The sequence below is a fragment of the Tinamus guttatus genome, unplaced genomic scaffold (genome assembly GCF_059628265.1).
Source record: "Tinamus guttatus ecotype Peru unplaced genomic scaffold, ASM5962826v1 Tinamus_guttatus_pri_ptg000052l, whole genome shotgun sequence".
Lineage (NCBI taxonomy): Eukaryota > Metazoa > Chordata > Aves > Tinamiformes > Tinamidae > Tinamus > Tinamus guttatus.
The window spans coordinates 9090353-9378710 of NW_028288586.1; the positions used below are offsets into that span (position 1 = coordinate 9090353).

General features: G+C 39.5%; 3 protein-coding genes across 12 annotated transcripts; 1 reads left to right on the top strand and 2 right to left on the bottom strand.

The window, feature by feature from the left end:
* Window positions 1–1231: 1231 nt before the first annotated feature.
* On the bottom strand, window positions 1232–97750 carry AFAP1 (actin filament associated protein 1). 2 transcript variants are annotated; one of them, XM_088540002.1, is made up of 18 exons: window positions 97679–97750; window positions 54237–54365; window positions 49091–49188; window positions 38909–39017; window positions 34765–34976; window positions 31997–32176; window positions 23261–23353; window positions 21539–21623; window positions 19203–19352; window positions 16067–16278; window positions 14184–14329; window positions 10602–10719; window positions 8852–9109; window positions 7759–7873; window positions 6054–6218; window positions 5263–5453; window positions 4602–4763; window positions 1232–1675 (listed from the first exon to the last, which is right to left on the bottom strand). In XM_088540002.1, exons 2-18 carry the CDS (start codon window positions 54361–54363, stop codon window positions 1649–1651), a joined length of 2448 nt encoding a protein of 815 aa, XP_088396128.1. In that variant the 5' UTR covers window positions 54364–54365; window positions 97679–97750; the 3' UTR covers window positions 1232–1648. The 2 variants fall into 2 exon arrangements, with proteins under 2 accessions (XP_088396128.1, XP_088396129.1); XM_088540003.1 differs by lacking the exons at window positions 8852–9109; window positions 97679–97750 and having other exon boundaries at window positions 54237–54408.
* A 10278-nt stretch (window positions 97751–108028) lies between these two features.
* Window positions 108029–233164, bottom strand: ABLIM2 (actin binding LIM protein family member 2). 9 transcript variants are annotated; one of them, XM_088540007.1, is made up of 22 exons: window positions 233082–233164; window positions 198503–198646; window positions 185570–185753; window positions 178434–178549; window positions 172878–173004; window positions 171370–171463; window positions 159550–159637; window positions 156330–156388; window positions 153336–153413; window positions 148507–148653; window positions 146594–146626; window positions 143788–143908; window positions 141979–142077; window positions 136774–136875; window positions 135492–135545; window positions 130659–130711; window positions 129907–130060; window positions 124999–125057; window positions 123158–123212; window positions 121982–122046; window positions 121731–121811; window positions 108029–109752 (listed from the first exon to the last, which is right to left on the bottom strand). In XM_088540007.1, the coding sequence occupies exons 1-22, from the start codon at window positions 233095–233097 to the stop codon at window positions 109639–109641; spliced, it is 2043 nt and encodes a 680-aa protein (XP_088396133.1). In that variant the 5' UTR covers window positions 233098–233164; the 3' UTR covers window positions 108029–109638. The 9 variants fall into 9 exon arrangements, with proteins under 9 accessions (XP_088396133.1, XP_088396134.1, XP_088396135.1 ...); XM_088540008.1 differs by lacking the exon at window positions 233082–233164 and adding an exon at window positions 205547–205600; XM_088540009.1 differs by lacking the exon at window positions 146594–146626.
* Window positions 233165–247039: 13875 nt separating this feature from the next.
* SH3TC1 (SH3 domain and tetratricopeptide repeats 1) lies at window positions 247040–267884 on the top strand. Its single transcript, XM_088540025.1, has 17 exons — window positions 247040–247291; window positions 248600–248674; window positions 250285–250412; window positions 252111–252216; window positions 252582–252725; window positions 253393–253567; window positions 254179–254252; window positions 255089–255284; window positions 256114–256241; window positions 258128–258169; window positions 259379–261067; window positions 261391–261571; window positions 263652–263802; window positions 265801–265923; window positions 266209–266359; window positions 267186–267382; window positions 267614–267884. The coding sequence occupies exons 1-17, from the start codon at window positions 247066–247068 to the stop codon at window positions 267866–267868; spliced, it is 4041 nt and encodes a 1346-aa protein (XP_088396151.1). The 5' UTR covers window positions 247040–247065; the 3' UTR covers window positions 267869–267884.
* Window positions 267885–288358: the final 20474 nt, after the last annotated feature.

Here is a 288358-nt window from a genome sequence, read left to right on the forward strand (position 1 = left end):
TTAACTTTGTGCTGTGGTCCCAGGCCTGTTCACACTACCAGGTCCTGCAGGCTGTTCTGCAGCATCCGTCTGAGCTTGGAATACCAGGGAACACTTGAGCAGTTAGTTACATATGTTTTGTACTGGAGGTTACAGGAAAAAAATATAGGCCTGGGCAAGAACTAGATTTGATCCTCGGTTAAGTGCTCTGTTGCCAACTTCTGTGATTTTAAGTGTGAGTCTTGACTAATCATCAAGATTCTGGCCCTAATGTCTTGTGATAATCTCAAACTATAAGTAGTATTTCATGCTTTTTTAATTAAAGTCATTTTCGAGTCCTTATGATTGAGGAGAAAAATCTTAAGAATGTGATTGAAGACTCTCTGAAGGATTAAAAAACCCCACAGAGGACACATTAAACCAATCCAACTCATTATTTCTTCTCTCTCCTGATTTTTAAGTTAATCTTGAGATTTTTGAAGGACTTTGGCAATTTACTGCACGTAGCCTCAGGAATGACATGGATAGAGACAAACAGTTTTCTGTAATTTTGCAGGCTAAAAAGCAAGGCACAGTTTCCTAGTAAACAGAAATAGAGTCCTGTCTGAAAAAAATCCCCAATTGTTTGTAAAAGCATTTATAAAAAAGCCTGGAGAGTCTGACTTCCTCACAAAATAATAGCCGAGGTCAGAAAAGGCGAAGGAAACCAAGTACAGCAGTGTTCCGTAACTCAAGTTCAACAATACTGCATTATAAAAACTGAAATGACTGCATAAACTACTTTCAGTTGCCATTATCTGTTGAGGATTTTTTTTTTTTGAAAAGTACAGAAATGAAATAATATCTTGCTTTTAAAGAAACAGGAACAAATCCTTTTAAAACAACATGATCTTTGAAAATGGTGCTTCAAAATAGTATAGAAGAGGATGTATTACGATGCATTTTTAAAAGTATGGCAGCTTTTTATGTCACAATGACAAAAGCATCTGTCTAAAAAGTATCAAAAAAATGCTTCACCGCTGAGTTGTGTCACTCCATGGTCTCTAATCACCACAGAGGATGGTGGCACCAAAGAGTCGAGGCTCCTCAGCTCAAGCAGCTCATGCCATTTCTGTGAAGACATTTCCTCGCTTTACTTTTGCCCTGTGAACAGCTAACAGCAAAATGACTGCAAACGAGCAAATCTTCTCTCAGGCACTGCTCTGGCAGCATCCCGAAAGTTGGCATCACCTTAGGAGCACGTCAATTCTGAAGGATTTCACATTGGTCTTCAGTAACGCACCAGTCTGCAGGGCTGTTCAGGCCATCTGATGCAGCACCATTAACATTGTTGGTCTAAACTCTTTTCTGCAAAGTAAACTTTCAGTAGCAACTATATGCTCCTTTTTACTTACTATCACTGTTTTGGCTTTTGGTTTTCATTTTCTGTACAAATGAAGTTGGAAACAAGGAGTTACAGGTAATAAAAGGGGGCACACATAGTTACACAGCAATACAGTAGAGGGAATACAGACAAATGAGGGCCAAGCTACCATTAACTTAACAGAATTATAAAACCTCTTACGTCGTATCACTCGATACCACTTTGCAGCTGAGTCTTTTGCAGCCTGTGTCTTGGTCCATAACAGGTAAGGCCTTTATGGAAAGTGAGTGGTTTTGCTACATTTACTTATGTTCCATTTTTCATCTCCCATTCCTGAAAGTGGAGAAAAAAAAAATACGAAAAACGTTAAAGAAATCAGGGTATTTCACTGATGTCATCACCTCCGCGCAGCCAAAGGCAGCTGAGGTCAGGAACAGTTTTTCCATTGACTTTACTGGATCCAGCCCACAGATTAGTTGGGGAATGCTAACAAGTGGTCCTGGTGCCGTCCCTGCAGAGCCACAGCTTCCCGTCTCGGCTTCTTAACTATGCACTTTTTTCCCATACACATCACCAGAGCTGAGCTGGGTCGCTTGGAGATGTCACTTTTTACTTTTCCAGGCCTCAGTTTCCCCTCTTGGCAGAAGCAGCAGCTATAGAGCCTATCCACAGGCGCAGCCCCTGTAGGATGTCATAGGGAGCACCGAGCCCCCAGCCTGGGGCCATCCCTGCGGAGCAATCGCCGGCCGCTCCGTGGCGGCATCCGGGGCTCCGGACACCTTTCCCACTTCCTCAGCACGGAGGCTCTGCAGGCGGCCGGCTGCTTGGCTCCCAGTGCGGATTCCTGGCTTTAACACTGATCCCACAATGTGCCAGAGCTCTAGCTGAGAACTGCTGCGTAGCCAAGCGCGGGGCTGCTGCTGCTGCAGGCAGTAACGGCATCAGTTTGGCTAAGCAGCTGCATGACCGTGACTGCTTCTCCACCAGGGTAAAGCAACAGGGAAGGTCACAGCTGGGGGCTTTGGGGCTAGAAGGAAAAAAAAATCTGGCTTTCAAGCAGGTAAATACTCTTTTTATTATTAATTGTACTTTTAAATTTAAAAGTTTAATTAAAAATTAAAAGTAAAATATAATTCAGGCATAGTATTCAGTTTTACATCTCAAATTATGATAAACCTGATTTTGAAACACTTTACTGGTAATTATTTGGCTAGATAACTTTAAAAAGAATACATTAAATCTATACTCTCCATATATAAGCTGCCCAAGCTCTAAAAGGAGTCATTGGCTAAGCAGCTGGGAACACTGTTTCTTCAAGTGTTGTCAGCCTTGAAAGCAGTAGTTCCTTTGGCAGGTGTGGGAGGAAGGGATCCTTTGTTTTTATTTCTCCAGGTAGTTCAAGCCCATGAAGGGAATGTTTAAGTCAACATTGACTGGGAGTTGGAAAACTGGAAGAGCTTGTTTTCTTTTCCAGACCCTGGGCATAGGCATAAAGCAACATGGAAGCTGCTGACATTCAGTGCAGGAAATGGCACAGATTGCTCCAGAACAATTTGCGTTTAGGAACTGATTTTAAACACAAAGCATGCTTGAATAATTGTTTCTTAAAATATTTTTTTCTTAAATAGCAAGGGTACTGCCAGTATTTTACTTACTTAACTAGCAATGTCAATGCTAATTGTTATTTTGCATAGTTTAATACAGTTCCCATTTCCAGCCAACTAGAGATAGGAAAAAAAAAAAATCGCAATTAAAAATTATTTCTGGCTACTTAAAAATAAGCAATACTACTTTCAAAAAGTATTAAACAATATTTAAGTTAAAACCAGAAAAGTCAACAATCTGAATATGCGTGTGTGTACAGTGGTTGCCCTACATACTCACCATCCCAATGGCTAGCAATGAACACTGGAGAGAGCAAAAAAAAAAAAAAAAAAAAAAAAAAAAAAGAGAAAAAAGAAAAATCCAGTATTTTCAAGGGTTACACAACCCTTCTTAACATTGGGAGATTTGCCAGGCGCGGAGGACACGAGTGTTAGCACGGACATGGAAGGAGCCTCACTCCCATGTGCTGTGCTCGCACCCAGCCCGGTTCTGCTCCCTTTGCTCGCCGCATCCAGGAAGCCTGGGCTCGCTCCGAGCTGCAGGATGCCGAGGGCAGCAATCCTGCCGGATCCCCCCTCGCGGCCGCACACCGGCCCCGCGGGATGCAGCCGTGCTGCGGCACGGGCCTCGTGGCAGCCCCGGCGCGAGGCGAACGGCTGCTCGGGTGGCGCTAGCAAAACTTCACATTTAGTGCATGAGGTTTTAGGGAAAAGCAGTTAAGGATACATGGCCTTATTTTTTTTTCCTGGGATGAGGACTGTGCCTAGTAGCTCCATAGCCTTTCTCAATAGTGTCTTCTTATATCTGAGATTCTGCTGAGATTCTGCTGACCAACTTACTGTGCCCTCCAAAACATGACCTCCAAGTCAAGCAACGCAGCAGACCTTTCCTGTATGGCATATGCTGAGCATATGAACGACAACTCTAAGGCATTCTTTACACCAAAAACGCTCACGTTGTATCGCCGTTGCTTACATGCTGCCTACATGCTACTCAGGAACATTTTTTTTATGTTGCTAACCAATGTAGCTCTCAAGAATTGTCATGCAAATCTCATTTAATGGAAGGCACAAACATTAAAAAACTGTAACAGTGCTACAGGAACACAAATTCAGCTGGTACTTGTCAGGCTAAATTAAATTATTTCAATTTCTACTTTAAATGTAAATTAAGGGTAGATAACTGCACACTACATTTTCAGTTACTGTAGCTTACAGCTAATCTGTTTGTGCATCAGCTCATTAGACATAATTTTATTTTTTTTTTCAGAAAACTTACTATACCAAAGCTCTTAACCCGTTAGGGGGTTAAGCACACCTTTCTCAATTTTAAATGGACTGACTGCAGCACAGGCCACTTACTTACTTACCTTGCAAATGAAATTTTTAAAAACATAGAGAAAGAGTGAAAGGGGGAAATCCTTCTCCCAAAGTATTTTTCAGTTCCTCTGCAAATCATTCCCAAACCATTCCTGACTGGAGGATGAGGGTGCAGTATTTATCTAGTAATGTAAATAACCTAAACATGTCACCAGCTTTTCTCAAAGCTGAATTTCACCCACAGAATTTTAAGCAGGCGCAATCTCTCTCTCTCTCTCTCGCCACCATCAAGATGTTTTTTTTTTTAAAGTAAGACTATTGGCAAGGCTTCTCACCTTTGCTTTTCGGAGTACATGACCTCGACAAGGAGAATTATTTGAGGAAGGAGGTCGCTTCAGAGCTGCTGCACTGTTCACAGGTATCGAGCATTCAGTATCGCTAGTATCACAGCTGGAGATGGGGGAGTTTTCCAAAGTTCGGTGCTTGAAAATTGGGGACTAGTAAAGAGTAAAAATTCTACATTGAGTATCATCCAAATAGTCACATGGGCAATGTCATCTCTCCAGAATTAGAAACATAGATTAAAAAAAAAAAAAACATTAAAAAAGTAACAAATAGAAATGGGAAAAATAAAAAATAAGTTAAAAGAAGTAAACAAATTAAAGAACATGTTCTGGATGACAATATTCATTCTCTGTGATTAAGCAACAGTGGGGTCAAATGGAGGGATCAAAACATCACTCATTGACCCAACTATAATATCATAATACGAGGATTAAGTATGTACATGCTGCCTATGATTCCCCTGTCTACTCGAAACCTGTTGCTGCAGAAAGTACATAGGGTGCAGGTGAAGGATGCCAGTAAGGCAGAAATGAATTTAGCTCTGTTCTTACTTCCTGGCCTTAAGGAAGCTGCTGAAAACTCTCAGTTCCCACTGTTTCCATTGGCACAGCCCTAGGCGGTCGGATTCCAGTGTATAAAGGCTGTGCCTACCTGAGGGCTGGATGTTCCTGATTTGGGCTCGATGGCCAAGCCCAGGGTGATGCCGCCCGCCAAGGCTTTCTTCAGGCTCTCCTTCACCTCCGTCAGCTCCAGCTCCAGGTTTACACGCTCGGCCTCCTTCTGCTTACACTCCTCCTCCAGCTTCTTCAGCTTGTCTTCAAGAATCACTTGAGTCTTCCTGCCTGTCGCCAACAGCAATGTTGTTATTATTATTCCAACAAGAAGCTTAAATTAAAACTTACAACTCCTACTTTTTAATTTAAAAAAAAAGAAAACAAGGAATGTGGTCTCTAAAAAAAATAATCACTGACCACAAAAAATGCGTTCTTTGCAAAACCCTTTTTTATCAGGGAAAATGTTAGCAAGAAAAAAAAACCCAAACACTGTCTTTGAGGTGCCTTCTTTAGTTTTTAGCTGGTTTCAAACTGGTAGTTGTTTCATTGTTTGTCCATATCATAGAAGTATAATTAGCTGGTCATAACAACTGTTCCCACAGGCTGCTGGAGAACGAGTGGCTTCAGGCCCCACCACTGCCATTTCTAGCTGACACAAATGAATGTAGTTAACCTCTGTGTGTGTGTGTGTGTGTGTGTATGTATGAATAAATAAATATATGTACATACACACACAAACATAAAAATGTATATAAAAAACAAATACAGCCATTACAGACTACAGCTTTACTTCAAAATCAAACTCATGTAGTGCTACATCTTCAGCCCAGGACAGAAACCCATTTGGGCCAGTAACTTGACCAAGTCAGCCCCTAGAGCCACCCCTACCAGCATTGACTTCAATGGCAGCTCGGAGATCCTTCCTTTCCTTTCGGAGCTGGGCCAGCCGATTCCGGAGCGCTTCTTTCCTCTTGAGCAATTCTTCCTCTTTGCCCTGCAGCCGCTTTGCGTCGGCCTCCACGCGGTTCTTGCCGTACTTGTACTGCTCGGCATCTGCACGAATGACACTGCCGTCATGGACCTCATCCCGCGCGCTTCCCAAGGAAATTACCTCAGTTCTGGACAGGGGACCCTTTTACTCTCAGTGAAGCCTGAACCAATTCCCCGAAACTCAACATCACAGAGCCCATTTTGTGTTTTGAGAAACCAGCTTGGCCTTTCTGTTCCACTCACTTTTTCCTCACATTTTGTGATTCCTGCTGAGTTATGAAGTACAGTTACTAACGATTTTTTTTTCCCCTCTAGATTTATATGGGGGAAAAATGAGAAATAACAGCTACCTTTAGTGCATTGGTTTTTAAAATGGCCTTGCCTTTCTCTGTAATTCAGAGAATGGAAACCAGGGCCTTTATCTCTGAACCCTTGATTTTTAATTGGAAGGGGTTGGAGGAAAAACCATTTGCCCTTTTTACCTCGTTTCCATTCCTACTTCAAGAGAAGGCTTCAGTACCTAGCACAAATCTTTTCTCGCTTGATGTAAGAGAACATGATATGCCCACTGTTGTGGTACTTCAGCTTTTTTTTTTTCTTCATATCCCACAGAAATACTTTCATGGCTCACATTTCATATCTGCGTTCCAATTTATATCACAGTCACTTCAATATGTGTTCCAGTCACAGACTCAAAGAAAATAGGTCATCCAACAGATCGCTTTGGTCACATATCTGTCAAACCTGTTTTAGATGGTCTTTAGTAACACATGCCTTTACCTCCCACAACTATCTATGCCAGCGCCAATCCACCTGCACAATCAGAAAAATATATATAACCCAAATCTCTCTTGTTTCCATTAAGTGCAGGACTTCTTCAAAATATACCTTGGGCTCAAAAGAGCCACACTCATTCTTTCCCTAGTAGAAGCCTTTGTCTTGTTTTAAGAACACAATCATATTTCTTTTCCATCTTATCTTTTTAAACAAAACAAGCCTGTTGTTAGGCTTGTTTTTAATATTACCCAAAGTGATTTTTCTAAGACAATGAGACAAGTTTCTCCCCTAATCTTCCTTTCTTAGTATAAAGTTGCTTTAATGAGTCTTTATCTCAGAAAGGAAGTGCTCAAATTACCTACAGGCAATCCACCTGCCAAGGAGAATCCTCTTTCTCTATTTGCCCCAGCTGAAATCTCATCTCTTCCAGGAAGCTTTTGAGCAGTAGCAGTCTTCATTTTTTTGTTATACCTTTCTCATTAGGGATAAGAATAATTCCACTTATGAGCAACATAAAGGCCATCAAGTGTCTTTCCCAGCTTTTCACCCCTCTGTCCCAAGAGTAATATAGAGTTACTCTTTGTCCCAAAAGGAAGTTGTTACTGCATTCTTTCCCGCTTTGCTCATGAGTATTTTTTCAGCCATATTTCATATTTAATGACATCCTTTTACCCTCGGGAATGCCGGGAGTGATAAAGAGTTGCCAATTCGCACGGGCTCCCGCATCCCAAGTGCTAGTGATGCCTCCAGGCACAGAGGAGCCTTGGTGGCCTTTGCCTTGTTTGCTGGGGAGAGGCATTTCGGGCGCTGCAGGGGCTGCACTTACTGGATGCTGTGCGCTTCACGCACGACACGGACTCAGATTTCTTCGGCTGGCTATTTAAAGTTCTCCCTTTTCCTGTGATCCCATTAGCAGCTGCAGGAGGTTTCTTGCCTCTAACCTGTTGGAAAACAAAGTACAAATAGGATCCGGTTATTACTGTACCACTGGCATTACAGTCACCCTTTCATCAAGGGCAAAGCTTGACAGCAGGATGTAAAGCTGCCTGCTTACAGGAGCCTTTTAATAGACTTAATTGATTCAGCTGGAGACAGTGTTTCCTCCAGAGCCCCATCACTGAGCTCTGCCGCTGCTGTCCTGCGAGCTCCAGGAGCAGCAACCACCAGGACTGTTTCCTACCTGCTGTGAGACTTTTACATCACTGTGCTACAGGGATTTTTGCTCAAAATAATACAGTTAGCACATATTTTTTAAAAAAATATTAGGCTAATATGCCCATTTCCTTTTACGCAATCTTTAGTTAATGATAATTACTATTATATTTTACTTAAAAAGGGCATACACTCCCAAAGGCCAAAGAAGCTCCCAAGATTGCCAGAAACTGCTCATTTCATATGCCATTAGAGTGCACCCCTGCTACAAACTGAACCCAGCAGAGAAACAGTGTGCTTAAATTATTTGGGGGAAGAAAATAGCAAACAGTTATTTAAATACGGTATATATACAGTTATATATTATAGAATATACTTTACATGAATTCATACATTATATAGGTAACTACTGTAAATATAATGAGCAATTAGTCATTCTAGAGATGCTTTTTTTTTCTTCTGAAGTCATCCCCATGCCTAAGGAGAAAGCAGAACACTAGCCACATGTGTTCTTTTGCGTTCTTTTGCTATTTTCTACACTACGTAAATCACCATGAGTCCTTGGAAAAGGTCTTTACATACCCAGAGGAGACAGTGTTTTCACATCAGCAGCTACACTGAGCAAAACTGCTCCATTTGCAGTGGCTCATGACCAAATTCCTAACACGATAAGACTAACTGAAATAGTCCAAGGTCTTTAAAATAACAATGAATACACATAACAGCCAAAAATAAGCAGCTTTGTTAAGTATTAAACAGTACAATACCTGCGATACAGATCCCCTCCCCACAGCAGAGGTATTAGTGACAGACTGAGCAGAAGACAGATTGGAGGAGACAGGGTGTTTGTAATGGTTAGAGGAGAGTTTGTCAGCAGATAACCTAGCGGCTTTTCTCTCAGATGATGGATAGCGTGCAAAGATTTTTGGAGACGGCAAGTTATCGTACAGGCCTGCGTTATCATAAAGCATTTCTTCTCCAATATTCCTGCTACGGGAAGTAGGAAAGCCATCTTCTGGTTCCCACTGCAACACACACACTTTGGCAGTTAGTAAACAGGACACCATGCAGAACCCAAGTGACATTAAAACATTAGCAAAGCTTCTGTGACCAAAAAAGCCCTTTATGTTTATCAAGAATAGCATTATTGCTTACCCTTGAGTTAGGCTACCAAGAAAAAAAGTGCAGGGGGACACAGCATGGAAAGGCAGCCCAGTATAATGTGTCTCATAACCTCTGTCCTTTTCTCTTATATGAGCAAGCTGGTATTATCCTACCCCCTTAATACTTAATAGATTGTATTTTCAATTGGTAACTCCAATGCTGAAAGGGCACACAAAGAAATGTCACACCATTTCTCGAAGCTGGTAGTGGGATTCTCGTGGGCTATGCAGATGAACCTGCAGGATTACATCTGGTACACGGTTTGTTAAAAGTAATATAGCCTAACAGCAAAAGCCAAGGGTGTTTTTTCTTGTTTGGATTTTGTTTTCTTCAGGCTATATGTCTTTCTAGCTCCTGGTATGCTAGTATTACATTTTATTTGCTGGAAAATTATTATTCTGAGCTATCTATCTAAAATAGCTACAGGCCATTTCCTCTTTTTTTTTTTTTCTTCAGAAAAATGGAAAGCTCAACAACAATACCCCAGTGATTCATTCAATTAATCTTAAAAGAAACCATGAGTCTGGCTGCCAAATATCCTTCCTTAATCCATCCTGGCTGTGGCAGTATACTTCTCCTATGAAGGCTTATAAGCGCATCCAAGTACTGCAGACCCAGACTGCTCACCACACATGCTGTTGTGTGTTGTTCCCCAGAGAGGCTTTTCTACCATCTTTTTGACATTATTATGACATGGCTGAGGACTGTGCCTGAAGTGTGCTTAAGACTTCAAATTTCTGTGAATTTCCCCAAGAGTTCAGCCTTCGTGAGGGCCTTTAGGAAGCAGCCCAATTTGAGAGCTGACATGAGCCATAGCTCTCTTCCAAATCCTCTTAGGGACCACATACTACTATGGGTTAATATCAATTATGTGTTAAAGCTTATTATACATCTGTCTAAGATCAGCGCTACAAATTGTGAGGATGGAAATGACCTCTGCAATCCTCCTTTGGGAAAAGCGCTACGTGCTGTCAAAAGCCATACAGCCCTGGGACAGAAAGTCTTTCTTTCAATGGACAAGTGTCTCGGGTAACTGAGTCCTTAACTTTTCCAGGTCTGGTGTGATCTAAAAAAATACCCCTCAAGTCAGTATTATATTCAAGGACTTGGCAACAAATCAGCAGCAGGCAGCTGCTTTCTAAACACATGTTGGCTCTTGTGCAGGTTAATGTACACAACATGTCCCCCACCCCTAATACTCTGTAGGTGTGAGAGAAGTTTGCAGTTCCCAATCAAAAAAATAAAGAGTTCATTTGGAAACTGCTCAGTGGTGCTTTTTAGATAATATAATTTTCAGATGGCCATGCATTCAACACATGCAAACCATTTGTCCCGTGCAAATTAAATTCTTACCGATCCATTTATGCAGGGAACATCATCGTAATGAAGTGCCATTCCACTTGGACATGCGTAGCCGTTGGCAGTGCTTCCCCGATACGGATTTGTAGATATGACTCGCCTGTTCATAAAACTGAATAAAGCAAAATAAAAAATAATAAAAAACAGCTCTCGAACCTAAGTCCACACAATGATTCAGTGATTTGCTCCCTGTAACTGATTATGTAGCCTGGAAGCACAGATCTTCTCACTTTCTGCAGGAAAGCTCAGGATACTTTTCCCTCCCTCCTTTGCTACTCGCGCGCTGCTGCTAGCAGCACCACGTGCTATCACGACACATGTTTCTGCACTGTATTCCGACAGCGTGCGTAAGACTGCGAAAAAGCCTGGCTGGCAACATCTGTAACTACTCATCTGTAACTACTATTTACAGGGGAACCTGCTGATCTAAGTTACAAGCCAGCCTGGCAGTGTCCCATAAAAGCTTCCTTGTCTTCTGCACCAGGCAGGTGTCTTTCTTAGTGCATGCATGCCCGGGGGGGATGTGCGCTTGGGAAGCTGGAGATGCCGTAATCAAATCCCGCAAAGGCTGAAGGAAAGCAGGACTTAAACGAAATTAACAAGTCCATTAAAATCTGCTGCATATTTTATGCTCCAAATTCTGCTGATTTTTTCACTTTCATAACAGAACCTTTTGCTGGGTGGAGTATGAACAATGATGCAAACATTGTGTTCCTGCAATTACTTTATATGCACATTCTGGTTATGCAGAGTGCATCCAAGCCATCTGAAAACTTTGGCAGGGATATATATTGTTGTTTATTTATTTACCCAAGCCCTTTTATTGGAATTCTGCAGAATTCTGCAAAATGTCACCAACTACAAGAGGGTTTCTGTTGGGAGCAAAGTAGAAAGCAGCTGCAGAATCAGGCCAATAGCAATAATGACCCTAAGGGCAAGCTTTCATTTCAAGCAGCCTCTCAAACAGGGGGAGGTACACAGCAATATCCCTGTAATTCCTATAGATGCAGGTACACATGAAAGGAAAAACAAAGACTTCCACCCCAGACAATGGAACTATTCAGGCTCTGTGCTGACATTCATAAAATACGATAAAGCCCTCCTAGAGCAGAGCGGGCTGTCTGTAGCGCTGGCCAGAAGTCAAGAATTCTGTGGTTTCGACATGAGCTTTCTCTTGGCGTTGGGATAATATTGAGCCCATTGAATTTCTTGTGCAGAGGGAGCCAGGCCTCATCCATCTGCTGCTCACCTGAGCCGCGGGGGACATGGGCTCACAGGAGGGATGAGCCTGCCCAGGTCACTGTGAGCCCTTCTTGGCTGCCACATCCCAGGTGGATGCACTGGGATAGGGGTCTGGAATAAGCATTAGACTGAAGATTTTTTTACCATCTTAAAACAGACAAGGAAACAAACCACTAAAAGTCTAGGAGAGATAAAAATGTTTTTAACTTTACCATATCTCATACTTCATGATACATTACAAAAGGGCTGCTCCTCCTAGTGAAGAACACTAACAGGTTTCTGGCTAGTGTGAAGGACTATATTTGCAGATGTAATCATGTGTTTTTTTATTTAAATAGCTTTAGCAAGTGTGATGTGTGATAAATGTCTGAAAGAAGAGCTTCACTAATGACATGTGATGCACCTGCTGTAACTATTTCCACTGCCAAAAGAAGCAAACATTTAACCTGTATCTGCTAACACTGAACATTATTTCACTATGCCTCATAAGCCCTGTTTGCAGATACATCCATGTAAGTTAGCTAGCTATATTCTAAACCTGCAAAAACAGAGAGAAAAAATAAAGTTACAAAACATTTTCCTCCCATCTTCCTTAGATAGCTAGTGATTTGCATAAAGGAAACTAACAACAAGCTTATTAATGGAGAGCCAATCATTTGGTAAAGCATTAATCACAGTAAAAGAATTATCAATAAACCTGGTGTGATTTTATGATAATGAGACTTTAATGATAACTGCAGTCAATTTAAAATATGGCTACTCATTCTATAAAGGCCTGCCAATAATATTTATTAACACTTCAGTATCACTGTCATTTCTCCTAATTTTCTGAGTCACTGAAAATCACAAGGCAGCTACTTTAGTTGCTTATTGACAAGCTCTTACAGTCTTTTCAAAGACACCCAATGAATTTGAACAACCTCCTAATGGGGACTTTTGCTATTCTGCAAGTTAAGTTTGACATTCTTCCCTAATATGTGGTGTAGTTGCATATGTTTTTTCACTTGGCTCCAATTAGTATCACTTTTGTTCAGAAAAGGAAAGCCAAGCAATATTTGGGGGAAAAGGTTTCCATTCTATTTCTTTCTTAAATGTGGTTTGTATTAGATGCTGACTGAAGCAAAAATACATGTCAACCCAGGATGTACTTCTTGATTGCTGTTAACTTCAAAACAAATAGTAACAAGAGTCTATAAGTGAAATGCATTTTGATTCTCTCAGAATTATTTGGCTTTCACAAAATTGGGATAATGGCAACACTGATCCCTTTGATATCTATCATGAAACCCAGGTCCTGAATGAAGTGGCACACTCTCCCACACTAAAGCTCTCTGAATAGAGCGAAGGGAAGAGCATTTGGAAAACTCCGAAGCTTTTCTGCCTTCTCAAAGCTTTGAGTCTGTTTAAGTTTAGGCAGGTAGGGTGTGATTCACCATCGTGTTATTAAGGCAGATGAATTACTGAGTTGTGTGGAAAGCCTCATTGCCAGGCTCATTGCAGATGTCTCATCAAGCAACTGGCTTCTGACCCTCTGACACCACCTGGTGCCACAGGAGATCCCAGATGTCCTCAGTATTCACGGGTTAAATGATCTAATGCAGCCATGGAAGAATGAGGGTCCCTTCCCACCAAATGCTGATTTAATGCTTAAATTGATTTGAACACGAAAATCACTGTGTAGAAGCTAACTATGCTTTGCTTTTCTTGCCCCATGACATAGCATTTGAGATGAGGGATACACTGTTCAGATCTATATTTCAGACTGACTTTGCATGCTGTGCCTACATCTCCTCCCAGATTCCACCTCCTAAATTAAATTTCAAAAATAAATTGGATTTGTGTGAACTTGATGAATTTTTTTAATTAATCAAAAAAGGATTTTAAAATGGGAACCCTGAGAATGTGACTATCCAAGTCTTAAATTTGCATCACATTTTCAGGAGTTCTGTTCAGATATAAATATAAATACAGCCAGGAGGTAAATTAATGTAATCTAGGTAGCTAGAAATTTATTTAAATGTCAGCATATTTGTCTTTTCCAGGGACAGTGCTAAGGTTTCAGGCAAAATAGAGGAATAAAAATTATTGCACCGAATAAGTAGCCTTACTGAAAGGAGTAAAGACTGGAATAAAGTTGGCCATCATCTGCATTTTTACCACACTTCACAGGATGCCAAGAAGATAATCTTAAACACATCTGAGATGCTGAGACACTTCAAGTGTTGGCTATGTGGCAAAGGGGGGATTTTGTTAAGCTGTCTTGGCACGAGAGCTTGCATAAGGATGTGAATTCCCAGGGAGCTGAGACGGGCCCGGCTGGGTTAACGCGCCTACCAGAAGGTCTGCTTTGCAGCCTGGATGACGCTCGCCGTCATCTCCACGTCAATGTAGTCGTAGTGCAGGGCGCCGGGGTCTGTGGAAGACCCAGTTTCAGCCAGCAAAATCCCAATCCATCTGCCCATGTCTTCAGACGATGAAGCCTATAAGGAGAGGGGAAGAGCAGGGGTTAAGTCCTCAATCTGCCACTGAACGTCAACGTCATTTCAAAACTGCGCGCTCTACTTGGGAAAATGCTGCCATATTGTACAAGAAGCCCTGGCTTCCCTCTGCTGCGCTCCTGACTAAAAAACAGGCTTTTCATTAAACTTCCTTTGCTACAAGGAGAACGCTCTGAATAAGCTATGTGGAACTATGTGCAGTTACTAACTGGGCAGTCTTGAGAAAAAAAGAAAAAACAACTACACAGGCTAATTTAGAGTCATGTCACACTTAGAAAACGTTAATGCTGTGTTGAAATTAAAAAAAAGAAAATAATGAAATACTAGAAGAAATATTAGTTATTTTAAAAAAAAGTCTCAATATTTTTCTGTTTGATGGTATTTACTTTCCTAATGGAAATTCACAAGTGTGAACAGGATTCCTCTTACAAATGATTTTTGAACTTTCATATTCTACCTCAACTCACTAATTGCAAAGCTGAACAGTAACAAAATAATTAATGGAAAAAATGGGGAGAGCAAAGGAAAGCTTGCGGTTTCTATTCAAATTGATTCTAAATTTTAATTTTCTTTCTTTTTTAATTTTCACCACCCTTCACAGTGCTTTGGATTGCCAGCCAGTGTTTCAGATTCTCTGAAGGGCTCACATGTAACAGGCCCTGTTCTAAGAGACTGACGTGACCTGCGCTTGGAAACCCAGTGTGTTCAAAGTGTCCGTCCTGCCACTGAAAATGAAAGGCTGCCGCCTCCTGTAGCTTCATTATACTTGAATTTGAGTGTCTTCTCACTTTAGCTTACCAAATAAAGTGAACAAAGGGGGGAAAAAATGATATCCAAGTTTGACAAAGTCTGAAAACAAATATTATTTTTTTTCCCAGTATTTATTTTCACTTTGACTTTTCAGTTACATCTCACCCTTGAATTTCCTGCTCAGAAGTGCAATAATTACATATGGATAGAGCCACTAACTGCAGCCTTCCAGAGAAAGAAAGACTGTTTTCATATACCAGCTTGTCTATTGCCAGTAGCTGCCATCAGCACTTTGATCTTGGATCCCATCAAAGTTTTTGAGTATTTCCCCGGCTTAGGTTATTAGTTGCCTGGGCTGCATTGGACTGTAACTGTCCTCTGCTCCCCCTCCTCCAGCCGTGAGGTTACCGTGCAGGTATTGCAGATGATGTTATGACCTTAGCAGCAGTGAGAGTGTGTTTATGGACACCTCTTTACCCATGCAGTGTGTGAACAGCTTCAGCAGCTGGCTGGCACATTTTTTTTTACCTTAATACGGACACTGAATGGGAATCCTAGAAGAAAAGTGACTCATATAGATAGGAGACATAAATCAGAATTAAGAGCCCAAAGAGTTTTCATCAGCAACGATCCATTAATTAATTACTGTTAAGGTACTTAGCTAAAGTAGATATATTATCCTTGGTATGAGAGTGTGCCTACAGAAGGAGCCCAGATATTTTGGTAGCAGGTCAGGATAGAGAGGCACGGTGGAAACATCTCACGAAAGAAGCTTTCTGAGCTGTGGTGACTTGACCCTAAATCTCAGCTCTTTCTTTGCCTGCAAGTCTAAACTTCTCTCCCCTCTCCCTCTCCAAAAATGCAATAATGTAATCTGAAGCTTTTTTGAAAGGCCAAGATGTATGAAACTGCTCCTGTAGGTTAGCTAGCAGATGTCCAGAGGAGGCCTAGTGTTAACAGCCACTGCACCTCGAGCACGGCGACCTCCTGCCCGTTTCGAAGCAGTCGGAAGGTCATGGGATGCTTGGAGTCCAGCCCTGGAATGACCTCGCAGCCACGGAGAGGGATGGAAACTATGTGGGTCTTCAGATCTGTCCTGTCCTTGTGGAAAATGAGCTTATTGTCTTTCACTCTGCACCAGCGCTCACGCCAGCGGTTATTTGAGAGCACGTTGAGGTATCCTGCAATAAAGCGAAACAGGAGATATTTGGTTTTGAGTAACTGTGACTGACCAAAATTTTCTGGGGGAAATCGCAGCTGTTGGTATACAATTTGGTGATGAGCTAGTTTCTGTTAACATTCAAAACTGTCTTCTTAAAGACATAATAAATTTCACCCACGCAATGCCAATCCATCCTGCTTTGCTGGGACGAACAGAATAGCACTATCTGTTTCCCATGGTAATTATCCCATTCTAATTTCATTTAGAAAGAAGAATACATTTTGTACTTGCAACTTTCAAGAGCATTTTTAAAGCAGAAATTAAGTAAGTGATTGATGCCAGTGAAAATAAAACAAATACTGTTTTGTAGTACGCAGCATGTATGAACTTCAGCTAAGCTTTAGAACAAAAGCTTTGAATTTACTTTTCTCAGTAATTCAATACCCTAAAACAAATTAAAGTTTCATGAAGAGATTGTCCTTTAAAAAAAGCCTACTCTTCTTATGTTCACAAACACAGTATCTAAGCAAACAATGTCAGTAAATGGGCAGTATTTTTCTTCCTCTGTCCCACAGCAATTATCATCCTGGATTCTAACTTTAAAATCAAGACAATGCACAATTTTGCTGTCTCATTTAGTTTAGGGGAAAAAAGAAAAAGCTTAATTTTGGTTCCCTTTTGCAAGTGGTACATGTGTTCAGTATGTGGATATGACATAATATCTTGCACAGGCCAGAATTTATATAAAATATTAATCTTCATTCTCATGTCTGATTTTATTTAAGCACTTAATCATGTTGGACAGCTATCTCTTTGTTTTTCATTAAAACTATGACTTGTCACCTATTTTTTTCTGAGTTTCTCTTCCAACATTATGGTTCTAATATCAAAGCTTGATCCAACAGGATATGGCAGATCAGAATTGTGCACATCCTAGAAGGTGCCATAAAAAAAGAGAAGAGGATGTGCATAATCCTGTGATTTTGGCTCCTTGTGGCGATCAAATTCTCCAGCCTTCCTCCCTCCTCCTGTAACAAAAACTGCAGAGCTGTGCCATATAACATAACCCTGAGAAACGGAAAAGCTTCATGTGCAAGCCAGCTGGCTTGTTTTGGAGGGATAGTTCCGTTTTCTTTCAGATTATATTTTCTTTTCCTTCTTCTCCCACTGCACCTCTTACAGAGGAGCTCTTCCAGGCCCTCATACTTTATCCAAATTAAGCAAGATCCAATGCTTTCCCTTCTGAATATTCCCACTTAGACGTTCAGTAGCTGACATGCCAACATGTGTCGTGTGTCTTCCTACTTGGGGCCTTCATGGCTCACACTAGCTGGTCAAAGAGAAGTGCTGATGTTGTGAAGAGACCCAGCACACAGGTGGGTTTCCATTTCCATCCTTACTGTGTGTCCCCTGAAGGCCCTGCTGTGCTTTTCCATTTGTTCTTGGGAGGCAGAACATTCAATGAAAAAGCCCTAAACTATGCAGCAACCTCCAGGGCATTGCACCGAGCCAATTTTCTGATCCTGAGAAACTTATTCTGCAAAGGCTTCCTGCAATGACCAAAGCCTACACACTTATATATTTTTCTATAAAATCTGCAAGTAGTGTTGAGTAGAGCCAAGTGCAGACCACAGTAATGGCTATACTTATGCCCAGATCATAGATAATGACAGAAATACTACGAATATGGTTGTACAGCTGAGGTTAGTATCTCACATAATACAGAATAATCAACAGATCATGGGACCCAGGAAGTTTGAGCTTTTATGGAAGCCAGATGCTTCAGAAGATGTATCTGGCTGGAGACAGCTTTTCCCAGCTGTTCTTTTCGTTGATAAATCACATCTGTACTTAGCTGATGTACAGACATGTAAAGGCACACTTATTTAATCAAAGCTTGCCTATGAGAATGATTCCCTAACTGTGGCTTGAGAGCCACCTGTGATCTGTGAAATTCTCGTTGGTGTCCCACGGATCTGCTCTTCTCAAACGGGCATCTACTGTGCCTCAGGCAACCATGTACTGCCAGCTGCTGCCAAATCACAACTTTCTGGAATTCCCATCAATTAAAAGGGAAAAAATAATCCGTGACTTTATTCAGAATCCCGGACAATTGCTTCATAGCTTGATTTCTTTGCCATTTTTTGGATGGTGGATGGGTTAGCAGAAGGGTGGGTCAACCTTGTTCTTATAGAGAAGTGTTTGTTACTACCGGAGTATCATTTCAGGAACTATAAGTACACTGCTTTATTTGAAAACACCACAGCTGTGACCATACCTGCTACACAGGACACAAAGTCCCAAATAGTTAGCAAACATTAACAGCTAACATACAAAATGTGAGCAAGAAGGTTACCATATTTTCTTGGTAAATCTTGATGTTACCAAGCACTACAGCTGTCTTCTTAAGGAGTGTTTAACACTAGTAGTTGAAATAGCCTACAAGAATTTGGTTTTATGCAAGATATATCACTTCAGGAGTCCAGAACTAATGGGATCATTCTGGCTGAGACTGCTGCCCTGCTATCACGACTGCCATCACCATATATCCTCAGCAAGATTCATCATAAAAGCGTCTCTGTCAACAAGAATTCTTCCCTGTTTTCGGCCTAAGTTTATTCATTTTATATCCATTTATTTGAAAATTATCTTTATGCTTACGTAGCTCTGGTTTCTTTCTGTTGTTGATCCACATTTCTCCTCCCCTTCACCTTCTCTTCAGACAGAAATGACACTCTTTCTTAGCTTGTGCTATCATTTTAGAAAATAGTTTAAATTCTTTAAGTCCTTTCTCAAATTATAGGCTCTTAATTATTCTGCAAGTGCATCTTTCTGATATTGGAGTAAGGATCAAAGCAGTTAAAAATTAAAAATTTCTAGGCTACATTTTTATAAAGTTTTAGTTGCAAAGTGCATTTGAGACTCAAAGAGAAAATCTCTTACCGCATGTTGGAACATCTTCTTCAGCTGATGAGGTCTGTTCATCTGTTGATGGCTTTTTCTTTCCTAAACCGATGATCTTTGTTATTTTTTTCCCTGTTACTTTGGTCACTGTGCCCTTGGCTTCTGACTTTGAACTTTTTTTCCTTTTCACTATCAAGAAGCAAAAAGTGTGCATTTTAGTGGGTTTGAATAAAGTGATGAATAGGGAGAACCTGAATTAAAGTAAAAAATCAAACAATCTTCTGCAAATGCACAGTCAGACAAAAGTTGCAGTGTGCAATGAGATATACATTTATGTATCTCATTATTACTGATACCTATATATATATTTCATCCTACTAAAATTATGGCATATGAAAGGATGAGGAAAAAAAAAAAAAGACTTGTATTTTATCTAATCTATTCAATGTGAAAGTCTCTTTCCACAGCAGTCATCACTTAATTTATGAATATGACTAAGCTGCCAGCAGGTAGATTTACCTTGTATACATAAGGAGAAAAACCCAACTGGATGATCATTCACTGGTCCTAAACACTTATCCCAAATACTTCAACAATTAAGCATATAACAAGCAAAGAATATGCCTGCCTGGCACAAATGTCCCTGTGATTTACATTAGGTGAAGATATCTTATCACAACTAGCCTTTTAGAGAGACAAGTGGTATAAATTCAGTATTAGCAATTAAATCAGTGGGATCAGGACAATAATTAGAAGCAAGTACTTTTTATGATCACACAGACTAAAAGGGAAAAGAGCTGCAGAAAGAGATTTTGCTAACATCTACTCCAGATTTTCGTAAACTTGCTAAGTTACTTGCAATATTTTGGCTCTCTGCACTGAGGCATATTGAGCTACTGAAGGTACCAAGACTAGGGATCATTTTTTTTGCAGGTATCTACCTGAGTAAGTTCCTAAGTAACTCATTGAAAAATAAGAAAAAAAAATGCTAAGACTAAATAGAATCAGAAAGAAACTTATCTGCAAAACAGAATAAATGAAATGAACTTCATTTCAGAAATAAAATTTAGGTAACTGATTTGAATTTCATCAACAGAGCTAAAGTCAGTGTGTTAACTGACCGAACTGTGGATTTATCCATGATCTTGCCCTGATTTACGATTTTGATGAAAAATTCAATTAGACTAGTTACTATTAAAAAATAGCTGCCTTTGCTTTCTCCCCAAAATAGAATATTTAGTGGTTCTGGACTTGAGTAAAGTGAGGGGAAAAAAAGGACAAAATGTTTACATGAAAAATGATTATATGAATTGATGGACTAGGATGAAGAACGCTCTGAAAACAGAAACAGTCTGGAAGTCACCATGGCGTAATTTATCACATTGAGTTTAACTGTTAGCTAACTTGGAAAAATCATTGGAAATTTTGCCTGCAGCCAAGGCTGACAAATCAGCCACCTGCCACATGCAGTTTAGAAAAGAGAAAAGCTTTCACATGGGGCTTGCAGCTTATCTGCAAACACCCACACAGCGATTTGTGCATGTGAGCAAAGATCTCTTCATCTCCTTCCCAAAGGATGGTTGCTCACAGCCTCCACCGCACTCTCCAGATGTGCAAGGAGCAACCAGGCCGTAGGGAGGAAGGACAGCCCGGTGCTCCTCACCAATATGGAGAAATTGCAGTAATGGAGCAGGCTGCAGGTTCTGGGGTATGCCACAGAGATCCGCTTATTGAGGAAACTCTGGAAAAGGGCACACGGAGGAACTGAAGGAACTGGGTCACAGACACTGGCAACAAGGCTGATATGGACATGCTGCGCTCACTGTAGCTCACATTGTCCTTCCTCTTGGCCTCAGCAGAAAAACATCCACCTTGCTTTACTGAAAATCCCGCTGCTACAGGGCAAGCCAACTAACCGATTCACAGGATCGGGAGAGCACAAGGGTTGATCGTTACAGATCTAACTCACGCGCAAGTCCCACTGAGTTTAGGAAGGCCTTTGTTAGATTTATAAGGGTCAAAATAAAATTCACAGTTGCACAGTAAACATATGTAAAATCTTATACATATATACACACCTAAACACACTAATATTACATGATTATGCATGTTATACATGCGCGTATACATATATTTATATATATAACTATATAATATGCATGATTGATTCATTTCCTTTTAGCATTCAGTGACATTTGTTTGCTTAAAAACTACACACACACTATGTATGTTGAATTGAATTGAACACTAATATAAATATTTTGAGGTGTTATTGGTTATTTCTTTAAAATATAATCACCAAACCTATTTTACTTCCTATCTTTCTCTCTCTGCAAATATTATTCACACGAAGCATCTCTCCCTCTGAGATGTACCTTGTTCTTTGCCATTGCACACCATAGTGATGCCATTTTCCACAGCACCTTCCCCATCCGAGCTCGGCCTTTCAGATGACAACTTCTGCAAGGACAAAAAAGTGATATTTCATGTGGTAACCTGAGCCAAAAGCAGTGTCGTAGATGCATTTAAAATTACAATTACTATGAAATAAAACATATTCCGAACAGTCATCCGCTTGGAAGACAAACAGAAGACAGTCCTCAGTTCAGTTTAAAGGAGTTTTTTACGGTACCATGTAAGCTTTAGAAAAGCACAGTGAAAGCCTAACCACAAATTAGATCTATATTTGATAGTATAATGAAAATATTTTAAGCCAGATAATAGTAATTCAATATATGTTATTATACATTATGTATTTGTAATGCATTTCTAGACTCCACAATATTGCTGTTTCTTAATCTGTCAAGGAATGATAAACAATTACATGGATCAGATAAGCCAAACTTAAAAACTGTTTCTTTAAAAAATACTTCAGCTATGCATATACAATTACAACACATCAGAAAACAATGCATGCCTACATGGTGTTGGAATCACTAGCTGCAAAGAAGATATTTGTGCAAGAAATCTTTAGTATCAATTATTCTGTAATGGTTGGATAAGAAATATGGGATGATGCGGTATAAAGTTTATGCTGGCACGGTTGTGGTAACCACATTACTCATAAGTGGTGAAGCCATGAAGAAGATATGCAGATTATCCCCCCAAAACCAATGAGAAGTTTTGTTATACAACATCACTTTTTTATGGCATGCATTTCAGAAAGTAACTATTTTATGACATTTTTAGTTACTTGGCTAATAATGTGCAGATGTGCAGAAACACACAAACACAACAGCTTTTGGCTTGTGAAACCAGAATATCTGAGTTATCATGGAACATATTTGGCTCTTCGTTTCCCTGGATGTAATGTACTACTACTGACAGCGGTGTCCTTACATCAAAAGGGTAGAATTTGCCCACAGGAGTTTTGAGATAAAACCAATGGGCCTTTTAAACAAAGTCTTCAGTAAGGTCTACTCACACAGGAGCCTTTGCAGAGCAGGAGCTTAAATAGATGCCATAAAAGCACTGTTAATTCCCTGTCCTTTCTCATTCTTCCTGTGGTATCATGCTGAGTCAAGGGAGCTAAGACAACCATATCCAAATAGCCAAGTTCCTGCACGTTATGGCATGAACGCTTGGAAGGGTCTGCCAAAGCAGCGACCTCTGCTTGCCCAGGGAGCTCTTTAAGAAATTAATTCTCAAGAAAAAGGGGAAGACTTTTCCTTAAAACATCCTCAGAGTCTCCAGGTATTCTTGCGTGAGTGTCACATCCCTATCGCTTCTTCTGGTCATCTCCACACGACACCTCATGCACCATATGCACTTAGTGTGTATGAATTAAAAAAGAAGCTGTTAATGGGTGTAAGCCAGTCAGGTGTTTTTTCTTGACCAAAGCAATATGAGATGGCAGAAATTCCACATCTGTAGGATCTGTGCAAAAGCCATACAAATGAAAAGGTCAAAGAAGCTAAACAGTATCACAAGTCAGCAGATACTTGCTAAGAATAAGCCCCAGAAAATGGTGTAACAAGATGAAATCCACAAACTAAATTTAATTTCAGTTTTGTGATCTGAATAGTGATCTGTATTCAGTGGTGCCCAATAATAAACAATCATAAGGAATTTTGCAGTATCAGTCTTGGTAACTTCACCTTTTCCAGTTCTGTCTTGTGCACCGGAGAACTAGACAACGGCCCATCTGAGTCCACAGCTCCGGTACAGTTGCTGCACACATCTTTTATAACCTTAAAAGACAAGGCAAGATGTACTAATTAGTTGACAAATCCGAGAGATCACACAGGAATGTGAAGGAGAACCGGGAATCACACAAATATTTACTAGTCTGAAAGTTAAAAAACAAAAACAAAAACAAAAAACGGCAGTGTGAACATCTCTCCATCCACAGGCAACGTGCTGGGCAGGCTGCCACTACCAGAGTCTCTCCCCTGGCCTCCCGCAGGCCTTTCATGTACAACCTGGAGCAGACGGGATGTCAGAGGGGGGAGGTTTCAATTTCCAGGCAAGCCAAGGCTCCAGGCAGCTCCTGAGCAAAGCAACCAACAGAACTGCTAATTTCTAGGGGGCTTTGCAATATGAACTCAGCTCACACCACCAAATTGATTTCATTTTGATGACAAAAAAAAGTGGGATTGGATCCAAGGTCCCGCAAGTCAAAGGACAAGAGTTTTGCTTAATACATTACCCAGCTGCTCTAAGCAACTCACAGCTCATACTAAGCAGTATTTTTTGTGGTATTTCTTTCTCTACTTGCACACTGACATAAAGGTATAGGTCAAAGTAATCTTGGAAATGTCTGCTGTTAGAAAGAGTTCAAAAACTAAAACTACATGAAACAGAAGAAGCCATGACAGACAAGGACTTTCACTTTTGCTGATTCTCAAGGGACACCATTAAGTTGGTTTCTTTAATGAGGTTACCACCTTGCAATTATGAGCCCCAAATTGCCCAAGCTGAGGAGAATAGGGCTTGACCTCCCACTGCAGCCTCGTGCTGAGCAGCGTTCAGTTCTGTGCCGCCACCAAGGCCTCTTAGAGACGTCTGGATGGCAGAGCCAGGCTGTCTTTAGGCATCTTTTACCAGAAGCCTTGCAACATGTCTGTATGCTCATGTTAACATATGCAGATTTTCCCTTACACTGTTTATCTCAGCTCTGGTTGCCAGAAGAGGATCTGACCTGCAAAACTCTGAATTTCAGGGGAAATGGCAATCTTCCAGCTGACAAAATCCTACTTGTTTTAAACAGAAAGGCAAAGCAAAGCACCAAACAACATCATCATCTTCATTTTAAACTGGACCAACTTGACCACTACAGACCTAAAGATGACACCAAATGTGATTTTATAGCTCCTTTCACAGCACTGAAGTTCCCTTTAAGAATAAAACTAAACAAATCAAATGTTTATGAGCTTAGAAAGACCCTATCGCTGCAATTCAAGGGCACATCATAAATTCAGTGAAGTATATCCCGTATGGCAAGACAGAGCAGCAGCCCCATTTTACAGAAGAAGAACTCAGGAACAAAAGCAAGATTTAATCGTTCACCTCACATCCCATAAGGAATTGACATCACACACGGAAATGAACCCACATTTTTAGACAAGAGCTAATATCTTAAAACGCCTCAGTGTCATTTCTTTATTGCCTGAACTGCCCTGTATCTTGTCTCAGAAACATACACACATTATTATTGAATTCATGGCACTTGGCATGCTTTGTAAGAGAAAATTGAGATATATCTGCTGGAGCATTTTATTGCAGAGAAGCAGATATTTGCACCTCAGACTAAAACTTAGCCCTAAAATACAGGAGAAGTCGTTTCTGAGGATTGCTTTCCCTCTCATTGCTGTCCTCCAGCTTGGTGGAAGTCCACTGCTGATTTCCTGCTACAGAAATGTGACTGTACAGCTTCTGGGAACGTTCATTTCTGTCTCCTGCATGACCCTGATACAACGGCTCATGTTTTCTGCATCTGCTCACACCACACAGTTAGTTAATTTTGGCAGAGGCAGATAGTAATGGGAGTTACAGACAGAACAGAGGGAAATGATTTGGCAGCAATAACGGAGTAGTATGTGCAAAGTCATGCACTCAAGTAAATACGGATCTTATCATACCTCACATATTTAAGGAAAAGCTTTCCTGAAGAGTTTAATTGGGAGGTAATTAAATTTTGATTTGAAAAATGACAGAGTATCAAATGGAAGCTCATGGCCAGATCTCAAGTAAATGCATATTCAAGAGTTCAACACTTCATTTGGGTTCAAGGGATTCACTGGCACACTTGTGCATCACCTTCTATGTACACTATAATTGTGTTTGATACACAGCATAGAACTCAGATTTTCAGAGCTCTGCAGGATGAAATGGCTTTAATATATAATGGTTGCCTGGATGTACTCTCTGTAATTACGTTTGCAGACAGCTGCCATTATAAATGTGGTTTTCACATGCTTATAGCTTTAACTCAAAACTTTAAGGATAAAACATTCCACTGGTGCTGCCAACTTGCATAATTTTAATCACAAGACTCACAGCTCTTGTCATTTTTCCTATCTTCCATCTCCTGAAGAAATATGAATTTAAAAAAATACAGTATTTTCATAAAAAGAAAAGCTGTGAGTAAGAGTGGGGAAAGGAGATGACAACTTTTATCCATTAGAATGAAATGTATCAAAATATGAATAAAGACATCTCAACAGTTCTACGGATAGAAAGTAAATAGAAGTGTATTATATTTCAATGTGTTATAATTCAATAAGATGGCATAAGCAGGAAGGCTCTACTGAGTATATTAATATATTTGGAAATATTTTGGAAGTATATTTCCAAATCTCAAGAAGAACAACCAATTTCATTATTAGTTTATATTTTCACTAATGTAAGAAGGAAATCATTTTTTTTTCTCATGATAAATACTTTTATGCATAATACACACAGGGTGATCTGTGAGGAAAATCAACTGAGATTGCAGATAAAATACATATTTACCTACTTAAAATACATGGACAAACATAATGAGAAAAGTGAAGGTCTTTCATTTCTTTGTGCAAATTGAAAGCTATACACATTTAAAACAAAATCCCGTTATTCTATCAGAACAATTTTAAATAAAATCACCATTACGATACTATAGCTATTAGATTTCAGAACTGCCTCTTTTGAACACAAACTTGGAAAATGTTTGTGCAGCCTGAATTATACTATTTTTCCATATTTATATTATAGAAAGACCTTAAATCCCCAGATGGATGAGGATATACAAATGTGTATCGCATCGACTTCAGTGACATGAGGAATAGAAGGGAAATATTTGCAGTTATAAGTCTGGAAAGATTCTCTGCCCTAGGCAGTTGACAAGGATGGGTGAAGTCAGTGGAATTTTTGCCATGTGGTGTGTCTGGAATCTTTCTCTCTTTAAAAATATCCTGCTATGGAATCACCAACTTTTACTATAAAACCTTCATCCTTGCACTCATCTACAAATTTCTCTAGTTATTGCATTCTATTTTAAATGACACAGCATGACTGGAGGCAAAATATCTGCCCCACCTTTATTTCTTTTACATATGAAGTCTTAAGGATCAAATCATGAGAATTTTCTAGTTACCTTCAAAGGCTCCTGATGAAAGTACCAGCTCTGCAGTAAAATCTGAAAGTCAAGCTCCTTGCTATCCCCAACCCGTGACAAAGGAATCCAGCAAACCCCAAGCAGAAGCCCTCAACTACAGATGGTTCTTTGTGGCTGCACTCTCCGGTACCTGATGAAGAATGAGTGCCTGAAACTCTTCCTGCATTTGAGAAAGGTGTAGATCTCTCTCCTGCTGGATACCACGGGATGACTTCAGTTAGAGACTTGCACACTATAGGGACATGATTATAGTGTCCTCTCTTCTGCCCATGATTGATTTCACAAAACTCATAGGAATTTAATGCTTGTGAGATTGCCGCTGTCTTCCAAACCAAGCAAGGAAAGGATTAAGTTTAAAAAATATTGAGTTCAACAGTGGTTAGTGAGAACACTGATGGTGTGACTGCACAGTTGCTTCATTTCTCTAGGAATCTGGGCTAAAAATCTAACCAGCAAACCAATATGTCCCATCTACCAGTATGTTTCACATATTGGGAAGTGGGAAGAACTGAAGGCCTTGCCACTTGTCTTGAAAAAAGGGAATACAGTAAAGCTGAAATCTGCTTATACACAGTAAAACAGAAGGAAAAGGACTGGTTTCAAAGTTAACCCAGTATTTTTCTCTCCTGTAACACTCCTTGCCAAGTGCCTGAGAAGTAGTGACTTTCTTGGACTTTTCATCATTCCTGCATGATCACAGTCTTATCCTGTCTCTTTTCTGGGCTCCTTGCACGACATGTATTTAACTATGCCACTTGGAGCCTTCTCCTTAACAGAGCACCAAAGCTCACTAGCACTTTACAGAAAAGCAGAAGACATGTCCCAAGGAGCTCACAGTCAAGCAACCCACATTATTTAGAGGAAAAGCAGACTTTATTGACATAACCTATGCTGCGGGTCCTAAAAAGAAACTCCCTTCAGCTTGTGTACTGGAAAACATCATTCTCAAGAATTCTCTAGCCTGAAAAGTTTCATCTTCCTCCTTATTGCTGTTTATCTGAGCAAAGTGGGGTGAGCTTCTGGCAGCCAGCAGCCTACTGCTCAGATATCCCCTTAAAAGACCTATATTTAGTGCCTGTATATCTTCTTGAAAATTCTTCTCTGACATACTCAACCAATACAAGCCCTGCACCCTCTCTCCTGCATTATTTCCAAGAAGTGTTTTGCCTTATACGGCCACATCCAGCCCGAGGCAGCACCGACGGCAGCGCTTGAGGCTGCAAACCTCAACTGGGCACAAATTAAAGACCTTTTTACGCTGCATGTAGCAGGGAGAAAGCAGTCCAAGCCACGAGCTCAGAAAGAAGGGAACCTGCAGTAGGAATGCAAGAACTATTTAAGGGCTAAAGCAGGGGACTAAGTGTGAGCCCTCCTCGGTTCTGTGCTGAGATTTGAGTACTTGTGATTTTAGCCACAAACTTAAAGGAAAATTCATCCCTGAGAAATAGCTCCTGGGAGGGTCAATTTGCTTTGCAAAGGCCTTACTGCTCATGATGAAGTGCGGTACAGAAAGGACCCAGCCCATCTGTCCTGGGATAGAGTGTGTTACTGAAGTCACCTAAAAACCAACAAATGCTGCACGGAAATCAGTTATAGAGAGTACACATCCCCAAATGCATTTTTTTCCAGTAAGTTTTAAGGAATGATCATTCAGCACTCGACTTTATTCCACTACAAAATGGAGACAATAACCTCTTTGGGGAACATTATTTAATATTTTAAGTGTTTTAAGATCTTTAGCTGGAAATTCCCATAGGAAGTAAAACTAGCCACATAATGTTTATGATTACAAAGTCAGTTTTGTGCTAATTGAAACTGGTAAGCTAATACCAGTTTCTTCCTTGGTAAAACCTGGTCTACATGAAGAGTGAACCCCAGAATTTCCCCAGCTCCACTCACTAAGCTATGCGCAGGGAAAAAAATGAAATTTCAGAGGCTTTTACTAAAGGCAACAAGCGCTTATCAGACTGTGTAACCAGTCTTACGAGGAATATCACCATGGCTGCACAAGCAAAATAAAGAAAAGTTAATAAAGGGAGGACAGCGTTAAGGAAAAAAAAAAAGAAAGAAAGAAAATGAAGTATTTCAAAATAAGAGATGGCCTTATTGTAACATGGCAAAACATCAGAAATACCTGTATGCAGGAGGCAATGCTAGGAGGAGGGGGAGGCCTTGGGCATGGACACTATGACCATTTCATACATCTGCTGGCTTTCTACAAGCAGCTACTTTAAAACTTCATTTCCTTGACATCCATTGGCTTTCATTTTAAGTTTTTTGTGGTCTAGCTTGAAGGTGCTGCACACAGAACACATTCATCTGCACGAACGAAGCCAGTAAACAAGCATCTTCTTGTAATGTCATGTTCTTAGTAGGTCTTTAATTTTTAAGGCAGCTTTTCCCAAGGATGCTGATAAATAAGTAGCTGGTTTCAGTGCTGGATGTGCTGAGACAAACAGGCAGACTTTAAAACCTTACTTGACCGCAAAGGCACAAAAGTGCACACAGATACACATATACTCAAGCATGCATGGAAAGACCTCATGTTTGGGTCAGAGTGTTTAACTGCATGCATTTTTTTCATGTACATTTTTGTGGGTACATTTCAGGACTCAAGTCTGGAAATTTCCATCGCTTTATGTTGCACACTGTATTAATGCTATGATCTCAACTGCAGCCTGGAATTTGCACTGGTTATGCCTGATGCTCTGCAATCTTACAGAGTTTTGGTGACATCAGCTATCTTCTTTTTCATCAAGCATTTGTTAGCTGGTAAACCTGAAACTCCCCTTGTGGTTTGCAGTCTAGACTTCAATTTACACTAGGTTTATCAGCTGTTTTATGGTGTCATCTTTACCAAAAAAATGTCTAAAATACTCCGGATTTCTTTCAGCTCTTTTTAATATCTCTTGTGTTCCAACTGATATTTTAAAATTGTCTGCCAAAGTAAGTATCTGTTATATCGATTATATGTTACTGTTTTTCAAAAATTATTTAGCTCTCCTGGGAAAAATCTCCTGTCTCTTCCACAGGCATTTTGACATATTCAGACTTGAGCAGGAAGCCTTGACCTGACAATTACACACACGTCTCTTCAGGAGAACCTGTTGTGCCGGCCTGACAACCTGGCCCCACTTCCTACGCTATCTGTGATAGAAAAGGTGTGTTATGATTAAAAATAACAGCTGCAGCAACCTTCCTCAACTGCCAGAGACTCTAAAACTGCCCATTTTATTAACTATAGAAAGCACACGTTGCTGATGGAGAGCTTGGGTGGCAGGAAACCTCCAACTGACAGGCAGGAAAAGCTCCAACCACTACTCCCTAGATAACGCAGTGTGGTCACTTCCTACATAAATCCACACACGATTGCCAGAGCTTGGTCAAAGTGAGGGCTGAATGAGCAAAAAAATAATTATTTTTACAATAAAAATGCCTTGTCCATTTAAAGATGCAAAACCACTGCCTTTTGCTGAAAAGCTGCGCTATCTGAAAGCCTCGGAGCGTTTTGCAAGAACTGCATAAACCGTTTTAGGTTTGTTGGTAGGAAGGCAATTTGTACCGTACGGAATGGAAGTGCCCAGAGCACAGACGAGCTGGATGCTGGCTGTACGGTGGCATTGCCATCTACCTGAAAGCTGCACTGCTGGAGCTGCACTGTGGGATGGGATTTAGTGAAAGGCTGTTGGCCTGTGTCCAAAATTTTGGCAGACAGCTCACTGCCCAGCTGGTCATCCTCAGCACAAGGAGTTTTGCTAATGTGCAAGATAAAAAAAAATCAAAATTTTTGAAGTGGTAGCAGGAATGCATCTGTGATATGGAATACAAATCTAGCAGTGCTCTGTCTGTCTGTGTGGGGAATGCTTTATGTCTAAATAAGAAAAGAAAAATATCGTAATGAAAGAAAGTCTGGTCAGTGCCAATGTATTCAGCATTAGCAAATCCAAGTTTAGAACAAGGCAGGAAATAAAGGGGCAGTTACCATGATCTAACTGCAGTGGAATTCCCCTGGAAAGGAGTATGACCTGTGAATGTCATTTCATTCCAATCAGTATTTTTGAAACATTAGTAGAGTTAACAGAACACTGGGACGGTGTTAGATAAAACAAGGTAATGATGTTATAAAAAGCCTATAAAAGTCATGAATGTCTTCAGTTTCTCTTTAAAAGACAACACTGCGTTTTCTAAGATACAAACTACCAGTCAAAAACAGCCCACACACCCAGCAAAACTCCCAAAGATATATTCAAGTAGGACAAAACAGGAAATTTTCCTATTAATTACAGATTAATTTTCCATTTGCTGAACTAGCCTTCAGTAGATCTTGTACCTCTTAAACTGCATCTTACTTCTCTGCCTTCTACAGAAAAACTATCTGTCATCAGGAAATTCCTACATGTTTTAATTCGATTGTGTTTGGAAAAACACAATTTATTCTTAGCAAGATAAGCACCATATAAGGTTAGGTCAGAGCACAGCAAGGCGAATGCCTGATGAGTCTTACGCATTTGGGCTTTCATATGCATTTAAAGGGCTGGATTTAAAGATCTTAAAACAAGCCACTGAAACTGCAGTGGTAGTTTCCCACACTACTTCACTGACCTCCACATCTGAGACTGGCAAAGTCCAACATAAATACTAGTAATCTGGTTAGGAGCTAAAACTGTAGCACTTGTGCTGGGATTTTCCACATTTTTAGACACTGAACAGAAAGGAGTGGAAGATGACACAATCCTGTTTCTCAGAAGTCTACGTTCCCAAACAAACACTAACAGATGACATGCTGCTAAACTAGGATTAGCAGACTTTGTTTAGCAACCAGAAGCTGAAGGATTTTTCTCCATTCAGAGTCATTCAAGTATCTCCTCACGTTTTTAAAAAGATGACTGTGGTGGTGCTATGCCCAATTTCTTCATAGAAGCCTTGGTGGCTACTCGTACATCCCTATCCAACAGCAACCTCAGCCTGTAGCTCACTGAGCATGTGTCCTAACTAGCAAAGTCTTCTGCAAAATTAGATGGAGGTGTGCAGGGGGGGAAGTTATACCTCTCTATTTTTTTATTGTACAGCGGCATTTTTCTGCATTTCTGCAGAAATTTCTGCAGCCCCAGTTTAGATGGGATGTAAATGGTCTGGAACTGGCTAAAGATTCTATCTGAATCTCAATTTTCAATTTGACTTAATCTGACAAAAGGACTTTCAACAGTGCAAAAGCTTCAGGTCAGCAACCCTACCTTACCTTTAGCCACTGTTCCGCCTGCTCTTTGCTCTGTACTGCTAGAACCAGTGCATCCGCTCCTTGGTGAGTGATTTTCAGCTCATGCTTCTTCTTTTTGCTGTCTTTGGGAATGTATGTGATACTGCAGTCATTCAGCAGCAGCTCCATCTGAGGTTGCTGGTCCTTGGAACTTTTATAACACTAAATAAATATAAAGAATGCAAGTTAAATCTCACCTTTCTGAACCTTTTGGGAAAGCTGTTGTTATACAGAAATGATTTTTTTATACATATATATTTTTCATGCATCCCTTTATGACATACCACAAAGTTTAGCCAGCGCTAACTTCAATTTCTCCTCCTCATCCCCTTTGCAGGGCAAAATTACTTCCAGACTCATATTAATAGAGTTCTCTTATTGCAAGATGGGTACAACATATGGAGGATATTAACTTTCTCTATGTTATCCATATGACTCAACCTTGATATTGATCAAGTAGGCAGAGAACTGTTTAGGATACATGTTCACACGTGGCAGCAGAATATAATGACACAGTTAAAGACTAAAGCCCAGGAGCTCACATGTCCTCTTGACTGTGGACTTGGCATTTTGGGGATCATTTCCTGCAGTGACAGTTCCAGCTACTATTCCCAGCTACTATCTCAGTAGTGCTCAGCTCCTTAAAGATGTTATTTAGTGCCAGACTGCAGAATAATGTTTAATTGTGTACGTGAACATCCAGTTACTTTGTATACGTATACAACTGGGTTTTGCTCAGATAAATAAGCGTGAAGGCTAAGAAGGTATCTGATATTAAAGAAGACTGATTAGTTGATGCATACATAGATGGCTGAGCGTAAATGTGAGAAAAGCAGAGAAAAGCCCACACGCTCTTATGTGGCTGCTGGCAGTATTCGTTTCATGATGCAACATCCAGAAACACAGTAGCTGTGAAAAGTGTATCACAAACACACCAGCTTAGGCTGATCAAACAGAGCCCCTCTCAACCAGTCTTTGTAAATCATCCATCATCCTTCCTCCCTCTCCAAAGCCCATTGACTCAAATTTCCTCTAGCTTAGTTTGTAATAGTAAAAAAGTTGTTTTCAAGCCACGAAACCCTGTAAAAATATATCATTATCTACTTTAAGAACCTTACAGAGCATATGATTCCCTTTACATTATGTTAAAGATTTTACTTATAATTATACACTATTAAAACACGAATATTTAAACAACTTTATGTGGATAGTAATTCCCTATTAAGAGCTATTTTTAGTATCTAATTCTAATTAAAATATTTTGTTCTATGATCACAGCTGTATTTATAACATAGTGAATTACTAATCCCTAGGAACACATATTTACTTGAATATAATTTGCTTGCATAAGTTACATCTGTAAGTCCTCTTTAAAACCATAAACTAATCTTATGTAGGTTTGTGTTTAACTCCTATTGTGATAGGATTTCCTTAATCACCATTACAGAATTGCTGAAAAACAATCTCTACACAGGAAAAAAAAAAAAAAAAAAAAAAAAAAAAAAAAAAGCTCTTAAGACTACCCATGTGGTTAAAGGAAAATGGAAAAAAATAATATTTTTATATGGAATAACAAAGACAATTCTAGAAGAAATACTGTGTGACTTCTGAGAAAACCTATTACTTTCCTTCCTTCTTTCTTTACCTCAAACTGTTATCATAGGCTCCTGAAATCTGATATGGTTCTGATTTATGGTGAGATTGATGTGGACTTAGGGTAATGGCATCACAACAGTCTAATACAACCAAATCAGAATCAACATTATAAAAAACCTCAGAAATCACAGAAAACTAGCAAATGAATTCCAACTATATAAGAAACCTCTTATCTAGCTATCTCTACTTCATATGCTATTATTTCCTATAAGGCCATAGGCATATATGCACTTGGAAAGTGAACACAGACAAGTTATCTTGGATCAGTGTAATAACGATGTTCCGCAGAAAATGGTCTATCACATGTTAATCATCTTGTAACATCTGGGTTATGCACTAATTCTTAGTTACACAATCAGTTAATTGTAAGCATCAGCTTGGAAGACAGGGAGAGTCTAAGACCCCAACTGATCCATTACTTTAAGTCTTACAGTGATACAGAAACAAATGTTGCTGTCAATTAGACTCTCGTTTCAAAAAACAAAAGCGCATCTATGAGCCCATAATTTACCAACGTATGGAATCTTCTCCTGGCGTCTATGATCAGAAAAAAAAAGGCATTAACAGATTTACTAAAGGAACAAATACATCCACTTGTTTCTTTCCTTTCCATAATGCAGCTGTGCATCATGTGAATACTGCATCTGTAATTACTGCCGAGCAGATGGCGAAGGTTTAGTTTAAAGTGTATACATTACAGCAGCATATGCTGCCAAGTGAATTCTCAGGGTAACAAGGGACTTTTCTCTCTAACAGTCTGATCCAACAGTTCATACAAAAAGCTCCCTATGAGATTTTTGCCTCCATGGGGAATGAGAGATTGGATTTACAGTTTCAGCAATTTTTTTTCCTAAATGAAATATGTTAGAAGCTAGTAGGCCAGACTTTCTTTTGTGCATCAGGGAACTGCCTGAATTTAAGTGCAATAAAAATCAAAGTCCCAAATGGCTAAATGATACTGCTATCATTTCATTTCAGTGCTTGTCTGATTCTTGGATATTTGCAGAATATTACCAAAAGAAAGCTTCCTGTAGAAATAAATACATCATCTAAATGGTACAATGAAAATATGACTAGAGAAAAATAAAATTTACCAGTAGTTTGTTTTCTTTGATAACACACAGAAGTTTTGTCCATTGCCCAAATCGTTTCTTTCTAAGGAGGAAGGCACAGATTTTGGCATCCTTCACCAGATCCATAGAAGCCTCCTCAGAAGGCCACTGATGTCTCATTTTTTTCCCTTTTCCATCCTCCTCCTCTTCATCATAGGATTCATAAGAGCTGCTCATGGCATCCGAGTCATAATCTTTAAGGAAAGCATAGAAGTGACAAGTTAAAACATTCAGCCATGAAAAAAACACTGAAATAACTTAACAATCTCAGCAGGGTTCACTTTAAGTAAAGGCTTTCAAAGGTCAACTGCAAAAGACTCTTTTGGTCCTTAGCAATATCAAAATATTTTTGGTTGAATAAGAGATGCTATAAGACGAAGCTGCTCCATTATGAAATTTTATAAAAGACCCATACTGACACTTAGGAAATTTTAGTTAAACAAATGAATGAGAAAAAAATACACAGAATTTTACACAGTGCTTTAACATCTTCAAAGCATCATTTGGCTGGTCCCATCATCTTTTGTGATTCTTTTCCAGAAGAAATACTTTAATCCGGCCCTGTTGCTTAGCACAAAATACACGTATTTTGTACATGTATAAGTACAAAAATATAAGTATTAATACAATGTATTAAGAAACAAACACTGACTATGACAGAGGTCACAAGAGTAAAGCATAAGATTTTATAAAACCCTAAAATACAGCACATGCAGTGATTAATGCTGAATAGATGATGCTCTTCCTTAACCTACAGCCTGCTCGAGTTGAAAGCATTCGGCGTAAACCTCTCTTGTTATGTGCTCAACCTGAACAGTTAATCCTGCTCCGAGCTTGGGGACGTAATGGCGAAATTCCTTTCTAATTAAATGGTCTTTGGTCAGGCCTTTCATTTTCAATAAAGCAGTCACTTCTGTAGCAGTGACCTTGACTACAAAACTAATTTGTCATTGCCACAGAACCAGAAAATTTTTGATGGAAATATTTTCAAAAGTTGAAATTTTGTTCACCTACTTCAAGCAGACTTTCATATATTTTTAGGCCAGAAAAAAAAGAGGAAGTTCTCTTGCTTGCTTACCTTAGGCAGTTAGGACATTAATGTCTCTCAATATCCCTCCAACCAAGACTACAACTAGTTTGCATTTTTGCAAACATGTTTTACCCTTTTTTTTATCTTCATTACAAAGGGAAATTAAAACTAAATTTCAAGATTTTGATTTTTTTTTTTTTTGAGAAACTAAATTGCTGTCTTCTGATGTCTTCTAGCATGGAGTATTTGGCTCAGTAACATAAATGAAGAGCATCAAAAGTCACAAATGATTACCAATGGGAAAACAAAAGGGAAATGGGAGTATTTTTTGCATTCATTTTAGGAAAAAAAAAGAAGAAAAAGGCAGAGAAATTTAGGGTAGATAATTAACTTGACAATTTTGAAACAGCTATTCTATAGCTTTTTTTTTTCCTGACTCTCCTTCGGTTTCTCATTGTGCAGCGGGAAACAAACAAAGAAACAAACAACATCAAAAGCTGAATAAAAACATAACAATTTCCCCTTGCCCCCCGTTTTTGGAGAGGCTATCCAGGACCTTTCATACAGATTCATCTGGAAACACCTGGGGGTTCATTAAGCAACCAAATATACAGTAGAGCTCCAGGTTGTTTGAGTGGAGGTAGAACGACTAATATGTAGCCAAGTTACCAAATATGAAAATACAAGATCTAGTCATTAAATCAGCATCTTCAAGAAGGTCAGCTCTCAAAGGGAAAAGCTGCCATAACCTAAAGTTGCTGTTTCTTTGGTAACTAGTGGTCTTCGTGTAAAGGATTTCATCTTTACCCCTACCCTCTCCCCTTTCAAGAAAGCAATACTTTGCTTTCCATAAAATATCTTCCTCATCCTTTATTTGAATTTAATAGTACTCTTTGTTCTAGCTAAGCCATGTCACAAACATTCAGTCCTTTTGCACAATCCTTCACATCACTTGTGATTTTAGTCTCGGATTGGCAATATGGTTATTCTGAAACACAAAAATTCTGGAGAACTCCTAAGAAGCAGAAAGGAAGGTAAGAGATCTCTAATCAAGTAGTGACTTGACTACTACTATTCTGATAGCACTTTTCCATCTAATTACCTTTAAATTTTTCTCCAAAATTAAGAAATCACTTTTTCAGTGTCTTGGGGTTTTGTTTTCATTAGATCAACTTGAAAGAGGGGTGTACAGAAAGGCCATTTCTCATACAGTCTTCATTAAGATTGTTGAGAGTTGAATTTCTCTGTATCATGAGCATATATTGAAGAAAGGTTGTCTGCATATCGGAATCAAAGACTTTTTCTGCCTTAAGATAGCCTTCCAAATATGCCTTTTCCATCTGTTTTTTTTTTTTTTAATTGTGTCTGTCCAAAAGATGGAAAAAGCAGTACTGAATTTGTTTTCACTGTTTTAGCAGATCATTTTTCTTTGCTTTTTAGAATATGTTTTAACTTTCCCATATTGCAGGAAAAAAAAGTTTCACCTTGAATACAATTATCAGTCATCTCTACTATGCAACAGAGCTGCTTTCTACTTACCTCAAACTCCTTTTCAGCAAGGTTATTGGGTCAAACCATTGCTTTTTCTTCACAAAATTCAGTTTTACAATATTTTTTTACTTGCAGTTTTAGCACTCCCTCAAAAATTAGTGGTGGGAAGTGAACACTGAAACTTCAAGTAGAAAAAAAGAAAAAAAAAAGCTGCACCTTATCTACTTCTCTTGTCGCTCTCATTAATAGGTAGGACAGATGAGATGTGCACCTGATAGTGACATTAGAAAAATACTCTGAATATTTACTCAAGACTCATATCTATCTCAAATGTTATTTAACAATTTACTCTTTTGAGTCCTACACGTTAAGCACATCTATGTTATGACCTTCTCAGTCTCAACTGATCTGAAAAACTTGGTTCCATCTTTAATTTAGATGGTTTATTTTAATTGCCTATTAAAATATTTTTCACAATGAATAAATATTATTCACAGAACAATTCACTGGACAGTGAAAGCTGTGTTTGTGTAAAGATGTATTATGAACAGCATATTGAATTTTATAGTAATTATAATACAGATGAAGAGAGAATGAATTTTAATATGAAGTAAAAGAGCAGTAAAATAGAGCAAAATCATGGTAAAACAGATTATGAATTATACTAAAAAACTTTTACTTGTATGAGAATATATATTTAAATTATGGAATTATTAATGAACATTTAAGTCTGGTATTATAAATATTTTTGCTATTTTGGATGGCTAAGCAAATAAAAGATCAGTTTCATATTTTGTTATATATTTTTTCCCTAGGCAATCCGTTAGCAGTGCTATTAATATCTTCCTGCCTAAGCATGCCTCTTGTTTAATGACCAAACACAAATCAACAGTTCACCAGGTTACAGGGTGTAGCAGGACCACCCTGCAGCATTTCAAGGGAGGAAATGAAGACAGGAATGATTCTGCTGCTTTGCAAAAATACATGTTCCTTCATTTATTTTACATATATGAAACTCTTTCTTACCTTAAATTTGTTAGGTAAATTATGAGCTGACAGATACTCCAATTTGTTTTTTATGTTTAGAGCTAATGCACATGATAAACAATTATCCATGACACCCAAAGTACAGATTTAATATTTAATGTTCTAAAGTATCTCTTATGCATGTGCTTCAAGAACTGAGATTTTATTTTATTCTTTCAATCCCGTTCAAATAATAAAAGTATCTATAAAAAGTGGGCAGATATTGCTTTCATCTCTGGGTCTTGAGCTGTGCCCACCCTTCAAAGCTGCCCAAAGGCCGAGTCGCTGACTAGGGACAGAGCAACCCCAGCTGGGACTGCAGCAGGTTTCATGTGTACCCTAAAAGGGAGCTCCAGGTTGTTTCCTCAAAAAGTGAACTTAGTTTCTGCATGCTGAAACACCCTTACAGACTAAACCAATGTATGATCAGTGAAGACAACTGCAAATGGATAAAAACGGTCAGAATTTTTGGCAAATCACCAAAACACCAAGAGAGATGTGGCCTTCAAATGACAAGCATCCTGAAGGACACTGGAATTAGCAGCTGCTTAGAAATGGACCTGGACATATATTACTCACTGGAAGTGATATACTCAGGAGCCTTTCCAGGACTAAGTGGCACTGCCTCTTCATAATAGCCTTCTGGAAGGGATGATGTTGGTAATGGTGGAGGCCCATTATCTGGTGGCTAAATGAAGAAAGAAAAAGAAGACCAAAAAAAACCCACAAATAAACAAACAAACAAACAAAAAAAGGTGATTAAACAAGGTACTAAAGCAAGCAGTCTCACAATATCTGTCCATGATCAGTGCTGATATTACCATCCTTACAACCTTAATGGCTTCTCAATTTCTTACCTAACTACATCTAAAGGCAAGGCTCTTGAGGAGTGAACTGGTCCCTTAGGCAAGAAATATTCTGCAGGGCAACAGCTTTTAGAAGGGAGACAAGTCTAAGTCTCAAGCTCTTGATCTTCTGCTATAGTAAACAACACTGAGCAGTTGTTGAGATTTGCAAAGCAATGAAGTGATTTAATTATGCTTTACACCATAATGATACATCTTGAAATGCATCATTATCACCAAGTCTTCTAAGATGGCAAAATCAAGACAGTTATTACATTAATAAGTCCTTTCTACAATGGCATTAAGTGGTAAAAATATTGGAAAGATAAAATTCTCTATTTAAGAGCTAGAAACCTAAGAAATTTATGTAGGAAAGAGATTTTGACATACAGGCCATTTTACAGTATTGAGGAACATTTATTAGCATTTACGTATAAAATAATTTCTATCACAGTATTAAACAAATATGAACTCCCTTAACAAAAATCAAACGGCCTGAGTTGGCAGAGATTAAGGATACATAACATAGTCCATAGTTTTGTAATGCATTTTGTTTTTCAAGGGCAGATCAATCTTAATATCAACATATTAATTTTTATAAAGATAACTTTACATACTGAAATCTGAGCTATGACTAACAAATAATTCAGAACATCACGAAACTATTATATGATAAAATAAATATTTCAAATACCAGGTCAAACTTTAAAATGCTTCTTTTCTAAATATAAACCTGTTTTAAATTTAAAAATGACTGACTGCTGGTATGTTGATATAATAACAAAGCAAGTTTAGTACTGTATGACTTCCACCATATGACTTTACTGTTCTATTTCCTTAACAAGTACCAAAACAACTGTATTTTATAGAATCCATTCATATTTGCCACCAGGTTTTCATTCTGTATTTTCATACTGAAGGAAACACTTAAGCCTTTTTTCAGCATTAGTGGTTTATTGTATGATGACAAAAGTACAACTTGCAAGCAAGAGTCTCATATTTGCGGCAACAGTTTTCAACACATCTTTCTCTTTTACATAAAATGAGGTAAATGTAACTGAGTGTTTGTCTCTGTTGGACTCATTCAGTCTAAATTCAGGGAAGAGACAGAAGCACCTAAAGAAGAAATCAGTCTGGGTTACCTTTATATAAGGCAGGTTTTCCAGCCTTGAAAGTGTTTGCATGTTGGATATTATAGATACATGCAGAAAGGTAAGAGGCTAGTGAAAAAAATCAGCCCTCAAGCTCATCTGACCCCAAGAGATCTCCTAGTAAAATTAGCAACTTCCTCTCAAACAGTGAACCAATTTGGGACCAAACAAAAATAAATTGGTCAGTTTGAGACTTGCATCAACATTACTTCTACATCAAGTCATGTATCCAACTTATTATTAGTCACACTCAATTACAGATAAGAGCTGACAATTACTGTTATCTCTAATGCGCACTCCGTTGAATGAGTTTTCCTCACAGAGCAGCTTTGCTACAGAAATCATCTGCCGAAGAACTAAAACAATGAAAAAACAAAGCTTTTTAGCACAACTTCCCCATGATTTTGTTGAAAAAGGCAAATTGCAAACCTGCCTGTTGTCACAAAACATATGAATCTTCCCGTTTCACCTGCCGCTGCGCAACGCTGCACATGAGGGGTGCTAAAACACACAAGATGTTCCTTAATATTGGAGAGCTGTCAGCACGCCGCAACCCGGCGGCAGCGCGGCTTCCCTGCGCTCCTTCCATAAGGCAGATATATTAATGTTGTGGTCTAGCCTCCAACTGCTTTCCCTGTCAGGTGCACTAAGATATAGGAAATTCCTATCGTTATTAAACCTATTTCACCCAGGAAATATCTGTCCTGAGAGTCATTCCCATCTCGACTTGACACAGCAGAACAAGGTTTTGAAGGTATCTTTTATCCAGAACCAAATAAGAGGTGCCAATAAAGATTCAGGGGGAGGGGGGCAAATGCTTGTTTTTAGACAAAATGTTATTCCGAAGGAAAGAAAAAAGGAAATGAAACACAAATGGTGCTTGTCTGAATTCGACCCTGCCGGAGCAGCGGTTACCGCATGCAGCTGGGGCGGGCAAGGCTGCGCCGCCAACGTCAACACAGATGGAAACCATTGCTGCCTTCCTCGGCCCTCGCCTTCCAAAAGCAGCGCTTGCCATAACAGAGTGGAAAACAATTATAAAATCGCATTAAAAATAAAAAAAAAAAGATTATTAGTAGGAATAGAAACATCCAACTGATTAAATACAAAAGGAAAGTGCCTTGCTCAAATCTGCACCGTAAACAACTCCATCTTTTGCAAGTTATGGAATATGTAATCCTTCGACCATCAGTAAATCTAAAATGTACATGTGAGCATGCTGATATTGCTTATTAATATCTGCCATGTTTGGATTTCTTTACCATTGCTAGTGGCATAGTTTAATACTTTCAACTGAACTGCTTTCAATTTTGATGAAGTTGAACATGTGTGCTTTGAGTGGTACCACAGGGAAAGACATAGCAACCTGCAAAGAAAGCATTAACACCAACTTCTCCCTTCGTTTTTTCAGAATAGGCCACAAGGAAGAACACTAGGAAATACTGTCTTTCAAGACAAATAACCTTGCTCAAACACAGGAATAAGAACTGAGTTAAACAAAAAAAAAAAATCACAATTTTATCCCACTGGAGGCAAAAGGACAAAGATGAGTGACATGCTGCTGCCCAGAATAATATCAGTAATACTGAGAACAACTGATGAAGGTGTTTGACAGGTGCTGGGTCTAAGACAAAATGAGAGATCCTTTACTTGAACCAAAGCAGCTGTCAGGTGCTCATTGCCCTGCAGAACTGAGAACTCAGAGACATTAAAGACTGCGTTGTTCATGGGATGCCCAACTGAAAATACAGGAGGGACTACTGAGAGAAACAAATTTTAAGCAATATATAACTGGACATTAAAACTGTTTCACTGGAGCCTAAAACAGACCCCTTTCAGGGCTTCTTCTCCACTAGTCCATCTGTGTTTCAGAAAGCAGAAATAACCTCCTTCTCTCTTACCTCTTTACCTAAGAGGTAAAATACTTTATTTTACCCTTCCCTCAAAGGATACCTACCAAGTTAGGCAGCAACTGTCTTTCAGGGTTGGTCTCACTCATAGTTCCTGAGGATGTGAAAGTAATAGCGTAGAAAGCAATACGGAAAGCAGAGGAAAACAAAGGTCACCCTACAGGGACCTGAAGATATAAAATAGCTTTGTATCACTGCGAGGCGTTACGCCTTGCAGGAAACAAGAAGGAACCTCTCAGCCCTTGCGCTCGTTCAGGATGTGGAGCTTTCCAGTGAAAACGCCTGACCTTAGGAGAGGTCGAGGCTGCCAACACCCACGTGCCGCCGCCGAGGGCTGCCAGCAGCTCGAGTGCCGCTCTCACAAGGCTGTTATTAGATCGACCACGAACTCTGTCCCAGACGGACGCCGGGGCCAGCTGCCGTGCAACTCCACAACGCTCAAAAGCAGCAACGTGATACTGGAAAAGCAGTTGAATACTTGTGGTGTACAATAAAGCTACTTAGAGGCCAGCGGGCAAATGCGGCTTTCAAGACGCCTTGTCACCTACGGGTGCCATTTGCTTGGGAGCGGAGCTGACCTTAGGACAACCCTGCCATTCCCTGCCCTGTGGGCTCAGAGAGTGCTCTTGCATTTACAATCCCCCTCCCTACAGGCCAGAGAAAAATGGATGTTACTGACTGTACTATTCAACTCAGCTCTGTTGTGCCACTATAAAGGCTGAAAACTGGCCATGGGTACTCGCTGCACTCTTAAAGTTGACATGAAAGCTATCAGTAAACCATGTTGTCACCTGGTCCCTAGGAAACTGGGAACTAAATTATGTGAAAGAAGTCTAGCAAATTCTCTTAAAGAAGTGTCTGCATTCCCCAGTATACACAAATTCACCTTCCTATTCCAGGAGATCATGTATTCGTGTATGTGACATGATGGTGGGAACAGGGCACGGCAGCAGGGTGAGAACAGTGCAGACAACACTGTTTACACCTTAAGAATATTCCCTCGGGGCCTGAACTCAAAATAAAACAAGAGAAAACTTTGGTACTTAAAAATGTGGGAAGTACTTACTGCCCTAATTCCTCTCCTATGTGTTTGTAAATAGCATCTTAACATGCTTAAGAAAAACAAACAGGCTGGTTCCCAGTAGATGCTTAGGGATAGTGTTTTATGGACAGGTACAGCATGGAAAGAAGATAAAAAGAAAATGTGAGACAAATAGGAACATGGTAAGAATGATGGTATCAAATTTGTGGCATTAGTAACCTTATAACTTTCCACTGTGAATGTCAAAGATCATCAACGTGTAGTAAGGATAGGAAAGAGGGCAAACAGCTTCACAATAGTCACACAGGAAGATGACAAAGCAGTTCAATCCGCTGCAAGCCCGCACTGGAAATATTCCAGTTTAAGTGAGAATTGCAGTAAAATGCAGTTCAAGATAGTTCACTCCAGCAGCTTAGACATGAAAAAAGGCTGACATATGATGGTACATTGTTATAATGGTGTATGATAAATGAACTGACAAGAAAATTAATTTAAAATTTGCAAATATAGAAGAAGTAACAATAATGCATCTTCCTGAACCTCCCCCCCCCAAAAAAAAGGAAAGGAAAATGGGGACAACTATAGCATCCTGCAAGACATGATGAACATAAGAAGAAAATACGAACATATTTTACTGTCCTCAATTTTTATGCAATCGCATATGATGATGGGAACCACTCCACAACCAAACCATGTCCAGAAGGCTCTCTGCTGTTCTGGTCATCCGTGACCAATCTAGAACACGAAACTGGAGCAACTGCTTAGGAGAAACACTGTTATGAAGAGGGGACTAGCTCAATATTTTAAAAAAATACAGAGTTCAAGTAGAAATTGATGGAGTTTGTCTTAATAGAGTGAAATGAAGGCTGAGAGAAATATGATTTCAAATCAAACCAAATTTCAAAAGAAATCTGAGGCACGGACTCAGGTGAGGAAAATAACTACTTAAATATAAGAACAATGGCTAATATTGAACAGTGAGATGTAGGAACTGCTTTCCAAACTGAAACAGCAGGTTAAAGAAAACTATATGGTGGTAAAATAATTTTAACAAGCTTCAGAAAGGGTTAATGTTTTATAATTGCCAGTTGTAGTAGCATCTCAACTCGGTGATGAAAAGATTCTTTGATTCTATCCTCATTATAGAAGAACATGCTGAGATTCGTTCATACTGAAGCCATTGGCCAGCTCTGAATGAAACAAATGAATTTTTGTTGAATTTATTTTTGTTGTTTTTAAATGTTTTCGGCAAGGGAATCCCTCCAAGTCCAATATTACCTCAATTTTCAGTGTTAGCATAAAAATCTGGATAAAATAAAAACTCCTAAGTACCTACGTGGCACATAGCACCCTCGCTTTCGTCATAGCACAAGCCTAACTGCACAACTTAGGACCTTCGAGGCAGCTTTTTTTTTTTAATACCTTCGTATAATTATGTAATGTATGTGTTGGTATAATTAATGTAATTGGTAACATATCACTTAAAAATTCTTTTGATTGTAGAAATGATTTTTTTTTTCTTCTCCAAGGACACTGCCTCCTTTCAGCATTTCCTAATAAATATCTTAGAATATACCTGACAGACAGCCAGATAAAAGAAGGTTGTCAAATCACTTCTCCACAATAGAAAACCCATTTATATGAAACACTCTTATGGTGTGACTGTGTGTGTACAGGAAAGGGTTGGGGAAAGATGACCAATTCTTTTGATTTATATCTACAGGGGTTACAGCATATTGCTGGACACTTGTAGTGCTTAAATCATTATTAGATCATATTCCAGGAAAAACAAGACATATATCCAGGTTTATTGTGAAAATCATGCAAAACAGCCAAATGTGCTGTTTGCATCTCATTTTGTCAAACTGCACAGTACAATATTTCTGAAATCACTGACTGTCAGATGTAATATGACAACCGACTGCTCCAAGGTGGGAAGTGCTCTGTCACTGTCACACTGTGGATAATTTATGCTGGTATCCTCAGGCACATCTGAGCCACAGGAAGCACTGGATGTTATTCTGTTGTGTGTGTAATGTACTTTAAAGCAACTTGGTGATACTGCAGTGATGGTACCCCAGGTACTAAATGGCCAGCAGCTGAGGTATGTAGAGCACCGGCCCCTTTAATCTTTCAAATCCATCCTCTAGCAGAGCTTCTTGCCTGTCCTTTCAGCTCAGGGAAATATCATAAGAGTAGTTGCAGACTGTGAGATGCAACATACCCAAGGCCTCATAGAGAGTACATTCCAGAGGAGACAACCAATATGACTGTTTCCAACACAAATGCTAGACCACCACGACCTCCTCTGCTCCCGCCCCAGGCAAAGGTTCATTAGCTGCTTGCCTTGTAGTCACGATACCTTCCTGCAAATACCTTCCTTCCTGCGTTTCATACACCCTTCATTTGCTCTGATTTGGCTGGCCATCTGAAGGAGCTGTATGCACAGGGCTTAACACAAGAGAGGATTTGTGCTTCCTAAGGATGAGAGAAGTCCACTGGAGCAGACGAAGGCAAGGGAATGCACACAGACATGGAGAATGACATGGACGGAGATGGGGTGATCAGTCAATTGCTTCATTCAAAGATGCGCAAGGTCTGCCTTTGACTCTGGGTTTTAAAACCAGGTCCAAACCCCATCAAACCTAGGAAATCTCTCTGGACTTTTAAGAGGTTTAATATTTGAAGATTTAATTTAAAATAGGAACAATATGCCTATAAATAAAATATTTTTTATGATCTTTGCTCATTTGCTGAGGAACAGCAAAACTGATAGAAAATCTGGCAGGAGCAAATATGCAGGTCTGTTTACAGATTTGCAAAGGCAGCCTTGCACAGCACCTGCCTACACAGAATTCTGGCTCCTGGCACTACTTTAAGGAGTATTGAATTCCTTCCCACCCACACATCTTTACATAAGTAAAAGCTTAAACATCAGTTCAGACTAAACATTTTTGAATGCAGAATCCCTTGAGTGCCATAAAAAGAAACAGCAGTGTAAATGAAATTTTAATTTCCATCGTGCTCAATAACTAATGTGCTAAAAACACAGGTTTTAAAACCACGCATAGTTTATTTAAAGTCATTGATCCCTACTTCCAGGAGCACACTGTGACTCCACTGGAGGTTGAGACCACCAGTAGATGCTATTCAGCAAGTGGAAAAACTTGGTCTCTGTCCTGAACAGCTGACAAAAAGAGAGGTCATATATTATGGACTTTCGGCTTGTTATGTGACATCCTAGAGCAGTATTTCCTATTCTCTCATGTGTCCACAGAATTTCTTCCAGAAATTCTAAGAAAAGTGATTAAGAAAGGATATTTATGTTACTCAGTAATGTAATTACGTACACCTTCTAAAGAGCTTTGCACCATCATCTAAAAGTTTTAAGGAATCCACTGATTACATGTAGATCAAAAACCACTTGCTAGAGCATTAACAGAGGGAAAATTAATCTTAGCTCCTGTCACTCATACCCAGCTTTGGATAATAAGAGAGAAAATATTACAGTCTCTGATCATATTTAATGATAATGGGGGTCTGACCGAAAAGGTGTCTCTCCAGCAGGTAAAAGTTTCCGAAAAGCACCTAATGATAAACACCATTAGTTCAGAGTGGCTGCAGGAGAAATGTTTAAACCGCCAGACAGCACTTTGAGCTGGTGCCCGTATTTGAAGTTCAAAAAGCTGATGGTTTTGTCCTTCCTTTCTGACTCCACTGGGCTCTCGCAGGACAGCAGCAGTCTGTCATCTTTTTCAAAAAATATGATGTGCTAGCATCCTAAAATAACATCCCTGGTAACCCGCACTTGGATAATGCCCAACCACGACAGGCCTGGAGCGGCTCCTGGATAGTCTCCAAAGGGCACTGAAAGCACAAAGGAAGTGCAAACCACTGCTGTCCGGCAGCACCAACGGCAAGGAGGAAAAACTGGCAAAAATCAACTTCCATCCTGATGGAAAAAGCAGCTCAGCTTTGTGACTTGACTGAGAGTCAAGTGTCAGCAGTGTTGCTGTCAGCTCGAGGAGGAGGGCTACTTTGCCAGACTTGTCACAGCAAGAATAAGCTCTGAACTCACTGGTGCTGGCTACATCAGCATCCAAGGGACTTCTCACTCTATCTTAGGGAAATATTATTCTTACTCCTGAATCCAACCTGAATATAGCTACTGCAGAACAGCAGTGACCTGCTTGGTCTAATTCATACTTCCCACCATTTCACCCCATGCAGCTTCACCAGCAATAGGGGAATTTACACATTCATTCATAAAAAAAAGAAGAACAGGTCCATTTTTTTTAAAAAAAGTAAAATTAACTTGCATCTTCCAAACCAATTTATCAAACTGAGCCACATCCATAAATATGAAAGAATGACAAATGCAATTGGCTTGAGTTTATGATGCTGGCACCTGAAGCCTACATTTCAAAGGCCTGTGCGTTTTGTTTAATTTTCTCACCTCTCATCAACCATTTCCCTGTAATTCACACTATGTGCACCCTGAAATGCAGGAAAACATCTTTTTCAGACACTGTTAACTATGAGATGAATTCTCCACATTTCACTGCATATTAACATGATCTTTTTTTGTTCACTCAAATTTACTGCATAATTATTTTACAGCATGCATTTTAAATGAATTTTACTACTGTGTATATACTGACTCTGGATATGGATGTTTCTAGCATGCATATTTCATTTCTATAAGAATTTGAGAATAACTGATGACATTATATAGAATTAAAACAAAAAGAAATCCTGATCTGGGTCATAAACCAAAAACAGGCATGGTTAAAGGAGAAACTATGCTTAAGCTGTGCAATGTAATTTCCTTTTCCTTTTTTTTTTTACTTTGTTCTGTGACTTGTAGTACCATTCCCTGTTAAAAATAAAGGTTATTAGAAAAGACTGACCAAGTGTTTGACCTGGTAAACTAGTTTTCATGTTTGTAGAATGCTACTGTCTAGTAAAACAAGTATGTTTGCTTCTTGAAACAGAGCATAAATCAGATAATATGTAACATGTTAAAATGAAGCAGCATGTTGGTCATGCTGGTGTTCTCCCTCTACCATGAAAATACAGACTGTGAACTGTCCTTGTACCTCACACTTCAGGGCTCCTCTACAGACGTAGGATTATTTGTGTCATACAACATTTACCACAAATGAGCAAAAGGATGGATAATTTGTCAGTATTAGGGCTGAGACTGTGCTCACCTTCAAATCACCTAAACCATTACTTACTTATGTTCCTCTCAAAAAATGCCAAACTGTTTTTTTTTCTCTCGAATCTACTGTTATGTCAGTGAAAGGGAAGAATTATAACTTGTTTATAGCTTATTCTTTAACAAGACAGCTGTTTCCAACCAGAGGAATTGAACTGCAGATCTCAGTTAATATTTCTTCTATAAACATCTCTGAGAACTTACACATTGACTTGGTTCTGCAGGGAATTTCTTACCCAAGCAGTGAGCACAGAAAGGCACTGAAGTCTATTAAAAAAAAAAAAAAAAAGTGTACTTCCTTCATTCCACATCTCTAGGCCTTCATTTGGGGTGTTTGCTATCAAAATGCAGTCTTTTCATAAAATTTGGCTCTCCACCTTCACGGTCCATTGCTGGATGCCTTCCAGCTCATTGCTGCTTCTCTTGCTCCGGGCAGGGAGCGGGACAGAACTGGACTTGCATTGCAGATGTGGCCCCACCAGCTTGGAGCCATTCCCCTTCCCCTCAGCCTCCTGGCTCCTTCCTCTTAACTCCTGTTCTGTTTATGGTAATCACAAAAATATCATGTTCATATGTTTGAATTAGCACTCACCAGCCACTGCTGAGGTATCTCCGGTAGAGGCATTTGAGGTGGTGCAGGCAAACTGTTGGCAACTTCCTGCTTTTGGACATGTTCTTTAATTTCGAAACCTGTGGGAGAGGGACACACATCACTTAACACCTTATGGAGTCAACACACCATGGAGTCAAGACCTCATAGAGACCACACCTCATGGAAGCAAACATGGTGCTGTTCCCCACGGGCGCTCTTCGCTATGTTCAATGGCCGCAAACTGAGTTCTGGCACACGACCCTTCCCAGAGTCACTCCCAGGTCACCCCCTAGACCTGCTGCTTCAGAGAAACAGCAACCACTGGGAGGAATGTCAAGGATTGGGAATTTAATCATGCAGAACAAGCACATACTTATGATATAGGCTAAAAGCTGCTTAGATCAACAAATACCAGACAGAGAAAAAAAAAACAGAAAAGAAAAACAGGAAATCATTCCAAACTAGCTACTAATCTGAACCGAAAGATTTACTACAGAGCTGAGACTTTATCGTCCAGATAAAGGCGTTTACAAGATGAGGATCCGTCACTTGTGGCCACCTCAACGGCAGCGCGTGGCGGGTGAACCCTGTGGCCTGGGCCTGGTGCTGGAGCAGGGGCGGGATGGTCAAGGTGCTGCTCAGTGCCCCTTCATCCAGAACGAGCAGGCCCTGTGGCCAAAATTCCTTTCTTCCTCTCGTTTCTGAAACAAGCACCATGGTTTCCCAAGCAAACTGGGGAAAGGAGCAGAAGCTGGATGGAAAAAGTCACTTCCATATGGCTCCTGGGGAAAAAGAGTGGCCCTTCAGTGCTGAGTTTCTGGCAGGGCAATTTAAATCCCCATCACACTTCATGACAACACAATGCTGTTTGTTTTTCTAACTATCAAAAAGGAGATTGGGGTGCCTCTCCTCGACGCTTTGGCAAAAATTCAGTCAATGGGATGCACCCTGCTTACCCCTAGATGGTATTCAGCTCCTAGGGTTTAGTTTAGTTTTTTAAATATATATTTACATAGCAAAATGGGTGTCTTTTGGTCAAGATCATGTAATTCTCAAAAATGTAATCAATGATGAAAGGTTTCTTGTCATAATAACTCAGTCGCACTGGCTGCGAAGCCATGGACTGAAAAACAAGACTGATAAAATAAACAGTCTCTAAGGGCCACAGATACTTCTTTCTTCCTAAAAACTGAGAGTATGATTTTTCTTGGGAATCATTCCTTTTTTTTTTTAAGGTGTAACTTTCACTTGTGCCTTACATAGGACAATATCATATTATGACTGCTATCCATATGCCAGTCACCTATACTTTCTGTAACAACTAAAAGTTAAATTTGAGAGGTCCTTTTAATGGAAAAAAGAAAGTATTCAAAGTGAATTCTACTGACTCTCTAAAAGCAGGTTTTCCTCAAAGTTTGAAAAGATGTATATTTAAGCAAGAAACTGCTCTAATACTTATTTTCTTCTACCAAATTGCACAGCAAATTCAGCATTATAGGCTTATGACATTACAGTACCGTTAAAGAAAATGGGCAATGCTGACAGTCATGTTAAATGACTGAATTCACTAAAGGTTCTTACTCCAACATAAACTGGTGTTGCCTTTGTTTTTCAGAAGTCTGCGTTTCAGAAGGAAATGCCAAGTTCAGAACTAAAATCTAATGGGAATGCCATGATTCAAGAATTAAAATAAAGTTTACAGTTTTGCCAGCTAACCAGAATAACTACTGCTTTGGAGGTAAAGCAGGTGGAGATTAGATAGCTACAACCTGAAGAATACATCTGACTGGCCTCGTTCTCTCTGTTTGATGGGTATTAAATGAAGAAAACAGTGTGCAGTTAGTAGGCACAAGAAAACATGGCAATAGATTTTTAGAAAATTTCCCAACTCAGGACTTGCAGAGAAAAGAGTCATGGTTTAAATTTTACTAAAATCCAGCCAGACCCTTATAATAATTCCCACACCTTTAAAAAGCAAAACATAATTGTTCACTTCCAGATGTTATAAAGGATCCAGCCAGTTCCCATTTGCACAGATCCTTCATCACCTTTCCCCATTATTATTCCCTTATTAAATGGTTTGCCTCAGCAATAGAAATATGCTGGTGGATTCACACAGTTGATTTTTAAAAATGCATATAAAGAGCCTGAACTCAGCATAATCCTCAGGCCTATTAAACTATGCCAGCATTCCCAAGGCACATCTCATGGATGTTACGTGGGTGGAGTAAAATAACACTTTAAAAAACAGATTCAAAGTGACAGCTCAGCTTAGTTACAGCATATTGCAAGTTTATGCTTTATTTTATTGCTTTTAATTCTAATGAAGAGATGAATAGTTTCAAAGGGATGGGAGTACTGAATGTTATAACAGATCAAAAAAGCAGCAGGGTCATCTCTGAAGTACACGACTCCCTTCAGTTTCACATGCACTTGCAGCTGCCGTGAGATGGCACGGTTCCCACGCGAGCCGCTCCGCTCTCCCCTGCCCTGTTCCTGTCCCGGCACCAACCTCTCCTGCGGGCCAGAAAAGTACGTGTGTGGCCTCATGTTGAACCAGAGCAGGAAGCTGACACAGGTTAGGACTAACCCAGTAAAAAAGCAAATAACGCTCGTGCTAGCAGAAAGCAGGACACAGAACAGGAGCAGGAATAAGCAGCCCGGGGAGCGGGAGAGCAGCGCTTTCTGTAGAGGCTCTAAATGTTTAAGCTACAGTTCTGTGAACTGGAGTTTGTAGAGTGCAGTCCAAAAAGATGTCTGCTGCCATCTTTAATGACCTCTTGCTTAACTCAACTATAGGACTTCCTTGAACTAATTCATATGAACTAGAGCATATCTCTTAGGAAAATATTTCATCTTGATAATACGCCAGCAATGGCATGCAGACTTTAGAAAGCTCTTCCATTAGTTAATAGTTTCAATGCTCAAAACACATGCTTATTTCTACTTCTTTGAAACAAACATTCAGTCATTGGATACTGTTATATCTTGTTGTGTAAATTTAAGAGCTCATTCTCAGGGGTCCTTTTTCTATGCTGAGATTAACTATGATGTCTCTTTAGGGTTATTTAAAGGCATATTACTGGATCGTGGTTCTGACTTTTCTTTGAGATGCCCAAACCATGGGAAGGTTCCCATGTCTGGGACTCTGATACTGAGAAATTTTTATCAATTTTGTTAAAACCTCTTGCCTCTAATACACAGGGTGGAGTGGGAGGACTTCTAAAGTGTCTGTTGGGAACAGTTCTTTGCCCCTGCCAGCTCCCAAGTCATGCCTAAGAACTGTTGGGAAAGACAACTCAGTTCAGGACAAAATCATGCCAAGGACCACTCCAAAAATTTAGCAGTACAAATGGTTGAGTGCCAGGGCCCAGAAACAAACCCACTGCTGTTTGATTTACTAGTTCTGCTGTAGTTTTTGTGTCCTGAAACACCAACCACAATCCAGAGAAATGGATTTTGCAAACTGTTGCAAAGCTGGCACCAGAATACTGCCTGATTTCTTCAGGAAGTCAAATGTCTTTACAATAAATCTGGTCAGAAAGATCAAAAGAACAATACACAATTTTAAATCAGCATTGTATGAAGTTATTTCAATCTTTATAAAATGTAGCTGTTTCTAAACATACCACATTGCAAATACTTACTGAACTATAGGTTTTTGTTTTAGGGAGCTAAGTATATTTTGTTTGGCTTTTGGAGCATGAAGCCTCCTTCCACAACACATGAAACTGTCACCTGACTACTACTCTCACTAGTAAAGTGAAAATAGTGATGGATCTTCAAGAAAGTCAATAGTGAGAGCAGGATGATCGGGAATTTCAAGCTGAGCTCCCTGGACCCGAATCCTGTGCAAATGTGGTTTCTTTACTGGAGGCAGGGAACTGTATTATTTTTAGCACTGGAGAAGAAACAAGTCATGCAAAATGCAGCTGCTCACAATGTGACATTTTTCTATTATTTTCCAAAAGCTAACCGCGAGGGATTTATACTGACAGTACATCTGTCAAATAACAGAACTTACAGCTCAGATACTTCCTTATACAGTAAGGTGCTGTATGAAAACAGAGGGAGTACTATTAGGAAAAATAGTGGAGATGACAGTAGGGAAGATTCTTTGTAAAAGCTCTGGAGAAGATTGCTGTATATAGTCAATCAATTTATATTGTACTCAGTTACATAGTCTTGATGGATTGAAAAGTGATTGTGCAATTCAACCTCTGTGTGTTTAGCATGGAGAAGAGAAGACTGAGAGGGGGTCTGATCAATATGTATAAAAACTTAAGGAGAGAATGTAAAGAGGATGGGGCCAAACTCTTCTCGGTGGTGGCCAGTGACAGGACAAGGGGTAATGGGTGCAAGTTGAAACACAGGAAGTTCCACCTGCATATGAGGAAGAACTTCTTTACTGTGAGAGTGACAGAGCCCTGGCACAGGCTGCCCAGAGAGGCTGTGAAGTCTCCTTCTCTGGAGATCTTCCAAACCCGCCTGGATGCCGCCCTGTGCCACGTGCTCTAGGTGTCCCTGCTGGAGTAGGGGACTGCTGGCGGGACTAGATGTTCTCTAGAGGTCCCTTCCAACTTCTGTGTGATTCTGTAAATTAAAATAGTTTTAAATAGAAAGAAAAAGGGAAAGTATTACTTTAATTATGAAATCCAAACACTCTGACTGCTGTTTCCTGGCTGTTGGCTGGGCACTCCTGTGTCCACCATGTACAATGTCTGCATTTAAATCAAACCTTTTCATGAATTTTGGTCATATGATAAACATGCAGCATGCAACCTCCATGCTGGTAAAAATGGTGCAGTGGCCAATGCTCCCTGATGGCAGTATTGCTTTTCCATCAAAATTAATAAATAGAATTGCTTCCACAAATAAATGAAGTAACTACTATATCAACAAAGTGAAAACATTCTTATTTTGTGGCTAGGCTCACCCATGCACAATACATTAATTTTTCTATCAAGTCTTTTGCTATATTTTATTGCTGAGCGCTGTGGAAAGCATGCAGAGAAGTTACACTTAAGCTTCAAGCTGTCCTGCTGCATTGCTTCAGTTTAGGGTTTTACCCCCTTAAAACTATTTCATTAGGCATGAACTTATTCTGTGCATTCTGCAAGCAAGAAAACACAGCCCTGACATTGACCTTTTGATGCCTGTATCCTCAGGAGGATGTTAGTTATTACGGCCTTCTTCTCCCTGACAGTAGAAGTTAGATATTCATGGTCCAGAAGTTCAAGAAACAGACGCAGTTCAACTATTAACTCTTCCATGGCTGAAAAACAATCAGAAAAAAAAAGACATTTTATAAACATGCAAGTTCCCACTGAAACAAAGACAGAGTTAATTCTCACATTCCCATTCAAGTTATTTATCATTTCTCAAAAATGTATGTTCCTCCCTCCTGGAGACACACTGCATCTATTTATCAAACCAAGAAACTAGCACATTACTGAGCACTATTGGCATTTCCGCAATCACCGCAGTCACCACAAAAACGATGTGAAAAAGACCCAGTTCTTTCCATACAGCAAATCACCAAGTTGGTGCTGCATAAAAGTGTCAGTGCCATCTTTACTAGCAGTGCCACTCCTGCTCCTCTCCCTTTAACAAACAAATCTTACCTGCAAAAGAAAATTACAGTTTGACACAAAATTCTAAACAGACTGCTATTTTCAAAAATCCTTAGGGAATTGTTCCCCCTTAGTTTATTTCTTCTGTTTCCAGTAGGAAAAAAAGAGAACAAAATTTCTTATTACTCCCCATATTCCTGATCTTGCACTTTTTATTTCAGATTTCTTTTATTCCAGTTGTAAGGACTTCCCAGTTCTTTCTGTGAAAATCACATTCCTTCTCTGGATTTACAGTGCTTCACAATTTTATGTAATCAAACTTTTTTGTAAGCACATTTCCATTTCTTTTCTTCTCAAATTAGCTCTGAAAATTGACATTCTTGTGATAACTGCAATGGCTCAGCCCATACAGAGAAATGCATTTGTTCCAGGATAAACCACTCAGTAGATTTATGAGACACCCATAATACTGAACCTCATTTCTATGTTTCAGTTCACTCATGATTGTGAGATCCCCTTGTCCCTACACTCATGTGGGCTCTATTTTTAGTTTAGCCTTCATCTTGCATGGAACAGTTTACACCTTCCTACTTTCCTGTATCTGATGCCATTATCCTCATGAAATGCTGAGAAGAAACATTCATTTCATTTCATTTCATTTCAGGGCTACGCCCTGAAGACTGAGATGGAGATAAATCTCAATCCTCATTCCAAAAAGCCTCTATTTTTTTTCTGTTTATTTATACGTGTGTGTATATATATATAAAATCATATTTTCAAGGTCTAATAGGCCACTTCTGGTAAGTCCTAAAATCTCTTCTTTACTACTCACTCCATTATCAGCTCTTGGCTCCTCCCCATCCCTTCTTCATACGGTTGTTCATCAAGCTGAAAGTAGAATCCTTTTTTTTTTTTTTTTTTTTTTCTATTTGTGGGAAGGTGCCTGAATGTTTAAACAGTTTTTGGTCCAGATACGTTAGTTTTATCTGACCCTTGAAATCAGGATGGTGCTGGGCAACCTGCAGACGCCACCTACAATCCTGCAAGTGGCTGGTGGCCCCTTCTTGTCTCCAGGGACTGCAGCTTGTCCCATTTATTTGCAGATTCTATTGGGATGCTCAGGATGCTCTGGCAAAACTGACTTACTCCTAGGAGGCAATGGAAGACAGAGCTGGTTGCAATACTAAAGCACGATGAAGTCTTTGCGAAGAAGTCAGTCCTAAGAAGTGCATATGGGCAAATATTTTCTGAAAGACACTGTATATCCCTACAGTACAAGATTTCCTCTTGGTGAATATATTCTTCCATTTAACTGAGCATATAAACTCCTTATATAAACTACCCACATCTTCAGGAAATATGTTCCTCCAAGATTTTTACAAAGCCATTTATACCTAGGCAGATGGACGGGATGCAAGATGACAGGAAATCTGCCTACAGCGCCTCGCCACATAGTCCGCAAAAAACTACAAATAGCTACAGATCATTTGGTCTGCCAGAAATCTGAAAGTATTTCAGGACAACCATACTGCTTGCTTCCAGTGTGGTTCACATTCTGGAGGAATTTGCAAAGGGACAAGTGACTATAAAAAACAAGATTTAAGAAAGAAAACAGTATCTATAATCTGAAAACTAATAAAATAATCCCTAAATTATCAGCCATGGGTTATTTTTCAAATGACACATTTCAGAAGCAAGACTTAGATTCTATTAAGTGTGTATAACACACAAATTCTGATTACAAGCAGACTGATGCTTTTAGGTCTTCTTTAAATACATTTTTTAAACTATTGTAGTTCTGAGTTTTATATTAAGAAATTATGGAATATATGCATTTTAATACTAGTTTATTATATCACAAACATTTCAAAAGAAATCATTATTGTAGAATCTGAGCTGTCATAGTGGAATCTAATCAGTACACAGTGCTAGAAACATTTCTTTTGCAAGTACTTTCACAGCCATATCAATTATCGCCAGGGCTTATGAGCACATATGCACTTTAAAATGTCATCAACATATACAGTGTGCATAATTTCTATTTGCATATATTACCACACTAACATTTCTGTGAACTGTCATGTTTCCTGGATTCTCTGAAGAAAAAGACCACAAAAAAAAAAGGAGTCCTCACTTGTCCCCCCTCACCAATTAATGTTATGTGGGTTAATATTACCTTTTCCTTACCTAGAACCTGAATTTCTACAGCAGAAGAGAGAAAATAATGAAAGCAAAAGATACCACTAATAGCATTTTTCAGCTATTAAAAAGGATAAGATCCTTGCACTCAGGAGCTTATAATCTAATATGGATAGACATTAAAACGAGAAATGAAAGCCAGCCGGAGGGAGTTTGATGCTTAGATACCAGGGAAGCAACAGAAGATAAGAGGAAATGGGAAACCACTGCTGAGGAGACTACTGGGAGCTGGCGTTGGTCCAGTTCTCTCCTCCAATCCAGTAGAGGATCTAGCAAAAGCCTTTGGTCAGCACTGGTAAAGGAAGGCAACAGAAGAGGGTAACAGTGCTGTAATGCCTAAAAAATTCTAGAAACTCCTGCCTTAGACAACACATTCACCATAACTGCACTGCTGCTTGGCTTGGTGTCCAGCAATGTGGTTTAAATATATCAAATAATGTATCATAAAGGAATATAGAATGTGAGAAGACTTGTTCCTCCTGTCTTCATACACCTACATGTATACTACACTGAGCTTAATTACGCAATAGCAAAAGCTATTTTAAGATTATAATATGAAAAGAGAATAGAAATGTTACCAGCTGCTATAAATTGCTAAACGTAAGTGTTTTGACATTTCTTATTTTTCTAACAGCATTAAATTGTGGTTGTATTTTCTTTTGCAGGAAAAATTAATATCATATCAAACATCACAGTGTAAGAATAGAAGTTCTGAATTTCACACATGCACAAAAAAGAAACGCCGTTTGCACCTTGTAAGAAGCACTCTTTCCATGTCCCTCAAAGCGCATTTACTTCCTTTTTTAAAATTTTGCTGCTTAAATGCATAAGAGATAGATACTGTGAACTCTTTGAGAGAGCAACATGCAAACTTACATGTAATGAGAAAAAAAAACTCCATTTGCTCAGTTCTCAATCCTTGGCTTATTTTCTGGATTAAAGATTTTTTTTCTTGTCCTGCCTAGAAATGTAATGATGCGCTCACAGAAAGTAATGGGACAGAGTAACAGAAAATCCACAAAAGACATATTTTCAGTAAGCAGTCATTACTTCTGAAATGGAGACCAAAAATGAGAGGGTGACGCAAGTCCCAAAGAAAAACATACTCCTCTAGTGAGAGATGACCCCTGGAAATCTGACATCACCACAAAATAAGAAGAATAATCAGAAGGCTCTCAAAAAGGGGCCAATTTATTTGATAGTTTTGGCTGAATTCTTATTGCCAAAGAAATTTCTTGTAAGTGGCAGGTGGTGAAAGGCAGGGTGGAGCCCAGGGACCCCAATCACGACAGTAAGCAGATTTCAGCTGGACTGAGGCGCAAAATCACATTCCTTATTAAATGATGAGAAGTCCACTCTCTGCTCTGCAGGAGTTATGGGCCCCTCATGTGCTGCTGCGATTGCCATGCGCCAGTAAAAAAACGCTACATCCAGAAGGGTTTCCAGCTTCGGCTCTCGAGGGTTTTAAAGTTCTTCAAATGACAGCACATAAAAACTATCCACATGAGCCAGCAAAAGAATACACCAAGGTAAAATAATCAGAGAAAGACAATTACATCATGCTGTAGGGTTTGTTCCAAACCAAAACTAAAATCAACTGATCAGCATAAGGGTGAAGTTACTTCAAATTTACACTTATGCGTACTGGCCTATAACCATTTTTAAGAATATAAAGTGTGCATTTCAAATTGATTTTAAAATTCTTAGGAGTAGTGCCATATCACACACTGGGTTTCCAGTTTGTTTGAAAGAAAGAAGCAAAAATACAAGTATGAACTCAGGAAAAGCACGTTCAGGTTGTGTTTTGTTCACGCACAGGAATTACAGTAGACCCTAACCTGCTACGTCACTAGTATGCCCAGAAAGTGCTTCCTAATATCAAATAATCCTTTGAAGACTCTTTAAAAAAAACAAGAAGGCAAATCCAAAAAGGATGGCACAAAACATATTTTTATTTTTCTTTATTTTCATCTTACACTATACAGTGCAACCCCTCATAAGACACATGAACTTCCATGCTTCCCATCCTATTCTAAATGCATGTATACAAATCTACAAGTACACAAATCTACCACAGAAATATGAATTAAAACTGAATTAAAACTACGAAAGTATCTTTTGGTGAGTTGCCTGCACATTGCTGAATCAATTTTTTCTGGACTTAAATTTTCCATTCTCAGTTTTAGTTTGTGATTTATAGATGTTTGAAGGCCAGAACAAACCAACTCTAGATGGGATCATCTAACGACAACCCCAAACTGAGAGAACAGTTGCCAAGGTAAGGCTGCCATACCCAGGGATTTCAACAATTTGAAAAAAATATCAGAAATCTGTAATTTAATCCTGGGGATGGAATAACCCCAAGAAACAGTACTGGCTAGAGAGCAGCTCTGTACAAACTGATCTGGGGCTTCTGGTGGGCAAGCTGAGCACAGGTGAGAAGTTTTGCCAAGAAGCCCTGAGCCACACACTGGGCTGCATTAGCACAAATATAGCTGGCAGATCAAAGAAAGTGATTATATCCCTCTACACAGCACTGGTGAGGCCACATCTGGAGTAATGGGTCCATTTCTGGCCTCCCCAGTGCAAGAAAGACACTGACAAAGTTGGGCAAGTTGAGTAGATGGCCACTGAGAGAGCGCTGAGTTCAGGAGCACATAACAAAAATGACGGGAAACTGAAGGAGCTGAGTTTGTTCAGCTTGGAGAAAAGAAGTCTAAGAGTGAATCTAACTATGGTCTTTTCCCACCAAAAAAGGGATGGTAAACAAAGCAGAGCAATACTCCTCCCTGGGATGTCCAAAGAAAGCACAAAAGATGATAAAAACGAGCTGTTGTCCAGGATACTAATGCCCATCCTTTGAGAAATTCAAAATTCAGCTGGACAAAATCCTGAACAGCTTGAGCTGGCTTCAAAGTTAGTGCCTATTTGGACAAGGCATTGGACCAGATGACCTCCCTTATGTCCACTCCCACCTAAATTATTCTGCAATTTGCTAAATAATGTTAGGAAAGTAAGAATTATTCTCATTACTTTACAACTGAAGAACAGAGATTACATGATCATACGACATTAGCCAAGATCATAAAGAAGGTTGGATGACATAGAAAAGAGATCTTAATCCTTGAGACTCCCTTTTTTTTTTAATCCTAGCCACAAGACTGTTCTTCCTATAGAAGAAATGATAATCATAGAGAGAAAGTAGATTCACAGATTACACACAATGAATAAATATGTGAAGAGTGAAGTCGGCTTCTCTATGCTCTGTAGTCACTATAAAATTTGAGTGCCTGTGAAATCTGCAAAGAGTTGGTAAAAGAGAAAGTTTTGAAGGATGCAACCCTTTCTTTGCCTTACTATCAGAAAGAAAAAGTAACTAAATGCAGGTGGGGTGTTCTTAAACCTTAGGATAAACACCACGATGCTTGGTCTGCTTGGAGACTTCTCACTGGAAAAGGTCTCTTATGATTGCACTTTCCTTCTTTACTGCCCTACTGGTTGCAGTATATGAAATGTGATATATTCACACATTAAAGGAAAAGCCAATGACCACTTGGTTATCTATCTGTTAAGTATACAAAACCCGTTGGCTATCTATCAGTTAAGTATACAAAAAACCTGCTCTGTACAGTAGAGATGATCATCCCTGGGGATGTATGGTATTATCAGAAAGAATGGTAAAAGCACACAAAAAAGGGGGGAACCCTAAATAGCAGATGGAGCCCTAAGGATGAAGAATTAGCAAGAATGCTCTAAAATATAGAGAGAGTCTGTCATCAGAGTTCTTTAATATAAAAATAATTATATCTGAGTCTCTCAAAATATAAAACAACAATCTTCTGTCAAAAATCTAGAGCTCTGTCACTAACAGACAACTTGCAGCAACAGAGACAAAACACCACTACTAAAATCTCCTCCTGCCTCATACATACGTACCATCAACCTCAAACAGTATCAAGGGATCATTTCAGCCACAACCTACACATATTCCTCCTTTTTTCACTCCTTCTGCTCCGTTTCTCAAAGAATTGGCTTTACAAAACCAGCTTTCCAAAAAAGCTATCAGAGCTCCAAATGCTGCTATTGCAGTACTTGGTGATAGAGCAAGAGGAGGGAAGCGTTAGGCACTGTTTGGACAAGAAACGAGCTGCCAAAATCCTACTCAGTCAGCTACAGCCTTGCGATGAGTGACAGCAGTGCGGGAGTGCAATCCACTAGCATGAGGCAGATGGGTAAGAGTTTATTTTTTGAAGTGCAGATCAGTGTTTAAGCACTGCCACAGATTTAGGAAAGAAATGCCTGATTTTCAGCAAGCTCACTGAGTCATAAGAATAAAAAAAGAATTTAATATTATGCGCATTTATTTTTAATTTAGCACTAATTGTCTACATGGAGCTAATATAATTATAACAATATGTTTAGCCCGAAAAGAGAAAAATGTCAATAACCAGCTACAGAAACTTAAAGCAGACGCTATCAAGTTGCTGAAGATTTACTCTAAAGGTCTATTTCCCATATGAGCTTTTGTTTCCCAAATAAATCTTTTCATTCCACCTATAGGCTCTGCTGCCTGGAAGAAGTGGGTCTAAACCCCACCATCTGCATTCACTATGGGCATTCAGCTTTGGTTTGCCATTACCCTACTAAGCAGAAACAATTTTTTTATTATTATTATTTAACCATTACGAAAATGTATGATATCATCTGACATCATCTTGTTGGGACAAGACATTCCAGATCTTGCTTCCTGTCTCCTGTACTCGCTCAACTACTCCATTATACCAGTCCGCAAAAGACAAGCAGCCACTACAGTATTCATAAATAGGCTCAGTCCATAGAGAAAAAGAGAAGGAGAAGGAGAAGGAGAAAGGGAAAAACAGCTGCAGACAACCTGCAAGAGGAGGCCACATCTGCCCTAGGCTGAAGGTCCCAGGAGCTGGATGGGGCTCAGCCAGGACTGAAAGCACAGAATCAACCTGCATTAGTAAAAACGAAGCAAAGCTCTACAATCCACCTTGCAGTGAGCTTTCTCACAGGTCCTCAGCTGCACACGGATCTGCTCTTAGATTTCTTTCAAGGTTTTCTTTCCAGCAGAAATGTGAGATAGTAAATTAATTCACTCAGTGGAACTAAAAAACTAAATAGTAAAACAATGATGAAGAAATACAAATATGGCAATGGCGGGACCTGTACAGTAGTATTTGCTATTTTTGTATGCATCAATACAATTTTATTATACAAGAGTTAAAACATATACATTTTATTTGACCAGAGTTTAAAATTTCTCAGTTTTCACTTGTTCAGTGTATAGCTCTTTCAGCGATACCAGCTGAATGTTCCAGGAACATGGCATTATAAGCTTCTATTTATAGCTAATTTAAAGGCAGTATAAGATAACATTGCATTTTATTACAAGAGATCCAGAGCTCCTCACATTTCTTTGGGAAGATGGAAGAAAAAAAAAGTTTTTGTACTCTACAACACTTCCTTATTCCACATTACTCACTGCAGCATCTATAATGCATCAAGGAACTGCCATCATGTTTTGCTTATTGTCTTATCAAAAGGAACAATACCCTAGACACACTGACCTGGGTTATTTGCAGTTTTATGTAGAGAAGGAAAACCAACAGCTCAAAACTGGCTCATAAAGTAAGATAACAGCAAATGAACTACTCTCAAAGAAAACATAAAGTGTAATAAAATAAATAAAAAAATAAACTAAGTTCTGCACCTATTGAGGTTTTCAGATGGAATCAATATACAGACTTTGCATTAAAGTTATCTGAAAACCAGGGAGCACCTTTTTGATAACAAAATCAACGCTGGTCTGCAGTGGGAGGTGAAAAGCAGGACTGGAGGCACCAGGGAGACTGTGGAAGGGAAGACTCCCTGCTTGGTGATGCATAGGTGGGGCTGGTGGCAGACCTATCTGCTAAGGAAATCAACCCATCAACGAATCAGTCCCCCAAATCAACCCATGAACTGCTGCCAGGAGCCGCTCTCCTACCGTGTCACACCTTGCTGTTATTTTGTCCATCACTCACATTCACAACTTGCATCACGTTGCAGAACTTACTCGGTGTGCAGGAACAATCTTCACAAACGGATTTAGACTCAGCTGATGTAAGAAGCTGGTGCAACACTGACACCAACAGCCATCCAACAAACTATATGCAATAAATTAATTGTAAACCTACATGCTTTAAATAATCTGAGATCTGATGCACTGTGTTTGTCTCCAGTATTGATCAGACAGAAAACAATGCCCCACAGCATGAGTTTCAAATGACATTAGTGGTTTGTGGCATAAAATGCGAACCATGAATTCCTCCTGTAAAAATCTTAACTACCAACACACTGCAGCTCTTCGTAAGATGCACCGAGCCACTGAAATTAGTGAAGTTATTTCTTCATGGAAGACAGAGTCAAATACCTGCATGTCACATACCTAATTTTAATAGATATGTTTTGAATTTATTGTGAAAACAGAAATCATATGTTTAACGAATGCTAATAAACTAAGCCTTCTTTCCTGCTGATTTCTTTTCTTTTTGCCCAAAAATGCTTGCTGCACTCACATCTCTGCAACACACGGTTTGTCAGGCAGATGAACCCACAGCATCCTGGCTGGATTCACCTCCACGGCTTTCGCGCTCCTTGGTCCTTTCTGGTTTCTGCACATTATCCCTTTCCTCTGGATCTGGTTACGTTGCCCCGTATCTTTGCAGGGGGCTCCCTGGTCCCTGCCAGGCCGTGGCTCTCTCTTCCACAACAGCCCTCCCGCTTTCCCGGCCATCCTCGCGCGTGGCAGCGGGGCTGCCGCTGCTCCTGGAGCTGGTTTTATTATCTGGACCTTCAGGCCAGACCTTGCAAACATGTTTCCCATGAAAAAAATCCCCACTTCTTCCGATGGGCTTCGTTAACCGGAAGAACAGGATGGGTTCAGAGAAAAATCTGTGTTTTAGTTATTAGCATTTAAATCGCAGCAATTTCACTTATGTGCAACGGGAGCCAAATATACAAACAGTTGGACGTCTGGTCACCTTGCCAAGAGCAGGGGCCGCAGTAATGATCCTGACAGAGGAGGCTGGTGGTAGGGAGGCGGTGCAGTGAGCACCAGAGCTGCCCTGCCCCTTGTGCCAGCTCCTTCCCGTCGTAAAGCTGGCCCCTCCAGCCTACAGGTGACATTTAAAGGAATTATTCTCCTGTGGCAGCACAGTATTTCAAAGCTCTGAGGATCTATGTCGAACATGTCAACTTTCCCAGACCCATAGCACTGCACTTTCCATGGTATTTATGGCTGAGGAAATTGAGACAGCAAAATGCAGGGTGCCGTTCAGCCCCCCGGGGCTGTGACAGATGCTCTTGCTCCCTGGGATTCTCAATGCATTTTGTAAGACAAGCTTGCCCCGGTACCTTTAACATTTCTAAATTTAACACTTGTAAAATGTGCCGCCAAAGAACGAGGACAGTGTAAATTATTGTGAGTTCTCACCTTTACAGCACCTATCTTCCTAGCTGAGCATGGTTTTGAGAGAGAGAGCGCACTTTGCACACTGATCCTCAAAAGGTGCTTCCCAGCAATTCCTGTGTTCCTAAACAGCAAGGAAGACACACTGTCAAAGAGCCTTCCATTGAGATAAGCTAACAAAACAACAAAAAAAAACTTTTAAAAAAGAAAAAAATAAAGACTTCAGCTTATAGCAGGTTATCTTATTTTCTGGGGTTCCTAGGCTTTGTTTTGCACAGACCCATAACCTCACCAAGAAACCACTGCCTGCAGCAGTTGTCCATCCCGGTATTACCAACAAATGTGCTGGGCCCGTGTCCGAGCTGCCCCGGTGCCCGGAGGGCCGCAAGGAGCCCGGCGGCTGCACAAAGGCAGGAGCCCGCGGCGAGGCCGCCCTCATCTCGCCATCTGCTCCCGCTGCTGCTCACTTGGAAATTCACACGGCTGCTGCTTGAATCAGGAGCTCGTGCAACATCTGCCGTGCTCAAAATTGCAGATAATTAGGAGACTGCGCATACTAAGGCCTTTGCAGCGCACATGGAGCTGCCACAGGAACCTCCTTGACAAAGGGAGACTGAACCGCTCCGCTTGCAATTCTGACTCATTCTTCCTCCTCCTCTTTTCTTTGCCTCTTTCTTCTTCCCATGCAGCCTTTGAAGAGTTAAAAAATAAATTCCTAAAGTGAAACTCTCTTTCAAGGGACCTAAAAAGGTCTTTTGCAAGCAAGTATAAAGAAAACTTCAGACCTGATCTTGCTTGTATAAATAACATCTCTTCGCCTAATTTCTGGAGGCTGCCTGCCAATCTTGGACATTAAGGAAACACTTGAAATTGCATTTTATCCTCTGGAGTATTTATTCCTAATACTGTGCTATTTGCATCTGATTAATGCCGTGCTTAAAAGAAAGAGGGAAATATGAGAAGAACCAAGTGTATACTAAGTCGTAAGAGGCCTTGAGGTTAACGTTCTCATACAAAACCTAAATCTGTGGACTTTAATCCAGAGAAGGTCTCCAAGATGTATTCCCTACACAAAAATTGCAACTTAATGGTTTTATAGACAAACTAATTTCATAGGCTTCAGAGGAAAAACTCTTGAGATAGAAATCTATTTTCTTCTTTCCCATGTAAATCACATTTGAAACTTCTTTTGTGAGTTAGAAAGTATTTACAATAAAGAAGAAACCTGTAAAATGAACTTTTGGATGAATTCTAATTGCACACAAAACAAAAAGAATTTTCTGCTCAGTTGTTTGAAAACACAACGAAGAAAGGTCTTCTCAGAAAAAAAAAAGTTTGCTATTTTTCTCTTTGCACAAGCTATACTTCAAGCTTCGCAATTATAGCAAATAAGAGGCTAAAACTAACAACTGCTAAAGGATAAAATGCTGCACTGTGTCCTAGTTCTTCCGAGTTCTGACTCCCTGTTTGCACAGACTTGTAGGATACCTACCCATTAGCAAGAAAACAATGCAAGAGGATCTCTGTCACACCCTATCAGCAAAAAAATTACAGTCACCTGACAACAGTTGAAAGCCATTTAAATAAGCCTTTGTTTTGGAACACTTGACAATAGCAAAAAGGTGCTTTAAAAAGGCCAGGCTGCTGCATGAATGAAGACTTAAGGGAGAAAACTGAGGTGTCAGAGATGGGTCATTTGGAGCACATGAACCTTAACGGTATTCCTTGAAAAAAATAAGAATGTTTATCTCTTTAAGATGGTTTGTTTATAGGAAAGATGCAAGATGCACTTACAGTAAGATTTTTTTTTTTGCAGTTTTCTGCCCTCTGCACTGCTTTTATCCGTTTTCCCATGATCATGCTTTTTTGCCCCCTTTTCTAAAGAGAACTACAAAGAAAACACCCGCAAAACCAGCTTATACTTTCCTTTCACTCCAGATGCCAAAGTGGTGACAGTTGACTAACAGCCAAATCAAGAGATGAATTCTGATGAAGAGGCTAATTCTAAAAAAAGCCTTTGACACGTTTCAAGTGAGAAGGAGGACAACAAATGTTCACTAAGTATCTCAGAAAGTACTTAGATCCGTTAACTATTTTGCTCTCCTGGCACTGCTTTGGGGTTTCATCTGGGAAAGGTGAGCCAGTTTAACCAAATGTATCCATGCTGGATATGCAACACTGGGTGCTTGAGACAAAATCTCAATCATCTTTTGCCTAACAATTCCTATTAATGGTGAAATCTGCTCAATGTTGGCAGCTGTTGAGATAATTTGACCCTTGACACATCAGGTAATTCAAATCAGATAGTGGCCTTCTCAAGAAATCTGTCCAATTTAGCTATTTTTGACAGTTGTATCTATTTTTGCCTCCGGTTACTGTAATTAAAATGTTGCTCTGAGTCACCTGGGACTGTTACTCGGGAAAGTCCTTAAGGATTCTGTTGAAAAGCGCTAAGCTTTTCTCAAACCTTCAGAAGGTCTAACACACACCTCAGGGGGGTACATTAGAGAATTGCACAAAATTGTTTAATGCTCCAAGAAAACGATTTTGTTAATGACTGTAATAAAATGAGTATTTTAGCCATAACATTCTGCATCACCTTGCAGATATGGTGGATGTTGTGGGGTTTTTCCAGGGCCCCATATGGGACAGATATCAGCCCAGTTCCTGATTCTGTGACAAGAACAAGGAGCTGGAAAACAAGAGGGCAAATTTGTCATCATACGCACATGCAACACGCAAAACGCAGGCATGGCTCTGAAATGGTCATTCTAAATTTCCAAGCAGCATCCATGAATTAATTCTGAAATAGCAAAAGAACAAGGCTAGAAAGGGGCTTGGAATACAAGGTGGTAGGCTATTATTTGGAAAAGTCCCACACACTTATTTTTCAATGCACTGCATGGATATTCCTTAAGCCTCCCGGCTGAGGAGGTTTCAGATGGGAGTGTAGATATCTTCTCTATACAGAAGGAAAAACACTAAAGCCCAGCTCCAGGGAGCTAAGGGCAACCCGAGGACTCCCCCTTTCCCATGGCCCACCACAGCGCTCTTGCTAATTATCCTTCTTTAAGTCAAAAAGAGCAACAACCAAGTGACAGCAGAGAAAAGCCTAAGACCACAACAAAAATAAACAGCAAAATCAGAATGAATTGAGATCTCCTCAGGCTCAGCACGATACCCTGTTCCTTAGAGAGCCCTAGTCGCAAGGGGCAAGCCATGAGCTAATGTCACTCTTGAGCTCCGGTGGCCGTTTCCTAGAGCGCGCTGGGAGGCCCCATTCAATGACCCGTGCAGGCAACCAGTGGAGCAATGCAGTCAACAGAGCTTCAAGTTCAAAGGAAAAGGGTTTGCTGAGGCCTGCTAATAAATTCTAAGTCCAGCAACAGTGCCTTAAAAACCTTGCTCTTTCATAGCTAGGTGGCATTTTTCAGAACATGCCTCAAGTCTGAGAAACAGCATTTTGTCAGGGAGCACCTTCCAAGCCCCATATATCATGACTTGCCGTTGAGGACAACCAGACCCAGCACTTCCCTGAGCGTAACCGCTGCCCTTAACATTACACTGGAGAATCCACATTCTTGGAGAAACTGCCTTCCTCAGTCCAAAATTGGGGCAAAACTTCTGCTCCAGGATGCTTCAGTAACTCAAAAATTGTATTGAGACAGAAAAGGCGGAAGAGTAATCTTGGCATGAGCGCCCCAAACACCCTAATTCCCAAGAGCGAGAGGATGACAAGGCAGTGTGACCCATGAGGGGACTCCAGGCACCAGCCAGCAGGAACCAGGAGATGAACTGAAGTCAGTCGTATTTCCTTCAGTCCCTTTTGTTTTGTGCCTTACTCTACAATGTTCTTTGAACTACGCATATAAAAACACGCACAATTTCTCACATATGCCATCTAATAGCTTAATGACTTCCCAGCTGTACAAAGCTGAAATCATGACAGTCAGAAACTCAGTACTGCTAACATATTTAACCAGAGCAAGAGCCCAAAGGTCTGCCAGGGAGCAAACACATCTGCCATATTTGTTCAGTCGTTTCTCACTTTCCCGGCATTAGAAGAAAAGAAATTGCTATTTATCCCCATTTATAGTATATTTCTTTGCAGTAAGTGATACAGAAAAGGTCAAGAGTACTTGTGGTAGGGTTTAATCTTCTAAGCGATCTAAGAAATGCTTAAGTTTTCTCAAAGTAAATATGTATCTTCGAGCCTTTCCCACTTAAAACAAAATAGAGCTGCTGAGTCTAAGGACTTTAGGGAGAGTAAAAGCAAATCAAAGGAAAAAAAATAGAAAACCCTGTGAGGCAATACACATGGTAGGAATCCTAAAAATGTTCAGCCTGTGAAGGAAAAATGAAGTTTATTGAGGGAACAACTGGGAAAGAAGTATGGCAACGTAGGCATGGCAGCATAGGCTTCCCAGAGAACATCAGATCCCCACATACCACACACCAGGAACAAAAGAACAGGGAATGAAAATAATGGAACAGAAAAACCTCCAAGTCTCATAACACCACATGCTGATTAAAGAACCTGGATACAGGCAACTAAAATATCTAGAAGAACAGGTAGACTTGCTTCAGAAAAAAACCCAAGAAACATGGCCATTTGTTTTAGGAAAGATAAAAGTGTAATGAGAATGGTATAAAACAGGGCAGTGGGATACTCCTACAAACTCCTCTTCAAAGCACAAGTAGTCAGCAAAAGGGCAAGACCTTAAACAAATAAAAAGAATTCTTTTTTAAAACAAGACAAAATTTTTTGGTGGAATACATGCATATAAAATATCAGCAGAATGCAAAGACTATGTTTTTTGCTAATATTTCCAGGTCCTTGGACGAGCACCAAATAGGGTTATTGTTTTATCAGGGGATAAAAAGCAGCTTCCTGGAAGGGCAGGCTATGCCAAGGTCATCATGCAGATGGCCCGAGGCACCTTAATTCCAGGCACTTGTTGATCTAGGCAGCTCCCTGGCCATTTGCACTCACGACAAGTGCGGAGATGAGCAGAGCTTTGCATCTGCTCTGAGAGCATCTCAGCAATACCAGAAACATTTGCTTCCACGACTTTTAATCAGTTCTATTACTGCCTTAATCTCTGCGGGCCCCTACACGTAGGGCAAGACACGGTGCCACTAAATCAGCAGAGAAAACAAGCCCCACATCCCACTCTGACAGAAGTAGGTCCAGGAAGGTGCAGCATTTTATGGGATGGAAATGCGAAGGTCCCACCAACCTGAGCCCGGGTGACTGAGTACAGCTGGCTCCACTGTTATTTCTTCTGGCTCCCAAGGCACAAGAACAATTTATTTTACATCAGAACGATGCAATATTAAAGATTAGAAAAAGATCCTCTGGAAACTTCCCATGTACTTTACCAGCAACTATCTGCTTCTTGGCAGTCCCTTTTGTATTTGGAGAGGTCTGTTATTTTTTAAAAAAATCTTTTTTTTTTTTTTTTTTAGTAAATAAACATATGCACATTGTTACTCACATCCAGAAGGAAGTGTGAAAAGTGAACTTTCTGCTCAGGCAGCATCCAGTAAGATCCCAGAGATATCAGTATGCTAAAAGTCAGATTCATTAGACGCAAATTAAAAAGCATGTTACAAGATAAACTCCATTTTTTACCCCCAAAACTTTTTTTCTGAAGCAGAAATTGTACAATTTTTGAAGTACAATTATTTTCAATTGTACTTCAAAATAAAATAAATAAAACTTTTGTTTTTTAAACTTGCACTACCTCCCTGATTTTAGTGTTTATACTGAATAGAAGTTATTTATTTTTGGAGAGTGAGAGAACGAAAGTTCTGGTATTATTTTTGGCGGTTTTGTGCCTTTTCAACACCAATGCATTTTGTTCTTTTTAAAGACCTATTAGTTTTTGGCATCACAGTGTCATTATGAAGGAGATGATTTTGTGAACAGAAAGATGCTGAAGTCTGCGTCTTTATGTCATTTTATACATATATGTATATATACAATATAGATTTTTAAAGTGAATCTCATTGATTCATTCTGAGATTCCCAAACTGATCCAAGTTCTCAGCACGTCTAAGAACTAGCTCCTAATATCAGTTAATATATCATTATGTATTAACATGTTTGGAAACCTGAGCCTATCCACTTAATCATAAACACTATAGCTAAGTCTGATCCAAATTATCTGCCAAATGCTGTGCAGGAGCTGGTGCCAGTTAGGAGAATAATCTAATTCTCTCAGTTCCCAGAGCTGGGCTTTATCCAGGGAACAATCTTTTCTTCGGATTATATTTTTTATAAACTAATTTGGGGCATTTTGCCTTTGGCTTGGAACATTTTCTAAATAAAACAAAAACATTATTTTGAACATAGTATTAGCTCCAATACCATAAAGTACTATTTTTATATGGTTTTAAGAAGAAAAAAAGTCCTCACTAGATCACAGAGATAATTATAATAAAAGGCACAGTCTTAAGGAGCCTTCTCCTTCTTTCAGAAGTGGGAAACATTGCTCTGAGCAGAGGAAGGATGCAATTTCTACGCAAAGATGCCACTTCTTGCTGTGCCAGCTCCAGCCTAACTGGGGTCTGCCAGGAAAAGGGAGAGCTGCCCTGCCCCCAGATCTCTGTGCCAACATCCCTTCAGAAATTATCCAACCGCACAGCCCTGAATTTTACTAGATACTTTACAGCAGGGGCCAGACTAACCCTTTGCACCAGTAGTGGTAGAGCAGGTCACGGTTATTCTGAGAGAGCCATGTGACCACACTCAGGACAAGCCGGGTGATGAAGGGCCACAATCCTCAGCAACATGCACGAAACATGACCAATACTTGCAGGGTTGAACGCTTTCAGACACTCAAGTTGATTTCTCCGGGTACATTCTCATATACCTTTCATACTAACCTGCATGTTGTGAATTTTCTTATACCCTCTTCAGTTTGTATCAACATTACATGCATCTCAATATAGGGTTTTTTTAAGACTCATGCAAGCATGGATACAGTAATGAAAATGAGCATTAGTTTATGATTTCCCTAGCCTTGAAACCTGAAGTCTTCTCTTTGTAAGCCCAGCAAGTACAGTACGATAAAGTAATGGAAAGCTGCAGAGGATGCTCTACTTGATTTAGGGAAACCATTTTCCTAAGCAAAAAAAGTTTTCATGTTCTCAAAAATTGCATTATTTTAAAATGTATGTATTTAATCATACCCACCAAAACTACATTTTCTGCAACATTTTTAACAAAGGTATTTTATTCGAGGTATCTATCAGTGACTGGATGAGACTCAGTGAATTTCACACTAACTATAAGCAGCCCCAACCACATTAAGGGGTTTGATGGTGGCTGTGCTTCAACTAATAACCTAAAAGTGAATAATCCAAGTATCCAATACTAATTGAGTCTCTTCAGATGGGCATTAATTAGGTACAAATCTTTGTATTCAGAACAGAACAGAAAAAAAAAAAGGAAAACTCAGCCAAGCTGGCAGAAGCCATTTATTTGGTAACTGTCTGAACTAACCAGTAGATCTATTGGTTGAAAGAATACTCAGAGCAATTTCCAAGAAGTCAAACAAACATAAAAAATTAATCTTATTCCAAATTTTCTACTATAATCTTTCAAACGACATGCTTGACTCAATTTTCAAGTCTTAAAACTTCATGGAAGGGTTAGTGTCCAATCAATCCAAAAAATATTCAGCAAGAGCAAGTTATGATACATAATAATAATAATAGTTTTAAGTGGTGGTTGTGTGGTCCAACCTTCCTTTCTCTTTCTTGACTTCTATTGAAAAAGTATACAGACTATTTCACATGCTCTTTTGACACAAGTAAATCAATTTGTGAGTAAAACCAAAATTGTTTTTAACAGAAAAAACAGTAATGGGTAGATCTGAATTGTAAGAATGAAAAACCTGTGGGTTGTTTATGATGTGAGTGCTAGTTAAAATTACTTCAGATTATATGGCACAAAAAAAGAGTAATCAATCAAAGCTAAAAATACAACACAAAGAGAAAACTGCATGATGAGATGCTATTATATATTTTAAATGATAGGCTGTGAAGTAAATATAGCTTTCTCTAAACTCTAAAGGTTGGTCTAAGTCTGCTCTTTCTTTTATTTTCCCTAACTTCATTTTTTTTTCAAATTTATGAAAATATGCGATTGCTATTACTGGACCTATTCCTTTCTTAAAGCTCCAGTGATAAGCTGCATAGCATCCTGCAGACAAGCATGCTCACAGAAATGAGCAATTGATGAAGAAACAAAAAGTTTTCTTAAAAAAAAATCTAATTTATTAGATCATCTGGAGAAAAGATATAATAAAGCAATCACTTACAATCCTACCTGGAATAAAGGAGCTAGCAATTAATGGCAAGGTATAAAAAAGCTGGATACACTTTTTTTTTTCCCAACTAATTCTAGGAAACATGAAGAAGAAACCACACAGCCTTTCGACCAGCTGCAGTTTTGCACATTTGCTGCTTCTGAAATCCAGCTCTTTACGTGGTGGCTTCTCCAGGCCAGCTGGAAGTCTCTCCTATACACGGCATTGACACTGGGCTAGTTCAATTGTGGTAGCGAAGGTGTAGGAGATTCTGGAAGAACTCTGGGGCAGATCTGGCCCACGGCCTATGTCCTTGCTTAACAGAAAAAGCATGAAGTTTTATGCCAAAAACCACCAAGGCCACATTAAACATCTGGACATGGCCGTTCACATTCACATTTAAACATTTAGGGAAGAGTAGGGAGATTTCTTTGAAGTTGTTACCCTCCCGCAATTTCCAGGGAAGTCGGTAACAGCACTTTGTACCTTTCTGACCCTGATACTAACCACACAAACTCTACCCTCTCCCACCTCTCAGGCACTTCTCCCGAAAACTCAGTACAGACTTAGAAAAGCTGTATGCAGTTATCATTATTTATTCTCATTTTTACAAGCAAAGATACCACCAACTTTTGTATTTTCAAACAAACTTTTCTAAACAAAGATATGAAGAAACAGTTCAGCTAGTTTGTAATCAAATCACCCATCGCCACTTTAAATGCAACAAAAATGCTGGAAAAACTACATGAATCTCCTTGAGACTGAGAAGTCTCTAAATATTCGGACAAAATCAGAAAGATTCTCTTTTTGCAACGTGGTAAGATTTATTACCGTTACCTCATTATTACTGAGCTGTTAGTATAGATTTTGCGAAACATTCCCGTGGCCTTTCAAACTCTACAACATGCCAATTTCTTTAAGTCAGTTGCCATAAAACTCTTCTACATTGCTGGAATCAAACCCAAATTTTGTTTTATAAAAGTAAAGAAAGGATATGAGTAAAAATTGTGGGTTGATTTGTTGCACCTTGTGAAGAAACGGACTCAGTCTGGGGTGCAGAGTGAGACAACTTTATTTCCAAACCGACTTCTTTTTATACTTTCTTAACACAAGTGTTGCAAAGCGCACAACCAATCAGCATCTGGCCACCTGCGCGGTTGTCTGGCTTTGTTTCTTTTCTTCTGGCAAGACACGTCGCACACGAGGCAGGGGGAGGTGTTCCTCAGTCCTCGTCTTTCTCGGCTCTGTCCCCCATCTGCTGCAAAGACTGACACCCTTGTGGTTAACTATCTGCTAACAAGGTACTATTGTCTTTGAACAAGCCTCCACATCTCACCCTTCTTTATTTGTTTTTGTTTGAACAGCCATGACTTAATTAAATGATCTATCCTTAAACACATAACAAGAAACAAAGCAGGCACACTAACAATAAACGAAATATGCCAAACATCAACAGTCTGTCCTACTAGACAGGTTACGAACGGATTTACTGGACTAGATAATCTTCTGTGGAAATCCCTAAGGAGGGACGGAACCAATTAATAGTTCCCAAAAGTTTTTGAAGATCATTCAAAGTCCTTATGTCTGTCTTTAGGGTCAATGATTGTGGTCGAATTTGATGATCAGAAATTCTCCATCCTAAATATCGCCAAGGCGGACTTTCCTGTACTTTATCTTCCGCAATTCTTAATCCTGCAGCTGATGCTGCTCGCGTAATCTGTTGCAGAGCCTCTTCTGCTGTTTCCTTTTGCTCTGCAGCAATCAATATATCGTCCATATCTTCCCATCGGCACAGTACAGGGTGGTATCGGAGTCCATACCATTATCTTAATTTCTCCTTTGAAATCTGCATTGACAACTCCAGGTAACACACAAACAGCCCTTGTCTCGTTGTTGAAAATCGCCCAATCAATAGTGCTGCCATTCCTCGCCCCAGGGGGCCGTGGACACCAGTTGGAATTAGCACAACTGATGTATCAGTAATTAGCACTTCTATTGTGGTGGCCAGGTCCACCCCGGCGCTGCCCCCTGTGCGGGCGCACAGGCGGCGGCTGCTTCCCGGTGGGAGCCACTCCGAGGGGTGATTTGCCGTCATGGCGCGACCCCCCGCCGCGCTCCGCTTGAAGTTTCCCGAAGGGGCTAGCGGTCGACCTTCCTTATCAAATTTTGATCGACACTGATTAGCATAGTGTTGTCCTTTGTGGCAGCGCGGACATAGTCCAGGCGCTCCTTTGTTTGCTTGTGTTTTCGGACAGTATTTACGAATATGCCCAAATTGGCCACAAGCAAAACATGGCCTTTTCATAGACATTGTTGCAAATGTTTCGGCCATCAGTGAATATTCATACTGTTTGGTACCGACATTAATACATGCTTTTAGCATGTCATCAATAGTAGGGTTCTTTAGTGGCCGCAAAACTCTCTGGCAATCGGGGTTAGCATTCTCAACTGCTAGTTGCTTAAAAATGTAGCTTCGTGCTTGTTCATTATCAATTTGTTTCTCCAGAGCCTCATTAAGCCGATCCAAAAACTTCATATATGGCTCATTCGCATCTTGTCTTATGCTAACAAAAGGTTGTCTTTGTTTACCACTCTCCGGAACGGCCTCAAGGGCGCGGAGAGCAAGTGCCTTAACTTGTTGCAAGCCCTCAGGGGGGATTTCTGCTTGTGCTGTTGTAGCACTGTGATCGCCCTCCCCCATTAGCACGTCCACAGTAACATTATACGACAAACCTTCCCAACGCGGATTCTGGTCTGGTGCACAGATAACGGGAAAGGCTTTCAGCATGTCCACATCCCCTGCTTGTTTTGCTCCTCGTTTTACTGAGGCCCATTTATCGTGAGGATCCGGGGGGTATAGGTCTGGCTCCTTTCCAGGGTCAATAGGACCCGGACCAAAAGGATCATCGTCCTGGTCATCAGGTGGCAGTACCGCAAAGGCTTTTGCAGCACGTTTTCTTTTCTGATTCTCATCAGGACACGACTGAGGTAAAGGAGGCGCGGAGGGGATGGCAGGGGCCCCGATCCCGTCATTTATGTTCGACTGCAACCCACTATGAGATTTCAATATTTCGAGTACAACTCGCCATTGTGGCAACAGGTTAGCAGCAGCCTTATCACCGCGCGTGGCACTATCCCACAGTCGGACCCCAATTTGGTCCCATCTTTCCAGATTAAAAACATTCTTACTATTCACCGAAGGATCGTCTTTAGAAGCCCACGCAAGAACCTTTTGCAGCTCTTCTTCACCTAATTTTTTTCTTTGCGGTTTCAAGTTTTTAGGAGAAGCTTCTAAATCGTCCTTTTGTTCCTTCATTAGGTATGAACCCATAGTTCCCAGCCGCTTACCTCTTTCCTTTCAAGAGGCTTTTAGTGTGCACACAAAGTAAGCTTCCTTTCAGCTTGATCCTTACGCTTCCTTTCAGCGTGATTCCCGGGAGTTCAGCTGGGCGGTGCAACCGGAGAGACAGCTAGTCTTCGTGCCCCACGTTGGGCGCCATTTGTTGCACCTTGTGAAGAAACGGACTCAGTCTGGGGTGCAGAGTGAGACAACTTTATTTCCAAACCGACTTCTTTTTATACTTTCTTAACACAAGTGTTGCAAAGCGCACAACCAATCAGCATCTGGCCACCTGCGCGGTTGTCTGGCTTTGTTTCTTTTCTTCTGGCAAGACACGTCGCACACGAGGCAGGGGGAGGTGTTCCTCAGTCCTCGTCTTTCTCGGCTCTGTCCCCCATCTGCTGCAAAGACTGACACCCTTGTGGTTAACTATCTGCTAACAAGGTACTATTGTCTTTGAACAAGCCTCCACATTGATTCACTGAGGATGTAACATATGTTAAAGAGTTTCCTGGTCCTGTTACTCATTATAAGAGAATTGTGATCCAGATACGCAGATATTATGGTGGCTCCATAGATTTAGACTCATCCTATTGTTTTTGGTAGTCTTCCCTTTCATCTAATCATCTGCATCTGGATTTTGCCTAAGAAAATGCATCCCTTCCAAAACCAAGCAAGCTAAAGGCATGCCATCGATAGCAGTGTGCACCTTCTCTAGCCACACGTTTATACCTTAGTCAGGAGGGCAAATTAGATCACAGAGCAAAAAACCCTTTGAATTGCTCAACTGATCAACAATACTACTAAAAAATCTGCTGTACTTTTGTCCTTAAAGAAGATAAAAATGACATGTATATCTTATATCTGTAACTAGAAGAGATCCTGACTTTTTTTTTTTAATTCTTACTCAGAATGCTGCAGCAAAATACTCAGTCGGGTTTTGCAGTTCAAACAAATCTTTAAAGACTCTTCAGCTTTTAGTACTTTCCACATAATAAACTAAACAGGACATATACATCATGAAAACCACCCTTAAATATCTGCTAAAAATATTTTGCTGCAAAACTTTCTGATTTATCAGAAATTAGGCAGACTGAACAAGTGTACAGAGGGTGCTTATTTAGATGGGCTTCGCAAAGGTTTCTGGTGATACCTCCACAAGCTCAGCAGGCCCTTTTGGGCAAATATGGGAATACACAAGAAGAACTCCACGGCCTACCTTCCATCCTCACTGGGTAGTAAGATTAGCAGTTGGGATTAACGACTCATTTAACCGTTTGCTTATTCGTTAGCTCAAGTCAAGCAGCTTGCCTGCACTGAAAGCAGCACTGATACCAAATGGCAGAAGCTCTGTGGTTCAGAGGGTTTACAGGGAGTTAGACAAATTCGCAGCTGTGCAAACTGTAGGATTGAAGGCTATGGAGTAAGAAGCAGCTAATTCACATCTACCAGGGTTTCCTAGATTTGGAATAGGCCCAGAGATGCAACTCAGTGTGAGGTAACACTGCTTAATACTAGTTGGTCGCGATTTGGGTTTTTGTTTTTGGTCTAAGCTGAAGGCTGGAATTACAAAGACAGACACAGAACATGTGATATTCTTATTCCTGCTTGTGATGCTCATGCAATGTGCCACTGGGTTTTCTGAATTTCAGGAAGCTTCTTTTAGCAAGTCCAAGTTTGGGCAGTGCTAGGGGAGGGATAAGTCTGTTCTCAGCTCATTTGTAAGGAAAAAAATATTTCCTCCTTTTAGTGTCAGTTTTCAAAAAGCAGAGTTTGGGTATTTCTCTTTCTTTTTGAATTATTTAAACTGTCAAACAGAGTAAAATGATTCATTATTTGGGAAGACTGTGCGGAAGGCTGTTTTTAGCAAACATCCACAGATCTTTTTCAAACTAAAACTGTAACATCTTCTGTTCCCATCATTTTAGTTTCTTTGCCCGTGCACTGAATTTTTTTATTCTTTTTAGTTGCTGATTTTCTTACTTCACTCATATCATAAACCAAACATATACTGTCACATATCACTGTAAGGGACGTATATGTTTTGAAGGGTTTTGTTACTGCCTCACGTCCCTTCCACAACATTTTTTCCTTTTCCCTACTCACCATATCAAACTTACTCTAGACAGCAGCACAGGGCACTTCTAGATTCATTTTAATATTCAGCATACTTAAAGAATAAACGGTCCTAAAAAGTGATGGTGTCATATTTATTTTTGCTTCACATTTCCTCTTGGTATGTGTCTCTGTGTGTTTTTTAACACATGACTTAGGCAGAATCTGTCTCCGTGGGGTTTATGGTAGGAGAAATGCATATTTAAGCAAAGATAAATAGGAGGGGGATAATTGGGCTAGATGTGAAAGCTACAGAACAAAGAGGGGAAAATACTTGGGTGCATTGTTTGATTGCCACTCTAAATCATCATTTTCAGCCCAAAATGTTTATTAAAAAAAGAAATTTTGATCTTCGTTGTTATCTCTGTTTTTTATTTATGTAGCTAAGTGATTATATTTAACGCAGCTTGAAGGCAGTTGTGTTTATACAAGTGTGTGGGTCTGACTTGGAGAACTGAAGTCTGCCAAAAGCAATTGAACCGTAGAAGTCACTGAAAGTTTTCATGTCGCACCAGAGGGGGGAAAAACATAGATACTGCTGCATTTTAGCAAGACAGTCAGAAGAACAAAAGGTTTGTATTTTCTTAGAAATCACATTTCCACAATACTGCAAATAAAACCTTTTCTTGAACTGAAACCACTTTAAGTGATGCCTCTGTAGGGACACCAAAGGAAGCAGGATGAGGCAACAGAGCAAAAAGGGAAGAAGGAACCACCAAAAAAAAAAAAAAAACAGGAAGAGCTTCTTTCATGTCTGTTCCTTGAAAGAGCTGGTTTGCTATTTTTTTCCCAAGAGTCAGGCTTCAATAATCAAAGACTTCTAACCTAGAGGAGTTCACTGTCTTTTGAAGAGAGCCCTCAGCATCCCAACACGAGCAGCTACATTCCTCAGGAAGTGAGGATGACCATCCACAAAGAATTAAAAGAAGTTGACAGCAACCATGCCCCAGTAGATGACTGACTTTGCCTTTAGCCTGACAATCACTTTGCAATCAATGGTTTCGTTGAGTTTCCACCTTTCTCAGAGGCAACTGAGGGGGAGAGGAAAAAAATCTAATCCTGTGCCTTATGAAAGGCGAAAAATGTGTATCAGCTTTCAGCTTTACTAAATATGCAGAATTCTACTTCAATACAATAAAAAAGAAAGAAAGAAAAATTTGAAATATAAAGTTCTGTGGAAAAGCGTTGTGTGAATATGTTACTGTGATCTGAGAGGATAGAACTAAAGATAGGAAACAGCGGTGTTTAACACCTAAAGCTTCCTCTCAGATGTCAAATCCCTTTTTCATTAGTTATCATCACTCTCTTTTTCAGGCTGAGAAATGAGGCCAACTGTCTAACAACAGCACTTAGAGAGTCCTACCTACCCTCATGAAGAATGCTCTTTACTGTGTTTAACTTTACTTTTTAAACATATCTTTAAGTATTCGCCTGAGGAAAACTATTATTAAAACCACACAGCAGATTAACAAAAAATAACACACGCGCACACACACACGCTCACACACACACAAAAATCACTCTTTTGGCTGGAAGAGGGTTGGAAAAGTATGAGAACACAACACATAAATAATTTTTTGTTCAGTGAAAGAATAAAGCTGAACGAAAGATTGCAGATGAGAATATAGTTCATCACTCGCCTCCAAGGTGAGATCAGCTGCACTCACACCATTCCTGGTGGATGACTGTCCAACCTTTGACCTTCCCCAGCAGTCTGTTCCAACATTCAACCACTGTTAACATTAAAAAGAGTATTTCTAATGTGTAACATAAATCCCTTTTGCTGTGGCTTAAGTCTATTTTTTCTGGATTTATCCACAGAGGACATGCAGAATATATTATTCCCATCCTCTTTGTAGCAGCCTTGGCACATGTTGAAGCCTAGTATCATGTCCCTCAGTTTTCTCTTACCTTAACAATTGAAATACCTTGCACCAGACATATCCTCCAGCTCTCCTGCTGCTTTCTTCGGGAAGCTCTCCAGTGGTCCCTGCTATTCCTCAAATACAGAGCCCCTCATCACACGCTGCTGCATTGAGGTATTTGCAATTTCACATCTCCTCCCGTCAACACTCCCAGTAAAACATTTGCCTGTTTTTGTGGCAACAGCAAGACATCAGTCATTCAGACTTGACCAAGATACGGCTGTCGTGTACACATCCTAAAGAGGACAGCGCTGATGATTCGTGCTATAGGTAATGCAGCAAAATAGAGGATACTACTTATTTACTTATCTATTAACCTCAAGTTGTTTCTATTGCTTAAAAAGAGGAGGGAAGGGCAAGGAAGACTTTTTGCAATTATATTGGTCTTCAGTCTCTGTGGAAGCAACATTGTAAAAAAAAAAAAAAAGTCTTCAACGTTTCATCACCAACCTCATCACACTGAAGAAGAAACATGAGTGGGGGAAAAAATAAACACACACACACGTTGCCTGGGAGTATTACTTTGGAAGGACAAATCTCTGCCATCTACACAACAGACAAGATGGCAAAATGAAGCTTTCCAAATGGTAGATGTCTGAAGAAATTGCTTTGCTCCACATTAAGAGACCCCTTCCCGCATGCCCAGATTTTGGGGCAAGAGCTGCTTTTCTCCTTCTCTATGTCCTAAATGTCAGTTTTACAAAATGCAGAATGATGGAAAGAAACAGGGTTGAATGGTCAAATAGATGAAACGAATGGATGCCAAGGAGTGCAGGAACTGCCTTCAGCCTGCGCTTTTGTTGAAAATCCTTGCTATTTTTCTGCTTAAACAATGTGTCAAAAACAGTGTCAGCAATGAGAAAAAGAATATTACATAATCTAGCACCTCCTGACCTTGTTGCACATCATTTTAAATGGAAGAACAGTTTGCGTCTGCCCGAAGTATTAACGATGGCAATATATATGTAGCCAAGTTGACCTTATCCTTTCATGATGGAAGTGGTTTTTATGAGGAAGCATTGATCTCTTAAAACGACAAACTAAGTAGGTTGCAAAGAAGTAGACACGCAAGCCGACAGCTTAATTATGGAGTGGAGAAAATAGGTTACAGGCAGCTTTCAGTTTATGCTGAACTGTCACAAAAGGTCAGGCAGGAAGAGAGAGAGACAGAATATTTATGGGATGTGATGCCATCCAAAATCAACTCATCTCAATGAATGAGATGGGTCTCAGGGCTCTGACCTACCTTGGCACGCTCGCAGGAATACTGCAGCCTCCTCCCCATGCATGGGCATCTGTGCTGGCCTGAAATCAGCTGAGGGGGCACTGCAGCCGAAATGGTCATGCTAATGCAGAAGATCCCTGATTTTGGTTAGTATGTAAACACCATAGCTGTTCTGCAGCTGATCCACAATTCAGCTGTCCACACACACGGAGCGGTAGCTTTATCAGACCTTAACGGGTAGGTCAGAGCTCCTAATCCAGCAGGGCTTGAAAGGACTGCCAGTAACGAAGAAGGAGCAGAGCTTCAATAACATCTGCCTTTACAACCCTCCCTGTCTGAGTTTTGAGCTTTATAACATGATATCATTTTTAAAGGAAATAAGTGTTTCTCATTAACATTTTAGACCTGATTATGCAGAATGCTGTTTAAGTAGGCAGAAATCAAGCTCTTCAGGAATTTGATACTTATCAAAGAAGCAGAAGTTATTTAGGAGTTAGCTGTAACAAATCATCCAATTAATACACTCAGAAAAGTCTGCAAAGGACAATTCTGATACTGTGAAGAGTTTAAATTTAAAAGGATATGATAAACCAGCTTCTCATCAGCATTTCTGTGGCATTGGGTGACCCAGACAAGGCCACAGACCCAGGTTACCACATGCTTCCAGGAACCCTAGTTTCAAACATAGGTATCATAGAATGGTTAAGGTTGGAAGAGACCTCCAGGTTTCACATATACAGGAGTATATGTATGCGTACACATACATATAACTCGTGTTTATATACAGAAATACATTAACTTCCTTCTCTTCTATAGGTGGATGCACCACTTGGCTACTGGCAAGCAAGAGGACCAGCACCTCCTGGTTGCTGGTTGAGCATCCTGGAGTTTGGCAGAAAGGATGCAGCCTAACCCAAGATCACCCCTGGGCAGGCCAGGTCCACACTCCCACAGAGTCTCATTTATGTTTAGGACTCAGTAGCTACATGGAAAGAAGAATGAGGATGGCTTTATTATTTTTTTTGCTGTGAAACAAATCTACTCAGCTTCAGGGAGCTTGCATGGCTCAAACACAGAAATTTTATGCTGGATAGACCATTTTGTAACAAAACACCTGAAGAGAGAAAAAGTAATGGTATGTATTGAATACATATGTAAAATATTTGTGTGTATATTTTTACATATGAAACATATTCAGGCACTAAACCACTACAGTTACAGAAGGTAATGTCACCAATAGCCTAAATGTTATAATTATTTTCGAATGGAAGCGATAGCTGCAAGAAGGCTTACATTTAGTCTGCTTTTCCCTGGGGCAGCACATTCCAGCTACGTGTGTTATCCTGCATCTCTGTGGAATGCAGTAGCTGTCTGATAACAATGTACCTCTGTAGTTTTAAAAGACTACAAAGCAACCGTGCAAAGAGTAGTAAAGTTCATTCTGAGTATTTCTTAGAATAAAACATTCCAGTACTATTTCATGTTTTAATTATTTTCCTTTTGAAATTTGTTTTAATGTCAATAAATACAACATCAGTAGAGATTTTCTTAACTGAATTAATGAAGTACCAAGCTATCATACCTACCCTTTGCTTTGCAAGAGATTCTAGTTGACAACTAAGCAGAAGAGACTGAAAGCAGATAAGCAGGTATTATAATAGAATAATGCACAGCAATTTACATCCTTCATTTCAATTTAACTGTTCAATGTATTTTAACTCTCTAGACTATTCTCCAGAAGTAACTGAGTTACTTCTATGTGCTTTTTTGTTTCCAAATAAGTATGGCTTGACCACATTATTCAAGTCTCTCAGAAGCATGAATAATGTAAGTCGTAAATATATATTTTGCTGGCAAGCATTTTAATTTTTGCTGACATGCAGCAACAAAAGCAACTCCAAAATTTTCAAACTACTTCCTTGCAAGGTTTTGGAATCCATATTCACCATGGAAAGTACCTGCAGTAAATGACAAAAGAGCAAACACAAACTTCATACTTTTAAGGGCTAAGTATATATGATGGATAGCACTGGTACTTCCGGTACATGAGAAAATGGAACTACAAGTGAAAAGATAGAAAGAAATCTCTTCTGGAGGCAGTCAGAATTCTTGGTATATGATATTGTGTTTCTAGCAGCCAATCTGTTGAGGACTATTATGCAGGTTAAATGAATGCAGAAGGTAATGCAAGACACTACACACTCATGCATTTATGCATAAGACCATTTGTTCACAACAAAATTTAAATAAACCATGTCCTTCTTATCCCACGACTCACCGTACATCAGTGGGGAGCATTATCCAGCTCTGCTTAACGCCTCGTTCACCGAGTAAAACCCCACAACTCTACCTTCGGCTCATGAAAACTGGCAATTTACCTAAATTAACAGGGAATGAATCAGACCCCAAAGACCTGTGGAATATCCGCTACTTGGGAGTCTCACTGGCAGGGATATGGGAGTACAGCACAAGGGTAGACAAGGTTGTGAACATCATTTCACAGTATGGCTTCCCTCAGCCAACCTCAACAGTTAATGCAGTTGTTCAGTAAAGGCAAAGGATGAGAGTATGTACAAAAGGAAAACAGATAGACACTGGAGTGAATGAAATCATGTGGAAAGGGCTGGGTACACCTGAGCAAACCAACGGTGATATGCAAAGTAACAACCCATGATGATTCCCTCCAGTCAGAGAATGGTCCTTTCATCACACACATGCATGCATACCTACATATGTATGTATATTCAGCAGGGTACTGATGCTGGAACTAACCAGTCATCTACCAGGGAGGGAGACGTGCCAGCTTCCCCCAAGCATTCTCATGGCAGCAGACGAGGCTGCCTGAAGATGCTCCCAGCCCTTCACAACGGAGGACGTGTCCCAGCTGCGCTATCTTGATGCAGGCGGGTGAACAGACTTTAATCCAGAATGCAGTACAATCCAGCTAGATTTCTAGGTCTAACTTCACTGCTTTCCCGTAAGAGAAAACTCCTTACAAGCTAGTTTTAAGAAATTCTATTCAAAGCAGCTTTCATTAATATCTTTATGCAGTGAAGCAGTATGGACACATACCTATACCCTGCATGGCTCTATTTACAAACTAACTTCTTCCAAATCAAGGCTGGGACTTTATATTTAGGTCAACAGTGAAAGGGAAGCATCTTCCTTGCTGCACCTAAAGTTCAATCTCTGAGAGATAACTGCAGTTCTTGTCAGATCCGAGGCTAATGAGAGCTGTGTAGATGTCTACAGCAGATCCCTTTCTATCTCCATCTGTAGCAATGTGTGGTGTTTTGTTAACGAACTGGATACTGTTTCAGGGGCAGTATAAAAATATCTGCTACGGTTTGATGCCCTCATTTAGCTCTATCTTCTTTTTGTGGTTAATGCATAATGTTAACACAAACTCCAGCTGCTCGGCTGCTCCTAAGGCCTTGTGAAGGACATGTCAATGCACGCTGGCCTAAACAAAACAGTAACACCGTGGTGGTCCGCACTTAAGTGAACGTGACCGGAACACGAATAGAGCCTCCTAATGAAGGCTGCACCTCTCTGGGTCCTGACAACAGGCAACTTCCCTTGTTTTCTTCCAGCAAAAATGATGAAGTTACAACAATTCAACAATCATCATGTTTCAAACAATAACGGTCAAGGAATCTTTCTGCTGGGAAGGCACCCACAATAGGCAATATAAGTAATATGTAGCCAGAGAGTAGCTATTTTTCAGCCCGAAATAGAGTGAGGAATCATTCTATTCTTTAGATAAAAAGGTTTAAACTCTTTTTAAGATTTTGAACTATTTTTAAGATAGTGTCAACAAATGCTTGCAATACAATATTTTAAATATAACTTTCTGTTAAAGAAAGTCACATTTCTCAGTTATCTATATCTACTCATACACCTCCTTTCCAAGCTAAAGCACACTTTCTTTGGGTCTATTTAATCTTAATAATCTCAGACATCCAAACGCAAGATATTTTATTAGTGAGACACTGAGCACAACAGCATAATAAAAACCTCACAGCTGAATGAATCAACATTTGGTAAATGGATATTATATGACACCAATAAGGCAAACCTCTGCCAAAACAGAGAACGAGCATTATACAGTGATTCTCAGAAATACACAGCTAAGAATTTCAGCCATAAATCTTATATTCCAAGAATCTTTTTCATCATTCCTAGATTTCAAGTTTCTTCTTCAAGGCTGTTTTCATTTAGTCCTGTGAGTCTTCACAACATATAAGGAGTCATGCAAATGTGCCATGACAGATTTTTTTGTAAGCACCAAGCAAAGCTAAATTAGGAATATAAATTGTGAGCATCATGTGAGCATCCACATATCTATGCAAATCCAGAGAATGAGCATCTTGTTTGAAACCTCCTAAATAGACTCTTTCACTTAAGAATTACTCATTCCACATGGTGGAAAGTAAAGAAAAAATGTCATTTTAGTTTTGGAGGTGACATTCATGTGACTAAATGCCAATGCATACAAAGGAGTCCTCTATACCTGAGCCAGTTGCCCCAGGCTCCCTGTACGATCAATGGAGAAATGCAGACTTCCCAAAATAGGCAGCCAGCACAAACCAGATTAATTACATCCTAGAAAAGCATGTTTCTGTCCATCACTGCAAAAGAAGTCTAGAGGGAACAGGCTCAGCCATAGACCTGCTCTCTTGTCTACGTCTGAAGTCTGGCAGGATGTATCCCACTGTAAGTGCATATCAGCTTTCAAGTGCATTTAATTTGAAAATCTGATCCCATGTTAACTATAGGGGAACTGAAAAATAGCTTTCCTGTAATGAGAAAGCTGTTTAAATGTAAAAAAAAAAAATGAATAGTCATATCCTACTTTAACTCACACACACTCCTACATTTAATAGTGCTAATATTACACAGCATGTAGAGACCATCTGTGCTCAACCTGTTATTCAGGGAATAGAAACATCTAGGCTGAAGTTTTCTGAAGCACCTATTCAGCAAAATAAAAAAGGCTCCATCGGGAGCCCCTTTGTGTTGCGCTGGGAATCCGTAAATCACGGGAGCTCACGGAGCTCGTGCCACCTTCTTGGTTTCCAGCTCGCTCTTCCAGTCAGTCGGCATGAACACAGGTCTGCGGTTAGAGGCGCCGGGGGGAAGCAGCAGCTGTGACTATGTGATGATGCATCATGCGCCAGATTTACCAATGCCAATGGCTTGGGTGAGTGGCCTTGCATGACAACCTCGTGTGCTCTCCATAGAAGCTGATAGGTTGATACAAACTGTGCTTCTCCTCGGCTAGAAAGTGGATTCTCAAATGCTAATCTTCAAGGCTGGCAAATATAATATTGTTTCATAGAAATATATTATCATTTCACTGTGACTTCAGGTCCCATGCTCCTGTTACAGCCTCATCAAGGGCCTTTTTTCTCCAGCCTCAAAACTCAGATGTGAAAAATGTAACTGATCTGACATGCAAATGTAAGATTTCATCCCATTGCCCCAAGCAAAGGGAAAAGGAGGGAAACAGAGCACTCTGTGACCGAGGCTGTCAAATGAGTATCAGGAAAACCAGTGTCATAGCAGGTCACCGCACATCACGAGAAACCATTTACCGGCGGCAGAGCTACTTCCTCGAGCCCTGCTGATAAGGCGGGTGAGGGCTCTCACTGCACTGGCTCTCCCTGCTTTTCCAGCCCAGCAACACGAGCTGAGCTTCAGCTCCCGCAGCAGCGAACAGCACAGCTGTATATCCCATCACTAAGTCTTCTCTACACCTGATGTAGCAGGGCCTCACAGTGCATTTATTTCAGAAACATCCCTCGCTGTTAGTATTTGTTACTATACAGTATCCGAGCTGGCTGCCCTCTGCTCCACTTTGCCTTTGGTTGCAAACCAGGCACAGGCCAAGTTGTCTGCTTGCCCTTGACATACAACGACTGAAAATCCTGTGAAATGAAATCCCCTATGCACCTTGGACTCATGGTCGTCTCATAAAGGAATCAGAGCTGAACAAATTCCCCCGGGCAAGACTCCGGACTGCAGGACTACGCTTGAGCACCTCCGTCTCATTTCTTGTAACAGGCGACTTTCTCACCATTTGTCTTCAAAAGCAATTTGGCAGGATACTGACTCCACAACCCCTCCTGCACGCAAGCTTGCAGCAGATGCAGGCACTCAATCAAACACGGAGCAAGGCACGGAGGAAGAAAAGGAGCATGGCAGGCAATTATCCAGAGGACGAGGCAAAGTCAGGTGAGGTACCATGCAGTCCTGCCCGCCTGTCTGCCTCACTGCCTCTAAGAGCCTCCAAAAAGGGGCAGGTTTCTACCTAAAAACAAGCAAAACATTGAAAACAAATAGGCATATTTGGGACAGGACAATCATAAGGGAGCTGATTCAGCTTAATATTTTTCAAGTCCAGTGGTAATACTGTCACCCCTGGGTAACACAATGAGTCTGAGCTCACCTGACACTGTAAAGCATCCTTTATACTAGAAGCCAACAGATTATTGTCTGGAAATGGGTTTTGAGAAGCAGCCACTAGTTATGGTCCACACACCACTTTACATTTTGCCTTCGGGAGGTAACATTTCAGTCGGAAAGCAGACAGTAATCTGATGCAGACAAGTGACAATAAAAATTAAAAATAAAGAGGCACAAAGGAGTTGTGACTCTTTAATAACTAATAAAATTATGCATTACTTTTCCTATATATTTCTTTGAAAGATTCTGAAAATTGGTGCATGTATGAAGAAGGCACCAAAAAAAAGGGAAGATAAATAAGCCGGGGAAATACAAAATTACCCAAATGTGTTAATATACATATCACAGTTGTTTAACTAGCTTAATAATGTCATTTCTTAGCGCTCACACTTAGAACAGATGGGATGCAGCCCATGCAGTCCTCATGCTTAAAATTAAAGAACACTCAATTTTCTGCTGATGAAGCTTTTAATCATCCAAGACTCATAGTCCAACAGTCAGAATTTTAATTTAGTGACTCAATTCCTTGGAGTGATCAGATAAAGAAAAGCAAATAACAGCATTCTCCAAAGCACGGATTCTAGTAATCTTCTCTACTAGTAGCAAGCCAGCAGACGAGCTACATGTTAAAGGAGATAATGGTAGCAGACAATAAAAATTCTTATTCAAAGGGCTCTCTGCTGGAGTTCAGAGATTTCCAGCAGTCCTATTATTAGGGCCTAAAGTCACTGCCATTAGTCTTTGTCTTACTAGTCAATGACAAAACACCATTTGCCTATAGTTGGGGGAAGAATCATTTTGGCAGAGGTGCTATTCTTTAAACACAGCACAACATAGTCACCACTCAGATTAAAACACTTAATTAAAAACTGAATAAATTATTTAATGCTGTATTAGGTTTACTACAGCATAAGTAACCACTTAAAATTCTATAAGAAGATTCAATTTTAATTGAGAAATCACAACCACAGAACATTTATTTTTGCAAGTGGCTTTTATCATTTGCTTGTAACAGTTTGAAATGTTTCCCTGCTGATTTGGGCAACTTCCTTTAGTGAATAGAATGGTACTCAGTTTTTAGAAGTGCTCCTGCCCTCATCATTAAGATCATTTGAGTTGTCGCAGTTAACATGAAGGCTTATAAACAAAGTGCAACTGCATCGAGGAAAGGGGAGAGTGATGTATGATTCTTACATGCTTCCCCCTCTCCTATGAACCTCATTACAGTGAAATTGGATTATGGTTTTGCACTGAAATCTCTGAGGCATTGAGGCATTAGCAGGGCTGATGAGAGATATAACCAGCGCAGCAAAACCCTCACAACTTCACTATGCATTTGTTTTAAGCTTTAAGGAGACCAACTTGCTTCTCTCCTGCCCTCTGCTCCCTGTACATCTGCCATTTCCAGTTCCTCCTCCTTCTCCCATCCACAAAGTCATTAATATTTTATAAGTTATTTACATGTAAAGAGCTGCTCCAGGGTACCCAGTACTCTGTGTAAGTCACTGGCAGCAGCTCATGGAAGGGCACTGGTTGCTTTGACTTCAGAAATCAAGCAGGGTGTTTGGCAAGGGCTTTCCAACCGTGGCCTTGTGGCAATGCTTGGCCATGCCACTGGACCACCTACCTGATGCCTCCTGGCCAAGACCAGCTCCTCAGTGGCACTCCACTTCACATACCCTGACTTTCAGATGTTTACATTTAAATCTTGCTCCGGGGTATTGAGATCCTGAGTCACTGAGAGCAGCCCTTCCCTACAGTGCTGCACGAGGGGAGGGCCAGCCTCTGGAATAAGCACTGCTCTCCAAGTCACTTCCCCAACGGGTAAGAACATCACAGCCAGCACGAATGCAGAGACTGCGACTACTTAAAGCAGGCTCAATCACTAAAGTTTAATCCCTACTTGGCAGGGTACTTTTTTTCTTTTTTTGGTTGCTTTTTCTTGAAAGCTGGCAAAATGACAACTTAAGAACAGCTGCTTTTTTGTAAGGCTTGATATGCCAGAAAATCTATCTCAAATGACCCCAAGTCTCAAAGACTGATTTTACCCTTTGCTCTTCCGGAACACAACAAACTTCGGGCTAGTCTGAGTTTGCACTTTGATCTTTGAAAGGAGGATGTTCAAGAATAGTAGAGAAAATCCCACTATATATAAAAAAAAAGCTATTAGAGGGGTAGGAAAAGGGAGAAGGACTGAGGAAGTCTAAAATCCCTCAACATCATCCTCTTTCAAGATGCCCCAACAGCTTTTGCTCTCCTTGCAACATGATCAATATTTCAGCCGTCTCCTTTGCGGGAGACAGCACCATGAATCTTGTACATGTATGTGCAATTTCCTTCAGGTTGTTCAAAGAGCTCCTGCTTACAGAGAAGGCATCAATGAAACTTGCTTTTACACTCACAACATTTTCAAAAGTTCCATAGCTGGATTACAAAACAGTTAGAGGAAAGAAAGAGGTGAAGAGATCTTAAGATGAGGGCATAGGGTTGACACCTCCCACTCAGCTTCCTCGCATATGCAAAACCTTAACTCCAAGTTTTATAAACAACAGTAAAGGAGAACGTCCAGAGGGGACACAGCCCTCATAGTCACTGCAGACAGACAGACAGACTGGAACGACAGTTACCAAGACGTTAATTGGAACCTGAGTCGGGCTAACGTTAATTGCTGCCTTTCTTTCATATGTTGGCCAAGGTTCAACCCAGGTCGGCTCTGGGACCAGCCTCACGATGCTTCAGGAATTGGTGCTGCAAGAGAGCCCGGGAAGCTGCGCAAACAGAACCAAGGAGAGCAGAAAGGCCGAGAGAAAACGAGAAGTTCCCAAGCCCCATGCAGGGACAAGCTGTCCCCATGAGGGAATGGTTCTTTCCTTCCCCAGAGGACACTTATTTTGTTTATCCAAGGGGTCTGGTGAGCTCTTTCAGATGTTTGCATATTCGGGAGCTTGCCTCCATTAACTGCTGAAGTGGAGAACTGCTTTGTTAGCTTTTTTTTTTTTTTTTTTTTTTTTTTTTTAGGGCTCCACAACTGGATGTTTTCTTTCAAAGAAGACCTTATTTAATATCATTTTTTGCAACAGCACTAACTAACCCTGGAAATATGACTGTTTATGTAACCAGGTGGGGTCCCACCCAACTGAACTCAGCATTATTCACCCCTGGCTCCACTCCAGCATTTTCCCCAAGACACTGGCGGGTGGATTTCATTCCTGTTAAGCTCAAAACAAAACGCAGTGGCCTGAGCTAGCCCTGATCTCCTTTCCGAGGGTCCTTCCTGGAGGATCCCCTGTGCGCCTACCACCCTCCAAGGGGGGAGACCCAACCTCTTCATGCTCCTAACTGCAAACACGTGGTGTTGACAGAGGGCTGACAGCACGATTATTTTTTTCCCTCAAGGAAGCAGATCTTCTCATTTTCAAAAGGGTGGTTTTGATAAAGTTGTGTTTGAAGAGAGAGTTGAAAAATCAGTTAGCTCTTAAATATTTTAAGATACATTTTTCCTTCTGCCTGTATCTCCTGTAGCCGGTGACAGCCTCCAGGAACTGTTTAACTCAAACGCCGAGCACAGACTTGACTTGCAAGAACAGACCCCACGTTCCATGCAGGCCGTTTCTTTTGGTTTCATCCATCCTAAGCTCTGCTGGCAGAAACCACATTAGAGACAGCGGCAGTCCAGCAGCCGTCCCCCTCTCCACCCACCAAGATGTCATCTATAGCCATTTATTTTGTGCAGCTGAAGCAATGTCTCTGCTTGATTCCAGCTGCTTTGCTGTGCACACACGAAGTAGGAGTATGAGGACTTTATGGGACTTGACCGAAGGGAAGACTTCTGTAGCTGTTCTCCTGATGGAGCTGTCTTGCTTGGGGCTCTGAACTCTTAAAAACCTTCCAAACGGTTGCATTTTAGCCTTCTCGCCCCTCCCTGCCCTGCTTTGGCCATGTGGTGGTGAGAAGAGCAGCAGCTGATGCCTCCTTCCTGCTGCCAGCTCCACCATGGGGCCACCAACCTCCAGCAGGGACGAGGCAGGCAGCTGGTGACAGCGGCCTCCAAAACCACCCGGGACGTCTGTCAAACCCTCTGTTCAGCTGCCAAAAGCCTCTCAGCATCTGAAAGATGATGAAACCTGGGCAGGTTTTGGGCGGGATTTGCTCTGTCCCCTGGGAAGGGGCTGGGAGCTGCGAGCGCTGCTGAGCCCAGTGTCCGCTCAGCTCCCGGGGCAGCGAAGCCGGTCAAACCTGCCACACGCAGGAAAACCTTCGAAGTCATTCCCTCCACAGCCAGCTAGATAACACCCGTGATTTATTCTGACACATTTTGCTAAAAGTATTTGACATTGGCTAAACATTTGCCTTGCACACCTGTTATTGCATGTTTTTTACAGCATTCCAAGCCTCTCTGCCCAAACATGGTGCACAGGTAGCTTCTGCCAAGAATTTGCTAGTTAAAAAGCACAGAAATTACAGGTCATACCCTCTCCTGGACCTCAACCTAGCAGTTTTCATTTCAGCGTCTAAATCTTTTACTTGCTAGGAAAACAACTGTAAATATACATCAGCAATTTATGTCAGAAAACATGTGTGCCAGAGGTGGCTCTAAGATACATCATCTATATCTACACACACATTGTGTGTGTGTGTGTATAGGTAATATATGTGTGTGTGTGTGTGTGTATAAACATAAATACACATGCGTGTGTATGTGTATATATATATATATATATATATATATTTCTGCATACACACACACAAACGCCCACAAAGGAAGTTAAATTCCACACTAGCAATTTTGCCTGTCGTAATTGCTTCTTCTCTGCCAGTTAGCTACAATTTTGCCTGCAAGGAAGGAAAGCATTAAATGAGAACCTGCCAGCTGTATGAGCCCTGGAAAGGAAGGAGAGAAAGTGGCACTTGATGCAGGTGGCGGGACAAGGATAGCAAAGGAACATGAAAAAAGCAGTGTCATGGTCTGAGTGACAGTGAAATAAATCTAACAGCGCAAATTGTTTCAAATTTAAGTAAACCCTAAAATCAGACCAAGGGCAGTAGGAAGAAACAACCAACAAAACACAACAAACAAAAATAATACACTTACAAATTGTTAATAATGTTTTGCATGCTGAAAAATAGCCACCACCTTCTAAGCTTGCTTGAAGAGAAAGACTTACAAAAGCCTGCACACACATTCCCACAAGAAATAACAGACTGCTCCATCTGATAAAGCTGCATTATTTCAAAGAGCCACAGAAGGTAGAAAAACACTTCTTTCTTCTGCACTACTTAAAATACCCGAAAAAAAAATCTAACTGCATTAACTCTTCCTTAGTGAAAATAATGTTCAGGGTCGGAACAAGCCTGGAAAGTATCAGCTGTTAAAAGCTGAAAACACCAGGGTTTGTGAATGACTTGTTAATGATATTGAGATTAGTGCAAGTCTCTCTCAGTGCTTTACAACCATCATATTTTATTAATCAGACCAACATCGGCACCCTGTAAAAATCAAAATCTGTCTACAAAGCCAGCACACATGGGGAAAGCTCACCCACGTTCGCTTTATTTTAAACAAAACCTACAGTAGCTCCCATTGTTTGTTTGTTTTTTCACCCAGACCAGACAGCATGTGGCTTATGAGCCCATTGATGGACGTGATAAAGCTCATGCCAGATCTGATTGATGATGGCGCTGGGAAATGCTGCGAAGGTCACTCCTTAATGCTCCCTTCACAGCTGGTCCTGGTAAGCAATGCTAGAGCAAAATAAAATCTGGATATGCTAATTGCTAATAATAATGGAAATTACATCTCTACCTCTCATTACCTTCCGTTTCATTTTTTGCTAAAACAGTAATGCTGCAAGGGCATGTAACTGATGGGAAACTAGGTAGGTTCGGGATTAAAAAATGGACAAAAAAATATCCACCCAGATAAAGCAGCCAAATAATGAGCCAGGTACAGACAGGCCAGAGTAGTTTACCAAGGAAGCAGCATAATAAATAGCTTTTGCCATCCACCTCCCTGCATAACTGAGATAACATATACTCTGTGAAAGACTAGTGTTGTCCCTGATAATGTGAGCACAAAAATTAAGCTACCTTCCCAAAGTCAGTTTATTTTTAAATGAACCAAGGAAGTATGTTTATTAAAGTGTTTGCTGCATAGGGAGAGTTCAGTGGGCCAGAACATCAGCCAGTCACGTAAAAAGATGGCAAAACCCTGTTTTCCATAAGCGTTTAGATGTGATTGGAAAGCGATAGAGACTTTGGGGAATTCAAAACATGATACAATGGCAGTGTCCTAATGAATAATATATACTTAGTGCAACCCATAGCAATGCAAAATGCTGTGTGTTGGGTGGGGAGGAACTCTGCTATCCTTGAGACATCAGCTAAATTAAGCATTAAGATTGAAATCATATGTGCACTATTTTCTGGCACTTAACATTAACGTGTGAAAATATTTTTATTCAGCATTTTGTACTCATAAAGTTTTTACACAATAAGGACATCACTGACATCTGTCCTGCAGAAAGACAGCCATTATCACTCAGCTCAGAAATACATCATGGCACAGACATGTTGGCGGAAGATATCCCCAGATATGAAAACACCCCACCACTATTTTAGCTGTCCTTACAAAGGGAGTAACACACTAATTTACTTACTTATTTTTAGTTTAGAAAAGCGATTTCAAGGCGGCAATCCTACACTGTTTTACTGACAAACATGCACTATCAAGTCTGAAGATACTGCTATGTCCAAGAGTGGTGTGTTTACAAAAACGAGCCTGTAAGAAAATCCTCTTAGGAGTTTCTTTCCCAGATTTCGTGACGGGCAGTGGTAGAACACACAAAGCTATCGATCTGTCCCTCCACAGCCTAGCGTATCCTCCCGGGGCTGCTCCAAGGGCGATGAGCACTGCGGCTCATTTGGGCAGTACTGGGTGTTAGGGGAGCTCAGCAGCTTCAACACTGGAGCAACCTTCTGTCAGGGTGGCACAGGAGCAAGGGAAGGCAGACAAATTATTTTTCGGTCATTTAGTGACTTTGTTTCTTGAAATCTCTCTGAAAAAGGACTTGTGTCCCCAGATGGGACAAGATATTCCCTCTTTCCATAAATCCTGATTATCCTCCTGCAACCCTATGAATGAGCCTTTCCAGCACACGTTTCAAGACCTGAAGAAACTCAATGATCCACTTACTACTCAGAGAATGAAAACTACGAAATCTTTAAAATCAGCCTGTAGTGCTTTACACCGCCACTGCACATGCAGCACAAATGCAACGGCCCAATGTATAAATGAGCACATGTATGTGCAGGTGCAGCGTGACAGTCCCGCACACCGAGTCCAGGGTCACTGCTGCACAATCACAGCCACGTGTTTTCCTACCGGCTCATGGCGTCGACAGAGAGGATGGACAATTCCCTTCATTGCTCTATGCAGACACTCCCCAAAAAGACCCTGTGATGATATTAAAGACCTACATCTGTGCTGTGACCAGTTTAGGGCATTACATACTAGAAAACTTAATCCCTGCTGAATTTGATTATTTGGGTAATCTGCACAGACTTAGATCGGAAACACGTTCAAGATTTAGCTTTTTAAGTCCTGGCTGAAAGTTCACAGTGACTCTGCCATACTTTGGTTGTCTTCCATTTTTCTATTATTTTTGTTGGTTTCTGGGTTCAGCTGGAAGCCCAAGAGCAGCAACCAGGAATACTACCTACGGCATGTGTAAAAGGCTCATCTGCCCAACCCAAACAGACCAGTCCTTCGCCAGCTGAGACACTGTATTTGCAGATGAACCCGTGAATCAGGGTAGATTTTGTGTGTGAATCAGTGCTACGTCAGGGCTACAGCACAGCTAGGTGTCATTCACTCACAACGCATGTTGAACTGCATGACTCCAAGGGATGCACGGACCTGCTGAGAAGTTGAACACAGACTTTAGGGCGACTTAAGGCACAACAACACAAAATTAACTGATGTGTATGGTAGATTGGAAGCTGAAATCCTTGCAGTCTAACTCCTGCAAGGAAGAGCATCTCCTGCAGACCCACAGGAAAGCGTCCCGTTCCTCCCCCCTCCACTAACACAAAAAGCACAGCTTTGAACAAAAAGCTGCCAGCTGAGCACCCTCAGGGTTAACCAGGCTCCCACTCCCAGACACATCAGATAGGAAACTTCTGAAAACGGCCGGAAATTAAATCAGTAGATTGCACAAAGCGGCACTGAGCTGCTGGCTCTTTGTCCTGGGGCAGCATCTCGGGCGTCTGCAGCAGGACGGTTCCTGCCTGCCTGTCCCTCGTCCCTCCCAGCAGGTCTCCTTTGTGCCACGGAGAGGACAGCACAATTAGTCGCGTGTCGTTCCCGCAGAGCCCGGCTCTGAGGTCAGTGATAGCCATTCACTCATTTTCTTAATGCCTTGGAGAATCCTTCTTAAAATTTGAGAGCTTGAGGAGATGCAAAAAATCTCTATGCTCAGTTTCTAAGACTTTATAACAGCCTAAATAGGCGAATGTATTGAAGTGCTTCCACACTTCACCCTTCCTTGCTGCTACTACTTCCAGAAAACACAGCAATTTTGATTCCTAGAGCTTCCAAATCCCTTTATCTAAGATCTGCCCGAGAAGTAGGGAGGCTTTTCCAATCTCTGTGCTGCTTCCTGGCAAACACCCGCCACGCTGCACCTCTCCTAGGGCACCACTGTCCGCTCAGGGCTCACGTGTGGCTTCACCACCAAGAGCGTGGAGGATCTGGACACACACGGATGACTGAGGACGATTTATTCCACAATCAAATTCCAGGTCTTCTTAGACCCACCTGGTAGCTATAGCCCTAGAAAGCCTACTTGGTCTGTAAAGCAACATGAGCTCCTTTCCCATCTCAGTTTGGAAGGGAAAAGGGAACTATCTAAAAAGAGAAGGGAATTGCATGGCTCTTCCTACTGAAGCTACCAGGACAGCACTGAAGGATAGATCCACCTGGCTCCCAAGACATTCTCGTACCTTCTACATCACCCTATCCCAAATCAACCTAGAACACGAATTTCACGGCACTGCTGTCTTCCTAAGAGAAGCAAGCAGCTCCCTAGATGTCAAGCAAACAGCAGCAGGACACCTGCGAGGGCAGGATGCTTCATTTATGGAAACTATCTCCAAGAACAGAACGAATCCCTACGTGACAATTTTTCCTATGGAACAAAACAAAGAGCCACACAAAGAAGAACTAAGTATGCCGGCTGGGGAAGCTCCGGACTGCAGCACAATATGTAATTATATTACATTATATTGCAGTCTGGCCTCAGTTGAAAAGCTCAAGCGCTGCGAAGGTGCGATAAATAAACCAGATTCAAACCTATGAAGCGCTTGCCGCATCAGACGGGTTATACAGGACCAGGGGAGAGCTTGGCGGGACGCGTCTCCCGCGTGGTGCCGTGCCAGGGTGCACAGGGCAGGGATGCCCCTGCAGCCAGGGGCCCCGGGGATGTCCCCAGGGCCTGGGGAGACGGGGTTGTCCCTGTGGCCGGGGGCCGGGCAGTGTCCCCAGGACAGCAGAGCCGCGCTGGGCTGCTCCCCTGCCTGTTTCCTTCCTGCTGCCTAACGCTTTGGCAAGTTTCCCCTCCACGGCGCGCAGAGCCGACACGGTTAAAACCGAGCTTCCCAAAACCCACCCATCCCAGCGGCAGGAATCACACTACGTCGCCGGGAGCTCCGCGGGCCGCCGCCAATCGCGGCCGCGCTGCGGGCTCAACCTCTCCGCTGCCGCGCAGGGCACCGCGGCGGCGGGCGGCCGGGCGAGCCTCCCCCCGGGGCAGCGACATGACGCAACCGCCGCCCCGCCGCGATGCCACGGCGATGGGCGACGGGACGCCCGGGGGAGCTGCGGCCGCACAGAGCGGCAGCGCCGGCTCCGCTTCCCTTCGCATCCCCTCCCGCCCCGCGCCCGCCGCCTCGTACCTGGCGGCTGCCGGCCCAGAGCGGGGCAGCCCCGTGGCGCAGCGCAGGCAGCTCCGGGGCCGCGCGGCGCCGCGCCGGGGGCGGCCTCAGCAGCAGGGCCCGCCCGCCCGCCGCGCGCCGAGGCGGGGCGAGGCCGAACAAAGGCGGCGGCGCCGGGCGCGGCCGCTGGGGGGCGCCGCGGTGCGCGGGCCGCGCCGCGCAAAATGGACCCTGGTTTGAGGAGTGTTCGTGTGGATTCCAGCCTCATCGGCTACAAGGGTGTCGCTCTCGGCCCTGTGTCCCGTTGCAGCCTCCTGTTTCATGTGTCCATTGAGAGTCTTTAACCTTGGCAAATAAAGTTTGGTTTGATCCGGCTGGGTTAAACATGGTCTTTCTCGTTCTAGCACCCGCGTTAGCACTAACAGGCTGCCACCCAAAGCAGTAGGTTCAAAAAGGAGAAAATCTTGTGTGTGTTTTTTTTTTTTTTTAAAGCATTTACCCTGCTTGCAGACTATGGTATTCACAAGCTCTCTTCAGCCCAGAGCAGGAGGGCTGAATTCACAGCACATGGACCACCTATTCCACCAAAACCTCACTTACAGCTGCCTGCTTTCCTGTCTGCCTTTGGGTATGGGCAGGGAAGGAGCTGCAGCCTGGATGAGCTCTCCTGGCAGCAGCGACCTGCTCCTACCTGCCCTTTTCTCCCCGGGGTAGTTGGAAGTAGCTCCTGGCTGATCCTTCTGGCAATATTTAAAGGTTTGCTGGGCCTTGAAAAAATAAACCACAGCTCCTCTTTTCCGCAACCATATAGCTGCTTGGTTAAGATCTGGGCCTGTGAAACATGATAGACAGAATCACCCAAAAGAGCTTGCTGGAGTCAGAGCAGCTCTGGGCTTCTCTGCACATACCACCTAATTCATGCCAAGTACCATTATTTGCGTAGTTGCAACAAAACCTTCTAGGGTATATTGGCTTTACTGTCCATGGTCTGCTAAGATTTAATGCACGTATTGCATAAACCTAGTAACATTTCAATGTACAGCCACTGTTTGCCTTAAGAATTTGGTTTACCCATGGATGATGGACCTTTTGGTCCAGGATTAGCCTCATGTGAGCCGGAAGCCCAGTTTTCTTAACATTGCTGAGTATTTCTTCCAAAGACATTTTTTGAGGATGTATGTTATGTTCAGAAGCAAATAAATATTTTTGTGTGGAAGCAACAGTGATTTTGTGTCTGAGGTCTTTCAAAACAAAATAAATCAAAGCAAACTTCTAAAGATAATTTCTGTTGCTCTTCCAGATTTGAGTCTGAAATGTGCAGACTCACAGTAGAGCTGTAGTGCAGCTCTACTGCACTACAAATGAGAAATAATAATCCTAAGAACTTCATGCCCTATGCCAGAAGAGAAAGGGGATTAATGAGGTGTTTGTCCCCAAACGATTGCAGAGATTGCTCAGACTGGAAGTCTTCTGGTGATAACTACATGCAGACTGACGAAGGGAACATTTATCATGGGGACAAACATGGCAAACCTTGACCAGTTCCTCTGGGACACAAACTCGGCCTGAACTTGAAAGGCTCAGAAGACTTTTTTTTTTTTTTTTTGGAATTAAATTCTCAATTTCCACAAATACAATGTTTTACAATGTATTTCCAAAAATGTTCTGTTGCCCAAGACATGTTTTCCTTTTTTTTTTTTTCCTTTTTTCCTGTTTTTATTCTGAATTTGTCTATATGCACACTATGAGCTGCTTCAGCTGTAAAGTAGACCTTGGCGATTCAGCAGATTTCTTTCCTATGAGTCTTTGATGGCATGATTTAAATACAAAAGTGATTTTATAGAATTAAAAGGAACAGCATATAACTCACCTGGAATATGACCAAAGAAAATCAATTGATTAGTAGGGAATTTCTTCTGTGAAAACTGAAGACACTTCATTAATAGGAAATCCACGGTTCATAGTAACTGTATGTCATGCATTGCACTCAATAAACTTCTTAAACTAATCATCTTCTAACACAAACAGTAGACGCTAAATAAATCTCCATATTTGAAGCCTAAATCCCTCATATTTGAAAAAAAAAAAAAAAGCGTCTTCTAGCTTTAAGCTACCAAATCCTGGGGCAAACTTCCAAATGCAATCTTTGTTCTTCATAATTCACAACAAATTCCTACTGTGGCGAGGGTAACTTCCTTGCTGTAGAAATAGTCTTCACAAGCCTCAGGCGTGCCTTGACCAAGCTTAGTCATAGGGATGTCTTTATCTTCCTGTAATCGCCTTAACACAAAGTGGTTATCACCAAAAAAAAAAAAAATAGAATGAAGAAAATAACCAGAAAAAACTACTACTCCCAGACATAAGGTATCTAGGCACAGTTACTTACAAAATTGGGACCTTAACCATCAGATAATGCCTAGTATGTTGAAGAAAAAAAATACAAAAATGACAGACCATATTTATTATCTTTAGGATGTGATTAGGAGAGCTATTATGAATATTTAAAGATTTTTTTCCCTTGGAAAATCAACATTGGATGAAATCTGAGAAACACAGGCCTGAGAAAAGAATCGCCAACTGTTTGTTGAGATTTATGTCTTGTAAGAAACTCTAAGCAATTTGGATTTGGCTCACTTGAACATTGTAAAAAGGCAGGAAAACAGTACTTTAAGCATTTTAAAGTATGGATCAGTTCTTAAAGATACAGGCAGTCCCTTTCTACATCTGTCTTGGATGTAGTCCAGCATCAGACAGCTTCCCAGTTTAAGAGGCCCTAAACTCTCAGCAACGTCCTACTGAGAAAGCAAGTGTAAGAAAAGCTATCGGATTATGTGACTGATGGCTTTTGTCCCCTGAAAATCTTGCCGGCCCATCCTCATAGGCTGCCCCATCATCTCAGCACATCCATCTCTTCAAGGTGTTTTTTTTTTTTTTTTTTTTTTTTTTTTAACCCTGGGTCCCACATACTTTCCAGGTTTGCTTTTCTGAGAACAGTTACATAAAGCTGATGCAGGTGTATTTTCTAATCTGTCTTTGTGGCTTGTACTGGCTCACTGAAAAACAAAAGTATAGCTCATACTTTGAAGAGCACAAATGAATTTTGTATCTCTGATGATCACAAAACAAGTTCTAATACTTTCATTTTTCAAACGGCAACCAATAGCACGTTTGTTCAGGCATTTACCCTCTGTGAAGAATAAGCATCAAAACCAAGGACCCTTCTATAATTCAATGAAATATGCAGCCATTCTGTAAAATCAGCTTTGCAAAAAAAGAAAAATCTTTTGTCTGAATGAACACATCTGCTTAAAGTTTTAGCTACTCAGTTGAACAACTAGGACCTTTTATTACTTTTCGTTCAAGTTATGGGGCCCAGCCAGCACAGCTCTGAACTCCTGGTATCTTATCTGCAGAAGTGCTTAGTGCAACCGCATGGAGCCAAAATGTGCAGCGCTGCTGGACGGGTGCAACGGGGTGTATTTTTGTCTGCACAGATCCTCTTTGTTATGATGCTGCACCAGAAAAAGACCGGTTTGACTTTTTGATCCAGCCTTGAGACGACTTAGCTGCATGTGCACAAACCCTACATTCCGAAATAAAAGCTTAGGCAACTCTTGTGGAGTCACTGAGCCTCAGACATATGTTAGGCTCTATTCAGAAAGGTCGGGAAAGACTTACAATTACATAAAAATTCAATATGCATCAAAAAATGTCTGTACTCAGCATAAAAGAGATACCCTTAAGAGATGTGAACAGTTAGCACATCGTTAATTTAACTTGTAATGATACAGGGTGTTTTCCACTGCATCCACTCCATCAACTGAGTTTGCATGCTATTCATGTACGTACATACAAGTTCAGCATGGAATAGTGATATCTATGGCAATGATAACAGAAATATCAGTTTTGATTTTACATACACTTTTAAAAGTTATTTCAGGAACCTCACTTGGTGTTGACTATATCTGTGCCCCACAGGAATTTCTTATACAAGTAAAACTTGCTGCTATGGAAATGGTATTCACATTTCGGCAGAAAGGAAATTAAAAAATTGTGCACTGTATAGACTTCAAGAGTGGGAATTATGCAGCTTTTAAATAATACCTGTGTCTCTCCTTATTCTCTGCACCAATATAACTTATTCTATATAATGAGACTATTTGCATCTACTCTCTCTGTGTAATGTAAAAATCTTAGATTTTTCATTCCACTGCCAGTTTTGGAGCAGGGTGAATGAAAGGTTAGGTATGAAAGGGTGATGTATACTTTACCGAAGCTTAATGTGTAGCTAAAAATGGTTGCTTGGCTATTGATAAGCACAACCACATCACCCATCCTCCGTCTGAGCTCAGCTTTGCAGCAAGCTCCAAATAACCTGACCTTTGAGGTCCTGTTCAGAGAAAACCTCCACTGATTTCAGTGGGTTTAGCATTCAGTGTCTGACATTTCCAGAACGTTTTGCTAACATCCTCCTATTATTTGCACATTAAACTTCTGGCAGCATGGAAAGTAGCCCTATCTTTGCATAGTGCAAACTTTAAAAATGCTTTTAAAACCCTAGGCTCATTGGTTTTATCTCTATTTATTTTAAGGTTGAATACACCAAGACAACATTTCCCATAATCTTCTTTGACGCTGCTTTCCTAGAGCTCTAGCAGGATTGAGCCAAAAATGGAATTCCAGCTCTTCCCCACCTTTTTCGCCCCCACTGGTCAACAACATATGAAACCTGATGCCTTTCTTTTCTTTTTGTCATCAAGATGAGAGAACAGCCAGTTGCTAAGCTTTTCATCTGTCAAAACAACATCTGTGCTATTCTGTTGAAATTCTGAATAATCTGTGTTGCTTTGTAATACCTGTACTTAGCAGCCCTTCCTGCTGACATTTATGTAAGAAAACTACTTAAAGTTACTCCTTATCTATCTGATTTACTCTGTTTAGCACATTCTGAGTCAATCTGTCTCTTTTTATGTATACTTTCTTGTTCCTTCAAGAAAGTTTGGCCAATTTAATTCATTTAATTATACTTTCTAAAATAACAGTCACTTTTTTTTTCTTTTCTCCAAAAGTCTTTCCAGTTCTTCCAGTTAATGAATAACAAGGATTTTGAAAGAAAAAGGTTGGATGGACACTTTAATGCTTGCCTTTTGGATAGTGTTTGGAAGTCAAGGCCTGATAAATGTGGTGTAGGGTAAGTATCTTTGTAAGCTTGCTTTACAAATAGTAGGCCTGTTCATTTCTTACTGAAATGAGTAGATGTCTTGCCAAATACCTGTTTTAGTAAGCAGGAATACATTCAACAGAATTTGCATAAATACTACTGATTTCCAAATGATATAGTAAGTGTTGTCAAAGTGATGTTATGTTAACATAGAATTAGTCCTTTCAGTCATCTCATGAACTGCAAAAGGCCCAAAACACGCTCGTATACATACTGTGCTCGTATTTCAGAGGTGAAAAGAGGAAGGTAAATGTGAAAACACATCATCAGATAATCCCGTGTGTATAGAACACTTTCAGAGAACATTTATAGACCCTGGAAGAGGTTCTCTGCTCTGAAATTCAGCCCCTCACAGAAACCTATGGCAGCAGAGTCTTCCTGCCAGTGGTAATGTATAAAACCAAAAATACTGTGTTTTCAACAATTTTATGCTATTTATGTCTTATGCAGTGCCTCTCATGAAGTCCTGCATGTATTGCCATCTAAGAAAATCTAGCTAGGTGATGAAAAGTCTCCAGTATAAATTAGATAAACCTGAGGTGCCTAGATTGTTGGCATGAATTCCCACATGATTTATCTGTTTTGTTGTTGTTTTTTAAGGGTTGATTAGTAGAACTGTCAAGTGACATCGAGATTATGTAAGTGATTCCTAAACTAAGTTTTTCTGGGCTAGAAAACTGTAGGGAAATTCAGACCGACCACTGACAACTTGAGCTGTTCAATTTTCTATTATGCTACCTATTTAACAGTAAATGAAAAGGTGTTGGAGAGTAGTAGGAAAAGTTAAAATGATTCTTACACTGTAGTTTAGAAGCATGTCCCATCAGGAAAGCAGCTTGCAATATTGCAATTAGGTCAAGAAGGTCCTCAGCGTAAAGTATGCATTTGTAGCAAAAAAAAAAAAAAAAAAAAAAACAACAAAAAAAAAACCTACCTTTCTTCTTCCCCTAATGAAGATGCTAGCAGTACATTTGACATAGCATGGTGAATATGAGGTGAAAATTGCAATGCCTTTAGCACAGGTCGGACAACCTCCTGAGTACAAGGTACAACAGATCTCAAAAAGGACTGAGAGGAGCCCACAGAAGAATGATCAGGGCCACAGAAAGATTTTCCTGTCAGAAAAAAAAAAGGGGAAAAAAAAGAAAAAGAAGGAAAGTCTGTGATTCTTAGCAGGGAGATGAGTAAGAGGATGTAATAGATGAGTTCACCACAGCAAGCAGATAAAATAGATGAGGAACTTTTGAATCATACCATTAATGTATCAACAACTACGCTAAAAAGTAGCTGAATAAGAAAGGATGTTTGGTACAACATGGGATTATATGGCAAAACTCTATGCAAGTGCAAATCATTGAGGACACAAATCTAGCAATATTCAGAAAAGGATAACAAGGATTTCCATTTTGCTTATAACAAATGGTAATTTTTTTGTGTGATACCCATGGGGAGTGGTTTCCCTTGCCAGCTCTTGGTTACCTGCAGATCATCCTGGAGCTGCTCATGTTGGCCAGGCCTGAACAGGACTATTGGCCTTCACTAAAATGGCTTGAATGCTGCATATATTTGTTCAATCATTTAAAAAATGGAAACTACTTACTTACAAATGCCTACCTGCATAACGTTCAAGATGACAGACCCTGAAGGGTAGGAAGAAAAGGTACTAAATGATCAAAGTAAGAGCACTTAAAAAATAACACATAAACCTGTTTACTCCTGTTAGCTTTAATCAGAGATGTAGCTGATACAGAGAGGAACTAATACCCAGCTGAAATAACGCAACAAACCAGCTTCAGTCTGCCCTGTGTGCTGACAACTTTATTACCAGCGAAGTAAACTAGCGAGCCCTCATGTTTCAAAGGCACACATTTTTATTGGATGTCACCATTTCTAACATGGCTTTACACAGAACAGGAAAAATGAGAAGGAAACTAAAACTCCCGAACCTGAGCCAGCACCTCCAGTGAGCATGTGAGGATTTGGCTAAGCATCAGAGGCGGCCTGCGCCTGGAAGAGAAATGCAAGCTCCAGGATAGCTTTACATGTACAAGAGGGTTGCAGTCTATCATCGCAATCTCAAAACCAGTCTTTTCTCTTTTGCAGATATTCAAGATAGCTGCAAAACTGTAGCCGTGCCTCCGAGCTATCCTGTAACCACACTTGGGAAGGGCCAATTTGGATCTTAGGAAATTTAAAGGAATATGACGCCTTTCCTCACAAACATGCCAAAGTGTCAGGAGACTGTGGTGACACTCGGGAGCCTTTCTGCCCTACTGATGGCAGCGTTTGGGATGCAGTCTAGCTCATCTGCAAGTGGTAGAACACCGTTTTCCTGCAGATCTGTGAAAAAACTAATAAAATTGATGGCCTGGTTGGCCATGCTTGGGGAAGTTCAAATAGGTGGTTCCTTGTCAAAATGAGGCACATAACACAACATATTGCTTTGGTTCATGTAAAAGAATCTTCATCTCAAACGATTATCAGATGCCAGGTAGCTTCTCAAAATTATATATTTTCTTGTTTCTGCAATTACAGCCTTCTTCTCCACTGAACCACAAGGAAAAGAAATACCAGAAGGTTGGAGAGAAAATGTCCAGCCTCCTCAGACAGCTATAATGGCAATTTGGCATGCCTGATTTCCTATCTGGCCTTGTTGGCCAGATAGGCTCAGCATTAGTAAGTCAGCCACAAAAATCCATGTGTTGCTTTGTCTCAAAGCCTGTGATGATGAAATCAGTTGGCATTTTCATTGCTGTGTTTGAGATATGCCTTCTTTACAATGCATGAGGTGAGAATTAAGTCATGCATCAGGGTTGTCCTAAACAGTTAAGATACAGAGCCAAGTATGAAAATGAAATCCGACAGAATTCCCTTGCTTCCTGAATACAGATCAAAATGGGTTCCTTGATGAATTACATTGATATTTACAAGTTGCAGAGCTGCATAGTCACAAAAATGCTGAAAGACAGCATTTCCTCGGAAACACCACTGTGGAACAATATCTAACAATATCTAAAAAGTGACCGATGTTTTACTGAGACCTTTGGTTTGCAACTGCCAGTGCTGGACCACACTCTTAGATGGAAAATTCTGGCAAAGAGTGATGTAATTACTCTGAAAGGCATTTTCCATTTCATAATGCTATCTAAGATTAGCATATGGACTCTAGAAACAAACCAGAACATTGATTATGCACATGTTAGTCTATTCGCATTTCATGAGATGCTCTAAGTTGCTGAAAGTAGGCTAAGTTACTAAAATTGCAATTTGCATGTTAAAGTGGGGAAAATACAATATATTTTAGAAGCAGAACTTTTGCAGTCTCCTGTTATGCTATTTCTGGTTTACAGAGGCTAGGTGATGTGCAGAAGACTTAGCAGTGAACTACAACACCGTGCATTTTAGGGCCATTTTACACTTGTACCAAAACTAGCATACAGTATTGCACTGTAAATGAGAATTTAGTTATGCTGGAAAGGTCTGCACACCATGTGACAGTATAAGCTTTAAATATAGAGTGATACGTTGACATTGTATCACTCAAACTCAAAAAGGACTCAAACAGTCCTTGTTTGTCTCAAGGCAGTAAGGGTTTTGTGTATGGAAGCCAAAATTCCTTTATGGTTTGGCTGGTAGTAGGAACTAATTTGATAAATTGACTATTTTATAAAACATCTTTGCGTGTTTGGCATCTAGTATATGCTTGCTTGGTGAACAGTGCAAAGCACACAAAAAATTACCATGTTTAGGCCTTTCACTAGGACTGTTCAATTCAGAGGATAAAACTGAGTCCTTGAAAGTCATTTGGAAACATGGTCTAGGAAGTGACAACTGTTGTCACTTGTTGATCCTGCCACTGGTAGACGGGAAGAATCTAAGATTAGGTAGTTTGCAGTGTGGACATCTGCACTCAGCTAGGCGTTCTCTATATTCAGTGGACACGGTAGGTTCAATGTGCACAGCTCATTTGGAACATTAGGATGCGGTGAAAATGTGTTCTTCTCTTTGCTAACCATAATGGGAAGCCCAGAATGAAGAATTAATTTGTAAGCAAACACAAACAAATGATGGGGTACCATTCCTAGATGCAGTTGTACATTGTCACGAAAACTGATGTTCATTGAATAAAACATCTATATAGGGAATATGTAAAACTAGAGCTACATCTGATTTAGTTCAGGTAGGGCTATGACTTTCAGCAGACACTTAAGTTGCTGATATGCTACCTGGCTCAAAAGAGCAAATACAGATAAAACAGAACTCATATATTCTAACTGTCCTCACTTTTCAACTGACGTGCAACTGTGAATAGGATAGAAGAAGTTACAGAGAAGATACAGAGTTGCTGATCACCCACATTGCTTACTAATTCACAGTTTCCTTGCAAGGTACGCTAAATTCTACATTGGTACAATGGTTGCTGTGATTAAGCAATCTTCAAATCATTTAGGAAGATCCATACCAAACTTGATATTCATATGCATATGGATTTCTTCAATCCATCTGCAATTCATTTCTCACTGAGAAAATGCCTGTAACTAAATTGATGTCCAAAGAAGGTGTAGGTGAGAACAGCTGCCTTCGTCAATGACAGGCAAGCATACCCATCGTAATTCTCCAGCTACTTGCTCCCCTAGCTTTGGATTTTCATGGTATCAGGGAAACTTGCTGGTCACATTTTGGACCAGCCAGTTCCAGCAAACAGTTAATTTTCACATATAGGCAAAACACAACTATCTATACTGAGGTTGAAGAGCGTTACAGAGGCTGTCTGCTGCTGCTGATCAGGAGCTCTCAGTCACAACTGGCTAATGATGATGTACACGGACCACCACCGATGAAGTAACTTTTGGTTGGTGAGGTGTGTGTGCATTTGCTAGCCGTATTGTTTAAATCATAACCAACTTTGCAGTACTCAACATTCAGATGTATACTAAGCAATAAGTATACATCTTGTATACTTACAATGAGTATTGTATACTTGCAATGAGTATTCCCCTCACTGGACAAATCTAATGTAAATTACACACTAGCATTACAGGAAGAACCTATCCAGACCACCAGTACAATCCATACACACATTAGCACAGTCACTGAGTTATGTGGTAATTTTAATGATTTTTTAAACATTTGTATCATCAGACAAAACATTTAGGTCATGAGAAAATATTTATTTCCAACAGCATGGATTTTGAAAGTTAGTTGGAAGAAGGCATGTTTAATGCTATGATATTTCCAATGCTGGGTCAGTTGAACCAGTGAGTAGTAGTGCATATATTAATCAGTTACTTTAAGGAAATGCAAAAAGACATAGTGAAGTAGGAAGTGAGTACAAACATTCAAGGCAGTAAAAATACAGAATACTGACACATGGCTGAAAAATGTACCTTTCTGTAATGCAATTTCAGCATTGCACAAAACTAGCAACTCACTTTAAAACATTCTTTGTCAGCAACAGTACTTCTGACCATATGAAATTATTAAACTTAATACAGTCTTTCAGCTGGAAGAGATATTAAGGTCTAACGCTCATATCAAATGCTTAGATTTTGTTAGCTTTGCCTGTTGTTTAACATAAAGCTTCAAGGTACTGCACCGGTATCACATAGTTGTTTTTTTTTTTTAAAGATTGATTTTTACAGAAACATGCAAATATTAGTGCATGAGCAATTTATAATAGTTATATTGGATTATAATTTGATATATTATTGATAGAGCACATTAAGCTTTTTTTGTTACATTTTATGCTGAACTGTTCCATTTCCACACCTACCGATTGCCATCATAGTTCTCATGGCTTAGCATGTAAAGCCAGAAAGTGGAGAAAGTAAGAATGCCTTCATTTAGAACATATATTAATGAAAATAATTATTTTATAGATAGACCTATCTATCTACATATAATTAAGAGTACATGGTATTTTTATCAGCATGAAATGTAAAAAAAAAATTCTCCAAACATCCCAAAATATTAGGAAAACACAGTTTACTGGCACCATACACTCTTAAACCAGTTTTCAATAAGGCTTTAGTTTTCCTGACGAATGGGATTACATTTTTAAGTATGTTTCTATACATTTTAGTTATTATAAGTGTTGTATGTCACAATATATTTTTAATAAAATAAAAACTCTTGTGTTGTAATTAAAGATAGCTAGTTACCATTTAGACAAATACGACCTTTAAGATAATAGCTTGTGTCTAAAGGATATGAACTAGATTTAAGGTGCTTCCATAGTTTTGCTTTCATTCTTAAAAAGTACCACACTTAAAACAGTTGCAGTAATTGCTTGCTGACATGCTTTTCTTTGGCTTTTACCAGATTTTTAATAACATGTGATTCCCCACTCGGAGAATTCTGTGTTCATTACTTGCTTGATTTTGTAAAACTTGCATCTCTGCTGTAAAACTTACTGAAACAAAATGTTAGATGAATTTCCTTTGCCACAGCTACACCTTTTGCTCTTCCTTTCAAAACCTCCTGTTTTATCAAGCAATAACTGCAAGCAACAATAAATTTAAAGCTAGATATCTGCATGTTGTAAACCGGGTAGGACCAGGAGTTACCAACAAAACCAGCTGGTCATGCAAAATTAGCAAATTCTCTGTATTCCAGTGCTCTGCCATATAATCTGTCCTTCGTTTCCCCCGACACATAATAACACAATGAAGCTGGACAATGGTTCAACAGCAAGTGCATGTGATAGTTCTGGCAAGACTATTTTCTGTTTTGATTAAGCACATATTTTATTTGGGAGGGGCTAGAAAAGCAGGGCCTTTTTCTTCAGGTCATTCCGCTTCCAAAGTGCCAGACGATCAAATTCCTCAATGCTCATTTTGAAGACTTCCTGGAACTCTTCAGGGGACAAATGCCTCTTGAAAATGAAAATACAAAAGTGTCATTAAGCTCCTGCATGCATAGCAGTATTTCTCCCCTTCCTAAGTCTTAAAATACAGTATAAAACCATGCATTAGGATTTGCATTTAAATTCTCATATTGACTCCCAGAAAGCCAATCCACAAAATCAAATGAACTCAGAGCAGCTGGTAAAAGAAATTATTGATAGTAGTTGCTCACTTCTGAAAAAAGAAATCTTTTCGATAAAGTTCCAGCTGAGCAGAGGCAATAGTGTTTGGGGAAGAGATGCATTTATACAAGGGACTTGATGGCAGGGCACACAGACACATATTTAAGCTATTTTTCTATTCCAAGACTTTAAAGAGATTGATAACAATGTAATTTCAGAGTTGGATTTGTTTTGCCTTGATCTTTAATGAGTGGTGGACACCACACTGATTCACTAATAGCAGCCTCATAACACAGAAGAGAGCTCACTGCTAAACTCTTAAGTCCATACATGCTTATCCACAGGGATAGGCTCAATTTCCAAGTTGGAAAAAGCACTAAAGACCCTTGCTTCTATCTAATGGTTTTTATGATTCAATATAAAAAATGAGATGTAGAGAAAAAGGCGAGAATAGCAACATAAAGAATTGGAAAGTGGGAAGATAAGGAGGTGTATAATCTTTGCCTTGCAATTACTCATATACTCACAAAAACAGCTGCAAAAGATAAATGTGTTAATCATAAATGAATAGCATATACAATTCTGACAACTGGGCTTTTTTCAAGCATTTTGGAAGTATCAGTATCTGTGTGTTAAGCATTCAGCATTAAAAACAAACATATTTGGTGGAATCAGAGGAATTACAGATTGCAGGTTCTGAACACGGCCTGTCCTTTGCCGCAAAGCCTGCTGCTGGAGTTGCTGGGCAGCACAAGGGCCGAGAAACTTCACAGGCTGGTCAGCCAATCTGCTATGTGCCATATCCCAAGAAGATGTAAACCCAGGTTCACACAGTAGAATCATAATGGTTGGAAAAGACCTTCAAGATCATTGAGTCCAACCGTAAACCCTTCAACACCATACCTGCTAAAACATGCCCCCAAGCGCCTCATTACACGTTTCTTGAACGCTGCCAGGGACGGTGACTCCACCATTTCCCTCGGCAGACTGTTCCAATGCTTGACTACCTTCTGTATAGAAATTCTTCCTAATGCTGACCTGTACCTCCCCTGGCACAACTTGAGGCCATTTTCTCTAGTTCTAACTGTAGTTTGGTATCCTCATGGCTAAAAAATGCACCTCATCTGTTCCTCTCACTCTCCAGAAGTGAGCCAACCTGGAACAGGTTTGAGGTGATACTATACTCGCAGTGGTGAATAACGCCAAGTGCTGACACCAGATGCATGTGATGGGTGGAGAGGGCAACACTGCATTTCTGGGACCACAGAGACCAGGTCTAAAATACAGCGTGATGATACATCCCCTCAAAAAGAGGAAGGGCAGTCACTGGGTCCTTTAGACTCCCTTTGCACTAATCATTGAAAAGGTACGAGATTGCCCATCACATGGATCAGGCCTTCTTATCATCTGGAAGAGCACTTGCTGACATGGGCTACAACTATGTCAAGAACATGCTAACACATCATGATGACCCTTCGATGGCTTAATTGACTATGACTGATATATTCTTACTGGTCCTACCCTACAAAGCTCTTTCTTGACCAATCTGAAAACAGAATTTTACTTTCCATTTACTAACAACGAATTCATCTTTGCAATGTAAATTAGATATGGAAAATTAATGAAACTGCCTCTGAGAAACCACTATAATTATCTGGAATTGTCATTATTGGCCTCGGTGGTATCTTTAGATAGGACAGCGTTTTTCCCGCTGCCTTGATTCCGCATATTCAGAGCAACATTGACTAAAAGCTTGGAACTCAGCCTTCATTTTTATTTGACCAATGACAGAAACTCAACAAAAGCACTACACTAACACGGAACAAGTACCCCATGCATATTTGGCAAAAGAGTTCCTGTTTCGTACAGAAATGCGCAACATCTGACAATGTATTTTAGAAACAATCTTTCACTGACAGAATTTAATTCTATTGGATTTGGAAAGAAAAACTTTTCTCTGCACTGATATTTTTTTCCATCCTTTTCTGCTAATCTAGGAAACATAGTCTAGCAAGCCTAACTTGAGCAACATATCAAAGCAAGGAACACGTCTGCAAGCCATGGGATTGAAAAAGAAGCCCAAATGAGCAAAGGGTATCATACTTTGTTTCACCTAACTTTTTAGGTTGCAGATAAGACTTAAGATGTTGATTCGCTTTTGAGAAGGCAGCTGCAAATTCTGTAGTTCACATTTGAAGAAAACATCAGAACATCAGAAAGCCTGTAGGTTCATCCAGTTTGCCAATCAACCAAAATGACAAGACATGTAAAACTTTAAAAGAAGTATTTTCACCTTTGTTTCTTGATGTATACTACAACATGCCTTTCTATGAATTGCTGTGGTCACATCAGAGCTATTTGGATGTTTATTTCAGGTCAATGGAGAGATTCTCAGGTCGGGTGTGGAGGCCTGACTTGAGGTGCTGGAAGTTTTCTACATCTCTTCTCCGAAAGAAGTTTGCCACCATTCTCAGCACAAACTCTGCAACTCCTCCTTTCCTCTCCAAGATCGTACTCTGCCATTTATCATCTTCCTCTGTCCTCAAGCTTAACAAGCTTTATGTCCAGTCTATCCCACCCAATACAAATTAGATATGCTGTCTCTTTCCTCTGTTAATATCTACGAATGATATCATCTCCCCTCCTTGCATGTATTAATTTTCTAATTCTACTAAGGTTATGTTTTATATGTGCATCAACACAGCACCACACTCAGCATTAATTCTGGAAGAAAGAAGCACCTCCCTTTTGGTCTGAACTCTCTCTGGACAGTGACCCGCACTCAGTGCAGCCTAGTTCTCATCTCCCATATCTCCTACATCTTTGAAAGTTTCATTCAAGATTGCCAAGCCCTTTCTTCAAGAAGCATCTCAGCTGACCTAGGAGTAGCAACAATTACAATTCAGCCTGCAAATACTGGAATAAACCTTGTTCCCTGAAAGATGTCGTGAAACTGGCAAAACCTAAGCTAGAAGTAACAAAAGTTATCACAGGCTGCACAGTTTGATTTATGAGGAAAGACTAAAAGGCTGAAGTATGTATGAATGTGGCCAACTGATGACTAAGGGAAAATATGGTAAATGTCTATAAATATTTGAAGGGGTCCAAACACCATGAAAATAGGCCAGTGTGGGAAGTTTATGTTCATACTTTTCTTTGTATGTCTGATGTTATTTTTTGCCTGTACTATCACTGGACTTTTTCAAACCTTGCAGCTTTAAGACCTACAGCTCTTCCCAAACGAAAGCAGAGAAAATGGACCACTATGAAACCTAAGCTTGATTAATCATTCTTCAAAGCTATTTGAATATTAATTAGGCTGAAACAATGCTTTCATGCAGAAATGCTACTCTATCTCATTAGTCAAACAGAAGAAAGGAAATTGAAAATCATGGGTATGGAAGAGGGCAGAATATTCATCTTGAGGTATGACAGAAAACATATGCATAAAGCTTTACTTTACAAGGCCAAGTTTTTTTTTCTTTTTCATTTTTTTTTTTCTTTTAGGATTGGGTCTGTGGAATGCAGCTTTAAATAGCCAGATATGTTAATACTGTGTCATTGTACTGTTAAATGAATGGCCTGACTTATTAGCAAAAATAACATTCTCCTCTTTTTTTTCATTAGTGTTGGCCTTGTTTACATAGGAAGCCTGGGTGTTTTACAATGTGGTAGTAAGCAGTTCTTAACTTCCCTTGTGATACTTTGGCCATATTCAGCGAGTTTAAATTCCATCAATTTCTCTGCTCTGTGTCAAGGGCTAAAGCTAGGCACATTAGATGCTGAGGCAGGATTCAAAGGACCAAAATAACATGCCCAGAAGGGAGGAATAAATCAGTTACAAAAGGAACACAAGGCACAAAGGCATCGATGCATAAGAAAGTTCTCTGAGTTAGGTATGCGTTATGTGGAGAACTGAATGCTGCTCCCATAACTCCTCACTTGAATGGTATCTAAAATACAATGTAGTGCTATATAAAAAGGTTCACCACAGCTTGCTGCAATGATGTAAGTAGCTTTCCTAAAACGTGCAGGTACACATAATGGAAAAATCGAAACACAAATGTTTCATATTAAGGTATATAGGACTAAGGGCTGGGTTAAATCTCTCTACTGCAATGCAACTACTATAAAGCAAAACCCTCACATCACAACACAGTGAACTCTGAAAATAGTCATGCTTTTTTTCTGTAAATTAATGAGCCCTGTCTCATTTTTTTTTTTGGCCTGCTAAAAGGCCACTAAACACTTTAACTAAAGTTACAGTGTTTATTTAATCCAACAAGATTTGTTTTCCCTGAGAATAATTGTGCTTTTAATGAAATTCATAGATCTTCCAAACTACTACTTAGGAACATGACATGAGTGTGAATAAGTCACTGTAAGGGAAAATTGCAATTAACTTACAGCTATACTGCAGTAAGCTGTGACCAGGTCATGCTGCACAAGCTTAGTATATTTATTCAGTGTCTGTAATTGGATGGGAGACCTTGAGTGAAAAGCTGCTGATGTAGGAAATTCAAAAAATATCATACTTCCTCAAGAGTCAATATTGAATAAATGAATCAACACAGTAGATCATGGGAGGAGATGAGCATAAAATGAGAAAAGTCAAGGTCCTAATTCCTGGGAGTCATTTTAAAATCTCAGGTTCGTTTCTCTTCACCTTTTTGTTAACTTACATTCAGAGGAAATGACAGCTGAGCTTTGCATTGCATTTGCTTGATTCGTTATTTAATTCTCCAGTTTGAAACACTTGCTCTGAAGCACTGAAGTGCACTCACTTTCATGGAGTGTAATTTTAAAAAGTTGTTCAATTCTTTTTTTGTTAGAATCTCTATAAGGCTTCCAACTTCTAAGGAACAAATTCTGGAAGCAAAATCTGCACAATTTCTTCCTGACTCTTTAAAATACAAAATCCTCAAAATAAACTGGATTTACTGGGCAAGATTTACTCATATGAAAGCAAGCCTTCATGTAAATAACTAAATTGCAGCTCTTTAGGGTTGTGCCGAAGCTTTGCTGGTGGGCTATGGTCTCACTTCCCGTGTTAAGATTCAAAATGTTAAAAATGTCTCAACCAAATAGATCTCAAATAAAAATAACTTTCAGCCTTTTCCATTCTATTCATCTCCTCCCAACCCCTTCCACAGGATCTGTGCTCTTGCTTTCTCTTGCACTGATGGGGCTCAGCAGGCTTCTTGGATGCATCTTTTCAAAGCCTACTGCATGCCTAACTGTAAAAGTATAATTAGCCATGTGTCATGCCCCATGGGAATACTGAATGTTATTTCAATCTACAGAGTAATTAAGCTTCATGCTCAATAAATATTTCAAACTATTAAGTATTAAGTAATGATATGATATGAGAGGGAAATAAGAAATGTCATGAGTTGCCACCTAATGAACCTTAAAAGGCCTCACAAGATACCCAGGAAAACTCTGCTCATCAGAGGATAAGGCAGTAGATGCTACTGCTGTGGTTGTGCTGGACTACGGCACTTAGCCACAACCTTGGAGAGCTGTGGGGCTCGTGGACAGAACAGACTGATCCCTTAACATGTGTTGATCATTTACAACTTGTCCACTTGGCAGGAAGCATAAATTATCCCTCTGCTTCCTCGGGGTAACAAAGCAGCACCAAAGAAAGGCAGAGAGGAAGGGAGTCTAAAATCATTCTCCCTGCTGATGTAACCCCAAACATATGCGAAGGCTACTTGGATCTATGGATGTACCTTCCTCAAAACCCTAAAGATATCATGCAACTTCATTGAGAAGACCCCACTTAGCAGAACTACTATGTGGTGTTCACGATCTTACCTGTTATGATTATCACTAAAACAAAAATATGAACCCACAGCAAAAGGTCTTGAGTTTCAAAAATGTAGGTCATGTAAGTGCAGTTTTATCTTAAAAGAGGTAGATGACTACTAAATTGGAGTATCTAATGGAGCTGTTTGTTCTGAGCTCATGGATATTAGTGCTAGCACTTGTTTGGATATTTGTCCCAGACTCTCATCTGGGGTTCAGGGACTTGGCTTCAGGTGATATGTCTATGGTCTTTGGGCCTGATCCAAAAAAGTGCACTGAATTCAACTTGAAACTTTCTGCACACATTTACATTAAATACAAAATACCTTGTTCTTAAAGCAGATTTTCCAGTTTTCCTCAGTTTGGGCTTTAATGTATCCATAATATGAATACTCTTATCTAATTCTGTTCACTCCCACATGGCTTTCACCCAGATAGGAATTAACTTTCATACATATCATTTCATTTGTAATGCATATTTTCATTTTACAATAGCTCCTTTCACAAGGGCTTTGAAAACTGATACAGACAGACATCTGACACTGATCACAACACAGGCATATGCTTAGAATAAGGAACATGACACAAATGTTTTGCGAGTTAAACAGTGTGAAGTTTCATTAGAGTCACTGAACGACACTTTTGTACGCCAGGTTATAAATTTCATTATGCACTGAGCCCTTAACTGCCTCAAATTCAGCCCCAAACTGCACTTCTCTATGTCAAAACACACAGCATGCCAACACTGTCCTGATTTTCCCCATCTGAGCTCTAGAGAAGGTGGGACACAGAACATAACTTGTATGAATGACATCTCCTAGCTGGAGCTTGTATCAATTCAGGCCAAATTACTGGAAATCATTCCTAAAACAGTTGCAGCCCAAATGGCTAGAACCCAAGGTGATTGTTGAATAAAAACTAGTGGAAAAAATGTCATCCTTAAAACAGATCCAGACAAGCAATGTTAGGAGGAAAACAATGTTTGAATTAATGTGAGTACTTTGTTCAAACAAGACCGCACCCATGTTTAAATCTCTGATTTCTGTTTACAAGAGAAGAAGGTGACAGATGAAGGTTTGCTACTTGACATTCCAGAATATTTGTTTCCTGAGCAATTGTTTCAGTATATCCTTCTGAAACAAAGAGCCAACGGGCTCAAACTAAAGTGGAATAAATGGCTTTCAACTGCATTTGGTAGGCCTGAATTAATAATATTTCCTTTTTAACTCTTTGATATTCACAAAAGGAAAAAGTACTAAAGGCTAAAGAAACTAAATAACAGTCAAAAATTAAGAAAATCAAGTAAAACAAAAATCCCAAAATTTCAAAATGAAAGATTCTAACAATGTTGGCTTTCAAAACTACCCAAATATGACCATGTAAGAAATCTACTGTGATAAGAACAACTTTAAAGGAGAAAAAAAAAAAGTTTATTCAGCTGTGCACATGCAATCAATTTAGATGTGTAAACACTGATCCAACTCACATTACCATGGCTGAACAACAGGGAAGCAATATCTGATATAAGATAAAGGTAACAAGTGTACATTTTAGGACTCCAAAGTGTAAATCATTAAAGGCTTTCAAGTGCTAAAAGAGGTCACCAAGATTTTCAGACCTGTCTGTAAACCTAGCTTCTTTTGAAAAAGGACAGGCCATGTAGAATATCGTGTGGAATTTGTACCATTGAAAGGTGGTATCTTAGCCCCTGAAAACTCATGATTGCAAGTTGTCCAAAACAGGGCACATTTGCTTCAAAACAAAACATGCATATTTAACTCTTTTCACAATAAAATCATCCTGTTCATAAAATGTTCCAAGGCAGAACCAAATACACATTTCTTCAAATGCTACAATAAAAGCATTTCAGAATCATATTTTGCAACTAAATTGTATTAATGCTGCATCTTCACAAAGAGAAGAAATACATTAGCCTAAGCAAAGTAGGGGCTTATGGAGCCTATCAAAGCAGAAACAACTTTAAAATTAGTTCAGGTTGCTCAGGACGTTCTTCAGTTGATTTCTGAATACCTTCAGGATGGAGACACCACAGCTCTGTGGGCAACCAACTTTACTTTTCTGACTAAGAAATTTTTTCATATATCCAGCTGTGACTTTTCTTCTTGCAATGTCTGACTCTTGTCTTCCCATGTTTTCTCTAATCCCTTTTCTCCAACCCCTTTTGCATTTTGGAGACCAGCAGTTAGCTCATACCTTAACTTTCCCTTCTCCGGGCTACACAAAGCCATCTCCCTCAGGTCTTCTTTGCACATCAAGTGCTCCAGCACTGCCGGTATCTTGGCTGTCCTCTATTGAACTCTTCCAGTTTGGCAGTGTCTTGTACTGGGAAGCTCAAAACTGGACACTCATGCACTTCTCATGTTGCTGATTCAATCCGGGTAGAGGGGAATAGTCACTTCCTTCAACCAGTATCTACTGTTCTGCTAATGCAGCCCAAAATGTTTAGCCTTCATTCTCGCAAAGATGCACTGCCAACTCATGTTCTACTTGTTTTTCATCAGGACCCTCAGGTCCTTTTCTACAGAGCCAGTCCCTAGCACAGGAATTTGCATTTACTTTTTTTTTTTTTTTTTTTTTTTTTGCACTTCATGAGGTCAGTCACCTATTCCTGTAGCCTGTCTAGCTCCTCCTGAATGGAGGCTCTTCTCCCCTCAGCTTGCTGTTTGCAAACTTTGTGAGGCTGCATCTGACCTCTTCAACCAGACTGCCTAGCCCAAGCATGTTTTATTACTTTATCATATTGAAATGTTATCTAAATTAATTGATTCTTCATAATTTCCCTTTAGACTTACTCATGATAAAGCTGCTCCATTCAGCAACCTGATAAAGAGGAACTTCTCAAAAAATTTCGGGGCCAAATCTTATCTGCTGTAAATTCCTCACAGTTCTAAATAGCTTATACTAAATGAAGAATATTCACTAAAAAGTCAGAGTGCCTGTCATGTATCTAAAAATCATCAGGTCATTTATTATATGTAGTACTAAATGTTGCATACATTAGTTCAACGTCGGCATAAACATCTCTCCTAGGAGAACAAAGAACTCAGCTCCTTCGGCTTTACTGCTGAGTTAGAACAAGCAAACAGAAAGTGTTTCTGTGTTTGCATATATGTGGTTTTGAAGAAAGAATTTTTGTTATTTTCATGCATTCATTACCAGTTGAGACTTTCTAATCTCTAGACATCTCTAAGGCTTAGAAAAACACATGCATTTTTACAAAAAATATTATTTCTATGCCTTAAAATAGATTTCTTACACAACAGAGTTGTAATCTAAAAAAATACTCTCAAGGGGAGCAAAGTTAGGAAAACACTGACACCCATTAAAACCCCACCCATCCTTCTTCAATCCTTCGTTTTGACTATTAGCTGAAGCCTTCATCACAGCTTCCCTTAATTTGACCCAAGGAGCTGACACCTTCTACTAGAGTTCATTTTTCACGATAGGGTCACTCACTTGGAAGTGAGTGAAGGAGACTTCCCTTGTAGCAGGGAATGAGAGATGTCCAGCAGGGTCTATTCCATAACATCCATGCCAGATCATTCACAGTTTATAACAAACAATGTTTCACAAATAAGAAATCACTTCAACTTGCAAGAGGGCTGTTAAATAAATCTAACCCATGTAGATTTATTCACCTTACTGCTACTAAGCAGACCATTAAAGGTGTATCAAGGGTAAGATTTCTAATCACACTGGACAAGGTAAGATCACTTTCAACTCTAACAATATAACCCACAACTTTCATCTCCCGCAAGAGAAAACGCAAAGGTTCTAGGTTTCTTTTCACCTATACCACTTTCCCCATCTTTCACATCCACTGCCCACAGGAACTACTTTTGACTTGTAGCAGGGAGAGGAAGATAAGATTTGGGCCTATAAAACCAACTGCAAAAAAGCTGGAACATTACAATGTTGATTTTGTCTTCAAAGCTTTCCTGAGACAAATCACTGCAGAGTATGGATAATATATGGCCTTTGGATAACAGAATGCTATCACCTTACCCATTTCTTCAGGCAAAATGGGACACAGGAGAAGGGGAAAGAGGTTGGCTGGGAAGATAACAGTTTGTTCCTGCCACTCAACTATGCATATGGTTTGAATGTGCAAATCTACTGCTGTCCCTGTTTTCCTAGTAGTTATAATCCTATAATTTAATTGTTTAAAACAATAATATAATTCTACTAATTTAATTGTTTAAAAAACTACCAATCCCTAATAAATGTAAGATGGTCTTCAAAGGAGTCATTTCTGCAGGTGCACATGTTTTACATAGTACAGCAATCAGCAGGACTGTTCGAGTCCCTTATCGCTTCTCTGCTGAAGGTTTGCAGCAGATCTTGTTTATTGTTCTTTTGCAAATCTCTGGTGAGCTCTTTGAAGTGGCTGGACTTCTCGAGACATGAGGCACAGACCCGCACCTGGTGCGAAGCCGACTGAGCAACTCTGGTGTTAAACAAACAGCAGGCCCAGCTGAGGACAACGGATGAGTTATTGATAATGGCAGCCAGGACATGCATGGTTCATCCAAAGCAAACTATAGGTTGTCTTAAAAAAACAGTTTAGAACTGCATTTGTCGTTCAGACCAGTCCAATGTTTTCAAACAAAGACTCTATTCTTTAATATACACAGACATACATAGGTATCTTTTATAGGATGTGTGCAGATGAGAATCCCTCCAGCTTCTTGTTTCTTTTTCTGGACTCATGCCTTTTATTATGGATATGGCATAGCCTTGCTATACCCCAGCCTTAAAATAGCACAGGTTTGAGACTTTCTAACAATCAAATCAATCCCACTTGCTGTGTAATCTAGTGAGAAACATATTGAAGTATTTAAGGAATGTACTTCATTTCCAAAACATACTATATGTATATGAATTTTGTATAGGAATTTTTTTAAAAAAACTTGATCTTTAAACAGGAACTTGTTCCTAGCTCATAGTTTTTCTTCTTTTCTGCCTTAAGATGAAAGTTTCTTTCTTCTTTTCTTGGCAAATACTATCAAGTCAAAAACACTATTAATTTATTTGAATATAAATCTTCCCCAAACACCAACACTTTTAACTTTTACTGGACCATCTCTTGTTCTTAATATTAATTGGCAAAATATACATAAGTGTAATAATTCTGGTAAGACATTATTCAGTCCTGTCATTACTCAGACAGAAGAATCAGTTTTCCCTCAGGATGAATTGTATCTAAATTTCTCCAGCATTACTTACACTACTACTACTCTTTGAGACAGGTGGATGCTACAGCATTAGCAGATTAGTTGCAACCTGACACATTAGTAATGGACCATGGACCACACAACTGAAGGACACAATGCTGAATGAGCTAAATAGTTGAGTTTTATGTACAAAATGTAAATGACCTCATCTTGTCTTACTGCTTGAGCTTAGTTTCCCATGATCTTTAAGAACAGCAATCTGAAATGGATTTAATCAGATCATTGTATGAATCAGGAACATAGGTCCATATATTTGCAGGATAATTTGAACTTTTGGTATGTCTAGGTTACTCTAGGCAAGTCTTATCTTTTTGGAATTCAAAACACAAAGTCCTTTCCCCTCAACATCCTATAAAGTCATTCAAAAGTAGGGGAATTTCATCAGTATGTTGGTAAAACACCATGCTATCACACATTTTCAGGGTTTCTGGGTATTCTGTTTCAATTAAGCTGCATACTTATGTTTTGAAATAAAATACGATATTCCCTATCAGTGTTTGGAGAAGGGGAGAGAAGGTCATCTTGTCCTGAAAAAACAACCTGCCTTAAATAATTGCAGGCTATGAACTTCCACAAGACACCTACACTTTCTGGTGTAGAACCCTTGAAGTCAGCAGAGTTATGTTAGGTTTTATCTGCTGATATTTCTGCCTAAACTATTCTTTTGGTCTTATTTCTCAACTTGGCACAGGAATGGCTAGAATCATAAATAAACAGGACAAAAGACTTGGAAAGCCACCAAACAAATATCATACCTACCTCCAATCTGGTCCTGTCCACATCCTTAGGCAATTTCACACGAACTCGATTTGTTACAATAAGTGTTTCATAAGGATAAATCTGTTAAAAAGACAAGAGTATATGAACTACAGCCAAATCTGATTCCCATGTATGGAAATGAGTGTGGGGGCAAGTTACTAACTTAAATGGTACATACTTGTATCCTTATTTGACAAATAATTCACTGGGAAAAAATTAACAATAAAAAATGAAAAAGGAACACATTTAACCTTGCTAGGAAGTGCTGAATCTGATTGTTCTTCCAGAGCTGGAAAAGCTCTTCTTACCTTGTACTCTGTAAAAGAATGAGAATAAAACCACGGTTTAGAATTTATAGGCTTATCTTGGACTCTCTGTAATGTGCATTTAGTTAGATTAGTGATTTGTTATATTACTCTGTATTTGCCATATTTCTCTTAAGTGTTTTCAATAGTTGTTGGACAACTGTTTGTGCAATATTATAGGATAATTGTGTAATATTGTTGGGTAACTGCAAGAGTAATAAGTTTTTGAGTCTAATTGGTCTAAATGCCTGTAACACAGTTTATTACTGGAAGAACAGTTCTAGAAATCAAAGGCTTATTATGGGAGGAAATGCACCTCCTGATGCCACTGTCATCTGGTTCAACAGTGTGAATGTCTGGCAAAACCTGGAATTTTTCATTATAGGAAACTTTTTTTTTTTTTGTAGAGAGAATTATGTCAGTTTGTCATCCAAAATCCTAACCTTATTGTTCTTTAGAGAAAATAATTAAATTTCATTATTACAGACATTTCACTATGGGGATATCTCAAAATCATCAAGTTAAGAGAATAGTCCAGAATGCCAATAACTTGCCCTTGAACTAACTGCAGTGGAAATAATGATGGAGAAATGAAAGTATAAACTTCTTCAAATGCTGAGTGCAAACTATCACAAGAATATTCTACTTTGCTTGGTATTGGTAGACATGACTATTACATGGACACCTATTCTCACAGATACTGATGATTAAGGGCAACTAAGATAGCCAGTATGTTTCAATGGCCTTTTCATGGTCTGAAATGAAATCAGAGATTTGTATCGAGACTTGAAATAAAGCATTACAGTGAGACTTAAAAAAAAAAAAACAACAACATTAAGTGACTGTGAACAAAACTCCACCCTTCTTTATCAGAAGATGCTGTTCCTAAATCGCTCAGCCTTTTTGGAAATTCCAGCCCAAGTGCCATATTAAGTTCACAGCCCACTTAAACAGTAAATAGATTAATAAAAAATATTCTGCTCTTGAATCCTGTGTCACTATCTACTCATAATTGTATCCCCCATGGGAAGATCTTCGAACAGAAATCCTAATGGCAAGATCCTAGCCAGCATCCTCCAAGGAAGAAAACATGAATTGTGGTGGAAATTATATGCAATGTACCTTTCATGCCCCAACTGGCATCCTGGTCTGGTTCATATTGTCCCATATTTTCAGGCTAAAAGAAAAAGAAACAAGCAATGCAGATCAAAATATGCCACAAAACAAAACCTGACACTTTGCACTGTGGAGGGAAAAAAAAAAAGTATTGTACAATAAAAGCAAACAACATGTATTGCACAATAAAAGCATAGAACCTTGCAAAAGAGAAAGAAAATAAAGTTTCATTAGCACTTGACCTAATTGCTCAAAGCAGGCATCCAAAGCAGCCACAAAACTCATCAGTCTACAAATGCAGAGACATTTCTGTTTGTGCATGGGATTTGGACTAGATGGTCTCCAAAGGTCCCTTGCAACATTAATCATCAGGTGACTCTGTGATGTCTCTGCCCATAGAAAAAGATGTAGTGTCAGATGAAGGCTCGTCGCGCTTGGAGACTCCCCATGCCCAGGGGAACGTGGACCTTGGAAGGCACCAAGGGAGGCAATCGCACAACCACTATCAACCCCACTCACCCCCTAGGCCCTTTCAGAGTTTTAAGCTCTGATGTCTAGCAACTTTTCATGAGGTAGAAAGGTGTCAGATCTGACATTAAGTAAAGATGGGAAATTTCACATGCCTTTGCCTGCAATTCATATGTCCTACTGCAATAGCCACGGGACAGCAGATTCCTTTTGAGACACTGAAAATTTTATGCCTCATTTTATGCCTGCTTTCTACTTCACAGTCGCTGATGGTAGTAAATTCAGAGAACTGTGTCTCTGTGCCTTAGCTTTGCTCATCCCATAGTCTGTTTTCTTTGCTGGTAAATACTGTGACAATGGCAGACCAGTAAATGAGTGTGTTTATATAAGTACATATATAGAAATATATTTATTTATAATTTATAAGTATAATTAATTTATAATTTATATACAAATAAATCTCTATATAATATATATCTATGTGTATATATGTATATATATGTGTATGTATAAATAAATGTTATATATACATGTATTTTTATGTCTGAATTTTGCATGTTAGGTTAAGTACTATGTGCATAGCTATGCTCACTATAACCTGCAAGGCTCATTACTTCTTGTTTACTTTATTTTTATTTTATTAAGCAGCACTGGGATGACTGATAAAAAAAACAAAGCACAAAAACTGTTATGAATCTGCATTCCAAATAGAGAACTTCCATTCTGAGAAGAATACCATAATTTTGGCCTAAATGATTCGACCATGAACCAACTTTTCAACTTTCCTAGTTTTAGCATGCGATGCTGGAGTCTTTAGCTGGGATAAATGCTGCCATCTGCTGCGTTCACCTTGTATTACATTGCAGAAGTCTGCAAACCCCAGCAAACAGTCACTTTCGAGACTGTTGCCTGCCCTTCTCTCTGATGGGCTGCTTCTCCCCTGCCTTAAAAACGCAATGACTGCCTATATGTGCAAGCTGCAAAAAGGCAGAAGAGATGGTTCAAAAAATTTAATGGATGTGGGCTGCTCCACCCTTGCTCTAAGATCCTCACTTGTCCAATTACAGGGTTATCTTTTTCTGTCATTAATTCAAACTATACTGTACTCTATTAATATGTGCAGTCTGTAGGATTTTTTTTTTGCCTTTCTGTTTGTCTGGGGAGAAGAACCAGGATTCCTAATGGTCATGCCACACACAGCTGAGGAGGTGCTCAATCTGTCTTTGTCTTGCAGACAAAGTGGCACCCTCTTAGTGTATAAATCTGTTATGCAGGGCTATAACCCTCTAAAGTGCTCTGTGTTTTTATTATGTGGATTTTTAACTGGTTACCAAGCTGGCTATTAATAATACAGTATTATTTGGAGAATGTATACCTACCTGATGTAAGCCATTCCTCCCATAGCCAGGTAAAGAAGCAGATTTAGCATAAGGAAATCCTGTAGGAGACAAAATATAGAGCTGTATTTTTTTGTAATGTCTCCTGTAACCTATTCAAACACAGGCCTTGAGAAAACAATGAGAAACAGCAATTCTAGGTCACTCCGTATATCCTATTTGCAGGAGAAATATAAGCAAGTGCAGCTTGACTTTGCTCTATATTTAATGTATACAGATATACATAAGAATGTCTACAAATCACATCATGCCAGGATGCAAACAGTGTTAAACTATGACATGAAAAGGGGATTAAAGGTAGCATCATTTCAGAGTTACACCCACTTTTGTTCAAGGTGCACATGGTCTTTTTTGAGGTTTGGGCTTTGTTTCAAAACAGGGAAGGGTAGGTGTCCTACTACTTTAAAAAAATATTCTGCTTTCTTTAAAACATCTCTTGCTTTGAACAAAAAAAGTTTAAGTGAAGATAGGGCAATGGACAAAGGAAATAAGTGAGCTAAAGCATAAATATTGAAGAGGAAGAAAACTTTAAGACTGACAAAACTAGCAAAGCAGTGTTACTATGAACAAATTGGATCCAATATGGCAATGACATCATGTATGGTCAGCGAAAAACAACTGAAAAGTTTTGGTTTTAATACTGAGAGTTTAGTAATAAAGTTCAGATATTCTCACTGTCACTGAATCAGCAAAAAATATTTTGGATTACTTTTTGGTTAATAAAAATTAAAACTGTATAGAACTGATGACTTGAGAAAACAACCCTAAACTAGGCAGTCAACAAGTTGAATCAGTTTGGAGATGAACAAACATGTGTCTGCAGCAAACATTCTTGATCCTGCTAGAGTAGACTTCAAAACACTGAGGCGAAGAGTTAGCACAAAGAACTAAATGTACTTCTGTCAAAAGTGTTGGCAATCTGTGCCCAAAGGGGAATGCAGAAAAGGAATGCAGACCCCACCAGATTAATAAGTAGCCTAAGGAGATGATTAGGAATAAGCATACAGAATGAAAAACAAAGGAGGGATCAGCAAACATCTCAACAAGTGCTGATATAAAGTGAGATAAGCTGCCAGAAGACAAGCTGAGTTAAACAATTAAAACAATACTAAAACAAATAGAAAAAGGTTTTCCAGTGATGTAAATCATAAGAGAGCAAGAAAAGAATCAGTGAGGAGTTACGTGATGTCATCACATGGGAATGAAAGGTAACCCAGGTAGGGCTCCAACACAAAACGAACGCTTCACCTCAGCTGTTAGGAGCAAAGGCTAGATAAAAGGAGGAAAAAGCTTAGAGGACAAGCTTTAGCAAAGAAATTACAGTCATGAAGAAATACAATTCAAAGCGCTTAATGTACTTTTAAACAGGGAGCTGATAATCTCAACTAATCTCAACTAACTCACAAAAAATCACAAGACCAGTAACTTGTATTTTTCCTGCATCACTGGAGAACAACAACAATTATTTTATATATTTATGAAGGAAAAAAAGATGGTATAGAACTATCAGCTTGCTTACAATATAAATCTTAAGGAAAGACCAAACAAGAACAGAGGTAAACAGAAAATCAATTGCAGAAAAAAAATGCTATTGTAATTCCCACAGATTTCACTTGGTTTAATATAAGGTAAAGAAAGAGTCAGACTAACTTTGTAGTTTTCTTTGTTAAAAGAAGTGACTTCTGCATGAAACAAACTGTGACTCTCATGTAACGAAATATTGTTAGGGTATTTGGTATGTTGCTACATGCAAAATTAAAAGCAAAACTGGAGAAGATGGTGTTTACCAGAAGAATTATACAGTAGGTAGGGAAATAACATAACATGAGAGAGGGGTGGTGAGAACTGAGGTGTGCTGAACAAGAAAAAGGCCTGTGTGGACTAGTGTTGAGTTGAAATTGCTTAGTATCTTCACCTATAATCTGGACACCAAAAAATAGCAATGTGCTAATGAAATCTGCTGTCTGTGCAAAGTCATAAAGCCATACCAATATACAAGAGGACTGGCATATCACCAAGAGCTTGGACAGCCTTGAACACTGCAGTAATAGAAATGGGATGAAATTTAATAATATTTGTGAAGGGACATGCACCTGCAAGAACGCCCAAACTTCTGTTATTTGAAAGCTCATCAGTTGGAAATGATGATGGAAGAGACAGGCCTAGATACTCAATTTAACTACCAGCATTAAGATGACCATGAAGTGCTAGTACCACATTGGTGTGCAAGAAGACAAAGGTTAAAAACATCTGTCTTGATACATTTGAGACATGGAACTAATTGCACTATTTTCAGGCAGCAACGGGGCACTATCAAGGAACTGTCTGCACTGTTATTCAATATTCAAGTGGTTCATATTCATGCCACTGGAACAGGTACGGAAATGGTGTGCAAGATAATCACAGCAATGAAAGCTCAACAGAGAAAAGAAGGCTTGAAGAGCTTCACTTATTTAATCTAGCAAATTGAAGGTGATATGTATGCACACATATATATAGAACAAAATAATTGCTTTAGAAGCATAAGCACCAGCCAGCAGAGGAATGGTACACATTGCAAACAGACCCTCTGTCTTTGGCTGTGCAGAAGATCATTCCCATCCCTGACACAGAAATGGAGTAAGTGCTGAACACTGAACTACATGGATCTCTTACCTATTCCATTTCAAAACTGGAAGCCTCCTATTGCTGGTTATCTGAATTATAATGGCACCAGAGGGTAAGGATGGGAAAACGCTGTGAACATTGCAAAACTTTGCAAAAAATTGCATTCTCTGGAGAAAGACATTGGTGTTGAACATGAATACAGGGGTTCAATTTCTCAGCCTTTTGGCTACAGGGAAATCTAGTCCGATCTCAAATATTTTTTCCCAGTTTTACATGATGAGACTGACTGAAGCAACGATACAGGGTAAAATCTTGATGCTGAAACCACCGAGGAGTGCAGCAACTGTGGGCTCTGGAGAAGGGTAGGAGAGGGAAGGATCAGTTTTCCTCTCACGGACAGTCACGAGGTCGGGAATCTCTGTGGTCTCATGGAGAAGTGGGGTCCTCTGTGTGGACCAGGCAAACACCACCCAAAGGCCAAAAGCCCAGACTGAAAACGTCGAAACTTCCTTGGAGAGCTGCTAGGACTATTCTGCACTACATCCAAGGGCACAAGCGACATCTTGTGGCCATTTGGAAAAAATCCAGGAGGAGAATAAAGCCTCCGTGATGAGCGAAAAGCCAGTAGGCAAAGATCCACTGGCTGCAATGGGAGAGTATTCCACTTTCCTTCTGCTTCCTACTAACTTCCTTGTAAAGTTAAACACGTTGTATTTTGCTGCTTCTTGTTTTTTTTTTTTTTTTTTTTTTTTTTTTTTTCCCCTAATCTAAAGGGAAAACATGCTAGCAAAAGCCAACAACCACATACTCTCCCTATCACGCTCAACTGCAGCTGCATCCTTAATGCAAATGTTCTGGCACAACCAGCCAAGATAAAGTGATTTTTCTTTCTCATCAGGGTCCTTATGAACATTAGTTACTCTCTGCAAGGACACAAGGCTCCCCCTTTTTCCAATACAGCGTTCACCCTCACCTGTATATTTGGAAGTTGCCTTTCAGCATAACAGATACATACTAATAGTAAGAGTTACACATTTCCCTAGGTGTCTGCTTTCCTATGTGTCACATAAATTCATGAATTCTGATGCTATTTGCTATTAAATATCTACATGTACAGATATAGGGAATTCCTGGGTGTTGGCCAAAACTGGTAAGACATCAAAAATTATACATAAGGGTCAGAGGTGTGGTTGCAGGGAAGCAAGAATGCTCTCATCCAGTGGTTTTTAGTCTTTCCTGGTTTATTAGTGCATACATTTTCCACCACAGTGGGGAATCCTATGTGTTTAAATCTGCTGATAGCAAACCTACTTAGCTACTTTTCACTAGCTCTTAAAAGTACCCTAATGAGAAGTTCAGAGCAAGCTACAAGAAAGCAGCTGGACATAAAGACATGCAGGTTCTTCTGCTTAGTCTTTGGTGCCACTGGACATCATCGAGATCCATGCTAGGTGCCTGTTAATTGCCCATTTCTAGTTTTTACAGTTCTACATTCCCAAGATAATAAATAAAAATAGATGATGATGTAGATGACACATACAGCAATATTCTTGTGACCACCAGAAAGCTTCTAAGTGCTCCTGATATGTGCAATGGAAACAGCAGTGGTCATTTCTGTAGAGTGATTTCTAAATGTCAGGTGTTTGAGGTCATCAGAGGCACTTCTGCCTGCAAAACATCCTGTATACATGTATGAAGTGTCTGGTGATGATTAAGAAATCATCAGATCGGTGAGTCTGATAATTCAAAATAACTTTTCTTTTTTATCCTCTTCTGCCCTTGTGACAGACTTTGCTGCATTTGGTTTCTCTCTTCCTTGCAGAGCTAAGCCATAATTTCCTTAATAGAAGCTGAGGGAGCCAGCTCGCACATTACTGAGATGCCCACAAGTCTTACTTGGCTGCCAGACATGCCTTGCCTTGGATAACCTTCTTTCGGAAAACTCATTCCCTAGCATGTAAGTAGACACATTTATTTACTCATTCACTAGGTGCGTTTTTTTAATAGGAAACAGAGTCTTTTCTACAAAAAGAGGCTATGACTATAAAATCATGGTTTCTTCCTTCATCCATATGGCATGTGGCAAAGCTTGCTAGATGGAGTTTTGAATTGTTCCAGTAACTGAAGTCTGAAGGCCATTTACAGGCCACGGCTGTACAGATTTAACAACATGTAAACTATGATAGAGAATGGGAGCTCAAAGCAAACCAGAAACTATGTGTATAAACAGGGCTACGATCCCACACTGGGCAGCTGCCGCCAGGCAGGACGCGCGGCACTCACGGGAGTACGTGGTGGTGGTGGTGCTGCTGTCCTGCATCCTCGGGAAGGTTTCTCTGTCCCCGCTGGGAGTTAGAGAGAGCGACCGTGTGTCTGAATCTGGCGAGTTAGTTCTCGTGTCCGCATCCCCCTTCAGAGTGAGCCAGCTGCTCTTCAGCTGAAGAGAATAAAATCCTGTTAAACTGGATTTAACATCTGGGTGCAATTCTCCTGCTTCACCAGCCTGGGAGTTCTTGCTACTTGATTTAGATGATCTCTAGAAGTTCCTTCCAACCTGAAGCATTCTGTGATTCTGTGATTTTATGTTTATGCTATAACAAACATCTACTAAATTATAAAAGTTCACTACATCATGTAATTCCTCATTAGATAATACAGCTATCAAAAAATTAACTTTCAGCTGAGCTGAGGATGTCCACTCTACCTCACTTTAAAAGGTGTATTGTTTCATTTTCATTTATTCTTCAGTAACATTTATCCTCTATGTAGACAAACATTCTCAACAGAAGTCCAACCACCTTCAAGGTACATATTTACACTAGGTGAAATTCCATCAACTTAGTACTGGTAATTTTAATATCCCTATTTCTTAACTGCAAAATACAGAGATCATATTTTCCTATGTCTTCTCGAAAGAACTAAAATCAATATGATTATTTCAGTTATAAAAGGTGTATCTTTAAATATAAACACATTTTAAAAGACAATTTCCTCAAGAAACATCCATCCCTCCTTTTGGTCCTTCTGGTCATTACCTTCTTATTATCTTGATCCAAACTTCCATCCTCCCCTTCTGATCTTCTTGCTGCTAGAAGATAAAAGTTAATAATAAAATTAATGATAAAAACTAAATGTTATACATCTTTTTTGCCTTCTATTTTGATTGTGGTAATGTTTCACATATTCTCAAAAGTGAAAAAATCATTAAAAAAATGGGGAGAAAATTGGGTGTGTAATGCTATGATGTGATAGAATTATTTTAAATCATTTTGAAATAATTAGAGCTAATACTCATGCTGCAGGCATGAGTATTCTCTTGAAGAGAAACCAATTCAGTACAAAGGGTGTGAAGGTGCATGAGGGAGCTGACCCTCTTATGAAGCTATCATTTCACTAGCAGGAGCAAAAGTGAACTGACTCTAAATTTCATAGTTCCTTGACCATCCATTTTTCTATGATATTACCTGTTTTTTTTTTTTTCTCAAAAAAAGTGTTGCTTATACTTACCTGTTGTCTTATCTCTCTCAAGTTTCCAACTTCCCAAGGAAAAGAAAATCCAAATGCTATTCAGTAAATAGTTCCCAACCATCAGATGTGCTTTTGATAGTCTTATATGGTCTCAGAGACTATTTTACAGAAAGAACTTGTGACAACTTTCATATCATTTCAAACAACTTTCCCAAATCTGAGTCCTGCTTGCCTTCATATCACTGTGTTGTTCTGGAAATACTTTTAATTGCATAACATCGTCATAATGCAATGATCCACCAAAATTTTAAGCCCAGGAGAAGTTATGGTAACACAGTGATGGTCTGCAATGCCTGAATTTGAGGGTGACGTGAGGGCCCCATGCAACACTGTGTAATCGGAAAAACGGATATAGTACTAATAAAAGAAATATGATAATAGGAAAGCTAAGGATTGCATTAGAGTGCTCAGAGACGGAGGTTGGATGGAATACAGATTGCACCTTTAAATGTCTTTGTAGCAACTGCAGCGAGCTGGGAACAGCTCTTCCATCTTCATCTCCCACCAATGTGTTTGCAGAGGATCTGCCCTGCATCTAAATGGCAGGGGCAAAAGGCCACCTACTGCTATGCCACTGCTCTTCTACTGCATTTGCTGGTGTCATCACACATCTAATGTCTTGACCATAACTGGGTTAGAGGTAGAAATTTTTAACTGCAGTGTTCTCAGTTTAATGTGTCAAAACAAAGCTAGGTCAGAAAATAAAAACAGTATTCTGAAAAATTCTAGATTTTCACATTTAACTAATGGTAAGGGCATTCTCCTAGGGTGACAAGCTATTACTCTGAAAAAGAAATAGCAGAAACTTGAACCCTGCTGAACCTACTTTGCAGAGAAATAACCTAATTGGTGTTCAATCAGTAACAAGATAGGAATGATGGAAAATAAAATCTCTACATTGCAATAAGGTCCTAACCGTGGTTCACTGATGTTTTTAGAAACTGCCTTTGACAGCAGTCAGTAAGTTGTTCCAGGTTGTATGTATAGATCTGCTCAGGAAATCAGAAATTCTTATAGAGAGACTGATGCATTTTTGCATTTTTTTCCCCCAAGAAGTTGATGTTGTCCAAAAACAACCCCAGATTCCCAAGTGTTATTCAGACACTCCATAGGTTTCACTGATAGGTTTCACATCCTGAAATGATCTGACTTCAGTTAAGCATCAGAGTCTTATGCAGAGGTCCAGAGTCCAGCAGGGGCCTGCCAAGGCCCACCCGAAGTTCCTGACTGTGTTAAGCAACTCCCTGGAAAGACAAATCTGAGTGGAAATCTTCTGTCAGCAGCAAGCACGAGCTTCCCTGGAGCCGGGGACAGGCTGCTGTTCCCAAAAGCCCAGGTGTGAAGTGCACCTCTCCCATGGATGGCTCAGTGCTCAGCATCCAACCTCTTCCGTTTTTTAACTTTGAACTAAATTTTCCGGAAAATCCCTGCACACCAAAGAACGACTTCCCAGGCTCCGGCGCTCTCTACTTCCCTATGCCAGCTTGGTCTGATCGCTCATATGCAACATTTTTCCACTGCCTTTTTTTCACTCCAGAGTTGGGTGTTTATAAAAGAAACACAGAAGCTCTGGCTGCAGCAAATGTGCTGGGCACTGCTGTAACTGAAACCCTTCAAAGCCAAATGCCTTGGACAAGTTTCTTGCACTTTTGTTTTAAGAAACATTTTTGTGCTTGTTTGTTCAAACTTGGTTTCTTCAGCGAAGGAATGTTCTCTGGCTCCCTTTCAGGATGTTTTAGCCCAGGGTCCCTTCAGCCTGAGGAGCTGAATCATCACTTGTGCATGTGTTCCTGCTTTAGCAGAAAGATTTATACGACCTCTGCTGAGAGTCCTTCCAGAGTGAAAGGTAAATGCTGCTTGTCTTTCTATTGGAAGCAAAGTTCATTGCTCTATTTTTTTTCTCTTGAGTTACATCAAAATGCCATTTGGATTGGATTTAGATTATTTGGTTTAGGGAAAACTATGTTTCCCTCTTTAGTAGAAACACAACTAGCACATATTTTCAATGCACCCTTTCAGAACATAATATATAAAAGCAAGTTCAAAATATATTCACTTGTTGTGCTATAGAGAGTACTGGCTCCACACTTTGATCTTCTACTACAGTGATTAGTCCTGAAGTCAGTGGAGACATAGCAGTGCAAAACTGACACAATCCAATGTCTGACTGCACATCAAAGTGACTGAAAATTGTTATAAAAATGAATGGTCTGGAAGGAAAAAAGCTGCTGCTTAGAATTCTTTTTGCAAGCCAAAAATATGTATAACATTAAATGACACAGCCATAGTACCGGATATCAGAGAAATAGCAGCAGTTGGTATAAAACAATGAATGACGTTAACACAAAATGAGATTTTGACACTTATTTAGTAACTCTGTATTTGTTCATAATCTTTCTAAATACTGCTGTCATTTTTCCTTTGTCAGTAGCTTTCTTTTTTTCGCTCATTTTGAGTACTTATCACAAATGATTGGTATATCTGAACAGAAGAAGGAATTAAAGAGCTTGGACAGACAGTAACGTTTGCTGATAATATTAAATCAAGCAGTAAAAGAAAAAAAAAAGGAAACTGTCTTTTTCCATAAAGATAACATTGGTTTGTCCAAGATGACGATATTGTGAGCTGAAAAGGTTTACCAAGGCGCAGCACGCAGGGTGTGCTGGAACACCAGCAAGGCTGATTCTGTCCAGCACCATAAGCAGCACGAGCACAGAGGCTGCGCAGACGCCAGCGACCTGGCCGTGCAGCTGCTCAGTGTGAAGTAGGGAAGGCTTCTCCATAGGGAGGGAAGAGATCTGCTCCAAGGGGAAGACGGGACCTTCCCTGGCCCTGAAGAGCGGCAGCACCATGTGCTCTCCTCTGCTTTGCCTTCATCACCAAGGAGCCTCAGCTGGCTCACCGTCGGCTTTGCTTTATTCCTTCTTTTCTTTCCAGGCAGGGAAATAACTACCAGTACAATGGAGTTTTTAACGTGGGACAGGTTATATCATGTGCTTCATTTTTTGGCCTCTGCTTCTGAATACAGGAGGATGCCAGCAGCGAGATCTTTCGTTACAAATGATGGAAATGAAGTTACTCATTTTTCAGGCCCCCTATTGAAACAAGGCCTGGGTGGTGGATACAGTGGTGGTTCCCACCACTTCTCCAGGTGTAGAAATCTCCAAATGCTGTATAACTGGGGAATGGCAGGTCCAGAGAGTTGGTAAGGCAGCTGGGGTTAAACAGCATAGCAAAGCAGCAAGGAAGCCGAGGTCTTCCAAACAAGATAATCCCCACACACTCGCTTTGAAAGATTAGCAACGGAATTTAGTTTAGAAAAATGAATTCTGTGTTACTGCATCTGCACCGTGAGCCAAGATCATTGCCAAATGCCCCTGACAACACGGCAGGAACTGACACCAACACAGAAGCTGCAGTGCTGTTAATTAGTCACATACACAACAGAAATACTAAGGGAAGAATGCAAACTTGACATTTCTAATAACCTAAAAATAAATTGACTTTAGTATTAAATATTAATTAGCTTTTCATTACACACTAGTTAATTAGCAATACTCAGGTACTAAATTCCTATTTGCAAGCCTGAAAATAGAATGACTATAAAACCTAAATTTTCACTGCAATAAGAGTAGCTGATATTATTAAACCCTTTGACAACATTTTGTATGTATCTATTTTACTCTTGGGTTCAAAGAACATTTTTTCACTATAGTCTTAAGTCAGATCCTCAGTCACACAAAAACACACATCAATCATATATTTATATCTGTTTAGAAACTTAGAAATCAATCTTGTAGCTGGGTCAATCAAAACTTCCCCACTTTTATCTTGCTGATGATATCAGCTATTGAAAAAAGAGCCCTTAGCAGACATAGTGTGATTATATTTGTTCCTGACGTTAGACAGCTTGAAGATTTTGAAGACGAAAAGTAGACATTTCATACATGTCTCCTACAAATGAACTTCTTTTTTTCCCCCAGAAATGTTAGAATTATTTAAAAACACTAGATACTCTAAAGCATAATCTGTATACAGGACAGCAACACCATATTTTTTCACTGCAAAACTAAGGAAAATGTTTTCAGGTTAATATTAGATTTGAATTATCAAAATAAGGCAAAATATCATTATCCCAGTTACAGAGAACTTACTGAACCCTTGGACATCATGTTATACAAAGTGGTATTTAATTTTCTTGTTACTTCTTTTCCATTTTAGACTATAGGGATTCTAGCATAACAAAATGCAAATACTCTAGCCAAGCAGTTTAGCAGGCAATACTCATTTCTTTACAGAGATGTATAGCAAAAACTGCAACAGAGAAAAGCAAACTGTACCATGCTGTTTGTAGATAGGAGGTTTCCTATAGATGTTATCTTTTACGCCCGTTTCTGAGAAAGAGGAAAGAGAAAAGAACAAAAGAGTAAGGCAGCAGTTTAGACCACGTTGTTCCTGTGCCCCCTCAACACCGAAACCAAACTTGTGCAAGGATGCTCCGTCATTCACCGGTTTGTTATTCACTGGTAACTGTATGACAAGGTAGTATTGCTCATCATCAACATATATTTAAAACATAGACTATGCCTACCTAATCTACTCTTCAAAATAGTCCTTCAAAATGCTTTAAAACACCTCAAGCGGCACCCATTTACTGGTATGTGGATGGTCACATCAAAACTACAGATTTATCCTTCATAGTCAACTGAGAAACTGGCTACACGTATCACTAAAGATGAAATGTGCATCATTGTAGTCTTCGGCAATAGTCACGCTTGACAAGGGACTATTTATTAATTATCAGAGAGTGCACGTATTCAGATAGATGTTTATACTAGAAATACTAGAAGTAGAAATACTAGAAATTCTTCACATGATGTTACATAGCTTGTCTATAGCTTGATCTGTAGAACTGAGTTGGCCTTCCAGATATTTCTGGTAATCCCTCAAGGTCACAGTACAGGATTCCCATAGCATGCTGTATGGATGTCAAAATCAGGTCTGTGGACTTGAGCAAATACAATTCCTAATTACAATGTGTTCATAGAAAAGTCAGTACCCAAAACTATATATTAATACACTATCCCACTAAGTAGCTTTTTCAGGGTTAAGCTCATTTACCTAAACAGTGTAGACATAAATTTTTGTGCTTCTAAACTGAATGTAAGCTTGAACATGGTACAGTATGTATACATGGACACAGTTATTCCATGATGACCCAAAGCTTTTCATCTGTCTTACTAACATATATATTATTGTGACTCTAGTTCAGAGAGTAGACAGATAAGGGAAAACCAAAAATAAAATAGAAAAAATCCTTCAGCCTTCCCTCCTCCATTCAATAGACTATGCAGCTGTGGCATTAAAAGCAGTTGTATCCTTGCAGGTTTAATAACACCTGTCATTGTATGGCTCAACTAATGCAAACTTTTTATACATAACCACACAAAACACTAACTCCTCTATTTCTGAGATGGAGTTTAGCAGACAATGGACTTGCGCTCATCAGAAGTTTTCTTCTTGCAGCTCTTAATTTCACAAATCAGTGAAAAATAATACAATCAGAAGAGAACAAATAGGTGCCAGCAATTGAAGATCAAAAGCAAAGCAGTGAATGCCTACCTGGAATATGGAAATGCCTAGGAGCCTGCTGATAGACAGAAGGTGAAGATTTGCTGTCTGAGTACATGGATAAACTTGGAGTGCTCCGACCACTTTCACTGCCTCCAAGGGGAAGAGCAAAGAAAGCAGATAAAAGAAAAAAATGGAAAGCAAAGTAGAGTATTTCAAGCATAAAAGCTTTTTCAGAATGACTTGTTAATCCAACTTTTTAAAATGAATGGGTTGTGTAGAAGACATTATTTTCCAGCACAGCAGTGTATTGGCTCAGTCTCCAAACAGAATTAATTTTAGTTTTCAACTAGCTCATAAATAATAAATGGTTATAATATCAGATTAAACTGAAGTTTTGCACCCCTACTTCTTTTAAAAATACTTTAATGCAGAAAATAAAAGGATAAAAACATTCACAATCCTATGTTTTGCATAGCCTTAAGTGAATAATCTATCAGTTGTGTTTTTGAGAAGTTTAATGCTATGGCTTATAGCATTATACCCTGCTCTTAAAACCATTAATGAATAAATTGCCTAAAAGCAAAACTAGACTAATGTTATGGTTAAATCAAATACTCCTGCATCTATCAATGACAAAAACAGATACTGAAATCTGGTGTTCCTTGAATTAAGCTTTCCCCACAGGTAGCATGCCACAGTATTTATGCACATTTATGCAAACAGGGTTGGATTATCAAGTCATGGATCTATAATGCCATAGCCACTTGGCAAAATATTAAAGGTATACACAGTATTGAGATATATTATTTTCTCTTCTTATTTTGTCAGATACTCATTGGGAACTATTTATTTCCTCTCCATTTATCTCTCCAAAATTCTATGGCATTATAGTGCTGCTTGGCAAACAAAAAAGTAAAGCTCTACTTTTTTGGGACTTGTAAAATCCAATTAATTTATGGCACTGTTAAGCAACTGGAAGCCAAACATGACATTTATTTTAACATAAAACAGTTGATTATTTGTTGTTACAGTTTTAGTGTGGATGGAGCACAAACTTAATGGATATTAATGATGAAATTATAGCAAGTTGTTTGGGAGAAAGAAAGGAGAACTACTTAGAGCACCGGATCTGTCACTGAATGCTGGTCTGAACGAAGGGAAGGAGGGTTATTTATTGTGCTCTTTATCTTATGGCCATTGGCTAATCTGTTGGGCCTGTTGTTTCCACAGTTGGTGCAAAATTGTAACTCCAAAACTATCAAGCCATTGCCATCATGTCCTCAAGAACAACAGCTTCCAGTTGGAAAAATACCCCAACAATACTCCAGAATCAGAGTAGCTTAAACATCGAAATTACCACTGCACATGATGTTAGACCACCACTCTTCCACAAAGAGTTACAGAATGACTGGAAATCTGAAGCACCACCAATCCTGCAGACAAACTGTCCTCGGACAAGGAGCCAAACGGTTATTCAGGTTGTTGATCACTGTTCTCCTCTTGGAAGGAAATCCTTGGTGGCAGTTTTCACTATGTAGTTATTATTTCTCTTGTTCTTTGCTGCCTGCTCCTCAGGTGCTAGAGCCCTACCTTATTAAATAAGAAGGAGCCTTAATTTCACTCTAAGTTGGACAGCAAGGAACAGTGTTAGTTACTTTTTAAAGTAAGGTCCCTTACAATGTCAATAACTAAAAATCTTGCAGTGTCACTCATCTCAAGTTGAAACGCTTTAATTAAACAAAAAGAAAGTTTTCAATTGATTTTTGCAGTGTAATTATTCTTCATTTACTTAAAATTAGAATATTAATAGAACCCCTTATTCGTGTATGGCCAGTATGGAATAGTCACTTTAGCACCCCAAGATGAAGGTGTTACACGCATACAAAAAGTTATGCTTTGACACTGGGCTGTCAGTAGCATATTCAGGGACTCAGGAGAACACATGGATTAGGAGGATTAAATTTGCAAGAAAACAGGATGCAAGGACACATGACATAGGCCAACAAATCTGCAAACTGCTGTACCTGCATGGAGCAGTTTGCAGAGCCATCACATAAAACTTACTTAAATGGGAAGAATAAAGGGTGGAATAAGAGAAAAAAAGGTTAATCTTGAAGCCCTCTCTGACAAGGTACAATCAGTTAGATTATATTTAAAATTCTGCCACTTATTTGGTCAAACACAAATGAGTAGCTGTATTTCACATTTTGCACACAAATTACTTAGTAATAAAAGAAAGTGAAGGTCCAGATAGGAAGTCTATGTGTAGAAAGTCGAGGCAGTCATTTAATCCGCTCTATAGTAAAAATCTCTAAAACAAGACTTCCCCACAAATTTGTCTTTCTTAAGGTTTGCCTGGCAGACACAAAGATGAGCTTCAAATAAGGTCTCAGAGAAAACAAAACTACTGGAGCAAGCAGCTTTTCAGAGCTCTGGTTTGGTCTCCTGCCACCGGCAGCTGCAGGCGGGGATCTGAGCTGCTACTCGGCACGGGGCAGAGAACCGGAATCACAAACTCTTCCCGGGAGACTGTTTTGTTTAATTTGGAAAGAATCTGGAAAGGTTTACTTTGAACTTAAGCATCAACCACAGAAAGCCTCTTGTGTCCCTTGGCTCCCAACAGGACAGGCTGCCCTTTTACCCTCACGCACAGGCAGGAACCGAACAGATCTCCAAGCCCAGTCCCTTTTCGTCCTGCTCAGGGAATTGCCAGGGAACAGTATAAAGTTTATACCTCCCCCCTTGTCAGCTTTTATCTTATCTGGGAAGAGGGGAAATTTAATAATATTTTTGCAAATTCATTAAATAGCTAGAAAGTTACAGTGAGAGTTGTGCAAGTTCCCTGAGTGAGGATGAACAATACAGACACCACTGACCTAAAGACAAAGATACCTCAAGTCTGGTAACTTACTCTTTTCAAACTTTCAACACCAAATAAATCGAATATGGAAGCTTTGCTCATACCCTAGAAGGGCAAGGCACTTTCCACCACTTTTGAGTTTTTTTTATGCTCACTGACTCCATCGCTGCAGCCCAACAGTTACACCAAGCATGACCACACTGACTATCAATCACACCCTCGACTCTGATGGGCACAAGGGACTGTGATGCTTTTCCAGTGCAAGAATCTAGTTACTTCTTCAATTCGAAGGCAAAATTTCATGATAAGGAAGAGTTGAACCTATTACTCTTTATGAGATCCATACTAAAGAGTACAGAAGAAAGAACAGAAAAGCAGTTATCATATTCTTGTAAGAGAAATGAAGAACTATGTCATTCTTGGGAACAGTAAGACACTAACTCAAGGAAGTCAGATTCTGACTGCTTTGATTTCGCTACAGTAATGAAATTTCTCTCTCCTGGAAGTTTAAAGAAAGATTTTGTATGATGAATGTGGAGAGTTGGCTTTACAAAGATTAGCTGCAGTATTATTAACCATATTTTTATTTTTAAGAGCATGATTTCACCTTTTAAAAACAGAAGTGGCAACATTAACCTTGGTCTGCAACAAAGCAAGTATTCTTGATTCCACTCTTCCCACAGTAACCAGTTGGAAGACAAAAGAAACAGCACATCATTGCCCTCAAAAGGCTTATGAAGGTAAGGAAAGAAGAGCGCCTTCAACTCTGAGCAAAGGACCAGGAAAACAGAAAGAGGATGGGGATAAATCTTCTCACTCCTTTTGAATGGAGATGTTAAGTCAGAGGAAAGCAATGGGCAAACTGTGTAATCTCTTCAGGGCTCAGGCTTACATGGCTTATGGATGTATGTTACATATCCATACACACCCTCCTCACAGGAGTGCTGCAAGGCACTGCAAGCAGGAGCTTGCACTGTGTTTTTTAGCTCATTGATAAAAAGTGCAGCAGAAATGCAATATACTCTAATTTTGACCAGTCGGCTAGTAACTGTTTGGGCACTAGCAGCTGCTGCTCGACGATCTGTTTTCCCAGGCAAGAGCAATAGGTAATTGCTGCTGCTTTGAGCAACAGCAGGCAGCATCGCGCGGAGAGTGACTTTAGCACGAGTGCTGCTAGGCAACTGCAGACGGCTTTGCGGTAAGAGCGACTCATTCAGAGACTCAGGACAACAGTATTGAGGGTACCCAGAGAAAAGCTCTTGAAGCCGTGCCTTGAGGAACACCAGGATGTGTGTCTGCCTTCCCCAAAACGTGTGCACACGTGAGAATAGGTCAGAGATGAACAGCTTTTCCTCCAAATTCGGAAGACTTTTGCCTGATTCTGCTCCATGTATTCCAGTGAAATTCATCTGACTTTGAACGGAATTGCTAATTGCTAAGATGCGCTAGCTGCTTTTCCACAGGCAACGAGCATCTGCTACTCATTTGAGTTTGTATGTCAGACCTGCTCATGAGTCTGGCTCCTGCCGAGGGTCACTTCCTTTCCAGTAAGGGTTATGATGGCAAGAAGAACAGTGTTGTTTTATTAATCCAAACAGGACATGAGAGAGTGGGAAAGGTCATTGGGAATGTCTGTCGCTCATGTCTCCTCCCTGCTCTGAGGACAGGCTCAGGGGAGGACATGGTGGTTGAATGTCTTTGCTTACTCATATTTGATTAACTGGCCAAACAAAAACAGATTTGGCCTAAAAGATTGATTGTATTTCCCCATTACTGTCTCCTCTCTGCAAAATGCAGGTCACTAACAGCTAATATCCAGTGCAGAACATTTTGATGGTGATAAAACTCAAGTAAATGTTTTTTAATATTTAGCACAGATACTTTTAATACTTTTAATATCTAGCACAGATACTTAGCTAATTATTGCTGCTATACTGATTTAACTGTCAAACCTGGCATAATTTCTGTTAATAATACAAATAATAAACATAATCTCTAAATGTCGTTTCAAAGGTTAGATTATTGATTATCCGCTGTTGTAGCCAATGGAGCCAACATTTATTTAGCTTCACCAAAATGGGGAAAGGTAAATGCTCTATCCTAGCATGAACATAATTTTAAATTATTTCCATTCCTCATTTTCATTAGAAAGCATTATTCCTTCCCTCCACCCCTTTGAGAAACACTTAGCGTTCACTGAAAAAAAAAGCAAAAATAAGACAACTCATACCCACTCTGTTCTTAAAACTTACACAGTACATCAAGAAAGCACTTGCACAAAATTAAGACAAATTTTATCCAAGTGTAAGCCATGCTTGCACAAACATAAAAGTGAAACACATCTGAATAAATCTACAGTTATCACAGCACGGTTTTGCATTCCTGAACCTTACCTTTGAAGAAAGGGATGTAATGATGTCTGAATGTAGATGTAAGGCTTGGGTGTTGGGGCAGGGAGATGCAGCTACTGGTACCAAGAGTCTGAGTACCAGCTGGGGGCAACAGAGAGTAAGTGAAAATAGACTATTTAGTTCACTTACTGAAAGCCACAAATTACAATGCCATTTTCTTTTTCAGGAACATTTTCCTCCTGATGCTTGGAAAATATATAGGTTATATTTAAGAGTTCATCTTTCTCTGGTTATTCCTAAATTCTGTAGATTTTAGGAGGCCATATTATGTGGTTGGCCAAGGGATACAGACACAGATAGAGCCGTATAAAATGCTGCTAATGTAACGCATCAGAAAATATTCCAGAAAAGGCACCACAAAGAGCATAGCTGCACTCACGGGAGAATCTGCATATTCAAAAGCTGCAAGAGTGAATGATATATGCTTTTAATGAATCTAATGGAATGAAATGGGCAGAGCCTGTGCTTTGGCGAGAACTGTGCTACAAGTGGGTTCAGTTCTCAACAACATCAGTGCCTACTGGAGGGATTTGGTCTGCAGAGCACCAGGCCACTCAAGTGCATGGCAAACTTTAAGCATTTGAAGAATGATCCTGAAGTTATTTGAGCTCTGAAAGTTAGATGTGTGATCACTTCAAAAAAACATTCTCAAAATCATCTTTATTTGTTTTCTTTGTTGTAATAATGTCCTGGTAACAATATTTTGGAGAACTAACATAAAAATGTCAATTACAATAACTATCCTTGAAATTTTCATTAAAGTTGTAAAACATTAGAACTAATCTGGAATTTATTTCCTCATTTCTCCTTGCTTTAATAGTGTGCAGCTAAGCTTCCACATGACGCAACTGCCAGATCTTCAGTCTAATTTTCCCTCTCTTTAACAGATCTTTGATACTCAATCCAATTTCCAGCTCATCAAAGACTTTATATAGCACAGTATTCATTTCCTGCAAAAATTGTTTCTGCTACCCATATAATTTGGAAAGATGAAGAACTCTCAATTTTTTCAAACTTGTTTATAATTTTAATGTATTCCTAATGAAATTAAAAGACTTTGAGAAAATAACAGAAAGTTTCTGTGTTTTCAGCCCAGATGATGGAGTGGAGAAAAGCTGGAAAGGATTTTGAGTAAAGTAGTTGGTTATTTTGAAGGCCAAATTCTTCATAAAGTCCAAATATGAACTGGCCTTTGTAAGAGGGCACCCACGCCAAGATTAAAATGGATGATTTCTCCTCTCTGTGCAACTAGAACTTCAACAGGGCTCCTACTATAGCCCCAAGCTGTAATAAACATTGCAATAAGGTTCTCAACTAAAGGACTCCGGCCTTCAAAAACCAGCCAGTGAGGAGGTTCCCTGGCCATTCCTCCAGCTCCAAGTCTGCACTATGGACTATAGACTAGTCCACCATGGACTATAACCCTGCAGTACAACAAGAATACGAAGTCACCCAAGCACCCTCATGACTTTGTGCGCTCACTGCTACCGTGCTGCATGGTGTAAGAACTGTGGTTCGACTGTGTAGTTTCAGGAAGGACGGGATCAGGATTGAGACCTTTTTAGTACATTAAATTTTGTTTTCAGATACAGCAAATTTTCTAGATGCTTTTTTTTCCCCTAGATGATCCCACCTGAAGCATTTGTCTCCTCCTTTCCCATGTTACATTAAAAAATACTGTAATGAACCACCACTCTACTTAAACACTGCCTGTCAGTGTCTTCTCTACTTTCAACATGAGGATAAATTGGAGAAAAATCTAGAGAATAAATAAGGCTGCTTCTCAGTTACCTGGTCTGCTGTAATGCTGAGGAGAATGGGATGTTGGAGTGTAGCGACCATAACCTAGAGAGCCAGCAGAACTAGGACTCGATGTCCTGTACTGTTTGAAAGATCTATCATCTTGGTCACCCTGAGAGCAAGGGAGAAAAATATAAGTCATTACAAAAGGGAAATCACGTTTAAAACAGGAAGAACAGGCCTCTCTCGGTGCCTGGTAGAAAACACTAGATTCTGTCGTAACGCTCCATGCAATCCCAACAAAATCAGGGCAGCTGTCAGCCATGAGCACCTCCACTGCAGTATGATGCAAGGACCTGTGCAATTACCAAATATCAGAACATGGTCATGTTAATTGGAAAGTTAACACATAAATGAATTTAAAGTGACAGCTCGTCATAAAAATGTTGCTTCAGTACCATGCAATTACCCACTCTCTTCCATCTTCTATAGTGTTTTAACAAAAGCAAGTGAAAAATGACATGAAGTAGCATGATTATGCTATGGGCACTTTGCATTTGTGTGAATGGCTACATAATACAGTAAAATGATTACAGACAACAGAAAATCAGCACTCATTGGCTTGATCATCTCACAAAATCTATTCGCCTGCTGTATAAATGCCTAGCATACCATACTACAAATAAAACATGGTTATTATTAGCAAAGTAAATGATATAAACATGGATATACAACATTAAAATTAGTATTGTGATGTTGTATAACACAAGTCGCATGGCCTCCTCCTACTAAAAACTTGACTTTGACAACTTAAAACTCTGTACACCCATTAAAATCCCTTTATCTTGCTAGTTAAATTATAAATTTAATTATCACGTAGTGTCTCCTTAACAGGAAAACCATTAATGAACAAATTAGATGTGGAAATGACTTCATGGAAACTAGGTACAAAACCAAACTCAATTATCTTGTTTCTTTGTATACAATTCAGACACGGCTTGAGTGAAGTCCAAATTAGAGCAAACCTGAGCAGCCCACGGACGCTTCCTAACAGAAAGCCACACTCCAAGGAACGCTCCCCCACTCTTCCGGCAGGTGCGAGGGAGGAACATGCCATCCCAGAGCAGCTGTCCGGAGCTTGTCATGGCTCCCGGGACATCTTTAGGCGGCTACATGACTCCCACTGGATTGTTCATCATTTATAGAGATGGGGGATCCTACCCAGCTATATCATCACCTTCCAGATTCCAATGGGGGCAACTTAATTATATCCAGCCATTCATCCGAGGTTCTTCCTGCCTGCAGTTCCCACTAGGTTGCTCTGGGATTATCCCTGAACCTACAGAGATGTACAGTGTTCTTCCATTCCAGCTAACAGTTCCTTTCCTCTGGCTCATGAGAGCTCCATTCCCTTCATCTCACCCCAGGCTCACTTAACTATGTTAAAAAAAAATGGAAAAAGCTTTGTATAGTGGTAGGTAGCATTATTGTTTAAAAATGAAGTTCAAGTAAAAAATGTCCAGAAAAGGGAGAACAACTGATGTCTTCCTAAGCATGTAGCATTGTATAGGCATCCTGCCACCAACTCCCCCAAGCCTGAGATATTTCTGCCCTTAAGCAGTCACATATTTAGTAACTCTTCTAACTCCTGCAAAGAGTACAGCAATGTCTCCGGAAAGTCTTCAAAGTTTTTTAAACACCGTAAGAATGTCAGCTCATAAGAATGATTATAAAGTGTCCCTGTGAAATTTTCTGCTAATAAAATCCATGCAACAAACTTGTTGACATAAATTTGCAGATACTTGAGCACCTGATCACAGACTTTTTAGAGAAAGGCAGCAAACATGGAAAAGCTGGATAACCTGGCAGAATTCATGCAATGTGAATCACAGCTGCATAGAGCCCCATATCAACATCACTTTTGGAATTAACACTATGATAGTTAGCTAACAGATAGCTTATTCAAAGGAAATTACTATACTTCTGAAACACCAAGATTTCACATTGATAGTTTCAAACCATACTTTTGTCTATGTAAGGAATAGTCAACCAAGTTAAAGAAATCCACTACCAAATAGAGCATGCTTTTATTTTTAAGCTATCAAACAGATCACATTTCTGTTGCTTAACTTCTCTTTTTGCTCAGTGCTGACAGTGCCAACTGGTGATTTATAACCCTTAACAGAAACTCCCAACTTGTTGTTACACCTTATTCTCCCCTGTTATCACGTGTTTTTCATCACATTTCTGCTAACATAAAACTGGGGTAATGAGCCCCCTCCAATGTTCAGTTGAGTTCACATCTGGAAAGGTACGTCAAATTCTTTCACTGCTTCTAAAGTGATACTGTTTGAAACAGAATTGACTGTTTTTGACCATTTATGCTCATCAGAATACACAAACATAAAAATTTAGATATGTACAAAAAGAAATTAACAGTATGTTATATAAACAGTGCAATTCATTTAACTATTTATGAAATTAAGAAATAAGTAAATAAAAAAGGAAGAGAAAGCTATGCCAAGCATCAAGGTCAGCTCATGCTGATATCTCTAAATGTAAAACCAAATGGTGCTTCCCAATGTAGTTTATTTAGTAGAGCTTGAAGAAGCGATCACAGTACAACCTTCCTTTCGGAAAGCGGAAACATGGGTGGCAGTGGCGACAGATGACAATCCCAAAGCAGAGCACGTTTTCAGCACAAGTAACACGATTTAGAACAGAGATGGCAAGACCCCATGCACTGTCGAGGCAGGAGGCAAGGCGCTCATGGCAGACTCTGCTGCTTATCCCTGCGGCAGGGTTTAATGCATCACGAAATGGGTGAGAATGGGAGAAGACAGGCATTGGGGATTACCTCAGTAGGTGTTGGAGAGAGCAACTGAGGTGACTGCAAACAGCAACACACAAAGTCACAAATTAGTGGTTAAAATTCATGCATGATGTTACTTGTGAGAACAACTGCTCTTAAAATAGCAATATCCACGTATAACTCGATAACCGTTAAGAGCAACACCTGCCAATCAAGCTAGGAGTACCTTCCTTTTTCTTTGCTTTTTGTACAAGATGATGAAGAACAAATTGTAAATCCCCTCATAAACAGCTTTTGTTGATTTTACTGCTGTGAAACCCTGTGGTCAGGTCTGGCAAGGCCTGTAGCACAGAAGGCAGCAGTTGAACTAGGGAAACTTGCACTTAAAGAGAGTTGCCTTAAAGACACAAGCCCTGGATGAATCTGCCTTAAGTTTCTCCAAAAACTGGATTCAAATTTTGTGACTTAGGACTAGATCTGTTTTAAGGAAATGCAAAAATATCTATATTATATATATTTTAATTAAAGCCATACAATTTGACAATTTGCTGTGTTACCTGAGCATAAATCTACCACTGAAATTGCTGGAATTACAGGTGCATCTGAGATGCTAAAATCTGGAGGAGAGGCTATGTCATTAACTTAAGAAGATAAAAATTTGGAACTCCCTAAAAATGCACGTTGGATTGAGAGCCAGAGCCCAGAGCCCATTCTTGGTTTAAGCACCTAGGAACAGGTGACTGATTCCCACTTTATCATGCTTTAAGATATCACTGAAGTATTGACAACAAAAATGTCTACGTTAGCAGACCTGCCAGAGCCAGCTTTGAGTCAGCAGCACAAATCCAGGGGAAAAGCAGATGTGGCAAGAACCACATTTGCCAGAAGCACTGATATGAGATAGATTCAGGACTAGGCAGCCGCTAAGTGGAGGCTTTCAGCTTCATAAATTCAGAAACCTCAATGCTATTAGTACCCTTAACCAGATACAATCTTGATTCTTTCGGTGTTCATTGCAATGGGGCTGCTTTGGTTCAGCTGTGTGCAGAGAGGATTTGTGCAGCCCTTCACGTGAGAGCAGCTCAGTGGATTTGAGTGCAGCTGATTATGGATGAAATGCGTGAGTCGTTGCAGGACTGGGGCTCTTATTATATATCATTACTGCTAATATTTATTTCTACCCTCTATTTATATCTACAGAGAACAAAGCAGACTACTATATCTTACCAATATATCTAATATAGCTGAGAGGTTTAAATTTATTTAAAAAATTGCCTAAATTCATAAAAGAAATCAGAGATTGAAATGAAAGGTTAGAGAAAAAAGGCCCACTTGTACAACAGGAGTTATATTCAAGCATGTTTCACATAAAACAGAATTAGTATTAAATAAGATTAAGTTAAATTAGATTTCATTAGCACAAACTGCATAACATCAGCTCTGCACATGAAAAGGGTGAAATGCAGGCATGACATGAGGATGAACTTTTACAATGGGACAACTGAAAGAAATTTGTGCATACAGAAGTGATACCCTTGTTGTTTTACCAAAATAACATAGTACACTTAAAAAAAGCATGAAAGACATTTGGCTTGGTTTCTGATTTTTGCATTGTAATTAGCAATTGTTCCCTTTTTTTTTTTTTTTTTTTTAAACCACATGCATGTACAATGCCTCTCATAGAAAAATACATTTTTCACTACATGTCATCTGTTTAAAAAAAAAAAAACAATCACAGAAAGCAATGCATCAATTCCCATGTGCTAGAAAATGAAAGGCACTTTCTGGAAAGACTAAAATGCCTTGAAAATGAATGGATAGTATGATCCAAGTAAGTGAATTTGTGAAAGATTTTTTTTTAAATTATGCACATTTACGAGTGTTCAGCAGCATGTTTAATGATCATAAAATTTCATAAAATTTCAAATTCACAGTAAAAGATACCCATGTTTCAGTACCTCCCCATAACTATGCCTGTCATCTGAAGAGTAACTGATATATGGAGAATAGGAGATCATATCTGGGCGGTCAATGTTATAGATGGCTTTATTTTTAGGAAGAGCAGCCAAATCCCTGTAGTCAAGAATTTCATCTCCAAGCTTTGCCTAAGAAAAGGAGGAAAGAAAGAAGTGAGGATAAGAAGGAATATGATCAGGATGCAATCAGAAAAGGATAGATACATGCTGGTAGAAAAGTCAGTCATCATATTAATAAATTACCTCCTATATCTGTGAGAATCTAAATAGCTTATAAACATAAGCAATCCAGAATATTACTGTTATTTTCTTTTTATATACTGGTGTTTTCTACTTTGTCATTCACATTTCACTAATAAAATTAACATGATATTATTGTAGTTCCCTTGGTTATATCCTGCTTACAGCTGACTGTACAGAGAGATACATTGGAAAAATATTGCAGTCTTTCTCAGGCTAAATGCCTTTGATTATAGAGTGTTTTTGGTGTTCGGGGTTCCCCTACCAGAGGCTGTAGTGAATAATCAGAGATGTATTTCCAATGCGTACCCTCTAGATACTGGAAAACATCATGCAGGTCTTTAATCATCTCCATTCAGCTGAATGCCACAGCTTCATCTCCCTTTCTGACTATTTCTAAGTAGCCTTTAATTGCTGATCACAAAACCAGCAGATGTTGGATTTGTATCATGCTGCATTAATTCAGAAGATCACAGATGCAGTTTAATCCTTCCATGATAATCACACAGCCAACCGAGGGAAGACTTCTCTCCCTCCCTGGCAGCTGCTTCCCTCCCTGCTCTTTTTGCTGCCCTTATTCCAAAAGACTAACTACCCATTTTCACAGTTAGGATAATGATAATGTGCCCTAAAACTATATCCAGCATTACTGTCCTTGTAGATATCAAGTTGACATGGGAGAAACAGGCAGCACAATTATCCTATTCCCAATTCAGGCTTGCAAAATAATAAGTTCTTTCTTGGCAGCAAAACAGTAAATAGAGAGTAGTGAATCTCACTATTCTCTAAGAATGTCAGTACTACCTGAAGTAAAACCATGATGTTCTCCATGTGCCAAAAGGAAAATAACCAGGAGGCAACCAATATTTAAGCACTGATTGTATTTTTTATAATAAAAGTGCAACAGACTTTTCAGGGAAGTGCTGTGATTTAGTGAACTACAAATTAGAACTACTCATTTATCCTTTTTGTAAAACAGTGCATGAATTAGTGCAAAAGTAAGGCCATTTGGCAACATGGGAAGGAGGAAGATCCTTTCTAATCATTGAGATGGGAAAAAAAACATCGCAAATTCTCATCTTAAAAAAAGCTAATAAAAATGTGTTTTTTTATAAAAATGTGTTTTATATGTGTGTTATAAAAAATGTGTTTTTTAATAAAAAAAATCATCAAATAAATCATTCTTTAAGAGTGATCTAAAAATATCACCTTCCTCGCAGCTCTTTTAGCTAAACAGCAACGAAATAGCTCCTTCCCAGCAGAGGTGTTGTGACAGCAGCCACAAAAGCCTTCTAAGAAGCCAGTTGCCACCTGTGATGCAGGGACAGGTCCTTCAAAGACCAGGAGGGTCAGTATGTTGGGACTTTGGACAGTGTTGCAGCCTACATTGAAGGCCAAGCAGGCTGTGATCATTTTTTAAATTATCTAAGGTTGTGCAGGTTATTTCAGTGAACCTGAAGTTCATAATTGAACATCTACATGCAAGTGTGAATTATAGTCATTTTAGTCCTTGTCTCTCCACGTACAAGAGCAATATGGAATCCCCCAACTACAGACTTTAGTACTGTCAGTGACAAGTTACTGATTTATATAACTCCTCTCATTTTAAACATCAACGTAGGCAAAACCAGATTAAAAAAAAAAGAAAAAATCCTTCATTTATAAATGTTTAATTTAATTTGTTTTTACCAACTTTCAAATAAATGAATGCAATATTCATTTATACTATTATTATTATACCATTATTATTTATACCATTTAAATACCATTGCAGAAGACTTCAATTATGGCTAAGAGACTTGAAATCATTTCTTCAATAATCCATTTTTTTCAGCTCTGATAAAATCATGCTCTAAGTTTAGAATATTGGTGTCATGTGGAATATGTAATGTTAAATTGTATAATTGCAAATATGATCCTGTACAACAGTATAATGTGATTTCTACTCCTAGTATGAGAATGTACAACATAGCTACATGACCTAAACTAAGCTTTCCAGTCAGATGCATCTCTGTAGAGAGCTTCTAATTCTCTATGGGTAAAATTTGGCTAAGTGTATAAAAAAAGACTATTATTTTAGTCCTATTTAATGGCATAATGTAGAAATTAATTGTTTTAACTGTTTTTAACCAGTATTTTGGGACTCCCAAGGGATTCGGCACTGGAGTAAATTCCAGGTTGGATACAATCCAGCCAAAATTGAGGCTAATGAAAAGACGCCCTCCAAGACCATTGGCTTGAGCCCTCTTCCAGGGCAAGAAGCCAGCAAGGTCTGATATCAGCAGAAAGAGGAGAGAGCTCTGGCATTAGTAAATGGACTGTGTGAACCATGTGCAGGCTCAGCCGAATCATGCTTTCTTCATCTTTCCCTAGCCGAGCACTAAAGCACAACCCAGAAACATGCCTCCCGTGAAGCCACCACGTTGTTCCCAGCATTTGTAGCACTCTGATTTGACATCTTCTAAAACATACGGATTCACGGTTCCTGCACTTTAGCTCTTTTCTCCACACTATTTTCTCCAACAGGATACTTTAAAGAGCTCCCCACTGTTAAGGTACAGTTTTACTGCTGGTTTAAATAATCTAAATCCATGCTCTTGCTGAAGTGGCTGCCCTGAGGGCACCTTCCCTCTCTGCTGTGACATTAACATTAAGGCCAGGTAGACAACTGGATCTTCTTTTTTTTCCCTTTTCTAGCAGAATCTGGTCTCCAATCTGACTGACCATACTCCTGTGTTCCCACTAGTACTAGTACTTAAGAGGAGCAAGGACACAGGGCTGGGAGGGATGGGACCACACGCTGGCAGGACCTTCCTTTTCCATGACAGCATGAATTTAGATTTGGCTAAACCAATGATGAAAATGCACCTAAGCTGAAGCTGGAACACGCCTGATTGTCTAACAGTTCTGTAATTAACGAGAGATGCAAAAGATAGCCAAAGAATTGTTTTCACGATACAGAAGTCCAGTAACATGTTTTTAATTCTCTTTCCTTTTTCCCTCTTGAAAGCTGAAATGGAATTTAATCAATCTCACATCTTACTGACAATTAAGTGGTCATAAAAGAGACAGATATAGCAAGAACTCACACGCCTCTGGGGAATCTTTTTTCCTAATTGACTCATATTTGCTAGAGAACTTTATTCTTTCACAGTCCCAGCTGCCTCTAAAGGTGCATATTACAATAACAAACATTAGACTGTGTGCTGATTTAATGATATCCTTTGGGAAAAAAAAAAAAAAAAAAAAAAAAGAAAATGGAGGTTTGTCCTTGAGTGCAAAACAGCCTGTGAAGCATATTTAAAGAAGCAATCACAAATATTAAGAAAAACAGTACGATTAGATAAATGCCACATAACTCTTAGAAGAATACTCTCACTTGTAAAAACAATAAAATGGCACTTGCTGGAGAAATACAGACCATCTGGCCCCAGAAAATGCTTACATGATAATAGTCTGTTAGCACAATGACTTGTCTTCATAATAGTTGTGTCAATTACCTTCTTTTTCTTTTTTCTTTCTTTTTTTTTTTTTTTACTGGGCATATGTCTCTGCCACCCACCAGCATGGACTTCTGCTGGAAGGAGTACCTAGAAATACCAATGAGTCTTTATTTAGGGGGTAGTTCCTACAGCTCTAACTCAGGCTTACTCAGACAAAGTGTATACCAAGTTTAAAATAAATTCTATCTGAAGAAAGGAGACAAATCTGACTCCAAGGCACTGTTCTGCTTGTCTCGGTGTAGCAAATAAAAGGCCTTCATCTCAGTCTAACAACCCCTCTGGCAGCAAGCTGCAGCTCCAGCAGTTTCTCTGCATATGGTATTATTGGTCGAGAATGACTTGCCTTCCTGAGGGGTGCTGGAGAGGATGAAGAGCACAGTCCTGGCAATACTGAGGTGCTCAAAGAGACGCTTGTATGGAGCATACCACACCTGTGGATAAGTTTGTACATACTCCAGTTATGATCTTAAGAATTTACCCATGACCATTATCTAGAGTACTCTAAGTGAGATGAACTTGGTATTGAAAAAATACTCAGCATCAATTTTTATCATATTTGTTCAGTTATTTGAAGTCTCTTTGAAGAGTTTTCCAAAGCTAGCATTTCTTAGATTGGGGCCAAGGTCCTCTGAAGTCAGGGACCGAAGCTAGTCAGGGCCTGAAACCTGTAATCACAGACATGAGTGTTTTCATAAGCAATCAAATGCAGACTCGGGGCTAGATTTAGACATGGCGTGTTCAAATCTAAGCCTGCAATCTACCTATGGGCTACACTGTTTACTTAAATTTTTGTTTTTAGAAAGCATTGTAGTATTCTGTATTCTTTGGTATAAACTAGCTATAGTGGTAAGTGGTAAATTCTAAAGATAGAGTGTAAGTGCCACTGTCCTATTATGTTAAATGCAGGATTCAAACATTTTAAATGTGAGATTCCATTTTGGAAGAACCATCAACTGTAATGCTTTGGAGATGCTAAATTTCCATATAACATGCTGAACTGTAGGAGGAAGGATGAGTTGGTTTTTTTATTCCCATCTCAGAGAATGAATTTCACAGAGAAACACTTACATAGATCACACGGCTTGGGGAACCTGATGTACTTGAAGCAGGTACAGAAATAATACTCTCAGAGGAAGTCCTAGTTTCCTACAGCAGAAGGAAAGAAGCAAAACAGAAAAGACTGTAGGCAACAAAATTTGCATTTTGTTAATAGGAAAAAGATTTTATGCATTACTTTCTTTATGCTTCCCTGCAGAAAAAAAACAAAAAAAAAGGGCTGGGGCAGTATTGAGCCAAAAGAACAGCCTTGGGGATTAATAGCAACAGTTTAAACTAGAGGAGCTCTGAATCTGGGCTCCTACAATGACATGGTGGCAACACGTCTGCTCTCACGTTATGCTGTCAAGACTAATCTTTTCTGCATGTCTTATGGCATTGTGTCACTCACTGCTAGCAAAAAACAAGCAGAACATCCTGAATAAATCCTACAGATACCAAAGTAGTTAGTTTTTCTCTCTCAAATCATATGAGTACTGGATTACTTTTAATGCTTAGCTGGTTTTGCTTTGTTTTCAATCATTCTGGCATTCAGAGTGACAGAATATTATTACTTTTTTTTTTTTGGTGGATTCCTTTATGATGAAAAATATATCATTACTTTGTAATAGCAAAAAAGGTCTGCAAGACACAATGGTATCAACCATACATGAACAGACCTGACATTTGCAATTGAAGTTTGAACAAATCTCACAATATTTTTTTATCCTCTCTTTTATTCAGATATGCTAGCTCATCATAAAATATTCTTTTCCATCTATGGAAAAATCTGTCCCAGGCTACAAGCAAGCACATTTTTTGTTATGCGTTATAGTCACAGAAGTCATTTAGTGTCTTACTAAATTCAGACACTTCTCACAGGGAGGCTACAATTCTTCAAATCTTTGAAAAGATTTTAGTATTATTCAGCTGTCAGCTTAAGGTAGCATCTTACCTACTATGCCAGTAGTATATTTTACTATTTATAGAGACAGTTATTATGTTAATTGTAATTGTTAAATGCTTTCAGAGTGGAAACCTTAATTTAGAAATAGCAAGAATGGTTGAAAGTAAAAAAAATCGGTAAATCAGAGAAAAAAAAAAATCTTCACTGCAATATTGTACTGTGGAGCAGAAGGATCAAACTCAGTGATCACAGCAAACCTTTCACCGACCTTCATTAACACAAATAGTCTTATGGACTTCTGTGGGACAAGGATCCAAAACAAGGGAACAGCCCACTTTTCTTTGGCTTTTTCTTTTCCCCTACAGTGGCTGTATTATCATAACTTCTTTTCCCCTTCCACTCTGGCTCCAAAGTTTTGGTCTGTGCTGCCTTCTACCTTTAGCACCTCCTTCAGTCACATGCTCTACATTTATCTATTTATAGAGAGATATTCAACTTTTGAAATCAATTTTCTGAAATAAAGGGTTGACCAGAAAATTCCTCAATCAGCACATTCTATATTCAATTTTACTAGATAAGCTGGCAAGTCTGCTGCTACCTTCTTGGAAGCAGCATCCTTCCTTCTTGTTCCTTTCACTAATGAGAGTAAAGACCAGAAAAGGAAGAGGGGAAAACCCCAAAGAAAATTTCAAAAAGGCTTGAAAAAAATGCTTCAAGTTCCCTTCTGTTTCTTCCTACTGAGGTTTTCCTACTTTCCTGCTGCCTTCCTCTCTGCTTGGGAAGGGGCAGCCTCCCAGGGACGCAGGACAGACTTGTCCAAAATGAGTCAGATGCTCAACAGTATCTGTCACGGACACTTTCTGGGACCTTGTGGGGACAAGGCAGTTAGTATGAACCCAGCAAACACTTTCAACAGTGGAAAAAAACAAACAAATTACATTTTCAATAGATTACACAGGGCTTTAGCCTTGCAATTTCAGTTACGCAGCCCAAATAAAATCCTCAGGAAGCTTGAAATGCTGCATAATATGGTTAGACTGAATCAACAGCACTTATTAAACTAAGTTATTTTGACAATCTTAAATACACTCGTTCTTTCTTCATACCGAAAAACCACTTATCTGATACTCAGAGCTTGCCCTACTGAATATCAGAACAATCATTTCCCCAGTACGTGGGTACAAATACAGAGCCAACGTCCTCCAGGGTAAAGCCTGAAACAAGTTTGTTTTCTTTTTTCCAACACTGTAATTTAGTCAAAGTTGCACTTGCTAACACACCACATTTGTAAACACTCTTTTTATAGCTGCTGCCTGCTGTTCTGCCTTGTCCCGTGGGACTCGAATACAACCCTTGGTAAATCAAACCAAAGCTTCTTCAAACAACGATGCCACTTGGAGCATCAGAAAAGAGCAGAACTGAAAAGCCCCGCACTTGGCCCCTGCATTAAATGAGATAGTTGTATCTCATCCCCGCCACATCAGAGAGATCTGCTCCCCAGCTACAGATTAATTCTTCATTTCCTAGGGGAAGCTTATTCATCCACTAACCTTGCAATTATTAAAGCTGCCAGAACTCCCTCCTCTCCCCTCGCACACAGACAGACGCACAAATCATCCAAGTTAAGGATGTACTTAAAGCCAGACACCAAATTAGGCTGGGGGGGCTTGCCAACGTTTTAAAAGCAAATAATAAGAAAGTCCAATGAAAGGCTTCAGAAAAACAAAACAAAATGAAAACCAAAAAAAGTGAAAGTCTTCTGATCTTTTAAGAGCAGAGCCACATAAAAAAAGAAGAGGTCATGCACTGATCACATCGTAATCAGACAGAAATTAAAAATCCAGGGTGGTTTTTTTTTTTTTTCCCTCTGAGACAGCTTATTCATATAACTATGGATTGTAGACCACAATTCGCCTTAATTCATAGCTTTAATCACTAAGCAAAAAGGGAAACATGATGTTTCCCATTAATCTACTAGATTTTTGTCATTTTAAATTTAAAATGATGACAGTGAAACAATTTCAAATCCTTCTCCCTCCCCCCCCGAAAAAGGATAGAGAATAAGACAAAAGATAAGAGAGAAGAAGAAAAAAAAAAGATAAAAAATAAGGTATTTTTACCTTGTTTTTTTCCTCAGCCTTTGCAGCCTGTCTACAAACTGGATGCCAGATGGATGTACCTGAAAATTAAATTCAGAGCTCTGATTAATTCAGTTCCCTCACGAGTGGCTTTTATAGGATACAGCAGGATTTCATGGACACTTTCAAAGTTAGAAAGTACAATTTCTCAACATCAGTAAGTCTGGTGTCACACATTTAAAAGGCACATCATAAAGCTGCAGGGACTTAAAAATGTGAAATAAACTTCAAAACCTGAATCATTGGAGATGTTAGAATGGATCTTTGAGAGTCCTTGACTCCAAGCCCCTGCTCAGGGCAGGTCCCACCAGAGCAGGTGACCATGTCCTGGTAGCACTGTGAGTATTGCCAAGGCTGGAGATTCCACAACCTCTCTGATCAACCTGCTTTGGTGTTTCAGCACTCTCCTGGTAAAGGGTTCCCCCCCCCCCAATATCTAGACAGAATTTCCTGTGATCTTATTCTCCATATTCTTGTAATGCTTTGGCATGTCACCTTGGTTAGCATCCTGTGTTGGAATGAAACACAGTTTGATCATTTAATGCTTAAAATCTAATATTTTTTTATCATTCATTGTAGCAATCTTGCACTTTCCACCTGCTTGTCTAACACCAATTAAATATTTAAAACCTGCATTATTTCAAGGAAAGACATACCCTAGAGACAACAGGACAAAATGAGTCAAGTCTATGCTGCAGGTATGTTTGGAATAGATGCTTATGGTATGGCTAATGTGATTTCAACTCAAGTTATGAGTATATGTAAGAGTTAGAAAGAAACTAACATTTTTGTACCAGTCACAAAGAAAAAAATCCTTTAGAAGTTGAACACAAATGTTCAATACATGGATGAAAGTGGAACGTGCATAATTATGAAAAATGAGTGAATAACTGTAAAAAATGAAGAATTATCTGTACATTTTTAATAGTAGAAGAAACCTTTACATTTACCCCTGTCTGATCCGGAACACGAGCTCAAGCATTTCCCCGCATAGCTGAACAATGTTAGCGCAAGGCAACCTCTGCATGACTAAATGGGAAGTTGAGAACTTTTTTGTTATGAATATTTAGTTTTCACTGGGTGGAGAGCACCAAGAAGATTTATAGGAAATGCTTTGTTTTCACAGCAGTTTGATAGTTTTCTCCACTGGTGGATTTTGGAAAGGATATAAAAACAGAAGGTCTGTGTATGAGAAGACAGATGAAGATGATTAGATTTTATTTCACTTCACAAAAATAGCCCAGATGAACCCAGAATCTGTAAATTCAAACTGGACAAATTATGTCTACTAAATTACTGATTTTTTAGAGGACTAAACTAGCAAAAAATGGCTTAATGGAACCTTTAAATTCAATCCTAAGCTATGTTCCGATGTTGAATAAGTCTCAGCTCATCCACTGAAGGAGTTTGAATGAACTGCCCCACGAGCTGATGCAAAGCTTCCCACTAGTGTTTTAAACACTATTTAATAATCTTTTTTGAATGATTACTTACTACTACATGTGGTCATGCAGAACTAGCTGGAAAACTTTTGTATATAGAAGAAAAAGCGTCATTACACCCAGTTGTTGCCTGTTGCATGACCACTGAAGACTTGTTTTCTAGTAATGAACACGCAACATATAAAGATACTGTGCATTACTAGTAAGTGGAAGAAGAACAAGTTATAAAACCATGAAATTTGACATTCTAAACTAAAATGTCCGATGAAGCAGTCCAAACATCAGACTACTTTCAAGTTCACACTGGTTTCTGATGGAAGGTGCTCTTTGTGTAAAGACAAAAAATATATGATGATAAGTTGGTATGAATGTTTCCCTGCATCAGAAAGTAAAGCAGATATAAAAATTAATAGAATCTGAGCATACCTTATGACTCTTTGAATTAAAAATCAGCACAAAACCTAACAAATATCTCTCTTTAGAGTGAATTGAACTTAAACAGGAGATTCACTGTAACCCAGTTTTGCAGGTTTAATAATCTAGAAACAAATTTGCAGTGCAACATCTTTTTTTAAAGCACTTATTTTTGGTGATCTTTCAGTATTGCTAAACTACTTACAATTAGAAGAAGCACAACACTTTTTCTGGCTCCTGAGAGAAAATGCATGGGCAGAGACAAGGATCATTACGTCCTTTAATAAGATAGTTCTTGTTGAAAACCAAAGTGACAATAAAACTGTCATTTTAAATAATACAGTAAATTATAACAAGATCTTACTGAGACCACTTTTGGGTTTTAAAAAAAGCATAACCTCTCTGTTGCACTATTATACTGCTGTACTAGCTTTTTCAATGTACTATTTTAAAAAAACTGTGGACAGTTGCAAAATCTATAATACATATCTGGGCAGACATCTGATTTTAGGATAATACCCCAACGTTGCATTTCCCAAGTTATACTGAGTCTCTCTTTACTGTTCTGCTTTGAAAACATACCGTTAGTCAATGGGCAAAAGCCTTCATTTACTCTGGTGGCTGACTCTATATTCAACCATGTATATCTCTCTTACTGTTTTTTGAAAAGTATTCTAGCTTGTGTCTAGGCTAAATAATGTTTTTGCTCTTTGCATGAATTACACAGGAAGTCTTTCCCTAAAACCACTGAAATTCCCTGACCAGAAATATTTATTCTCTTATTCTCTATTAATTTCTCTTGTGGTGCAGAAGGTATAGACAGAAGATATAGTCTCGTGAGGACTTCACCTTCATGCCATCCTTTTTATCATCTGAAGGTATGGAGACAGGATGGATGGGAATTCAAGTAAGGTGTTGCAGATTTTCTCTGGGCACGCCAACAGGAAATAGATCCAGCCTTGGTCTCAGATCCACAACAGCAGATGTACATTAGTTTTCATCTAGACAAATTGGCACCACAGAAAATCGTATTTTTTATTAAATGGAAACTTCTTAAATCTTCACTGTTACTAGGTCCACCTGAAAGAAATAACTTCTACCACTGACTCTTCTTCACGTGATTCATACTTGCTACTGGCTTTAAACAGGGAGCGAACTATTAGTAGTAAATTAGAGGCATCAAAGAGTGTTTTGGTTTTGCTTTCCCTTAGCCTACATATTCCTTCACTTTGTTGGTTTGTTTTGAAATAAGAAAATGTTCAAAACAGCACAGCCACACTAGCAGGCACAGGCAAGAGGGTAATGCTTCTGAGTGTAACCTTTTTTTTTTTTTTTTTTTTTTTTACCTTGAAGATACATTTCTTCTCCTTCTGCAAACATCTGACTGCACCTGACACATCGTGCGCAACTTGGGTGATAATGCTTTTCTCCTGCCTGTTTAGAAACAAAACAAAACAACACCAAAAATTAAGCTTAATGATCGATTCAGAAGATTTAGCATGAGATTTTTTTTTCATTCTCTAGAACATGATTAATTAGAATAAATGAGTTAATACCAGCTAGTTCAACAACTGACTAAAGCCACATACTTATTTCGATTTTTGATACTTTACTTTTCAAAATGAAACTATAGTCTTGACTGCACAAAAACATTAGTGAGCCATAGGTAAATCTGTGGATTTACAGAGTAGAAACTATTCCATATAGTGAGCACTGTTTTCCCAACAAGTAAGCATAACGTGCATCAAATGCACGGTAACTTAGGACAGGATTAAGCTGTAAGCTTTCTCAGGTTAGCAAATTACCACGTTTTATGAATTCAGATTTCTAGGTTTCTTTATAACCCTATGAATTTCAACTGTTTTGCCATTGACTTCAGTGTGTTTTTCAAGAAAAGAAATATATAGGATAGTAAGGAGTAAGGATTTGTCTGTCAGAAGATTAATGTGCAACATGGAAAAAAGTGAATTTGATCTTAAACTAATATCAGGATAAAAGGTCAAGATTCTTGCAGCACGGGATTTATGAAGGAGTTATGCAGCAAACTTCTCAGCCACTTGGCCACAACCTGGTTCTGTGGATAACTGTGGGCAAACGTGTGAGCTCTGGTTCCCACTGGCAAGGATAGCAGCACCACAAGTGAATGTTGGCTTGAACCAGACAAAAATAGCATCCCAGGAACATCCACGGAAGAGATGAATTTTGGCATCTCCTCCCTCCTCTTCCATCCCAAATTTTTCTGGGCCAGACAGAATAGTTTTAGGCTTGAAGTCAGTGCTTTATCCACTCTGAACAAAAGCCTGCAGAGCAAGTATCCCTAAAGCCATCTGGTCTGAGCTGGAGTCCTGCTGGAGTTAAAAATGAGCATAGCTATGTACAACAACCTGTCCACTCAGAGGAGGCTGAAAGAGCTGTTAGGATTTTGTGCAACTTTAACAAATTATTATCAATTATTGGCACTCCAGTATCTAAACATGCCTCTGTCCTTAATATCAAAAATATCTGTTATTGGCAAGAATAAACAAGATGCTGTTAGAAATTTAACACTGTTACTACAGGGATAACTTGCCTGATTATTTTTGAGTGACAGAATATCAACGTCTTTAGAGAGATTTTAAGAACATATTCTGGCTTGGGGGCTACTTTGCCATCTACAATATCAAATTCAGGAGTGTCATAAAGTAAGGTTAAAGAAGCCCTGAGTTTTACTTCACCCATGTTACCTTGTTTCACCCCTGAAAACTTGTTGCTGCATGCATTATATCAGCAATAAGGATGAGCAACACATCACAAGAGAATTAACATTTTGAAAACAGCTTTGTTGCAGTTCACTCTTTGCTTCATGGTCTACTGGTGCAGACTGCTGAGTCTTCTGCAACTTTAGAAAAGGAAAACCAACATTATTTAGAGTGAAGTATCAGACTTGAGGTTTAACACTATTGCCTGAGTACAGGCTTCAGCACAGGTGATCCTTTAACTATAATCAGACAAACCTAAATGCGAAACATGAAGTGAAAAGAAGCACCATCTCCCTTGGAAGACTGGTATTACATGGGCATTGCTAATACAAAGCATAGACTCAATAGTGTAATTGATTTTGCCCGGCTCAATTCCCAGGCTGAGTATCTAGCCACAATTCAGAGGAATTCAATTATTCCTCTGAAAAAAGAAACTGTCAGAATGCATTTGGTGATGCATCACAGAACAGAAGCTACTTCCCTACATTTAACAGTACAACCAAATATCACTGTAATTCACTCACCTGTGTACCAACTACTATCCAATCACTAGATGTTAAATGCCAGAGTGATTTTTTTTTAACTTAGATATACTTAAAACAGAAAAAGATCAGAATATCCTTCTGCTCTGCCACTCACACCAGCACAATTTGAACAGATTTTTCAGCATTACCTCTGAATTAAAATGGGGCATATTCAAATTTTTCAAGTAATTCTTAAGGGCTCACAGCATTTTTTGTTGTTTACCCCCTTTTTCAGTTTATATTGCAGCCATCTAACTGAAGCAGCGACAACAAGACAGAGCAGATTCTTTAACCTTTGAAGTATTTAAAACAAATGATACTGTCCTTCTAAATGAGAGCGGAGAGCTGAATCTCAGGTTATGGACTTGATACAGGAAATAACTACTATTATTCTCTAATATGGTTATATAATCTGATTAAATACTCATGAATTATATTTAAACCATGGGACCTGGAATGTTAGACCTGGATGTGCCTCAAAACCTCACCCGGGTGCACATGAAGGCGGCTTTCATCCAGGCCTGTGTCTCCGCTCTCCCCAGACCCTTTCAGAGGCTTCACCTCAGAGACGAACAAACAGGTTTCCAGCAGAATTCAGAAATTTTATAAGCTTAGGGCAGCAACTGCTAAATGCTTTCAGTTGAGCCATGATGATGGCCTTGTTATTTTTTCTTTTCTTAGTTATATTGACGTGAGGGAATTTAGAGCAGCACATAAATTCCTAACCATATGGTTACTTCTTCTCTGCACAGTTTGAAAGCTTGGTTTGACAGATTGTTGTCTCAGTGTTGCTTGTTTAATAAAATACCAACACACATACAGCATGGAAGCTGCAACACCCATCCCTGACAGATCTCCCACTGTTCAGGGAGGACTGCAAGGACCCCCCTCAACAGCCTACATTTGCTTGAAGACTGCCCCTAGACTTTGTGCCTAGGCATCTCGAGGTAAGGACAATATTTTTCTCAATGTTAAACTGAAGATACATTTTCAGCTGATGAATCTTTCAATCTGAACAGCAAAGAGTGTCCTCGGAAACACAGTACACTAACAATATTTTAATTTCCCTTCAAATGACTGTAGCAGCTTTCCATAATTGCTGAGTCAATGTCTTGGGATATAATTTCAAAATTGAGTCAAAAAGGTGCTTGCAAATCTGAGCCAGACTGTCCTGAATCACTCCATCCCTTAGCTAGCAAGGGCTGCTTGTAAAGGTAATACTTTTTTGTGTGGCAGCAGGGTTTTTGGTCTGGATGAAGGACAGAACACCCTTCTCAGGATCAAGAACTACAGAAAACTGCAGCCCTTTCTGCTCTAAGCATGAGGTGCGCTTCTGTGTTGCTACCTCTAATAGAGCACATAGGAAAGTATACCCACACTTAGTAAAAAAAAAAAAAAAAAAAAAAAAGCTCTGTAGCAGCGTACATAAATATAAATTACCTTTTTTTTTAATTCCCTCTACCTTCGGGACTGAAGTAGATAGAAGACACAACGAATCTCGTGTGACAAATGTTAATTACATCATTTAACACACAGTTTGAAAACAGGAAGGAGGGCACTACTCGAGCCTGTACAGAACACAAAGCATTAAACAACACTCTGTGCTGAGCAAGGCAGAGTAACTCATAGTGGAAGGAATAACCTGAACTACTGAAAGCTGGGTTCTACATTATCTGTCAGCAACCAGGAGAAACATATTACGTTATTATAGATAGCACAGTGAAAACCTCTGCTCAACCTCTGGCTATGGTAGAAATGACCAGTGAAATAGCTGAATACATAGAAAATGATATATTTAGTAATTCCGAAGCCATTACCATGACATTAACAGTCTGGCCTCTCACGTAGTTGCTAAGAGTGCAAAACCCCAGATATCCATTTCCAAGCACTGATAAGCACACAAGACATGCTGAAATAAATCAAGATATCCTTGATATATGTCATATTAAAACAGAATTTCAAATCAAGATACAATTCACTGGAAAATTAATCTTCTAATGCTTTTCGCCTACATCTGTGGATTCATACAAGTGGAACTGGGAAGACAAAGAGCACCTAACTTAACCTGTATAAGGAAAGTTCATAATCTATCATTTTAAATTCAACATTGTGGAGTACGTACCTTCACTGGAAAGTTTTTTTGGAATATACACATCAAAAAAAGTAAAAAATTACTGAGCTCCTTTACATGACATTTGGTTTGTCATGCTTGTATTTCATCATTCATTTTTAAAATGAATGTTATAACCAGACTATTTTCATTGTTTTTTTTTCCTTAGGTGGCTGAAATGTATAGGAACCAGATAATAAATACAGGTATGAAAAAGGAACTCCAGATTTTTACTTTTATGAAGATCAATAGAGTTTTTGATTAAGATACAGCACTTTTTGGATGCAAGCAGACAGTGCACTGATTTATGGAGACAAATTCACGTTTTCTGTAAGTTAAAGCAGCCCACTCCTGCTCCCAAAGCTGGATTAGTTTTTATCTAGCAACCATGTCACCAAACAGCCCAGAACTGGACCAGGAAGTTTCCCTTCCAAGGTAAACCTAACCCAGCTGAAATTGGGGGTTCTTCTTGCTTATGCCCCATTCCTGGTCACGGCTTCAACATAGCGTTGTCCGATGTGGCTTCAGTGCTAGAGAGCGAGTAAAACAGCGGGCCCAAGCATTTATCTTTGCCCAGATCCTGCTGTGACCTCCAGAGCAGGATGGAGAAGGTACAGCACCATCAGGCATAGTTCAACAGCTGCACTTACAACTCAGCATTTGCACCAGCACCACATCATGTTACACGGACTACGCTGGTTCCAGACTCTACCCAGCATCTTCAAACACGGCAGATGACGTTGAGAAAATCACACAGCTGTTGCTGCTTGTAGTAGAACTGTGCTCAATTACTAGCGTTAAGTGTAACCACACACAATCCCCACTCACATTTACAGCCAGAACCTTGCAAATGCTACAGAACAACTGGAAGAGCTAATCAGGAACAGTTATACACAGTAATGGTTAGTAAACATCTGTCATGGGTCTGAAGGGACGGACAACACTGTCGACACAGGGGTAGTCAGCAAAATACCTATTTACTGTGTTACCTAACAGGGCTGTGGAGAGAAAAGCGAGAGAGTGGAGGCAAGGAGAGAATAAACTGAGGGATTGTCTTACTAATTCTCTTAGTCACGGTGGGCCTGACTCACCACTGAGTCATTTCAGCAGTGTGCCAGGGCAAACGAGCTGCTTTCAGTGGGGCTTACACCAGCGTGAAATTGCGCAGCGTAGTGCAACGCTGTTAATCAATCCTTCTCCTCAGCTTCTCCTTGCTGGATTCATTTGTCACCCCACCAGATGCCAAGAGACATGTGAGGTGTCCAGCACATGCACCTGCGGCATTACGTACAGCTTTAGCTGTCTCACATGTACGGTTATTTCACATTGTCTTAGCTCTGGCTCATCCCCCTGTGCTCTGCAGAGCCTTGAGACTTCCCACCCACATCTGAGTCATTTTTACTGCCTCCCACACACTCTTTATTCTTCCAGGTATAAAGTGCAGAATCGAATGTACCAGCAGGGACATCTATCTTGGAATAGCAGTAACTTACTATGTACTGGACTCTCAAAAGGAGAATATTCTAATGCTTGGGAGAGAAATACAAAAACAATAAAAAATCATAAAGGGAATAATTAAGGGAAAAATTAAGAAAAAGATTCAAAAAAATCAGGACTGTTAAAACTCCAATTTCTTTCGGCAACACCTGCAGACAAGTTCTGATACACAGGAGCAGGCAGACCACAGCTAGGAAAGGCCAACTGTACCTTTTCTGACAAAACTGGTACACAGTCTAAAAACACTAATTTTGCACTCTGTTGTCTTTCTTATGTAATGAGCATGCTACTCCTTTTGTCTTCTACTCAGCTTTGCAAATTTATCTTGCCACCCACTGAGACTTAAGAGGCTTCTGTTTTCCATTTGCTAAACATCCTCCCTCACTTCTTTTCAGCTTTCCTCTCCCACTCCCTCAAACCCACTTATGGGCCAAGACAAGCTGCAGCTGGCTCTCACTTTTGCCATCCCTTGATTAGAGAGAGGGAGTGAAGAAGGAGAAAGGTGACTTGGCCTCAGTTTTGCAGCTGTGGATTTAGCCCACCCATTTTAGGCAGGAAGAATGAAAAAGCAAACAAAATTGTATAGTCCTGGAGCGGCAGTATTATCATATTTTCATGCATATTATCAAATGGAAGCCAGCACAGACACAAGGACAGCTAATCTGATGCCTCATTTGGGGCGCTTTGCTGTTTCACTGCTCCTTTCATGTGGGTCACAGTGATACAGGCTGAAAACATCTGGGGCAGAAGCTGCCTCTCATCAGGTGTCCGAATAAAAGCCGATATTTTGGAACTCCAAACCTTAGGCCCCAAACAAGGACCTGCAATGTTACTACCACACATGCATAACTGACTTCAGCAGTACTTCCCTAAGGTAGGAAGTTGCTAGTTTCAGATTCATCAGCACTTCTCATGATCAAAGGACAATTTAAGAACTCTTTCTCTGGAGTGAGAAAGGATTTCAAAGGAATATAAAAATGTTGGCAGGGGAAATTTTTCGTCTGTCTTCAAGGCAGCGTGTATTCCTGCTAATTACAGATGGCAGTTGTTACATGGGCTGGAATATCCTGGCAATACTTTATCAGCAAAGGCAATTGCCACAAGTACATTTAAGAGTGCTAGACAGAGCTAAATGTTAGGCCACTGTCATGGTTACTGCAGGGAGCCAGAGGGAGGCTGCTGTGCTGCTGGCTGCATCGTGGCTGCGTTACAGGGCACACGGGGAAGCAGCCGGGCTGCCATCAAGGCACAGATCAGAAGACAAACACCAAAGCAATTATGCAAAGCATGACGAGGAGGAAGCGAAAACATCCCCAAAGTGCAAAATTTTAGCTCCTCAGTATATCCAAATGCTGGCAAACAAGTACTACGTCGTATGAGAAGGGACTGCATCACCACAGCAACACGGTGCTGAGAAAGGCTAAGGCGCACGCCGTAAGCAGCTTGTACCCAAGTTCAAATGGCACAGGGTGGCTACTGAGATAACGGTTTTGGTGTAAAACCACCTCAATCAATTAATAATGCTACATTTTTGCTTATTGAGAAGCAGTAGACATCACTCTCCTGTTCTCCAGGCTCAAGTATCTAACTGTTCAAAGTCCCTCTAACACCCACAACCCCACACAGACGCAAGTGCAAAGCAATGCACTTTCATGGACCTTTTCCATACATGCAGGAGAAACATCACCAGGAAAGCACTAAAATGGAAAAAAAAATGAGAAAGAGCCTTGCAGGATTTTTATTTCATCTCAATATCAACCACTTTATTTCAAGTCTTAAAGTTCTTTTTTATTTCCTTTCTTTTTCTGTTTTCTGTTTTATTCAGAAATAGGCTGCAGAATTTCTTACTTTGGTAAAAACACACTGGCTTAAGCTATCAGCAAATTTGTTATTCAAGGCTTACTAAATAATCCCCCAAACTGACTTACAGGGTATTATTAATGTAAAGAGTCCTTTTAGTATTATTTTTTCCTGACATGTCAACAGTTGTGAGTTTTCAATAGTTCATGTAATTAATATAGATAGGTATAGCTCCTTATCTTTTTCTGGGGAGAAGAGGCTGTTGATGGAGGGAAAGATTGAGGATGCAAGAAAGGTAAGGTGAATAAAGCCAAATTATTAGAACAGATTTACAGAAAAGTAAAGGCTAAAATCTAAGGTCAAATGCATTTTCACTGCTATTTTTATGCTTGTTGATAATACATTTAATTATGTCTGTATTAAAGAAAAAAGGCACTGTGATCTGTATTCTTAATATTCAGTTTAATTCAACTGATCACCAGTTAGCATTTACCCAGCCAAATTCAGACACTATTCAATGATGATTAACCTGCCTTTGCAAACCAGCAGTCTCAGACAAATGCAAGTGGTACCAAAACAGAGAACATTATCAAACTGCAAAATGTGCCATATCTCCATAAACGCTATTCACTGAAAGTGCTAGTTAATATATTTCCTACCTTAGTTGGTTTCCTTCTGCAAGAGCTAAAGTTGATTTATTTAGATGTATCTTTTCCAAGAGTTTTCCTTCTCTTCTCTCGCGATGGGAGAAAACTGGCGTAGAGAGCAGTTTCTAACTGAGGATTAGCTTGGATGCTTCTGCTGCTTTGACAGTCTTTTCAAGATTGTCCATGCTACAGGAAACACTTCGTTCATGCAGAAGGAGCCCCTTTTACTGTGTGTTTCAGTATTAATGCCTATATTATAAGCTGCTGAAGTACCTTTCACACATCACCGGGTTTTGTGGCTAGTGAAACAGCAGGATAAGAGACATTGCAGAATGAACCATTATTCCACACTGCAGGCAGAAATCTGCACACCCTGCTGCACGGAATTAGTCTCGTCTCGGTGCTATTCTGAGACTTTTGTAAGGGAAAAGCTAGTGATTTACAGAGTCGCTGTGGCTGCAAACTCGACCTTAGGGCAAGTGAAAAAAAAAAAAAAAGAAAAGAAAAAAACAAAAAGGCTCATTTTTAATTAATAAATCACTGAGGCATAATTGGCCTTTAATTGGCACATCTAATCTGCAGTCTCGAATTGACATTTCTAGTCAATTGTCCATTACCTCCTGCATTTGGTTCCTCATTTTAAAGCAACATTACAGCTATGATAAATAGATTCAAATAAATATTAATTACACTTTCCTAGACGTTTGCACATACACGTAAAACAGAATAATGTTAACCCTTTCTTCCCCAGCATACACTGAGCCCTAGGCCGCCTTTTAGGGTGCCAGGTACAGTGGCTGGAGTCCAGCTGTGCATTTAAGCAAACCACAGGGCCAATTTCACCAGTTCCTACAGGGCACATTTAAGCCATAACCACGCAGCTATAAATCACTGGATAGTTAAAGACAGAAGTCTAAAGCTAAGAATATGCTACAGTGCTTAGAGGTGCAACTGGGTTGCATGTAAATGAGCCCTAAGAGACCTTTTCCAAAACATATCCTCCAAGACGTTACACTGTCACCTTTTATTCACAGGAAATTCAAAACACCAATGAGCAGTGGAAGAAAATGGGTTTGTTTATCAGTGATGGCTACAGTGAGTTGGGGAGGGCAGGACCAGGCAGCTCCACCAAGCAAGCACTGTTTCTGTCCCCCATCCAAGCAGCCACCTTGCCTCTGCAACGCACAACTAAGAGCAACTAAAGACTATTGCCCATGCATTCTCCATGGAGTTCATCAGAAGAAAGGGAGAAGATCCAAAAAGCTGAAATCAATCACTTTAATCAGAAGAGTTAGCAACTATGTGCTCATCACATACAAATACGGAGGCTTTGACTCTGAGATGAAGTTTCTCACTAGCAGCAGTTTTGACATCTGGACCTTCTTTCAAATGATGATTTACAAATCAAACCAAATAGATTTGTGTTTTTTTTAAGCATACCCCACCCCTGCCCACCACTGCTGCGAAGAGGGAATCCAGGCATGGCCCCATAGGGGCCAAGAGGAGCCCTGGCCTCCTCATGTGTGAAGGACAAACCGGCAGGGAACCTGCATCTCCCCCTCCATGGAATTGACTAAAAATCCCCAAACAAGTGGAAATTGTCTTCCAAGTGGTTTGTACCAGGCCCTGACTTATCATGCAAAACATAGTATTGTTTTTTAAAGGCAGTTATACTCATTTTGCCTGTCTTTATGACATACTTATTAGCACAGCTTGATATTTTAATTAATAAATAGCTGTTTATGATATAGAAAAAGAGAGAAAAATATATTTTTAGTGCCTGATGCAGAGAAACAGACTACAGCATGACAAAAGGGAAATGGCTGGTTATAAAAATCAAACAGCTTAGTATATGAAAATGTGCCTATTTTCTGCATTGTTTTATGTTAGCAATTCCTGAATTTGGAACAGTTACACTATAAGCAACAAAATAAAGCTATCCCTTTCCCTCCCCCCACCCCAAACATTTTTTCCAGTTGCCCTGCGCTTTGTTTACAAACTCAGACTATAAAGCATATCCCTGCTTAGCCCTTTTTGTGGCTTTTTCAGTGCAAGTTCCTGGGGAAGAGTGAACTGAGGATGAAAAAAATGAACAAGAAGGGAATAAACAGAATTATGTTGTGTTTAAGCCCACTTACTGCATGGAATGGATCTGCTCCTCAGCAAATGGGCTGAAGGAAGGGTTTAAGTAACTAAATCATCACTGTATTTGGCTGGCAATCTACAAAAGCAGCCATATTTTTATAAGTTATCAGTAATTGACACTACTTGACCCTCCCTTCCTCCCCTGATGAATAAACATGCAAAATGAACAAGTGTTGGAAAAGGAGGCAATATTAAAAATCCGGGCACAGAATAATTGTGGAAACAGCTGTCCTGCTGACGCTATCACAGAAATCAGAGATGGAAAAAATCCTATTAGGTCATCGAGCCCCTCCCTTTGTCATTGCAGGATTGTTCCCTAACAAAGATTTTCCAGTGCCTTGTCCAATCGAGTTTTAATATGAACTAAGCAATGGCTTGCAGCAGCTCCCTTGGGAAACTGCTCCACTTTTAATAAGTATCACAGGCTTTACGAGCTATTGCCCTATATGCCCCATAATTTCTGTGGATCTCCAGATTATATTCAGTATCATAAAGATATTGAAAAGTGTTTCAGGATTACTGAGAATTCCAAGAAAATCACTGTAGAGCAGCGATGGCTACGTTTTCTTTTTTCTGTCTTTGTGACCAGACAATATATAAACACACCAGCCAGCTGACTTGTGACACACAAATGCCGAGGAGGATATTGGAGGAACCAAAGACATCAGCCCTAATTCCAAGTCTTCAGAGCAAGTCTGTCCATTGCAAGCAAACAACAAATGACTTACCAGTGTTAGACACAGACACAGGCATTGCATCCTTTCAAATCTGGTTGCTTAAGTCATGAATTTTAGTCTATCCTCCTAATGAAAAGAGCTGCGTGTGCTTTCTGCTCATCTGATCGTTCTCCACTAGTAACTATGGAGCTCAGTGGCCATTTCATTTGTTACCTTACAGGATACAGGACATTAATCCACATTTACACAACATTAGTTATCTTGCACACAAGCCAACCACTTTCTGTATGACTTTATGAAAAGAAAGTTCTAGACCATAAAGTTTCCAGACTATAGTAACAAACCTCCAGGCACTGAAGGTCAACATGGTCACTGCCTGCTTCATACTAACTCCATCATTTCTTGCCTATCTGCTACTGTCATTTTCTGATGGCACTGTGCTTTTACAAACTGCAAAAGTCCTTTTCCTCCTACTTATCTGCCCTGCTCTTCTTTTAATTGCTAATGTCTTATCCCTCTTGCATCAGTACTTTTTCCACTGTTTAACGTCACTGACTTCAACTGAAGTTACTCCCAAAGTATCCAGCAGATACTTGCACCAGTATCAAGTAAGACTGCTACATTTTTATCAGGGCACAGACTCACATAGAAGCACATTTCTGAGTGCAAAGATGCAGTTTGATTCAGCAGTTTTGCAGCAGTTTCATACTAACTCTGGAGAATGTAAAATGGAATCACAAAGCAGAATTTACAACACTTTAAGTATTAAAATGTGCCTGATAACCTGTTTGCTTACTATTGCTTCTACTTGAATGTTCTCCAGTACCACAAATATTGATTTACGGAATATATGCCTCATCAAACCATTAAGAAAAGAAATAGAAAAGAGTTATATGAAAAGTTAATTGTATATCATAGAACTAACATTACAGTGCTGCAATAGCACTCATTTTTGAGCGTATGAACACACATAAATGAGTAGGCCTCTCTGTGTACTTTGAGAGTTGTTCAAGTGAGAGTCTCCTTACCTCAAGCACTCTTCCTGTGATATACTTTTCACAATTGTCACATCTGATACCAAACTTCGCATGATAGTCCGTTTCACAATATGGAATGCCATCTCTAGGGAATAAATAACAGACAATATGGAGATTAGGTTAAATGGAATTACAGGTGGTCTGGCAGATGACACAGATGAAGTTTGTTAACATTTTAATGGACATTGTTTATGGATTTATCCTCTGCTAAATCCAGCAGCTACTAATTTTTAAAGAAATTGAACAGTCAATAAATAGGTAATACCTGACTGCCCATATCTGATACCCTCTTCCAAGTCCACCACAATTCAGCTTTACAGTTTTGTCACCAAATTCAGCACTCTCTTCCCTCCCAGGGGCAACACTAGATAGCATCCCAGTTGTGGGTTAACTACCACAAGTGACTTTTAAGCTAAAAATTCAAAGACTAAAAGTGGGAATCTTAGCTTTTATTCCAAACAATTAGAAGCAAAATACCTGCACTATTACTCTAAAATTAATGGATCTGTTAATTTACTTCCTATTATTGGGCAAGGCAAATACATACATACATATATATCTGTACATATATATACATATCAGTGCTGTCATCCAGCATATGGCTAATATGGCTAATAATGGCTACTCCAGAGGCATAACTAAGATATTAACTTAGTTTCTAAAAAGTATGTTTTCCTTAGAAGAGGATGAGAGATGTTTTAAAAAAAATCTACCAAAATCATGTATTTAGCTCATTAAACTGATGAATGAAAAAAAAATACTGCTGAGAAAAATGGAGACATCTCTTCTTCCCACTTGAAAGTACAAATTAAGTATCAATTAAGTATGGTTAGTGCATTAGTGCTAAAAGAGCCCACCATCAGACAGATTTATTAGCACAGGTATAATTTGTGTGGACATTTCTCTAGGGAAACATAAAAATTAATTTTATAGCATGAAAGTCGGATTGCTTAGAGACCATAAGTTACCGTAATAATTAATTGAAATAATTGAAGTAGGGATGTTTCTTCCATTGAATTGTTTTGTTTGGCTTTCAACTATTTTTTCAGATAGGACTTTGCAATAAATAAATCTTTACAACTTAAGGTGTTTTTTTTGTTGCTAAAAAAAACAACCAAGCGCTGTACTGAAACACAGCACAGTAGCACGGAATTTGGGATAATGTAAAGCTTTATTTAATAACATTATGCGTTAGAGGTTTTCTCAGCTTCCAGTGCCAGCTGTGAAATTAGATGTTCTACTTGTATTATCGTAAACCCAAAGACTTGTTGAGTATCAGTGGGCCAATAGATCTGAAAGTCCATTGGGTATGAACATAAGAGCACTTGGGACTGAGCTATTTTTTGTTTTAGGCCAATTCCATCATAGACCAAACTCCTCTACAGGAAAAACGAATCCCTGTTGCCCTGGCCAGATCTAAAGGATCTGCAACACCAAACTAAGCCCTTTGTATCAAAATAAGACTGAAAATGAATTAAGATGCCCTGACTTCTACTTACTTGCTGATGTACTCTGCGTTCAGTAGCTTGCCGCACGTATTACACTTAAAACAGCCCAAATGCCAGTGTTTGTCCAAAGCGACCAGCGACTGCCCGTTTTTTATTTCTGAACCACAGCCTCCACAATCTGCAAGGGAAAAATCCAGTAGGCGCAAATCACATATTGGAAATAATCAGGCAAAACTACAGGTTGTGTCGTTGCAGCGCAGGAATCCCTTGGTGTCATAGTAACAGCTCGGCCAGGCTCCAGAGCTCACCAAAAACTACTCACCGGTGGACGACATGCAGTGCAGACCTCATGTTGCTAAAATACGTGACTCATTCAAAGACAAAAATAACAACTCAGGTTTCCTAGTGATTTAGGTTTACTTTAACTCACTTACACTGTCTTTTAGAGAGATGAAGTCTTGCTAATCGGATGCTCACATATCATAAATAGCCTAATAAAGTTAACAAAAATGGCCTAAAAGTCTTGAGATGAAAATACATAATTGATTCTTCTTATTAGACTTTGCTCCTGGGACTAACAGCGTAACTCATATTTCAAAATTCTTGCAACTGTGTAAAGAAAAATAAGTTGAAATTCCGATGTGATTGAAGTTCATTACAAATTCCTCAATATTGGTTTTATGGATGATGGTTGATCATATATTTATTATTTATAAAAAAATTAATATTAAAACAGGTATAAATCTTTAAAATTTTATAAGGAAAATAAGACGTAAAGCATAACACATGCCAAACTATATTAATTAAACAGGATATATATGAAGTAGCTCTATATTCCCCAGAAAAGAAAATAATTCCGGGTAAGATTTTTTTTTTTTTTTTTTGATTACACAGGTAAAAGCCAAAAGCTAAAGTTACCCTCCAGTGCCAGGCCAATAACCCGTGACCTAGTACCCTTTCTAGGGAAGATACACTCTTGCTTAGAAATCTTTTCCTTACACAGTTTAGACATGGGATTTGAACCTTGTTCTCTCTATGCTAAACAAATTCACTAATCCTTTATAGCGCCCATCTCTCATTCACACTGTTCTCTGCAGGTCTCTGTCTACGTGTAATTTCTTACAAAATGCTAAAATATTCAGCATATGCGGAAAAAAGTGACAAATATCAGTGATTCTAGCATCCACTATCTCAATAATCTTTCTAACCTTCTATCTGATCTTATATGAAATCATGTATTTTTGAGGAATTCTTCATGCATACCAGCAAGACAAATGGCAAAATCTGGAAGATCCTTCGCAAGTCATTTAGAGATGCTGGAGAAGAAAAGAAACATGTCTTCCATGGAAGGGAAAGATACACAAAAGCATAAAAAGATATATGTAGTTATTAAAAAAGACTCCAAACCTAGCATTTCATTAAATGCTTTAGCCATTTTTCTTCAAAGCTTTCTGAATTAAGATTCTACTTAACTGATTACATGACCCTAGCAAGACACCATGGAGGTGCAGCTGTAACGGTTTAATTGCCTGAGCACAACACAATAAAGGATAGTTCTTATTTTCCCTTGGGGGATTTGGAATGGATTGAGGGAGTACGAATATGTCTCTTTAATATCATTCTGTAGAACACCAATAGGTGGAATTGTGCCCAGCCAACGACATGTGCAGCACAGATCAAAAAGGTTGAGATTTGCTAATAGAAGAGGGAATTTGGGTGCATGCCTGGATTTTCTCCCAAAAGACAATCCTTTAGTATCTATTCTTTAATTGCAACCAGAAATTTCCTTCTGATCTGTTCACCAGAGGTTCATCTGGTAGGTAATCTAATTTAATCCCACTGGTGGAAATTTTACTCTACAAGTTCAGTACAACACGGCGCATTCAGATGTCATTCACCTTTCATCTTCTTTAAGATTCGGTGAGCAGAGATGCAGCATTTTGTGTGTTACTTTTTTTTTCTTTTTTTCTTCGTCCTAGTGCTGTTTTCTCCGTAAAGTTCCAGATAATTAAAAACAAATATTGTGGTTGCTATGACAACAGTGGAATTGATGTGGTGTCTTTGTCTTCCTGTTTGGATGTAGCATCCTTTAGTGACTCACTTAATTTCAACCAATAACTACAGAATATATCAATTTGATGCTAAATACTGATATTCTTCCACAAATACTCTTTCAACATCATTACCATCACAAAACGTTTTCAATGCTAGCATTTTATGAGTTAAAAAAACAGGTGGGTATTTATACAATAATAAAAAAATCAAGGGCTTTGGCAAAAGGCAAATACTTGACATTCCTTCTTTCCTCCAAATGTTAATAGAGAAAGGAGCTCATAACCACATGGAAAAGATGAAAATAGAAGCACTGGTCAGAGAGGGCAGCAATGTTGGGAGCTCAGCGAGCCCCAAGAGATCTCTTGAAAGCATTCTTGAGCTGAATTCAGAGATGAATAGGCTGATGAATAACACTGCATCATGTGTATCTTGAAATTATGGGCCCAGAGCAAAACACAACAGCGGGTCAACATATTATTTGCTTCTTGACTCAGCTTGCTTGAAGACTAATGCTTTTGTTCACTACTTTACTTTTACAAAAAGAATCATTAATTTAAAACATCAAGGTCTTTTCCAAGAAGACAGTTAAAACAATGAGACACAAACACCATTTACTGCCTCACATAGTATGTAGCATAATTACAGATGGCCATTTTGGTCTTTCATATTTGCGGCTCAACCAAGATGTTTCTGACTCTGCTTGTTTAGTCCTACCACTACTGAAAAAACTGTGTTTGCCTAAGGATTTAGCAAGTGTCTGGAAAATAGCTGTTATTATGTATTGCTGCTCTGTTTCTTTTTCCTGAACATTTTCCAAATTTTTTACTATATCTGGCTAACTTTCTATATATTCTCATTGGTCAAAATTTGATATGCCCTGCTCCAGATACATGCACAGATATCTGCAAGGACATGTGCACTTGCAGCTATTTGTGACTATACTATAGCTTTTCCCTTTCATGATACTGTTCTCCACACTGCGGATGGATCACACCGGGCTACACTGAAAGTGGGGATGTGGAGGACGAAGAATGGAAATGGTCAGCTTGGACGAGGAAGATATTTACATGGGGTCCTGACAACATAATGGCACAACTTACTTCACAGGAAGCTCAGTTTGCTGTTGGAGAAGTTGTAGTATTTACTGATCTACCCCTGCCACTATAACATCTTTGGTGAAGCAGAGCTGATCAGGCAGATGTGAGAACCAGATCAACTTCCTTTAGAAGCCCAGGCTACTCAGTGGCAAAAATTATCAAAGTTTTGACCAAAGATCCTGATCCAAGTGCCACTGTAGCCTGAAGAAAGATTGCTTCCATTTCTAATGAGATTTAAAGCAGGCCTCATCGGGAGTCTAAATACTTGCATGTGTTTAAGATTTTATTCAGGGAAAGGCTAATCTTCTCTTTTCAAGGCTCAAGTTTTGCCACAAAGATCCCTTCCTTCAAGGGAAGATTTGTCCATGTAGGGTGAAATACTCTAATATGCAACAAAACTAGAATTATAAAACCAGAATTATACTTTGCCTAAGTGCAGAAAACAAAATCAACTGGAAATAAAGCTGTAGGCAATCTGCAGTAAACATGAAGAATAGCTAGCCCAGAAGAACAAGCAGTTACTAGATCTTGTGTTCTGTCCTCACTACTAGCCAGACTTCAGAAAAAAAGAAGATATTTTAGTCAGCATTCATGAAAGCTTTACTTGAATTAAAAGCAAAATATCTGATTTGGAATTTGAGCACAAGGGTTGGGCCACCTCTTCTCACAGGCAGTAACTTTACAGAAGAAAAGAAAACTTACAGATATTTTGATTCAATAATATGTGGGATACACACATATTCCCAGAAGTTTGCTCTTAGGCAACAGTGACAAAAATACATTTTAAACAAAAAAATCCAATAAGGAAATTTTGGTAGTGAAAGACAATTGTGTAGGTGTTTTCTTGCTCCCTTTTTTTTGCATTAAAACATGACAGAAAAAGCTACTACTGGTACAAATACCTTGACATGCACTGGATTGTTGGCCCAAAGTACAAATCTTGCTGACATGAGCAGTAAAGTTTTGTTACTCAGTTCATAGATAAAATTATTACACATCATTTGTCTGAAAAATAAACACGGATTTCCAAGAAGAGACAATTAACTATCTTTTCCCTCATGACATTGGTGTGTATGTGGGGCCATGTTACAGTGCTGTGCCAGCCAAGCCCTGTATGATTATAACAACTCAGTTCTAGCATTTTGCTGGATGCTAAAACAATTTGGACCTCTCCGTGGATGGGACTAGCTAAAGAGCTGCCATTTTAGCAACTGCATCCTCAGGGGCAAAGGATTTAAACTGGGCAAAACAAAGTACCTTTAAAGGATTCTGTATCACAGATAACCAGATAATTGAATGAACTTCTGTCAGTACCCAAGCAAGCAAATAATTTCCATTAAAGTCGGGATTGATTTTCCCATGAGAAAAGATGATACATACAGATGACAAGTTGTTAAAGAACTGATCTGGAAATGCAGCCAGCCAAGATGGAACAGACTCATAGCTTCTGGCTGAAGATGATCTACCAGAGAAATATTTGGCAAGAGAAAGCACCTAAAAGAGAGGGCCATCAATACTCAGAGCAGCATTAGCAGGAGGAAAACCAGCACAGTGTCTCTCACACAGCAGCCTTTGCTGACAAATTGAAGAAAGGAGATGGTGAAGACTTGCAGAGGGAGGGAGAGATTTCTCACTGGAGGGGGCTTTATTCTTTATATACAAAGATAATGCAATTTATTCAGTCACACTGAATACAGGTTGATGTGATGTGACAGTCATCAAAAATAAAAGGTCTTATTTCTGTCTTTGCTGTTTAATTAAGTTTTTTTTAGCTGTTTAACTGCTCTTTGGAAAAGGCAGTGGTTGAATGTTGTAGTGTGGCAGCTTCTCAAAAACAAATCAACCTACTACCAAATAAAGAGAGTCCAGAGGAAAAATGCAAATCTCAGACAACTGTTTCACTGCAAAAAGTATGATATGAATGGACTATTCTCCAGCTCTGTTAGGTTTGTATCTCCTGATAGCACATACTTACTACTGAGGTCAATGCAAAAGTCCCTTGGGTCACTTTGCATATACCAACCCCCCATACAGTATATGGATACGTAACTATGTCACTGACATCTTTGGATCAATCCTGGAACACATACAAAGGACAAAAATCTCATGATTTTATTTCAGCTGGAGCTGGACTAAATCCACAAAAATATTAGCATCTGCATCACTTCTTTTCTAAAGACATTTTGCTTTAATCTAGTTTTAATCAAATGTTCTGTGTGTTCCTGTTTATGCTTAACTCTGCAATGGCTCCATTTTGTGTCTTTTTAATATCAGACTTACTGCCATATATTTTTTCATATGACTGTTGTCTTGACTTCTTGACTGTGTTGATGCAGTCTTCTTGATTTCTTGCTGCATTTAAACAGCAGAGTGGTAAAGCCTCTCATTTCAAACCATGCTAGTTAAAAAGTCACAACAGAAAAGAGCAAAAAAAAAAAAAAAAAATCTTACTTACTTCGCAAATTCTGTACTGGGAAAGTGCCACTGCTACCAGGAGGGGAAAGGGAACACTTCTGGCAGATGCACTCTTTGCCATTAAAAGTCACCCTGTCGCCTGCGGGAAAAGGCAACCTGCAACAGAGGAATCAAAAGTATCAAGCTCAGCTTCCCATGTCTTTATTGAAATGAAATATATTCCCATAAAGGAACTGATTATTATTCTGATTTCTCTTCCCCTATTCACTCAGTTCTCATTCACGAATTTCATTCATATTGGAGGCTAAAGTATCAAAGGGACATATCAAACAGGATATTGCAAACAGGATATTGTTAATGTGACACGGGAAAAAAAGACACAAAATCACACTGAGTGCTCATGTCAAAAACTTTCTAAGAAATGTAGGAATGCTTGATCATGAGATTATGAACAGAATTAATTAACCAATTACAACAAAATTGCAATTATAGAATAATAAGTACAGGCAAATATAATTGCTTTTACACTGGTAGGATTGGTAGGATGCTGCATGAGGGGATGACTTCTCTTAGTCTTTTGAAAACACAACTGCGATCAGGACTTGATCCTCCTAGCTGTGATCATATCAAAGTCCTTCTCTTCATCTATTTGCTCAGAAAACAAATGTCTGCGTATACTTGCAGGAGAAAAAAATCCCAGTTATAAAAATGAAAGCACATACATTAGTTGCTTGTTCTACTCAATAGCTCTCCTTACACTTAATTAAAACCTTCCTTTTTTATCAGCTTCCCTAAAAGAAAAAGCTTTTCCCCATGAGCTTTACCGTCCAGGCACAGAAACTGCTGAACTTTTTCTGAAAAGAGCAGATGGAGAAATCACTTTATAATACAGTAAAGGATGGTGAGGATTTAGAAACACATTTCACTTCACCCAAAGCTCGTGTCAAAATAAATCCCAAGCAAGCTATCAAAATATGGGTTAAGTGGGGCATAACCATAATGCAGGCCTTCTGCCTTGTCGGGAATTCCAGCTGACCATATTATTTCATTAGCGTTTCACTACAACTGCATGACACGTCCCAAAAATATTAGCAAATCATGCTAAATGTGAGGTTTTCTTTTATATAAAAACTGCACATATAGTTCTTGCTAAGCACATATCCCTTACTTGTCTCACTCAAACAGCTTTAGGGTGGTTTATTCTACATTCCCACTCCACAGGTGCTTCCTGCATAAACAGGCACCAAGTGCTGCTAGCACAGATCCAGCAGTCCTAAAATTCTACCAGTTTTGGAGAGGATTTTCTAGCATGAATTTCGCCCATTTAGCCTGATACACAATCTGGCAGCACTGCCTCTAGTTTAGCAGCTGGGGTGCTATGGAGCTCTGGTTGTGAACACATCTGCCCTGGATTTCTGCAGGCCAGCAACAGCAAATGCGCGTGTTAACATTAAAAAAAAAAAATCACGTTTTCATGTTTTCTTGAATTAAACGATACGGATCCACCTGAAAAAGCACAGGTCAAGCATTTTTAACACTCCCAGAACTGAGACAAAAACTAGCAACAGAGCTACTACATGTTTTTAAGAAGATACCTGGCCTTGATTTATAGATAGCCACATATTTACTATGAACTCTGATAATCTACTCCAAGCTACACCCACACAAAAACAGCCACTTGCTTCATAGATACAGCCATGCAGCTACCTCGTCAAATCACTACTTTGAAACCTTGCATTCTTCGGGGCAGTAGCTTTCCCTGGGCAGTTCAGAGTTTGCCTCAACCCTCATGGAGAACAAGACTGGAAAGCAGCTACCCTGATGGGCTCTCTCCTGAGAGATGTCAGTAAAAGGGCAGATTTTTCCTCAATTAACAATCCTGGAAATAGTAAAACACTAGAAACCATGAAGAGTTGATTGCTTTGAAATAGTACTGTGACTACAGAAAAATATAGTATTTATTATATTTGAATAAGTAGTCAGAGAGAAAGTTAATATATTTTGTTGACTCCATGATTTAGTTAAAAAAAAAAAGAACATTTGAACACAGAAATACATCTGAAACAAACACAGTAAACATTAAGCTAAGCACAGGTAGGGAAGGATTACTTTGAATTAGTTCAACTGTGCTATGCATTAGGCAATTTGAAAAAACACAGATTGATAAAAGTAGAAGAAAGATAATTTACCTCCCATGGCACAGAGAGATGACACCTACAAAATATGCAGATATTCACAGGCAGCATAACATCAGGCCTGATTTGGGGGTGAGGGAGCTGGGGTGGTGTTTAAGCATCCCATATAGTGTTTGGTTTATTTCCTGAAAGTTTAATGACCAATGTGCTCAGGGGGCAACAGGGGGCAACAATTTCACTTCTCTTAAGTTTTCCACATCTGCAAAAAGTTCTAGAGAAAGAGAAAAGCCCTCCTTGGAAGTTTTTAGCAAGGTCCAGGCTTTCGAAGTCACAAATGAATCCTGGCAAGTATTTCACTGCCTCACTGTTTGGGAACGTAAAATTTGCAGACAACATATTGGCCAATATTTCTGCAACCCTTGACTTCTCTCTTTCACAAGCATCTGGGTTCATGGATTTTGAAGCCATCAAGAACGAAGGCACAACAGAAGGTGGCAACAGTCAATTAACAAGGTTTCAGTTTCTGAGCTCTTTAACTTGCAAGCAGGATTATATATAGCACTGTAGGTTAAGAAACAGTATATCCACCATGGAATATAATGACATCTCACAACTAGTTGCTAGATGCTACTCATACTTTTAAAAATATGCAGTGTGATCTCTCACAGTCAGCTAATTTTCTTTTTTTTTTTTTTAGATGAAAATTAAGAGTCTGTTTAAAGCAGCTCTCTGAAATGACTTGAAGGATTTTAATATACTTTTTGGTATACCTTTATGATGGCATACCTTATGACTTGTGAATTTTGTCTCATCCACCATCCTGGAATATTTGTAAACCTAGCAACAACATAGAAGCTGGCCAACAAAATTATATTGTAAAACACCAAATGCCCATCAGCCTAGTTCAGTGTAGCAGAGGGCTGACACAAAACAGTAAATCCTGGTCTCATCCTTCTCCGTGCTGCTCATCAGCTATGGTCAGATCATCTGAGCTTTCCGATCCAAAAGAAAAAAAGAAATTTCCAGAGATGACGGACAGCCTTCTGTTCTGCCTCTCTTGCTGAACAGCCAATTCAATATAAGAAAAACGAACAGAAATATATTCACTTTAAAAGACAAAATGCCAAGAACACCCAATCCAATTTCACAATTTCTACCTGAACATTCAGATGAAGAATGAGGTTCTATAAGAAGTATCCAGCACTGTTTAAGTGGAAGCCAAATGCTTTTGAAAGACAGCAGTAAAGGAAAGAGAGAGCAATTAAAATGTTTTAGTCCATAAGAAGTCTGATGTAGCTGCTGGTTTCTAGGAAGAGCTGCATTTAACTTCTAGTTTTCCTGTATTGTCCTAATTTCTTAAGATATGCTTAAACAAAATCATCTGGGCTTCCTTCTAGAAATAGCAGGGTTGCACATGGGGCTAAAATCTTTTTTTTTTTTTTTTCCCTCCACACTTTATGCAGTTTACTGAGTTTATATATTCCACTAAATGATCTTCTTGAAGATGAATACCAGTGGATGCAGAGAAGATTTAGATCTGGATTTGGCACCAAAAAAAAAAAATCCTTAACGAATATATGCCTATGCCTTTTGTCTCTCCATACATTAAACTTCATTCACCTCTACATGGCACATATTTAAATTCTATCAATGTGCTGCTTCAAGAAAAAAAAACTTCCTAAATTCAGATAAAATATAGAATTTAGAATGCGAAATCTCTTTAAAACAAACATGAACTTGTTCTTAACTTGGAACATATATGCTAATTTATCATATAGTTAATCTAGAACCAGTTCATTTATTCTCTACATTGTTTATGTCACACGATGCTCTACTTTTCTGTTCTTTAGTTAAGAAAACTGCAATTGGAGAAAAAGTGATTATATACTTTCCTCTAATTGGGTGAATAAACACTTCCCCATTCTTTAGTAGTCATAAAATCAAAACCCAGACTTTTTATAACTTGTGCACATATACCATGTCAATACCACTGAAATCTAATGTGGACTTAATGCATAGTTTAACCTTACACAGGCTGTCTACCCTAGATGAGCCTCACATTATTGCTTAATACATTTATGCAATTCTTGTAACACACAGAATTCCCATGAAAGTTCCTTTTTTCCTATTTTTTTTTAATTTAAAAAAAGGTATATTTATCATCATAGATAAAATTTCCCATTGCTTTTGGCAGGTTCTGTTTTCTGGCCTTTCACATCCAGCATAAGGTGAGCCATACAGTTCTATCTCTGATAGACAGATAAGAATTGTGAATAGTTTTAGTAAAACTCAATTTCTATTGATACGGATAGCCTTAATTTCCTCTCCCCCCTTTCGCTTTTACAAATGTGTGGACCTTTCAGAGGAAACATCTTTGGAATCCCTAGGAAAAACTTCCTTTGGAAGATGTAGGCCCTTCCAATTAATCGAACTGCAAGGAAAAGACTGTTTATACTTTTCCTGGGGATTCAAAGTAATGAGGGATTCATCTGCATTTTTGAAACTGTTATGTTCTATTCATCCCAAGTTTTATACACTATCATCATGAAACACAATAGGAGAGAACACTCAGCTCAGGCTATAAACAGCACCGGGAGAAGAGGGCTTAAGCCCTCAATCTTTTTGCTGGCAGAGCTACCATGCAATTTAAATCTAACTTTGTTTCACTAAGAGCCAACTGGTCAATGCAAGAAACAATCACACAAGACAATATATTATACTGTAATTTTGATAACCGGACTTTCACATCTGACATGAATACTGCTTCATTTTTTCACTCTTGGACTGGGGCAATAGTATGAGCAAGGACAGCCCTACTCTGAGCTATTGAGGCATAAGGCACTCAAAAGCAGTAATGTTGGTACCCTCAAAAGAGGAGCATGGCCTGTGTTACTGGCTTTTTCCCAAAGGACTAGTTAGCTGCAGGCATATTAGATTCTCTGACTGATTTTACCATCTGAAGGAATATACACTTCCCACCAGTTTCTACTCAAATCTTATCTTCTCTGAAGATGAAGGAAAAAAAAAAAAAAAAAAAAAAGGAGTTGCAACTGCCACTGGTTTGCTTCAATGCAAGAACAGTTTAGAAGTGTTACTTTCAGCAGCCAGGCAAATGTGCACTATAAAAGTGCTTTAAAATCCTGTAATATTCTCAGGACCATTTTCCTGAGTGCAAAGTGCCCTCTTTACCAAGTTCAGTTTTATAAGGCAATGCCAGATGCATTTTGCCAGGTGCCTAATATGCTCCACTTTGGACCCATAATTTAAGGTTCCTTGCATTAGAAAAAGGACCCAAATGATACGTCTGACTCTTTCCTACAAAGAAAATGCCAAGCAAAATGCCAAGTGCTTGACCATTCTGTCCCACAAACCAACTGTCTATTTTCTGGGCATTTTTCTTTAACAAACAAACAAACAAACAAAAACCAAAACAACAAAAACAGAGATTTTGCTGCTAACTCAAATGTACTTACAGTCTATCCACCTCATTTTCTCTAGTCATATCACTCAGAATAAACAAATGCTGATGATGTTTAGGCAGGACACTCCTCCGCACAAGAAGTATAAACTGTGTTTGGCTTGCAGAGACTGGATAGTTGAATTAACGCTGATTTAAAGCAGTTCTGTTGAGCTGCTCCATAAGCCAGGGTTATAAACCCACCAAAAGATACTAATTGTATCCTGTTGGTCAGATGGACATTAGTTGGCTCTGAAGAAAATGATAAGAACATCTGTGTCTTTTTAAGGAAAGTGTTGGAAGCAAGTTTGTGTCTTTTTACCGAAGATTGAGGTAGCAGAAACTACAAAGTTCATCAGCAGAATGAAACCTGACATTTACACATGAAGGATAAGGAAAACCTTGTAAAAATATTGCTGTATTGAGAACTTCATTTTTAGAAGTGTAGCATAGCTTTAGCATGTCTTGGTTACATATAATTATTTCCAACATGTTCTAGTGAGGATTTTCACTGCACTGCAGCTGAGCTTGCCTTGCTAGGTACTTTGGAATTTGTTCTGAACTCCAAAATAAATATGCCACATGCCCCAGAAAGCTCCAAACTATGAGCTAAAGAACTGGATAAAGGTAGCAGCAGATTATATACCAAGTGAAACCTAAATCAGGCACCAAGTTTCTACGTGGAGTAACACAAGGTAAATAATGGACTTTGTGACAAGTCCTAATGTAGTGGCTAGAGATGTGAGTACATTTACGGGAAAATGGTGACAAGGAGTTTTTATTTTTCTCTCAATTGTAGATTAAGATTTCACAAAAGACACTAGTGATAGGAAGAAAGGCAGAAGGAAATAACTGTGCCGTTTTGCAGAACAGCCTGTAAAATGGACAAGCTGCAGAACAAGAACTCACAAGAACATTTACTTTGTGAGCCTCCCAGTCAGCCATTTAACTCATCCTATCTCCCATTTAAAAATAAAGAAAAGCTTTTAGGGTTTTTGTTTGTTTATTTTGTTATTTTTACTCTTCATGTTTGCTTACATCAAAACAAAAAATCTTATATGAAACAAAGGAAAACTTATACTCTGTTTGTCACCTACACAGCACTTGTGACACTTGGTGCAATCCAACACATACATAAGTGTGGAGACGGAGACAAGGACCTCTCTGCCCTTCAGTTTAAATGATTACCACAATTTCTAGGAAGCAGCACAGTAATATTTCAGACAGCATCTACCTATACAGTATCCACTGAGCTTAGCATTTCAGTATCTGTAATTTCAGTGGACAAAACATAAAACAGAAGAATAAGACAACATTTGTGATTGGGATAAACCTCTCTGACAGTGAAGGCAATGACAATTTATCAAGCACCTTAACAACTAAAGCATACGATACCATAAGGCAGAGGGGGAAAAAAAAATGGAGTAATTGATGTACTCAGAATTCTAAAATTGTTGCTGGTTCTTAAGGAATATAGACCTATCTTTTACATCTATGTGCTATGAGTTTGAAGATTTGGCATTGGACTTTTCTTTCAAAATCTATTTTTTAAAAATGAAATACAACTCCATGTAAAAAACCTACCTGCAAACAGCACACACAAAACAGTCTGGGTGATAGGTTTTGCCAAGTGCTGAGACCACTTCTCCCTCAATGAACTGATCACAACTGAAGCACCGTGTGCCATAGAGTCTCTGATAGTCCAAAGTACAGATGTAGTCTCCCTGTCTCACAAAAAATCCTCCTTGAGCCAGGTCACATCCACAAGCTGCAGGAAGAGAAAAGGCAGACTCAGAAGGCTGAAAAAAAAAAAAAAGGAAACTATCTCTATAATAATGCTTTTTTTCAACTGCAACCAGTACAGTTCTTAGCGTTAATATTTAAGCACTTCAACTTAAGGGCTTATGATCACAGAACAGTTGCCTCTCTGAAAAACATTGCTTGTACAGTAAAATATAACAGTGATGCACTACATACAGTAACAATCTGAATTCATTCCATATAAAAATATAACCTCAGTGCGGAGGCTGTTTGTCCTTAGAAATCCAGTGCAGTGCTAGAATATACATTACTCATTTATATTTAATAGGTTAAAGGAAATGTATAAAAGATACAAACCTTCATAACCTAAAGCAGTAATGTTATAAAGAAATGTCTTCTAAGACTTCTCTAAGATTGCCTGATATTTCTCCTGGGCATGACTGCGGTTAAAAATACTGCTCTATCTAAACAGTCGCTCCGATGCGCATGGGAACCACTGTAAACTTCCGTGACAGCTTTCAAGTTGTTTTTTTTTAAACAGATCCTATGTTTACTTGATAAGCATCACACACCAACCACAAATCAGAAGGATCTCCAGAACCATCTGCTCCTGGCAAAAGTAGAGTTTTCAATCCTAGCTGTCACCTTATATTTTTAAGGTTACATCTATAGGGAAGGGTAAAAGAAGATTAACAAGGAGCTTGTGAGATGTATTTTCTCCAGTGCACCAGGGATGGGGCTAGGATGGTATTTTAGGATTATAAAATGGGAAAAAAGGCCAACAGTCTGAGCGAAACTGTACAAAAGTAGATAGAGAAACTGATTATCCTCTTTGGAAACAGACTTGATTGGATTTATAAGGAGGAGTGAAATTCAAAATGGGGATTTTGCTATAATGACTATTATTTACACTAAGTCACATCATCGTGCTTGTTGCTACGTCCTTCTACTCCTGGCCTTGTGTAGGAGGAAGTATCTCCAGTAGCAAACAGCGCTTACAGTCAAGCAAGGCTGAAATGTGAATTAAATGGACAAACATGACAGGTGGACACTCCTCTCCCTGCTGTTGGATGCAGAAGAAAAGCAGTACGGTTGCTTATAAAAATTCTATTAAACCTACAAAAACACTGAATTGTTGTTTAGTGCCTTGGACCAAAAATCACAAAGCTACTCAGATGTCTGAAGTTCAAGATCGGGACTTCTGCTTCAGTACCTGAAAGACCACAGGTGCCTGGGTTTTTAGAAGTAAAGCCTCTCTACTCACACCTAAGCCCATTTGTAATTCCAAAATCAGTCATCTCATGAGAAACGAGACCAGCAAAGCACAAAATGACACATATAGCATCAAAACCCTTATAAAGTCTAGGATCCCACCAAAACCACAACCGAAGAGAAAGAATCACCTGAATTCTCTGTCAATCTTCCTAATACTCACAGACCACAGGACATCTGGCCTCAAAACCCCCTTTAAAATCCTGAGTGGACACCTAAATTCCTTGTGATAGAATCCCTTTCCATCTCCTTTGAGATGCCTCTAGCCACTTAAATGAAGGAAAAACAAACAAAAAACACAATCAAAAAACGCAAAAAAATAAAAAGCAACACCATAAAAAGCAGAATATATGGCAGAATATGGCAAAGAACTGAAGAACCAAGAGATTAATCAACTTTTCTTCTTCAAAGATCAAAATAATTCCAATTTTATGTTCTTTTCATGGAAAATGTCAGTTAGATGATTTCTCTTGCAATGTATTCTCGACACATAGGCTTAAGGTATTTACATTAGCTCTTTTCCTTTTCAATATTAAATAAAGTCTTGATTTTAACTTTTAGTAGGGATGTGCACTTCAAACACGCTCTTCAAAACTACAGCATAGCTTCCTAAATGTTATGGGTTTCTTTTAGTCAATATATTTCCTTTAGGCATGTATTGCTGTGACAGAAGCCTAAGTCAACTATGGATTTAAGGAGAACGAGGAGCTTGCTGAGCTGATATTAATGATGGCTAAAGCAGTTATAAAATGTATCATGTTGTGTTTAAACAGGAGATTGACATTGCAGAGCAGAACATAAAGTAAGATGTTAATGGACTTGACAGGTTTGGAGTGAGTAGGGGGAGATTACTTCCCTACAGAATATCTCCTTATGTCAGCAGAGGCAAATCTCACTACAGCACAAGCAAGGAAAGCCATCGAGAACCAATTTTGAGTTTGGATCTTTAGGCTTCTCGCACACTTTAATTTGGATAGCAGAATTAAGGTTAGGGCTTATTTCCTACACAAGCTGTGCTAATACCTGTTACTGTATTTTCCAATTAACGCTAACGGATTCAGCCTGACAGTCCCAACAGGTCCACTGCAAATGAGCTGCACACGGAGGCACTAGGTTCTTGTAGCACCTTGTGTTATGTACGACAGTGGGATGATAATGATAATCATGCAAGAGACAAGGGGACCATGAGAAGGTGAAAAACAAATCAACATCGTACTTGTTCCACAATACAGAATCAAGGATTTTATTCCTGAAAAAAAGCTACTGTAAGATACCTGACTTTCTAGATTAAAACGGGGGTGAACTCTGTGAGACACACTCTTGTCTAGCCACAGTTCTAGAACAAGAGATATGATAATTAAGAAAAGAATTCACAGGATAAAGAGGAAAAAATGGCCATGGGAGAGGTACCAGTGGTTTAGGATGAAGAGGGAAGTATTGGCTCAAGGCAGGTACTAGTGCAGCAGGAATAAAGGAAACTCCCAATAAGAAGAATTTTCCTGCTAGACGAGAAAAAAATAAAAAAATGTGGAATGCAGCCAACGAAGCCTACAATGGCCTAAAGTCCACAGGCAACATTGATACCCATGCTCAGAAGTGTAAGGAGAGACGAGTATCTTGAAGAGTGGAGAAGGGAGCATCTTAAAGACACGAGATGAAAGGTCTTCCACAAGCACAAGCAATAAAACGTGTCATTCTGAGCAACAGGAGAACAAGACTCACAAACATTGGCTATCACAGAACACTGCAAGTCATCAACGTGTTGAGGCTGCATGGGAGACAGGTGGTAACAGCAGTACCCTTGTGGGACCTCCTTGCGGTTTGGAAACCATCACAGTGTTCCTAATCATAGGAAAGAGTTTATGGAAAAATATCCCAGTATAAAAACAAACAAATCAACCAAAAAAACCCATCAAACCAACAAACAAAAACCCACACTCAGCTATAAGTTTGGAATGAAGTCTGAGATATGGTTGAAATACTATCTTTAAAAATCTTTTATAGAATAATGAGTGAACTCTCACGAAACCACTAACAAAAGCTTAAAGCATAAGATAAACTTGGGAGGAACTAAAGCTATTTTTTTTTTTTTAATTTCTGGAGGTTTGATATCTTAAGCTCACTTGTTCATAAAATATAAGTATGAACATTCTAAAATACAATTCTTCTGTTCAATGCTTCTGTTTAATTAAGCTGATGTTTCTGTCATCCTCCATAAAATCTGCAATTAATATACATTATGGTAATAAAAACATCCAAACATTTTTATTAAACTCTTCTAAAGTAACAAATGTTTTTTTAAACCTTTGAATTCTATGATTACAAGTCAAAGTGAGTAAGAAATAAGAAAATAAGCTCTTTCTTTTTTTCATTGACAATACTAATTCCTGTGTAATACAGTAGTAGTAGACACATAAATGGGTATAGCACAAATACATTTGGAACCAATTAGGTCTGTAACAAATGGATTTGTCACTAGTACCCAATATAATTATTCCTCATACAAAATTTGATAACCTCTTCTTCTCAGTGAGCCGGGTAAATCAACTGATGTACTGACTACTGATTTGGTTTAGTGCAATTTTTATGGCAGCAGATGCTTTTTTGAACATTCCTGAATATTCCTGAATATTGAATATTCCACCTGCTTTTATGCCACTCCAATCATAGCTTGTTAAGATTTGAGCAAAAGCAATTTTAAATGTGCCGTATTAAAGTTTTTTTTCATTACTGCTTTTAAATGATTTTTTTTGATGCAAGAAACATTAAGAATGTTGCAAAATACTTCCTCTTTGACAAGAGGGATAGTAACTTTTCAAATAGGCTTAGCCATTCATCACACAAAAAGTTTTTTATCTGGGGTAATAATATCCCTGTTAATGCAGGTTTTAAGCATCTTAGTATCCCAATGGGTTTTAAAATCATTTACATTAAATCTTGTTGCCACATTTGTCTCCTTAATCTTGTCAGTGGTAATTAGTTCTTCTAGACTTTCCTCCAAACTGTAAGCCAGAAGAAAACTCCTAAAGAAAATGTCCATTACTTTTTTTTCGGCACAGAAATCCAAGCAGGGCAGGATGTTCTTTTTTTTTTGCCTTTTACTTCAACCTATCTCCGTAACAGAAACCATGTATGTGACTATTTGAGGCGGTAGCCTTGAAAGTCTTTGTATTTACTCATGAGTGAAGAGAAATCCAGTAGATCTGAGGCTCCTGGGCAGATCTGAGGCTCCAGGGCTATACCCTCTCCTTTATCATGACTTCGCAGTGTAGAGGAAGTAACAACTTTTCTACGTTCGATGTTTTCCCTGTATTCCCATCATCCAACCGGGTCTCCCTCGCTGCTCAGCGCAGCCCTGTCTGAGCAGCTTCCTTGCCAGGCTGCTGCATCCGGCACTGGACCCCACACGCTCCTTTGCTCTTTGAACCAACCGATCCAACAGACCTCGATCCCCAGCTGACCAGAGGAGAGCACGAGGTGTCCAGTTATGATCTGGCTTGGATATTAAAAGAAGCCTGAATGAAAAGCTGAGAGGAGAAGCCCTGGGAACAGAGCTGCGAGCCGTCTCTTCTAAAGAACGTTGGCCTCGCTGCCTATGACCGGTGTAGAGGCTCAGTGCTGCTGGGATGATCATTCCCCATGACCCATGAGAAGGAAATGGGGAAGGAAATGTGTAGGAAGGCAGAGGGGAGCACACTGGAAAGTTACCACCAGCTGTTAGCCCTGCAGGACAGAAACCAGCGTTATGTCACACACCCACTCCTACCCAACGCCTGTAATCCCAAATGGTAGCTGGAGGGAGGATATTTAAAACCTGGATGCGGTTTCCAAATATCACTGAAGTTCATTTCAGTGAAACATTAAAAAGGTTGCATAGAACTCAGGATAACAAAGCACCAGGAACACTATGCACCTAAGCTGGTTGTGTTGCCACCACCCCGTACACCAAAGCAACGTTTCATGCTCTTAGGAACCAGTTTTAAGCAGTGAACAGTGTTGACTCCTGTTACAGTTTTGACAGCGAGCTGCCTGGTGCTTGGAAGTGGCGTGGGACTTGAGCTGGCAGCTAGGTATCCGCACGGCATCTCAAGAGCCTCCGGGTGGCTTCTCTGATAACTCAGTAGCTCCACGCATGAATATGCTTTTCAGTTAGTTGTCAGCAGAGTATCTCATAGAGACCTGAGGGCTACTCTACTTTGTTAGGAAAAAAAAGTTTTCTTTTTTTTTCCCCAGGTTGATATCTGTAACAGCACCTGGAGAACTGTCATTTGATGCTGTGTGATTTTACAGTCAACGTAATGCTAATTCTTAACAGGTAATACCATCATAGAGGCCTACTTAAGTCTTGCTGCCTAAAAATGACTAGCAGCAAAAGTTTCTTTTCATTTAACTTTACTTTCAATTAAAAGTGTTTTAAGCATCTTTCTATCCCTAATATTGCACTCCATTTGTTTTTCATTTTTTCACTGGAAAAATATAAAAAGCATCCATATTTGCCTTGCCTGTATAATGAGGCCAACGAAAATCAATTAATTTGGATGCTGCACTTGCAACAGTAACATGCACTAGTCTGCTCAGCATTTTGCCTTAAGCCTGCCAAACATGCAAGAACTTTCCTTATCAACCCTCAACTGCGTGTATGAAGTCAGCTTCTTTTCTCTCCCTTTGATGCTTGACGCGAGCAACAAGGCATGAATCCAACACCAGAGAGAGAAGCAGAGACTCAGAAAAGAAAAGAAGGAGCAAAGACCCATTCACAGCATAGTGAAGGAATAAACAGGGAACAAAATCCCCAACTTTGCCAATAGCTAAATAAAAGTTCTTCTCAGCGCTCTGGTTTTAAGTCTATTATTAATATTTCCATCTATCTTTGAGATTAACCATCTCAGTGGCTGACCAAGCTCCCAGGAATGAAAGGCAGTATATGCTCCTGACAAATTTGTCCTCTGGCTGCTAAAAAACACAAATTCATATACTATTAATGCAGTTTAGGAGCCCATTCTCCAAAAGCCCATTAATATTTCTGGAGTATCTCTCCTGTCCATTGTAACTCTGAGAAACAACAGAAATCACCTGGCAAACAACTACAGTTTCCACTTGTTAACTTCACACTGGTGGGCAACTACCTTGAAGCCATCTAAGGCAGGCCTAACTACAGCTACATCTTGCCAGGCAGATGCCTGTGAAGCCAAGAATACTCAGGCCTGTCAATCACTAGAAATGTTTCAGTTCTCATATCTGAAATACCAGCTATAGTCTCAATGGATGTGTCATTTTGTATCTGTCCATAAGAAAAAAAAAAAAAAAAAAGGATGAATATGCAGTAACAGAAACACCTTGGCCAGATGTGGTGGTCCCTCCCAGGCTTCCCAGGAGGAACAAACATGTTCTTCCAGAGAAACACAAAAACAAGCACTGGAATTGGATAAATACAGAGAACTAAGAGATATATTTTATCCATCTTATAACACTACACCACACAGGTATAGCATAGACACAGGTATAAGGCATGTGCAGTATTGCACAACTACACAAGCTAGACTAGGTAAAGTACCCATAAATTCTGTGCTTCTGCACACACAACACTTAGAGATCCAGGTATCTTCAGATTATCACAGAAGATACAGCACCTTATGACTCATGAGGCCTTTAAGATTTGGGTGCACTCATTACAAAAGGGAGAGTTTGGAGTGCCCTCTGGATGGTCTGCCACTGAACTCCAAATTTTATGGGACTATACATCTAGTAATGTTTGCATTAGAAATGCATTCCCATTTCGAATTTCCTTCTTGGACAGCAGAACTTCCCAATAGCTTAAAGACAGCCCCACAAAAGCTCTCTGTAGTATTCTGGATGACAGAGATAAGCACATACGGCACTATGAACATGCTTCTTCCAGGCTGCTGGAACAACTCCCAGGACAACTGGAAATCCCGTGTGTTTTATATAGAATTATTGTTTTAAGGAATCAAACAGCTTATTTTTAATTTGTAAAAAAGCAAAAGAGATTTAAGAAATAGAATAATGCGCTTTCAACCACTGTTCCCTAGCATAACAACATCTTTGACCTTTCTGATAGAACACTGCTGTCATTTGACAGACTAATTAAAATAACTTGCCTTTAAAAAAAATAAAGCAAAATCATTAAATATTTGCTATTTTTTTCATAATGATGCTTTGGGTGCCAGTTACAGGTTTGCAAATTAAGTGCTTGCTCTAACTAAGCACAGCTATAGCAGATGGTCTCGTGCTAATGAGTCGCAGAAAGCAGGAGGTGCAATAACACCACTGTGGCAGTGACAAATTTTGTTGAACAATCCTCTTTAGGTCCCCATCAGACTTGAGCAATTCAGAAGAACCACAGGCTCCTCACTGAGTTTACACTACCTACCGTGGGCTGAAATTATTTATGCTCAAGATTTTCCTCCTCCAGTAATAACTTTAACAGTCTCAAATTTATGTTTCCATCCAACACTCAACACATATCAGATCTAAGTTTCAAACCCTTTCTACTTAACAAATATACATATATATTAGCTATAGTCTCAATGGATGTGTCCATATATATATACATATGTATATATATATATAAAATCTTTAGATAAAGTGCTATCATAACTGGTATAATATCCAGACAAGAGGGGTTGCAAAAAATCCATGCAAAAGCTGCCACTAGTAAGAGCATATATGTAAAGCTACTGCAAAACTAACAATTATGCTATCAATGTTGAGAGTTAATAATTGACTACCAAAATTCTTCAAACTTAATAAATGCATAAATGCCTTTACTGAATTGTTTTTGAAAAATTAAGACTTTAATTAACAATCCTCACCACAATGCAGAACCACTGGCCACTGAATTCAATCACTTTTGCACAGGCCTGACATAAGTGAAGTGAAACGCAAAACGTGACAGCAGTTGATTAGTCCTCAACCTACCCCATTGCTGCAACTAGAGTCTGGGAGCACCGTGCCCAGAGCTGAGCTTTTCCTGCTGTGCTGAGCTAACAGTGTAGGATTGCAGGATCCTGAAGGACTTGGGCAGTGAAGGGCACGCTGCCGGCAGCGCCCCGTGCCCAAGGGCCGTGGCATTTCATCCGCAGCGCCCCGGGAATCACACGTGATAGGAGCCACTCCTGCTATGCCAAACATCGGGACTCAAAGAGCTTCCAGTTGGGTTCTCGTAAATGACTCCCCTTCTGCAACCTGAAACCCCTTAGCGAGGGTCGAATGCAAATCCCTCGCATCGCTCAGCGTGGCTTTTAACACACGTATTTATATCCCCAGCAGATGTGCTTGAACCAATAAACAAATCTCCCTGTTACCAAGTTACCTGATGGTTCTTAATCTTCTCACTGAATATTCTGCCATTAAGTATGTGGACTCACAATTGCCACTTCATATTCTAATTAAAAAAAAAAAAAAAAAAAGCATGTGAAAGGACCTCAATGTTGATATAAATGTAATACATCCAGTTGAAGGCTCCTTTAAAAATCTCAAGGAACTTTAATGCTAACAAGAATCAAAAACATTCATTTGCTGGCACATTTTAGCAGGTTATGCTAACATCTAGATCAAAATACCTGGGGAAAAATGCATACTTGAAACTGAAAAGTGCATTGCCATGGGAAACTGTGTGTTCTCCATACAGAGTAAGCCAGAAATCCATGAGATTCTCATTAGAGATCAAGTGACGTGAGCTACAGACAGGCACATAGCGAAGCTGGTGCAGCACAACGGTTGTGTTTCTCTACCTGGGGCTTGGATTGCAAGCTCACTTGATTACAATCAAAGCTCAATCAGTAAAGGACAAAGGTACAAGTTACAGTCCCTCTGACATTTGAGTAATCTTACACACATACACAAAAACACATTTCTGCAGGACGGCATGCATTTTCCCATGTAGTTAGAGTGGAGGCTGCAGGATTTTTGCATACAAATACTCCAAATTTGCAAGCATGTGACAGATCGCCCATTACCTGGCTTGCCTGAGTCACTATGCAAAATGCTGTGAGGTATGTTTTCTGTTTATATGCAAAGCTGTAGTGACCGAATTAGCCATACCTCCCAGAAACACTGGGCTTGGATTTGCATTCCTGCTACCTCCTACAAACTGCAGCTGACAGAGATCATGGCTCCTTCAGAAGTGCTGTAACATCACAGGGAAAGAAATGCGAAAGAAATACTCCTCAACAAGATAATTTGTGTGTCCATGTAGGATCAAACAAAGAGGCTATTGAGGACAACATAAGGGCAGTGCCTGCATCTGTCCCATCTGCAAGGCAGCTTTAGTCCGGGCCTCTGCTGGCCACTCAACTTGGCAGCCATAATTGAGCTCCAAATGAGTATTAATGTGGTACTACACACTGTACGAACAGCAGGCTGCATAGAACACACTTGCTTTGAACTTGGTATAGTCTGAACTGTCAATATTTTATCACCTTTTCTCTTCTCCATCAGTGCTCTCATGATAGCAGTATGAACCAATATGAGAATTTGCAAACGTGGGAACCAAGAAGCCTTTGAAGTCTGATGAATATAGTGCTTGCCTAACATTTCAAAGGCTTTGACTTCTGCTACAACAGCACTTTTATTAAAGCTGGTTAACAAGGAAGGAATTTTAAAGCACAGACTGAACAAAAATTTGAAGAGGACCCAACGTGAATGACTGGGTAACACATCCCCTACAGCCTTTTCCTAGCAGATCAGATATGCACTTTTACAATGAATAATACATGCGAACTATAAATAGATATGACCATAAACATTATTTATAATGCTTGTTAACTTCCCTATCTCTTAGTAATCTTTGCTATTAAGTAAAGTAGAAGACATTCACAGTATTGCCAGGAAAACTTTTAACCTGGAGAGACATCTATCTATCTTGAGTAAGGACAAGAATAGGAATAAAACTCTGTCTTAGAATTATCTGAGGAGTATAGTAATGACTGGATGGGAATGAACAGCTTTATACTAGCCTGATTCTTCCTGGCTTCATAATTTAGTTTAAATGCAAAAACATGCTTGCTGCTGTAATCCTGACCATTTCTGAAACTTGGGGTCCTCATGGAAATAATCAGTCAGCTATATGCTATGCTACCTTCCTACCTTGAAGAAAGAAACCGATTGAATGCCCAAACCCTCTCCACTGAAACCCCATACTTTAAACTCAAGCCCTATCAAATTCAAATTCAAAATTCAAACCCTATCAAATAAATGGTTTCACATTTCGCACATATTCAGAAAGGTAAGTGCAACTTCATCCAGTATAATATCATCTGTCACTGATAAAGTTATTAAACAGACCTTAAATATCTTTGGATGCCTCTCAGGGCATACTCATTTGTACTCTGTCTCCTTGGGCTCTTTTTTTGGGGGGGGGGCTCTATTTTGCAGTGTTCACCACAGTCAGTCTATAAACCTCAGGGGAAAAAGGGTCATTTTCTGCAATTTGGGATGGAAATGTGCACATTGGAAAGGAAGTTGCACTTCAATTAAAACAAACAAACAAACAAACAAACAAAAAAAACACACACACAAAACAAAACAAAAAAACAACGCAGATACCAGAAAGATCTCAGCAAAGTGGTAGAAACTCCTCAAGAGTAATAAAGGGGATTATAGCATTTAAATAATGCGGATAAATTTAAGAAACCTTAAACATGTGCAAACTTCACAAAATGATTACTAAGGAGGAATATAAATATTCCAAGGGCATTAACACTAAGAAGCGGTTTAACTATGTGTCTCCTGTGGCCATCCAGAGTTTAATGGATGGCTGACAGAAACTATCAAACTTTTACTTGTTAATACAGTATTAATACAGTGTTTCTTTCTCATTTTATCCAAGTTTTGCCTGAACGCAAGCAAATTCCTTCCCATCTCTATTAGATATGTATCCATAATAGAGCTTCTACAGTACATTCATCTTCTTTTCCATGGAAAAAAGAGCATCAGCAAAATCAAGATTCCTGATCAGTGAATAATTTCAGAATGAGCTTGCTGCAGCTGTGGGTGACCCACCAACTTCTAAATGGAGACGTTGTATGGAATGATACCTGGATATATAATAATTATGTCTAGTACTCTATATAGAAACTGTCGATTTGTTCTCACAGCAGATCAATCTGAAAAGGTGGCCTAGATTTCATCCAGGTAATTATAAGGAGCACAAGCTAGTGACTGAGTCAAGATTTCTAAATAACAAACTAGTCACTCCTAACGAGTCCAGCTTGAAAATTAATTTGATAGTAGACTTTGCCATAAAACACTTTTAAAAGAGTTGAGAAAAGCTATATGTGGGTTGATTTCCATTTTGAACACTATTCTGGTCTTGAATAGATGACCAAAATATTTTTCTTATTTAGGATATTATGTTTTTTTGTTGTGTTGTTTTGCATGATTGAGTTGGACACAATGCTCTCTAATTCATTGAAGACTGATGCAGGTATCAAATACGATATGCTTTGCCTCATGGTATTAATAATAATATTAACAATAAGACAACATTATAAACAATAAGAGAAAAAAATTGTAACCTAATCTCTCCCTCAAGAGTCTTTTACCCCTATTTTAAGTAGTATTAAAATAACATCTGATATATTATTGAAATGCACATACTGACACTGGGAATTGCTAAACCTTGATGTAGCAGGAACCGGCTCTGTTACCTTGGCAAGAACTTAAATCACCTTTTGCCTGTTTCTTCTATCTCAGTCTCTCTAGATTGCACCTGTCCTGAGGAGTTCACAGGTTCTTGGAAACAGTCACACTAACACAGTCGGCACCAGAAACACATTCTTATTTGTGCTACAAGCAGTCAAGAAATGCCATTTGCACTAAAAGTTCATCAAACTGTGTAATGATGCAGGTTATCCAAAAATAATTAACTTCTTACTCATTTGTACACTCAAAATAGAGTTTTGAAAGTTCTAGGTAATCATTCAGATAACCAAGGATCTACAAATGGGTGCAGATACATTGTCATGTCAGTTAATCTCTTGTTGGTTTGGAGGACTCTTGTCCTTCTCTCATTTGCAACGTCAATGTTAGATCACTTCCAGACTCCAAGTTGGAGCAAACTGAGAAGTCTCCTTACAAAGCCTCACGCTGGGGTGTGAGTCTTGCAGTCTGACCCAAGGCAGCCTGCACAAATTTGGCCGTGGTCTCCCTGGGACATATATGATCATGTAAATACTGAATTACTGCTAACTCTTTGCCATTTTTCAGAACCAGTTCTTCCAACCTGCTCTTCTTTAGGGCCCAACTCTGCAGTAAGCTACACAAGTTTATATCCATTCAAAACTTATTCCATTATTAAGATTTAGGATGTTTGCTATCTTACAGTATGCAATCATGTGGTCTACAGTAAATCCCTTCAGGCATGGCCTGCATTGTAAAATGGTTATGAAGTCCCCAGGACCATTAGGCCACACATTCAGTGACAATGTGCTATATATAGTAATGGCTGTCACGAACACTTACCTTTGCAAACAAAGCACTTAATGTGGAAATATTTGTTCTGAACTCTCAAAACTTCTCCTTTGCATGGGTTTCCGCAGTTATTGCAAAGAATTGCAGTACTTGATGGCTTCTCAAGTTGGCTATGTACAGCCTGTGGTTGTGAAACTACAAAGGAAAACAACAGACAAAGTATCTTTAATGCTTTGGGACAAACAACTGCATTATAATCATCTTCTATAAGACATACAAATAATCCCAATTTAAACCAGGGACAAAACAAGCCACGTGAATCAAAACTTGGAACAAAGCAGCTAACGTAGATTAAACAGTTTTAACTTCTGATACTGAGCAGCACAGGAGAAAAGATCTGTTACATGAGCTGAAAAAGTTCACCCTTTTAAACATTTCAAACATAAACAGGAACTGCCTATAGAGAAAAAAAATCTCATGAAGATTAAGATCCTCTCTCTCAATTTCAACAAATCACTATGCAGCATCTCCCTTTCAACAATTCAAAATACATAAACAACGGGTATTATTTTAATGCAAAATACCTCTAATGGGATTTAGTTACCATTACATCATGATCTGCTTTTCTTTAAAGTTCAAAGTAATTGCCTTTCTAATTACTTTTAAGATACAAATACACTTCTGCAATCTTTTGAATACATAATTTGAAAAAATTAATGTTTCTGTAACTACCACGCATATATGATCATTAATTAAACATTGCTGACATTATGTAGGAAATCATTTATTATTTTAATAAGAGATTAAGTTTATTTAGGCTAGTAACATATAAAGTGAATTAAAAATTTGCTGCCATCTTGTGATGCAAGGTAGAAATTGCATTTATTGGGCTGTTAATGTAAATTGTTATTCTGATGTTCTTCTAGTAATTCTGTTGTAGTACATGCATCGATTTTATATTGCAAGGCACTCAGTCTGTAAGAGAGGGAATACCAAGTGGGCTAAATACAATTGGCTTTTTTTTCTACCTAAAGAACTAATAACAGGAAAACATACCACACATGTTTAGCAAATTACATACTCACCAAATTGTTTTTAATTAAAAATACAGTACTGTCTATATCTTTGCCATAGGGAGGGATGAAATAAAGAGACCATGAGGGTTATTTTCCACTCATAATCATACATGGTATCAGACACTATCAGACACGGTGAGTGTCATTACGAGTGTGGTGTTGAGACATCTACACGCACACCTGGTCTTGCTGGAACCCACCCCCATGCTGCTCTGGAGAGCCCAGGCCCACTCTAGTCCCTAGCGTCTGTCCTTGCTGCTCTTCCTCCTCTATTCACACCCTCATCCCCATCTCTGGTGTAGGACGGGGACGCTTAAAAGTTCTCTTCTGGACCATCGACTTTATGGAGTCACTATTTCAAAGAGATGTTGAACCCGGCATCCAGGGCTCCAGGGATGTTTCTGGAAGTTTTGCCCAGTGCTGCATCCTCTAACTGTAAGTAAAAGATTTTTTAATTTATTTTTTTCTCCCTAGGGAGACCCACGTGCTCAAGTTGCTTGTAGTCACTCACCGCCCATTCACATTTCGCCTTGCCCTATTTTGCAAGGCTGCATCCTCTGTTGGCCAAGAAGTCCTGCCGAAAGCAGCGTGAATTTTGGAGCTGCTACTGCAGCCCTGGTTCTAATTAAGTACATACGCAAAACAAACAGCTCTGAACAAGCAATTAGAAGTTTATAGAAATGCAGCTGCCCAAATTTATGAAGTGGAAACAGTGCGTGTAGTTCGAGCTGATGTGACCCTCTCCCTTTTTCCTTTAAAGAAATAAAAATGGGGAGAACTCTAAACTTCACAATCCTTAGCATTCAACACAAAAATTTCTCTGTATTGTAAATTCCCCAATACTATCCATCTTGCAATTAATTGTGGAATAAACCCTTCAAGAAATGTAAACAACTTTTTGGTTTTGTTTTACTGGCATCCTTAACATAACAGGAGACAAAGGTTTCTAATCCTTGGTAAAGACAGTTTTCTCTCCAAAATTGTTAATGAGCATCAGATCTGTAGCATTTAATTCATGGACTGAAAGACAGTTGACTACACTCAGAACACATTGATCTGAAAAGTCACCTCTGAAATAGAAAACTCTGATCAGAATGAGGGAATTGTTTGAAATTTTGAGGTTGTGCATCAGGGGCGTCTGCCGAGGCTCCAGGCTTCGTGTCTGGGGCACCCTGCTCACTGCAGCCAAAACACTGGTGCCCTGACAAGGAAAACTACAGTTTTCTTCCCCAAAAAAATGGTAAAACCTCTGGCACACATACGCGTTCATTTGTCCATTTTCAAAATGCTTTCAAAAGTTTTGCTGCTGCTGTTGCTTTGGGGGAGACACTTTTCTTCCCTTGTTGAAGAGCAGTGGCAAATAGCAATTCTTGCCTGACCCTATTTTGTGATTAACCAAAAAGAGGGAGACCTGTGGCCTGGCCCAACTAGACCTGCTTCACAGGAGAGCAGCCCAAGCCCCTCCATCCTGCACCATCAGGCCATTGCAGAGGTGGGTCCATATCTCCGGCCACCAGCATGAGGGATCCTTGCAAGCCCCAACTCCATCAGTCCACGTTTCTGGCCCTGCTGGACGTAGGAAGGGAAGGGATGCAGCAGAAAGCTCAAGGAGCCATTGAACATCTCTCCTGAATCGTTCCTCCAAATATCTCACTAAGGAAATAAAACTCTGCAGAACAGCCAAGCCATGCCAATGACTGTCTTAAATTAGATGAAAGCTACTATTTCTGTTTAACAAAACCTTCCCGGAGAACGTATAGTCTACTACTCTCGGACACCTCTCACACAAAAGAAAGACATTCCTGAAGTCTTTCAGGACATACATTTCCTCTGCTTTGAAAGGAGGAGCCTGCCCATCTTGCCAGGACACGCTGCCGGTTACGGAGCTGCCGGACCCTGGCAGAGAGGAAGGGCAACGTCTGGTTGCTCCCTCGCAGCTCACCTCAAGTTCAAGGCTGTGGTTGCTGGGAAGCAACAGCGTAAGGTGGCACCACGCTGCCCTCGGCGCTTCCTGGCCACCTCTGCAGGGCAGGAAGACGGAGCATTGCCTGCTCCAGCGTTAACCTGGAGAAATGTCCTGGAGCCAAACTCTGCCAGCGCCTGTGCCTTGCAGCAACCACCCTAGGAACACCTTTCCTTACACTATGCTGCCCAAATGCAAGAAACTTCACCCACTGGCACATGCTTTTTGCTCTTTTGAATGCTTTGAGATGTTTTTTTTTAATTGCCTCTTATCAAGAGCCGGAATTGAAAAATAATGAAGAATTATCAATACATAACAAATTACATTAAAAAGTAGCATTTCTTTTAGAATTCCTTCATTAACTTTGAAATAACACAAATTTAATATTTAATATACGCATGTTACATAATTATTTTGCTTTCCTCTCAGATCAGAAGCTAATCAGTGTTTCACACAAACGTCTCTATGAAACCAAGCGGGAACACAGTGCCTTTGGGCTCATTATAAAACAGGGCTTTTGATGGCACTTTTAAATTATTATTATTTCTTCTTGCAGAACACAATGATGTGATTAATGTTAATCAAAATTGGAATAGTTTTTTTAAAAACATATTGTGCTTTATATTGATACAATTTTTTTAAAAGGAAATACTTTCAAACTAATTATGTTAGTCAATTAAGAATTTTAGCATACGTGCATTTCAAGTCACTATTAAGAAAAACTGTTACATGGTGATTTTCAGCATTCTATCTTTACCCCATAGGTATCAAAACTCATCTTCAAAGCAGATGATACGACCGACATATTTAGCTGGTAACATACTGTATTGCTTATGGAGCTTAATGATCCAAAAAGACTCATCTGATCATAACCCACTAAACAGCTCATTAAAAATTAAACGATTACATTATTGCGTTCTGGTTTGCAGGATTTAATGAAGCTAGAAATTTCCTTCCTAAGTGACTCTTGCTGAATAGAAATACAACGGAAAGCCTGATTCTCCAAATTTCTCATCTTCCTAGTTTGCCAGTATGCTGCTCCAGCAGAGGTTATCTCCACAAATTCTTAAATCCTACAAAGGTTTTATTATATTTACTTTCTGACAAGGACAAAAATGGGAAAGAAATGAATTATCATACACTTTCCATAGCACTGCATTGGCATACAAGGATTGTGTATTGGCAAAATTTTATGTCAGATGTCCAGCGGCTGCACATTTCTGATGCCACTACTCAGCAATCAGGCTCATCTCTCCAACATGCTAGGCAGCCCCTAATTCTGTAGTTCTGGATTAAGTAGGGATTACTAAATTAGCAATGGTTTAAAAAATGCAAAATAAGAAGCATTTCTGAAAATAGATTTACTTCAATGTTGCTTGCTCTAATCTCATACACTGGCTCCAAATATGATGGGGGAAGAGAGGACTGCTGGATGGCTCCTTATTACAGCTGCGCTACATGACAGTTTCAGTGGGCCAATAACTTTATCTTTGGTGTCCTCAGCCTCATTTCTTTACAGAAGACCTCAGACTTTAGCTGCCAACCTTTGACTTCCCTCTGCTGCAAGCAAATCTCTTGGACACAGCAAAGCAGATCGCTGCCCACCTAGGCCTGGTGCATGCAGAGGACAAGCAAATGCTACTGATACTGGGTTCTTGGCCAGCCAGGGGACAGAAGTCCTCCTGGTAGACCACAAACCTCATGAGGAAATGCACGGCTAGAAACTGCAGCATTTAACACAGTCCTAATGAACAATAATGAAGCGTTTTAGTACACGAGCACATAACATGGGTCTTCCCCTCCCACTAATGCCTCAGTTAAGAGAAAAAAAAACTATAAAAGAATTAGTGTCTAAAATTACTAACACCAGTTGTTCAGTTCATGCAATGTTCAACATTTTCAACCAAGATGAAGGCAATGTTCTAGCTCTGAAACCCAAACGCGCAGCTCACACGATGAATACTATTCAGCACAACTCAATTAACAGAAAATTATCATGGAAATGTTGACACTGAAACCTTTCATCTCTACAGCCTGAATGGGTCACTACAATTCAAAAATCAACAGCCAAGAGACCTGAATGCCATTTACTCACTAACCATTTGAGAACAAAAATATTGACTGTTGAGGCACCGTATCAGCCAAAGGTGGGGGGTAGAGAAGTGCTTAGAGCAGAATTAAATTTGCAATCTTTTCTGAGCAGGATTAAAAGAGACTCAAATGAGGGCAGCGCCACACCAGAATTAAGAGAGTTGAGTCTGAGTTCTTATTTTGCCAAATATTTCTGGTGTTGCTTAAATCCAAGCCTTCAGGGCTGGGTTTAAAACACAGGATAAAGGCAGAGGAAGCTCATCTCTAAATATCTGCAAACATTCCCTTAAGATCTCTACAGTTTTAGGTGCCTAAATGTGATCCCAGTTCCCTCCTTGTCATGTGCCTATCTACCAAAATATAGTGACTAGGAATCCTTCCAGCACCTGCCAGGAGATAAGGATGATATAATACTGTAATAAATGAATAACACGTGAGCTGTTCAGAGAACAACATGGATGTGAGCTATAAATGTAATTTTGGAAGATGTAATTTTGGTGTTTCCCTGCAGAGGAGCCAGCCAAGGCTCCAGCCAGGGCTGTTGGTGGCCCCGACACAGCAGAGCCTGCGCCTGAGCCTCCGCGGCAGACGTGCTAGAACTGCCACGGCCTGGAATAGCATAAAACTGCCCGTGGGGACTTGCCTTCACGTATTGCTCAATCAGCAGCTTGTATTGGAAACCTATTTTTTAGGATAAGATGCTTGCATCCTGGACGGTGCCTTTTTATTATTAGGCAAAACCTTTTCCTAGAGGGAAGATGAGAAAGCTAAAGCTTTACCTTGAATTTCCACTTCACATATTTCCTCAAAAAGTTCAGCTAACTACCAAGTGGGCTGAACTAGGACCACCTTAGCGTGCACTAACTAGCTGACCTCCCCTATAAGCCTTTATATGATTATCATGTATGACAACTTCTGAAGAAGTACTATTTTTTTTCAAAAATCTCTTGCTGTTCCTAAAGCAAGCACTATTACTAGTTCTTTAATTAATTAATATACCATAGGCAAATCAGCAAGCCCAATAAATCCTTATGCCAGCAAATCTCTATTTAATTAAAATAATTAACAGTCCAACAAAATAAAAACACAGTTAAAAATAGTGTTTTCATTTTTGAACTATATAACTGATTTTACTACTTATTATGAATATTTTTTTACAGTGCCTTTCCTTTGGCATGATGAAATGGATTGAATACCTGTCCCAATACACCCTGTGAATCATAAACAAATCTATCACTGACGCAGGGCAGCAGATACCTACTGAAAAATTGAAGCGTCTTCTCTTTTTCTGCTGATTACTGGGTTTTTATGGTATTGGAGATGGAGGAAAGGAGAAAGCAGAATGCAAAGTAATGCAAACTAATGCAAACATACATCAGATATTCAACACAGCACAAACACATAGCACACACAAACGGGCTTCCGACGCTGCCGTGTGCTCAGGGCAAAATCCATGTCACACAAACAAGCCCTGCACCAGCTGCCCTCCCGCACTCATCAGGGTGATGAAACATCCACCAAGTCCAAGTTCAGTTAGTAGAAATCAGCTGTATTTTAGGAGCTGCTATTGCAGCAGTAAAAAATTCTATTTTGGTATTGTTTTTATCAAGACAAGAAGGAGACAAGACTGGCACGGCAATACATCTGAATAAAGCAATCGGCATTTTTTTCATTAGAATCTAACATAAAGCGAAAGACACTTAAAATAAGTAATTTTTTTGAATTGAGCTCTTCGCTAATAAGTGTGGCATCATTATAGTTTTCAAATCACTTATACAAGACTATGAAGAATAACCTGAAATAAATATTTAGCCATCTCCTCCTCCACCTCTCTGCAGCATTTTCACGTAAACAACGAGTAATTACTCTGATGATAACACCAGCGAGTTAGCTACAGCAATCAGGGCTGAAAAACAGATTATTTCAGGTCCATCCTTTCCAAAACATGCAGTCATCCCACCGTACCTGTGTCTTCTGGCATTCCCGCATTAATTCAGTCCCACGCAGGCAGTGACATGGGAAGCAGCAGCAGAAGTTTCCGCCGCTTCTGCTCGCCGGGAGCTGCCAGGGCTCGGGAACGGGAGCCGCTGTGTGAGCGGTGCCGCAGCGCCCGAGCGAGCGGCAACTGCAGCGGCGCGCGGCTGCCTGAGCCACCGCCGCCGCCACCGCGCCGGGGGTCAGATGACTCCTGCACGCCCACGCGCAGGCGGGACGTGAGCCAAGAGCTCGCTGCCAGGCAAAAATAGCGCCCCGGAGAAGCCCACATACCCTCCTGCTCGCAGGCCGGGCCATGGCGGGGACACACCACTGCGGCCTCAGCCTGAGGCGCCTGCGGTTCCCACCCGGGCCTACCGGGCAGGGGACATCGAGGAAAGGAAAGCTTCAGCAAGATGATATATTGAGGAAAAACAAGCCAAATGGGAGGCTTGCTGTTCACATCTGAAGCCCTCAACTGCTCTGGGCCAGCCTTGTGGGACAGTGCTAACACGGCCAGGGTGCTGGAAGGTGGTTTGGTCACTTGAACTCCCTAAGCCTGGGGTAAATGACGGGGAAAGGGAACAGGGCTGCATTTTCCCTGGGGAAGACCACAGTTTATCAAGGGTTTACTTTGGCTACAAAGCAGCCAAGAAATCTCTTCTCCTTTCCTTCCACCAACAGAAGCCAGGCAAGGACTTGCACATGAAAGCCAGTCTCCTCAGCTCCGGAGACAGCCGGGTGTACGAAAGCAACATGGACTGGGTGGCACTGGGCACAAAAAATAGACTTTACCAATTACTTATGGCCAGATACTTATTAAGCTCATTGCATTTCACAAGCTAAAGAATACTTTACCATAAATCATATTTAAAATCCACTGATTTGACCCAATGGCCATATATGCTTGTGGCTGACTTTCCATTGACTTCAATGATTGCTGAATCACATCTCACAGAAAGTTCAATCTCTTGCAATTTGCCACAGAGAAAAGAAATTATTTTAAAAAGGTGATACAATGTTTTTTTTCCTCCTGTTTGAAAACAAAACAAAAACAAAAAAACAAAGAGGGCTATATTTGTGCAGAAGAAAGTGCAAGTTTTATGTAAAAATGGCTTAGTGAGTATCTTCTGTGTATTTTTAAGTTCTTGCTAGCTCACCATGGATTGTTGTAAAGACAGGGTGGAGGCCCCTTACTCTTTGCTTCAAAGCAAAACCCATCAGTGCTTCAGAAGAATTTATGTATGATTATGAGCAAGATTTCTTGATGGTAAGCCAGAAACAGCTGATTGTTCTTAGATCTTACAGAACTAATTTCAACAATAAGTTTTCTTTTAACTTATTACTTACATGATATGTCTTTGAATTTCATAATGGATAGATAAACAAAACAATGTTTTATTTTGTAATACTGACTATTATGTGAATAGAACAAGCATTTCTGTGACGACAGATAGGGAGCACAAATCTCTATGGACAGGACTCCACCAACCTGGGACATGACAAACCCAGTGTCTGTAACTTGAAGTAGCTTTGGACTGATATGAAATGAGACCCATAAAGCAGATTCCAAGATCTCAACTTCCAACCCCTAATTCTTCACGTTCAAAACACATCATGGAAGTGATTCCATGAGTAATTTGAAATTACCATAAACTTGTATGAACCATATGCTGCACACATGAACAGTCTGATATTTGAAAACAAATAAAACTGAAACAATGAATTATTCAGTTCTTCTTCAGACTTCTTGCATTAAAACCTTACTGCAGTTCCCCCCAGTATTTTAGCTCTATCTGTACTAGACCAAATCCTTCCTTGTATTCCTTTGGACTTACCAACAGACGCCCTGGCTGAGCTCTCCAGATATTTGCAGGATTTGGCCTACTTAGATTTTCCCAGAGGTTATTTCAGCTTGGCAGACACGCAGAAGGCACTTTGCTAAATAACAACATTCGGAAAGGAGAGAAATTAATAGGCAGAAAAGTGAAAGAGCTTTCACTCTAGCACTGCCTTTCCCTCTACTGCCAGACTTGCTCCTTTTCAAGGCTAACCACTGTGTAACCCACATTTTGACAGTACACCATCATAATGAAGTCAAATAGGATACTGATTTGTATTTACAAATCTACTTGTAATCTTTGAGCCTTTACCCCAGTCTCACAACTTGGCTACAGCAAAAGAAAAATCATACTTCAAACACTTAGAGGTTTTTGACAGTGTTTCAACAAAACTTCAGCACTAGTTCTTGGCTTCACAGGCACAAAATAAGAGACTATTGCCCTTCATTAGTATGATTTGCTGACTCAGAGAGCGTGACAGGAGACACAGTGACAGCAGCACAAGCCAGACAGCCCAGAACCAGACTGTCAACACTCCTGCTGTTAGTCATCCATGAAGTATTATAGTTTTAACCTGATTTCTCAAACCAGCATAAGCCAAACACCTTTATTTCCTTATTCTAAAGGTAAGAGCATTATAGTGTCTTGTCATTTAATGGATACTACAGAAAAGGATGACGCACTTTGCTTCTTTTACTATTTTGGAGTCGAGCTCTGGTAACCACAGCAATGGCCACACTTGCAGCCTGTACCCATCCTTTTGTTTAAGGTTTCATTTAATCAAGGTTACGTTACTGAGGTCAGTCCCTTTACTGATGTCTTTACAAACAACAGCCAGACAGCTTAGCAGAGAATTTAGGCCACGTTGAAATGGATTAGCTGGCTACAAATTTATTACAGCCAATGGAACTGTTGCCCACCTTTTTTTTTTTTTAAAAAAAAAAGGTTTTAATCAACTCATGGTTTTCTTATACTTGCACATCTCCTACCACAACTGAAAGAGAATGTCACTTCTAACTAGGAATTAAGGTTACAGTATACCTGTATGGCTGGCAGTAGTCCTGAATAACGAGATGATCCTTGCCCTCAAACACTTATGATCTGAATAAAGACAAACCTGCAGTAGAAGTGAAAATGAAGAGTAAAATGGTAAAGCTTTAACAAGATAGAGAAGGATCAATGGCGTATTTACAAACAAACCTATATCCTCTCACTTTCTGTCCAGTCTTTCTTAAGGCAATCAAGCGAGGACCCAGTCCTGTTGGAAATGGCCTCAGTCATCGAACCGTACTCATGGTTACCACTTATATGCAACCCAAATTTAGTCTGCACAGAAGCAGACCAAATTTAAAATTCTCTTCTGGTTATCAAACACTTCTGTCTTCAAACCAATGCAGGAGAGAGCATTTCTCATCATCTGCACAACAATGAAACATATACATGGGCACCGTTAATCGAAACATGTGCAACCAAGTATAGAAAAATAATGCAATTTGCAGCCTTTTTGAAGGACAAAGCTTGCGTATAAGCCAAGGAAACTCTTGCATATTTATGAAGCAGAAATCCTTAAAATGTAAGATCAGTTTGCGCATCCACTGAGCTTTGCATAAAGGATAGCATGTTGCTGTGCTTTCTCCAGAGGTAATTGGGTCACAAGTCTTTTCTTGCTTCCTGCTATCTCTTGCGAATAAAGAGCTTCCTTCAGCCCCAGAATCTGTGATGACAGCCCTTGCCTGGTGGCCAGCAAGTCAGATGAATGAAACCAGAAGCTTTCCAGCTCCAGCATCCCTTTACTGCATTTCTCACAGACGGAATAGCATGTGCAGGACTGAAGAAATAGCGTGTTACAGCCCTTTCCCCTTGACTAGGAAAAGAGCACCTTACAATAGCATCTAGTATTCTGAAGAATATTTTATGCAGCCACATGCAATGTGAGTAAAAAACAAAGACACCACCTGCAAGTCTTTAGAAGATGTGACATAACAGGAAAAAGTATTGTACAAAAATCAAAACACAGGGCGCAAGAAAATTCATAAAGGCCTGACAAAGAGATGCCTCATAAAGAGGTCACAGAGTAAGAGCACATCCAGGAGATGGATGACTAAGTGACACAGGTCGGAAAGTAAATGGATACAGTGTGGTGAGCTGCAAAGTGGCGACGTATCACACACCTCTAGAAACCAACCTGCAGCGCAGGGAAATTGCTGCAGGAATGAAACTGATAGGGATGATCAGGAGCAAATGGAGATGTTCAGTAAGAAAAGAGCTGCCTAAATAGAGGCTATAGGCTGACAAGGGCCATTTAATGCAGGAAACCTGCCATGTAATAAGGTAAGGCAAACAATTAACAAAAGGTATTAGTTTCTGAAAGGTCACGAATGACACGGGACTAAACACAGAAAGGATTTGAGAGTTAGGGAGGAAGAGAAACTTAAACCATCTGCTGAATATCTGGCAGTAAATTAGAAAAGCAAACAAAATAATGGAAGGCACTGTGTTAGGGGAAGGTAGCCCAGAAGCAGTAGCAATGCTACTTTGATGAGAAACACAGATAAAACCTAGACTCCCCAGTCCCATATTTTATAGGAAAGAAGAGGGAAAAAAAAAAGAAAAAAAAAAAGGAAACAGAATGAGCCAATAAATGCAAATTTGGTGTGACCAAAATTGTTCATAGTAAGCAAGGAATTTGAAAAGGTAATTCATACCCTTTACTACAGAAGGAGTTTAATTACAAAATGAATTTGGCATTGAGAGGCTCACAATGGAGCCAGAAAGATTGTAGGCATTGCAAAGATGCTGAGATCCTTTTGAGATATTTCTTCTGGGAGTAATTAATGCACGGAAAAGGTTTTTAAAGATGCAATTTTCCATGTGGGTTGATGTAACATGCACACACATACACACACAGATCAGTAAATGCTAATTTACCATTTTTACATAAAAAAATCACATTTATCTCTCTTTTTTTTTTAATTTCAATGGAAATTTTAAGTCCTTAAATGGAGAATGCATTGAAGCATTAACGGATTATATAGACCAAAAGGATTGCTTCCCTGTTTTCTGAAAAGCACAGAAATCACCATAGTTCTGCTATCCTACAAGACTACCAAATGATAAAGTAGATTGGATTCCATTTAAAAGAAAGATTCAACCTACACTTTCAAATATTTTTGTAACAATCTTGAAAAACAACTTAGAGGTGTCTTAAAAACCACACGCGGTGATGCAAACAAAACACCTCAGCAAATAGAGGCACTTCCCTCTGGAGGCTCCTGCTGAGAGGGGGATTCCCTCTCAGAGACCGAGCCAGCTCAGTGCATCTCTGCCACCCCCATGGCCAAACATACACACACACAGACTCACAAAAAGAAGAGGCGCTCAGAGTTTTCTTTTAAAGCAGACACAGCGATAGGGATAGCAGCAACTGCCACCCTTTAAATACAACCTTGACAGAGGAGTTCTCCATACAGAGGAAGACCTTAGGTTTACTGCTTCACCTGTGGGTTCCAAAACTAAGTGTTGCTATCTTACAGGATAAGATATATCAAATCCAAGCCCTTTTATATATGTTAATTTTAATTTACGAACACTGGCAAAGTGTTAAGATTGTCATTTTGAAGACTGTCATTTTGAAAGTACACTTTATTATGGGAAATTTAACACTGGTGGATTTCACCCTGTTCCCAGTGGTGTCGCCTACTACTGGTTTGGGTGGGCGACCTTCAGACAGCGTTAACTTCCAGCCTTAGTTGTGCCAAGTTCTGTTCTTAGCACTCTAGTCATCATTTCCAGAAAGTTCAGACTGATCCCTATTTCGCTACGGTTAAAATTTTTCCTCAGCAACATTTGAAACAAAATTACATCCTTAAGTGTATTTTATAACAAGAAACTAAGCAGAAACATTTCTTTGAGTAATTTTAAATTAACTGATATTCCTTCTTGAACAGTTCCAGCTAAATTCAAAATTCCTTGCTCCCACTTCTTTAGGAATCAGTTAAAAACCGCTGGTCTCTGCTACACCAGTGTGAACCCGAGATAATCATGGCAGTAGAGTATCATCCACCGATTTATCATAAAAGGAAGTCTATAGAGAGCTGTGCAACCTCTGAGGATGAGTAACCTGGAAATAACTTCTCCGAGTCTAAAAGGGACCGTGCTACAAACGTTTTCCAAAAGGCAGGCGGCGCCGGGCCAACGGATCCCTTTGAAACCCCTCTTTGCTGGCAGGTGATGGAGGGCGAGACGCAGCAGGGAAGCACCAGCATCCTGCTGGATACCCCTGGGTTTCCACACTCCGCACATCACTGGCTCCCAATACTCACTTCAACCTCATGTGATGTGTGTGCTCCTTCCCTCACTCAACCTGACTTTTCACACGTGGCCCTGTTCAGGTATTAACCACCAGTGACATTATCTGATCCTCGTGGTTGCCTCCCCGATTTCTTCCCCCACTCAGACTTTAACCATTAATAAAAGCCTCGATGGCTCCATCCTGATGGGGAGATAAGGCTGACTGTGTGTACACGAGGCAACAGTCATTTCTGAAATAAAAGAATGACTATAAGTCATTCCATAAATATGGGCACAGCCCGAGAGCCCACTGAGCTCTCCTTGCATCACAGCGGGCTGCACACCAGGACCTCAGAGGATCCCTTGAGCAGGGACACCTCTCAAGGATACTCCTTGGGGTTGAGAGATCCTTGCCACAACAGACTGTGGGAAGTGTCTATAGCTTTCTCTTTCTGAGCTTGTAAACTTTACTGACATAACTGTGCACAAATTTCCTTAGTCACAAACTGTTGGACTGGGCCTGGGACTAGAACTGGACCCAGCTGCACCCAGGCTCCTCTCAAGAGGAGTTTGGAAAGCAAGGGGGTCCAGTCCGAACCCCATGACTCAATGGGAGCGTCTCCTTCATAATTCTGTGTATATCTTACGCCTCATGCAGCAAACACATGACCTTGCCATTGAATCTCATGAACATTGTCCATATCAAGGGAACCTATTACTATTTCTTTCACACGAGTGAAGTGCATTGTGTCACTCACCCCCACCGCTCCTTCCATGACACCTCCACAGGTTGCTTGCAGCCCTACTCTCACCATCCCCTGGTCTGTAGGGCTCTAAGCTACAGACAGACCCAGATCGGAAGGTGTCAGTTTGTGAAAACTGCGTTAACTTCCAGCCTCAGGTCTCTTGTGCCAAGCAGGCTGCTCTGCAGCCACCTCCTGGTTTTCATGGTGATCATGTTTTTGTGCTCCCATCTGCGCTGTCAACTGGAAGAGGGGAAAACACGTTCCCTGGCTAGGAAATGAGCAAATGTTTGGAAGCGGGGGGGGGGGGGGGGGGGGAACAGTTTAGAAGGAATTTCCATGGTTCATTTTTCTTTCCATTCCCCGTTCCCCGGTACATGCAGAATAACAATAACAATGCCTATGTGTTATAGCAACACGGAGCAAAAAGCAAAAGTAAAATGAAATGGCATCAAAAAAGTTCATGTTGCTAGCCAAGGTGCAATGAAACACCCCATATTTAATTTAAGTATATATCACTAGCTTCCCACTAACACTCTATGAAATGGTGTTTCTATAGCATTACAAACAGTAATTTAAGGACCCTTCATCAAAAGGTACTTTTTCTGTTGCATATAAAAATGTCTTGAATGATGACTCTGCAGTGCAATATAAATCTGAACTCCCCTTAGTTTTATTTGCTATGCTTAATTGGCATTAAAGACAAGATTAGCTACTGTTTTGGCTTGATCACACAGTCCCTTAAAATATACGTTGGTATATGGAGTTATGGAAGGGCAGTTAAATTCACCCTACTTTAAACAGGGGCAAATTAGTCAACTTCAGTGAGGTGGACACTGAATCGCTCCTGAATTTTCTCCTTGGATTCAGTTACAGACAAACAAATCGAATTGTGCTTCACCCCCGTCAGCACATCTCTTCCATTTTCACATTCAGGCTATAGAATTTCTGCACTCAATTGTCTTTCATCGCTGCACTCGCAGGAGAAACGTGTTACATTCACACAAACATAACCCTTGAACCAAGAGCCATCGAGCTATTTTTTGCACAGCTTTGCAACCATCATTCTTATTTATCTACAGATAGGTTTTTGAACTCCCCATACAACACACACCTTCATAAAAATTTTCGTTTGCTTATTTTGCAACATGCCACCCTCTGCACATATTGAATGATTTTCATGTCAAACTGAATGAATTTGTTCACAACGTTACATTTAGCAGAAAGAAGGGGAAGAAACATCATCTAATAAAAATGTGCATTACTTAAGGCAAGATATTGCATACCATTTTTTACCACAGCCAGCATACAGATGTGAAATTCATCAAAGAACAGATCAAAATACGGTGCTAAATTCCACATCAGCATGATTTCCCAAATTTCAAAATTCCTCTGGTGGGATAGATGCAGTGGGATAGAGTCAGGAGATACTGGAGATCACTGCAGTGCCTAGGAAGATAGCCTGGGTCCCTTTTCATTTTGCATGAGGACTATAGCACAGGTAAAGGAAACGGGTAGCCACAGTCTGGTTTCAGTGCTAAGTCATGGATGAGGTTGAGGTGAGCATAGGAAAAACAGAAGTCCAGTCTGCACACAGCCTGTATTTTCTTAGTCCAATTAATCCGCAAAGAAAGAAAAAGTGCAGCTCTGCATGCTAAAAGATGTTAATTAGACATTCATTTTGATTTACCAGAAGGGAAACTATCAAATATGGTCGGAAGAAAGCACTTAAGACCACTTTCCATTGGAAAATAAAATAAAAGAAGTTGCTTTATCCGATTTTTTTTTCTTAATCAAATTTGGCTTTTAGTTTTATTGTGACTGAATCCAAAAAGTCCTACCATTCCATGAAAAAACAGCAACTCCCAAGCAGTGGCCAAGGCTAGATAACTACCAGTCATTCGTAAGAGCATTGGGAAAATCTGTATTTTCCTGTGCCTCAGAAGAACCTTTCATTTCTACCCATAACACGGGAAGCCTAGAGAGTTTCTGTCGAGCAGAGGGGCTTACCCTCACCATACCACTTGGGTTACACACTCATCACGCCAACAGATGTAGGTCAAAACTCCTTAGAGCAACCGGAAGGGAGAGGGGAGCTTCACGCAGCTGCGCTCTGCTCCGATTGCCAATAATCCTGCAGATGCAGTTCGAGGCGGTAATAACGCTGTACTTAAGATGATTACGTATGACTGGGGAACACAAGTAGCTATTCCTTGACCTATATCTGAGCAAAACAAGACTCCATCTGTTCAGCTCACAGTGACTCGGGTCAAAACGCTCACCAAGGGGTGCTTTTACAGGCACCCTCACAAACAGCACCCACAAAACCACGAATGTGCCGAACACCCCAGCCTGATCCTCTTCCCCAGCCTTGATGCTCAGTCGACCAGCGTGGACCATACATCTCCCCATGCCCGGTCTTGATCACTGACCTGGGGTCTCCTCCTGCTAACCAGCTAGTCTGAATTGATCCTCACCAGCAGGTCTCATGCACACACAAATTACACTGGAAGTGCCTCTGAGCAGAGCTCAACAAGCAGATGGACCACACGAATCAGATGCAGGGCTTGGCCAGACATGGTGCTGACCAGCAGCCATCTTCCTTGCAGCCATCCCCTTTTACCTCCCCTTTCTCTCATTTTCCCACACCTGCTCCTCCCAGATCTACCTTGAGCCCTCCTTCCTCTACCTTTGGTTCCTCCTCTGAATTCCACACAAGCTTAGCACAGTCCCACAGTCCCCCTCAGACAACCCAGGAGAAGTTTGATCTTTCCCTCTCCTCCTCAGGTGCAATGTCCTGGCTTAATCGCTTCCAGGTGGCCCTTGAGAGGTTCCTGCAAGCCATGTCTTATGGGTCCTGATCTTTGTTACCATCTCTGCTCTCCACTGTTTGTTAGGGTTTGTTACTGGTTTTAATAAGAGAGAAGCCAAACTCTGATGTGATGCACAAAAAGCGCAAGTGATCCATGCTACCACAGCACATTTCCACTGTTTATTGCCAAAGCAAAATATGAGCAAAGATAATTCTTCTCCCAGTCCAAACATTCAAAACGATGACTCAGATACTAAATACCTATTCTGTGGCTTCCCATTTCTCTCTGTCATTTACAGTGACAGTCTTGCTCTCTCTGAATTAAAAAGTCAGTTCTGCTTTGTAATGAATGAAATCAAAATTCAATCTAGTATGCCTAATTCTTCTGCACTGCTAAGCACTATCAGTGTCTCTACTTCGGAATCTTTGCTTCTATCAGTGTTTCTGTAGAAATGAGCCTGAATTTCAAGAAGGTATTTTGCAGCTTTTGAAATCCTTTAATATATGGACACGAACCTACCCATGAGTTACCTAAACATAAATACAGAGGCCAAGAATCTGATCACACTGAAAGAAATGACTATCAATTTCATATTCAAAACATGACACAGTTCCATGAAAAGACTGATGAGGTTTTCATAGGATGCAATTGAGTTATTTCTGAAACACAGCTTCCTACAAAAGAACCAGAAAAATGCCACAGCAAGGGCTGACATACTAAATAAGCAGATAATTAGGAGTAATTCCAAAAATCCATACTACAAATTATCCATATTAGAAATTAGCCACATTAGAAACCTTACATTTCTAATAATTTTAGCTACAACCATTTTTGCAATTGTGCAGGATGAAACATCCTCTGGAATGTTTCCTTCTCTTTGCAGACTAACCAACCTGCCTACGTTGCCACTGTTAAGAGGCCCCAAAAAACCCTAACCCCCCACTATGTTATACACCCTGACTTGCAGAATCCTTGAATGTGATCTAACATTCAGACATAACCTTTCTACCAAATGAAATGTGTTGTTTGAAGTTCAGTTTGGAAGACGGGCGCAACATGCACTTACAATGCACATGCTCCATGCCATAAACCTTGAGGACGCGCATCAAGTTACAGTTACACCAAGTGTGACACCACACTGACTCCTCAAGCACACAGGTTTCAATACTAAGCCCTGCACAATGGCTAAATGTTTAAAAATAACTTAAACAGGTCCCTGCTATCACCAATACAAGGGGACAGAAACTTCCGAACAACAAGTCACAGCTCTAATGTGAGATACCTCACTTACAATGGCACGAAACATTCTCTGACAGAGCCTTTTTTCAGTGAATATGTGAAAATTAGGTGTCTAGTCTAAGTGATAAGATGTCTCAAGTTAGCTGAATAAATCTGAACCTGAGTGCATAACCGCTCTATATGTTTTCTGAGTTTGTTTAAAATATTATTAGGATTGTGAGTTTCTCTCCTACATTGCTACCAGCTCTTTTGAATCTCACCATCAGTGTTTTTTGACATCCCCATATGGAAGCCTTTTAAATACATGAAAATATTTTTCAAAAAAGCTAGCTTTTCAACTGTGAAGAATCACTTGAACACTGTATATAATCATTATAAACATGTATCGTGGCTTTCTGGAGGTTAGATTTTCTGACATTTTTAGGTTGATACTATCTCTTTGAAGAAAGGATCATCATTAATTTATGTCTTCTTGATGCACCACGTTTGTTTGCTGAAATACTACTCTAACAGCAGTGCCAATTAAAGCACAAGACAGTTAAATAATATTTTTGAAGCAAAACCACTCAGCCAGAACATTTGGCATGAAACTATGTGCAAATATATTTTATTCAAAACAAATCTATTGTATCTGTTTAAGCATTGTTGTTTAACAGAATTTTACAATATTTAATCTTCCATAACAAAAAAGAAACATTTTTAATCTCCTAGCTTTTAAATTAGGCAATGGATGAGGAAACTCTGAATAAGTATTCCGACAATACTATGCATTTTCATTGCTGGACTTTGATTAGGCAGACTTAGGCTATAAGCACATGTGTAAATTGTGTTTTTAATGGAGATGTTAGGGGAAAAAAAAAAAAAAAGCAATACACGGGAGGGAGTAACCCTGTGTCATTCCCTCATTTCTCTATTACTTTATAAACCTGACTGTGAAAACATCACTCTGAGCAGTCAACAGGCCACCCCTGCAATGCCGTTCGGGCAGGATCCAAGGGGCAGCGCTGCAATCCCTGTGCACCCGCGGGCCGCACCGCTCAGCTAGCCCACCCAGTAACTCCAGCTACTCACAGATTCCTAGAACAGTTACACAAATGAAATCAACACTTAGATACAAACCAACTGGACCAATTCAAGGCCTGATGAAGGGGAAGGAGAAAACAAAATGGCTCTAAATCCTCCTTTTTTCCCCTGCTTCGATATCCACGTGTCCTACATTATACCACCACAAAAGCAGTCTCCCAAGGATTCTCCACCAGACTGATGGATTGCAATGTGCTGCACAATTCCCATTATTTATTAGAAATTTATTCCCATTAATTATTAGAAATTGGCAAAATAATCGATTAGAATCAATCAAAAGCTACTAACACACAATTTTTCATGCATACTCAATATTTCTATTTAAATTAACAAGTTTACACTTACACTTTTGTACATTTGGAAAAAGGTAAAATTAGAGCAATCAGTGTAAAATGTATTCTTCTACTTACAAAATTAAATGTTATTATTTCATTTAAAGCACAGCCAAAACCTTTCAAACATGCTCTGATCTACTCAAAAGCTTTAATGATTACATGTTAATTCTAAACTCAATTATGTACTAATCCATTTGTTAGCTGCATGATAAGGAGGGACATAATTAGAAAATAAAATAAAATGAATTTTGTACTTTTAAAACAGAAAATGGCCTAATCTTAAAAAGTTATTCTCTTATATCTTTTAAAACCATTTTAAGGGTAGTTTTATATTAATGAGATTTTTCCTCTGCTAGCTGGATACCTATGAGTTCATTTTATATTTTACATTCAGACCACATGAAAATAATGCTCTCAAGATTCATCTTCAAATCAATTCACTATCTTAAAATTGGCTTAGTTGTAGTAATGACACATCAAATTAAAAATTAAAAACCGAGTACTCTACTTTGCAGAAAATCTGCACAATACTGGAAATGTATTGGCTTTGTTGTCAGGTCAGCTCTATAAGAGATTACATCTTTTAATTATCTGCTACAGAATAGGAAGTAGAAGTCTTAAATCTATTCTGTTCCATTTATGACCCAGAGAATTAAATTTGACCCCCTTAAAAGCTCATTTAAGCATCACACACATCCAGAGAAATGGCTGTTTTTTAAAAATATCAAATAACTCTCAGCTGAGATAACATTATACTACAGGCCAAGAACTGAATTTCTATTGGAAGTTTATGCCTCTTTGTATTTTGCTGGATGTGCTGCATGACGGTCCCAGAAGGACTGTATTGCTCCTGCTCCGCCTTTAAATATAATTTTAATAATCTTCAACTCAATTTTAACATTCCCACTCCCTAGTGGGGCATCATGAAATAAGGCAGGAAGGCTCCTCTGGAGGTCACCTATCAAACCTGCTACTCAACATGGACCAACTGGATGAGGTTGCTCAAGGCCTCGTCCAGTTCAGGTGTGACCACTTCCAAGGATGGAGACCTCAGTCTCTCTGGGCACCCTGTTTCAGTGCTTTACTGCCTTCCTTGTGAAATGTTCTCTCCTTATTTCTAATCAGCACATCCCTTCTTGCGAGGTGTTACCGTTGAGTCTTGTCCCTGTGCCACGTGCCTCTGAGAAGTCTCCTCCAGCCCCCCAGCAGCAGGTAGGGGACCACTGTGATGGCGTCCTCCACCCGTGTCTCCTCTGGACTGTGGGCACCCAGTCCCCCAGGCTCTCCCCACACACCCGTCCTCCATCCCGAGTGAGATGACACGCAAAGCTTTTCTCTCAGGATCCCTCATAAGGAACTTGGCACCTCCAGGAGAGGCTCTACACTTCTGATTTAGACCACTAGGATCTCTATATATTTCAGGCTAAAAGAATGACTTTCCCCCCACCCCCCCCTCCAGATACAAATGTCAAAATCCATTCCTTGCTCCAGAGTGCTATCTGTCAATCAGTCCATCTCCTCTGACTGCCTTCAGCTTGCAGCAGCCTGGCCCCGGGGCAGGCCCCGAGAAGACCACACTGCAGCGTGGTGAGCAATGTTGCCAGAAGAAACTTCACTACAGATCTGCAACTGAGATATCAGCCATGAAATGACCTGGGGGATCCCCCACCAAAACGTCACCGTGTGACTGTGCAGAAGCAGGGCTCTATCTTTAAACTCATACAAACATGCGACCTGCAAATCCTGGTTTCGGAGGTTCTGCCGTTGCCGTTGCAGTTCCAAGGGCCAGGCAGTGTGATTACTGCTGCTCATCTAGGGGAATTCAGCGATCTGCCTGATTCTGACATGTGAGCTCGGGGAGTTTTGACAGAAATACAAGAAGCATTATTAAGTCTTGCAATTTTATTATAGCCTTGATATAGCTGATGCTTGAAATACAGCACCATCACTGGGAGATAAGTGATTAGGCAGAAAACCTTTTTTTTTAAATGGTTCTAACTGTCACAGTTGCAGAAAAAAAAGCTAAGAACCTGATCCATTTCTTAAAGCTTTCTCATCCCTCTCTTGAGTGAAAAACATAAAAAAAAAAGAACTAAAAGTAGTCAGAGATATTTTGTCTTTATTTTACAATAGGAAAGATTAACTGCGACTTCTCTCAATTTTCTCACACATGCACATTGCCTACTTGCTAGTTAGATCTCTAAGGCAAGCATAAGGCTTGCACTTCTACTTGCTGGCAAATTGATAATAATGCAGTAATTATGTTATAAGATCTTTCAGAATCTTGTTTTAACAAGAGCTACATTCAAATACCTCATTCTGGAACAACAGTGACAACCACTGGAAATCACGTTTTTGTGAAGCCATTTTTCAGGGTATCTACAAGAGCTGCCAAAGTACGCACAGAACCGCACTCACTGGGATGGGAAAAATAGGAGGGGAAAAACAAACAAATAAATAAAATTCCTCTCTCAGTGCATTATGTTCCTCCCCATGCTGGCTAATGTCCTCGAAGCGTTCAGAGCCTTTACTCCCAGTCCCAAGGGCATCTCGGGGGCCACGACCACCTCGCCAAAGTGACCAGTGCCAGGGGATCCAAAACTGGTCCCCAGCACCTAGAGCATCGAATCCCGAGCTCCGGGCTCTGCCCTTGCCCATCGTTTGCTGCGATTCCTCCTTCCCAGCCTGCAGGCAACTGACACAACAGATGCTGCTGAGCTGCCTTAATGCGCTAAGTCGCTATTTGTTTAATTCTGATGTGGAAAATGTGTCATACTCAAAAGAGTTTAGTATGTTAATGTATCACTGTAGTAACCTAAAGCAATCTTTATAGCTGCATTCTAGACCTATCTGCTTACGGATTTTAATCCAAGTAATAATCAAAACCTCCTGCTTTTCTGCTTCTCCTCCATGCTATTTGAATGCAGCCCCAACTTCAGTTTCCTCAAGCTGAATAAACAGGACTGAATGATATGAAACAAACACTCAAAATATTTAACTTCCTAGTATATTTTATGTACATTTCATTTGCATTAAATGACCCAAACTAGCTTCCAGAATAGGAGACTTGGTTAATGATTTGCAGCACAGGAGTTTATAGATGAGAGGAGCTTGGGGGATTCAATATGAAATAATATCATTCTGGTATCTATTTCTGCAGCAGAAGGCTGACCAAAGCTATGTCTGGAATAGTCCTGACAGCAATGTGATCAATGCAAATCTCTGAAATCTAAAGTATTCCTACATGAATCAACCCTTTTTTTTAAAAAAAAAAGATTCTTGAAATTTAAAATTTCAAGATAACAAGCAATTTTTAATAACTATAGTATCTGACCTTATTTCTTTTATTTTTATATTGTTCACAATGCTTCATGGCACTATGCGTGGCAAAAAACTTATCTAGACTTGAATTTGACAATGACTCATCTCAAAAACATCTATGGAATCAATTTTAGAATCAATTTTATAATATTCAATGAGCACTTTAAATAAGAAATGCCAGGCAGAGCACATGAATAGAGGCTCTTGTCGTCCCCCAACCATATGCCCATTTCAAAAGTAAGGACGAGCTATTATGTCTATTAAATTTAACTCCCTGGTGGGATTGCATCAGATGTTGCAGAGCCCTATTAGCTGCAAGAACTATAAGCATGTATTAGTAAAATTAATCCTCTGGCTATAGCTGCACTCCTTCGATAAGTCAGCATCCTTCTCATCAGCACTTAGGGTTCCTTCACGCTCTCTGGACTTGCATAGGATAAATTTAGCTTGCCAGAGCCTTACCCTGACGTGCCACAGAGCATTTTGACAGGCTTTCCCTATGGGGGCTGAGGCTACAAAACCTGCTGCTCTTTCGTCAGGGACTTCTGTGAACAGCTCTGAAAATAATCTTCAAGACTTTCGTAAAACAATCTATAAATCTCAGTCTTTGTTGGACACCTTTTGCAATACTTATATTTCAAAATATTTCAAAAACCATATATTTCTCATCTTGGAAGCTCAGTTATTACTTAACACCAATGCCCTTATTTGGGCGATAATGAGAATTTACTGCAACAGAAAAGCTGGCTGGCATTTTCACTTATACCAGTTCCATTCAATGTTTTGCTGTTTCTGCTCAAATGCACCTCTTGACTTCAGTTGCTTTTTTTTCTTGCTTTTTTTTCTTGCTCACACCCTCTACAAGTCATAGCAGAAGCAAGCCAAGTGTCTCCAAACCGTGCAGTCTTTATTATGTAGACGGAAGGGATTCGCTAGGCAAGTCAGCGGGCACCATTTTTCTGTGCATTGACAACATGCAGTTTCAGCCTCTTCTAAAGTATTTCAGACTCCTGTTTAACCCTCCTCATGGGAGCATAAGAAACTTGCTGACAGCGTCGACACTTCTGACTAATAAAAATAGACAATTCCATCCTATTCTTCATAGGCAAATAAAATAATTACTGTGAACCCAAATACTGTTATATCGCTCTTAAAATAAATTTTGGGGGAAAACAGAGTAGGTTGTCACTACCAGAGCTGACAGTCTGCACCACAACTAAACTTGAGGGTGATCAAGGTGAGCATAAAATACTGAAGAGCCACTCCAGGGCTCCCCATGTCTTCAATTCTGCCTTTGGGTGAGCAGTCACCTCTAATCCACCTAACCCAGGAGGCAGGAAAGAGGCCAGGAGCAAGATGAAACCCATCAGCATTGCTAGTCACAAGCCCAGCAGTTCAGTTAGTGGCTCAATGACCAGAAAAAGGTCGATGCACTTTTTTTTTCTGCTTCTTTTCTAGGCAACACAAGTGATGCATGCAAGAAGACCTGAAAAGCTGCGTACAGGAGAAGGCAGCTGAATATGAAAGGCAGGCAGAAAAGATCAGCAAAGGCTCCCAAGATTAGGATATATGTAAAATGAAGTTTCATAAAATGCTGACACCTCCTTGTTTCTAGCAGTAAACAAGACATTAAAAATAAGTTACAAATACACCAAATACTTTATCAGTATTATTTTTCCAAGTATGCAACTCATACAGTTGCAAGAGGCTTTTATGTTTGCCAAAAGTAAAGGGAATAGTTGCTACTAACATGAGTAGGACAGGTCATCGTCCATACCTCAAAGTTCAGGAACTCCAGTTAGAGAATGAACCTGGCAAGAAAAGGAAAACTGTATGACATGCATGTGGGCTGAAAAGGAAAGGCAGCTCCGCGATCTCCAGTGCTAGAAATGCTCAAACATCTACAACTGTGATAGAAAACATCCACTTCAGCCTCACAATGGTCAAATGACTACATGTCCCACATCCCTTCAAATGGTTCTAGTTACTCAAGAGATGCTTTTCCCTCTACAGTTAGTTCATATCAGGGGTTAGACTGAATTGCTATCTCTTCAGTATCACAGAAAGTCCTAAAAAAGGTAAATATTTCAGCATCCTACTTAAAGCTTTTAATAGGAAGGACGTGACTAACTCCTTCAGAATGATGTCGCATTTCCAAACTTGCAGCTCAACCAAGAGGTTTCCAGTGCTAGTCCGGGCACTTTCCACTGGAGAAACCACTGTAATATTTACCCTTTCCGATGCTGAGCTCTAGTGACCTGAGCAGGATGCACACAAGGCATCCTCCCACTCCACACTGCTTTAGAAGGCATCAGGGGTCAGCCTGAGCAGTGCATTTTAACCCGAGCTTTCTTAAATTGGGCTTGGTTCTATCATTGTATTTCTAACCAAAGTATTACATGTGGCTTGGAAGAGCTTCACTCTACCTAGTCAAATTTAGCTAGCAAACCAGCCTGCGTCGACACAAGCCCTCAGGATCGAAACAATCCTCAGCCCAAAAACGACTTCCAAGCACTCAGGCCACTGGGGACACAACGCTGAGAACCCTTATCAGCCCCATCTGCAACGGGTTAAGAATATTTTCCAAGTTACCTATTGCATTAACGTGATGATGACTGACGAAAGAGTCAATTTCTGTAAAGTTTCAGTTGGACTACGAAAACCTTAAGCCATCTTGACACCCTTCAGCACAGCCCTGGCTTTGTTTCACTCCTAGCACCAATTTGGCTTGATATTTGCCTCCTGCTCTCAGAGCTGCACAAACCAGTTCCTTGGCCTCCATCCCGCTTTCCTGCCCGGCTGGCAAATGGAGGCAAGGAGCATGGAGAAAGACAGGGGCTGTTCAGCTTCTCTAACACACTGGTCTTTGCCATTCATTGGGGAAGCATTAATCTAAGCCTGCCTCTAGAGAAAGCTGCGCGTTATCTCCCTGATGTGCTACATCACCTTCACACAGCTTTAAACAACTGCCAAGTGACAGTGGCAGCTGCTGGCAGGGGCCTGGCGGGACAAGCGTCACCGGGAGCTGCACGGATTCCTTGGTGGGGCTGCATGGCTACATACAGCCTTCTCAGGTCACGGCCAAACAAAAAACACCACCCAATTTTGCACACACACACTTTTTTTTTTTTTTTTTTTTTTTTTTTTTTTTTAAGAGAAACACTAATTTACATGTGCAATCCAGTGCAATCCTGTTATCTGCCTAAGGACATCGGTTGCAATCCTCACTTTTTTTCTAGAATGAAACCTCCCCATGGATACGATCCAAAACGCAACAAAACGGGAGGAGGGGAATATCTGGGCTGTCCAGGGCATGGAGTTGGCAGCAGGAACTTGGCTTGGCTGCAATTGTTTTTTGCAAGCAGATTTCCTCCCTCGCTCCCTCCCTTTGGGCAAATTAAGGACCAGATTTTATTTTTCAAAACTTAGCGGAAGATGACCAACAAATTAAGAGCTCGTTTTCCTTTCTCACTTCTGTGGACAAATGTCAGCCAATCACATCACTTGTAAAGAGCAACCCAAAATGTACCAAGGCCTATACCTGTGGAGTCACGGTGACCTGATGGACACAACATTTAATTCAGACTCTGGTGTTTCAAATTCTCTTGGTAGCTTCTCGGCTAAAGCTACCAAAGACAAGTCATAAGCTTGTTTGCTGCTGCCCTATGCAGACAGCTGAAATAGTTCATTTCTCATGAGAGTTCTTTGCATAATGAATAAAGAAAGGCTAATTATAATTATTACAATATACACCACCACTGGCAACATGAAATTCTACCAAAAGGGAGCCCTAACATAAGAGAATACACATGCAAGAGTGATACATCCTGCCAAAAAAAGGAAGGAATTTCTGCGAAGTATAGCACAAGTTTCCTAAGGAGGTGATGCTATCTTTCTGCTTGGGGCTAAAAATAGCATTGCTGTTTACGCAGTACACAAAGCTGAAGACAGGATCTCCTCCTAAAGGTTTACAAGCTAAGTAAACTACAGTCAGACGAAATACAGGGAAATTTAATACAAACAGGAGTCATCCAATTAATTATAGTATTTGCATATAGAAGAGTTTTCAGTATTTTTACGGCGCTAATAACATCCTAAAGCTCTGAGCACCAAGTGCTGCAGAGATCCTTGCATTCGGCTTTCCACATCTTTTGCATAACTGTCAAATAGCTGCTCCTATAACAGATCTTTGGTAACTGTTAGCTTTTCATAGTACAGTGATATCAATGTAGAGTACTTGAAAAGGAGGCTATTCTTTCCCTGGGAATAGGGGATTCCTGCTTCACTGCAGTCCGCAGCCTTTCAGCGCATCGTGGGCATCATGAAAGTCACCACCAGGTGACATCTGGCAGAACCACAGTGAAAGGCCAGACTAGGAGGGAAAAATATATCATGGTTTGCTGTGTTCTGAGGGCTCTGAGTGACACCAAAATGTAGAACTTCTTAAAAGAAATCTCACTCTGCTTTTGAAGTTTATGGGAATTACGGGTCCTCAGCACAACACAGCTTTCAGTCTTAGTGCCATTCCCATTAACAATATGGACAAAATCAAATCTGCAGCAGTAGAACCACTTTTCAGCATAGCTTTACTAAGAGACAGATCTATACTGAAGTTTGTTATTATGCTGAGCTCATGCTAATATTTTACAGTTCTTGATTATACAACAACATTTAGGCCCAGATATTGAAAAAGAGCTAAAATTTGGCATAGTGGGCAAGATGTTACTTTTTATTCAGCCTGATTTTACATTTTTTTACCAAGATGCTATTAGTGACTCTTCTGCTTTTTTTCTGCTGCAAAAAGGATACTGGGTGAAAGAGACCTTTAATCTAAGCTGGTGCAGATATTCTTGTGATCTTAAATAATGCAAATAAATATGGCTTAGAGTAAAATTAAAGGTAAATGGGTATTTCTAAATGTCGTTAGGCACATAAATGGACGAGCTGGCCCCAGGGTTACAAACCACGCTGCCGTTCAGGGTGGTTGCACCCACAGGTGACAGATGTTTCCGAAAGCCCGGGCGGTGATGGAGAAGCCACATGGTCAGTACTTGTCTCACAGCTGTAGCTCAGGAGGGGCTGTGCAGCTGCGCACAGACAACCCACAGGAGCAGGTCTGTATCTTTGGGGCATCTGTTAACTCAGTAATCTTCCCATGGATCTCTTGCAGCTCCATAGGAGCTCTGCACCTTTGCTACAGAGCATGCAGAGGTCCAGCACAGCACTGGACTGGACCTTCAGTCAATCAGTTCAATCAGGTTGCACAAACCTTTGCCAACTGAGGCCAGACATTTCATATCCTCTCCAGGCAACATCTTCAAGGGTTCAGACACTCACTGCAATTCTTTTGTTCCTTTCTTGAAGTTGGTAGCAGCCCTTGCTACAGCTTCAGAGCTGTCTCTTATCTTTTTTTTTTTTTTTTTTTTTTTTTTTGGTCCATCTTTGAGAAAAGCCTGGCTCCATCTTCCCATATAACCACCCATCAGAACTTGAAGACAGCAATTAGATTCCCCCTTTGCCTTCTCCTCTCCAGCTTGAACAAATACATCTCTCTCCACCTCTCCCCGGTACATCAGGTGCTCTAGATCCCATCCCTTTCACTGCACTCACTCCAAGAGGCTCTGCAGGATTAGAAGGCTGGATTTTATATTGATCAAGTAGGTGGGAACTTTGCACCTAGATGTTCACCATTGGTCAAAGATAGGTTCAAGATAACTTAAAAAATATCACCTTTACTTATGTACAACCTGTGCTGAGATGCAGTTCTATCACCTTTCCAAAGATAAATGCAGAACATGCTATTTTCTTATCAGTGCTGCTTTATTTAGTCTGAGTAGGCAGGACCAGCTGAGCACCCTGAAACTCTGACCACAAGCACAATCCCTAAATTTGGTACTTCTAAGTGCCAAAACGGGCACTCTTCGAGGTTGACGTATAGCCAGGTTAACAGCTACCAGCATGGATAGCATATGTGCAAGTCACAGGGGTAGGGTGTTGGAGTCACTGCCAGACACTCACTACAACTAGCAGTACAGACATACGAAGCCCCAGCTGCTGCAGACTGTCTTGTGTTCTGTTCAGCGATCTGGCTGCAAATCCTTCCCACTGCAGCTTCCTGTCTCCAGGGGTGCTACTAGCAACACGGCTTGTTTCTGGTGTTGCCTTTGCCCTCTGTGCCCTGCACAACTACATCAAGAACCAACCCTCCCTGTCTGTGCAATTGTTACCAAGCGGTTGTCTCAGCACTGCTGGTATTTCAAAGCCCAAAGAAACACAAGAGCAAAGCAGGCTCTACAAGACCACACAAAACTGAATTTATCAGCTCAACTTCCCTATCAAAAACACTCCCTGTTCTGTGGATGGCAACGAACAAAACTCTGACTTGCAGATCTGAGCTAAATCTGCAATTTGAGAACATCAACAGGAGAAGTGCTTGACAAGAAAAATCTGTAAACTGATCAAAATGAGCAAAAAACAACTGAGATGAAAACTTAAGAATATTGTTTGCGACTTCTAGAACATTCATATCATTTTAAACTGCAATATTTGCAACAACCTGGGAGTTATAAATGTTGCCCCAAGGAACTTTCTTGACAGAAGTAGCTGAATCAGTCGCTGAGTCTTTGAACTAATCATGGCACAAAATAGCACCTAGTCATTTAGCCAATTCAATATTGCTTAGCAAAGAAGATCCCAATATGGATTTATACATCAAATAGTAAACTGCCTGATGTATTAATTTTAATATTCATTGCTATTGATGAATCCTCAAGTCACCTGCCTGTGAGGACAGCGGGTAAAATGGCCTATTTCCTGAATTGCCAAAAGCTCTTTTATAAAAAACTCAGGTAGAACAATCTCTGCCTTCTTCTACATGTGACGGGTATCAAACTTCACTCCTTACTACTTCATCGGGGCTTTTACCATAAGAAGAACATTGCAGCTATTCGATTACAGTTTTATTGGTAACCTCTGAAAAACACGTGGATTACTGCACCTAACCTATATTTGATTATTTCATTCCATAAATCCATACTGGCAAGGAAAGAAAACATTGCTCCTGAAACTCAGCTGAACCTGATAAGAGGAAAGAGAAAGAGGGAAGAACATGGGACAACTGTTTTCTATCTTCTTCTGAAGCATCAGTGATTGATCCATGCTTGGAACCAAATTATAAAAGAGCTATTTGAAAACTTTCTAAGAACTGGATACTGTATTTATCAGCAGTTACTATATAATAACAACTGAGCTGCCATGCTCGCTCCTCATATTTACCAAGAGAAGTAATTATAGTCTGTTATTGCTCAACAAGAACAATATTACTTCTAAAAATAACAGCTTTTAAAAGGTAAACAGTCCCTACTACAGGAACATTAAAATGCTTTTAAAATGCAGTTTTTTATTACAAGTCACTATTGATGCCTTGCTATTGAGGAATATTTATTTTCATGGATAATTGCATTTAGGATTTGTTTTCCTTCACTGCAGATCAAGCAACTTGTACTATAAGAACATGAAAATCTCTAGAACAGATCAATTTGTCTAATACCAGTAGAAGAATTATTTGCTTTTATGGAGAAAGTGGGAAAATGGATCCTGAAGCAGGCAGAAATATGCACTGAACTGAGTTTATTTTCATCTCACATTCCTTTTCTAAAATGGAAAAACAAATACTGCGCTCTGTGCAAAACAATACACCATCTCAATTTCAGAGCACGAACACCAATTAATAAGCTGTGGAGAAAAAAAACATTCTAACGTTTCAGATGGTAACAGTTAAAGGCCTTGAGACACCACTAATAGATTCTGACACAGGGAATAATCTAAATTCAGAAAAAAATGCCCTAAGGGTATATTTAAGGATGCAGACAGTGAGCCAACAAATTGTCCAGGAGTCTCAAAGGCCTGTCTGCTCCCCTCCATCTCACACTGCACTTCTGTAGAGGTGAATGAGGAAGGAAACAGCTTTGCTGGTGGCACTTGTTCTCACCCAGGTGCTCCCCTTGCTCCCTCACTGCTCCCCTTGGTTAAAACCCCAAGCTGCATGTTCCATCTCCCCATGCAAATGCACCGAGTTCGTTATTGCAAACGCTTGGTTTGAAACCCCATGTTGTGAAGCGGAGTTAATGGTACCAGCTACTTCCTGAGAGGAGGGCTGGAGAAGTGCAGCTGCGGGCGTAGGGTTAGCAATGGTCAGGAGGGCTGCGTTTCACAGAGTCACAGAGTGCTTGGGGTTGGAAGGGACCTCGAGAGATCATCCAGTCCAACCCCCATTTCCACTGCTAATAGCCCAAATCTGGAGGTCTGGGTAGTGGGAAAGGGGATTGATTGGTCAAAGGAGGCAAAATTGACCAGCCCTTTGGATAGAAGGAGGAAAAGGGGAGCAGGCTACCACACCACCTGTATTTCAATTGTGGGTTTTTTTTTTTTTTCTAATTCTTTATATGTCATAGCCCTCTATGGTTTTCTAATGAAGTGAAACGTTGGGCGCAAAGAACACAAATCACAAGTGTCCTGAGAAGCAAAACCAGAAATACACCAACTTTAACACCGTATGGCAACGCCGGCGAGGTGTGCTCGCCACGCCAGCTCCTGTTTTCTGCTGCAAACGGGCAAACTGGTAAGAAATAGACCTTGGTCAGAAAACCTCCGATTTATTGCAAACAGAATGTGCTCCCTGTCCAAAGGGTAGGCAGCAGGCTCAACAGAGGGTATTTGGGCAGCACGGGAAGCTCTGCCAGCAGAAGTTAGCAGCTGGCGCCGCCCCGACCTGTCCATCTCTTCTGGCCTAGTTCAGCTTCGTGCAACCCGTGCGCTGTTCTTACGGACTAAGAACGTGATGCCATTAAACAGATGTCACACATTGAGCTAAAAGGCTTTTCTAAATGGCTGGAAAGAAAAAATCTTCACCCAAAACTCTTAAAGAAATGCAAGATATGACTTCCTATTCTACTACAACCTGTAAGAAAAAAATATATATTCCATGCAATTCAATTTAATAGAAAGAAATCACCAGCATGGAATATGTGCCATTGCTTATTTTTCCAGATAAACTGTACTCTGGCTAAAACGGCAATGAAATTAAGTAATTCTAATTCTGTTTAAGTACAGAGCTCGGATGACTCTGCACTATAATCTTCACTCGTTCATACTTAATTAGACTGAGGAGATCTCCACAACAAGATGACCTCTTGCTGCTTCCATCAAGTAACCGAATACTCTCTTTTACTTGTGCCCAAAGTAAAGGGCTGAAAGTATGAGGAAAAAGGTATATTTTACCTTAAAATATCCTGTGGCCTGAGCCAGCCATGGTGGTGTTTCCAGAGAGAAGTCCTACTGCCATACTGGCACATGAGCTTTGACAAAGAATTCAATGCCTCACAAGCAGAGCAGGAACCAAAGTGATCAATGGCACAACCTCCTTTGCAACCAGTATCACTACTTTTATGCTCCATTTGGGCTGTGACACCCCATTAGCTGCCCTCTGATCCATGCAATCCAATTTTCCATCTAATATAAGTTTGAAGACTAAGTAGCCATTTGTGTCATGATATCTAATTTAATCTAATCTAAAATAATTTGTCTAGTATGTAATTAGCTCTGTGATTCCTTTTTTTGCACTTAAATAATAGGCATCATGCTACCCTATTTCTGAGAACTGATGGGAACCTAATTTTCTCAACCTTAAAAGTTTTAACCTACTCTGTTCTTCTTGCTATGATTTCAAGTTGAAAAATATAAGTGCACTAGGAAGCCTAAAAGCACATACACACATTATGCAAAACCTCACAGCAGTGAGGGCAAGGAAGGAGCTTTCTTTGATATATTTTCAGCCAAGAGGTGCAATGCAAAATACATGGAATTCAACTGGTAAAAAAATCATGTGTGGAAAAATCTAATGATGAGATAAATAATGATGCATTTTACCTGTAGCTTACCTTGTCACACAAGTATATTTTTAGTTTTAAAATTATACCACAGCTTTGCAGTTTGTTAATATAGTGTGATGTTCAGAGCACATATTATTGGGGCATTTCAAATCCCTATCTATGTATTGCAAAATAAAACACATTTCAGAAAACACAATCCTTTTCATATTAAAAGCCCAGCCTAACGTTTAAAGAGGCAGAGCAGCATCACAGGGCTATGGAGGCCCTGGTGGCAGGAGCACTTGAGGACATGATGCATCAGCACCGCAAGAGACACGCGCTCGCGAGGAAGGTTTTGGCATAACAAGCACAGACCCACACTGCTTCGCTCCCTCGCAAGAGCAACAGGAAGACCAAAGGAAAATATTTCTCCTGGACTGTCAAACAGATCAACCTCTCCCCAAACCTCGTCTTGAGATGATTTAACTCCACGCTTCACCCCATTTGTGTTTGCAAAACAGGAAACATCTTTAGGTTACAGGACCACTTGAAAGCTCTTTCCTGCAGGAATTTTGATGGAAATCTTTTGTGAGCTGTAAATTCACTTGAATTAATTGTAATAGTAAAACTGCTGTGCAATAGTTGCCTGCTGAAGTAAACAGACTTTGCAGGGTAAGTGTGGGCTCCTTGCATTAATGTACAATGGAGGTTGACTGTCAATTTACACAGTTCACACAGACACACAAACACAGGATCTGGAAACATCAAAGCTAAAATGATACTTAAAGCAACACTCCTAAAGCTGCCAATTTTACTTTAAAACAAGAGCTGAGGTGTCTCAGGGAGCTCTTCCTCCTCCCCCCCCCCCTTTTTTTTTTTTTCCTTATCAAGATGTTATTTTTCTCTCTCCATTTCCACCATTTCATTTACACCCTCTTCGGTGCAATTCCTGAGATAAAACCATATCAAGTCTTATCTGCACCAGTCTCTCATCCACCAACTTTTTCACTGAGTTTATAATGTACAAGCCTATTTAATTTGCCTTTTAAATATCACGCAGAACCAACTATTCTCTCCACAAGCCCAGTTTCCACCGCCACCAAATCCAAGCGTTTCCCAAGGCTGTGTTTTCCCTGGCTGAAGATTACAGATGGGTAACCAAGAATAGGATCTCACGCTCGGGCCCAATCCTCTCCAGTGCAGATAGAGACATCCGAGTTAACCATCTCGATTCCCTCTGTGGTCAAAAAAAGCAGGATTTCTAGCGCTCGGATCACTTTTTGCCCCTTTAGCACACACACCCTCTGCTCCTGGACACGATTCGCTACCCGGCCGCAACGCAGCTCTCCGCACGGCGGTGCCGGCGCTTTCTGCAGCCTGCAGGGACCGAACCGCAGCGTTTGGGCAGGTGCGCGGGCCGCGCTCTGCTCCCGCGCGTGGGGCTGGCGGCCAGGCCGCGCGCAGGGACACGCACCGGGCAGCGGCTCCGCGTCGCCCTGCTCCTGTGGCAGGGGCTGCGTTGAGCAGCCACGGGCACCCGCAGAAATAAAAGATGCCGCCAGCTCTCCAAGCCTCCCCTTTCCGCCCTACCAAACGCACAACCCTGTGTTTGCCTTGAAGGATTTTGCCATCAGATTTTGTGCCCTTAACAGACCGCCCCCCAGCCCAGTGCCACCCAGCACAGAGGGCTAGAGGGTCCCCACGAACCCCCTTCCGAGCAGGGCTGAAATTCGGGGTCACCACGGCAGGATCCGGCGGGGGATGGGAGGAAAAGGGACACCCTGCATTGCCCCCCCGCCCCGCACCGGGGGTGCCGCAGAGCCCCAGCACGAGGGTGCCCCCCGCCCCGGCAGCGCCGGGCTGCGGCACCGCGCAGAGCCTCCCCCCAGCACACACACACAAATACATAAGCACGTATAGACACGTATAGACACGTATAGACACACAGACACACCCGGGCTCAGAAAGGCCGCGTCCCCGCCGCCCGCCTACCTGTGCCGGTGCTCATGGCGCGGCAGGAGGCGCCGCCACCGCCGCCGTCACCGCGGCCCCGCGGGCGGCACCATCCCCGCTCCGCCCCGCCGCTGCCGCCGCGCAGCGCCCGCCGCTCCTACCCGCGCAGCAACCCCCGCTCCGCCCCCGCGCAGCTCCCGCCGCCGCGGACAGGTGCGGCCGCGGGAAGCGCAGGCGGCTCCGCGCGCTGCAGCACGCCGGGCTCCGCGTCCTCCTGCCTTCCCTTTATGCCATTCCCGAGGGTCACACAAAGAATCAACCAAGGTGCAAACCAGCGCACAGCTGCTTCAACGTGCTCCGCAAACGCCCGAGGACCCAAGATTTGCGCGTTTGCGCTGTGCCTCAGGCGCGTCCGCCTCAGCGGGGGTTTGACAGCGCGCCGGGTTATTGAGCGAGTAGAGGTAGCGCGCGCTGGAGCGCAGGAGCCCTCGGCAGGCTGCCACGTTGGGAAACACACACACGGCGGGGGCCTTACCGGCTTATTCCGTGTTTTAAAGCTACATCACAAGTCAGCTAGTGTAGTTGGGAAAGGGACAGCAGTTAAAGAAAATAAAAGCAGTCAGTGTAACACATTCAGAAGGACATGGATATTGCTATGCAGGTGTGTTGCTTTACCAGCTCCTTTGGTGCTGAGCTCAGCCTGCATTCATGTTACAGAACAGCGTGAGGAAGCCAGAGGGTGGAGAAGACCTATGATCTGCAGTGACAGCCATTTATTTAACATAAATTGTTTATCTTAAAAGAAAAGGAAACAGTCCAGCTCATCAAACCCTCTACAGTCATCAAAACCCACTCAGCTTCCCCACGCTCGTGCTGTGACTCGAGCACCAAGAGCCCCGGCGCTGGTTACCCTCGGAGCAGCGCGAGCGCAGGCAGGGCTGTGAGCGCAGTGCACAGGGTGGCCCGTGGGGTGTTCAAGGATACGAGTCCGTGGCTGGGAGGCACTGGGCATCCTCATGAACACAGAGGAACACGGAGCCGCCGCTCACAGGTGCCAGCAGAGGTTTTCTGTCCCGGAGCACGAGGCGGAGCGGCTGCCCAGCGATGCCCCCCTTGCCTCTCAGCTTCCACCTTTCCCGGGCCACGGGTGTTTGCTTGGCGTTGAAAAGCCTTCCAGGTATTTGTTTTTCTGTTATTTTGTCCTGTTCTTTGAAACTACATAAACCTTAAGCAACTCTGGCATCCCATGACAAGGAATTCTGCCCTGCGGTGTGAAGAACCACCCACCTCTGTTCTGAATCTGCTATTTGCTGCCTTTATTTGATGCCTACTCATTCTTGTGGTAGTAGAGACAACAAACAAAATACTCCTTATGCAATTTTTCTGTGTCAGTCATTTACACGGCTCTATCGGAATCCTCCCTTGCCTCCTGTTTAGTCATTCCTTATGCTGATGGCTTGTAACTACAGCAGTACCCAGCTATCTGTTACTGGTCTATCCTTTACCCTGGAATTCCCTCATTGAGTGGTTAATACCATGTTTTACTGAGTTTTTGTATTATCTGCTTTCCATTCTGCAGCCTTCTGCCACCCATCTTCCATTGAAAACTTTCCTGAGCTGCACGGTTTTGGTGACACATGCCACTTAGAATTTAAATTAGATGGAACCGAGTTTAAGCTCCTAAGAACCTTTTTTTTTTTTTTCTTTGTACTTGTAATCTAATTAGTAGCTTCATATTCCCTCTAGGTTGTTCTCTTTTGACAACTATTATGCCTCTGAAAGGTGAAAAGTAAATTTCAATTTTATAGTAATTTATTTTAGAGTATTTATATTTTAAATGACAAATTATCCTTCAAATGTGTTCCATAAATTTCCGGAAATCTGTTATTTTCCTACTACATCAAAAATAGCAATCCTTTGTGTCACAGAAGACTAGTGATCTGGCATGACATACTTTTATGACCCCTCTTTTGCTTTCTACTGATTTTCTTTGGTGAGAGGAAACCTCCCATAAAATATGAACATTGCAAATACTTACATTTCTACTTTTCGAGTCATATGTCTCTCAAGAATTCAGTCTTGACTACACTGAAGATTTGTCTCTGTTACAGCTGGTAACTACCTGAACTAGCATAATGTTAAATCTAACCCAGTGTTTGCAACCTGCTTGTGCCTGAGACCATAGCTACCTCTCCAGCACACTGTTGTTTGCCAAATGCTGCTTTGGGGCATTGATAATAAATGAAATATAAGCAAAATCTGCAGCTGCAGAATAACAGACTGGGATCTTAAAATGAGTCTCTGGGTAGGAAAATAAATTGCCAGCTATTCATTAAGCCACGAGTATTCATATTTATAAATAGTGAACTACGGTGAAGCAACTGAAATGAAGGAATAACAAAGCGCAATGTGGAGAGGTCTACATTGCAATATTGAGATGTCTGTAACAACTTTTATGTAAATCTCTCACCTTGCGGGCAGAATTACATGAGTAGTTGCGACTGACTTACATTAGTTACAAATCCAAACGCGTTGATATCAGTAGGTCAAATAAAACTCCAAGGCATCTGAAAGAACGAAATAACATCAAAGGGAACGATGGCAGGGGATGAAAGAAATCTCTGTTAGAAGGGGACAATCAAGGATTGTTCCGTCATGTCAGCAGGCAGCTTTTGGAAATTTGGCCGGAACAAATAAATTTTAATAACAGAGACTGCTGCACATGACAGGAAGTCTAGCATGTAACGCCAGTCTAGCACCAATGCATAATTGATAAACAAGAAGCAAAAAGCACATGGGTCATAGTAATGAAACGTGCAGTTATATAGATGCAATGGCTAGTTTGGGGAGCGGCCAATAAAATCAATGAATAATATAAACGTCTCTACACATTAAAAAAAAACTTTGCAAAAAATTTAGTTTGAATTTGAGAGGGGCAGAGGAAGCTTGCGGTGATTTCAGTACAAAGGTACACAGTCTATACTGTCAGCAAAATGAATGCTCATGACTGTAAATATTGAAATAGCAGTAATTTAGTGCTTCTGTAGTACACAAGCAAGGACTATATTACAGCTGCACAGAAGCTAATACTTATGAAGCCTATTATCACCCCTGCCAGTTTGACTCTGTGGAAAATGATTCTTTATATGAGGCTAGAGCTTCTCATTTCCAGCAGGTGTTTCAATCAATTCACCTTGAATCTATTTAACTCTGTGTTTTCCAGTAGAGGCTTATGTATGCTGGCTTGCTACTACTTATCTTGCACTACATTTCCAACACTATCCTCATGTAAAAAATACTATATCATGCTCACAAAATTTAGACTCTTCATGGGTGATAAAATTCTCACATAGCACCATCTGTTAGTTAAGACTGCCTTGCAAGATGCATGACAACTTTCACCAAGTTGTGCTGGGGAACATACCTGGGATTGAAGACACCAGTCCTTAGAAAAATGCAGCTCTGATGAGTGCTGCTGTGTATGTCCACAGCTGCACTGAAGCCATCTCATACTGTCAGGTTTGCCATTACATACATTGTTCCTTCATATACGTATTCACATTACTGGCTATAATGTATGGACATAGGATGCATACCATGCATTTAATGGAGTGAGCCTAGGATGTGTTAATGCTGATTATAATTTCATTTTTTAGTTACATACCCCTAGCAGTAGTGGAGCTCTCCTTATCAGCATGCCTCACACGTTATCTACTATGGCACTAATAAAAATAAAAATTACATAGGTCCAGTCTCAAAACTGAAAACTTTATGAAAAGTACATTTCACTTAATCAAAAGTCCATAAATACAACACTATGGCAGTTCAAAGGCTGGAATTCAAACTTCACATTACTATTGATTTTACTATACCTTTAAGACTATATTTTTTTCTAAGCATTGCATTAAGCATACCAAGGCTTGATACTTAAGCAGCAGAAAGTCTTGTACACACTCTGTGTACTACTGCCTTTTTATGTGCTTAGTCGGAGTGTCTTTGGCTACATGGTCTGTAGAAATAAGAGGAAAGGTGCTATTAGGAGAAATAAGAACTTAGCTCTACTTACAGAGCTGCAAAAGAACGGACACACTTTTTCACACGTGAGCCCTTCTTGAGGTGACAACTAGAGGGCAGCAGCATTTTCAAAAAAATCCCCACCACTTTCCTCTGCTAGTTTTACCTGGATGTGGATATTTATTTTTATTTGTTAAATTTAAAAATTACCATTGTAGTGTTTTCTATACTGTAGACAGTTCAGGTGAGTAGATATGTTAAACTCAAACTTTAAGAACTGTAAGAATACTGGATTAGAGCAATGAAAGTCACACAAGTCCATTACAAAGTCAGCTTTTCTTCCTAGGTTTTTATTTAGGGTCTATTACCAGGATCTATTATTTTGGGTCCTCCAGGCATTCCTTCTAGCATATTCTTCAATCAGCAGAGGCAAAATTTAACCTTTGTTTCTCCTGAATCCATATCAAAGTATGCTTCCTTCACTTTGGATGCCTAAGTAAAAATATAATTTTCCAATACTCCACCTAACACAGGATATACTTATATCCTATATATACTCAAACTCTCATCAATAAAATTCCATCATGTTATTTCCTAATACTAACCAAACCACCAAGCAGATAACAAAAACTTCAGAGCTCCTAATTAAGTATTTCAAACCAGAGCTAAAGATTTTAAGTGCTTTCCTGATGAAACTCCTATTATTTCTACCTGAGAACTTGAAGCAGCTGGTAAAGCAATCAAAAAAAAATCAAATCACCTGATTATTCCATAGAAGGAAGCACCCATTTTCCTTTGAATCACCCACAATGCTATAAGAGGAGGTGTTTTGGGCTCGTAAGAGTAATAAGTGGTTGTAGGTCTTCTGGTTTGCCTTCTGTGAGAGTTCAAGGCTTGATCAAGTTAATTTTAGATTTTTTTTTTTTAAAAAACTTGTTTAATGTTTATAAAATAGTTTTTGTATTAAAATAGAGTGCTAAATTCTTAGAGCTTTATCAAATAATTACTATTTTAGCAGGTAGCTTCTTAATTATGATACTTATAGCAAGCTATAAGGATTTCTGCTTTACCAGATAGTTTTCAGAGTTAAAAGCAGAAGAAAAATAGCAAAAGTTAAGTCTCTAAGCTGGAATCTGTGAATATAAGCTTTTGGCTTTCAGTTATCCAAAAATAAAAGCTTTTTGAAGTATGCCTGAGCCCCGAGTTGTGCTTAGTTAGGAGAGGCTGTTACCTCTATGGAACAGAAGACAATCTTAGTGATCTAGAGGGTAAAGGTAGGAAATGATTAATCTTCAGATTGGTAAGTGTTAATTATCAATTCTTATTCTAGCTGATGAAGCTACTTTACAGGGTTTCTCCTCTCCTATTACACAGAGTGTATGAACTGCTCTGTAGCTAGAACAAAACCAGGAATTCTGCATAGACCTTGTTGACTGTTTAGACTTGGACATGAGCTCAAATCTTTTTATCGGTTTGAACTTAATGACTTTTTGGTCTGTAGCCAAAAGTGCTGTCAGCGAGTCACTGCCTCCCAGTAGTTGTTAAGATTAGAAGGAAGCTTTTTTTTTTTTTTTTTTTTTTTTTTTTTTTTAGGTATAGACCCTGTTGTGGCTTGTGCCACTGAGTAACAAGCACAGTAATGTTCACTATTAACAGTTGAGTGTAAGTAAACCCAGTTATTATTTAGGGAGCTAGTTAAATAGCTAAGAAGAGAGTTTGAATAAAGGAACAGCTGGATGTTTTGACTCAGCATTTTCCTGCAGACTATAAGGCGACAGCATTTCCTTGCAGATGGGTAGAAGTATGTTTTTCTCTGCGTGTTTTTACTTTCTAAACCAGACTGTGGAGCTGGGGTCTCCCTTTTTTCTTTTTTTTTTTTTCCTCCTTCCCTCTAAAGACCTGGCGGAAGTAAAGCTGTCTGGCTTTCAACCAGGAAGGGGAAAAGATGAAAGGATTCCAGGAGAGACCACTTTAAGTCTTTAGCTAACTCCATATGCAGTTACTGTGGAGTGCTATCATGCTAATCAGAGCAAAACATAGCGCTAAATCTGATCTTACCTAAGTGTTATGCAACCCTAGTGTGAGCATGTTAACACAACCAATATTGATGTATCTTGGTAGTCCTCTTAAAATCAATGTAGTTAGGTTAATTCTCCTGAGAAAATGGTTGCTACTATAAAGTTCATACTTCAGACTGTATAGATTTCATATCTAGGTGTTGAATTGATTTTTTTTCTGTTAATTTTACAGTTCAGATTGCATTATATTGCATTTCAAATGTGTGCACATCAGCCACTAGATGAAATAGGGACCTGTAGAGACTAATTTAATTGGGGAAGCACTATCTTGTGTGACTTCAGACAACAGTTGTACTCAGTGAAGACGGCTAATTTGAGTAAAATGCTAAGCAGGAGAGGATCGCTTTATTACAGGATTCAGTATGGGGAATATTGTAATTTGTAATGTTTAGCAGGCTTGAGATGAAATATATCAGAGAGGAATTTAGAAATGAGAGTATAAAAACCCTTTGTGCCTAACTCTAGTATTTGCTTTTATTATCAACAAATAGGTGTTCCAAAGCAGAGGCATTTCAGCAGCTGTCCTTGAGTGTTAAAGACAGATGTTCTGGTCTCAGGCTAAAATATTAAATCATAGGCATGTCACCAGCTATACTGGAAAAATAGTGAAAACAAAAGGTAAAATTTAGCCTTAATATTAAAATGTGTTGTTTTTCCAAGTAGAGGCTGCTGTAGGGAAAAGCTGTCAGACAAACGCGCAGCTGCAGAAGGGCAAACAAACAGGATGATGAAAAGCAATGCCAGAGAGAAACAATCAGAGGAAATGTTGTGTGTCTATAAGCAATGTCCTTGTCAGCCTCCTGGCAAATTGTTTTAATAATCCTGAAAATCAGGGACAGCTGAACATAAATGGAGGCATCATGTCTTCATGCAATTTTAATGGTTAAACAACAAATGCTCTCAAACCTGTGCTTCAGCACAAGGGAAACAAGAGGTGCCACAATTTCCGCAGTAGCAAATTCCTAGTGTTTCAAATATATGAGATACAATTACTAGTACGGAAACCCTTCTGTGCCACCTTTGTGTTTTTCCTGTTTGCTATAATTTGGTCTCTGGAGTTATTTCCTGAGGGTAGGTGTTCAGTTTTCATATGGTTTCCAAATTATACTTCTGTAATGTGGATTGGTACTGTTCTTAAAAGGCAAGGTAAAGAAACAGATAGTGAAAGGGGGTTAAGAGCCATAGTTCAATTCTTGATTTTGTTACTTTTTTACTTAAACAAGCTGCCTTTTTGTCTTATTTTTTTCCCTAAGGATTGTTTGCTTTATGAAATACTTCAGGGACACACTGCTCAGTGACTGATGTATAGAGATTCTGCAGGGACTGGGCCACAGAAGCACAGATGATATAAAATCCCTCATTCATTGAAAGAAAAATAAGTTTATATTTTTAAAAAATCTTAAGTTTCTGGATTCCACATAAAGGAAGAAATAAGCGGTATTACTGTGAAGAATTGAGGTTATAAAAGATTGCTCCTGCATATACAAATAAAATATATGGTCTAACAAAATGTAGGCTCCTTTGAACATCAGTCAGTTTGTGAAATAGTGATATCATTTCAAGCTATGGCCATAGCTGCTATATTAAGTGAGCAAGACTGAAGCAGCATGGTTTGTGTACCGCAGTATCATGTACTGTGCAATGGCAGGAAAACTCCTGCGTGATGATTGCCTAGGTAGCCTTCTACAGTCCCTTGAATACCTTCCAACTCATAAATTCTTGAAGGATGGAGTGTTTCCAAGCATACTGCAGGAACAGATTGGCCAATCTGTGTGAAATAGTATTTATAATTCATGTTAACCCTGGGTGGCTGGATAACGTAGGGTAAGCAAGAGTGTGATTTGTAATTAATCATTACTTTATGCCAAGAAGAAACTTTACCTATGTGTTTTGGGGAAAGGTTAGGCAGAGGCACAACCAAGGCCTCGATGGCATCTCATGGGTCTCAAGGCTGCTCAGTGGAACAGCAGGGGCAGGAGGGAGGGCAGCTTCACTGCAAGCACCGCACCAGGCACCGCCAAGCCCCAGCCTCTGTCCAACCATGACATGTGTCTCAGGACAGCACTTCATTGCATGCACATACCCACACACGCAGCCGTTCGATCCCAGGGTTGGGTTTTGGCTGTTAGAGATGTCTGAGGTATCAGATGTTTGTGGGGATATGCTCAATTTGTTCTGTGCTTGCATGGTGCCTGCTACAATGGGCAAACCACAGCTGTGGTGTTTGGGGTGCTCAGTACTTAACTATAAGGAGTGTCTTGTAACTGTGACTAGACTAGCTGCATATGAAATTTTGAGCATGTTTTGCAAGGAGAGAAGGTGAAAATAGTCATCCTCATCTTGGTGTGGAGAAAAGGAAAAACAAGCAGATTTGAAAAAGGATTGTTTCTTTTCAGTTTCTGACATCCTCTTACCTTTGTGTGACTCATTTGAGATCTGGCATTTGGGACTGGTGAAGTCTTTATGATGGGGGAAAACATGCTCTGAGTTTATTCCAAATCAGATTTGCTTAATGCCACAAACTAATGTTGAGTGTTTAGAGTGCTGGGCAGTACATGAAGGACAGGCAAAACTCTATGCACGTCTGCAATTTAAGACCAAATGTATCAAAGGGAATTTATCCCCAAATAATTCCTCATGAAGCTTTTTGTAGCTGGAATGATAGCAAGAAGGTTAATTCTGTAATCAAAGGCGAAGAGGAATCAAAGCCTGGTACTCTGTCTGAAGGACTGCTTGTTACTTGTGTGAACAATCCTTGTTTAGCACAATGATCTGGATCTGTCCCACAGAGCCTTTTAGCTGCTAATGCAAAATGACAAAATGAATTATTGCTCTGAAAAGTCAGAACGTGTTTGAATCAACCTTCCAGCACATTTGATGCATTTCTGCTTTGTGTAATGAACTTTACTCATGATTTTTTTTAAAAGCTTGTGAATTAACAGCATCAGTTAATAGACAACTTTTTGTTCTTACCACATTCAAGCTGGACTGTGCAATCAACAGGAAAGATAAGAAGGTCAAACAGGAAGAGCTGTGTTGGAGTCGGCTCCGAGCAGAGCTCAGGACTGCACAGATCGCTCTGTTTACTGGCATGTTACAAAAGCTCTCTCCAAAAAGGTAGGAAAACTAATGCTTTATATCTGCTTGTCTGTTACTGTATTTCAGGTGCTAGTGGTCTAGTATTTGACTGTAGGTTTATTGTCAATCTGTTAGCATTGCAGCCATTTAAGGATATAATTTCAGTAGCACTGAAAACTTTGTATTGATAGTAAAATAACTGAAAAATACTTACAAGTGTGACCCATGAATGTGCTCACTGAATGTGACTGTGTTCTCTGCTTTAGGCAATGTTGTCAGCTGAGCTGCTATTTAGAAACAGAAGCGATTCTCCCTTCTTGTGTATTTGCCTGCCATAGGCCAAACTGTCAGATCCAGCACTCAAAACGAGGTGTTGAGATTTGTAGATGTCACTTCCAGTTTTCTAAAAGTTATATGATTTTTTTCAGAAGTAACCATTAAATGAATATTTTTCATCACTTGCCAAATTTTAAATTTGAGTCCATATTTTTTGGCATCAAATGTGGACTTTAATATTCCAGGCTGAGTGTACAGTTGGTGACTGCAGGGGAAAAGTAATACATTTCAGTGCTGCTGTGAAGAAAATGAATCATGAGAAGGTTAAAACTTCTACAGAAATCTACTGCATCTTTCAAATTCAATGCTTTCTAGTTTTTTTGTTGTTGTTTCAGACTAAAAATGAACTACAACACAGTTAACTAATCTAAAACCACAAACTAGCCTAAAATGCCTTCACTGATGCGTTTCTAGAGGGCACTTGGATTCCTAAGTCTGTTTAACTTGAGCACAGATTTGCTTTACCTTTCTCTGTAAAGCCTAACAGTGCTGTGGGGGGAGGGAGGGAACTCACTGTTTTGTGTTGCATGTACTATGGGTTTTCTTGAATTTATGCTTGTGATGGAATTTTGTGTATGTCAAGGCCTGGCTGTAATTCACTCTCAGAGCATGAAGTTAAGCCTTATTTGTAAGATGTTTGGAGCCTAAGAGATAATATGCAAAAGAAATGTGAGTTGAATGGAGCTAGGAGGAAGGAATAGTAACTACTCTAGAATCAGTCAGGGAAAGTGACTTAGATTATCTTTTCATCTGGCCATTCTGGCAGTACTGGCGCAAGACTGAGGTGGGGTGTCTCATGTGAGGTTTGCAGGGCATATAGAAGACAAAGCAGAGCACAGGACCAAGGGGTGTGCACAGACAAATGTGCTTATGATGATGGATGATGTGACAGATTTCACTAACTGTACTGCCCGATTTGAGAACCTGGAGGAACCTGATGAGCTGCATGAGACAAGGATAAGAACTTGGGGACTGCCACAGCCCCTGGGTAGAGGGATAGTGACTGGAAGGATTTAAAGTTTAAGACTTTAAATTTAGATTTGCGCCTTGTCCACAAGAGGCTCAGGTGAAATGAAGAGGGAAACAGTACCTGCTGCTCCTCTTAAGTATGCCCTTAAAGATGGGGATTGATGAACAGAGGAGCAATTAAAGTAATGTTATATCACCCAGGTGTTTTCCAGTACGTACGAGTAGTAGCCTTGGAGTAGATTAAAGAGGGATTAAGTTCAGCTCTCTGAATTCATAAAGTGCTGGACCCTCCAGCTATTTTCACTACTTTATAGAATTCCTGCATGCTACAAACACTCTTCGTCTTGATTTCAGTATCTGTAAAACTAGAACAGCTATAGCTGCCACAGGTAATTTGAAGCTAAATGTTACTAAGTTCTCCCAAGCATCTTAATGGGAAAATGACCATGACAGAGAAATGTGGTGGTTTTATGCAGTTTTATAAGAAACTAGTTAAAATATAGCCTATGTTTTAAAAATCCTGGGCTCTTTCTCATCTCATCATTAGAAATATCTTCCAAGACAGAACAAAACACAAACCTGTTTTGCAGTTGTTACTATTTTTCTTTGACTATTTTTAATGGGAATGAACTGGCAGGAGATTAAAAATAGTGTTCAGATAGTGTTTTTGTCTCCTTTTAAACTCCTTGAAGGCAGAAAAACTCTAAATCTACATAGTTAAGGAAATGGAAAATGTCAAGCTATGTTTTCTTTTTTTAAGCTGTGTTTAAAAACAGAGATAGAGGCACTCACTGAAAAGGAAGTAGCAACAGAGGAAAAAGCATGATAACAGAATTGTTCTGTTTAACTTCCAGTGGGAAAGAAGTGTCCTGTTTCCCTATCCTGCTGATTTGGCATGCTTTTGGCATGTTGCCCTCTGAGGGGGCGAGGAGAAGGTGGAAAGACCTTCAGAGACCCATGAGCCAGGAGAGGTGCTCGCAGTGGCCCCACGCAGGGCCACGTGCCCTGTAAATTCCAGCCACAAGGAAGGCCGATGCCAGTGAACCCCTCCTGGAGGAGTTCGAGCTGCCCAGCTTCTGCATCTAGGCCCTGCCTCTTGTGTTCATTACAAATGCTTTGCTTGGAAAGTGTGGCTTCCCCAGAGCAGTACGAAGTGTTACCTTTCTGTGAATACTTCTGAAATGGAGGCTAGAAATGGGAAGATACAAGTTGTTTACTCTTTTGTTTTTGGTGGTTAGAGCCACATAGATTCACAATTGATAGCCAAGGTAAACATTAAGGATGGGAAAAGAGACTGCAGTGAAGAGCATGGCTGTCAAATGTTTTTGAGATTTACTTTTCACTCTCTCTTGGAAGAACCAAGAGTGATTGGGACATACTGCTTTTCCTTTTAGGATCAAAGAAAATGGCTCAGTCTTAAGCAGATTGCATCCATCCTGATATATTCAAAAGCCCCACTTGCTCTATGCCTTTGCAGCACTCTGCTAAAGAGGTTCACTCATGATCTTGTTTATACATGTGACCTTTACAACATGTGGGTGCTCAAGCAGGAGACAGAAAAAGTTAATTGGTATCTCTTCTCTAACTCATCCTTTGAATTCCTGAAATTCTAGTCCCAGGCATGTTGTATGCTCTTTTGCTAAATCTTGTTGAAGATGTTTTTTGTTTGTAGGTAGAAATGATGGAAAACACTGACACCGAATGCTGAATTTCACTTCTGAAATTAGTAATTCTGATCTAAAAATATCTGACTCAATGAAACTTACACAACTGCGTCTGGATTTTAATTATTCTTCATATCATAGTATTTCTTTATCAACACCAAATATATATTAAAGTATATAATTCATAAAATTGAAAAGCACAATGTATTATGTATAATCATGGCACAATGCTGAAAACCTTAGTAGTTACTGTAATGGGTCATTATTTAAGAAAGATCAGCTGCGTACATGGCAAAGTATACCCCTAGCAACATGAAGTTTAGATTGTGGCAGGCCTGTATCCTATGGTAGGATACCCTGTTACATATTGAACAGAAAGGAAAAATAATCCAGACAGGTCAGAAGGGAATACTGGGAGGAATATGTGTTAAGTGACAGGACTAAAGTCAAGTCAAACCTGTGTCTATATAATCAGTTGGTGGCATGTGAGAGCCCATGTAAGTCATGGGTCTAGATATCAGCATGGCATGTGCTGACTACATGAATCCTGCTGATGTTCTGGAGGATGGTCTGGCTCCACTTGTCTCAGCCTGAAACCTAAGTAGCTTGTGCCTAAGAAATCAGCAGAATGTCTCTGGTCAGCAACCGGAAAGGGAGCAGTGAAGCTTGCAACTACTTTCTCCTCTTAAAGTGTTCTACTTCCACTTCTAATCGTTTTTCCCGGTGTTCATGTCAGTAAGTCTTGCTGCTTGACTCAGCTGTCAGCCTCAGGAGTTCTTCACTGCAGAGATATTTGCCTCTCTGTGCCTTCCTGCAATGTGTTTTCTTCACAGGATTCATTCTTTAATTGGCTCTTTAAAAACCTGCCCACTTGTCTGCATTAAGTATGCAGCACATGTTCCATCCATGTCACCTTTGGTGAGTCACTGACATTTTCCTCTGCATTGCTTCTGTTAATGTGCACAAGTGCTGTCCCTGGGAGGCTCCCTGTTAAAGCTGGCCAAGAAGGAATAATTAGCAATGGATACAAGTACATTTCACCACAGGCCCTGGATTGTCACTATTAGTCAAATCTACCTTTGCCTTATTTTGAAGGCAGCGATGCCACCTGACTGTAGGAGCTTTCTTCTGGTGTGATTTTGGATGTCAGGCAACAATTCCCTCCTGAGAGGATTTAAACAAAATTTAGAAATTGGTAAATGGACTTCTTAAAGGCATATATGAGAAACTTGAGTTCATTTCAGAACTCTTCCTGATGATATATTTTATAACTGATTTTTCCCTCTTCCCTGTTCCACACTGAGGAATGCAAAGGTGTGAAGGTAAAATCTCTTGACCAGGAGTATAATTCAAGTGCAGCAATGACAAATGGTAGCAAGGCTTTTCCTTCACTTCTCATCTATTCCAGTGTGTCCACATCTGTGATTTGGTATTTATCACAGAGCCATTTCCTCCTTTGCCTTCGTTCCTGCATTCAGTGATGCCTTCCTCCTATCACCATCTGTATCTTTGGTATCTGTATCTTCTTTTATAGCTAGCTACTGTGTTTTCAAGCACTGCTTTTATTCTTTGAAGTTTTGTTTAATCCCACTTCAACGATCCATCAAAATTAAAAACAGAAGTTATGTTTTCAATTGTCAGTGATTGCTTTACCTGTGTTATATCCTTCTTTGTTGTTTTCTGTCCCTCGATATTTTATAGAAGGGGTTCTCTGTCTTGGTAGCTTGCTCAACAATCCTTTCATGTTTATGACAATTAGAAATTCCCCTCACAGGCGAGGGAGAGCTCTTGAAAATGTTCATGTACTCTGAGTTTTTTAATATGCTATAATTTTTTTCCTCAGGTTTCTAATGTGAATTGGGTTGCTGTAAGGAATTGCAAGTTATGGAGAAAGCAGCAGCTGTGGAAGGCAGTGCATCTGTGCAGAGGTTTCATGCAATTATGGAGGAGGGATTCCCTGCTAGTCCAGAGAGAAAGCAAGATGGTAATTTGGAAAGGAAAAATGTGGAGCGGGGAAGCTGGACATCTGAATGGAAATGTGAGGAGGCCAATTCTGTCATAAGTGTTGTCAGTAATGAAGACAAGAAGGATCCTTTGCAAGAACGAATGGGTGAGACCTATCATTATCTCCTGGTCACTATGCTATTTACTTTTTCTTTATATTTTAAATTGCCGTATTTTTAAATGTTACTTGCTGTGTTCAGTCAGAACTGTCACATGTTTTTCATTTGAACTTCTTTCTGAAATACTTTTATAATCATGAAATGCAACAGAACAGCTGTATTTCTGGCATGGACATGCTGTGTGCATTGGCACGTTCTCAATGAATACCTTTCAGGTAAAGTCCACCTCTGGCACTATAGAAATAATAGTAATGGTAAAATTGTCTAGCAAAAATATTTGCTAATTCTGTTTTTCCACTGTTGAATGATGATCAAAGTGATGACATGCTGTCATGGTTTTGACAACTGCCCTATCTATTTCTATTTCTGACTAAACAGGAAAGCAAAACTAGAACTAAGAGCTAGAACAAAATCTGGACCAGAGGTTGTACTTAATGCATGTTAAACTCTGTGAGCCTAGACTTCAGCTACTTTACAGACAGATTTCATTTTGGTGTGAGCCAAAGCCCAAGTGCCATGCTTGGGAATTTAAACTTCTAGTGCTGCTGTAGTTTCACAGTTCACCTTAAAGGCAATTGCTTTACTAGTTACTGCCTATTTTCATAATCAGTAGGAAAACTCTGTGTTTACGAATTGCAATCTGTTTGCTTGCCTCTACTTTTTCATATAGCCTCAAAAGATGCACTCAAAGGAAGGCTAACATTATGCCTTTATACTAATTGCACCTATGTTTTTCTAAAAGCAGAGCTGCAGGAGAAAATGTCTTTTATATGAAAATTGGGCAACAGACTATCCATTTTGCATTAAAATCTTAAACTTTATTTGCTCTTATCTTTACAATGGCACTCATTCCCTCCAGGTATTAAATTTGTTATAAATATAAATCAAGGTACTGTTTCTCATAAATTGGCAGGAGGCACTGATATCACTGACATCACTGACAACTTAATATACCAAAGATCTAGCAGAGGCCAAATTTTGGTATAGGTGGGAAGAGAGAAGAAAAGTACTAAAGTCAACTCTTGGTCTCAGATGGGATTTCTGGTTTCCACTAATTTTGCATCTTGAAACTGCATGTGAAAATGATGAAATGAATATCTAGCCTCCTCCCCAGTAGGATAGAAATGATCTTCAGATACTTTTGGTACTTTCTCAGTGGATCGTAAAGCAGGGAGGAAGAAAGATCTAACTAGATATATTCTTCAGCAATTCTCCAGGTCCACAAGCTCTATGAAAATATGGTTATTTTGTACAATTTGTGGACTTTGCGCTTAGCCATCCCTTTTATTTGTTAGGATATGCCCAAAATGAAAAATACACAGATGTCAGTTCAAGGACATTCACGAGTCAAGCAGAGAATTTTCCAGCTGGTAAGATCTCTTATTACTAAGTCTTTTGAACATAATGTCTTGTTATTGCTTCCTTTTTAAAACTGAAACTACTATGTCAACAGCATTTGCAGCTTTTGCTCCTGTAACTGACAACATGCTTTACAGCACCTACAAATATCAAACTTTTACATAAGATTTTTGAGAACTTATAACAAAATGAGAAAAGTATCATTGCTATAAGATCCAGAAAAAAAAATAGAGGTTATGTGGGAGTTACTAATATTAAAAAAAAAAAAAAAAAAGTGCGAGTTGAGATCATTGCTTATTTTTAGGTATGGGTTCTACTGCTTTAAATACTGTATTTATCTGTATTTATTCTTGTATGGTCCTCCTGGCTCTCAAAAGAAAATGCTGAATTATTAATAAAGCTAGGATAAAGTCACTCGCACAACTCAAGTATGTAAAATAAATTTAAGTCTCTGTATGATGATCTTTTTTAACTTCCTCAAAGGAAATGAGTTGATTATTCTAAGCTAACAGTGAGCTCAGTACTATTTGAAGAATTTTACTTTTGTTCTTTATGCTTACTCGACTACAGGATCATATTTAAACTGAGAGATCTTGTAATTTGGTAATGTTATTTTGTAACTGAGCTGGACTAATTTAGGCTTGAATCACTCGGGAGACTTCTGAAGACATATTTAAAAATCACTTAAAGATGTAGATGCAACATTTTAGAATATAAGCCTATCTATTTTGCAAAGTACTGGTGAAATTCAGAGTTGTTGGATTACTTTAGGATGTACATGAATCCCATTTACTGTTAGAAGTGTTTTATTCCTACATTTGCAATTGGAATTTTTAATGAGTAGGATTATTGGTATGTATGTGCTAGGCATCTGAAAACCAAGTATAACTTTTTTAACCTTACAAATATGATTTATTACTTTTAAGCTAAATTGATAGATGTATAAAAGAAAACATCTTCAATAAAGCTACTTTGAATCTGAAGTGCTGGCTATGTATCCTTAGCTGTTGTAAAAGCTTCTCATGGATGACAGGTTTGAGTATAGGTATCTATGTTCTTTCAGGCTGTCTGGGGAGATCGTTTGAGCTTCCAGACAGATTTTATTATTTTTTTTTTCTTGGCCTACTGCAGAATCAGCCCAGTTTGAAAAAAGTTTTTCTTTTCATGCATTTTAAGATTAGCCCTAAGAATTAACTTGCCAAGCTATGGTCTCCAGGTTTTTTGTTTGAGATATCATTATTAATGTTTGTCTCAATTTTAAAATAAGCACTTGATACTGGGAATTCTGGACACATTCGCAGTGTCTATAGAATGAACTTGATAAATTACCACTCTGCTTGCTTTTTTGGGGATGGATAAAGTAGGATAAAGTATTAGTTGTTCCCCAAAATTCAGGTCCTCCATGGTAAAGCTAAAGTCTTTGTTCAAAACAGTGTTTTAGGTCAAGCTATCAAATCTACTAGATATTAAAAAAGGGAATAAAATAGCAATAGCTCGATTTTGTGCATCTGTCTCTAGAGCTGGTTCTTAATGTAGACTCTGCTTTTGAGAAAACCGTTTGGAAAGTCTGATTCTTCCTCACTTTACCAAACTTGTACTGTAAGTGGATATCCTTCTCCAGATATCTCCTTGAAGTTAACTGCAGTAAGACGAAAAAGTGGATGTTCTGATCCCAAGCTCCAAAGACAGCTAAGAGGACGACTTCGTCTTCTGGAAAATGACAGCAGGGAGGTCATAGCAGTCTTCAGTGTAAGTCATTGTGCAGGAGATGAGTTGTGTTTATTCTGAGACTACCATCCTGAGGTTCTGAACTCATCTGGGAGGTGCTCAGGTCCCATCTCATCTGTGCTGCAAGCTTCAATTTGAACGGCTCTTCTCCCAAAGCCATGTACCACATAGACTTGTCAGATACACTGGACTGCTGAGAGACTGGATCACCAATTTCATCAAGTGTAAATAAACTTCACTAATTTGCCCTCAAACTATTATTTGCTTCAGTTTCTGATTGCATACAGTTCCATGAAAGTTACCTGGAATGCCCCCTGATAAGCCAAAGAGAAAATTTGAAGAATAATATCAAGATCCTACTGGCTAGGGCTAGATAACTAGTTTTAAATTGCTCACAGGGTTGGTCTCTTTCTAGGGGAGGGAGGGAATAGGAGAGCAATGAGGAAGGGCAGGGGGAGTGGTCAGGGAAAAAGGCTATAAACAGACTGGATTTTTAAGACCTGGAAACAGCCCAGGAAAAGAACTGCCAAGAAAGCAAGATTTCAAAAATAAGATTCCTTAGAATTGTTTTGATATCGAGAAGTGCATGAAGCCCCCGAGGCTGAGATTTTAGCATGTTTTGGGAATTTATTAATAGATTTCAGGCTTTTGTTAATACTTAATCTGGTGTAGAAAGGGGCTTGCACGAGATCAAAGCAGTAGTGAGGGATGCCTGTTGGAGGAGGCTTGAATCAGGCTTTTGTTTTCCAAGAGGAATTTGTTTTTTAACCTATTGTGTGAATTAAAAATAAATAGAATGAACTCAGAGATATAAAATCTGGTCAGGAAAACAGTGGATCAAGCTCCCTTACTTAGTCTGCATAATTTTGAGGGACAAGTTCTTTGTGGAATTAGGATCAGTTTCTTCAATCCCTCAACATCTTTTTAAAGAGGCATTGCAAGTTTGATGTGACAGATAGGGACAAGGGTACAGGGTATTGGGAAATGATGGAAAACTTTACAGGTATAAAGTTACTATATCTGATTAATTCCCCAAATACCGATTCAGCTATTTGAGTCAGATTGTCACAATTTCTTACATTTTCTCACAAGACAGTAACCAGCACCACTGGAGAACCCCAGTTTTAAAAATGTAGCTGAAGTGCAATCAGACAAGCAGTTGCAAGTTCTGGCTGTTTGGCTCGAAGCCATTAAAATGTTGTATTTCAGTTATTTGAAAGTTTACGTAGCTTGCACTTAGTATTGCTGAAATCCCTGATAATCCTTCATTATAATTTACAGTGATTATTGTTCATCTTATTAAACCACAAAATCTAATGCCATCCTAGCAACATGAACACATTGAGAAGCTTCTGAGCTTTTTGACATCTGTTTACAGCATATACTTTAATCTCAGTCCTGAAGAGGAGAGGATCTTAATGCATTCTTTTAAAAATAACATTTTAATATATTTAATCTTAATATACAGAAAGAGTAAGCTAGGAAATGTATCCTAAATGATGTTCAGTGTTTCCTCTGGAACAAGAATGAAGCTACCAGGTTCTGACTATTACAGGTGTTTTTAAAGGTATAGCTAAAATGTGGGATGAGTTTTACCCTCCCTTTCATTATATGCTGTTTCAGCATGTTAGTTAATGAGAAATTTGGCTTATTGCATATGATATTGGTATAATTGCAAGAAATATTTTTTATTTTAAAATATTTTTTATTTTATTTTAGGAGCTCTCGGCTAGATTGCTGTCTATTCACAGTGACCAAGACCTGATAATAGTGACATTTAAAACTTTTGAAGAAATATGGAAGTTTCTAACCTACTATTCGCTTGGTAAAGCTATTTTGCCATACCACAGCTTAACATGCTTCTGTTTTATTGTTCTGCACACACATAAATGTTATTGAACTTAGTAATGGGGCTGCAGAGAATCTCCTCCAAGACAGGCCAGGGCATGGTCGTAGCTTTTCACGGTATCAAGGACAGAAAAATTGTTAAACACTTAACGTAGCTTGAGCACAAACCACCAAAATTAGCTATAGTCTGTGATTCAGTGGATGCAATTTTGACAAACTAGAAAGCAAAGACAGTTATGTTGTGGGTTAAACAACTACTGGATTATCTGAATACAAACTCCATTCTCGGAGTGTTTTTCTTTAGTTAAACTACAGCACTAAAGATTTTTTTTTTTCTCCTAGGCTTTATAAGTCACTGCATGGAGAATTTATTCCTAGATCCATCTTTCTGGCTCTATTCTGAAGAAGAGGAAGAAACAGGCATTGAAGTCTGTATAAATGAGAATTCTTTAAATCTGATGTACAGAAGTCTGCTAGTACAGGAAGGTAGGAAAAACTGCATGCACTAAGACTAACTTAAAGGATTAAGTAAAGTTGCTTCTTTAAAAAAAGTTATTGTTTATTGAATCTCAGATCTACTTAATCTATTGACTCCAAGTGCACCAGAAAGAGAAGAACCAACATATGGAGTTGAGAATACAGCAGTATGGAAAGACAACTAGAGAAACTGATGTACAGCTAACCCACAAATAAAAGGCCTAGGCAGGGATATACACTCTAACCTGCTCCAGGTCCTGGTGGTGTTTGAGGGAAATGGATTGCAGAGGGGCCAGGGTCATCTGCTTTATAGAAAGAGCATCATCTACTGCTTCTGTCGAAGCCATGCTGGGCCTGATGGATGGCTGACCGGTGCAGTAGAAATGTTCCTCCCAGTCCTTCTATTCTTTGGGCAGTATTGCTATGTATAGCAAGGTAACTTGCCATAAAATGTTGCAGCAGAAAACGGCTTTATGCCTTAGAACATCTCTGCATTTTTACTTATTCATGCATTTATCTAGTTTGTATTTATTTGACAAACATTCAAAAAGCTCTTTTGAAATCTATGTGTTTTTTTTAATTGGAAGTTATTGATGCTCTTGAAGATGATTGTAAAGCCTGTGTGACACTAAAACATTACAATAAAATGGCATCTGTCACACTGCTTTTTTCCTAGGGGTATTTTTTGTTTTAAGTCCTGACAATCTGATAAGAAAGATAACGGCTACAGACAATGAAATTCCCATTGTCTGTGAGAATGGGGCTCTTGCTGAAGATGTATCAGGTGGATGTGGAGATGGTGACATGACCATGTTTAATGTGTCTTCAGAGCCATTGATCCCTTTTCATCAGTAGGTATCTGACTTTATTTCATATGCTTCTGTTTCATATGCATGTCTGGTGAGACACAGCTGCCTCTAAAGTGTAGCTTCTTATGGAACATCCATCTACCAATGAGAGCAAATGCTTTCTTCGTTTCTATCATGATATGGAACAAAATTAATTCAGATTGCTGCAGTACATCATTAAAGATGATGATTTACCATCTTGCAAATTAGATATGTTTTTCTAAATCTCAAATAAGGGCTATTTGCACTTCTAGAATAAAATAATTGAGAATTGCGATTTTCAGGATGCCTGGAAATACAGACAATAGCAGGCTAGTGATGGTTTTTACTCAAAATTATTTGCAAGAACCATCCAACTCCCTAGTGCAGTTTATTTAAAGTTGATGTCTGGGCTAGTAATTGCTGCCTTAAAAAAAAAAAAAAAAGTCCAAAAAAGTAATGCTGCTTTTACTATCAGTGCTGCTTAAAATATAGCTATATTCAAAGTGTGTACTGTTGAACTTGAAGTATTTGATGGGTGGAGAATCTTGTTTTTTAAATGAATTTGAAGTATCACTGCTGTTGTGACCTTTACTGAAGTATTCTATGCATTTATTTCTTTTTTCTAATTTTAGATGGTTTCTTAAAGTGTACTCTGAGCCTATTGATCTTACTTACAAATCAGAACCTAAATCCATCAGGCAAGTTGGTAAGAAGCTCTGTTTAAACTTCAGTAATAAAGAAAAATATCAATGTATCCTATGCTTTCTTTCGGACAGACTTGAAATCTTTAAAATGTCATCTTTCATTTACTAGGATGACGGAATGGTTTCAAAGGTAAAATTAGAACATTAGTCTGCCTATGGCATATCACACAGGACTAATTTCAAAGGGTTTTTACAAAACATATTGCTAGACATGTCTAACTTAACCTCTGAAGGCTTATTCCTGTATTTTTGTTTTCTCCTGAATATCAAACCAAGTAAATACAGAAGGTAGTGAAGGGTAGTTAGTGAATGCCTTTGTAGGGGGGGATAAAGCAAATGCAGCAATGTGATTCTCATGGGTCTTTCTCACATGTACATTCTTTCATCTAGCACTGCTAGAGAAACACAGAGTGGATGAGAGAGTGGTTAGAGAGTAAATACATCTTTTCTTCTCCCTGCTTCATAAATGCTGTATGATTGGTATGTAACTGTGTATTTATCCAATAGGAATTTTATTATCCAAATGTTCTTACTCTGGTCCAAATGAGAGTTTTATGAGAAGGAAAAGCAGCAATTTCTGAAGCAATTCTTTAGCAAACACTTTAGAAATCCCTTTCTAAGGGTGGAGAACAGGGTAGTTAGGAAATTTAAGCCTTTATTTACCATTTTAAGTGCTCAAAGCAAATTGATTAGCTTTTGGTGCTTTAAAACTTTCCACATGTGCAGTTCAAGACTTCCAGGAACATCTTTGGGTAAACATGCTTCTTTGCTGACTTGCAATTTTATGAGAAGTCTTTTTATTTTTAAATTACTGTATCTGCAAATTTTTGTTACACAGCAACAGGATTCTGCCTAGCTGCAGTGAATTATGAAAGTACTGGGCCTGAAGAGATTAGTTTCCAAGCAGGGGACAAAATTGAAATCCTTGGCTACTTCATTGAATGTATGGAATGGTTTGTTGGAAAACATGTGTTTACTGGTCAAATAGGTTTTGTAAAGACAAGTTATGTTAAGCTGGACATATCAGGAAATAGGTAAGTGATATATTTGTGTTCAACGTGTACACTAAAAAGGCATAGGAAGTGTTTCAAGCTTTAAAATATTGAATATCAAAACTTCTTTTGAGGATTGTCATAATTCGCTTTACTCAAAAATGCAAAGAAATGGTATTATGAAGTGTTAAGTGTTGAAAAATGTTTTCAATATGTACCTGAGTGTTTTCATTGGGGAAATGAATTTCAATAGTTGCTCATATTTGGATCAGTCTCTACTGTATTGAATCACAGGATCCAAGGAATTTTGCTGGTTTGGCAGACTTCATTTTCACTGTTTTTTAGTTCTGTTTAAAGTCTCCAAGTTCTGTTCTTGCTAGTACCCTCAATACAGTTTGTAACTTGTTTCAAGTGGGGCCCCTTATGTTTGATCATAATGCAGGAAAAAATGGAAATTCTATTTAACATCCATTATCCTCATGTAAAAAAACTAACACTTTACTGCTGGGACTGTTTGCATGTTGAAAGATAAGGAATTCTTAGATGTAGCTTGTAGGTCCACTTGATGTGACTGTCACTGTTTTTTTTGTAGTAAACTTAATACACTTAAGTATTTGTGTTGTTAATGCATTCTCAAAATGCTATATCATGATAGAGATAAAACTTATTCTGATAAAGCAGAAGCCATGGAATATGCATGCACAGCTATCATGTTTTGTATGTATGCTTGATTGTGATTGTTATTAATTCTGAACACAACAGAATGTAGCACAGTGGAAAGACTGTATTAATTTCTGCACCAAGCACAAATGTTAATGACAGCTTCTGAAGCAGTCAGAGGTGTTCTCAGAGTTGCTTCTTTCTTTGTTAGACCCCAAGAGGTGGAATTTCTGGAAGCAGAAGAGCTATCTTTTTTTTCAAAGGAAAAAAATTTGGAAGAAGTGATCCATTTATTGAAACAAACATCAATCACAGATGTTTGCTCAGTGTATAGAATAGGTGAGTATGAGCTTCACTTCACAAGATATGTATCCCATTTCCATATTCCTGTTACAATTGTATTGTTTTTCTATTTAAATGAGATTCCGGCACTTAAAGCTACTTATGTTGCTTTAACATACAAACATATGCTATATGTTTATCTTCATATAGTATCTTTAAATATGTTTGCAATGTATAAAGATACATTCAAGCAGCTTGAACACATTCCTACATCATAGAATGCTTAAGGTTGGAAGGGACCTCTAGAGGTCATCTAGTCCAACCCCCCTGCACATGCAGGGTCACCTACAGCACATGGCACAGGACTGCATCCTGTATCACACAGTCCTACACACCTGTAGTATCTAAAAATTCTTTAGATTCTTTGCTACAGAACCTTTTCCTATAGCAAACTTAAATTCTCTTTTGTCCATTAAGTGAATAGCATGGCTATTAAACATGGTCCTTCAGGCATTGGAATGCTAGAGCTGTGTCACCAGAGACTGGATGTTCAGCCAAATACAGTTCTTTGTGGTGTTCTTAGGAAAAGTGGGATAACAGCTGTGGGATGCTAGAGCAGATATGCGCCTCTATGCTTGCTTTAACTTTCAAAAGGTATAGAAAAGAGCAGGATCTATTGGTATAAGTAAATAATGCATTTCTAGCTACATCCTTTCTGATACAGCCATTTTTAAGTGTTTGGAGTTTTCTCTTTGCTGACTTTAGACTTGGGTAGTCTAAATCTCTTGATAGGATAAATCTCTTGCTGAACTGAACTTTGAGGAAACTTCACATCCCGTTACAAGCTGTCCTGTGGAGGAGGATGTGTGTGTATCTAAGTGCTGTATTTTCATCACCCTTTCCTCTTAAATTGTTCAAGCAATCAGCATAACCTGATTTATCCAGAGCAAGTGTTTTCAGAAGTCATCTGATGTTTTGTGTGATCTGATTAAATGCCTCACAGGTTTTCAATTCCTTCCATCTGTGTCACTACAACGTAAGGTATTGTTATTTATGAACGCTTCCTCAATTCAATACTCAAAACATCAATTTATAACAACTATTACAAGCACTTATGACATTTTTCAGCAAATCTGGGAAGCATTTAAACAAAGGAAATTCAGAAATAAACAGTTAATGAGACATCTTTCATAACAGCTAGTAAAATAGCTTCCTATCAGCTTACATAGACCTGGTTCTTTGAGCCTCTGATTTTTAGATATTTCCTTCCTGCCATTGCATTGCATCTAGGGTATGGAAAAAAGTGAACATATTCTAAAAATGCAGAATGACAGCTGAAATTCTGTAAGAAATATCTTCTACATAAAATAATAATTTCTTATGCTCTATGAATGTGCCATGTTAAATGCTTGAATCTGGATTTGCATTAATACTTTCAATGGAAATGTACATATTTTAAAATGTCATCTGCATCTAAAAATGTCATGCATGTTGCTGGAATGGCCACAAGCTTGATGCATCTTACGCAAGTTATGCTAAATCATTTTTCTAAAGACTATTAATTTATTTCTGTACTATTAAGTGTTTTTGATACAAACATCTTCCTCTAAAATGAAACATTTACAGTGTCCATTTGTAAAGTGTCAATGTATATGTTGTGTTGTAAAACATCAGTGGAAAAGCAAGTTGACTTGAATTCTCAGTGTTGTATGCAGATGTCTCCCTATCCTGTTGAGGACTCGTAAGTACATAATAAGCAGACACGTTTTCTCAGAAGAGCGAGTTCTTATTGTGTGAGCTTGGAGTCAAGTTTAGAATATGTTTGTTCTTTCCTAAATTTCCATAATGCATGGATTTCTTTTTACTCTATAACCTAAAATAGGGCTAATTTATTTAAAATTGGAAGAACTTGAATACCATAAATGCGGCTATTTTCTTTACAGATCAGTTGGAAGAACTAGAATGTCAGAAGACTCATGAATGTGGTAATGTTTAAAATGCATACCAATCTTATGTAAAAATTGATGTGACTTCTATTTTTTGGCACCTTTTGTCTCTACTACTTAATGCCTTTTCACATTCTGATTTTCTTCTCATCTGCTTCCTTATGTTTTCACTAGATTTTTAATTTGCTTCAAAACTTTGTCCCATGAATGTAGTTTCCCAAAGGTAAATTCTGAGGATGAAGTGTTATTTCCCATTGCCATTTAGTTGCCTTGCTGTCATTGTCCTTATTTCATTGTGCTAGCATTTTTCTAAATACTTTATCAAAAACTTTGATGCTTATGGTTTTGTTAAACGGTTTAAGACATGAGGTTCAATGGAAACCGAGCTCTCTAAATTTGCAATTTCAATAAACTGTTGACAGTTGAGTGTGACCCTCATTGACAATGGTCTCAACCTGCCTCACTGGTCCCACTACCTGTGCCTATATAAGCCCCTTTATAAACACAAATAGAGCCCACATGGGATCCACAACAGAAATGACTCAGCAGTCTTTCTCCACCCTACATAATCTGGCCTGCTTTGCCAGCAGGACATAACAGACTTCTACGGGCGGCTTCTCCACCACAAAACACCACACTTCCCCTGGCCACTGTCTTCCTTTCCTGCTCCCAAATGCATTAGAGCCTGTCAATGCTCCCTCTGAACTGTGCTATCTGGGGCTGTTATGCTTGAAGCATACTCTTAGTTAATTCACATGCATACTCACTATCATGGTTCCTTTGGACCTTAAGGCCATCCAGTATCCATGCTCAGTCCTTTTGCCATTTAACTCTAATTTAGACTTCATATTTTCAGCTATTCCAGTTTACCAGCTAATTGGAGTTGTAATTCATTGGTAGATTTCTCCTTTGTATAGAAACAGAGATTATGGACTTAAAAAGTGCTTTCAAATAGAATTAATTAAGATGGAGCTGATGAGTGTTGAGGTATGAGTCTTGGCCAGACAAGTGTACTTATTCAGCAGCCTGCTTTTATGGGACAAGCACCCCCACTCCTCTGTTTTTCCCAAATCTGTGCCTCCTTAATCTACCTCTGTTTCTCCTTTTCCCCACCTTTGGTCTGTCTTCTAGAAAGTACTGTTAAGAAAACTGTATATTTGTTGACGAATGCTCCTATTATTTAATCAAAGATATGTGCAAGTGTATACATGTGAAACTTGTAATCTGTCACTTATTTTTGAACTCCAGAAATTCTTTGTCCGTGTTCTACCACGGTATCTGCTAGCAAGAGCGGCAAGATAGAAGAATTCCTCAAGAAATTCAAGGATTTTGAAGCTGCACAGGCTGGAGAGCCAGCTCCTGAAGGAAAAGATTCTGCTAGCTCTTTAAACACGGGAATCTTTCCTCAACCTGAAAAGCTTTTCTTCCATATACATCAAGATGATGTTCAAGCATCTGAAGTGTTTGACTCATTGTTGCTGTTCTTAAATAGAAAAGAGTATCAGAGGAACTTCAAAAACCTCTATGACTTTTCTTATTCCTTTATCACTAACATGTTTTATGGTTACTCAGAGGAAGGAGAACTGGTTAATTATTTGAGATTAGCAAGGGAAGCAGCAAAAAAAGCAAGCATGTCCTGGGCTCTAGCAAGGCTATGTTTTCTCTTAGGTAGATTGAGTGTTAAAAAGCTTAAGTTTTCCCAAGCTCGAGTTTATTTTGAGGAAGCCTTGGGAGCCGTAACTGGAGGATTTAGTGATATGTATCTGATAATTGCTCTTTATACAAACCTAACGGGTATCTATTTGACACAAAAGAACAAAGAAAAGTGTGTTCACATTTTTGACAAGGCTGTGTCCCTCCTTGTGGGAATCCCTAACTACATTGGCAGTGCTGACCTTGAGTCAGATATTCTAAAGCATGCTCTAAAGAGGGCAATATTGAGCCAGAGTGAGCGTGCAGAGGCAAGGGTATGCTTTCTATTGGCAAAACACTACACTGAACGCAAACAGTATGAAGAGGTGCTGCCCTTCTTGGAAAGATTGCAGCTGTTGCTTAATGACTTGAGTTTTCAAAACAGCTTGGCAAACAACTGCTACTTCAAACTAGCAGAGTCCTACAATGAGAAATGCTTACCACACATTGTGTTAAGTTGCATAAGGGTTGCCTCTTCCCAGAATTTAGGTACCTTAATGGATTCCTTGAAAAGAATTGATTTGGTCATCAAAAATGCTCCCAAGCTCTATGGCCTTAGGAAACTCAAGCAGACGCTCCCATCCCAAATTGCACCTTATCTCACACAAGCACTCTCCTCTTCGTTTACTAATGACCACCAAGGACTACGCAGCTCTATCTACCTTGGCCTAGCAGAACTGCACAGCCACTACAAGCGCTATGGAAAAGCCATCGCTTACATGATGAAAGTGCTGGACTCGGATATTTCTGCTAAGCCAGAGGAAACTGTTAACCATTTGGTTTCGCTTGCTTGGCTATACATTCTTCACAGGCAATATGATGTGGCATTAGCCATTTTAAATGCCATTGGAGACTCTTCACAGAGCAATCCTCAGCAACGAGGCATCGTTTATAATATGCTTGCCATTGCTTTAAAAAGAAGAAACAATACCAAAGGAGCTGCCGAGAGCTACTACAAAGCCCTGCGTCTTTCAGAAGAGACCAATAGGACTCATAACCAAGCTATAGCCCTGGCTAATTTGGGGGCCCTCTGCCTGCACGCAGCAGCCAGCAAGCTGGCAGAACACTATTATATCAGAGCAGTGAAGCTGTTCTCCACGCTTCCAGTTATGGACTGTGGCGGAGACTTTATTCAAGTCCTCCTTCAGCTGGGATGTTACTATGTTAGTGGATCTCAGAGAGAAAAAGGAAGATTTTATTATGAGTGGGCATTTTTAGTTGCAATGGAGACAAGTCATCTGGAAAGTAAGTACAATATTGTGCATTTAGTTATGTGCCATCTACTGAAGCAATTATGGTTTTTGATCTGTTCCATGGTAGAGGATAAATACATATTTTTTGCTTTAGGGAAAATATCGCTTAATTTGTAAAAAGGATAGAAATTAGTACATTCCATATTACTGTTAATAGTCATCATACTATCACTAGTACAGACAGTACCAGCCACAGTTTAAATGCATGAAGACACAACTGTTCTGAATTTGTGAAATAATGGGAATTAATTATTTTAAAATCCTTAACTATGAATCTCTGTCTTAAAAAATTGTATTTCAAATCTGTTTTCCTAGGTCAACTTCAAGCTATTAAGCTGCTCTGTCAATTCTACAGTACAGTTATTCCTAATGAGGCTCAATGTGTCATCTACAATGAATATCAACTATCTCTAGCAAGAAAGATGTCCAACAAAGTTTTGGAGGGACAAATTTTGGAAACCATTAGTCAGCTCTATCTGTCGCTAGGAACAGAAAGGTGAGACATACTCAATGACTTTGCTTTTATTTTGATCAAAACATGTCATGCTACAGGGCTTCAATTTTTGCAACAGCTGAATATAACTCAAATTTTCACACTCTGCCAGTACACCCTATTAATACTAATACCAAGTTTTTTGATTTAAGTAACTGTCTCTCGAGACACAAGATATTCAAGAAACATTAGCACTGCATCATGAGCCAATTTTTTTTTAAATGCATATAGATATGCATACGTTATACAACTTGAAGTCTTGATGACTTTTTATGATAGCAGCTATTATGTGACAATTTTTCTATCAGAAAATGAATGAAATATTCTACTAGATCTGATATCAAATTCTCCGATTGCTTCGTTTTGAGGCTTTTTGGTCAGAATGTGGGAAAAACCTGTATGTAAAATGGTACAGTGTCAGTCTCTGACAATTTCTATCCTGCTCTTTTCAGAGTGCCCATTTTTTGCTTCTGTTTAAGGAAAAGACTGCACAAATCAATTTATACTAATTAAACAGGTGCTAGGAAAACTGAAGCTTTCCTGAACATTTTTTTGTAAAGACTATTTTCTATTTTTTTTGTCTACTTTGACTTTTTCATTATATCTTAATTTAGGGAGTCATTTTGGATTAAGATATTCTCAAATATGCCTCAAGAAAGAAACAAAAAGATTAGCCTCAATTTGAGAGAGCATAGGGCTTTAAGTGAAAAGCTCATGTGTCTGCCTTTTCATCTGTCATTTAACTTCCTCTGCTTTGCTAGCTTCTATTTAATGATACAGTAATTGAAAATTCTTTGGATGGGCTAAGATTTCTGCTTTGAAATCTGAAGAAGGATTTAACTAGCTGGATAATCTGATTCTGAGTATGCATGAATTTACCAAATAATGTTGGCTATGTAGCCAACTGCTATGGAGCAGTGGCCCTATATAAAAAACTAATATCACAACATTCTGAGTTAACACCCCTCAGTAACAAGAGTACCGGCATAACTATGTAGAAATGAAAACCATTTCATGCTATGTGTTGCTGCATTCCCTCTTCTGGAAATTACCACCTCATTGTAAATGATCTACTCCCCACTAGCAAGCCTGGGGCTGTGCCTGGGGTCCCAGCCTGGCCTGTCTCAGCTAATAGGCTGGGTTATGGGTGGTGGATACGTTTGTCTCTGCCATAAAAGCAAAACTTCTGAAGGAGAATGGAAGAGGTATTTATTCAACTGAACTCAGTTGGACTATTTTAACTACATGCTTTGTTTTATCCTCATATTTCTCAGAGTAGTTTGCTGTTAAAGACAGCTGAAAGTGGATCTTTACTTACTGTTATGAAAATGAGTGACAGGTCTTTTCAGTTTCTGTAAGAATAAGAAGTGGTAAAACCATTTTTTCCACTCTAGTGAGATTTTGCTGAGATGGAACAGAAATCCTGATAGTATGAAATACCAAGGAACATATTACTTTGATTTGTTCAGCATCTTTGGAGGTCAGAATAGGTTGGTCTAAAGGTACACTGCTTAAGGACTCACTGGAAATGTGCAGTTTGTGTGATGGGACTCTGCAACATGACAGCTTGAGAAGGAATTAATAAAATGTCTGGGGCTTCTATGTCTGGTATAAAGCACATAAGCTTAATCAGATAGGGCTTTCTGTTGAAAAGTATGGACATTCCCAAGATTTTATGGAAATGTTGACTAGCCAAGTCAGGTGCTTTTTAGAAATTATTTGTTTACAAATACAATTCCTTTCTATGAAACATGTAGGAAAGTGTCATAAATGATAAAAACTAAAGAAACATATTTCTATCTGTCCCTAGTCTAAGGTGGTGGAAAGACGCATCTAAAACTGTTCTGAAATATAACATATCATGATAATCTAACAGAAAGTGTATATTGAGCAAAAAACAGAGTGGGAGAAAAGAGAGTTGTTAGCTTCTAATGGAATATATCTGAGAAGTTATAATCATTCAAGGAATAGAATAAATAGATTGTCTTTTATATTGTCTTATGTATGAAGCCTTTCTCTCATTATGAAAAAACATTCCCAATTCTGAAAAGTGACTTTGATTAGCAGTTTTTCCCTGTTTCAGGGCTTACAGGTCAGCTCTGGAATATACCAAAAGAAGTCTTGGAATATTTATAGATCTTCAGAAAAAAGAGAAAGAGGCATATGCTTGGCTGCGGGCAGGAAAGATCTATTACATTCTTAGACAGAATGAGCTTGTGGATCTTTATATTCAGGTATGTTTTGCACACTTAAGGTCATGGTGCAAGTGGCACAGTAAAAGAGTAAGTAATGTAATGATCCCAGAAATTTTGCTATTTCATGTCCTGAACATACAGTAATGTCATTTACTCAATGACTAATACCTGGAAGTCTAAGCACTTTCCTGTTGTCTCCATTTTTATTGATGCTATTTGACTGTGAAGGGATAACCCAGGGGATTGACCTGCTTTAGTACCTACTCTGTTGTCAATTCCAGGCATTCTGTTCTTTCATCTTATCCCATCATTATCAACTTGACAGCACAGCATCGTATCAAGTATGTGTGTTACATGTGCACATCTTGGCATCAACTTAGGATGCTGCCCTGTAGGCCAGATCCTTAGGAAAACGGCGAATGAGTTTTGTTTTTTAGGAAATCTTTCTCAAGAATGTAAAGTTTTTGTTCTGTGGCTGGGTACAACAGGGCCTGGGCCTTCTTGGGAGCTGCTGCCACCTTTGCAGCCGTGAGACTGAGAATTGGATCTACCCTTGTGACTACTGACACTGGATTAAATTGAGTCTTCCCTAGAGCTGAACTATAACCTGATCTGACTCTCTCAATAGTCTAAATGGTTTCTTGTCAGTTACTTAGGTATTCAGGAATTGTAAAAGGTTTAAGAATATTCTTCTCCTGTGGTAATGTGGCTGGGAAAAGTTAAGTCTCGTGTTACAGAATGTATACTGAACAAGACATAATAAGATCTGAGACTTGCTGTATGAGTAGTAGCAAAATATTATTTTAAAATAAAATTATCCAGCTTCTAGTGTTACTATATTCAAAAAAAAACCCACTTGTACAAAGAAGCAAAAAATATAGGGAATGAGTTCATATTTAAAATGTGTTGACATCTGTTGTGGGTCTACTTTAATGAATATTTCATGTATTAATTGAATACATGCCAGGAACACTGACCAAACGCGTTTATGGGAAGGGAGTCGACCATAGATGGTTATTTCCTCTTCTGCTAAAAGACTCTAGCTGATAGCTGAGGCAGTCATCCAAATGGTGTTGCACAAGCCAAATCAGCCTGAGGCCTGATTTTCTATCTGTTGTTTTCAACATGAGAAACAGGTCAGGGACATGTGTGTTCCACACTGTGTATATAGATGTTGGTATTTAGTGTCAGTGCCTCTCCATGAGGAAAGTCTTAAAATAGAAATCTGTCCCCTAAAAGGCTGGCCACTCTGCCAGTAATTTGTGCAAGTCATCACATCTCCACTTGTATTTAAAGCACAGTTTCTGAAAATGTGATGGAGCAGAGTCCTTAGGTTTCTTAAGTCTGAGAAGGATCAAAGCCTTTGAGCCAAAGAAGAAAGTTGAACTTGGTGGACTTATACGTAGTTTGAAAAGTGGAGATTACAAAACCAAAGTAGGATTCACTTACTGAGTTTAGCATCCTGAGACAGCAGGAATATCTTGCTTGAACTGCTTTCCCAATACTACTTATCCTGTCAATAACTGACTCTTCTGCTATCATTCAGTTGCTTTGGAGGGTGCATGTTTCCTTTCATGAAGACCTCTCTGCTAATAATGGCATAAAATTATTTTAGAAGAGCAATAGAGAAGCTAGACCTACTTTCTCTTAAAATTCATAGGCTTTTAAATCTTCTCTGCCAAGTATATCAAGCTTGTTATTTTTTTTTCTCATTCAAGTTTAATGTTGTAGCTATCTAATGCTCCATTGTTTATGAAGTGCTATGTGCTGAGAAAGGTAGTAGGAAACTATTGCCAGAAAACAGAATATTGTGATCCTGTAAGTGCTCTAGTCCTTATGCTTCTTAAGTATCTGCAACTGGCCTGCTTGAAAAAGAGCATACCAATGAAGATAGCTGCAGTCTCATCAAAGCTAACACCTCCTCTCCTGTGGTGTGAGAGGACTCAAGGTGTTGGGTTTTTTTTTTTTCCTAATTGTTAGTATTACTACTTTACCAAGAAGTAACCAAGGTTTTCCTTTACCCTGTCCTGTTTTCAGGTTGCTCAGGATGCTGCTCTTTACACAGGAGATCCAAATTTAGGAATGGAACTGTTTGAAGCTGCTGGAGACATATTTTTCAATGGTACTTGGGAAAAGGAGAAAGCAGTGACTTTCTACAGGGTTTGTGTTTTGTTTTTCTCTGCATTAGTAGTTGTGGCTTGGGTCCATTTACCAGGTGTTCTACAAATGCTAAACCAAAAGATGATCTGCTCACTAGTTTATAATCTACTCTGACTAATTTCTGTCACTGTTAGTAGATTTGACCTGTTTCAACCCTGCCGCTGGCTGCAAGATCTGTATTAGATGCAAAGAGAAAACCATACTAGAAATTACTTTATATCATAAAAATTGATGATGCCAGTGCACATCTTGGAATTCAGACATGCATTTCCTCATGCATTTTAGGACAGAGCCATTCCACTTGCTCTTGAGACGGGTAATAAAAATGCTGAACTCCGATTATACAACAAGCTGTCAGAACTGCTGATGAACTTGAAGGCTTATGAGGAAAGTCTGGAATATGCAAGATTATCCCTTATGCTCAGTGTGAATTTAGGTAAGACCAGTTATAACTACAGCTGAATATGACTGCTATTTCCAATATGAGGCAATATAACTTCTAATATGATTTTTGAAAAGTTTTCTTCCTTTTGAATTCAGTCAGCTTTATTAGCAGGAATTTATCACTAATGCCTTTTTTCATGTTTGTTAAAGAATAAACAGCTTTATTGCTGCCTGCTTTCAGCTCATGGAAAACCTTGGAACTCCAGGTTTAATTCTCTGCTCTACCAAGTAGAAATGGAATGCATTAAGCAGTCTGCTTTTTATAACTGAGCTGTAATATTGATGAATATTGTTGTTCCTAGAGGCTTTTGATAGCAATGTCCTGCTTTTAGATTTGTTTGTAGCCTTAGTAAAAATTAGAGCTAGTTGTCAAAGTCACTGTTTTCTCAACTTTGAGATGAGTACTTTCCCTACTTGACACATGTGCAGACAGGTTCACTTTGATCAGTCTAGTTTTTGTTATATGATTTTTTGATAGGAAGTTTGTATTGAAACAAATGTTTGATCCCATTATCTACTATACTTTGAAAATCTATTTATATTCCTGATAAGCATGTGCAGGCTATATATAGCTATATGAGAGTTATGAATGCAATGATTTCTTAAGAAAATCCCCAAGACAATCAAATGCTACAGTGAGAAACTCAACGGTTTTGTATGATTTTCTTAAGAAATAAAAGGCAGTAGGTTTTGGCTATGCATCTCTTGAGGAAATTTATTAATGAGAAGACAAAATCATGTAGAACAAAAAGGCCAAGACTGGTTTCAGAAAAGCTGACGACTTTGACCTTATCCTGATTTCTGCATTCTCTGTTTAGGAAATCAACTAAATGAACGAGTAGCCTACCATCGCCTAGCTGCCATCCATCACCATCTGGGTCACTGTGAGCTTGCTGAACACTTCTACTTGAAAGCCTTGTCCCTCTGTTCCTCTCCTTTGGAGTTTGAGGAAGAAACATTGTATTATGTCAAGGTGTACTTGATCTTGGGAGACATCATATTCTATGACCTAAAGGTAAGGACTATTAAAAGAACTAGATGGAAGAAAACCATTCAATTGAAGTGTTTCATGACATTAAGTTTTTACTTAATTTTGGTTTCATGCATTTTGGATGTAATAAGCGTGGGAAAACTAACTTTGGTTCAGAATCTTCATTCTTCTGCTTGGATATGTAACAAACTGATCTTAGGTGTCCACTTAAACCTGTTGTACTACAGAGGATACTATTTTTGTCTCTTATTTCAGGATCCTTTTGATGCAGCAGGTTATTACCATTTGGCACTTGCTGCCGCCATGGACTTGGGCAATAAAAAAGCTCAGCTGAAGATTTACACAAGACTTGCAGTCATCTACCATAACTTTCTTGTAGATCGGGAAATGTCTCTCTTCTTCTATCAGAAGGCAAGAACTTTTGCAACAGAGCTGAATGTTAGGAGAATAAACCTAGCCCCTGATAGGGGTTATAAGAATTCAAGAGCATCTTTGAAAAACGCATCCTAACAGCAATGGAAGTAGCTAGAGAAATACTGCACTGGCTCTGGAGCATGCAGGGTGTACTCAAGGTGTCATACGGCATATGTTTAAGTGGGAGCTTAGCCTCTGAAACTAGTTTGATTTTTTTTTTTTTTTTTGATCATCTCTTATGACAGTGGACTGCATTTCATTGTCTCAGACATACAGTCCTATGTTTGTATTTGAAGATCACTGTATGAACTAAACTAAAACCCAAAGGCCTTTATCTTTTTTCAAGCCACATTTTCCTTTAACTGTTTCTGCATAGCTGGATATGAGGCAGGAAATGATCAATGCATATATGCAAGGAAATATATTTAATAAAAAATTGCAGAGAAATAACACTCCATGGAAAGCTGTGGCTTTCTTTGACTTAGGTCTATTGTATTTACTCAATGATGTAGAAATACTTGCACAAGCATGTTATGGTATTTGGGAATGTATTTGATCCAGTTCTCCAGGCATCACTCATCACTTTTCCTCAAACATACTTACTGTAGAATTCTTAAGCTCTAATTAAGAGAAAACACTTTGTAGTCACAAGAACACTTATGTGCACTTATGTGACAGTGAATTGTTTTCAAAAAAGAGAATTCTAGTGCAGTGTAAATTGTAATTTTGTGGATTTCGGCAACAATGTGAAGGCACTTTTCCTCTGTTCAAAGACAATGTTTTTTGACAATTTTCAAAGCTGTCAGTATTATTTTCATAGGACTTTTTGCAGCACCTACTACAGCCTCCCCTATAACTATTATGTCCAGTAAAATGTATTTATTCACTTTACTTGCAAAAGTTCTGTATTACTTTTGATAGCTTTAAATCTCTGCTTCAAATTGTTTTACATATCATTTCTACCAAGGCTTTGCTATAGGAGATCACACTGTATATTTTGAGAAAGAATGTGTATGTTTAAAGAAAAGTCTGATATTTGCAATTAAATGTTCAGATAAATTTTGAAGTAATGTCTTCTCTTTTTTTGCCACAACTACATAGTTCATGGTATTTTTAAAGGCCTTTACATGGGATGGGAAGTATGGAAGTGTGGGTGAGTTGCAAAGAGTTGTTGACTACGTATTTTATTTGCCAGTAGTGCCTAACCTGGGGAATTAAAGGTGCAAACGTTTTTTTTTTTTTTTTTTTTTTTTTTTTTCCCCCAATCCATGTATTCTCATTGCTTTGACTGTCTACCTGAGCATGTTTTCCTAAAATCTATAATTCAGCATGCCCTGAACACTTCATATATTTATCTGTGCCTCTGACTTTAGTGTTTTCTCTCCTTGTGAATCCCTCATCATTTCTGTGGCTTGTTCTGCTGAAGGAACAAAAGATACTTATGCATAACCTGGATGCTAAACTATTACTAGGGATATTCCCAGAGAAGTGACAATCTGGATTAGATTGCCTTAGACAGGCACAGCTAGGCCTGCATCTTCCTCCCTAAGGACTACTCTAACCACAGTTCTACAGAATGGCCTGTTGCCACTGTCATGATAATTGGGTGACCTGTTAAGTATCTTGAGGAGAAGATTTGATTTCTGGGTAGACTGAGAACCTCTGCAGTGCTGCTGTTGGCTCAGAGCTCCAGAAAGTGGAGGTAGGATATCAGCCCTATCCCTTTGCGGATTATTACTTTGTATTTGCATTTTCTGAGAGGTTTCTAGCACACTACCATTTTTTCTTGGTTTTCTCTCACATGCTCTATATAGTGTATTTATGTGTCCCTGTGTTCCCAGTTTCATTCTAAGGCTTCATCACTTTAGGTGTCTAAAGAGTAAGCATGATAGTACCTTGCTTGCTGCACTCAAATTTATATATAAAATATGCTGCACTCATTAATCACAACACTTTGCTTAAAACGGGAGAGTGAATCAGGTCTCTAATGTTCTGATTTTAGAAATGTGTCTATTGTTCAGAGCACATCTGTGCACATTTTTTCAGTTATGATTGGATTTGAATTTAAGAGCATTAAAATTGAAATTCTTACTGTTCAGGTATCTTGGGAACTTACCTTGAAGACTCAAGACTCAGACTAGTGTCCTATTGTCCCACTAACTATGGGAAATTATCCCAGCTCCTGTTCCTTGTCTTCATCTGAGAATGTAACAGTCTTGAAAGCTTTCTTCAGAGCTGTGAAAATTATGGATGTTCCTGTCTGCTAATGCTTTTTCCAGTGTTTAGCAAACTGGTTTCCATTTCTACAGGTTTTCAGAATACATAACTTTTCATCTGATTCCGATTGTCATAATCATATTCTGTCTTCGTATTTCAGGAAGGAAAGCTGCTTTTCCTAATCTGAAATTCAATCCTACTGATAAGGACTACTTTCCTGAACTGCTGCTTCCTCTCTTTGCCCCAGTTTCACAGAAAACTTGCTTTCAGAACAATTCAGTCCTTCATATTAATTCACTATTTAATGTAAAATTGTGATTGCCCAATGTATATAGCACCCTGAATATCTTATGCACTTCTTCTAAGCCTGTGGAGCATAAAAATCTAACTGGAGATTAGAGAAAAAAAATCTAACTGCCTTTTAAGAATTTTTTCAGTTTGCTCTGATGCAGGAGCTATGTTCCCACCTTCAGAATGTCCTTAAGTCATAGGTATGAGGTTTTGAAGAACTGCATTTCTGTAAAATGTGTGATGGCTTCAAAACCCTTTGGACCTTTAAATATGTTTTTATCTTCCAGACTAAAAATTTAATTTTATGAATCTATGATCATGTGTCTCATATGCACCAAAGCTGGAGTTTACAAATTCTGGGAGGAACTGAATTTGGCCTCGAGGCTTTTAGTACTTCAACAAGATGCCAGTTTTGCTAGCAGAAAGATATTTCATAATGGAGTTCAACTGCATCTAAAATGAGCCATACAACTCCTCTGTCACAGCCACATTCTTGCAAGTTTTGGTGCCCTTGATCAGGAAGGGCAGGATTTATCTTACCTGGCACATGGTCATACCCCCTTTAGCGTCACAGAAGGATCAACTCAAATGCAAGTCTACAGTGTAAAATTTTGCATGTGGGTCAGGTGAATCTCACTGGGGCTATTCCCTCCTGTCTATATAGTGTCTCAAATTTTCAGACCACCTCTCTAAAGCTCCCTCAAAGTTTTTTCCTGCAGCTGTTAAATGATGAATTTGGGCTGGGTAATTGGCAAAACATTCTTGTAGTTTAATGAAGCAAAAAGTCGGAACAGCATGGACTCTGGACACCACCTGCCTAGAGCACAGAAAGCATTCAAAAGCAGAGCTTGTATCTTAAAAAGACAATAAGTAGTAGGATGTCTGGATGATAAACGAAAGCCAAGACAAAAGTGTCACAGGAACTAACTGTAGACTCACAGGTCTTAAATCCAGCTAGTTAGCAACAAAAAAAAAGGACACATCTAATGAGCTGCAACAACCCTGTTGAGCTGTTAAAAGCCCTGCAGGTGCTGGCACACTGTAGATTTTTTTTGCTTGATTGCAAAACATATATGTATATCTGTGCACTAAGTTGCTGCTTCCAGAAAAGCCATGAACTGGTGCAGGTGAGCAGCCATGTGTGCAGAGCCCCAACAGACGTGCATCTAGACATTCGTGGTGTTTTCTCATCCAAGAATGAAATAAATTGACAACTGTCACTCAATTCTTAAAACAGGATTACAGAAAAGGAAGCAGTCTTGCTACTATTGTATGTAATATTTAATTACCCGGAAAGGGTAATCACCTCCTGCTTTCCTCAGCCTGTAGAAATTCTTACTGCCAGATAGGAAAATATGGAGTATCCTACCCAGTATCCTAGGGGCCTATCCTCTTCTCCTTCTCTGCCCTTGAGACAGAAAGGCTTGCCAAATTTTACATGTTGTCTGGATATGAGTGCAAGGCAGCACAGCCCTTTTCCTGCAAGGTTAAAAAATTCACCTTAGGCAGTAAAGGAAGGCCGGGCACCAGCCAACTTCATCATCCTCAGGTGCAACTCAGCATCCTCAGAAAAGTTAAGTTGGTTTCATGCTGGTGTTAGAGGGTGGAGGACCTAATGCATTCAATTTTAACAGCTTTATTTTTTCAAGCGTCAGTGTTAATTTAAAAAGTCGTTAGCCACACGGTGGCACTCTCTAACTTTAAAGAGAGGCCTCTAGACCAGGTTAAGGAAGGATCTAAAACCCTCAAAACCCAGTGTGCTGTTCCTCACTTACCCTTCCTTTCCCAACAAAATCTAACATCTCTTTAAAAAGACCAACCCCACAACACGCATACAAAACAACAACAAAAAAGCTTCAAAAATGGTGATGCAGGTCCCTGGTCTCGTCAAAGTTCCTTTTACTAGGACCAAAGAAACAATGATCTTCTCTAAATGAGCGGTTCGTATCTTCTTCCCCAAAGGCAGTTTGCTTCAAGAAAGCAAACTCCTACAGGGAGTGAGAGGGAGTTGAAGAGAACCATTATTTTAAGCTCCTTTGAAATGCCTGAAGTTCTTAAAATTAACTCATCCACAGGCCCAGAAAAAGCTGGCTGCTGTAAGACAGGGTACAATTTTACTTGGCAGTCAGAAAATTGGAATATAACCATGAAGTACTGTCATAGAGAAAAAATGAGAAAGCAATGTGAGAAGCTATGCACTGAAAAAAAAGTTGGTGCTAGTTTAAAATGGCCAACTTTCGACAGTTAGAGTGATGCATAAGACTTGTCTGGTATGAAGCTGGTACTACAGTATTCTGGACAGTGATTCGGTACATTCAAAATAGCTTAAAATAAGGAGCTCATAGAAAATCACTTTTTCTGAAAAGTCTTTTTTTTTTTTTTTTTTTGTTTTTTTTTTCAAAATGTCCCCAACGTGGGACATAGCAAAGCTGTAAGCACTCTTCTTGCTTATGTACATTTCTTGCAGGGTTTTATTGTTTCTTGATGTGCTAAGGGGATATTCTCCTAAATATTTTGCTCCTAATGCTGTCCTGCATTCATTTTCCTATTTCAGATAATGAATTTTCCATAAGACTTTTCTCTCTCTGGCAACTTTGATCACAGAGTGGACAGGTTATGTTTTTGGTAGTGCATTGACATACCAAGGTGATTTTATTTTTTGCGTGAAAAAGAAAACTATACAAGATTACCCTGACTTTGACATAAAACTTACATATCATTTTTATATTGAATTATTTTAGGAACTTATTTGCTGGGAAACTCTTGAAAAAATTTAGCAGGTGTTTTTCCTGATGTAGCAGATGTGCAAAATCTGCTCTAAGTGTCGTTCCTTTGCCAAGTCAACAGAAGGGAATTTCACTATTGCATGGAAAATATTTCATTTTATAGGAGTTGGAGTATGATAAATGGAACATTTTTGCTTCTTTAAAAATAACAAGACTTCTTTCTGAATGTTTCCTGAAGTATGTCTAACATCACTGACTATTAGACATCAGAACACTACGTTATATTTGTAAAATTATATTTGAGAGAGACAGACTTTCCAGAAGCCAATCCATTCTCAAACTAGGGAAAGAATTTGCCCAAGAATGATGGACCATCATCCACCTGCTCTTTTGTGCTTCAAGTACAGATGTATTTCTGCATGCCTTTTGTAATATATGGCAAAGCTGTGTGTGAGAGGTGAATCCCATCTAAGAAGGAACTTCTAACCTTCTTTTGTAATACCTGGAAACAGCAGCATATGGTGTTAGGATGTAAGAAAAAAACAGCTAAGCAATGCAAAGGTCACAGAAAAAGAGTCTTCTATAATTTCTCTGTAGCAATTCATGCTCATGTAATAACTAAAGAAAATCACATGGAGCTACTTTTTGTTTGTTTTTCAATGGTAATGCAGTAAATTCTCATCATTTTTAGTCGCTTTCAAGAGCGATTCATAGAATTACAGAATCATAGAATGCTTAAGGTTGGAAGGGACCTCTAGAGGTCATCTAGTCCAACCTCCCTGCACGCGCAGGGTCACCTAGAGCACGTGGCACAGGATTAGTTTTGAACAATCTACTGTCTATTCAGGTAATTTTATCCTGAACTCATAGCTGAATTATTGAGCATCATGGTAAAATCGGGTTCTAAAATTTCTTCTTCTGGATATGTTGTCTCATGTTTTCAAAGCTAGTGTTACTACTAACTACACAGAAGCATCTGGGTTAGGGGGAACTGGTAGAGTAATATCTATATGTCCTCTCTATCTAAGGAACCATAGAAACTACTACTTTTCATGTTTGTGATTCTTTGCATCATTCTGTACTTAATTTTTTGACAGATTAAAAAGTGATATGTACTATAATACCCTTTAAAACCTGAAGTTCTATCTCATATCATATAGAAATGCCTAAGATGAATGCACTCTCTTACTATTAGCTTAAGAAGAAAACAGTTACAAATTACTTACTAAGTAATCTGAAAATTGTTTTTCTTTTGTGCTTTGCTGTAGGTCTGTCAATTAGATGCTGTACCAAAATGTAAGATTTTTCCTGCATACCAGATATAACAATGGTCTTACATACAGCTGAGTAAATATCTGTTATGGGCTATGAAGTAACAAAAATATTAGATGATTTTAATATTATTCTTCCTTATTATCTGAGATAGCAATCATCTGTGAGTTTTCCACAACTTTGTTTTACTTACTAATAACAAGGCTTCCTTATATCTTGAAAGGCTTATGATTAAAAGAAGCTTCAGGAATGAGTGGATGTCTTCTTTAAATATCCTAAAACCTGAAATTCTGTCCTTTACAAACTTACTCTAATCAATTCCTGTATTTTTGACCTACTGTTTTCCTGTTCAGAGATATGTGGAATTTTGAGATAGGATTATTTTGCTAGATTAGCTAGTTCCTTTCTTTGCATACCGGTTTAACAATGTATATAAGTGCTCATGACTGGGATTTTGGGGGTCATTGAACAGAAAGTCTCTTATTAAAGCACAAAAAGATTGCACTGTTTTGTTGCACTGTTTGTTACATTTGCTCTATTGGTTTCTTTTTTTAGACACAGTTTTTGCTTGGTTTTAGATTTGCCAGGCTTTTCTTTACCCTTGCTGAATCCTCTGTGTCTGTGACATACCAGTTGATGTTGGAAAAGAATCAGTCATATTTCTAAGAATGAGCCTAGAGAAAAATGCTGTAATTTGTTGATGTTTATTTTAAACCAAATGAACTCTGGTTACCTGGTCTCTATAAAGCTTTAGTGGCCAGGAGCAGGGATCTACCAGCAAAGTGAGGTTGATTTAGGGATGGAATTTGTTCCATCAAACAGAAAAAGTAATCCTACTGTAAGCTTTGGAAAATTATAACTTGCCTCATAGAGACATTTTTACAGTTGCTTCTAAAAAGCTGCACAGATTTATGCTTACTGAGTAAACTTGAGCTACTTACAGCTTATGGTTGAGAGCAGGATCTGCCACATGTATGCTTCAGAAATGAAGTAAATAAGGCTGAGAACCTTGCAATAGACAGCAAAAAACAACTTATAGAGGACTGAACACAGTTCATCCTCTGCCCCAAACAAGGGAGAGTGTGAGAGGAAGATGTTGTTTGGCCGTGTTGCCAAAGGCTGTATCATGTCTGTAAATTAAAGCTGTGTAAACTTTAGTTCTGGGATTTTTCTGGGTAATTGACCAGGTAGGTACCTCACAGCAGCATTAACTAACGTTAGTAAAGGTTTGTGAGCTAGCATTCCCTTATATTCTAATTTACAGTAGTTTCAAAGTAGCAGTGCCCAAGCGGGAATAGGAAGGGAGCTGCTTTTGAGGATGCTGCTACTGCTGCCCCAAATCCAATATCTCACATTCACAGCAGACAAACACCAAAAGATTCAGCATTCTTGGTTGCCTTTTGCCAAGCAGCCCCAAATAGTTCCTTTTGAATTGGCAAGAGGTAAAACTGAAAGCCAGGCACGGAGTATGATTCTCTGTGGCTTTGGTCTTTATATAATATGCAAATATCTGTGCAATTTTGCAAGCTGCTTGTTTAGCGCTTCTCGTCTTTACTTCTAAATCTATACCTGGATTACCTAAATATATCTGTTGATCCTCTCTGAACCCCCTTCTATTTTTTGGTAGCTTTTGATAAATTATCACTTGGTCCTGAAGAAAACATGCTGAATATGGTTTATAGCATGTTAAATCTAACATAAACATAGATGGATTGAGAATTTAGAAATATTTAGATTGCTGCCATTGGACCTCTGCATTCACAAGTAAGTTATTTTTTTTAGCTGCTGAGACATGTAATTTTGCTTTGGACAGTATGCCAGATTCTCAGCTTTCATAATTCAACTAAGCTGCATTGAAATAAAGCCTGAATTCTGGGTCAAAGAATTTAAGATTTGATTAAACGTCTATTTCTGACAGGACATTCCCTTGCCATGGGAGGTAAGAGCTCGATTTGAGGTTCTGGTTTGAAAGGATTCCTGGCGAGGCGAGGGAGGCTGCATTTCCTTCCCATCTGACAGCTGCTGTAAACTTGCATGGCTCGCTTTTCCCACGCGGGCGATTCGAGGAGTGGGGTCCGTGGGCACGAACAAAGCGGGGCGACCTCCTGAAGGCTGCGTTTGCACTGCACGTATACTGCTCCACAGGATGTAGATGTTTTGGCATATTCCTACACATCCTCCTCCTTGCCTGTCCTCTCTGTGACCTCTTCCACCCCTATCCTGTTGTACAAGGTATTAGAGGGTCTCCTGGAATAAGGGCTTCAGAGTAGAACATTAGATTGCAGAATTCATTTTAGAAGACTTGTTAGAGATGCCTGACTCTTGAAGAGAGGTTATCAGTGTTCATTCTAAAACCATTCTCTCTCTTTCCTTGTTGCCCAAGATTTTATGGAACTTTTTGAACTTTTTTTTTTCTTTAATGTCCTGTAAAATCTGTGGTCTTTCACTGGCTTATTTATATCTCCATAATTAGAGTCCTGTCCCATTCCACAATCTGTGCTTCTATTTTCATTCTCATAAAGCTAATACTTGGCTGATTTCACTGTAGTGTATTTTTGACATTTTCTGTTTGGATTCTTCCTTACACATTTATCATCTTCTGCAGGAACTGGGCATAGTTTGTCAATGACTAGCTAGCAGACTACCAGTGAAAGTGTAATTTTATCCTGCATTTAATTTTGAATATAAGGAAGACAGGAAATGATTAAACTAAGCCTTCAGTTCCTTTAAGTTGTAAAGGAACGGTGAATGATCTTTATTTTTCAGAAATGATATCTGGGCATGTTTCTACATATTCCTTCATCATTTTATAAATTATAACTCAAAGCTGTAGCAGCTACCTATAAAGCTTCTGATTAAGTAAGCATATATATTCTGAATGATAGTCAGCTAGTTTCAAATATTCTTTTGAACACCTATGCTTTGGTCTTTGTTGTTCATCTAAAATGACAACATGGCAGGGGTTGGGGAGATTCAGCAGTTTTTCCATTGTGGTCAAAGTAGCTTAAAGAATCCAAACACAAGGAAAACAGTCTCGTGATACTTGCTGATCCTTACTTTTCCTGACATTTTTTTTTTCTGGATCTAAAACAGTGCAACTACGCTGTGCATTAACTTTATTTCTACTCTACAAATGATAATGAGGCATAAATCCCTAGGATGGATTATGCCGAATTAAATCTCTGAAGAAGACACGCTCAGGAAAGCTATGGATCTTTAATATCTTCATTACTTCTGAAAAAGTTTTGTACTTTTTTTCATGATATTGATCTGCTATGCCAAACCAAATAAAGAATAAAGCCACTAAACTGAGCTACTACAAGTACATATAGGGGTGATTAAGTCAAGAGGGTCTAATGTGTATGTTACCAAAATTCAAGCATTTCATTATATAAATTCCTACAAAGTAAAAATGGTAAAAAATAGGTATTAGGAAAGGTACAACAGAAAGATTCAAGATAACAGAACCAAGATTTGGAATAATCTCTTTCCAAGATCTTTGGTACTTTCATTCATCTACTCAAACTCAGCAATCCATCACATTTGTATTTTTTGATGACATACAATTCAGGTTACGATTTTTGCACAACTTGTATTTTGCTTAAATTGACTGTAAAGGATTTCTTCATTCAGTGGAAGGAGGACCAGGTAACTATTAATAATAAGAAAAAAACTATTAACCCTTGTGGCAGAATAATATATCCAAAGTTAACCACACGTGATTTCCCTGGTAAAGTTCAGTCAGCTAAGTGCAACTGTCCCAGATGCGAAGGCAATCTGTGCAATGTCTCAGTTTTTCCAAGCATGCTTAACTGCTGCATCCCATATTATAGGGTGTGGTGGTATAGCCATGTTTAAATTCATCCCTATCCTGAGGCGTTGTGATGATGGTGGAGATCAAGTTTATCAAACTTTATAAGACATCTGAAAATAACCAGAGGCTGTTTTTCTTCCTTTCCAATGCTCAAACCAACATGGGGTTTGTCCTGTGCTGGGTGGAGGCAAGTATCACTTTTTATTTGGTCCATACTCTGCCATATATTAAAATCATGTTCATTCCCTAACTTCATCTTTGATGAATAAAAATAAACTAATAAAATTCCATGGAAGAACTTACAATGCAAATAAACTGGTTCACGATTGCAGAGGCTTATATCACCACTTAAAATAAGTTTATGTACTTATAATTGAACCTTCTAAAACAAAAGATCTCATTACAGATTTATTTCACACACCCTTTCCAAAGAACTTAAGAATCTGATTGAATCCCAAGAGCCTGCTCTTGGGAGGATTTGTTTTATTCTTATAAAAGGTCCACTACAAAAGCACAAAGTCTGAGTTTGGATTTGACAACAACACTGTAATTCCTCGATGACCGTTAGCTTTACCCTTTGTGAAATCTGTAGCTGTCATTTAGGTGGCCACCTTTCTTTCGCAAGCCCGAAGGGCCTCAGAAGTAGGCTTTAAAATAACAAGGCACTGCTTATTAGCAGTAGGAAATATCAAGATGATAAGTAATCTTAGAGCTCATATGTTGAAGAGTTTACCGGGATATCTATGTTATCTAAAAGGACAGTAGATGAAGGTGAAATAATAATTTTAAAATTATGATTGTGTCATATCGTACTTTCTATACAAGAGTATGAAATGTGGTCTCAGTAAAATTCTGTAATTGTCATCATTGTGTAACTGTCACATGTACACATGGTCACTGTATACAATGTGTAATTGTTACATATTCTGGAATGTGATTTCTTTAAAAAATCAAGAATTACTTATCATGACTTGAACTTGTTTACATGATTTGAAGAAAACTGAATCTGCTGATGATGGTAGATTGAAACAGGCTGAACACTACTTTTAAAGCACGGAGAAGAATTCAAAGAAATCTTGAGAAAGGTAACTGAAAAGACTTGTGCTATGGAAAATAAATATGGGATTGTGAATAGCTTACTGGATGACAGAACAGGATGAAGGATTCTAATAAGAGACAAAATAAACATGCACAAGCATTATGGATCTAATGCAAAAATGGCAAGCATCATATCAGACGGACTGTCACAAACATGCAGAAAAAAACCACTCTTTACTCAGTGAGGCCTTGGTTGAAGAACAGTGACCAATATAGCACAACACTTAAAGAAAGATATTGACAAGTTAGAGTACAAAGAGGAACAATAAGACCGATAAGAAGTTTAGCAAATATGAACTTTGACGAAGGGTTGAAGGAGCTGTGTTTGTTTAGTCTAGAACAGCCAGAGGGCAGATATAGCAATCCTCATAATGTAAAAGCCTCTTATAAAGTAGACAGTTCTTCTCCTTTGCAAGAAAAAAGAAAAATAAGATTTATACTGGATGTTTTTGTAATGATAAGGCAACAGAGTACCAGGATCTGTCAGATAAGGAGAATCTCTTTCATTGCAAATTAAAAACAACAACAACAACAACAACAAACTATACAACCACCTTCTCATAATCGATACCCTGAATAACTTCTCCCTCAGGACGCAGGAATCGGGCTGGATTTTTAGATAGTCTTTTGATCCCTTGCATTTGCATTCTGGCAGGATTCAAATGGACAAAAATGGAACAACTTAAGCTGTGGGAGGATCAAAAGACCTCTGTACAGACCTTTGGGACTGTAAATGTCCCAGAGCCTAGAGGGTAAAAGCCAAAGGAGATGGTGATTCAGATTCTTTCATGTCTAGCTATCCAGCCACTAAGTAAAAGGGCATTATCCCTTTTGGTTGTGTTCAGTAGGGACAATCCTGCTTACATCACTGGAGAGGTTGGATACCCATTTTGGGACAGTTTTGTAAGAGTATAGCTGTTTCTTTGGCACTATCAGTGCTGATGTGCATGTGACCAGTGCCAAAACTGTAAGCATACATGGGATTTAATCAGACTGAGAGTTAAGAAGAGATTTTGACTGGTGGTTATACTAAACATTGCATGGATGTGTAGTAATGAATTTAATATCCTACAGTGACTGAATAGGCTTTGCTGTACCCCAGCTAAACAATACAAAATCTTTTTGGAAGATTTAGCTTTTTCATTGTATTATTCTTGTGATCTTGCTGTGCTCAGACAAGCTTAGTGCTTGTGAATGAAAGCAAATATGACAGCAAAAGAGGCAGACACCATTTCTTTATCTGTACAAAGCACAGCATGAGCCACAGTGGCAGTGCTGATGGCAAAAGACTCTCATTTAAAGGGAGGACAGTTTAAACTTCAGACTGATGCAGAAACATTTACTGAGACTGACAGTTCTGGGATGGGCACCTGTCCATTAGGAAATGAGGGTGAGGAAGAAGGCGGGTAGGCTACCGAACAGCTTTCCCTTACATCTCGGACAGGCTGTATACCCATACGTAGCATCCGTTCCCTATTACTACTCTGTTGAACAATTCTTTTCCACTACTAAAACGGTTTTTATAAGCAGACATATTTTATACAAACAGTTTCATTTTAGTTGAATGTTAAACCCCCAAATTTTAACTGAAAAACGCAGCTATTTCTAACATTTCACTCAATGTATCAGGAATGACAGATTCAACAGTGACATGACACAATCTTTTCCAGTAATTTATTTAGTTATGTACTTCTACTGAACTACATCTCTTCTGCATCTGTTACTGTCAATGAAAATGCTTGAAAGTAAGAACAGAGTGTGAGCTAGATGGATGAAAGAGTAGGTGTGAAATTCGTCACCACAGTCCAAAGCTCCAGTCCTCCAAACACCTGATTGTCGCTGCCTGAAGACTATAGATGATTATGATTTTGGACAATAAAATATGCCTACGCTAAAAGTTCTTCTTCTGGTATAACCAGAGTTCTCACATCATGTATCTCATGTCTGAATCCCATGAGGTTCTGCTAGCTAGACATTCCTTTGCCTGTTTCACTGACATCTCAGTGCAGAAAGCAGTTTCAAAACTTGCTCAATAAATTGCTCTTTTTAAAAAGCACAACTCAAAGAGGTTACTTTCCCTCACTATAAAGCACCATTAATTTTCGGAAGAGCTAATCAAAAGTGGGGAAAGTTCTAGCAGTCCCTCCTTAGTAGGCCAATAGTGCTGTGAGGTCATGTAGAGCCTCTGCAGCTTAGTGGTTTAGGCACTTCTGTGGCATAAAGTAATAGGTATCGTTACCGAAAGTCTTATAAGTGATCCTAAGATCCCAGAAGAGCCATTGTAGACCTTATTTCAAGCCGCAATGAGATTCTCATCAGAAGAGAACGTCAAGCCAGTAATTATCATACGCCTACCCCTACCCGGTCTCAGCTGCATGAAAAGTGCAACGACCTCAGCGTTGTAAACTTCCATCACGCCGGCTTCGCACTGGCGTGACGACTGGCCTGCGTTGGCCTTTCCGCTCTGGGCGCCGTGGTTTGAAATTGCTGAAAACACAGGTGAACGCCCTGAACACTTAACTAGTAGAAGGCTGCTTTTTTTCAGTGACTAGGCTGCTATCGCACTCACAATTCAAGGTTTATGAAGTTCTAATCAACTGTGCTGTAGCATCAAATCAAAAATCAGAGCAACAAATTATCTGTATAATTATATATTTCCAAAATCTAGACTAATGACAGCTTTCTTTTGTTTCTAATTGGCAATGTTCTTGCTATTGTGCTAAATTAGCCAACTGACAGATTTGTCATTCAGTTTGGTGTCCTATTTCAGGTGTAAACCATAGTATACCCTAGAAAGTACACCATTTTTAGCCACTGAGTCTATCATTTCCATTGCCAAGGAAAATATTTTTAAAACTGAACAACATGCAGGCTTTATTTTTGTGCTTGTTATGAAAATTTCCACTGCTACACAGGAAACACAAACACACCCGTGAGTACAAGTCCTCAGTGAGGTAATGGCAAAGCTAAGAAGCCTGCAAGAACTGTGACTTGCTTCTGAGGACAAAAAATATTAAATTTACAGGCTGGGGGGCTGACTGCTGTCTTTCATAAATGCTGGGAGAAAACTTACTGATAGATTTTTTTTTAATTGCAGTCTTCACTTTTTATATTTGTTTGTTGTATTTAAAGAATATACTATCAGAAATCCTTGATCTTAATTACTACCTCCTATTTTACTCCCTCTCAATTACTGCCTCTTATTTACTACTACTAAGATCCTTTAATTTTAATGGGTAACCATACGAGTGGAGCTGAGTACATCTGAAGCTAATGGTCTGAAAACACAGCACTGAGGTTACGGTTTGCAACGATCATTTTTGCCCTTAAGTGGCATTAAGGAGAATGTGGGCCTTGTTTTGTTGGGAAAAATATCTAGGTTATTAGCATAAGCAATTTCAAGTGTTTGACCTGAAATGATTCATAAATGATTTCCTGAGGTGACGTAGATGAATAAATATTTGGAAAATAAAGTATTGAATAAAGTATTTTTAATTTAGAAATGCGCAAAATTTTTGCCCTTCTACAAAGCTGTGGATTAGTGTCAAAAGAGGAGTGCAGACTTAGAAATTCCTTTCCTTCCCCCCTCTATTTTTACTGAAAATGCACTCTTTTCCATTAAGTCATAACCTGAAAATCCAACCACTCCAAATGCATCCTCAGGCAAAATGGATATTACCCTGTATGTGGAAGGAGATGGTTTCAAGCATATTCTGCGTAAAGTTTCATAAAAATATATTTCTGAGAATAATTTGATGGCTCTCCAGTGGAAAATTTCTGTGGTCTTATGGGTCATTTTTGATTCATGAAATGATACTGATGGTGATACATTTACCCACGGAAAATCTTGACCTATTTCATGAGGCCTAAAGCAAAGCAAAACAAAAAACATTTTCTGTAGAAGAGAACTATGAAACTGCTTGTGAAGATAAGAGCTTATATAAATGAGCTTCTAACCTCTCACATAAACAGCCTCTGGGATCACTACTAGTATTACCCAGATTGTCCCAAATCAGACACCACACTTCCCAGAGATCCCCGGAGCACGTCAAAAGAACTGCAAATTGTCCCACGGGCTCTTGAAAGAAATTCCCTCATACAGATTTCTGTATGCCCTGAGTCTGCCCACAAATGTATCTTTATAGAATTAAGATCAAAACTCCCTTCTCTGCAAGGTTACAGTCTATTACCAAATGTGACAGAACTAGCAAGAATTAGAAACAACCAGTGACAAACGCAGTCTTAATAACAGATGTGAGCCACAGAAAAATCACAGCATACCAAAGCTTCACAGAGCCACCAGTGAAAGCAGAACCAGTAAGGAAGACAAAACAAACAAACAAAACTTGTTACAAATTTAAATGCTATGACATGGCTTGGAGATAGCCATATTTCAGGTTGTATTTACAGAAACTCGGATCTTAACTCTGTCTTTCTTTTCAACAGTGTGAGCTTCTTTGGCACAAGTTGTGCATAAGGCAGCCTCTTCATAAGCTTTTTGGGAAGCTGTGTTTTTCACACCTGCAGTCCCTTCCCCTGAGAGCTTGCAAAACAACTTCCTAGAAATGCTTGCTGTTGTCAAAACCATTATCCCTCATGGCCCCTCGGGAAACAGCAATTCTTACAATGTAAGAAACCGGGAGACAAAAATATGTATTGCCATGCATACACATACAATTGGAAAAACATTTTGACTTAAAATATGTTGAATAAAAATAATATGTGTATGACTAGCTCGAGTGTCATTAGTGTTTAGGATAAGGTAATTTTAAATATTTTCAAGATAATCTCTGCCTTCCCATGAAATTTGTAATGCTACAGTAGACTATGGGATTATGAGTCCTAGTATTAATAAAAAGAGAGCATTCTGAGAAACAGCTGCTTGAGTGAGCAAGATATCTATTTATAATTATGTATACAAATCAAAAAATTGGGGGCATTTATCTGTCTATAGCATGTCAGATAATTTCTAGGGGAAAACCAAAATGAAAGACCAGAATTCCTACTACAGCAAAATTCTTCACCATGCTCCACTGTAACATGGTAATTTTTGGAATTATTATTGCATAGAATAAGTATTATCCTATCTGTCAGGCTTTCAAACTCATCAGTGAAGAGGCCTGTTGCAGGGCCAGAGAGAAGCAATGGAAAAATTGCCACAGACTTGAGTGAAAGCTGAAATAGTTCTTGGAGGAGGAAGTCTGCTCTTTGCCCACAGAGAATGAAGTCTCCTCCTTATGGTATAGATTTTATGGAAGGTATGCCAAATCATATGTGCGCTTCCACAAACAAAACTGGCTTCGACAGCAAGGTACAGTAATTACTAAGGGCAAAGGACCTATGTTACCTTCCTTTTGCTATAGCAAACTATGGTTGCAACATCCCAAGTCATCTACTCAAAATTATACAATGACAGGCCTTTTTATAACATCCTTGAAAGAATGAGAAGAGAGTTAACAAATATTTAAATTAAAATTCATAATTTAAATATTAAACTAGGGTATGGGAGAGTGTTAGTAAAAATAAAGCAAATCTTGCTAGTGTTTTCTCTAGTAGGGGAGAGCAGTTTGAGGTCAGTAGTTTTCTACAAAGATATTGCAATATTTTTAAGTTCTTTCCTTCTGCAGTTATACTTCTGCCTTCCATCCCACAGTCCTATTGGTAACATCAGTTTGGTACTGCTGCAGCAAGATGGAATTGATGACACAGTAAGAGCCTTGTCCAACCCAAATGATTCTATGTAATCAATTTTTTTAGCAAAAACAGATTTTCCTGCCTCTCTGGTAATCTTTGCTATGCACGATATGTTCCTTGCTAAGGGAAGAGATATTCCTTACCCTTTCAAAAAAAGCCCCAACCCTTTGAACGCAAATAATATGACTAATGCTTCTTTAAGCTCATGGTGGTTCCATGCAGTAACTTAAATGAGGGGCTATTAATTCATCTGTAACTGAAAACCAAAACCAGATGGATTATATTGTTAGAGTTCTCACAAAATATAGCTATGAGTTATGATCATGGTGGGAAATACATTTTAGTTTCTGTTTCTGACAACTGTTTCAGTTGCCTTCTTTTAAGCTTTTCATTCAGTTGCTTTATTACACCGGGCTTTTAGAAAATTGTTGAATGTGATTTCTTTTTTAAAAGGTCTTGTTTAAAAATAAAGGCAGGAAGCAGATGTTATTTTCAAATATAGAAATGTAGCTAAAGGATGAAACACAAGTTTGTTAGGGACGACTCATAAAACTGATACGTTCCACAATTCTCTCTTCTGTCAAAGAGAAGCCAAATTTGAAATACAATTAAAGCAATAGGAAAGAGAGGTACAGGCCTGTTTTTCAAAGCACATTGTTCCCACTGAGTTTTTACATGAATTTGAAAAGAATGAACAAATAAGAATGATGGTACCTTGCAGAATTCACTGCTCTCTTCATGTAAATGATCAAACTCTTCAAGGCAATTTGGCACGAGAATACAAACAGTGTGAATCGTGAGGGACTACCAAGAAACAGGCAGCACGATGTCCAAATCTCTGTGGACAATACAGTTCTAGACTTGCCAAGTAGCACAATCTTATATATCGAAGGAATTTCTAACTAGAAAATAGCACATACTTTTTTTCAACCCATATAATTACGTTTTCTGGATTACTTTTCTAAAGCTAGATGCTTGAATTCTATTGAAGTTTCATTTTGGGGGCCTACTTGCTATCTTGCACTTTTGGTGATTGTGAAGAGCTTGAGCATGGAGAGCCCTGGCAGCGAAGGCCTTTGGAGGGCTCCTCCCGTTCACAGCGGGGCCAGCGCGAATCCTTCCACTGTTGCCAGACTGTGGATTCACCAGGTCTTTCAGCATTTCTAAGGAGGTTCTAGTCACTCTCATATGTCTTTGAATAAGATGAGAACTGTGGACGCCCAGTCTCTCAGAAATTCATGGAACGGTACATCAGAAGTTATCATATCACTGTTTTTCCACTATGTAGCATTTTTCAACCACAGCAGAGAAAAAACAGGTTTTAGAGGAACTGCCAGGCCTGTCTGGCCTTTGCTTCATTTACTGGGACTGCCAAGTAGTGTCCAGCTACAGAGCTTTGGAGCTAGCAGGCCGAATCAAACTTCATTCATTGTGTTACAATATAAAATCTGAGCCTTGGATGCATCTCTAGTATGAAATTAGTTTTACTGGTGATATGGATATCTACACATGGCACTAAAATCACCAAACAGCTATCAGATGACAGTGAGCTTTGAATCTGACTGCCTTCACTTTCAATAAAAAAGGAATATTGCCATCCCCACAGGGTCAGTTATAAGGCTATTCAGTTACTCAAGTTATCTTTATTACATATAGACAAGCTGGGTCTGATCAAAATCCATGGAAATCCAGTGCCTTTTGTGAAAAATGAACTAAATCCTTTTCAAACTCTCAAATGATACACAACAAAATGCATGTGATTCCTCTCACCTAACTTAAAGGACTCAATTCAATTGCCTACACATAGAGCAGACTCTGATTTTCAATATCTTAAGGTATCTAAGCAATCTGTATGGGGCTGCAACAGAGGACATTTGAGAGATCAATTCCCTTCCGGGTGTCAGTGCCCTTTTGGAAAGCAGGCAGGACACACCGGAACATCTCAGATGGCACTAGATCCTAATTTGTGTGCACCTGGATAGAATCCTAAGTATTTGCAATGTGCATGTCTACATGCAAGTCGGGTCCTTAAACTCCATTCATTATATTATTGTCTGTTTTACTTATCATCAAATCATCTACTTCACATTTATATACCTACAGCTAAAGTACTGTGAAATCACCTGCGAACACTCATAATTTGGCACTATGTTAACAATTCTGTAGGGATTTAAGAACATGATAAAAAGTAAAACATCCAGTCCATGTGTAAGTTCTTTTTTAAAACAATTTTGGAAGGAACTTTGAATTAGCTATTTCAACCTTACAGATGGCCTACAGTAATTAATATCTTCCATTTAGGGCAAAATTAGAGCAAAGGATGCAAGCTGGTCACAAAATATAAACAAGAGAAAGGAGTGTGAGAAAATGACAGTGAAGAGAAGTCACAAAGGAAATGAGAAATTATAAAGTACTTTGTGGTCATGAAGATCAGGATTAAAATATATGATATTACACTTACACGATACTCCACAAAAGCTGCTAATACTGATGGTCAGTGAATTTTGCAGTTCTGCTCTTCTATAGCTCAAAGTCTGTAGCAGCAGAAATAGCTGACAAGCCTTTGTTCAGTGCCTGATCACAGAAGCCCTATTTTCTCTACAAATATTTATAAGAAAAGAAGCCCCCAAATTGTAATGCAAAGATTTTCTTGGAGAACTGTCACAGCTCTCTAGCTTATACCATTTGTATGTCTCCATCAAACTGAGTAAAGCTGTGTCAGTTAAAGCATTGCCATCTATAACGTAGTTTAACCATAGAGCTAGAAGTTTAAGCAGGAGCTGTCAGATTCAAAAGACACAGACTACTTAATAGGACCTCTTAAGTTCCCTGTACATTTTTTCATTTTGACGAGCTAACCCAGTTTGATCTTTCTAGCCATCAAAGCTGTATTTGCACTGTTGAACTTGTACATACTCTGATAAATTTTATCCTGCCTGTATAATAAAGAACTTAGTTACGAGTTGTATATTTAAGGATTTGTTAAATTATAAGGCACTTTCTTCAAGTCAGCCACTAAACAAATTTAGTCTATGATCTCTTCAGATCTTGTAAAACATAACAGGCTCGATTTGGATGGGAGCTGTGATCTCCAAGAACTGTCAGGTGGTGCAGTAAAATGGTGTTAATGATTCAGAAGATGGCATTCTTCCCTCTGAGTCAACATTGAACCAGTGCCCCAGTGTACTTCAAATAGGGACTGCACTGTTGAGAAAGATAAACCAGACTCCTGGTGACTTGCGGTCAAATAAAGATCTCATGGAACATTTCACAAGGGGACAGGCACTAATCTGGTGTCCTGGCCAGATTCTACTTTATTAAAAAAAAAAGTCCAGAATATTTTGGGTCCAGTTGTGCATTCCTGACTCAAAGCTGGCCGCCAGGATCTCTGCTGATGTCCTCTGAATTCCTGTGCTCCTCTGATTTATACCAGTTTAAAGCTTCATAGCTTTTGGCCCTGAAATCCAGGAGAGT

Coding starts and splice junctions, on each gene's coding strand:
- AFAP1 (XM_088540002.1), bottom strand. CDS start 54,363: ATGGAAGAGTTAATAGTTGAACTGCGTCTGTTTCTTGAACTTCTGGAC. Junction 23,354..31,996: donor AGGCGGAACAGTGGCTAAAG/GTAAGGTAGGGT, acceptor TTGTCTTTTAAG/GTTATAAAAGATGTGTGCAG. Junction 10,720..14,183: donor GCTGCAAAGCAGACCTTCTG/GTAGGCGCGTTA, acceptor TGCTTTATTCAG/TTTTATGAACAGGCGAGTCA.
- ABLIM2 (XM_088540007.1), bottom strand. Junction 159,638..171,369: donor TCACAGGAAGAGTGCTTGAG/GTAAGGAGACTC, acceptor GTTTCTAAACAG/GCAGGAGAAAAGCATTATCA. Junction 136,876..141,978: donor TTACATCCCTTTCTTCAAAG/GTAAGGTTCAGG, acceptor TTCCCCTTGGAG/GCAGTGAAAGTGGTCGGAGC.
- SH3TC1 (XM_088540025.1), top strand. CDS start 247,066: ATGGAGAAAGCAGCAGCTGTGGAAGGCAGTGCATCTGTGCAGAGGTTT. Junction 255,285..256,113: donor CTGGACATATCAGGAAATAG/GTAAGTGATATA, acceptor TTTCTTTGTTAG/ACCCCAAGAGGTGGAATTTC. Junction 265,924..266,208: donor AAGCAGTGACTTTCTACAGG/GTTTGTGTTTTG, acceptor CATGCATTTTAG/GACAGAGCCATTCCACTTGC.